Below are 288,358 nucleotides of genomic sequence, written 5' to 3'. Positions count from 1 at the left end.
AAAAAACCCTTATGCCCTTTATTAAATTCCTTCAAAGTTTTCTGTACATATATTATATGAGTCTTGACAGACATGGATGTAAACTGCAACATGACTGGCTGGTTTATAATCCTAGCATGTATTTTGTACTTCCCTTCATTTAAGATCATGTTAATGACTTCATAAATTCAGTATTGTTTGCAATTAGGTCAGTTCAATACAGTTTATACACACTCACCAGCAACTTAATTCGGTACACCTTGTTAGTACCAGGTTGGACCCCTTCAGAACTACCTTAATTCTTGGTGGTATAGGTTCAACAAGGTGCTGGACATACAGTATTCCTCAGAGATTTTAGTCCATATTTCTATCATGATAGCATCACACAGTTGCTGCAGATTTGTTGGCTGCACATCCATGACGCGCATCTCCCGTTCCACCATATCCCAAAGGTACTCAATCGGATTTAGATCTGGTTACTGTGGAGGCCACTGGAGTACAGTGAACTCATTGTCATGTTCAAGAAACCAGTTTGAGATGATTTGAGCTTTGTAACATGGTGCGTTATCCTGCTGGAAGTAGCCATCAGAAGATGGGTACACTGTGGTCATAAAGGGATGGACACTGTCAGCAACAATACTCAGTTAGGCTGTGGTGTTTAAATGATGTTCAGTTGGTACTGAGGGATCCCAAAGTGTGCCAAGAAAATATCCCACACACCATTGCACCACCACCAGCAGCCTGAACCGTTGATACTAGGCAGGATGGATCCATGCTTTCATGTTGTTTACACCAGATTCTGACCCCACCATCTGAATGTTGCATTAGACCAGGCAACATTTTTCCAATCTTCTGTTGTTCAATTTTAGTGAGCCCGTGTGAACTGTAGCCTCAGCTTCCTGTTGTTAGCTGACAGGAGTGGCACTTGGTGTGGTCTTCTGCTGCTGTAGCCAATCTGCTTCAAGGTTAGACGCTTTGTTTGTTCAGAGATGGTCTTCTGCAGACCTTGGTTGTAACCAGTGGTTATTTGAGTTACTGTTGCCTTTCTGTCATCTTGAACCAGTCTGGCCATTCTCCTCTGACCTCTGGCATCAACAATGCATTTTCACCCAGAGAACTGCCGCTCACTGGATATTTTCTCTTTTTCAGACCATCCTCTGTAAACCCTAGAGATGGCTGTGTGTGAAAATCCCAGTAGATCAGCAGTCTCTCAAATACTCAGACCAGTCCATCTGGCACCAACAACAATGCCATGTTTAAAGTCACTTAAATCACCTTTCTTCCCCATTCTGATGCTTGGTTTGAAAACCATCAGGTGGTCTTCACTATGTCTACATGCCTAAATGCATTGAGTTGCTGCCATGTGATTGGCTGATTTGCTATTTCCATTAAGGAGCAGTTGAACAGGTGTACCTAATAAAGTGGTCAGTGAGTGTATATGGTACATTTTCAAACAACACGTGTTGACCCAAAGTGCTTTGCAGTCAAGGCAGATAGGTTAGGGTCTACCTCAGTAGAGATGTACATTATTAAAGAAATGAAGGGACACAAAAGGTATTAAACATAATGTACTACAATAAAACATTAACAGAAAAAAATCAATACTAGAAATAGAATCAAACCAACATTGCTGTTGTATTATTGACCTGTACATTCCACTCCATTGTTTTGTAGGTGGTGGTGTGCTCTTATTTTGCTCACCACCTCAACGTCTTCAGCATGGTTTCACAAGAACACCTCCACACATTGGAGGATAAACCATCACTGCTGAGCCTCCACACTGCAGCTATTACTTACACCGGCAGCCACCTGGTGCTGACCAGCTACAACCAAGAGCAGAGGACCCCCTACATCACCCTGTGGGACCTGCACACAGGAACGGTGGGCTGTCACTGTTTGTTACAGTTTGCAATGCTCTTATATGTTCAGTTTTAAATACTTATTATTTGCGTTTCTCAGTTCTCTGATGACCAAAATAGGCAATTTGTGATTGACTTGTGGATGATTTGATTTCATGCTGCTCTCAGGTTATGCTTTGTACAAATTGTTTTAGGTGAGGAAGAGACTGAGCAGTGAGGGTGGAGTTTGCTGTGTAGCTATCACAGACAGTGCAGACAGAGTGGTCTTTGGGGCCACAGGAAGCAACAGGTAAGCGTTCAGCGCAGTGACATGGCCATGTTATTCATCACATCAACACTGCATCCTACCATTGTGAGTCACTGGTCTTGTTTAGTCCTGGATAGGGCTGCAGCTACTAATCAAGTATTCTACCGATTATTCTGGCAATTAATCGAGTAATCAGAGAAGAAATACTATTTTTTCATGAAATTACATTAGCTTTATGTAAGGGCAATAGTAATATATAGAAGAATAAATAAGAAAGTCTCTGAAATGAGAGAAATTAGAAAAAAAAAAGTTTCCTTTTTGAAAATTCAACATTTTTATTGCTTTGATAGCAAAAACATTTGTTTGCAGTGTGCACTAACAGTTGTGACAGATCAAAGGATGCATCTGCAGACTGAAAAAACAGAGTCCTGATGAACATTTCACAAGCTTAGCTTTTTCAGAATTTTCTGAATTGGCATCATTGCCATTGGCACTCTCATATCACATTCTGGGATTTAAGAGAAGAAAAACATTATTTGAAATTAAAAAAGGATAAAATTATCCATATAAACAGAACCCATTTAGCACATTTAAGTGCTATATTACACTCTTCTAGGTGTTAAAGTAAGTTTTTTGAACTGCAAAAACAAATAGAAAAATACAGGAAATGATTTAAAGTAACATCTTAAAAAAGTATACATCAACCTAAAACTGAGGCATACGTATATCTTAATATTGCCTTAAATTTGCAACTTCACAATCAGAACTAAGGTTTCAAGTCTCAGGCATAACGGAAGCCTTTACTGTCTTCTTGGAGGCTTTATATTGTTTGGGACAAACAAATGGACAGGAAGAGCTTTTTACATGAGGACCAGCCATACAGCTTTTTCTTCTGAGTGCTTTTACAAAGCCAACAAATTGTATCAATGTGCATTTCCTCTGGTGCTGCCCTGCCTCCGTCCTCCTGCAGGTGACAACTAACATAAAACAGTCACAAATTTAGGAGTTGTTTTCAATCAACTTCAAACAGTACATCAAGTTTCTTGTTCAGTCTTGCTATTTATACATCAGAAATATTGCCAATGTTATCCAATGCTCCTCAAGCACATAGTTAACTTTGCTTGCAAGACTTCTAACAAGCTAGCTGAATGATAAAGGCTTCCTTTTTGTTTGACTTCTAGACTTTGAAATCACAGCACTACAGGTGCTCACCTTTACATTTCAGATCTTTTAACCCTTCATTCTGCACCAAGACTCCTCAGATCTGACATGAGAATGTTGTTAAAAGTTCCACAGTCCAGGTTTCTCCAGGAGCAAACACTACGCCTCAGAATTGTTAGCACACCAATCAGTATTGCACAGGTCAATATGTAGGGCCTTGAAGCATGTCCATGTGCTCTGGAATAACGGATCCTAACAATGTCAAGTTAAGTAATTTGACAAATCACTATATGCCTCAGGGGACTTTACAGTCTGTGCAGCACACCACACCCTCTGTCCTTACACAGATATGGAAAAACTGCCTAAAAAAATCCTTAACGGGAAAAAAATGGAACAAACCTCAGAAAGGGCTACTGAGGAGAGATCCCTCTCCCTGGACAGGACAGACATGCGATAGAAGTCGTGTGTACAGAAAGACAGTCAGTATGACAAAATGATGATAGAACACAGACATAAAACTTTTACAAGACAACAGACAGGAGGGGGAGGAAAAAAACAAAGACAAGTAATCTCAGCCGTCATGACGGCCTGGTTCATCATGTGCTCATACATGGGTGGACTGAGAGAAGCTGGAAAACCAGTGCAACCCAACCTAAGCTGTTACACAATGAAAGAAGGGGAAATAGAGCTTAATCTCAAGAAATGTGTCTTAGTATCGAGACAAAGTGTAATACCTTTTAGTTTATATTGTATTACATACAGGCCAGCCATTAGGAAATATGGGCAGGGGGGCATTTTCCACATGTATTTTGTTGTTTGTTTGTTTGTTTTTCTGGCAAGAAAATGCCCTCCAATGAATGATTAGAGAAAAGTAAAATCTAACACTGACTGAAGAAATGACTGCATGGTATTAAATTATAAGATCAAATCATGACTGGAAAAAATACTACTTTGATCAAATTTTGTTCAAATTGTGTGCAAAACTGAAATAGTGTTAAGAGTATATTGCTGTCAACTCTCCGTTTTCCAGTCATACCCAACATGTAATTGCAAGACTCTTTAGGGACCCCAGTATGCAGAACTGATTTTTGAAAATGGCAATGCTCCTTTTTCCTTCGCCAAAATTTAGCATAACTTTGGAGTGTTATTTGGCCCGTTTTCCATCGGTACCAATGGATGCCTTAGGCCCTCTAGTTTAATATGATACCCATGTCTTCACTGTAGCTTTAAAACTGAGCCCGACACAGCAGGTTTTATTAGCTAATATTAGTCTGTCTCACTCCTCACCTTCAGCTCTGCCTGTCAAACCTGGTGCTTCTTCAGATTTTTTTCCTGTCAGACATTTGTCCATCGCCTCTCTGCTCCTTTCATTTTCCTGCTCTCTCTGTACCCTGACTTTTCCTTTAGGAGCTCTGAATATTTGGTGAGACATTCTGACTTAGCTAATCAGGCTGCAGTCTGGACCCCACCATTTCAATTTTAATGAAAAAAATAAATTTATTTATCATGCAAATACATATAAATTGTATTGTCAGTGATATAAGTCAATAAGTAAATTGTTGTACTTGATCCAATGTAAAGGTCAACCGTAGACCTTTCCATGGGCCCTCCCTTGGCCTTGGGCCAGGGTCATCTGTACCCTTTGACCCCCCTGATGGTGGGCCTGATTACATATTGCATAGTTTGATAAATACATTGGCATTTAATCAACAAATCTATTTTGGAGAGCAGGAGACAGACAAGGGCTCCCCATTGTGTTCACCCAGCCCTGCTATCAGCCTTCACACTCTGTAACATTAACTTTTCACCTCACAGTCAAAACAGCTGTTGTTGTCTGACATGATGTTGCTAATCAGGCTGCCATTGGGTTCCACTAGTATTGTGCTAACAAGAAAACCCTGTAGAGAATTCTGTCCCGAAATATCTGGATGTGAAAGTGCTTTCAGAGTTTAATATTTAGTGTTGTCAATGTTTGCTTTGACAGACTGAAGGTGTGGGACCCCTTCAGGGGAAAGTATAGGAGCATCAGTGGGTACGGGAACCTGACGATAGAAGTCTCCAGTAAGCTTCACGTTACAGAGGGAGGAAGCAGAGCCATCCTGCTGTCAGGTAGGAAACACAACTAGAAGTTATCAAAAGCTCATATAAAGGAGAGAAAATATTTATTAGGGCATTGTCTATATACTCTGGTGCTGGAAAGCAACTGTTTTCTCAAGGCCCTTTTTCATTAAGATGCAATCTTACAGCAAGTTTTCACACTTTGAAGCAAGTGAAATCAGTGTAGTCCCAGGAGGATACAGGCTGGATAAAAAGAGGCTGATATACATTTTTTATTTTATGACCAGCAGTCCATTTCTGTGCTACAATGATAGTATCTCCAGTGTTTTCTGCCAGAAAACCCTGGATGGTCAATCTGGGTTGGAAATGAGTTGCTGCCCCAAGTAAAGGAGTTCAAGTGTCTCAGGGTCTTGTTCAAGAGTGACGGTAAAATGGACAAATGGACAGGTGGTTTGGTGCAGTGTCAGCAGTGATGTAGGAGTTACTGAACCATTGCAGTAAAGAGGGAGCTGTGGGCAAAGCTTGCGATATAGTCGTCCATCTACGTCCCAACCCTCACCTGTGGGACTATGGGTAGTGACCAAAAGAATAAGCGGCCAAAATGAGTTTCCTTTGTGGGGTGGCTGGGCTCAGCCATAAGCCCCTTTTACACTGCCAGATTTTCTGCGAATGTTGGGCCGCTTTGCCGGCCAGCTGCGAGCGTTTAGACTCACAGAGCCGGATTGGCAAGTTGATCTGAGGTGCCCAATTTTCCGCCTCATAGGGTAGTCATATTGGCAGAACCCTTTTAGTTTAAAAAGACTGAGGTGGCCTTCCGCAACGGGAGGGACTGTTGAAGACTTGTGGGAGGAGCTGTTGATGACGCCGCACGTGCGACCCACTGGCGGTGGATAAACAGGAAACAGCTGATAGCAGGAATTAGCAAGCAGCTAGTAGCAAGAGGGAAACACAAACCTGACAGACACTGTAAAGATGAGCAACTGGGGAGACAAGGAATTGCGCGCCCTCCTTGCCCTCGCAAACGAAGAAGCCATTAACCGTCAGATGACAGGAACGGTGAAGAACGGGCCGACTTACAAAGAATTGCCGAAGGACTGACCAGCTGCGGCTTCCCTCCCATGTCACTGTTTACATCACACGCTGAGCTACACGTTTTGTTACTTGCTCATGCCCCCCATTGCCCCAAAAAAGGCACATTCTGTATAAACAAACGTAGGTAGGCGGCATTTTGCCGCACTCCCCAATTTTGTTTTTATACTGCCAATGGTGAAAGAAGACTGATTGGGCTTTCCTGCTAATTTGCACAATTCCTGTTTTAAAAGGGCTATAGAGACATAGAGATAGAGTAAGGAGTTCAGACATCCAGGGGGAGCTCAGAGTAGAGCCGCTGCTCCTCCTCCAGTTGAGGTGGTTCAACATCTAGGTGGTTCAACATCTGATCAGAATCCTCCTGGGCGCCTCCTGTTAGAAGTTTCCAGGCACGTCCAACTGGTAGGATAGACCCCAATACACTAGCCCATTCACATTCCTGGGATGGCATATGCAGTCGCTGTGTCACGCCCCCTCTATGTGATACCAATGCTGGAGGCAACCTTTGGTGTCTATGGGAGATGAGATATAAGACACACTGGGCTTTCAAGTAACTAAATTGAATTAAACTGAAAATGTCTGTAGCAATATTTGACATTAAATGCCAATATACACCTGCCCCGAACACATCACATCAAAATATATGCCCCTATTATTTTCTAAGTAAAACCCTGCACCAGTGGCAGCGTACACGTATCAGCTTTCATGGATGCACCGCTCCATGGCACTTAATGCCACTGCTCTATTTCCAGCCTCGCCGCCAAATTAAATGCATTTTCTCCCACTCGCTTTCTTCTTGTAGGCTACATACCAGCTCGCATAGCAACTCTTTTTCTCTGCTCCTATGGCAGCTTGACTGCTCCCCTCACCATGGATGTATAAAGAGAACTCTGAACTCTGTCTTGTGTGACAAAGAATGGATGAGGAGAGACTCCTTGTTGATCCCGAGCTAAACGACCCACAATCCCTTCCTTATGAAGACAATAGCCAAAAAGATACTTATTTTTACCCAAAACATGATGTGTATTGTAAACTACCCAAGTAGCTTTGTTGCCATGAAAATTTATGTTAACCAATGTGGCACTGATTTGGGAATTCAGGGCCAATGGCAATTTGCCTCTGATCTGTGGGGCTTTTGTTTGGGAACTCTGAAAAATGTTGGGGAGCAAAAAATCAGGGCTAAAGTCGTGTATTGTGAACTAGGCATTGCTCAAAAAAACTTAGTCTAAGGACACAACTATGCGCATTAGTACCTTAAGAAACATTTATTTTCACTGTCATATCATAGGTAGCAGAATTTTCCCATGACTAACAAAACAGAATTTTTCTGTTGCTATGATAATTCAGGACAGCTGAGCCTGTGGGACCTGGAGGCGTGTAGCGTCTTGTCTGTGCTCTCCCTGGATGCACATGTCCACTGTATGAGGCTGCTTCCTGGATGCCAGGTTTCCATCCTGCTCGGTCTCAGCCACAGCCCCGCCCTCATCAGCGTCAGGGCAACATCCAGGACTGTCAGCTCAGCAACTCAAGTCCCTAAAGATGAAGACCTGTTTGGAGAGTCCAGCAGCAGTGAGGAAGAGGAGGAAGACTCCTGAAAATTCAACGTTTTACACCTCCTTATATATATAATATTTTTGCAGTCCTTGTTGAGCTTTTTATCAAGTGGTCTCCCTGATGTGTTTGAAATTAATTATTATAATTTGAATTTCTCTTTAACTAACCCTCCAAATTCAATGTAAAATCACCAATATTTTTTTGTTGTGATTGCATCCTTTCAGGATCTCTGTGAGTTGATCAAAAAATGTATCACTTGCTGAAGGGGGTCTGTATGCACAGATGATAATGAATGACATTTGTTGGGACTGTTTGTTATTTTAGTTGCAGTGTTTACTACTTTGAACACAATGCGTTCATGTTCAATGCAATTTAACAATTGAATTTTCACATATATCACGTTCCCAAAGGTCTGTCTCATCGAAAACACTGACATCCCAGAAACATAAATGCACTGCTAAAAAAAAATTAAGGGAACACTTAATTGTCACGGTAAAACACCAAGTGAGTTAAACTTCAGGGATATCATTCTGTCCATTTAGGAAGCACAACTGATTGTGAATCAGTTTCACCTGCAGTCCAGTTGTCTACAATATAGCACTTAAGAACAGCTGCAATGGTGAGGCAAAAGTAAGACAACCCCCCAAAATTGGGGGGGAATTGTTTTGCATGTGGTGGCCACATCTTTCCTGACTGATTCTTCTCTAGTTTTGTTTTCTGCTAGTGTCCTTGTCACTACTGGTAGCATGAGGCGGTACCTGCAGCCCAATCAGGTTGCACAGGTAGTCCAGCTCCTCCAGGATGTCACATCCATACGTGCAGTAGCAAGAAGGTTTGCTGTGTCTCCCAGCACAGTCTCAAGGACATGGAGGAGATACTAGAAGACCAGCTGTTAGACGAGGAGAGCTAGACAGGGCTGTAGAAGGGCATCTACCCAGCAGCAGGACCAGTATTTGCTCCTTTGTGTGAGGAGGAACAGGAGGAGCACTGCCAGAGCCCTACAAAATGACCTCCAGCAGGCTAGTGGTGTGCATGTTTATGATCAAACTGTCAGAAACAGACTCCATAAGGGTGGCATGAGGGCCCAACATCCTCTAGTGGGACCTGAGCTCACAGCCCAGCACCGTGCAGCACAATTGGTATTCACCAGAGAACACCAGAATTGGCAGGTCCACCAGTGGCACCCTGTTGTCTTCACAGATGAGAGCAGGTTCACAGCGAGCACATGTGACAGGCAATAAAAAGTCTGGAGACGCCATGGTGAATGCTATGCTGCCTGTAACATCATCCAGCATGACTGGTTTGGCAGTGGGTCAGTGATGGTCTGAGGAGGCATATCCTTTGAGGGTCACACAGACCTCCATGTCATAGCCAACGGTACCTTGACTGCTGGTAGGTACTAGGATAAAGTCCTCAGAGCAACTGTCAGACCTTACGCTGGTGCAGTGGGCCCTGGATTCCTCCTGGTGCAGGACAATGCCCCGCCTCATGTGGCCAGAGTGTGTAGGCAGTTCCTGGATGATGAAGGCATTGATGCCATTGACTGGCCCTCTTGATCCTTTGACCTAAATTCAACTGAGCACCTATGGGACGTTATGTATCAGTGTGTCCAATGCCACCAAGTATTCCCCAGGCCACCATCCACTGACTCATCAGGAGCATGCCCAGACATTGTTGGGATTACAGACAGGCACATTGGGGTCATACACATTACTGAGCCACATTATGAGTTGCTGTGATAAAATTCATGCAGGTTGGATCAGCCTGTGATTTCAATGCTTTGATTTCGGTGTGATTTTGAACCCAGCCCTCAGTGGGTTGATGATTTTGGTTTCTATTGACCGTTGATGCATCATTTTGTTCTCAACAAATTATGCAATGTACATCAGTAAAGATTTTCAACTTGAATAATTCATTCATTAAGATCTAATGTGTGATTTATGTGTTCCCTTGATTTATTGAGCCGTGTGCTTTAGCTGGAGTAAACAGCTGTATCCATGTTGATGGCGGACCAGGTATGGTTGTAACCAAGAAGGAATGACCTGAGGCATATATGAAATTTCATAGCTTCATGAAGAAGTGTGATTTTTTTACAAACAAAAAACTGATAATACAGGTTAATGTAAAATCTTTGTGATACCTCATTAAATTGTAGAGCTGTGTAGATGATCCTTGGCCCAAGACACATTAGCTACACGCAGTTGAGACAATGTGGCCATATGTGGCCCAGACCACCACCAAATGTGATCTGAGCGATCAGAACTCAAGAGGCATTGAGGACACATTTTGATGCATTCACACCTGTACTCAGAGCTATTCACTTGTGATTCGATCACTCTGGACACATGTTAATGCAAAGTGTAACCAGGGCCTTACTTGCCACCTCTGCCTGGCCTCGCATAAGAAGATGAAAATGAATGGAGGGTTTAATAGATTGTCTCAATTTGTAATTCTTCACTCTAATTGTTATACCTTGTCGTAACTTAAAGTTTGAAACATTGCTATGTGTAGTAAGTAAATAAGGGTACTTTATCTCAAAAATTCAGAGTTGTAAACACAGAAATTCAGCAAGCTATAGATGTTGAGGAATAAAAAGTACTATGACCATCCCTGATATTTAACTGAGAAAGTCCAGATCTGAGTTAGACAACAAATTAATCAACTGTTGTTCACTTTTTAAAGTGTTAATTGTAATGTTTAAGTGCCTACCAAAATGTCTTCTCACCACTTCAAGGCCCTTTAGGACCTTTGCGTGATGACTGTTTGAAAGGTTGTAGATGGCCTCTGGTTCTCACTGCATGGTTATGACACAAGGAGGCACTTGTACTAGAGTTTATCAGTCAGCCAGTCATGTGGAGCAGTTCTAATATTTACATTAGGCTACAAAATGGGTTTAGTGTCCTGTGGTATTATAATTCTGCTAAGTTATAACATTGAGTAATGGCCAGAAAAGTGTTTTTGCAGAACACTAAGATGTCACAGTGGAGCTGGCCTTTGACCTTTTGTATGTAAAATGTCATCACTTCATCATTTTATCCTATTAGACATTTGTCTAAATGTTTTTTCATGTATGAATTCTTGAGATATGGCCAAAAACATGTATTGTGAGGTCACAGTGACCTTGACCTCTGACCACCAAATTGTATTCAGTTCATCCTTGACCCAAAGTGAACGTTTGTGCCAAAGTTGAAAAAATTCCACGTTGTTCTTGAGATATTGCACTCACAAGAACGAGACCGATGCAAGGTGACATTGACCTTGACCTTTGACTACCAAATCTAATCAGTTTATTGTTGAGTCCAAGTAAACGTTTGTGTGAAATTTGAAAAAAAATCCCTTACGTTGTACTTGAGATATCAATTTCACAAGAATGAGACAGATGCAAGGTCACATTAACCTTGATCTATGACCACCAAAATCTAATCAGTCCAAGTGGATGTTGTTGCCAAATTTGAAGAAATTCCATCAAGGCGTTCGCAATATTGTGTTTACGAGATTGGGATGAACAGACTACCCGAAAACATAATGCCTCTGGTCACAGCTAATACCGGCGCTGGGACAGTAAAAAAAATAATAATGTGAAGTGTAAAAAAACAATCTTGGCTTAGTAGTGCAGCAGACTGTACTGGCCGGATTCAAACAGTGCATACTTCCACTGAAGGAGAAAAGAGACCTGAAAGTAACTGAATGACTATACTTTGTTTTAATGAATATAAAAAGAAATGTACACAATAGTGATAGTGAACCAGTGAAAACATTGAGTCCACAAACGTGACATCTTATTCCAGTGTCCAATCAACAATCATCTCCTCAATTAAATATCAATCTCTTGTAAACATATGTGTAGGTTATTCTCTATGAACCATTATTGTAGGGAGACAGACACTGATTTCAAATAACTGCATACAATGAAGATAGTTAAAATAAAGACAAAAAATAGTTTGGCCAAAATTGCAGAAAACAATAACCATTAGCAGGTATACCTTATTTTTAACTAGGACTTTGTCCAGAATGAAAAGGGAGTATTAACCTAAAGATGCTTCCATTTTTTCCTCGTACGTCAAAATAACAAAAGTCTCACATAAAGCAAAAACACTTGAGAAAGATGGCAGCTTCAAGCTGATGATTTTTGCAGCAGCTGGACTCCCTATAGACTACAGTACAGTTACAGCCACTGGGAACAACCAGTGATGTAACAGCACAAGTTCAATCACAACTTGTCCATGATTAATAATAAGCGCTGCTACTAATGGTGTTCGATTGTGCTCTTACAACATCACGAGTACTGTTATCAACTACGGCTGATAGTCCTAACCCTCAGGCTGAAGACATCTCCCAGACGAGTGAGGGGTGACTGAAGACAGGTCACTACCTGGACCTGCGGTCTTTTCTGTTTTTGTCTAGGCTTTTGTCCATGGTCTTTTCGTTGTCCCCTCTGCATTTGGGGCAGTACCACTTGCCCTTGGGTTTGTAGGTCAGCCCCACACAGGAGAAGTGGAACCACTCAATGGGACATTGGTCATTGTCGCAGCCGATCATCTCGCCGTATGACACCTGCTCGCAAAGGCAGTAGGTGGGCTCGTTGGGGTCGATTGCGAAGTCAACCGGAGAGGCGTCTCGCTCCTGTTTGGCCTTGCGCTTTTTCTTTTTCGCAGACTTGGACTTCTTCTCTCGGGGCTGAGGGATGGACAGCTCCTCCACAGGGTCGTCCACCAGAGAGCCGTTGGCTGACGGGTGGCTGGAGTCGCGGCTTTCGCTGTTGCGCTGGCGTCGTGGGCGGCGGGCCGAGGTGCGTTCAGGGGCTGGGGTATCCTGGACATTGGTGCGCCGCTCTGTTGTGAGCCGCTCGGCCTCGCTGGGTTCCTGGAGGCAGAGGGAGTGAGAGTCCATCTGGCGGGAGCGGTTCTCCACCAGCTCCGTCATCTGGGTCACTACGTGGATCTTCTCATCGCCCAGTTCCTGGCTGATGATGAGTGCTCTCTGCAGCTGGATCTGCAGCCGCTTTCTCTGAGCCGCATCCTGCTCACCTTTGTACTTCTCAAACACTTCATCCACCTCCTTCAGCACCTCTGCAAAGTAGGATACAAAGACAACGATTTTCAAATTGTTGAATGAATCAAGATTGAGTGAATATTTTACACATTTAGAAAATAATAAATAGAATAACAATGATAACAGATAAGCAAGAGTTGAGAAAGTTTTTAAGTCCTCCTCCACTCTATGGCCCCTTTTACGCTGTCTCTTCAAAGCAGGGATTTCTCGCCATTATGCCAACTTGCAGCTCTATATAAAAGGTACAATAATGAAATGGGGGGACAGAGTTGCTTCACCTTAAAGGCAACATCAGAGGTTGTAACAGCCAAAACAATATCTGACATGGCATGTCTAGAAGGGACCTTTTAGTGGGAATGTTTTTTTGTTTTCCTGATTTTATTTAAAGCTCATCAAATTGATAAAAGAGCATATAAAGTCTGCTAAGAATGAATCAAAGCTAAGGATAATCAATGCATGATTTAAGTATTTTATTAATTATATGGCTAAATGTTCTCAACAGTTTCAATATGGAAAACTCGTATTTATTTCTATGCTGGCATGTCTGGTCATATCAGCTAATTTTTACCTCATTATAGAGATATAAATATAGTGTATATGTGCTGAAAAATGTACAGTACAAAGACACTTTCTCACTAAATGGTGGAGGTTATTTAGATACTGTGTCTCCATTACTTAAACTGATCAGTGTGAGCTCCTGGAGCTCCTGGACAGTCTGTGGCGGTACTTGGCTGCGTTGGATGCACCAATACCTTATGTCCCATAGGTGCTCAATTTAATTTAGGTCAGAGGATCAAGAGGTCCAGTCAATGGCATCAATGCCTTCATCATCCAGGAACTGCCTACACACTCTGGCCACATGAGGCGGGGCATTGTCCTGCACCAGGAGGAACTCAGGGCCCACTGCACCAGCGTAAGGTCTGACAGTTGCTCTGAGGATTTCATCCTGGTACCTAACAGCAGTCAGAGTACTGTTGGCTATGACATGGAGGTCTGTGCGACCCTCCAAGGATATGCCTCTCCAGACCATCACTGACCCACCGCCAAACCGTTGATGCTGGATGATGTTACAGGCAGCATAATGTTCACCACAGCGTCTCCAGACTCTTTCACGTCTGTCACATGTGCGCAGTGTGAACCTGCTCTCATTTGTGAAGAGAACAGAGTGTCAGTGGTGGACCTGCCAATTCTGTTGTTCTATGGCAAATGCCAATCAAGCTGCACGGTGCTGGGCTGTGAGCACAGGTCCCACTGGAGGATGTCAGGCCCTCATGCCACCCTTATGGAGTCTGTTTCTGACAGTGTGGTCAGAAGCATGCAAACCAGTAGCCTGCTGGAGGTCATTTTGTAGGGCTCTGGCAGATACCAGTCCTGCTACTGGGTTGATGCCCTCTTACGGCCCTGTCCAGCTCTCCTTGTGTAACAACCTGTCTCCTGGTGTCTCCTCCATGTCCTTGAGACTGTGCTAGGAGACATAGCAAACCTTCTCGCAACTGCACATATGGATGTGACATCCTGGAGGAGCTGGACTACCTGTGCAACCTGATTGGGCTGCAGGTACCGCCTCATGCTACCAGTAGTGACAAGGTTGACAAGGTGAAACTCATTCACAATCACTTGTGCTAATCACTTCTAACTGACTTGGTGTTATACTGTGACCATTACGTGCACAAATCACTAAACCAAGTCAACATGTGTAGGTAAACCCTTCTTTAAAACATTACAGCAAAAATGCTGCTCATTTCATAGCCACTACAGTGCATTTCTTATGTTTAATTTACCGTACAATACTGAAAAATATTGAGCTTTGTTTACTGGAGTATAGGCTAAATGTGATTTACAGTTTTACACTTTCCTATTCATTGTGGATGATTAAACATGTGAACATGTGAACATAATCTTTTCACCCCATGGGTATCAGATGAAGTAGGAAAAAAAGGTATCAAATCAAGTACTCTATTGGTATCAGTATCACTTGAAAGCTACTGGTGTTGGTACTGGTATTAATTTTTTTTTAAACAATTACGAACTCTTGGGCTGGACTAAACATTAATTCATATTGATATTGCGATATGAGACAAAATATCGTCTTATATTTTGGATATCCCAAAATCGTGTTGTCTTTTCCTGGTTTTAAAGGCTGCATTACAGATGTAATGATGTACATTTTAGGACTTACCAGACTGTTCTATTATTTGCCTCTACCCACTTAGTCATTATATCCACATTACTGGTGATTATTTATCCAAAATGTTATTGTGTAAATCAATATAAATATCAATATCGAAGTATTTGGTCAAAAATATTGTGAGGCTCAATGTTTTCCACATCACCCAGCCCCAATTTAACACTGTTAGTGCCTATATTTCTTGTTCTTTAAGTTTTGAAACTTAAAGAACCTTCCTAGAAAAGTTAGAAAAAGTACAATATATTGAATAAAATAAAGAAGGGGTATGTGTAGTATAAATGTGTCAGCCTTGGAGCATCCATTTTAATGGGTTATACGAATATTCAATATGAATATTCAAGAGTATGACAGCTGCGCAAGACTGGCTCTATTGCTGACACATCCATATCCTGCTGCAAGTCTTCAACACACACAATGAACTTTGTTGAAGTGAAACTGAGGTTGGGTGTGTTTTTAGAAGCAGTTTCGCCAAGAGGAGGAGGGCTGTAGTGACTGCAAGTAGTTGGATCATTTACAGAGTTTTACTAATGGATCAAAAGATCCATAAATAGATGCAACAGTTGTTATTCCCAGTTACTCAGTCCAAAACTATGTAGGCACAGCAAGATCAGGGGAACTAACAGGAGAGAACAAGTATCAATAAGGACATTGAGAACTGGACGCAGCAACGTTAACAGTATACTTCTCATTATGGGAAATAATGATGGGGTAAAAATGACCGAACAACTCTTTTTAGTGCCCTGTATGTACTGAGTCAGTCAGTTGAATGTCCGAGTGCTCATGAATCCCTGACTTTTCCGAGTCCAGGCCTCTTCCAGCCAAGGCCAATGGTGCGTTCACATGCTCCTCGGATGGTTGTTCTCCCTATTTCCATAATGTTGCAACAATATGGACGCTACGAAGAAAATGTGCTTTTGTTCTTTTTTTTTTATTGCTCAGAGCATTTAAACAACACGTTAATACTAAGAAATGGATCAGGTGAGCAAAGAAATATGAGCAGCAACTTATTTTCAGATTATTTGGCACCACATGAATGTATTTCAAGTCTGCAGAGCAGAATCATACATCGGATCGGGTACGCAACGGGTGAACCACAAGTCATGTTTTGTCTTAATTGTTTTTGCAGATTTGGTTCTGAGTAAGCTATTTGTAACTCTGATGAATTTTGTGAGGCACAAGCCAAAGTCCTTTGTGAAAGCTTTAAAGTGAGAGGATATCGAGATGAATTATTGGACTGCCATCTCAATAAGGTATGCCAAGTTCAGTGGTCTCATTTACTAAAACCTGACTCTAGAGATACTTCTTTGCAGGGTCTTGCATTTGTATCCACCTACAGTCCTAAATCTAAGTCAGTCAAAGACATAGGGAGTAGATATTGGCACATATTGAGAAGTGACCCTCAATCTGCGAGTTCATTTTAAACTCTGCCAAGATATACTTATAGGAGCTATTCCAACTGAAGTGATTACTCAGTGAAGTCAGATTTGCCTTAGAGGCCCACAGACTTTCTGTCTTTTTTTCCCCCACCTAATTTTAGTGATCATCAAGTCTCTTCTGTAGTGGAATCAACATCATATTATGCATGCATATTCTTACTGTGATGGCCCACCAGCAGATGGAGGCATGAAATTGAATGCTTTTCAAAGTATGTAATATTCATTCATTGTGCAAAATAAGAAAAAGCATGTTGGCTGATTCTTTTCAAGCCAATATCAGCTGATACCGATGACATGCCAATATTATTGTGTATCCCTATTAATTCGTATTATGCTGGGAAAACAAGTTAAAAACCAGGATCTGTGAACATATTTGCTCTATTCGTAATCATGATCATAAATCATCTGTGGCTAGGTTCTTCAACAGTCAGAACCAGAGCTTGAGTGAGCTTCATTACATGGGCACTGAGACAGTGAAAATGCCACGGAACAATAGTAATAGAGACAAAATGCCTCCCAAAGGGATGCATATTGGATACATTTCCTGGATACCTTCATCCCAATTGGGATAAATGAATGAGGAGATTTTATTTGCTTGTTTATAACGAAGTCATTAAAATTTTTTAGGTTTTAGTGCTCTACACCATGACAATCTGTGCCATGAAACGTTTGGGCTCCTTCTTTTTGGGATGTACTTGTTGTGCTGGTTAAGATTACCTATGATTAATCCCACCTGTGGATATTGTAACATTGCCAGAATACGCGCTGAACAAGGGCATCTTGCCCGAAACATCAGATTGGCAGTATTGAAAAGTTGAATTGGAATTTTGTCCTGATCTTTACTCAATTATTACATATATTAAGGTTACAGTATCCATCTTCAGAGTTTAATCGTGAGTTGAGCGCTTTGTGTCTCATTTTTACTAATATACACTTACACATGATGACGGGTAATGCATTGAGGTAGGGGTGTGCCATATCTCAATCAATATAACACCGGTCTTTTTTAAAATTTAATATGAAATATTCATATCGTGGTATTTGCGATATTTCGACTTGTTGACATATTAACGCCATACTGTTACCCATGGTAACAACAAACACAGCTGAACGCTAAATTATTAGAGACTCTGCGGTGGTTCTAAAAAGAAAAGCAGCTTCAGTAATGTGAAATGAACTGTGGTGTCCTGAATGTTTTATGAACAGCCCCGGACTTCTCGGACTCTTTAAGCAAATGACGGCTCAGAGGGAACTCATTCAGTGGCTCCTCTGGCAGCAGCACAGCGTCTCTGCCTCTCCTGTCTCACCGTGCACACATGGGAGTCTGTGTCATCAAGTGATTTTGTCATAAACCTTTGGTAATGTAAACCTACGTGACGCTTGACGCTAAAAAAAAACTACATCTATGTGAATGTGTGATAGTTCTGGTAGCATAACAGCCTGTCACAGGTTACAGCGTGATGATTAGAGGAGAAATGGCAGAGCATGAAGGTCCAGGTGAACAAAAAACAATCATCTGTGAATTTATACATATAGATCCAAGGGTTCATTTTTTGTATTTTTGAACTTGTCATTTGTGGTAACTTACATTTTGTTGAACTATCATCATTATGTAGGGGACCCGATCTCACTCTGAGTTGCTGTTGTTTACAAACTAAAGAAATGAGAGATCATTTTTGTTTAGTTTTGCTGAATATATATAGGCAAACTATTGAAATGTAAAACTATATAACTTATATTGTTGCAATTCTATGTTATTAAATCAAAAGTAAAATATAGCTTTACTAATTTGTCATATCGTCAAGAATATCGTTATCACAAAAATACACTGAAATATTGTGATATTATTTTAGGGCCATATCACCCACCCTTACATTGAGGTGAAGTTTTGTGGGGTGTGCAGCACTGGCTGTCGAACACGCATGGACTATAACAGAGTATCACAGAGAAACTGACACCAAATTTCGCAAAAAGTATCAAAACTTGAAAGAGTCGATACTTTTACATTTATCAACTCAAAGGAACTGCTCCTGTGGGAAGAGCTGGGCCACACATCACTAATAGGGAAAACAACCAACAGGTCATGATCAGGGTCATGAAAAATAAAAAAGAAAAGAGACAGTGGGGGATACTCTAGGTTCCTCCAAAGTTGCAGAAAATACAGTGAACGGACCAGTGATGATCACACAACTGTGGAGAAAGGCGAGTAGAGACAGTGTGAAGGGAAGGAAATAGCTTTTTAGTTTTATAGTTCCTGGACTAATAAGAGGACATCCAGATAGAGACAGTATTGCAACATTAAGGATGCCAACTGCCATAAACCCTGAAGGAAGAAGAGGAGGAGGAGGCTGAGCCGCAGTGAGTTCCTGCCCACAGGAAATGACGCCAGTCAGATGTTGAAGGGGGTTGCCTAGAAGAGAAGCTATCCGGCTCTACGACTCTCACTCGACGGAGCAGAGTGAAGGAGCAGGAACCACACCAGCCATCATAGCTGTATAATCTCGCTTTTAACAATCCCATTTGAATGCGTCGTTAATTCTGTCGGTGTATGTCATATTATCTGTCGATGGTGTCGCGACACATATGGGTAACGTTAGCTGGGTGTTCCGCTGCTCACTCTGCGTCAACATAAACCATCAACGAGGATTGTTTTCACATTTAAAAAACGGCATGTTGACCATGGCAAGTGTTCACACCTCAGTGAACACGGTTTATCATCTTATGTACACCTTTATTCTACATTCTCGGCCTCGGCATACATCAAATATACTATGCAGCGTGTAATTCAAATAAATGCCCAAGTTTGTTCATTGTTTTCCCTTGTATTCGCACAATAATCCTCCGCGGAAACACCGTGGTGGGCGGCAGCGTATATCCACTGAAAAAGTTGGTATTTTATTATCACATAGTACTCATTTTTGGATTATATTGACGCCGAATTTGCCGTTGGACACCAATTATTCATAACACATGCCGTATCCGGTCATAATGTGTGTGTATGTTTGTCGAGAGACAGAAATGTCAAATTACAGAATTTTCTCATTGAGTTTGGTGTCACACACAAAACAGGACGGAGTGTATCCGGGCTATGCTAACTAACGGTTGGCTGACTTGTGTCTCTAACAACTGGCTCGTCAGTGTAATAAACCATATTTCAGACAGTCACAATACTGTTTATGGAAGTAGACAGCAACGAGGGGCGCTCGGGTTTTTGCAAAATGGGAACACAGGGCTCGCGCCTGCTCCACCATTTCAGCACACCCTGTTAGACTAACGTTAATGTTTGCCAATTGTATACACGCAGTCGGAATTAATGATAAAAACATATGAGCACATTACCTTGATACTTTGCATCAATTTCTCGAAGCAGGGAAACATTTCTTTGTATGTCCAAAGGCAGGGACTCCACACATTCCAGATAATCCTCCACATAGTTGACCAGTTGTTGCGACTTGTCGGCATTTGGATAGTGATGGCCTAACATCGTCTCTACGATGCATAGAGGCACTGAAAGAATATGGAGGAAATATGAAAAATACACTGTTAAAATCAAATGCTTGGCGACTTTGCAGCTTGTAGGGCAGTCCCAGGCAGCAGTTCACTTCAAACAAAACTCAAGCCACTGCGCATGCGGGAGTATTTTCCTTTTATGGTATTGTACAGTTTCCTCTTATTTGTCGTCACCAGAGGCGGGCCCAATTCGGTTTGCAGCATTGGGATTGGCAGAGAGTGATCTCATTATCATAAAATTTTCCCGGGAAATTAAACCAATAGGGATATTGAAAACACAGAGCTGCCATAGTGCCATTTGACCTTGCGTTTTTGTTTCATATAAGAGCACAGCAGCAGCAAGATTAAAGGCCCAATTTGTACATTTGTCATCATGTGTTATAGTCATAATGTAATTCAACATATAATAATAATCATCATCATAATCATAATCATAACTGTAACATTTAAAGATTCATAGCTACACACGGTGGTCCCACCTGTTTTACATTTCTGCTGTGCTTATTTTATGGACTTTGTTGCTTTGCTATCATCTTTGATAAACTAAATCTACCGGCACAGATGTTAAAAAACATAACCTCCTTGGCAGAGGTAACAATGTACTGCTGTGGATGGGGCAGTAGCAAAAACATATTTTGGCCACCTAGAGTAATCAGTATCAGTGTAAGCGTAGTCTGCATTAGAATATTTGCTCCGCTTTACCTTATGTACAAACCAATCAAGGCAGCAGTAGACCAGCAACTCTTAGTTCTGCTGGGTAAAATGACTATTTGTCTGTTGAGTTTGGTGGCTTTAATATAACGGCTTCAGTTATCTGTAAGAAAAGGCTGTCTGACAGCAAGGTAAAGTGGTGAAAATATTGTAGATATAGAGTACACTTAAACCGGTATTGATTTTTTTTTTTTTTTTGTGGCCTTTTCCTGGTGGGTAAAAACTAACTAATTGAGGCAGAGTTTGCTCAGCACCATTAGATTTTTTGGTATGTGATGCATGGATTTTCTACCCAGAAGTTATTGTTAATAAATTCAGTTAATAGGCAATTTCACTGCAATTACATTGCTAGGCAACAGCTTGGGTCCAGTTTGCTTCCTGTCAGCTGATGTCATTCACATACACTGCAAAACATTCAAACAAGAAACACAAAAGGACCTATTGACAATGGTTATGTTTCAAACGGTCTATATAATATACTTGTGACATCACAAATTCACAGAAATCATAATGGTTTGTTTCAAAGCACAGTTTCTTAATACAAACTGTGTGTATTGCTCTGTGGTCTGAGTGTTTTGGAGTTAATTTAGCACCTACACCTGCTTTGTTTTTAAAAACACATGGCAATCTGACTCTTCACAATATGGGACCTTTAAAGTAAAATATCAGGACAATAAAGTCTCTATACGCATTATTACTCCACTTCCATAACGTTGAGAGTCTGGAGAGATACATTTTGGGAAAAAAAAAGAGGAAAAGAGGAAGCTTCAGAGGCTGAGATGTTGTAACATTAGAAATCCCTCATTGGAGTTACTCAATGTTTACACTCGATTGTTATTATACTTTGGTGCCTTGTTCAAAAGCCAAGCTACCAGTCCACACACTGTGGTCCATGCAGGGTTTGAATCGGCCATACTATGGTTCCCAAGCCAAGTCCCTACCAGTAATAATTTGGCAGCCATTCTTGATTTTGTCTGAAGTGTTCCAAGTTGCATGCTTTTCCTTTTTTTCTTTTATGGGTACTGCAGCTGCCCTTAGAAGGTACATACTGCTGCATGCAGTATGCACATAATCAGGACAAACTACGTCATCATTACACTGTGCCCTGACCTTTGACCCTCTTGCGCTTTTATATCCGTTACCTTGGATATAAAACAAAATGCCATTTGCAGAGGTCGCCAGAGATGGAGGTCAACCCAGAGAGCTCTGTTGTTACTTTGTAATGTATGTAGCTTTGACTTTTAAGTTATAATGGCCTACATTGTAGATTCTGACATTTTTTATTCACAGCAATAAAATTACATATACATTTCTCTGCCATAGTTATTTTCCTTATGTCCTCTTGTTGTTGGTAATCTTTATAATTATTCTGTTCACTGAAAAAAAAATCTTATTCCTATTATTACTGTTTATTTGAATGATCATCAGTCATTTGAATGCACTATCATCAGTCACTGTGGCTTCTGTCAGCAGTCGACGAGCTGTCAAGCTGTCATCTGTTTGCAGCTTAGTCATTGTGACGTATCTTCCGGAGAAAGGATTGTGGGTCAGGATAGCCAGAAAAGTAAACTAGCTTGCATGGTGCTGAATGGGACTGCATACAGAAGAACATCCTGGCATTTTTGGCGACGTATGTATTGAGACATACTAAATGTTTTTTTGGCATACGAAATACTATTTTAGTATAGGTACTGGAGTTTAGTCTAGTTTTAGTCCGCGACAACAACAAAACATTTTAGTCCAGTTTTAGTCATTACTTTTAGTCCAAATGTTTTCACTTTAAATTAATTTATTTATTTTAGTCCAAATGTTTTCACTTAAAAATATTTCATTTATCTTAGTCAAATGGTTTCAATAAAAAAATATTTTATGGCTTGACTGATGACATCATCAGGACTGTAGAAAGTTCCAGAGCCACAGAAGAGACTATACAACTGTTTCCACAGGACAAGTTATTCGCCTCATCTTTGGTATTTGGTGAAGTGACCCTTTAAAGTTTGCATCATATGTACAGTACATTCGGCCTCAGTGTGGCAGCTAAGATGAGTTGGTGACTTACCCCTAATCATTTGTCAGATTCAACACTTGCTTAGTTTTCTTTGTTTCTCTTTGTCATCAGGAAGTTTTGTATTGTTTTTGTAAGATTAGTTGTAACTTTTCCTCCTACGACCCTGCGTCACAGATTTCTAATAATGCTTAGATACTGGACGCCAAGGTGGCTCCTATTTATTCCAATGGAGTTGCTGGCCCGGCAATATGCCAAAAATGTTTTCTAGCTTATGAGTTTACTTCCGCAGTATGTGGCCCACTGAAAATGCACAGTAGCATTTCTCCCACTGGCCCTGCCCGCAAGTTCCTGCTCTCATCAAAGACTTTACATTTTGATGATAGTCGATGGTAGTGGGGAAAATGCTTTCTGGGACGCAGGGGATCCCAGAAAGCATTTTCCCCACTACCATCGACTATCATCAAAATGTAAAGTCTTTGAAAAGAAAAAATATATATATATATATATAAATATATATATATATATATATATACATATATATATATATTTTTTTTTTCTTCCTGCAATATCGCAAGTGGCCACTGGGAAAAATTTGCTGCAATGCTGAGTTGCTTTTTTTTGGGGGGGCTGCCCTACATTCTCATATGAGAACATTACATTTTGGGATTGCTGCACCTTGCACTTAATTTTGCTTACCCAGACCTGTTGTCCTCATTCGTGGACACTTTTATGCACCATCTAGTGGTAGCAAGAGCACAATATACTTATCCATGGAAAAACAAGATGGCAGCCATCTCTGCCAAATCAATGTAAAGCTAATCCCAGACAAGGTACAAAACCTGTTCAGATTTTATAGCTGAAACTTGTTTATTCATGCTTGATCAAATTTAAAGTTTGATATGGCATAGGCTTCAAATTTGACCAATCTGACCAACAGGCACAAGCTAAGACCCTGTTTTTTAGAAAGCACTCATTTGAGGACATTGGAACTTTACTATGGCGTTATTGCGGCAGTTCACAGTAAGGCCAGTTAGGTGTGACAGACTGTTACTACAGACAAAAAGGACATTCCTATCTCTGAGTATGGAGCAAGGAAAAGTTATACAGAGTTACGAAATGTGATATTATGCGGCTGTAAATGGCAACTAAGCAAAAATAAATCAAGCAGGAACAGAGCTGATAGTCTATATTTTTGCAAATTCCTGCCAAAGTCTTTCATTTTAAACACTCACATTGTAAAATATAGCAGGCCTATTTTTCATTTATTTATATTCTCTATTCTTTGGTCTATGCACCAAAACACCAGAGCAAATTCCTTGTGTGTGAAAACCTACTTGGCACTAAACCAAATTCAGATTCTGACAGTGAACGTGTTTAGGTACATTCAAAGCACTTCAAGGGCGTTTGCTGTCCACTCAGTCACGAGGCTGAGGTGAGAACCTCAGAAACCAGGTCCTTCCTTTAGGCTGCTTACGTTAGGGGAGCTCATAATTAAACAGTGACACAGTGAACCGTGTGTGTGTGTGTGTGTGTGTGTGTGTGTGTGTGTGTGTGTGTGTGGACTTATTTCCTCTTTCTGTGTCACATGCAGTCAGGAAATGTCCTCAGTATTCTGTTGGTCTTTTCTACACTATTTTGTCCCTTGTTTTTATTCATACTATTAACCTTTACATATTTTAAACATTTTATTGTTCCTGTTATTAATTATTAGTTGTGCAAAATTCTATTTATAATTGTCTTTTTTTAATTGTTGTTACTTTTTTGTCTGTACTATTTTAAACTTGCTCTGTGAAGCACTTTTGGCTGCATGGTTGTACGAAAGGTGCAGCATAAACAGCAACATTAAGCCTAATCATATTACTACATTACAACTATCATTTACTGCTACTACAGTTGAACATTCCTTGTCCTTTTCCTACTAAAACAGATGTTACTAGCTCTTCAACTATACTACCACCACTACTACTATTATTACCAGCTCTGTACTACAGCAATAATATAATTAATTACTATTACTATGACAACTAATACTACTGTACTGCTATTAAACTACTAATACTTCTACTACTACTACTACTACTATTATACTGCTAACCCAAATACACTACTAAAAACATCACTTCCACTATTTTAGCACTACTACTCCAACTGCAAATACTACCACTCTACCTACTACTATTACTACTATGACCACTGCCACTAATAGTCCTACTATAACTACTACTACTAGTACTACTGTAAGTGCTGCTGCCCCTATCACTCGTCATATACTCAATGGTAGAATATGTTTGCTACATTAGACTGCTATTCCACTACATCAGAGGCAAATATTTTACTTTTTAATTCACCTCATTTTTCTGATAGCTTTGGTTACTAGTTACCTGGCAGAGTTACATTGTTAACATGAGATATGAATCAACTACTTAAACTAAGTATGATATATTATTATTATTACAGGTTAAGCTACCCAGCAGTATATAAAGTAACCCTACTGGCACCGGATGTCAATGTGATGTCAGAAAGACACTGGACTCTTACAGCAGACAGACGGTAAATTTTGGTTTGAAAGAAAAGCAAGTCATGATATTTTTATATGTCTAATGACGTTAAATTTTACATTGTGTGGGTGTTAACACTATGATGTTTTCCAGACGTTTGGTTTTGCTCTCCATACCTTACAACTAGCGAATTTGGGAATCCTAGGATAGCAAAGGAATGGCCCAATCCCACTCCTCTTGCCTAAATCTAACCAATCTCAGCAACGAAGGCAACGAGTACCATCCAGTCATGGGGAGAGTAGCGTGGGTCTTTCCTTCATAAATGTGCTTAGGACTCAATGTTAATATTCTACGTTAAGATGATGTTGGCATGAGAAGTTTGGAAGAAGTTGGATTGTGATTACTTAACAACACAACTTAAAACCAACAAAATATCAACGTCTTGACATTGAATTGTGTTCACCTGACATCACAACTGTGGAGAACGTCACAACCTAAATTCATCCAAATATCAATGTTGAATGACGTTGGTGGCCAGCTGGGAATGTAAAGTAGCTCCACTGTTACCAGCTGCGCCATTAAAGAGATGGACACATGAATGCACCACTGATTATAATCTATTAATACACTACACATTAATCTAAAATGGGGTATAATGTATAATAAGTACTTTTAATTTTGATACTTTATGTATTTGATGCTAATCCTTTGTACTTTTACGTAAGTAAGATTGTGAAAGCAGGACTTTTTCATGTGAGAATATTTCTACACTGCAGTATTGGCACTTTACATAAAAGATCTGAATACCTCTGTCACCACTGCATACTACTACAACTACTATTAGTACAATACTTGCCAATATTACTGCTATATTAACTACTACATTACTACAGCTGGGCCTACCTACACTATGACATATCAGTTTTACTGTTATGCCCACAATTACACTTCTGCTGCTATAAAGTGCCACTACTGCTAGTTTTACCACCATTACTACAACTAGAATTCTGACTGCTGCCAGCACTACTACAGCCTCTAGGCTTTTTTACAGTTGAAGTGTGTCTCCATGCATGGCACAAGGAAGCCTACAGCCACTTTGTTACTTCAGTTAAATGTTTGTGATGTTGGTAGTTGAGATGCAGCCATGGTAAATGCGGTAATAACACGGGACCTAAATCACATGAACACAGACATTGAGTAGGTCTGATCTGTGTGCGGTCATTCCGGTTTGGTAAAGGTTTCGTTTCTGGTGGAAAAAAATAACATGCGACCTTTCGCTCCGCTTTTAGGCAACGAGCTCCCTCCCTGCTGTCACATTATTTTCGTTTCCTGGGTATTGCTATCCGATGGCAAATTTCAAAGAAGCAACACTGGCGCTTCCGGTTGGTGCTTTCAAAATAAAATTACCAACCTTCACCACTGAGAAATGAAGTGAACAGTGGCCTTTCTGCATATTCAAAATGGTTTCAAACAAATAAATTGGCATTAAATGTAATAAATAAAAAAAATCTAATGTTATGATATTTGCAGGGAAGATTAATCATAATTAGGAAGTAACAAAATTCTATATTGATGGTGAATAAAAAACATCAATAAGATCACTTTTGTTTGCAATAATGTTACAAAATCTCCTGGAATTATTAGGAAAAAAATGTCCTTTATTACATCCATCTTGAATTTTAACATTATATTACAGTCTGATATATCCATACCTTACTGATTGTAACTTCTCCTCATTTCTTGAAATATAACGTATTGTCTATTTATGATATTGACATTCTTCAAATATGTACTTTTTTTTTCAAAACAAAGTATATGAAAACAGACTTACCAGAAAGTTTTTTATTACTTTTATTTTTATTTAACTAGACAAACAGATAACCTTTACCTACCAGTGTATGGGACATCCATATGTGTAGTTTATGCTCTCCTTTCGGTGAGGTCCTTAGAAAAGCCCATTGTGAGTTTCTACCTCACCTGCACATGTAAACTGTTTAATTTCACTTTTCCATGTTGTTTTTTCATCTAAATGTGCAGTGTTAAACTTGAAATCGCTATAGCGCATCAGTGTGCCTCTTATGACACATGATGACCAGTGAGGAATCTTAACACCACACGCTATTATAGTAATATTATAGATGATATTAATTATAGTAATAGTTTGATCATTTTCATCAACCACCTCTGTTTATTATAGATTAGCCTATTCTTATTTCAATACAATTCAAGGAATTATATTATACATTAATACATTATTAAAAAAAATATTGTACATAGATGACTAAGGTAGCTTATGTATATATGCCACAAGTATAAGTGTTTCAACAAACTTGTACACTTGTTTTATGTATATGTACTGGCACAATGTTATGCTATATTAATATTTTAGGGTTGCTTTTAAATATTAAGTATTCCATAATTTTTATTTTAGTTTATTTATTTATTCATTATACTTTATTTTTGGGGCATTTGGCTCTCCTCTTCACAACTGACTGTACCTAATATTGGTGGTTTTTTATTGACACTTAGGGTGACTTTTATTTTGTAAACACCCATTTCCGGTTATGTGCTGTGGCTGTGATAACTTGACGCTGCTGCTTGTTTATTAGTGAGGACGCGGCACAGTTGTTACATATCGAGTGAGTCAGGAGCAGTACAGCAGCGGCAGCAGAGAAGATACAGTCAGTCAGTCTGTCAGCACCTGTCATCATGAAGAGGGCTGTTGTGTTCGCTTTTATAGTCTGCTGTGCTGTCTCAGGTAAGACACTGTATGTTTCGACCACTTGGTCAAATTAAAAGCAAAAAGGTTCTGGAGATGTTTCTTTTTGGCTGTTTGGTGAGGTGCGGAGCCCAGAGAGTCCAGAGGTGATTTTATTTGTATCTTGTGCGCGCGCCTTAGAAAACGAAACTTAAATAACTGGGTTTACTCATAGACTGACTAAAAGAGTTTTCTACAAGGCGGCTGTGAGTATGTAAAGCTGTTAGAGACGCATATAAATTTATATTTATAGTTATGTAGCGCGCACAGGAGAAATAAGTTGTTCCGACACGATAATAAACGAGTGCGCACAAGATAAAGAAAATCACCTCCGGGAACTTTAGGGTCTCTAACTCTGTGCATGGACCAGTTGAAATAATACTATTGTATTGCTTAACGTTACATCAAAACTTGGTTGTTAAAAATGATATATGTAACCTTTATGTTGGAGTATTGCTGTTATCAGATGTTTTCTTTGTTCGGTGTAGAAATGAGACATGAGATGTTTTCATGAGACCTCACTGTGACTTCCTGGATTGTTTAGGGAACAGAAATTTCCGCAGTCTTTCGATGGTGTTACAGGTCTGAGTCACATGCCTGCTCGCATAAGAGGGCTGGTTTATTTAGAGGACAGGATGAATGTGCAACTTGGTGAAGCCCAAACTCCAGTTGATGTTAGGGACTGTTCCTTACTCATGAGGTGTGGGGCAACACGGGGGAGGCATGTTAAATATGTTTTGAAGCACTGCAGAGGGACTTGTGTTTTTTATTATTTTAGCATAGGGGAGGACATACAACTTTATATAGTTTTAAGTAATTGTATTTTTTTTAATAAATACCACCTGAACACCAAAACCCACCAGCCGGTTTGAAAGGCAAGTTTAAAAAAAATACCAAAGTCCCACCAGTTATCATAGCCAGAAACTGTAAAAACTTGTGTGATAATGATGTGATTTGTAAGGAGAGTTTGCATTTTGCTTAAGAAATTAGCTTTATTTTGGTTATAACTTTCAGTCCTGTGCTGTTTGTCTTTTTTGATTTGCTCCAATGCCTTAATTTGGTGTAAATATAGGAGAAAAAGTGGTTAGGGCCTATTTGAGGTTGAGGAAGGGTCATGCATTTTTAACGCAGTCACACAGGGAAGGTCAAGGAAAAAATATTTGTAGCCTCAGGGGGGTCACGTTAAAGATAACAATAATAAAAAGAAATGTACAAAATAAGATACAATTTTTTGATAATTGAAAATGTTAAATGTAATGCTAAATTAAAATGTAGCATTTGATATTTTATGCCACCCAAGCAATTTTTTTGTTTTGTTTTTTTGTTTGTTTTTGGATGTAGGCTACAGTTAAATATTATATTTAACCAAGAGTGTGGGGTTAGGGTCTAAGTCAAGTTAATCACTCTAAAATAGATATTAAATCATATGGTCTAGAATTTTGTTTTTAAAGGAATATTATTAATTTGTGTTCACTTTGGTGGTAGGGTGGTAGTTTACTTAATGCTCACCACTAACTGGAGGTCAGTCTGGCTCAATCTGAACACAGGCAGTAATATGTAAGCAGTAATTAAACACTTTTTAAAGCCAAACATTTGTGTATAAAGCCCAGTCCCCTGTTCTATCTGAATCCTAATATGGGGCATTTATATAGCCACTGCCTGAACCTGCAGATAAGCTGTGTACTGAAACCTCATCACAGTGTCATAAATGTGCTGCAGACTTGTGTACTTAAATGTGGCGACACCAGCTGACATTATTCATTGTCAATCTGCTGATTTTACTATGTTTGTTTAAAGGAACAAGCCACTCATAGTCCAAAGATCAGCTGTATCAGTATACAAATCAGCTGCACTAAAAAGTATTTTTCATATTAGCAGTAGATTAAATAACTGTGTGAAGCAGTGAAAATTAGGCTATCATTAGCAACATTTCCAGCAGCAGGCAGCTGTTTTCAGTGGATTAAATCAACCCATTTTCCACTGCCTGCCCAGCATCAAAAACATCTAGCAGCTAAAGATGCAAGTATTTCGTCTCAGGAGTTGGTGTAGACCAAAACAAAGCTAAAAGGAGTAAATTGGACATACATTCAGCTAGGGCAGGACTCCAAATGAGTGATAATGTTGCTTGGAGCCTGCTAGATGTGTAAATAGGAAATTACTTGCTAACCTGTCAGCAACTTTTTTAACCACAAAAATATGTTAGATGTTGTGTTTTTTAGCTTGTTCCCCCGAAGTGATGTATGCATGAACATTGAAAATGATTTGTCTCTCCCTCTCTATCTTTTTGACTAAAGCACTGTCATTGGCGGAAGATGAAAAGAATTCCAAACCTTCTGCAACCGAGTCATCTGCAGAAGAGTTTAGCGCCCAGCCTACCACCCCACCTACCCCACCTCCCAAGACAACCACCAAACCTACGCCGCCCGTCAAGACAACCCCCAAACCTACGCCCGTCAAGACAACCACCAAACCTACGCCGCCCGTCAAGACAACCACCAAACCTACGCCCGTCAAGACAACCACCAAACCTGCCCCCAAGCCAACCCCAAAACCAACCACAAAACCTACCCCACCCCCACCTCCTCCTCAACCTACTCCTTCTACCAACTTGACTGTCGGAAACTACACCGTGATGGGAGACAAAAAAGAGATTTGCCTGAGAGCTGAGATGGCACTACAGATCCGACTGGCGACACCAAAGGTACATTTCATCATTAACAATAGATGCAACAAGAGGCCCAGCAAAGTTAGTTCAAAGGTCTAGCTATTTTACCGAACAGGCTGAAAACATCAACTTGCATTTTGGGTTTTATTAAACCATTTAGGAATTTGTCAACATGGATAGAACATTCTGCACGAGCCTCTGACTCAGCTTTCAGCAATGCAACTGTCAGCATCGTAGTTTCAGGAATTGAGAAAATGATTTCATTGCAACTTTTTATTTCCTCATTGTGGTGCAATTAATTGACTGTGAAAGGTTCATATTAACAATTGTCATATCATATGACAATTGTTAATTCTACATGACAAAGCAATATTAGTTTTCTACAGAAACACTGTTGGTACCTTCTGGAACATTGGGATACAAGGTGGCCATCCCGTTGCCTGATTTCTCTCTGTTTATCTTTCAGGCCAATGGAACTTTCATTGTTCAACCAAAGGCTACCAAAGCAGAAGGAGGTTGTAAGGATACCAAGGCCAACCTTACTCTTGTCTTCAAAGAGGGCTTCATCACCTTCATGTTCAACAAGGTACTTTCCATGTCCTAGATTTGTCACAAATATGGCAGTAATGTTTAGAGCTGCTGATAGGGGAGGCAATGAGGTCAGTACCTTATCTTTGACCTGCTCACACTGATTTGGCAGTTAGCATTGAGCAATTAAATTGTTACATTAACACAATTAACCCATTTAGTTTTTTGATGAATAACAAGTTGTTTGACTGATCACTTCGTACAGGAACTGGAATCAGAGAAGACTTGTTAAAAAAAGGGAAGTTTAGTTGACAAGCCTGCTCTAAGAGCATGTGACAGGGAGTGCCTCATACTGCCTCACTTCACAGTGCTTGTGTGATTCATTTAGTGGTTTTCTAAATGAGGGAAAATGGTAAAAAAAAACAAAAAAAAAAACATCCATTACATTTGCTCAGAGTCCAAAGTGGCATCTTCACATATTTCTAATGCAGTTTACCATGATATAAAATCAGAGAAAAGTAGAAAAGCAGAACAATGGACGGGCAGGAACTAGTGATTTTGGCCTTTTTGCTTGAAAAACCATTTCCCACCAATTAATCAGTTATCAAAATACTTTCTGATTAATTTTCTGTCAATAAACTAATTGATTTAAATCAATTGCTTCAACTCTAATGTGCTCATATAATTTGAATCATTTCAAAGCCTTTATCAAAGCGATTTAGGTTTAGCTCTAAACAATTGTAAGTAATAAAAGTTTTAATTTATTTTATAGCATTCAAAGAACTACACGTTTTACCAATGCACCAATTGTGTAATACCTCATTCTCAGCGTTGATTTAGCTTGGACTTATGGGAAATGGTGTTCATTGAAGGACACTAAAATAGTTATTTTAAATCTAAAAAAGATAGAGGACATTCGCATCGTGTCTAATTCACTCACGCAAATGGTTTGATTTGCAACTGGTGTGAACACATTAGATGTCTGAAATAAGGTCTGTGGTTAACGCAAGCTTAAGAGACTTTCTCGTTTTGTGCTGCGACATAAAATGCGGCAGTAAATACTTATATACGTTAGCTTTTACTTTTGGCAATTGCATTTGGGCTTCAAAAATCATAACAGTGGTGTTCATTTGTGAAGATTATCTTGCTGAATCAAACATATAAGTAGCATAAAGCTTTGCTTATCACAGAGCTTATTTTCCACAGTTACCAAAAAATCCAATTGGCCTTTTGTCAAGTGAGCCAGGGTGACACTAACCTCTGCGTTGGCCTACAAAAAAAACTTTATCCCCACAGCACTCTTTTTGTTTTGCCACGTAGGTAGCAACTAAGTAAGTAATGAATGCATAGGGTTAATAACAAAACAGTGATTTTTAGTTGAGCCAGCCAGACAAGTTCTGTCTCTTGGCTACAGCTCTGCAACCTCAAAGTGTAGCAGTACAGGTGCTGAAACAACAGTTTCCTCTCTGTGTGTGCTGTAAAACAATTTCTGTTTGTTTTGTAAAGGAATCCAGCAAATTTTCCCCCACAATTAACACTCAATAAAAGACAGTAGAGCCTTCCTGCCAGTATTCTCAAACAATCATCTTGTTTGTTCATGAATATTAAAATCAATATTTCACATTTAATAACAGTAAGGATGTAATGCTCCATGTGAATACCCATTGCCACTGGATATCAGCTTTGATTAAAATGTGTCTTGTTTTCTTTCCACAGAGCAATGCTAATAATACTGTCTACGTTGATTCAATGAGTTTCTCCCTCTCCTATCCCTTAAGCAAAGAACGTAAGTTGGGAATACTCACATTTTATTCCAGTCTCTACAGATAATTTATGGTCATTCTATCGTTTAAACTTTAAACTAATTGGGTCACTGCTTGTGCACTGATAGCTACAGGTGGGGGCTGTGTAAGACTGGCAAATATTAACAAAGACGATAGGCATTCGAAAGCCAACAACTTCCTTGTTTGCGTGTTTGTTCAACTCGATCAAAGACATAATCTGTGGTATTACCGTTCAGCATGTGATGCCGGTAACAACCAACCTACTTTCAGTGCAATGCAGTCTAACAAGTTTGGTTCCATATCTGATCACTTGTTTTCATGAGCATTGTCATGATGTCCTGAAAGAACCTGAGCATGACTTTGCCTCACTGTTGCAGGCAAACTCCCATACACTGCCACCAACAACTCAATGCATCTCTTTGCTGCAAAGATCGGGCACTGCTACTCCTGCAAGAGTGACTCACTCTACATGGGGGATGGACTGTACCTGGATGTCAATCAAGACAGGATGCAGGCCTTCAATCTGACCAAGAGCAACGATTTTGGCCTCCGTAAGTGTCTTCATCAAGCTAAATGAGTCGAGGGGCCTTTTTTGTTCAGTTGAAGCTTCTTACCTGTCCATGAATCTGTCTATTAAATGCATCGTTAGATCCATTAACATAAGTAAGAAGTACTCCTTATACAATGTTCTGCAGTATTGCAATGTAAAAATACTCGATTAAAAGTAAACGTACAAGTACCTCTTAAATGTGCTGTGGAGTACAGCACTTGAACAAAGGTATTTAGTTACTTTCACTATTGAATATCTGGAATTTTAATCACATGGCTGTCAGTTGGGTAAGACTGTTGTGCATGTACATTTAAGCAGTGTTTAAGACACTCTGTGGCATTTATCAACAGCTACCTGCAGGCCAGGAATAACAGGTTTAACTACAGTCTAAATAAGGGATGGCCAAACCTTTTTGAATGAGGGCCAGATTAGATAATATGAAAATACCTGGGGGCCAGCTGCTTCTTGCATCACATGAGTTATTTAAAAAAAAATCCAAACAAATAAGACAAACGTTCCATCTTTCAGCGAAAAAGTATTAAACTTTCCACCGCTCCTGAATGTGAGGGCCCTTGCTGTCAACTTTATGCTTCTATGCTGTGGCCCTGTCTGCTACCTAGCAGGAAATATCTGCTGATTGCTTGTTTGCCAGCTATTCACGAAAACACATTTGTTTCATCTTCATAGTTTATACTTGGTGCATGTCTACAGTTGGACCCCAGGCCATCCTTCCTCCTCAACGGCAATGCAGAGGAATGTCTGCACCTCATTTATTGTCCACAGAACAGGGTTGCATGCTAACATTTCTGGAGCTAAAAAGAACAGGCTGGAGAGAGAGTCTCTCTTCATAGGATATTTGAAAATATTGGTTTGTGCATTAAGTCCTTGTCAGGCAAGAGCAGGGGTTTAGTGCTGCCGGAGTGCACCAGAACAACGCTCAGTCATGTTTCCTTTCCAAATACAGATTAGAATATATGCTGATGAGTTGAAATTCATATACATTTTTTAAGCGCTTAAAAATCCAGTCATCGCTTAAGAGTGTGTCATCCCAGAGAGACAATTACAAAAAACAAAATTTTTGAAGCTGTCATATTTAAGGTGTGTTGATGGATTCACATTGTTAACTTGTCCATTGAGTAATACTATAAGTAAACATTCCACCTTAAAAGCTGCCGGTACCTCCTGGCGTTAGCCTTTGAACAGCAGGGTAAAATAGATTTTTTTTACAGCTGCTGCTCAAGGCAGCAAAACTTCATTTCATTTTATAGTTATAGTTTTCTAATGTATGTAAAATTTGCCACGGTATGAACAGAGGTTACATAAGCTTCAAAACCAGCCACAGCTCACACCTTAGCGTGAGTGACAGCTCTCAAATGACCAATCAACGGACCGCAGTGTTTCCAGCTCCACCTTTTAGTACTGGATCAGTGTGCTACGTACAACAGGGTGGTGACAGTTTTATTGGTACCGCTCACAACTCTTTACAGTGGAAACTGAAAAATAGCCATTCTAATGTGTACCAAGCTGAACTGAACTGAACCCGACTGCTTGGTGGAAACGAGGCTTAAATTCACCAGCAGCCTCTCTCTGGTGGGATATTTACATCAGTACGCAAAAAAAATGCCTTGCGCGAATTTTAGCTGTGAGCTTTTTTGTGCGTAAATATTTTCTCAGTAATATTTGGCAGCTGTAAGAAAATTGTAGAATTATTCATTTCTGATTTTCTGAATTGTCAGATTGCTAACAAATGTCACAGCTCGCACAGGTAGCGCTTGATAGGCTAGCATCTAATTAATCCTGACTGATGTAAAGGGTATATTGCTCACAGCATGTAGTTGTAAAATAATTTATGGGATTCATTATTGGAGCAGTAGCCTGTAAAGCAATCACAACAGATATGTATCTTTGTTTTGCACACATGTTTATAGCCTTCACACTCTTCTTGCCCATGCATGTGGCTGACTGACTTTATGAGCACACAAATGGACTCTGAGATGTCATAGATTTCCATACAGAGTAAAGAAACCTCTGCCTGGCAAAATGGCACCTTTATAAATGGAGCTAATGAGTGATAACTTCATTGATATACTGATATTTGTACTTCTTAATATTTACCGTGTATTTACTGAGTATTTGAAATTTAGTTTATATGTATTAATGATATTAGATGCAGGCAATATGTTGTTACATAGGGTTTAGTAAGTAGACGTCTGGGACTGAGTGGAAGTTTTGGTTCTAAATAGTATGTCTAATATCCGTGTGTGTGTGTGTGTGTGTGTGTGTGTTTTCCAGCTGACCCTTGTCCTGCTGACAGGCCTGACTACCGCGTTGCCATTGCGGTGGGAGTGACACTGCTGGTGCTGATCGTCGTTGTGGTGATAGCCTACCTACTGGGGCGCAGAAGGAGGGCCGATGGCTACCAGTCTCTGTGAGCGAGGCCGAGCAGACTTCCATCAGAGGTCACACAGAGGTCACTCCCATTATACAGCAAAGTCAGTGAGGCTGTGATCTTTCTTGGGGGCTAAAGGGCACTTCAACTAAAGCCAATGTGCCATATTTCTGTTCTTTAATGCCTTGGTTTACCTACAGTACTGTTAACACCAATGTATTAATTAGACATTCCAAGTATGAAGGCCTTAGAGTGCCACTGGGAAAGTTTAATTAATAATTCAATAATTAAAAAAAGCAATCAATAAATTGATCATTTAAATGCTGCTGTAAGTCAGTTAATCAAAATTTTAAATAGGCCAATTATGGAGTCACAAAATACATTTTTAGATGGCATTTAGACTTATCTTTTTATTACACCATTTACTTTTGTGTCTGTCATATTTCCTTTCACCTTTCATCATCTTCCCTCTTAAAGATTTAGATTTGTGATCAATTTTGAACACTTACACCTTCATTGTGTTAAGTGTGTCACCTACTGGTTAGATCTAAAGTCCAACCCATGGAGCAGCAGATGGAGCCCTTATTGGCCAACCATGTGTTGACCAGTTGGAGCTCTATCAGTCGCTCTGTTGGTTGGACTTTTGACCTAACTTTTGGGTCATGATGGCCAAAATGAAACCTCATGAACCATTTTCTTTATTTTCTGAGCCCACTAGGTGGTGCTCCTGGTTTAAAGAAAAAGGTTCAAGGAGTGGCATTTTAGTGTACTTTCAACTGTTTGTTAAATAGAAAGTGCCATTTGTTGGGCTCAGAAAATTCAGAAAATAGTTCATAAGGCTTCATTTGGCCATCACTACATTTAGACGACACACTGCTTTGAGTTTAATTTTTTTTTTAATTAAATGTTGAAAGTTTAGATTTAAACACAAAATGATACTGTAAAGGTGATAGCAGGGAACAAATGAATGGTGTGATGGAATGTGGTATGCAGACATGTAAGCAAATGGAATAACAAAAAGTGAAACAATTAACAATTTATTTTGTGCTTTCATTTTGAAAATCAATTATTAATTCATTTTTCAAAAAGAGAACAAGGATAAAGAATCTGTCAAATTTAATTATATATATATTTAGATTGATCAGTTGGTTTGTGTTATTGAGTTTAATGATTTAAATTGAATGAATCCATTTATTATTCCAGTGGCACACTTTGGATTCCATACATATGGGTTTTGAATGTCAACATTGTAGATTGTGGATTTAACATTCCAATAGCCGCTATCCTGATCATTATAATTTTCTCATATGTGAGAATTGTTATGCCAGAGAACGACACAAAGTAACAAGATTTTGACCCCTGAGTTATATTCTCATCAGGATGGACAAGCCTCTGAAATAACATTTCTACATTGGGACACTAAAAATGATGATGCTAATATTGAAATATCTATACAGACTGACATCTTCATAAATACTGAAAGCAAAAACTGACCAAAATGTCTCATTAGAATCAGTCAAGGTTATTTTTTCCCCCATAGACAGCTGATGTATTATTGACCAGTGCTGTGATAATGATGTCATTTTATATTCGGCTTTTATCAAGAGGCACATTGGCTCCTTTTATCAGTCTAACCCCACGTTATACTCAAACTGAGCAGTGGAATCGGGAAGTAAGATTTTATCGTGTGTTCCATTTAAATTATATTTAGCTTGTGTCAGCTTGTGCGATAAAGCACATTATTTTTCTTCATTGTTTTAAGACGTGTAAATGTTTTATTATTCCTTGATTTTTTTTAAGAATCATCCAGGGTTTTAATTTTTAAAAAGAAGGGAAGTTATCCAATCATTAATGTTACAGGTGATTATACTGTGTTAGCATTATTAATAAGCACAAAGGGAAAATTAGAGGGTTGTTTTTGAGGGATTATTAAAACCTAGTCAACAATAATTGCACTGATTGCTGTCCCAACTTGGTTGCCTTTGCCTTTTTTATACAATGTGTAGCTGATGCTGTGTTTCATTAAAATGCAGGGTGGACCATACATGTGGGTTACTAAGGGACTGCTTGTTGTTTATGAGAGGGAAGGGGGTGATGCAAAACAGGGGAGGACCTTCAAATAGTTTTTTAAGCATTTAGGGAGGAGTTATGGTTTTAAATTTGGCTCAGGGTAAGGACATTCAACTTTAAATGGTTGCAATTTGTTTGCATCCATTCACGTTAGGGAGGCTCAAGGAAAAAATTTGTAACTCTGGGAAAAATAAAAAATGAAGGCACACCCCAGCCACCCCCCTACTCTGATAAATAAAGTACAGTTCCCAACAAGTCTAGTCTGATCCTGATTAGATCTTAAAGGGTTTACACATTCATTACATCTCAGCAGTCTATTTCTACTCCCTCGCCAAGTCTACTCTCATACACCGTACTGCGTTAAAGGGATAGTTCAGATTTTTTGAAGTGGGGTTGTTATGGGGTACTTATCCATAGAGAGTATATTACATGCAGTAGATGTCAGTCAGCACGCCCCCAGTTTGGAGAAGCAGGCTGGAGTCTGACATGGAAGCTCAGCAATGTACTGCTCTGGAGGGGTCAGAGACAAGCCACCTAAGAAAAGTCAGACCTTAAAAAAAAAATCTACATCAGTTTAAGTGTATGCTGTATTTATAATATTTTCACTGTTTTACCTTAATGTCAGACAGTGATGCCTAACTGGAAAATGAAGCCAGTATATCACTCTCTTCAAAGCCGGACTCCATTTAGATAAACAGTGATTTAACATTGCTAAACACAGGAGCTGCTGGTCTACCACTGCCTCGATCAGTTGGTTTGTGTTATTGTGTGACTTTGGCACCTGAAAGGGTTAGTTCAGAGTCACACAATAACACAAACGAATTAACTGATCGGCGCAGCGGTGAACCAGCAGCTCCCATGTTCAGCGAGCAAAAATGACTGGTTTTGTCAATGGAGTCTGGCAGGTTTGACGAGAGCATAGTTGGGAAACAGAAGCTGTTAATGGCTTCCACATTGGAACGGGCTGTCTAATGGAAAGGTAAAGCCATGAAAATACTCTTAATGTGGCGTACACTTAAACTCATATTGATTTTTTTAGGTGGCTAAAGTACATTTTGTTGCTGACCCATCCACAGCAGTACATTGCTTAGCTCCCATGTTGGACACCTGCTGCTTCTCCAAACTGGGGATGTGCCGACTGACACCTACTGTATGTAATACACTGATTATGGATAAGTACCTCATACAACCCCACTTCAAAAAATCCAAAGTATCCCCTCTAACAAAGAAACATTATGCTGTCGAGAAAACAATCCTGCCACACTGTGAACCCTGTGGCGAGCTTGTTTTCCCAACTGCTGTTTCCAAGTCAAGAACGAACTTTGAACCTCAAATATTATGCTGCATTTAGGTGCCTATCGGAAATGGCAGAATTGCAATTTGAGTACACAAGTTAAAGAAACAAAATATTTTTCCAATCCTCAAATCCTAGCTTCATGTTAAAGGGTCAGTTCATACACATTACAAAGACACATTGTTTCCTGTACCTCTAGTGGGATCTAGTCATGCAGGTCAGTTTTATGTGCTCAGGTTTTGATATATTTTCTTCTAAAATTTCTGCCGCCACTTTAATACAATGAAAGTGATCAGAATTCTTAGTGACTCATATTTCCAGATTCCATGTCCATGTCACCCCGTATAATCTGTATATGTAGCTGTCAGCAGTTTTCATTGGGACTGTCTCATTAGTAAAAAAAAAAAAAAAAAAGGTTCCAGTGAACGCTGTTTGCAGTACTGTCTATAGATTACACAGGGTGACCAGGACATTGTGTCTGGAAAAACAAGATGCTGGTGAGTTTTTCAAATATCATTTATCAATGCTGTGCGCCTCCATTGTTTTTAAGGTGGAAGCAGATATCTCAGAGACAGATATCTTTGTGTGAACTGAACCTTTAACTCAGTGTGTTTGTGTTGACAAAATGGAAAGTGGCATGGCGAGCAGGTGGAGTGGAATGTGGAATACCTGAGTGTGATGTTGGTGACTCCAATCCGTCCCTGTGTGAATGTCCCTCAGTGAGTGTCAGCTTCTTCAGTAGTTTGACAATAGAATAGTTAAACGTGATGAAGGAGACCTGTTGCTCACAGCTGCACTTCTAGATTTTGTCCATCAGGAGATGCTCTGATGTTATGAAGGGAACAAATATGAGGGACTTCACTTTATGTAGAGTTATCCACTGCGTGAGCACTTTTACCTGTTGTTAACTTCCTGTGCCAATAAAGACTGATATATTTCTAAATGTGTGTGTACGTATGCGTGTTTAATCTTCAGCCTCCTCAGCAGATGTGTGAAATGTCTTTAGTAGTCAATCACTAAATACTTCACTCAAATAATGGATTTGAGTTTTGAAATAATTAGAACTGAGTTAAATATATTTTATATATTTCCAGGGGCATCATTTTGGTTTCAGAAGTGATAAAGTTTATAATAATATTGGTTATTGTGCTTCCTATGATTGTAGTGATATAATAAAACATAGACTATGTATTTTAAAAGAATAGTTCACCCACGAGGTGACCATTTATAAATCAATAAGTCATGACGTGTTAACTTGAATAACCAAAGACTCCAATACTGAGGGGTTTTTAGGGAAAATACATGTGTTCGTGAAGTACTGAGCATACGACTGTATAAATGAGACTAAAATTACACTGCACAAGTTGTGTGTGAGTTTGTTAACAGATGTTTTGATATAGTGTTGCTGTTGTTAAATGCGGTCCCCATTTAATCAATAATTCAATATGTTCACCATTTTCCGTAAAGGAATGTGAGAAAAACAAAGTTTTCTATGCAGAGTCAAGGTAACACAGCATGACTAATTTATTTACAAATGGTCATTTTGTGGGTAAAGTGTTCCTTTAAGCAAACCCTTTGTATTGTTAACACACTAACCCTAGAATCATTTCTACTTTACTTTTTTTATGAACCTTTTTTTACGCTTAATAAGCACAGGAACAAAAGAAAAAGAAAAGCACTACACGGGCAAAAAAAAAACATAAATATGAGGTCATGGGATGTTTACAAAGTCATGACAGATATATATGGTACATACAATAATCACGTAGAATCTGTCTCATTGGCTAAATAGATACACTCCACCATTTTTCTTCCAGTTCCTTTTTAAGTCGTATGGAGTAAATCAGCTGTTCCAGAAGATGTGTTTAACAGTATTAACAAAAAGCCTAGCAGTGGGGCAGTTTTTATTTACTTAGTCTGTCAGGAATATGTAAAAGATATAGGGAAGTGAACGTTGTACTAATACTAAAACCCAAAGTTTTTGAAATGATTGTTGCAACTTCCTTCCAGAAAGTCTGGTTAGAAGGACAAGACCAAAAAACATGGGCATGGTCAACCATGATTTCTCCACATTCCCTCCAGCAGTACAGCTGGGTGCCAGTTTGTTTACACTTCTGTTTAGGCGTGATGAAAAAAGCAAATCAGGTTTTTCCAGCACAAGTTTATCCAGGTCCGGGAGTTAGTGGCAGTCAACTGTGTTTCTCAGGCATTCAGCCACATGTCCTTAGTGATTTTAATCTCCAGCTCTTTTTCCCATCATTGTGCCACATAGTCTGTAGTGTAGTGTAGTGTCAATGCTGCTTTTTACTGTTTACTAAACTATTTTCTGGTAAAATAAAACACACACACACACACACACACACAAAGCATTACCTGTTGGTTGGCACGAAATGTGTCAAAAGTACGTTCCAGCAAGACAAAAACAAAGCCAATGCAAAGCTTATTACAAACAGTCACAGTTTGGTTAGGTTTAGAGAACAAAAAATACTTGATAAGGTTTAGCCAAAATTGTAGTTTTTGTTAAAAAAAACTATGTCCAGGACAAAACTGACGTGAACATACATAACACAAAGTACAAAAGTCACATTACTACGTTGGTTTCACACAGGAAACATAGAGTCCATATATGTTTGACCCATCCACCACAGTTCCCAACTGCCCTACATGGACTTTCTTGCTCTTTAATCGTAATTCATGTGACTTTGCATTAGCATTGTTTTTGGGTTGCCAGCATCTGATTTTAAAACATTTTGTGCCCACCACCAGTACCAGGCTGAACATTTTAACACAAGAGTTGGCTATTTGGTAACTAAATGGTGCTTTTTTTTACGTGCTTTTTATACAGCTGAAGCTCATAGATTCCTTTATTACCTCTGCCAAGGAGGTTATGTTTTCAGTTCAGTTTGTCTGTTTGCCAGCAGGATCTTGTAAAACCACTGGCCTGATTTTTATGAATCTTGGCAGAAGGGAGTAGCATGGGCTGGAGAAGAAACCATTCAATTTTAAGTAGATCCACATCATGGATTGGATACACAAATTATTTCCCACTTTTGTTAAAATTGTGAGATAGGTCATTTGGCCTTGCCAGAATAAATGCCATACATCTTAAGATCCAGTAGATAGTAGTAAAGTCCAATGATGACAAAACATAGGCAGTTGTAGAAATGTGATGACTCCATATCACAATCCATATTCACAGGTACCAGTAATCATCTGGGTCATCTACACATCATCTACACATGGAGCTGCTCAGACTGTCAGAACTGTCACAATTTAAACACTGTGTGTAAATATTAAGTTATAAAATTGTGACACCGACACAAAGGTGAGGGGGGAGACATGCACAGGATTGTTAGAGGGATTTAAATTAGAATAGCCTTTATATATACTCTCAATGTGTCTTGCAGCTGCAGCTAATGGCAATACAGACCATCAAACAATCAGAGAAAGTACAAAACTGGGAACAAACATCATTTCACCAACTACAGACCTATCTCCTTACTTCCACAATTTTCCAAAATACTAGAAAAACTCTTCAATAATAGACTGGATACATTCATAGTAAAACACAAATTACTCTCTAACAGTCAGTATGGTTTCAGACCAAACAGGTCAACATCACTAGCAATAACAGAAGCAACTGAAGAAATCACAAACGCTACTGAGCAAAAGAAAAATGCAGTTGGAATATTTATTGATATGAAGAAAGCCTTTGACACAATCATCCATGATACATTACTGAAAAAGCTGAAAAGATATGGCATCAGAGGTATTGTGTCAGACTGGATTAAAAGCTATCTACAGAAGAGACAGCAGTTTTTTACGCTGAGTGATGTTTGTTCCTCATGTTTGGACATTGTTTGTGGTGTCCCCCAGGGGTCAGTGTTGGGCCCTAAACTGTTGTTCAATCATTTCACTAACTATTCTTCAAAAAAGGGCAATACGGGTCATTCATAATGTTGGCTATCAAGATCATACTCACTCACTCTTCTTACAGTCCAAATTACTAAAATTTACAGACATAGTGAAATTCCAAACAGCACAAATCATGTACAAAGTGAATAATAACCTTCTACCACAAAATATACAGACATTGTTTAGGGATCAAGAGGGGGGATATCAATTAAGAGGAAAATACAACTTCAAAATTAACAGAATCCGTACAAACAAGAAAAGATTTTGCATTTCATTCTGTGGGATAAGACTTTGGAACAATATGGGAGATGAATTAAAACAATGTTCAAACATATAACAGTTTAAAACAAAAGAATATGTTTTCACGGGATACAGGGATGACGTGGGGGTGTGACAGTCACTAGGTGTTCACAGGATACTGTTATTGATTATTTATTTCTCTATTTATTTGTTTTCTATATTTATTTATATTCATTATTAGCTGGTTCTTTTCTGTTGTGTTTTGTAATTGTTCTGTCCTTTTGTCTTTGTCCTTTTCTGTAAATGCAGATGTGTACATAGGTGTATATCTCTTATAAATCATGTTCATTATTGTTATTATTATTAGTATTATTTTTTTTTATTATTATTTATTTAAAGATATTTTTTGGGGCATTTTTAGCCTTTATTTGATAGGACAGACAAGCATGAAGGGGGGAGAGAGAGTGGGAGTGACATGCAGCAAGGGGCCACAGGCTGGAGTCGAGCCCAGGCCGCTGTGGCAACAGCCTTGTACATGGGGCGCCTGCTCTACCACTAAGCCACCGACGCCCCATTATTATTATTATTGTTATTATCAGTATTGTTTTTATAATTATTGTTATTATTAGTATTGTTATTATTATTATGATTGTTATTAACAGTATTTCTAAGGAAGCAGGATAGACATATAAATCAATTGTGCAGGGAGAAGGGGTGGGATTAGTTTCGACTTCTTCCCACTTTGAACAAACCTTTCATTGTCTGTTGTTGTTGCTTTCTTTTTCTTTCTTTCTTTTTTTATGTTCAAAATAAACCTTCAAATCAAAATCAATCAAATCAAGTCGCAGCACAAGTGAGCCTGCAGGGAGACACCGTTTCACCAGTGCAGTTTAAACAGAAGAACACAAACTGGAAACCACAACAGCGACAACAAGGCAAGTCAAAAGACAGAAAATGGGGGGGAAATGATAAGAAATGTGGAAAATGTGGGAAAACACAGTATTACAGAGATGAAAAGTGCCCTGCAGAGAAAGCTACACGCCATAACCGTCATAAAATGGGACACTGGGCTAGAGTATGTCGTAGCAGCAGGTCAGTGAATGAGGTGACAGAGACTGAGAGGGCTGAGCAGACCTCTTATTTTCTGGGTTCAGTGTGTGATGCTAATGAGACGAGTGAACAGTGGACTGTGCAGCTACAGGTGGATTCCACTCGAATGGAATTCAAAATTGACACAGGAGCTGATTTCACCGTCATAAGTGAGGACACATTTCACACACTCACTCCTGAGAGGACACTAGAACCACCTGACATCCCTTTGGACAGCCCTGGAGGAGCGCTGTTATGTCCGGGCCGTTTCAATGCAACAGTCAGTCACAAAGGGAAAGATTACCCATTCACAGCCTACTTAGTCCGTGGACACAGAGTTAACAATCTACTCAACCGGACTCTATCAGTAAGGATGAATCTGGTGAGGCGAGTAGATGAAGTAAAACCTAACACCTGTCATCTGCAAGCTTACGGTGAGCATGGCACGCTAAAAACTGAACCAGTCAAAATCGAGCTAAAGGATAATGCTGTACTACATGCTGTGCACACTGCACGCCGTGTGCTTTTTCCCATGCTACAGAAAGTAAAAGAGGAACTGAAAAGGATCGAACGACTCGAGTGACGCAACCTACTGAATGGTGCGCACCCATGGTTCCAGTTCTGAAGAAGAACACAGCCAAAGCCAGGATCTGCGTTGATCTGACAAAACTGAACAAGTCAGTCAAAAGAGAACACTACATCCTGCCAACCCCCGATGAGACAACAGCCAAACTGAGTGATGCAACAGTGTTTTCCTCCCTGGATGCTGCCAGTGGATTCTGGCAAATTCCACTGCATCCAGACAGCTGCAAGCTGACAACGTTTATCACACCGTTCGGCAGATACTGTTTTAAGAGGTTACCTTTCGGCATAACAAGTGCACCAGAGATCTTCCAGTGGAAAATGCTGGAGACTCTGGAGGGACTGGAAGGCATAGAAGTCTTCATGGATGATATTCTAGTGTATGGGACCTTGATGGAGGAACATGTTGCCCGACTCGAAAAGGCGCTATAGTGTGTTGAGTCAGCAGGCTTGAAATTCAACAAGGAGAAATGCTCCCTCAGGCAGAGCCAACTATGCTTCCTGGGTCATCTTATTGACCAGTCAGGGGTCAGGCCCAACCCTGACAAAGTTGAGGCCATTCACTAGCTGCCGCCACGTGGAAATGTGCAGGAGCTTAAAAGAGTCCTTGGCATGGTGAGTTACCTTGGAAGGTTTGTCCCAGCCCTTGCAACAGTGGGGCAACCGTTGTACGAACTTCTAAAGAGCAAGAACATCTGGACTTGAGGCCATTCACAGCAGTCAGCTTTTGAGGACATTAAAAGGATGCTGACAAAGGCACCAGTTCTCGCCTTTAATGACATCACAAGGCCCACAGCTGTGTCTGCTGACGCCAGCAGTTATGGACTGGGAGCTGTGCTGCTCCAGCTCCACGTAGAAGAGTGGAAGCCGATAGCTTACTGCTCCAGGCGTCTATCAGAGGCTGAAACACGCTATGCCCAGATAGAGAAGGAGTGTCTGGCTGGCGTGTAGGCCTGTGAAAAGTTCGACAAGTATCTATGAGACTCTCTTGAGACGGATTACAAGCTGTTATTGCCGCTTATCAACAACTGGAGCCTCAACAACGTTCCTTTGAGATGTCAGCGCCTTTTAATGCGGCTTATGAGATACAAACCAGTGGCTGAACACGTGCCTGGAAAAACCCTCCTCATCGCTGATGCTTTGTCCCGAAGCCCACAAACCTACACAAAAGAAGTGACTGAAGCACATAGTGAGGTGGAGTGCTATGTAACCACAGTGATACAGGGCATCCCAGCATCTCCAAGCAGAATGGAGAACATCAAAATGGCCACCGCAGCTGACAGTGAACTGCAGTCTGTCATCAAACTTGTGAGAAGTGGATGGCCAGAATACAGTGGAAGCGTCCCGCTGAAGGTCAGAGCATACATGAAGGTGAAAAACGAGCTATCAGAGGCTGATGGTTTGCTCATATGTGTGAGCAGGATCATCATTCCACAGTCACTGAGAGCCGACATCTTAGAAAATACATGATGGACATTCTTCCAAACTCAAACACACAGTGATGTCATGCCACACTTGCCAAGAACAAAAGCGGGTCCAACAAAAAGAGCCGCTCATCTCTACGCCTCTGCCCGATCGTCCATGGAAAAGAATAGCTCTCGACTTTTGTGAACACAACAAAAACAACTGCCTTGTCATATCAGATTACTACTCACGGTTCTTGGAGGTGCTGCACCTACCGTCCAGGACCAGCACTCAGGTTATTCAGAGACTTAAAGCAACCTTTGCAAGGTTGGGATCCCGGATGAAGTGGTGAGTGACAATGGCCCTCAATTCTCCAGCGCAGAATTTCAGGAGCTAGCAAGACAGCTAGACTTCAGACACATCACATCTAGTCCTCACCATCCTCAGGGGAATGGTCATGCAGAGAGAGCAGTACAGACTGCAAAGAGAATACTCTGACAAGAAGATCCACTAATAGCCCTCATGTGCTATAGATCAACTCGCTGCACCACCATGGGAGTCAGTCCAGCAGAACTCTTAATGGGGAGAAAGATCAGAACAACACTCCCTACACTGGAGAAGAATCTTCGACCCAAATGGCCCAACAGAAAGATTGTTGAACAAAAGGATGCTGGTGAGAAGGTGAAACAAGCTTTCTATTACAACCGCTGCCACGGAGCCAGACCTCTTCCACCACTTCGACCAGGAGACGCAGTCTTCACCAAGTTGGATCAGGAAAAGGCCTGGGTGACACCAGCAGTCATTTCAAAGGAATGTGTTACTCCAAGGTCTTACCTCATCAACACACCGCAAGGAGCAGTGCTGCCGGAGAACCGTCGCTATCTCCGGGCAGATCTGTCTTCACAACCTACACAAGACACCCCTCCTGCATCAGCTGAGAGTGCGGGAGTAACTTCTCAATCTGCAAGTGTCATCACCCCAGAGACTGTTTCTTCTAGCCCGGGTGAGGTCACAAGCCTTGCACACACCCCTACACAGACACCAGGACAATTTCTCACCGGAGCTGGACGGGTGTGCAAACCGGTCGACAGGCTAGACCTGTAGACAGACACTGAGGTGTCATTCATATGGCCTTTGGCGGGGGAATTGGGGAAGAAAAGAAAAGACTCAAAGAAAAGAAAAGACTAAAAAAAAAGAGAGAGAGAGAAAAAAAGCAGAAAAAAGAAGGAAAAAAGATGTATGCTGACTGTGTTCAAATTGTTTGATTGCCTTGGTTGAATTTAAGAGTGACATAAATGTTGGAAGTTATAAGTCAAAGAAATTGCATTTTGAGTTTTGAAAAGACATGATTACAGCTAATTGCACTTTGAGTTTGTTTACAGGACTATCACAGTTACAGGAGAAATGTTTACAGGGTGAATGTGTTAACATTACCAACATGTTAAGGATACATTTTATGTTTGTAAAGAAGGCCTATTTGACAGATTTTTCTGGCTGATATATTGTTTGCCATGGTTTATTGAATGTAGTTATATACACTTTGTGTTATTAGAAATAACATATAAAGGGGGGAGATGTTATATATGGTTTCATAAGGCGGAAGTAATGTTTATGGTCACGGCAGTTTTATGACAGTGACGTTTTACGGTAGGAGGCAGGATGTTTTGGAGCGTACACAGAAACCTCTCTCATGCTGTATGTTGGTCGCTACAAGCTGCATGTTAAGAGCTGGTAATAAAGTTGAGTTAAATTGAGTAAAGCCTACCCTCGATCATTCTACACCTGTCACCCCTGCTCTATCTTGTTGCCACTTGTGAGTAAGGTAAGGTCAAGTGTTGCTGCACACAGGTGAAGGGGCGTGGCCGTTGGGAAAACAAAGGAGCAGGGAATTGTTTAGGGAGGGTTTATTTGATTTTGTTTGCCAAAGAGGCAAGGAGAACGGTGGTGGAGACTGGACAGCCTGTGTTAGAAGGAAAATCGACTTCAATGCACTCTTGCTTTTGGTGATAAAGTAGGACCAGATTGTTTCTTTTTTTATTCCACCACAGTGAATTTGATTCCTTTCTTTGGACATGTTTCTTTTTTTGCAATGCATTACTTTTTCCTGGTTCCTGTTTTTTCATTTTATATAGTGGACTTTGGATATTTCTTTCTCACTGGGATTACCTTAAATTGGACAAAGGAAATAATTATTAAAGTGGACATTCCTCTGACCTTTTTTTAAGAAAAAAAAATTCTCCTGTATTTTCATTTTGGGAGCGGAATAATATATAATTAAATTATGTCTGAGCCCATTTAAGTTTCCTTTAGTATGTTCTGATGGTGTCAGTAGGGAGCCGGAGTCAGGCCCCTTATTTCTCTACCCCTTCTAACCAAGATTAATTACTGTAGTTTCTGAACTTAACTCGTAACTAGGCTTTAAAGGTGAGATGGTTGTTATAAAATCATAATGGTTTGTTGAAATAACTTTTTTTCCTTCATGAAAACTTAAAATTTGACTCAAGTAAAAATAAAAGTTTATTGTCGTAACTGTTTTTGATAACAGGCTGCCATGTTCATGATATTATTTCAGTCTAAGCATTTGATATTTGTACATTTGTACATGATAAAAAATGTTTTCTGGTTTCCACAAATATATGAAAATAATTCCAAATTATAATACAATATGATAAATGCCCAGCTGAGATGATGAGGCTGCAGCTAGACACAATCACATTTTGACATAATTCTAATATGCTCACTCACTGTCTCTAGGTGTCATTGTCTGGGTAGGTCAAATGAGTCACCAGCTGATTTACAATCAACCAATAGCACAGCGACACACCTCTGTCAGCTTATAATGTTACTGCTCCTCATTTTAAATATGGTTCTTTCTCTGCCATAGTTCTTTCTTACTGCCATCATACGCGCCCTCCACCTCCCCATCACCACCCAGTCAGTACAGATTCATCAGCCTTATCACTCTTAGCAGTCAGCAGCCTTAGAGTCAGCAGCCACCACCACCAGTGTCTACTCCATGGGGGAATTTATCCTGCTGCCGTTCAGATGTCCCTTGATCGCAAAATATCTCTCTCTGGTGTCCACTTGCCAAAGTCTTCTGTTAAATCAGCACAAATCATCTGTTAATCTGTACACTCATATTCTGTATTAAATATTATCTTTGCTTCACTCTCATGTCTCTCATGATTGAAATATAGCAGTTGCACTTGCAGATTTGCATAAGATTGGACTATCCTTTGATGAGATGTGTGTTCTCTGATCCCCCTTTTCTACCAACATGGAATGGGTTCCTAAAAATTAATGGGTTGGGAACCTGAAAAGTTGGTTCCCAGCTGGAACCTGAAGTGCAAACCATCACAACATCAATGAGTGCATCATATTCTATGGACTGAAAAGTGAGGATAAAGTCTTGCACATGATAGCCTTCAATGCTTTCTTATCATTAATCTTTGGGCAATGTTTTTTATCTTAACAGAAACAAATGCCTTAACTAAAAACAGCTCACACGTAATCAGTGTGATCTGCCATCTTGCTAATACTGTTTACATCCATTGTGCATTGTGCAATGTTCTCTGTTGATGATGCATCCTTGATTACAATGGTTCCACTCATAACTGATGGAAACGTGGGCTGCTTTGCCACATAGTACCAAATTTCCAACAACCCTAAATGGAACTGGTTCAAGAACCAGAGCTAATTTGGTGGAAAAGGGGTATGGGGGCCCTTCTAGTTTATTACTGTATGTTTTACTGAGCAAGATTTAGAATTTGTACTGAAGTTGTAATGTCCTGGTGTAAACACCAAGAGTCTGAGCCTTTTTTCTAAAGCTCAAATAAATGCTTATATCTGCTAAGAGATTTGAGGTATTGGGAGGGTGCACTGCAATCATCACCTAGGTCTACAGTTACCTTTGTTCTTTCCTATCATCATAATGAATAGGAAAAAATCAAATATGTAATTTAACATTTGTGAAGTATTCCTAAATTACAAAGAATTGCAAAGTGCTTTCCAGTTGGAAAAAAGTAAATTAATAAATATTTAAATCAAAGACAAGCAAAAATTGTTGGAGAATTAAGTCAAATCAGGGCAAGGTTGCATCAGTGAAATACAGACAGTAAGTACGAGATGCCTTTTAAAACACTCAGAATCTGCTGATCTGAGTCCAGTCAAAATCCAGGAGCAAGGCAAGGCAAGGCAAGTTTATTTGTAGAGCACAATTCGTACACAAAGTAATTCAAAGTGCTTTACAGAACAAGAAAATGCATTAAAATCACAATACAAAATAAAAACATAAATAATCATTATAAAATGAACTTTAAAAGAGAAGAGTGCAGATAAGATCCTTTCAGTCATATGCATGCAATGGGGCGTTTCACCAAAGAAACAGAGAGAGATATTCTAAGAATTTTGAGAAATCAAAATTAGCCTCATGTTACAAGTTGCAGCTAGTCTGGTCGAAACAAAGGCCGAACTAACTAACCATATAGATTAATCAAATAAAATCTGCATGAAACATAAATGTCATTTCAGTCATTTTCTGTTCTCCAGCTCCATTAATGAAATGATGATAATTTAGTCATGAAATGAGCCGTCACTCAGCCAATCATCATCCCTGTTTAAACAGCTGATAGAGGAAATGTGCAGCAGGAGTCATGTTGCAGTGACAGACGCGGGGCGGGACTGGATCTCCCAAATCCACTAAGTTGTTGCAAAACTTCCGATCTGCAGCCTGAGACCGTTAGAAAATACTTTGAAAAGGGAAGTCACCACGGACATCACGACCATGGCAGGTAAATGCACGCTTTGTTCTTAATCGTAGAGAGGTACATTATTCCATAGCTGTGAGTTATCAGTGAGGACAGAAGGAAATGATGATCTGTGTTTGTGCAGTGATGAAATCCAGATGTTGTTTTCTGCTTAAACTTACTTCCGCTGCACACGCGCCTGCAGTGCATGCGCTTCTCTTTTCCATTGCAAGGTGACTTCAGCTATGTTGGGACAGATTTTATATCCAGTATCACATGCTTATCATCAATGTTTAAAAAAAAATGCAACCCAACATATGATATATGTGAATTCCTGATTTTATTTTGTTATGTGAAGAAATGAAGTGTGAATTATATTTTTACACAGTAAACTGATGTTTGTTGGTTTTCTGAAACTTAAATATATATTCAAGGTTACTTAGCTTTCAGCTAACTCCAGTGTAAGGCCACTTGATGCTAAGGGCAACTGACATACAGTAGTATATAGAGTGAGAAACATGGGTGAGATTGATGGGCCAAACAAAGTAAGACAAGCCAGGAGACCATAGTTCATGTCCTGTGTGAAACCTAAAGTTAACGTTGTTTTAATGTAACACAACATAATTTAATTATGGTTGTGCACCATGTGATGTTGTTGTTACATAACAAACGTACTGCTTTTAACCATAGACCAAAGACTGTATAAAAAATTGGACGTAACTATTGTGACATCACTCATTGGCACTCATCAGACATTGTCAGAGAAAATTATTAAGATATGCTAATGTGACAAAATGATAAAGCCTACTATGATACACAATGTCACTGACAAAGACCACGCCAATAAGGATAAAGATTTAGAATGGTTTATTGCATATAATCGATTAAAGGTCTGGAGGAAAGGATGAAGGAATGAGGAGATAAAGGGATGAGGGTCGAGGGAAGACTGTGAAGGGCCAAAGGGATAAGGGATTAAGGGATGAGGGTCAAGGGATAAATGGATGAAGGGTGACGGATAGAGGGATGAGGGTCAGGAGATAAAGGATAAAGGGATAAGGAGATAAAGGGACAAGAGGATGTGGGATGAAGGGATAAGGAGATAAAGGGACAAGAGGATGTGGGATAAGGGGATGAAGGGATGGAAGGATGAAGGTCGAGGGATGAGTGGATGAAGATTGAGGATTAGAGGGATGAGGGTCAAGGGATAAATGGATGAAGGGTGAGGGATGAAGGGATGAGGGTCGAGGGATAGAAGGATAAGGGTTGAGGGATGAATGGTAAAAGATGGAAGGTCTAAGGCATGAGGGGATGAGGGTCAAGGGATGCATAGATAAAGGGTGTTGGACAGAGGGATGAGGGTCAAGAGATGAAAGGATGAGAGTAAAGTGATGAATGGATGAAGGGATGACATTCGAGGGAAGAATGGATGTAGGGTTGAGATTCAGAGGGATGAGGGTCAAGGGATGAATGGATGAAGGGTTAAGGATAGAGGGTTTAGGGTCAAGGGATGATGAATGGAGGCTGAGGGATAGAGGGATGAAAGGATGAGGGTTGAGGGATGAAAGGATGAAGGGTCATGGGTCAAGGCATTAGGGATGAAGAGATTAGGGTCAAGGGATGAGGGATGAAAGGATGAGGGTTAAGGAATGAATGTATGAAGGGTCAATGGTCTAAGGCATGAGTGATGAAAGGATGAGGGTCTGGGGAAGAATGAATGGGGGAATGAAGGGACAGGGATGAAGGCTGGGTCTCCAAGTCATGGATGAGTGTGATGGTGGACATGTCGGTTGAAGATGGGAACACAGTAGGGAACCATGGGAGTTGAGACTAAGTCAAGGAGACATCATTTTGTGAACTCTGGTCTGGATAGAGCCCCCAGTGGTTCCTGTATGCAGACAAAAGACAGGGGAAGACATAAAAGGCTAAAAGAGATTGTGGGAGGCAAAGAGGAAGAGCATGGATCAGGTGTGCTTAAATACTTTTGGGTGGAAATGGGATGTGCTCAAGGCATGGTCTCGTCCTGAACTTAGTTATAAAACTAATTTTTAGGAGAGTAGCACCTTAGCACATTAGCTATTTGAAGTAAAAAGTCTAACTGTAGACTATGGTTCTGTATTGACACAGATGTGAGGTCCCTCTTTTTATCAGGATATATGAACACACTAATGCCACACTTCAATTTAAATAGCCTTTTATTATTGTCACAATTTACCTGAAACATGCTGTCCCAAATGAATACACATGAAAGACATGAGACGAAATTAAGAGTAGCTTTGTCTGTTTCAGATGAAGCAGCAGTTGTGGAGGAAGGCGTCGGCCCAGCTCAGAGCCCACTGGTCACAGTCAGCTTCCAGAAAAATGCCAACAGGAAAGAGAAGTACCTGGAGGCTGAGCCCAAAGCTCTGGGGGTACAGTGTGTGTCTGTGTGTTTTAATCTGTACTTATATGAGTTTTGTAACACTAATATGAGGTATTCTCTCTGCTGTCCCAGATCACTCAGATCGGCCTGAGCTTGTTTAAGGTTACTTGCATGGTTCTGTTTCTGTCCCAAGGCCTGGGTGCTGTGAGCACTGATGTACCGTTCTTCATTTCATCTCTACTGGTAAGCACATGGATATATCAACCTTAGGTCAACAGTAGGTTATCTGAAAATCTATGAGACGCTAACAGGGTGTCAACCATTTATGCCGAGATAATTCTCCCTTTAATTGCTCCAGTTACATCAGGTCATGTAGAAAGTGCTGTAAATTGAAAAGCATAAGATTTTTCCATCATATAATTAATTATTCAAAGGGGGAGTATTATACCTCCATAAAGTTGGAGAACTTGATAGAGACAGATTAAAACTGATCAAAGGAACAGAGGCTGCCTTTTAGTCTTTTTAGTTAGACTCCAAAAACTGCATCCTACAGTTCCCATAATGCAACCAGTGGCTACTTTTCTTCAGATCTCAATGGTAAAAGCAGCTAATTTAAGGCGCCCCAATAGCTCACCTGGTAGAGCATGTGCACATGTGGGCTGTGTCCTTAGCGCAGCAGCCCGGGCTCTTCTCCAACCGAGGGCCCTTTGCTTCATGTCATCCCCAGCCCCTCCCCCCTTTCCTGTTTTATCCAATAAAGACAAAAGACATCAAAAATAATCTTAAAAAAAGATGTGGTTTAGAAATGAGGGTGCAATTTAATGCCCTGACACACCAAGCTGACGGTCAGCTGTTGGTCAAAGTCGGGCCATTGGTGAGTGTCTGCTGACCTCATCGGTGCGGTGTGTCCCACACCATTGTGTTCATCATGTTGATGCGGTGCTGGCATTACAGAGCCCGTCAGTGAATGAAATCACTCTGATTGGCAGTTCATCTCAGCGCACGAGAAGGCGCAGAACATACATACTTGTTGACTGTTGGTTTGGTGTGTTCATGTGCAACTTTTTGGCCAAAACATGGTGATGTGGGGCTAACATGTTGGTTTGGCGTGTCTGGGCCTTAAGCCCTTTTTTTTTACAGACATCGCACTGTAGGGCTGCTACGAAGTCTCTTCTTTATGCCCCCTTTGCATTTTTTACACAGCCCCATCAAACAATGGCAGCAACATGCTGCTCCAGTGTGTGATTTTAGACAGCATGCAAAAAAGGCATGACAGACGTGACATGTAACACAACATCAGCCTCAAGTGTAACATATACGTGTCAATAATTAGCCCCTTTTACACTGCCAGATTTTCCGCGAATGTTGGGCCGTTTTACCGGCAAGCTGCAAGCGTTTATACACACAGAGGCGGATTGGCGAGTTGATCCGAGGTGCCCAATTTTCTGCCTCGTAGGGTAGTCATATTGGTGGAACCCTTTTAGTTTAAAAAGACCGAGGCGGTCTTCCGCAACGGGAGGGGCTGTTGAAGACTTGTGGGAGGAGCTGTTGATGACGCCGCACGTGTGACCCACTGGTGGTGGATAAACAGGAAACAGCTGATAGCAGGAATTAGCGAGCAGCTAGTAGCAAGAGGGAAACACAAACCTGACAGACACTGTAAAGATGAGCAACTGGGGAGACAAGGAATTGCGCACCCTCCTTGCCCTCGCAAACGAAGAGGCCATTAACCGTCAGATGACAGGAACAGTGAAGAACGGGCCGACTTACGAGAGAATCGCCGAAGGACTGACCGGCCGTGGCTTCCCTCCCACGTCACTGGTTACGTCACATGCTGAGCTACACGTTTTGTTACTTGCTCACGCCCCTATTGCCCCAAAAAAGGCACATTCTGTATAAATAAAAGTAGGTAGGCGGCATTTTGCCGCACTGCCTGATTTTGTTTTTATACTGCCAATGCTGAAAGAATACTGATTGGGCTTTCCTACAAATTTGCACAATACCTGTTTAAAAAGGGCTATTGCCTTTACAGGGAAATAACAGTCATTTACCATATGTTATATGGCGGCTGATGTCATCCTCTGCTTGGAGGGTAAGGAGCTCCCAGACCTTATTGTTTTTCCAATTTGTGGACGTTTTTGACCGCTGTTCCTCTTCTTTGAGTTAGCTGCTAACTGCTGTTAGCTTTAAAAATCTCCCACAGTGGGTGGCATATAAAACACATCATCAATACACACCTGTCCTGTTCATGGTCCAGTCTTGTTGGCTGTCCCTTTTACACAGATGTTGACTGTTACTACCTCCACTGCTGGCCTAAAGGCGAGACAACTCTGTCCCCTCATTCTGTGATTGTACCTTTTATACAGAACGGTGAGGCGGAATAACAGTATGAGTCCCACCTTGAACAGTCAATGTAAAAGGGGCTACAGAGTAATTTCCTGTATCTGTGTCACCTGCATGGGTTTTGCCACTGTTCCATGCCTTTAGGAGATTAGCGGCCATCCTGAATAGACATTCATTCCAATGGGAGAAGTGAACGTGAGCACAGATTATGACAGATTCTTTCACCCCATAGTCACTGAAGTAAATATTTGACCCAAAAGGGAAACTGGAAGACCAACGGGATGGATTCAAGACACTAGTTAGCCACTTAGCATATTAACAATCCAACCAGATGTTAAAAGACCAAATGAAATTTACTGTGCAACAGTGAATAATAACACAATTACAGACCATTTGTGCTAAAGAGCTAAGCTGCTAAAAATATCTCACCTCATATAACAAGTTTGTTTTGCTCTCATGCCCTCTTGACTTTAGCTGTTTGTTTGTTTTCCTCATTCCTGTTTCTCCTCTCGTGCAACGAGTTGTACTGCCAATCAGAGTTATTATTCACAAGATTTAATTCACAGACAGGCTTCCCCAGCTCCAGTGCTGAATCACCCTGCTGTATCGGCCAAAAAAAACCAAAAAGCTGACAAGGGCCAAACAGCGCCAAGGGTGTGGGACACACCGCCAGTACTGGGATAACAGATGCTCGCCGATGGGCCGACATTGACCAGTGGCTTACTGTTGGCTTGGTGTGTCAGGGCCCTTAGATATTATGTTAGATGCTTGTTCCATTTGTACCATGTATTTAAATACTTTTATGTGAGCTTGACAAAGCTTCTCCAGAGCCTCAGATTTTCTTTCTTTTTTACTTTCTTCTGATCAACAGCTCTCATAATGCTGCACAATTCCTAGTAGCCAACATGTTTGGACTGTCAATAGTTTGCAATTTATTTGACCAACAAAAGTCCATTTGCTGTCCTCGTTGCAATCAGGCCACTTCATAGACCCTTTTGCAGTTTCCTGCTGAAATGACCACCACAGTGGGCATTTTCAGTTCCTTGTGACTGCTGTAAACTGGTGAAACTCCAAACTGTTAAGCAAACCAAAATGTTAAGGTAGTTTTGTGATCTGGGTTGTCTTCACAGGTGATAATTGCTGGGAGTTTGGCTATAGCAGCACAGAACCTCCATCTGCCAACGGTGAGTTACCTGGCTCCGACATGATCGCCAATTCTGTATAAGCCATGTATAATAACAACAAAATGTCTTGTCATGAGAAATGAACACTACTTTGCACTGTTGCACTCTCCTTGGCACAAAAAAAAAGAACTGTTCTTCGTCTCGGCCACTTCCTCTAAAAGATGAGCCGGATGAGTCACAGGACTAGGTTGAATGCAACTGCTCGTTGCACAACTCTGCTGACCCTGTCAGACTTGTCCATACGTGACCAAATTCAGCCGTGTTGCTTCTTTAACTGGTAGCAAGCAGCGCTAAATGTGGCCACGTATGGACAGCCATGTGTGCTTGTCTGTATCAGGAACAGACAGCACCATTTAGTAAAGGAACAGGGGGGAGAAGCTAAATACACAGGTGGCAATAACTTTAAGGAACACTTTGTCCATTTTAGTATGGCAAATGATAAATACAGTCTACTGCCACCTGCTGCTATGGAGAGTTATTTATTCTCACCCAGGTGCAGAATCTAAGTTCTAATTGGCCATTTGCTGTAGTTTTTGCAGTGTGTTCAAGTGCAATTTTTTGGCTGAGACACAGGCAGCCTGAGGCATTGCAACAGTCAGCCTTTGTTGCCATTCTTTGATGTTGGTTTAGTGTGTCTGGGCCTTCAACAAAAGTCTGTCGCTGCACAGCAGCTCACTCTTCTGCTCAGGGGGTGTGTACATTACGGCGCTATAAGGTTAGCTGCTAACAAGACTCTTTTGCTTTGTATCGGCTTGTTCTTCGGCTCAACGCTGACAGCGAACACGCCCCCAGTTTTTTTTACAGCAGAATACAGAATACTGCTCACTTTTTCATGATTCTGAAACCTAATTTTATATAGCTGATGAATTTAATCATTCAAATTTGGCTTGGTGGTTAATAACACATCTTTCTGTGATGTGACAAACTCAGAACACATTTATTTTTGCTTTAACTGTAATAGATTGTTTTTAACCAGCCGGCCGTCACAGTGTTTTCTGGGTCAATATGGCGAGCTCACATTACATCACTCACGTTACGTCACTTACCAGCAGGAGTGTTTATTGGTCTGGTGGGGCGCAGTTCATTGTGGTAGTAAGTTTTCTACCGCTTGAGCAAAGGTGATTGTCACAGCCATTTTTCTTCAATTTCCCTGGCCATATAGCGCCAATTATAAAAGCATTTGTGTCTTTCTACTGCATAGATAGCCCAGTTTTATGAAAACACATCTTTCAAGCAGTGAAATACTTCTTTAATAAACCGCAGATGAGAGTGAACCTGGTTAATCCAGCTGTGACAATTCAGTAGTTGTGAATTAACTAGTACAACAGTTTTGTCTATAATTTTTTTTTTTTTTTCTATAATTTTATCCTGTCGATTAATGTTTTGCAGAACCAAACAAGTCAAGTGATTTCTTAAAAGTTGTATCACGTGTGTTTCAGCTGAGGGCCTGTTTCGGGATGCAGATTGTCGCCTGTGCTGCCTCCATCTTCAACATTATACTTTCTCTGGTTAAAATGAATCAGTCATCTTATGACTGCTACGTTTACTACAGTCACGACTCCGCAAAAATGGAAAAATGCAGAAAGTATTCGGTGAGCTATAACTGTTTGCTCTTTATAATAACATATTTTCATATTTTAGAGCTGGATAAGATGCATAATGAAACTGTATGTGTCCTGTAGTGATGGGTTATAACGCAATGTATGACAAACATATTTACATTCTATACATCCAAAGTTACCTTTTAAAATCTGACACAGAAAGAGCAAGCAAGAGTGATTTTACCATTATAATTTTTTGCAATGGTGTGTCATGACATTGTCAGTCCTCCAGGATGTTGTAATGTGACAATCACAACAGTTAACACAAATTTAACCAATCCCTGTGAATTCCTTGTGGCCTTGCAATTTCATCCAATCACAGCAATGCCTTCTTTGAACAATCATCGTAGTTTCCCTTAAGTTTTACCAAGTTCTATGATTTAAAATGGCTAAAATCCTCATTTATGCCCTGCTGTCACTCTCTATTTATTGTGAGACACTATAGAGGGATGACTTTTCTTTTTTTGTTGGCCAATGCGGAAGTAAGCATCGTTCTGGTTCCCCCGTCAAAAATCCAATGGGATTTTTTGGATCATTGCAGAAAATAAGCTCTGTGGCAAACTAACGTTTACGATACCTGGATGTTTTGTTCAACAAGATAATCTTCACAAATTAACACCACTTTTATGATTTTTGGAGCCTAAATGCTATCACCATCAGTAAAAAGCTATGGTTAGACTATAAAGAAAACTACCATGGTCGCATGACTTAAAGTCACCACCACAACGAGGTTGAGGTTGTAAAGCCATGTTCAGTGTAATGACGTCCTATAGACTCATTTAGCAACTTTTTTAAGACACACAAAATTTACAAGTGGGGTATTTACTGACATATTTTATGTTGTAGAACAAAACATGAAAGTCTCTTCAGCTTTTGTTAACCACAGACCTCATTACAGGCATCTAACTAAAAACTCATTTAAAAAACCCATGGACTTCACAGCTAGGGAACAGGGAGTACAAAAATGCTAACTCATTTCCAAGTTTTAGGACTCATTCCTGGGGCACTCTATACTATATACCACTGATGCAGAAGTGTAAGCTCTAGCCAATCCGCCCACACACACACACACACACACACACACACACACACACACACACACACACACGCATAGTGACAGGGCTAACTGTTAGCATCACACAGCTTACATTACCCAACAGTTTTTTAAAGACTGAGTTGACCCGTTTCGGTGTTGCTGAGAGTTTGTTGGGAGCACTGAACAGCTCAGAGTTGGATGGTAATTTAAAGTTTACATTTCTTACGTTAACTTTATACATTTTTACAGTAATATAGGCCAATTAAAGCCTGGTTGTTCAATAAATTAATTTCAAATTACACTTCTTTTTTCATTAATGTCCATTTTGCATGTTTACGATCGATTTAGTCGAGCACTAGTACTAGTACTACATCTAAACATGGTCTGGAAGCTTTCTTCAAAATTCAAGTTGCATAATGAAAAACAGAGATGGAGAGTTTTTGTGTGATAGAAAATAGTTTAAGCTCTCTTCCATTTTTATGAATTATACAGAAAAAAATTGCAACTATTTTCACAAGTTTCACTTGCTCCCACAATTTTACTTACTTCTTACTTTACGCGATTTATTATTTGGGGTGTTTGTTTTTTTTACTGATGCTTCTTGATTTGCGCCATCCCTGTTGATGTTGTAACAATGCAAATTTCTTTTATAAAAAGAAAAGCTGCCATGATATCGGGCATTTTAGGCCACAACAATCCCCAAAAAAGCCTGCAAAATCCTGGAGGGCAGCATTATGATTAAAATATGGGGCTTTAGGTATTGATAATTCATTTCTAACAATTACATATAATTTAAAAAAACTTTCAAATATTATACATTTTGAAATATTAGTTGATGATGTGAGCACTGAAAGCAGCTGAACTCTCATTTAAAGAGTCCAGAGTTGAAGAGTAAGACATGAAAGCAGTTAGTTGAAGAATGAAAGCAATTGAAGTGTGAGTTAAAAAGTAACAGTTGGAGGCAGATGAAAAGTCAATTGACATTTAATTGACATGTGAAAGCAGTGTCAGTTAAAGTGTAAGGGATAGAGGCACGTTATTTTTATTTCTTTAACTTTTTTGATTTCATACGAGCATTCTGCAAATCTCACCCCTCTTACAGGACGCCAACTCACACCTTTTTGCTGAAGGTATAGCCATTCAGGCTGCTCTGTTAGCCATCTCCTTCACTTTGGTCGCCTACTGCTACAAGGTGATCAACTGCTGCTCACCAGCTCCCAAAATGGTGAGTAAATGCTGACGATAGGTGTGGTAGTAGTAGCTGCAAAGATTTTCTTTTTGTGTCACAAATCTTGCAACCATGTTTGGTTCTATCATGGAGGTCCTCTGGATAACTAATGCCCACAAATATACTAACCACACAAGGAAAGGAAAGATGCAGGGCCAGCCCGGTGGTGCCTGGGACCCTAAGCAGAGTTTCAAAAGTGAAACACTTTACAAAGAAAAGCTTTAACAGCAACTTGAAATTGTAGCAGCGAACCATTCTGTATCTTAAATTTCTACTTTTCCTTGTTTTCTGTCCCTCTCAGCCGGTGATCACTGTACAAGCCCCCCCTGTCCAACAGTGAGGACACAAAAAGGACAAGGGCAGAAGACAGGTGTTCAGCCACATGTGAATGCTATACAAAGTTAAAGTTGCAATAATCAATATGTTTAAATTAACAATGGATCAAATGGCTATGTGTAATGTCAAGGGGGTCAGTTGTAGTGACAAACCCACAAAGAGTTATCATCAACTCTGCAGGTCCCCTCAGCTCAGGCTGTTCTCATGCACTGTTTGTATGTATACCTAATGCACCACGATTCATGTATAACCCCACGTAATCAGGAAGACTGCAACCATGTGACCAGTGCGCTGACGGGAGTAAAGACAGAAGTAGTCCACGTAAGGATGCAGGTTCAAGTGTTGATGGGTAACAAAACACAGGACCTTCCCCCAAGAGACCAATGTTCAGAATCGTGTAAAACCAAATGAACTCTGAGTTTTTTAAGGTACGTTGTCACCATGTTTGCACAAAATTTATGGGGATTGGAGGAATTTGCGATCGCAAAATCCCAACATCCTTAAGGGACTGATTAGCTAATCAACATAGTGGAGCATGTAGCAGCTAAAATGACACGTAATTTTTTCAGGAGTTGGTGGAGACCAAACCAGAGCTAAAACAAGAGTGAATATTACACTTACGTTCCATATTTTTATGAGATGTTTTTTATATGTGCTCCCTCTCTATGTAGTTCCTGTCTAATGTGTTTGTTAATTAAAATGCTGCAGTGTAGGCACATTGGACAAACACTAAAATAAGTACAGGCACACGATGAAGCGTCTCTACAGTATGTAACAAGAAGCAATTACATGGTAATGGCAAATGCTAAAATGTAATATGACCGTAGTACAAGTAGAGAAAATTCATAAAATCTGTCGACAGGCCAGTTACACAGAAATTTCCATCTCAAGTTTACTAAGATTAGCCTCCATAGGCTATTGGTCATTACAGCTGAGTATCCGTTCTCAATACCTGTACGATATCAACCAAAATAACCCACTACCAAGTAGTATCGAAACGTCTCGAGTCAAATGATACCTGCATTTGATTCTTTTTTTATGGGTATTGAATGAAGTACTTTAGAACTTTAAGGGTACTGGTAATGGTATTGTAATTCTTTAGATCAGGCGTGTCCAAAGTCTGGCCCGGCGGCCAATTGTGGCCGCAGACCAATTTCAATCGGCCCTCGGCTTGACTTTCAAAATAAACCACGTGGCCCTTTACACAATAATGGTTGATTGAGCAAGATCACTTTGCATTTTTACCCTTTACCTCACAATGATAGGACTATCATACACTTTGTAGACAGGCATCAAGTAGTTCATTAAAAGATAAAAATGGTTGCATTTGTCTCACTTTTTGTTTTTTAAAACCAATTTGGTGGGGGAAACTGTTGGCCCCCAGGTATTTTCACGTTGTTTTATCCGGCCCCCATTCAAAAAAGCTTGGACACCCCTGCTTTAGATGATACACAGCTCTAATGGTCATACCAGACCAAGCAAGACAGTAGCAACCAAATCGCTGAGTGTATTGAACTGAACAAATGTGTGTTGTATTGCATATGAATTCAGCTTTTTCTTTTGTAAGAGGAAGATTGTGTTATTTCTTCACAGTCTTACCTTAACGTGTACATCACAGACGCTAATTACTACACCTCTATAGAGCTGTTATTTTGTTTCATGGCTTACAGCATAAATAAAATCCCAAATTATTGCAAATTAATGCTTTTCTAAAAATATTTGTATTCAGATTTTTTGTTACTTCATGATGATTACTACCTACGTAATGCTTCACTGTTTCCTTTTGACTGCAACTAACAACTATGCATAATAAAAAGCTAACGTGAGTAGGAGTTTGGTCATTGTTTTTCTTTTTCTTTGTGAAAAGTTGTTTTTCGAGGTAGTGGTGCCAACATGCTGGACTGTAAAGAAAGACTGTCACACTTAAACCTTACATGAAAACATATCCCTGCTATTATTCAACCCTCTTTCCATATACTTGTCCACTGGCACTATTTCTGTGTATTTGCTAGTGTTAGGAAGTATTAAGTTACAGTTACTGAACCTATTTGACATTTTTCTGCTTTATTGCCCAGTTCAAAACATCTGTTACAAAAGTAATGAAAAGGTAATTAAGTAAGGAGGAATGAAAGGAAAGAAGGAATTAAAATACTTTTATTACTCATTACATTTTGACAGAGTAACTAGTAATCTGTAAGCAATTACATGTCAAAAGTGACCCTCCCAACACTGGGAATGTGCACTGTGCACTGAAGAGGTCCACAGCGCACTGATGAGACATAGGTCACATCATCTGTACTGTCCCTAGTCACACATTATGGGATTTTAAGGCTACAATGACATTTTTACACCTTCACGCCAGCAATAGCCATGGTCAGACAGAAGAATGCCTTGAGGGTCTTCAAATTTACCACAAACGTCCACCAAGACAAGACCAAGACTTTGAGAGGTTGAGACTTAGTCGCCTTACTGTAGTCTATATATGTGTGTATTTAGAAGGCATTGAAAAAAAGTTATATGTGGGAATTTTTCTTTGTATTTTATAAGTAAACAAATACAGACACTACAGAGCTGAAATTAACTTCACTAACTTTATTCAACACTTCTTTTCTTGCACAAGCAGTTAACTGATATCCCCACAGTTGTAGTCTTGATCCATCTTGATATAAGAGTCTTTTTTGTCTGAAACTGACACAAGGTCAAGTAAAAATGTAGCTAAGTCTGATACGAGACCCTAAAAAAAAGTCTTGAAACTGGTCTCGAAAAAAACAAACCGATCTTGAGTACTAGTGCACTAATAATAAACCAACAACCCAACAACTTGTCATGTATAATCAAGGGTTGCATTATAATACGGGGTTCCATTAAAAATCAACTGAAGGTGAAAACATATAACAACAAGCCCTGAAATAAATGTCTTGAATTTCAATACTTTACAATGATTTTCATCAGGCTTTGTACTGTATTAAATGAAAACCTGTAAAATGTTCAGCACAGGATAAAATTTGTGACAATTTGAATTATTTAGCAGGGTTTAGTTCAGCAGAAAACAGCAGCTGCTTCAGAATTATTACTCTACAATATTTCTACAATGAGCGCATCGCAGTTGTATGCCTCCGTGAACAAGTCAAATTGCAATTACGGCTCACGTACCTCCACGTCTGTGAAAACATGGATGCTTCGCACACATCTTCCCCCCGGCAGCACACAAGATCTATACAATCAGCATAGTTTCAAGGTGGATACCCAAGATTAATGAGACCAATTCAGTATCTGACTAAATGTCTCCCCTTCTGTTCCTGAGATATGATGTTGAATAATGGCCAGAAAAGGGGTTTTGCAGAACATGATGTCACAGTGAAGTTCACCTATGCTTTGGATAAAATGGTCACTTCATTATTTGATTCTACTAGACATCTATATGAAATATTGTCATAACAATGTATACATTTTTGAGTTCAGATAAAAACTGTTTTGTAGGGTCACATTGACCTTTGACCACCAAATTCTAACGAGTTCAATCTTGACTCAAAGTGGACATTTGTGCCAAATTTAAGGAAATTCGCTAAAAATGTTCTTGTGCTATCGCACTCACAAGAACGAGACAGATGTTCAGTTCAGTGATCTTGACCATTGACCACCAAAATCAAATCATTTCAAAGATAGATCCAAGTGAACATTTGTGCCATTTTTTTTTTTTTTTAAATCCCTTCAGGTATTGAGATATTGCATTCACAAGAATAACATAGATGACCTTGCGATCTTGACCTCTGACTTATCACCAAAATCAAATCAGTTCATTATTGAGTCCAAGTTCTCTCAAAGCATTCTTGAGATATGTTCACAAGAATTGGACAGACAGACGGTCAACCTTAAAAAACATAATGCCTCCTGCCACAGCTATCGCAAGCACCAAGGCATTGAAATGGGACAAACTGCTGAGCATAGCACTTCTGAATGAAGTCTGTCTCTTTTTTCCAATATTGCTTCACACAAAAGAAAATTTAGAAGACATTAAATATGTTTTGGCATATTTTAGAAGTCTTTTTCCTGCTGCTTGTCACTTTTGTTCTGTCATACATAAAAGGTGCAAGTACACAGCTGAGTACAAACAATCTCCAGAGACCATCTGGCAGGCAAGTAGTAGTGTTCCCTAAACTGTTCCCTTTGCCATCAGATGAAAAGGTCGAGGAGTGATAGTGGCTACTGGACTGTAGGCTTTCACAGATCAGCATCACTACTGTACTACTGTGACAGAAAATATTTCATGTACACTACAAAATAATCTTTTATTTGTCACACAATGCATTAAAAATGTTTTTCACACATATTGAATACATTAAACATTTATATTTAGACATGGTGAAAAAAGATATTTCATGATCAGAAAGATTAAAAGGGATGGAACACAGCCAGTGGATCCTGTAGTCCTGAGATGTTGCATTTGCACACATTCCTGCTGGACAGCTTTTATCAAGTTTCTGTACCTTCCTGTTCAGTTTGAAACAGCATATCCATTACATATAATCTATATAATTCTCTATGACATGGTCGTGTGGCAATACAGTTCATTAAGAAGGAAATTTAAATTAATTTTTGCAGGTTCCATTCCCTCATATCTGCAGCTCATCTGCCCAGTGGCCCTGTGAAAGATCAGAGGATAAATTAGTAAAGCAAAAACTACACTTACTTGTAATACATCTTTTTTTTTTTTTTAATAAATAGGTCTGAATTCCTTAACAGCCTTTTAAATGTACAAGTATAAAGTAGTAAAGGTTTAGAACACAGACAGATATGATGACTATATGTCCCATATACTGAGCATGAAACAGAAATATTTGTACATCGTCTTTAACCTGGGATGCAGACAGTGTGATCTCCTCTAGGTCCCCAAAGCAGCCATGTTTATGGCGGATGAGGCTCCCCCACAGAACAGAGTGACAACACGACGGACATTCACCCTCCACTGGCAGGAGGTGGGACGGCTCTGACTTCAGGAAATGGTTAGCAAGGCAGATCACATGACTGCTCATTCCACAGGATGGGTGGAAACAGCTCAGCTTTTCTGACTCCTGAGGACAACAAGAGACAGAGATATGTGGACTCACCTTACTGCCTACAACTACCATACTAACGAGTTGTATTGAAGTAAAGGTTATATTTCACAAATGAAAATTACAGACTTTTTCCAGACTACCGAACATGACTGGGGTTATATAACCACGGCCAGTGTTGGTTAGGTAACGTAACCCTGGTGTAACCCCAGATCCACAGAGTATAGGCTAATTGTAAATTAGCGATACAGATTCTCAGCTGAGAAAATGTGTTATAAATGCAATTACAGTAGCACCTACAGTACGTAACACTTTTCATGGTTTCTTTTTCCTTTTTGCCATTGCGGGCAACATGTGATGCGGAAAATCTGAGCAAGAATATTGTTTTATTTTATTCATAAGGTTGTTGTTGCTCTCACTGAACAGTTTAATGTGATTGTTCTCTGGTCCATTTGCTTTTTACTGAAATATGTTTTAATATTCTGCAAAGCTGGAAGTATGTGGCAGGGATCAATCATTTTTAAGACACGCAAATGACACGCTGACTAGTTTTATGGGAATGCACACAGAGCCTGAAGCCTTGGTTAACAGAGCAGGTTGATAACCACCTCTGTGGCACTCATTAGCTGCACGCAAAGAAACCTACACTCTCTCAAAGTTGCCCTAAGATTTGGTGCCATTGTGCCTGTACAAAGACCAAAACCTGTGCTTACCACCTGTATCTTGCAGCCCTCACTACAGCCCGCTGCACGGAAGTGCTGTGTGAATACTGTTGTTAATCCCTAAATAGTTTCACCTCATCACTCCCCCTGAAATACCTCGTTACATTCTGTTCAGAACACACTCCTTCCTGATATCTTTAGAAACTGTACCTTAAGCAGCCTTTTACAGAGAGAACAAGTGGATGTCTTGTCCTCCTCTCCTGCAGACTGCAGAGGCAGCGTCTTTTTGGCTCTCACACTGCCAAAAGCAATGGGGATGTGCAGCGGAGGCTGCAGACTAGGCTCAAAGTCCATCCTGTACTCCTGTTTCAGCCAGCGAGCCGTCAGCGGCAGTCTGTTCCACGGCGCCACCCGCAGCATGTTCGAGACGACCCGCCAGTGGAACTGCAGGCTGGACTCTTTCTTGGAGCGCCGGGAGACATGGGAGAGACGCCTGGAGGAGTGAGGGTGCTGCCACGCCCACTCAAACTGACAAACATAAAGATGATGGTTAGAATAATTCATAGTTTAAAGCAAAGTGGAAAAATCTGGTACTTAAAATTTAGGAGCTTTTAAATACTACCTGGACCTGAATTTAACACTGATATAAAAATGAAAACAATGAAATAAATTGCCAAATTTATATTATAAATGGCAAAAGAGCAGAATGAGATAAAAGACACCCAGAATTAAATGTTTGGCCATTATTTGCATCTGAATGACAGAAAGCATATAGCTTGGGATTGATCATTTGATACATTTCTTCAACACACTGTCTGTCAGTGCATTTCATGTTTAACATAACATTTTTAAGAGACCATGGACACTCTTTATTTAATAGCCTAACACCTTCAGGTGAGTTGAAGTCTGGAAAGCATCAAGTAATCCTGCTGATCCACTATTTCTAATGCAGCTTGCGAAATAACTGAAGCGTTTCTGCGCTCTTCTTACGTCATTTACTGTGTAATGACTCTGATGTTTCAGATAATGTAATTAATGGATACAAAGAAGACCAAAACTCCACAGTTTGTTTCCATGCTAAACAATCTTCTGAGCGTTAGGTGGTGATGTATTTTTGCGCTAGAACATAATGAGACAAACAGCTAATTATTTCTCACATTCACTTCACTCTGTCCTCTCCACCCACAATCACTCTCTCTATATAGCTCACCCCCAGTAAACTAGTTGAAAAACCAACTGTTTTTAAAGTAAATACACATCACAATAACTCTCCACCCATGTCCTAATGTTAATTCTAGAAGCACCTATTGCATTCAGTGGACCTGTGTGAATGAAGCAGTAGACGAGTTGTGGCAGCTGCGATGTCTGTGTTTGTGAGCATGGGCGAATTATGAGACAATGGGCCCCTTGTTGCAGATATTCAAAAGGCCCCACCACCTTTCCTATAGGTGCACAACACACTGACCTTATAGCCGTTTAACCTCTTTTTGTGTTGTTGTCTTGTGCCTCTTTGTAGTCATTGTGCATCTTTTAGTGTCTTTTTGTCTCTTTGTGGTAATTTTGTGTGTGGTTATTTTCGGTGTGGTCATTTTGGTCAGCTTGTGGCTATTTTGTGTCTCTTTGGTGTCTCTTTGTGTCTCTGTTTTGATCCTTTTTAATCATGTGTCCTTTTGCGGTTCCTTTGTGGTAATTTTGAATCTCTTGGTTGGTGTTATATTGAGTGACATAGGCCTGTGTCTGAGAGACCTGTTCAGTAATCCATCAATGACAGTGAGCAACATTTATCACTACAGCAGGGACCTTCTGGGGGTTAGAAACTAATTCAATCCATAAATACTGCTGACTCTTCATGTTGGAATAGATTTTAACAATATTTATTTTTTTATCCTCATTGTGAGGTCAACCTTTGCAATGAACACATTGTAAAAGACTGTGACATTCCACTCTGGGATTTTTTTTTTTTTTTTCGAGTTTGTTGAAAAAGAAGATTAGAAAACTGTATGTAAAAATGTAACCATTATTCTTTTTTTAATGGCGCCTTTTGTGTTCAGTGACAATATTTAGTTTGTTCAGTATGTTGGAATTAATTTCAAAGATGTTATCAGATACCGCATATATTCCTCATATTGTGTAACCGTAGAATTGAGTCACATGTAACATTAGTGATTACAAAATACAAATATTGTCCAGTGTGACATCATAACTAAAGATCTTACTCACCCTGAGGGCAGCAATATCAGAAGGAAAGCCATGTATAATGAGGACCATCTCCCTGAACGAAACAAATGAAAATATGTCAAATATCATATAATTGTGTGATGACACAGTGTCCATCGTGTAGTATAGTAGAGTAAGGTTAGGTCATACCATGGTCCTCTTCCACTGGTCCTCTTGGCTCCCCCTCTGTGCCGTCCAGCGTTGTGCTGTACGATCCTGCGCTCAGGGTTCACAGTGAAGCCGATGTAAATACGGCCTTTGAATTTAGGATTGATGCAGTACAACATGTACACACCGAAGAAGCTTTCTACCTCTACAACCATTATAGAAGAATTATAAACATCCTTAGTTAAACAACTGCTTTAACGTCAGATAGGGCATCCACGGAATTATTAGCTATTAGCATTATGTTAGCTTCCTTGTGTACGTTAGCTAGTAAAGCTATAAACAGTAAGACGAAAGACAAAAATTATTGTGAAGAACTGGCCGATTAAAAAGTGGTAACACTGCCATTCTCTCGGCAATATTAGTCGTATTATTGCTAGAAGGCAAATGCTTTCACGTACAGTCCACCACAGCCAATTTACTACATCAACACCGGTACGTTGGGTTAGCATGTAAACAGTGTCTGTCTCAGTAGCCTATGAAACTGCCTGATGAAATATTTTTAAAAGGATTCATTGTGTCACGCTGCGAGACAAATAAAACGCTCGCATCTTAAATAACAACTAACAAATATCTCCACATCTCAAACTGCGTCAACTTTAACCACGTATTTTACTGTATATGAATTAATATTTAACATTTAGTTCGTCCTTCTGGAAGGACCCCTAATATTGTGATTCGCTACTTTAAAAAATACGCCCCGCCCACAATATGTGGATACAGCAGCTGATTGGCCATAGTTACACGTATTCTTCGGTCAGTTATGAGGTCACTGACGTCCAACCCTGGTAGCACGGTGATTTAAATTATCGATAACACCAAAATAGACAAACTCTGGTAATGATACGCTTATAAATTAAAACATAAGTTCATAACTGTGCTACAACAGTGTTTTTAAGAGATATACATTTTTTAATCTTGAAGAACGCCGTAGTACTTCCGGTGTCAGCACGTCTATCTGTCTGACTAGAGTCAATTAGAAATTCATACAAAATTAGCCCCCTTGTAACTGATTTATTGACGTGACAGTTTATGTTTTGTTCACACAGACATGGATATTACAGCTGATCGCATCCGGGAGAAACTTATTAAGGAGTTCGCGGCAGTACACGTGGTAGGTTTCTGGTTATTATTTGCATCACATGTTCTCCTAGCTTAATGTATGTGTGTGCTGTAGTGAGCAGAAACTCTCACCAGCTCTATTTAAACAATGTACAATCATTACTGTTACGCGGTCGATCTGCAAGAGTACAAACATGGTAGAATATAACTGAGAAGTTGTACAAATGTGTCATATTTATAGCGATTTACAGCATATTGCAACCGCCCTCCTCCATGGTGCAGGTTTATGTTAGCCACAGTGGTGTGTTAGAAGAGACTGGGATTTTAATATAACGTTAGGCTTAATTACTATTTATATGAGTACTGTTTCATTGAGTGTAGGCTGATACTTGATGTGAATGCCACGCAGTAGTATTGTACATGTATGGTACATACATCAGTTACCATAATATTATGGCCAATAAAAAAAAAGCACCACTAACTTGAATGATTTTCGAGTCAGTTTGATTCAGTTGTGTAATACTGTATGTGGTGCTAAGCAGCCCCCCCAGCTAATAAAACAAGTAGAACATTAACAGTTTGGTCTGTTGGTTAAGAGGACTCACTCACTCGGACTAAAACTAGACTGCTATAGTGTACAATATGAGTCAGGTAGCAAGATGGAGCACATGATCATACATACAGTAATTCAGTATTAGCAGCATGACAGTGAGCTGACTGTTGGCTGTAACTTTTATCTTGTCCACCCCAGGATGTGGAGGACACATCATCCAACAGATGTGCTGCCAGCTTCAAAGTCCTGGTGGTGTCATCCCAGTTTGAGGGCAAACCACTGTTACAGAGACACAGGTATTACACACTGTAATAATTCTTACATAACACATATTTTGCGGTTTGTCGTCAGATCTTTGGTATTAGCATAGTTTAAAAGACATTACAAGTAGGAGCAGGCCACACAGACAGCATTTATACAAAAAGATGAAGAGTGATTCCTGCTGACATAATAGAAAATCACACAGTACCTATATTAAAAAAATGTAGACCACATAATTGTATCAGTACTGTAGAGTTTATTATACATTATTATATAGCAGCTATGCTACATGACATCACTCAATATCTGTGTTGATGCACACAGAACTAGTTTGTGATTGCAGTTTATAAAACCACAGTAACCACAGTCTGTAATTGAGCTGTCAACACGGCACATTGTTGCATACAAGCACAAATATCATGACATCCTGCAGCTACGGTACAGCACAGTTACTAGTTTGACACCTTTAAAATCAGCAGGATCAAGGACATTCTCAAAAGGCAGTCTTCTTCTTTTTTTCTTTTGTTTTTGCTTATGTCCAACTACAGTATTGCAAAATGACCAGTTAGACTGGTTAAGTTACACAAAGGCATTGAGCTTGGTCTGATATTTTAGATATATTTCTCCACAAAGTTGACTAAAAATGAAAAAGCAATATATTTCTGTTTGTTATCCCAGTTGGTTTAACAATATTACCACAACAGATAAAATAGTTTGGAAAGATCTTCACACATAGTATCACAAGGTATAGGGACGTGCAGGAATGAGTCCTAAAACCAGGAAATGAGTCAGCATTTTAGCCTCCCAGTTCCCTTGTCTAAAAGTCAGTGGGAAGCCTGAAAATAGGTCTGTGGTTAACACAAGCTTAGGAGATTTTCACGTTTTATTCGATGACTTAAAATCAGAGGTGGGTAGAGTAGCCAAATATTGTACTCAAGTAAGAGTACTGATACTTTAGAACAATATTACTCAAGTAAAAGTAAAAAGTAGTCATCCAAATAATTACTTGAGTAAGAGTAAAAGAGTATTTGGTGAAAAAACTACTCAAGTACTGAGTAACTGTTGAGTAAAGTCTGATTTATTTGTAAAATAAGAACATGAACGTAATCAATCAATCAATCAAAAATAATAATCTGCAAATTCATGTATTTTAAACGATACCCCTTTAACTAAAACAAAAATAAATTAAATCTTTACAAACATAACATAAATCAAGGCACAAGAAACACAAATATATTCTTATATATACTGTACATATATATATGTGTGTAATTATGTACTCAGAGGTGGGTAGAGTAGCCAAATATTGTACTCAAGTAAGAGTATTGTTGCTTTAAAACAATATAACTCAAGTAAAAGTAAAAAGTATTTTGCATTAAAACTACTCTGAAAAGTACAATTTATCCAAAAAGTTACTCAAGTAAATGTAACTGAGTAAATGTAACTAGTTACTACCCACCTCTGCTTAAAATATGAAAGTAAATACCCCACTCGTGAAGTTTGAAGCTTTTATGTGTCCTAAAAAATGCAGTTGCTGACAAGTGGCTAAATGAACGTCATGAACATAGCCTTACAGCCTTGTTATGGAGGCAACGTTGAAGTCATGCAACTGCGGTGTAATATGTTTATAGTCTAACATTAGCCTTTTACTTGTGGTGATTGCATTTAGGCTTCAGATATCACAAAAGTAGTGTTAAGTTGTGAAGACTATCTTGCTGAACAAAACATGTATCATACATGGTTTGCCACAGAGCTTATTTTCTGCAATGATCCAAAATTCAATGGAAAAATCCAGTGACGCTAACCTCCACATCTGCCTCAGAAAAACGTCATCCCTGCAGCACTCTATAGTGGCTGTAAGATTTAAGTTTATTATGTACTTTACGTAGAGATGTGTTGTTTGGTTTTTAATGCTGTCTACAGTTCAAAACAAAATCTTGTAAGTACCACATAGATCTCTTTCTCATTGTGGCAGTATTTCATAATTTGTCAAAATCTACTTTCCTAATTTTATAACAAGAAACTTGTGTTTAAAAATTGAAAAATAAAATACAACAGTACATCCAAACCATTCAACACTTCACAAATTACAAAACCATGAAGACTCTTAACATATGTATTTGTAAACTGAATAAGATAATTGTCTGGATTTTGGCTTATTTGCAAGCAAGTAAGTATTTGTTATGGGTCAGATGCTGTGTACAGCAGAGGTTACTAAGCCTATCTGACCCGTGAGCCAATCAAAGTTTGATTAACAAGAGTAAAGATCAGATAACTAACATGAAAAGAACACTGGTCCCTTTCTTTCATGATAATATTATTTTGTGTGGAGTAAAAACAACAGGATAGCAATATCATACCATTACAATCAACTGTGCCCTTTACAACCCCCATCTCACCTCCCCATCCCATCCTTCCTTGCATGACAGTGCACAGTAATAAGTTGTATATAAATAGAAAAAAAGAAAAAGTTGGAAATAATAATATAATAAAAAAAAACAATAATTAAAATAAATGATAATAATAATGATAATAATAGCAATAATGTAAAGCGTTTACTTGACTACTGTGTTATGTATCCACTCTCCAACAGGATGGTGAATACATGCCTAGCTGAGGAGCTGAAAGAGATCCACGCTTTTGAACAGAAGACCCTCACACCAGAACAGTGGGAGAAACAGAAATCACAATGACACACACACATTTTATCACACTCACATCAGATCAAAATTTCTGCTATAAAACAGGCCTTACACCTCTCTGATATGCTGATATGTAGAACAGATTCAAATTCTCTACTTAATTTCCTGTAAATCAGCAGTATTGACATAAATGCAATGGAATGTTCTGGTGGCAATAAAACACTTGGATGCTGTATTTTGTCTTTGTTGTTTCCTGTATGTCATTTAATTTTGAAATCTTGAGGAAGTCAGTGAATATTGGATGATATTGTAATGCTGGGTTTAAGTATCTGTTTATGTGTGTTGTTTAGTAGTTATGTTATTGAAGAAGGTGTCCAGGGTAATTGGCTTAGAAATAGATTCGGGGAGGGAAAAGGGGGGTTAAGTGTGTATTTTGCTAAATTTTGCGCCAGGGTGGGGTTTTTTTGTAGTGAAGAGACACATGTTGGTGGAGAATTAGCTAACAAGAGATACAAGTAATTAGAAGCAGCAGGTTAGACACCCTACCTTTGTTGTTTTACCATGGACACCTCAACCTCAGGTTAGCTGTTGCTGTGGCAAAGGAATTAATCTGGGTTCTGTTGAGCCAGCAGACGCACATCTCTGCCTCATCGTTCTTTTTCCGTTTGCCTAGCCACCCCGCAAAGCTACGATATTTTAGATTTTTACCACTTGAAGGTCGAGTGTATAGGATTAAGGAGGTTGTGTATTGGCAGAAATGGAATATATTATTCATAACTATGTTTATTGAGTTGAGTTTATTATTACCTGAAATTAAGAATTGTGTTTTTGTTGCCTTAAAATGACCTGTTTATGTCTACATATGGAGCAGGTCCTCTTTTGCAGAACCCACCGTGTTGTTTCTGTAGGCCAGAACAGACAAACCACACACTGGCTCTAGATAGGGCTAATTGCATCGGCCACCATAGTTCTCTCAGACCAGATTAAGCAAACTTTAATACCAAAAGATTGTTTGTTTGTTTTTAAATTAATCTGTCTGGAGACACAATACATTTTTGTTCCTTATAATAAAGGTGACACAGCCTAACAAGTCTAAATTTGCCCTTCATCATTACGAATAGTTCTAAATGAGCATTCATTGATATGTTTCACCACAAAGTTGTTACCCTCCAGTGGGCTATTTATGATTGTTGCAGTGTCAGCTATAAAAGCAAATAAATCTGTCCAAGCACCACTAAATTATTCATTTACCTCTGAGACTTTTTCTTTTTTGGATTTGGAATCCATAACCAGCCTAGCTAGGAGACTCAAAACTAGCCCTGCTGTTGAGGTTCCCCAAAAATTTAGGACAAAGCGGCAGGCTGTTGACATGTGACACACATTTTAGATGATGGAATGTTAAAACTTTTTTTTATTGAGTCTATAGGCTACACATTTTTACAACTGGTAAATTAAGAATCACTTCCGGCCTACAACACTTATGAATAAAAACTGAAATGTTAAAAATAAGTGTTGTTCATTTCCATAGAGTCTGTTTTTGTCAAAGCCACATAGAGCCACTGGAGAAGGGTTAAAGAGCCGCGTGCAGCTCCAGAGCCGGGTTGCCCACCCCTGTGTGGGAAGCATGGCAAACAGGAGAAAGTTTGTTGCAATCTGCAACCTCACCACTAGATGCCACTAATCCTACACACTAGACCTTTGACTGAACTATTGCAAATTGCATTTCCCATGCTGATAAATTCATATTTCAAAATGGACTTCAGAACAACTTCACAAGAGTAAAAGCCCAAATGAGAAGCAACATAACAAACCAAGAATTTTGGGGGGATGTTTTTCCAAATCAAGGGTCTGAGGACAGAGAATGTCCTATGCTTTACAGATTGTAAAGTCCCTTAAAGGCTGATTTGTGATATTGTGCTATATGAGATATAAAACTCTAAAATTTACTTGATGGCTAAATAGACGTGAGATAGTTTTATTTTTATGCCTCTGCCCTGGGGACAGCCAGGGGTGGGGGGATTATGTTTTCAAGTTGTCCATCTGTCCATCCCATTTTTGTGATATCTCAAGAACACCTTGAAGAATTTCTTCAAATTTGGCACAACCATCCACTTGGACTCAACAATTAACTGATTAGAATTTGCTGGTCAAAGGTCAAGGTCACTGTGACATCATAATGCTCTGCAAAAATACTTTTCTGGCCATTATTCAATTTGTAGCTTCTTTGCTGCAAAATCAGTATTGGATGCATCGTCTACTATTAGAGCGGCTATGAGTCTGGACAGATGATGTAAACTGTTACTGCAACTTACTGGTTCGCAGAGGCATACAACCACAAGGTGGTAATTTTAGTTTATAGCTGAAACAACAATCTTGAACAGCAGAAGTTAGGGATCTCTAGCAGGGCTTTCGCCCAGTGATAGACCAGTAACAGGTCTATCTCAGGTCCCACTCCACAGTGTTTTTAAAGGACTCACTAGTTCTTTCAGTGAGCGACTGGTTGTGCCTCGGTGCTCAACTGAATGACTGAGAAGGTCTTTTGTTCCTGCAGCAGTCAGATATTTTAATGAACACTGTTAACTGTCCCGCTGTGGGTTTTTATGTTTTTATGTATTCATTTGTTTATTTATGTATCATCATGCCATTATGTTATTGATTATGTCTTGATTGGCCTTTATCATGTCTCAGTGGCTCTTAATCACGCTTTGATGGTCTCCTGTATTATCTGATGTGTGTCATGTTTGTGCTGTTTGTTGGCTGTATGGTTTGACCTGGTGGCAAACCAGTTTCCCTATTGGGATTAATAAATCTTTCTAATCTAATCTAATCTAATCTAATCTGTGTAAAAGTTATACAAGATCCATTTAAAAGCCCCTGACAGCAGATGGACAGGTCCATCAATCATCATCGTCAATCAGGTGAACAACATGTACAGAATGCACACTGAATATAAATTAGATGGATACATTTACAATACAAATCATCACTGTAGATTCGCTTGTGCAGATGTATGTATATTGTGTGTGTGTGTGTGTGTGTGTGTGTGTGTGTGTGTGTGTGTGTGTGTGTGTGTGTGTGTGATGAAGTCTAGTGAAGCCTCACACAAAGCATAGAGCTTTCCATGAGGTGTTATTAAGAGCGGGCAGACCCCCTGCCTGTGTGGATTTCAGGGTGACACCTTACAGCTGTGTGCTTTGATCAGTCAATGTTTTCATGTTTTCATGACATCTTACAGAGCATTAGGCGTTCAGCTGAGCATGAGTGTGTTTACTGTGTTTACCAGCTGAAAAGCATTTGACTGTAGTGTGTATTTTTGTGACTAAGCCATTAATAAACATGTATTCCAACTAGAATGGACTATAAACTTGGAAACCTTTCAGTGGGATTTTTCTCTTTACAGTCCAAAGACCTTTTTTTCATGGTATGTAATGGTAGGTATTTTTTACAAAAAAAAAAGAAAAAAAAAATCGAATTGTCACCTCCAAGTGGAAATTTGTGCCATATTTGAGGACATTCCCTCAAGGCCTTCTTCAGATATTGTGTTTACGAGAATGAGACAGATTCAAGGTCACAGTGACCTTGACCTTTGACCACCAAAATTTAATCAGTCCATTGTTGAGTCCAAGTGGACGTTTGTGCCAAATTTAGGAAATTCTCTAAAGGCGTTCTTGAGCAGGCTGGTCAGGCAGTTTTTTTGTTTTTTGTTTTCCTACAATAAGTAATGCACCCAAATTCATTCATAAACCCACAAATTTTTAAAAGTCTCAGATCACGTGACCAATGCACTGATAGCAGTAAAAAAGGAAGTAGTCCAGAGCACGTAAGGAGGCAGGTTGGGGTGGTGGATGGGTCACCCCAAAAAGGGACTTTTGCCCACGACTTTCCCGGTGAGGTATGTCCTCACTGTGTTTCTATTCCTAAACCTTACTGCATAACTTAACGTTAATGTGGGATGCAAATTCGTAGGAAATCATATAAACTCTTGTGCATGCATTTTTTGTAGAATATCATATGAGCCATTCTATGAGAATATATTGTCTTATATATCACATTCACAAGAATGGGTCAGACAGATAGACAACCTGAAAATATAATGCGTCTGGTCACGGCTATCGCTGGTGTGGAGTATGGAGAGTGTAGAACATGGGTAATCAGGTGGTTGCATTTAGGAAGATCATAACCCTTGTCTCTGTTCAAGGGTGATCACTGGTATTGGCCTGATTTGGGGTCAGTAATGAAACCTGGTGGGATGATGATTAACTATAGGAAAAAACATGTTTCACTTGTTTTATCTTTGAGCCAATCACGTTGTACTCAAAGAAATACATTCTAATGTATGACACGTTCAGGTGTCAACATATCATTTACATTCCCAGATTTATAGCATGGCTGAATGCTGATTCAGCTGACTGATGATTGATTTTATCCCTCAGTGAACAGGAGACAGAAACAAGGCAAGAGCACCAAAGATTACTTCCACCACTTACCCTCCCGAGGCCCGCTAATGGATGAGCCAACATGGGGGAGAGTGTGTGTCTTTGTCTGAGTGTGTTGAAAATGAGTTTACTCACTGCTCAGGACAGCTTGGCTCTTTTGAGAGTTGGAGAATATGACATTAACCTTGTCATTTATTCCACAGCATTTTCCCCCTTGAGAACTGTGAGTAACAAAACTAACAGTGGCAGAAACAAAACAGAATCATAGGAAATAATTATATTCAGGGCACCTTATTCTGTTTGGCTTTAGTTTTGTGTGATATCTGTGTAGCCCTATGGCTGTTATCACAGTTGCTCTGAGACGCATTTGACCACATATCTCTTGTAGTGTTAATGCTTATGCATCCTGATATGTTCCCAACAAGCACTACGTCAGTGCAGGACGTGGTGGTTGTTTTGGTGACAGCACATTAACGCTCTATAACTTAACCATTTTCCAATGAGTTGAACGAAGTGTTGCATGAACGTCCATCATTTTGCCCTATGGAAGGAGATGTGTTGAATTCTGCTGACAGCAATATTTCCAGCTGTACCGACACAACAGCTAATATGATTAGCAAGCATGCTAATAAGCAGCTAGCAAGAGTGTGAAGGTAATAACTGTGTGCAGGGCCCTTTGACCTACTAGTGTAGTGACATAGGCAGTGACAAAATCTAAACACAAGCAATCAGCTGGAGACGCATGATAAACAAAGGCGTGAATGGCGATGTGTCTCAGCTGTCCACTTGTGTTTGAATCACCAAAACACATGTTAACACCAGGAGTGTTCTTACATGGTGCACTTTTTTCAACAGGGTAGTGTTGTCTCAAATCCTGCGCTGCCATTTTGCACTTACTGGGTGTGACAACATCTTTTTTCTAACCACCTCTTCTTTTTTGTTTTCTTTTCAAAAGGCAAATTGCAAATGGATGGTGGAGCATTATTGTCAATATTTGACCGCTATCTCTGCCCACATGTAAACCAAATTTATGCCACAACATCAATGCTGAATAAAATGTGCTGCCATAGCTAGATGCAAGTTAGCTAGCTAGCGAATACTAACGTTAGCTAGCAAGCTAATGTTAGCTCGCAATATTTGTGGTACCAAATCATTACAACCTAACAAACACTACTGATGGCTACTATTCGACAACACGTACTTAGTGCAAAAACAATGTATAACTAGCAGGCTCCTCATTGTCCGCAGCCACCATATCAAAAGTTGAGAAGTTTGCTACGTCACAAAGATGGCGACCATTGAGGGCGAGAAGTGTTCATCATTCCACAATCAAATTTTGAACCATTTTGAATGTGCCAGTAGAACACTGCATTTTCCTGTATTATGCAGTGTGAACACACTTAGCACTCCTTTACACTCAAAATAATAAGTGTTTAGTACAGAAGCAGTGGCGGCTGCTGGTCTTTCAAACAGGGGAAGCTCACTTTAAAGGGACAATGTGTAACATTTTCAGTTGTTTGTAGGCAAACATTGATGTCTGCATTCATAAATATGTCATCATTGGTGTGCTATTACTTCCACTAATAATCTGACTTATTCTCCTAAAAGGAGAATTTAGGATTTGTGTGGGCAAGTCATCTGGGGGGTTCCATAACGTTTTGCCATCTTGAGAATACATCCGCTAGCAAGGGACATACAACCCTGCCTTCGGCGTTTTCTTTGAGAGCCAGGCCAGTGTCTGTGTAGGAGCCTGAATGAATACTCTATGAAGTATTGGATGACATGGTTTCATCAGTGTTATCATAGCTTTTTGATACACAGCGGCAACCGTTGTTGCAATACACGTTTGAAACAGTGAGGCGCTAGGGTGCGCTATCCCTTTGAATGCAATATACAGTACGATTTCAATGTTAGATGGGAGAAATTCCTACACACTGTGGCTTTAAGTTTACATCATAAAATCTGTCATATTGTAGCAAGGCAGTAACTTATAAAAGGAACATTTAATTGAAGCTGTTTTTCAACCACACTCATGCCATAGAACCACAGCAAAACACACAAAGATTTTTGGATGGGTTTAAACACCTGAACTGTACTGTACAAACAGTGAAAATGAGCTATGTCGACTATGGAAATAAGGAACTCCAGACAGCACTCCGTCAGAAGACTCCACTCATAAATATCCGCATTGGACTGAGCTCGAAATGTGAAGCACTGTCAGTCACAAAGGGGTTCAGCCTTTTAGACAATTCCTCCAATCATCATGCAGACACCGAGCGTCCTCTCCTGCCCACCACTCCTTTAGGTCCCAGGGAAGCTGAGCCTCCCTGGAAGTGACGATTTTGTCGCATTTATCCAATGACCATCTCACTTTGCTGCATGAAAAAAACCTGCTCAGCGCTGTTTAATAGGAATGCTTGGAGGCTCCGCACCCACCGTGCTGACATGAATGTATGACGGGGAGGTCGCGTTTGAAAACTGGTGATAAACAGCTGATGTCTGAACATCATAGTCATGATGTTAAACGCATCCTAGCGCACATTTAATGCAATGTAAATTCTTATTTTAATGTAAATTCAATAGTGCATATTTGACCATTTCTTCTATGAAACTTTAGGGGAAGTTCAGCATCCCTTGTTTTCTCAGAGCAATCGCCCCTGTATAGAAGTATGCGATTTGAGACATACTGGAGGTGTAAACAGGCCCTTAGAGTACATCCATACTAATCTGGTGCATGCCCACTATATGAGACCTATTCACCTAAACTCTGAACACCCTGCACCGCTGGTTGCTCGTGGCTGCAGCTTGATTGGCTGTCTTGCTGTGAGCACCATTTTCAGATTGTCATGCCCTCTTGCCGCATGGCTAACTTGATCTGCACCGCAGGTATCCCAGCATGCTTTGTGAAACTAATCAGTTGCTTCCAAAACATAAAGAAAGGGAGCAAATTTGTGATTGCATATAGTGGTCACGCTCCATAAATCTGTAAACGGATCCTTTTCTCTCTGTTGTCTCTGTTTTGGTTGTATTAGACTCAGCATTATGTGACCAAAACTATAAAAAGTAGGGATGCACGATAAAATCAGCATGTCATCGGTTTCAGCCAATATTGGCCTTAAAATGAACTACTGGAAGTGGCCAACATGGTTTTTGTTATTTTGCACAATTAATGACTTTTACATACATTGAAAAGTATTGTATTGGGGGAAAAAGTGGATATATTGATATCAGTATTGGTTATAGGCCAAATAAGTTGTTATATATTGGCATATCAGATATCGGCAAAAATCCAATATCATGCATCCCTAATAAAAAGCAACCACCAAAAACAGGCCATCAGGCTGTGATTTAGTTTCATTATTTCCCAACTGAATAGAGGACGAAGATGAAGAGATTTAGCTGTTTTGTGTTGTTCAGGTGTGGGTCGTTTTCACACAAAAATGGCTTTTTAAAATTTAATGTGGACGTAGACTAAAGTGGTTTTCTCCAGGAAGCAATCTAGGCTAGCTGTTTGTCCCTGTTTTCGGTCTTTGTGCTAAGCTAGGCTAAACACAAACTAGCCCTTATCCAAAACAGCCATACTGCATATCAGGCATGCATCACTATATCCTGGAGTACAGTCACTGAGCAGCTCATAATATTCAGTACTATGGGAACAGAAACAGCTGGAGGAAATGTTTGAGCAGGTTTTTTAGTGGGTGCAAAGTAATGGACTAATACGACCAAAGGGGAATCCATGCTAAATAAGTAAAATGTATTTATCACAACTGGAAAGCTGTGCACTGTTTTATTGTTTGTTAGTTTTTCTTTGTTTGTTTATTTGTTTTACTTTTTTTTATTACTTCACAGCTACCTGATTATTTACGTGAGTATATACTGTAAAAAAGCTTTGTGGGGTCAGACTGGTAGGCGTCATTCTTAAATCCACAGGAGGAGAAATGAATCCCCTGCTGTATTAGGACTTAGATGGCAATAAATCAATAAACAAGCCATGTGTGGTCGGAGATGTTAAACTTGACCGCTTGATTTCTCTGCAGGAGCTGACTATTCCAGTAACCCACACACAGCCTGCTTCACACATGCAATGAAGTGAAAGGCAGAAGGAGTTGGCTGAGCAGGAGTGAATACATCAATTATGTTCCATTAGTCCAACCACCAGCTGATCTCTGTTAAAACACCTCCTGGCAGGGTATCTCTCGGGCTGGAGCTCTGTGTTTGGACTACATTGAAAATCAGCGTAGTGTGAGTAGCTGTGGCTTGCACATCTGCTCAAGAGGGTAATGCTGCTCTCTCCATTGGGATTAATGACCTTGCTGCGCACAATGTTGAATTTGTGCTTTGGTGTGAATACCCATGACAATGAATCATGGGTTATCAGACTGTAAACACTGGTGCCTCAGCTGATCTGAATGGTGTATCATGTTCAAGTTATGTTTACCATGGACAGTGGCTTAGGTGCTAGAACTTTTGATGATGGGAAAACTGTTTGAATGGAGTGAATCTGTGAAGCGGTGATGGCAACCATGTAATTTTCATCTTGTAAAACAAACAACGATGTCGGCCTACAGGGCAAAAGTCATGGTAGTACACAAATAATTGCCTGTATGGACAGAGATGTTCACAATGTGATTTTCTGTAAGTCTAAATGACATTCAGCAGTTCCCTGTCTTATCAGTCTCCCTCAACTTGTTTGTGTATGTATGAGCCCTGTGGTTGTGGTGATTCGCTGGTCTTGCCATTGAAATTTAGCAGCAGATCCAGCTACAACACCCTTTAAATAGTGTGCAGACTGGGGCGTCGGTAGCGCAGTGGATAGTGCCAGCGCCCCATGTACAATGGCGATGCCCTGTCACAGCAGTTGCAGGCTCGACTCCCGCTTGGCCCATGGGTAAAAACTGTCTCTGAGTCTGTTTGTAAAAAAAAAAATTGTATTTCTCAATTTTTCATCCTTCCTATATTTTATGTGAAATGAAATTTTATCCTCACAGCATGGCAAATAATGTTTCAGTTACTAAATAAGTGATATTATATTTGAAGAAACATGCATGGTATACAGTTTGTCACTAGTGTAAAAATGACATTACATTACTTTCTGTCTTTATATTATATTATATTATAGTCTAGCCTAGGTCACTGTTTTAGTAAGTCAGAGGCTCATATTTACTTTGGTGAACAGCAGCAGCTCAGGTAGTGGGGTGAGATAAGCCTTTAGTAAGACAAAAAAAATGTTAGTGAGACAAATACTCTTTGAATTATTGAATATTATGAATATAACAATAAGAATAACTTTTTTCATCCCCAAGGGGAAATTCAATTAAAGGCAAAATATATGTTGATATGTTTAAAATAGTTACTATACCTTTTTGGCCATGTAAAGGCATTGTAGTTTCTGGAGGCAAATGTTCAGGAAGTGTTATGTTTGGCATACGTTGTTTGTTTGTTTGTTTTTGTTTTGTTTTTTTCCAGATTACTTAACGTTGGGTAACCTTTGACCAAATTTGTTTGGTTTTTTTAGGTGTCCAGTGAATTGCCAGTCATTTGGTGGTCTGAGGGTGGTCAGCTTTCTTTCTATCGCCTTCTGTCAGTGCAAAGAGGACTCTGTGTGTGTGTGTGTGTGTGTGTGTGTGTGTGTGTGTGTGTGTGTGTGTGTGTGTGTGCGCGTGCGTGTGCGTGCGTGTGTGTGTGTGTGTGTGTGCGTGTGTGTATTGTGTGTGTGTGTGTGTGAGAGAGAGAGATATGGTGCTGGGAGATGAAAAATAGTGTTTATGTGAACACAGACCAAGGTGAAGGGTCGTCGCCCTGCCAGAAGCAAAGGCAACTTCATCTTCCTCAGCCCTGCCAGACTCAAAGGATACATGCATGGTGTGTCGACAGCCCTGCCAGACGCAAGGGCTACCTGCGGCATCGCCAGCCTTGCCAGATGCAAAGGCCAGCCCTCAGGATGGAAAAAACGCCTATCAATCCACAGTGCAAAAAATGAGGAGATACAAGTCCCAGTGCAAGATGCTACCTGGGGTCCTTAAAGCCCCGCCAGACGCAAAGGCTACCTAAGGCTTTGCTTGCCCAGCCAGACGCAAAGGCCAGCCCTCAGGGTTAAAAGGGTCAATCCAGTGGTCCCCATGCAATACGCTACCTGGGGTGTCACCAGCCCTGCCAGACGCAATCCCTGGTCCTCATCATGGCAATCTACCCTGCATTTAGAGGCTCAACATCTTCCAAGGGGTTAGTATCAGGGCAAGCAACAGCTGCTCCTTATGCTGCAGTAGGAGAAGCAGCTTGAGGAGCAGCTTAGGGAGCAGCTCAAGGAGCAGCTCGAGGAGCAGCTCGAGGAGCAACGTAAGCATCAGTGGAGGGATGCAGATCAGCAGGAAGAAAAGCAGGAGGGAAAGAAGGAGGAAACACAGAAGGGAAGGCAGGAGGAAACACAGCAAGGAAAACAGGAGGAAACACAGGAGGGAAAGCAGGAGGACAAGTAGGAGGAAACACAGGAGGGAAAACAGGAGGGGAATCAGGAGGAAGCTCAGGAGGGAAAGGAGCATAGGGATAAGCATAAGCAACAGGATGCAGCACAGCATAGAGAGCAGGGTAGTCAGCAGAAAAAGGACGAGCAGGACCCTCCACCCTAGGGTGCAGTGGTGGGAGCTGACGCTCGGCCTCTAAGTTACCTCGCAGAGGCTGAGCCTCCTGACGCCTGACCACGTCATCCACCCCAAGAGGCAGGACTGGGTAATCGAGGGGGCTTACAGCAACAGCAGACGCTGTTCCCAGAGGCCGAAAGAAGCCACCTGAGGGAGAAAAAAGATTATTTAAATAAAGTCACATTCTCCACTTCATAAAACAGACTCATTTGTTGAATCTCAACAAATCAGCTGTTGTTGTTACAAATACTCTCTAAATTATCTGTATGCAGACTATCCACAAAAAAATGTAGAAAATGTAACCCACAGTTCTACATAATAGTAACCATGTTCACATGTTGTTTCTTATAACCGCAATAAAAGTCACACTATATGGTCAGAACAATCAGCCACACTTCTGTCATGGGAGAAGAGATGATCTGACACTGTGGGAACTGTGTGTTTCTAGGAGAATGTCAGTGCCTCCAAGATAAGCTGTGTTAAACACTGAGATAGCCAAAACGTTAGAGCGCACAGACCTGCGCGCGCAATTACGCACGATAAAATGGGCACTTTAATTTAAATAAATTATGCACAATCAATAAAAGGGCCTCTCCAGAAAATAGTCACACCAAAATCGGTGCTTCTTGGCACACTAATTGTTTATATTCAGTTAACGTCACTCTCCAAATTTATGAGCTGCAAATCACACGGTGCGGAGGAGACGGTGACACTTTGGACGCAGGACGCGCACTGTTACTACATGAAAAAACCACCCTCACCTCGCCCTTTCATAAGAAAATACCACATGAACGAGCGAAGCATATTTCAATATTCAGACAATACTAACATGTCAGGCACAAGCTCTGAGTGAAGACTGAACAGCTTTGGTTGTCGGTCCAACAACTGTCACAGACTTCAGTTCACTTCATCTCTTTTATCAGACTCATATCCATCTGTTTGTGCATTTTGTGGAATTTCGAAAAAAAAAAATAGTTTACTAATGTGACAAATGTTAATTTAAAAGGACCCGACAACAGCTCCGGATACATTTTAAGCAGCATCTTTAACTATCCACACAGAGGAACAGGGCCCCGTCTGTTTCCACCTGTGCGTTCTACGCTCCTAAACGTTCCATGGTTTCCATGGCGCACAAGATAAACACATTTTGGGCATCATTCGAAACTGGCCCTGTCGCCATCTTTTTCCTAAAAGAATTTTGACGACGAATTTGGAAAAGTCATGCCCTAAAATAAAGATAACATTTTTTCAAATCACTACACCATTGTTAACACCTTCCACACCTGTCCCGCCACATTCAGCGTATTCATAGGCTATAAATATAACATAACATAACATATAAATATAATAATTATTTTACACCGAGAAAAAGTCGAGTTTCACTAAAAACAACTGTGTTTTCCCAACAGGTCGACTAACATAGCTGACCATCTTTACATTCAACAATGAACCATAGCTAATTAGGCTAAATAATTTTTTAGCTGATATTCTCTTTTAACGGTTTGAGGAACATTAATAAAAAGGCTAAATTTGACATGATATTAATAAAAGACGTCTTACCGGCAGAGGAAGTCATCCACCGCCTGACTCCGGCCAGCAGGTGCAGCACCATAGGGGGTCCGGACGCCATGTTGTCCGCAGGTAAGGTTTGGTATTGTTTAAGTTGACCTCGTTAGGTTTTTCTTCAGCTCAGTTATTCAACAGTTTGTTCTTGTTTTCAGCTTTCCAGCAAAAGGTTTCGCAGCCCAACTTGTGTCAAGTTCAAGTGCAAAAGAGGATTCTGAACGGCCTGCAGCCTTTATATACCCTCAGCAGAGCCGTTCTGTTGCCATGACTTTTACTGACGCACGTGCGTGTGCATGCATGAGTGAATGACAGATATTATGTACAGTAAATAGGTGGTATATGGAAGCTGTTGGGCATTTTTGTGTGTACTGTGGGTGTTTCCATAGACAGGTGATGTGTATGAGCTTTCAGAAACACCTGATGTACCACTGTATGATGAACACACACATCCATGTCAAAACAACATTTTAAAAAAAAAAATTTAAAGATTTTTTTTACTAGCTTTACAGCAATATTTAAACTGATATTTGTTTGTTTGTTTGTTTGTTTGTTTGTTTGTTTGTTTGTTGTAAAATGTTGAATTGTCTTGTACTTTGTATTTTATTGTATTTTACTCTGTATTTTACTCTGTAAGGCAACCTTGAGTGTCATGGAAGGCGCCCAGAAATAACATTTATTATTATTATTATTATTATTATTATTATTATTATTGTTTGTGAACTTTATCACATTTACTTTTCTTGTAAAACAAATATTTAATATAATGCCACTGTTAAATCTAAATGTTAAATCTATATCTAAATGTCCTTTAGAGGCGATTTGCCTTTAAAAAGGGAGCCTCATAGTTTTTATCGTTTTCCAGATGATCCAAGAGGGTTTTTACATAATTTATTAGGCTTGATAAGAAGGAAACTTTTCTCAACACATGGGAAAAAGAAACGCTTCATCATGCTGTTCATACGTGGCTTTCACTGAACAGGAAGGAGGGGGGAAACTGTCATCTGAAAAGTAACTAATATGGTCATGGTTGGTGTTTAGCTGTTTGGACTTCAGGTCAAATTAGTGAGTAAAGCCTAAACACACACTTTGGGCCTTAATGCTATTATTATTCCTCACACACAACTTCAGCATCAGATTGAAATCATCATCAAACACTACAATCATGTGCTTTGACAGCACAGCAGGTCTGAGTCACTGCGGCAGATTACAAAGTTTCTGTCCCTTCTTTGTTCAAAGTATTCTTAGAACATTTGTGAATATGGCCCCCAGTCCTCATTGATGCCTCCCCAGTGAGAACTGCCTGTTGTGTTGACTGGACAGCCTCATCATACTGAAGGCCCTGTAGCTGGGAGTTCAAGCCAGGTGACCACCAGAATACTTCTCCACTGTGGTTTTAGATGTAGAAACCCAAGTTGTGTGCGTCTTAGTTTTGGTGTGCACAGTTGAGTTTCTATTCAAACTGATCCATGTAACATTAACTCTTCTCCAACGCATTTGATTTTAATAATGAAAAACCTGCACAAAACTTTAAATGTTTTTACATGAGCATTTGAACTTTATGGGTCATTATGAGTTTGTTTCACATTTTATTACATTAAAACTAGTTATTACATTATGAGTTTAAGTCAGATGTTATCAGTGGAGGAAGAAGTATTCAGATCGTTAACCTAAACTACTACCTAGTACTACCAAGCTGTGCAAATACTCCACAAAGTCCTGCCTTCAAAACCTTACTTGAATAAAAGTATGTCAGTAGTTTGTGTAAAATGTAATTAAAATATCAGAAGTAATATTGTGCAGTAAAATGTCCCCTGTGAGTGTTTTATGGTTTTATCTTCTGCTGCATTAATGTGTATGCTGCATTTTACTGCTGTAGATGTTCAAACTCTTCAATGTTCTGTTTGGTAGAGCACTTTTTTTAGTCTCTATATCATCATGAAAACTGTGTTGAACTTAACCTGATTGAGCTATCTCTGCCATTCAGTTTAGGTAGGCCTATGTTATGACAGCATAGCCTACCTATTTAACAAGCTAACTCACTAACATTCTGGCCTAACGGTAAAGGTAACTGTTACCATAGCCTACCCACTTAGCAAGCTAACTCATACATTTTCTGGCCTACTGGCAAGCTTACTTGTTAGCATAGCTTACCTGCTTAGCAAGCTAACTCATAAACGTTCTGGCCAATTGACAAGCTTATTTGTTAGCATAGAGTACCTACTTAGCAAGCTAACTAGCTAACATTCTAGGCTATTGGCAAGCTTACTTGTTAGCAGAGCCTACCTACTTAACAAGCTAATTACTAACCCTGTAGTAGCTTACAAGGTTTTCTTTCCGTGTTACAGAGGATTGTGTTCAGTTGTCCTAACTTCAGTTTAGAAAACTAGCTTAGCTCTGACGAAGCACAGGAGCAGCGCACTGATGATGATGTCAGACTGAAGATGGAGACGGAGTGAAACAAGTTGACAATTCTGTCTGATATCAGGCAGTACAGTGCTCCAGGGGGGACATTTTTCCGTAGGCCAACGCGGAAGTTAGCAACACCCTGGTTCCCTATCATCAAAAATCCAATTGGATTTTGTTACTGGATTGTTGATTACTGCAGAAAATAAGCTCTGTGGCAAACAAACATTTATGATACTCATTAATGAACACAGATTTTGTGATTTTTGAAGCCTAAATACAATCGCCAGAAGTAAAAAGCTAATGTTAGGCTATGAAGAAATTGCACTATGGTCACATGACTTAACATAGAGCTTGTAAGTTGTGTGTTTCCGTTTCCGGTACATGAGACCTTAAAAATCGATTTCTCATAATGTGTTTCAATGGCTAGATGAAAATTATTTTCTGGTCCCGTTTGAATTGTGCCATGAATTTCACATATGTTGTTTGTGAATTTTTAATGTATTTTTTCGTGCAAAGAAGGCTACAATTTAGCGGGAAGAAATTTGATACTGTTAGGTTTTGTGTGAGAGCGCTTTGTGGACTACAGTTCTTCGCTGCTCCCGACGCGTAGGATATACGTCACCACTCGCAGTCGGAACATGGCTGTGTCTCTGGTACACTTCACCGCCTTCTTCCAAGGAGAGGACAAAAGCCTTAAGCGTGGCGTAGCGAAAACCACTACAAGTCTGCACATGTGGAAAGTTTCAGCACACCCGCATCTTGATCTGATGGCTCCGTACATCGTGGCAGAAGACGCAGCAGCAGCACTGTGAGTTGAGAAGTGGAGGGAAAGTGTGATGACGGGATGTCACATAGGGGACATGTAGTCTTTCTCAATACGTTGTTTCCACAGCCTTTAACTGAAGAATCATACAATAAACTGTCAAACTCTTAACATGAAAAAATATTATTTAGACCCACACAAAACATTTGTGTAATCCAAGGCATTCAATGACTGGGACCAGAAAATAATAATTTTCTCTCCATTACTCCCATTCATATTCTCCGAGCCTATAGGTCCCATGGGGGTCTACCGGAAGGGGCGTGACTTACGAGCTCTATTGCCACCACAACTAGGCTTTAAAGCCATTTTGTAGAGTCATTTAGCCACTTGTTAGCAACTGCCTTTTCAAGACACTTTCAGTCACTTGTGTTTTTGTTGCTGAGTCTTTTGAATTTTAAGGCCCAGCTAGGGACGGGCATTGCAAACTAGCTGAGGCTATAAATGCTGTGGTGTGTGGCATTTATGTATGCTACATGTCCCTATACCAATAAACATTAAATAAAATAAATAGTAGGACAATACAGCACTATTCTGACTTTAGACCAGGTTTTTGTTGGTCAATAGTGCAATCACTTTCTGCTGCCTTGTAATAGTAATATGGCAATAATGCACCTGAGCACATCTCATCTTGGGATGTACATGCCCATGGGCACACAGAGGAGTGCAAGTTGATTTGCTACTTGCACAGTGTTGGTGCTGGCTGTGAAAATGACTACTGTGTTGGTATAAAACTAGCACTGACAGTTGCACTGCACTGTGCGCTGCTTTGTGCCGGGTGGAAGATAGGATTCTTCATGTCTACATTCAGTCCACATGACAGTATGCATGTATTGTCGAATTCTACAGGTAACAAATTGTAATTTAAATCATGTGGTATACAGTGTACTGACATACGAAACTCATCAGTCTTGTCTATTCACAGAGGAATAAATGACTTTGCTGTGCTTTTATTGTTTTACAGTCACAACAGTCAATATAAAGTGCAACATTTCAACCCTTGCGGGTCAGAACTTATATTAGCAAACATCTGCAGCATCCTCCCACATATGTACACACACACACACACACACACACACACACACACACACACACACACACACGGACAATCTCAATAAGGAAACTGATGGAAAGTTATAAATGATGGACCCCATATTAAAAAAAGTGTCCCATTGCTCCGTCTTCTCAGTGTTGGTTGAGCTCATTAGTCATTCTTGTTTCTGATGTCCAACATGGCGTGCAACTCCCCAGGTTCATATCCCAGCAGGCCTTGCAGGTTGCAGACAAAGCGATAGACGTAGCGTTTGCCGGCCGTCTTGCGGATGATATTCTTGTCATAGTAGTATCGTAGACCGCGACTCAGCTTCTCATAGTTCATCTTGGGTTTGTTCTTCCTCTGGCCCCACAGCAGGGCCACCTGGATACAGAACTACAGCTTAACTCCAGAGCTCAATAGCTACAGACTTCTCATTACTCTGACAACAATATAATGACGATAAACAACATAGCATCCATCCATGCTTTTCATTGCTATGCTAGGCTAAACATGGTGCCTGATATTGTTCTTCATCTGTCTATGAGACAACAGCATTTCCCAGAATATAAGAGTCTTGTACATCACATATGGCTCAAACCTTCAGGCACTATGTACCTCATCAGGGTCCGTCAGCTTGAACTCCCACCCATCTCCCGTCCAGCTTATACATGACTGACAGCTGCGATCTGTGAGAAGCTCCAGCAGAAACTGCCACAGCTGAATGGGTCCACTTCCTGTTGAAACATAGCGGGAAGCATACAGTATTTACAACAGGTTTGAATCCATATGATTCATATAAAAACTGTATCTCCTTTAACCACTGCTCACCAGTATAACCAGCAAGGATAGCTGCTGGTATCACGACTCCGCCCAGGTCGGTTTTGTTGCCTACATATTCTTTGAAGCTCCTGTGTGGGTGTGGTAAAGTGAAGACATCTTCAGACATGGTCTCTTCAGTCACTGGCTCTAAATCGTGCAGTGGAGTAGCCCACGATAGAGAGCCCACGATGTCTGAGTCGTCACTGTGAACAATCTCCACCTCTGAGTCTGCCTCTACAAGTGCACAGCAGTAGAAACACAGGCAGGTTAACAGGAATGGAGGCGTCTTAGGTCATGATACAAAACAGCCTCTGACAGCTATTGGATTACAAACTACTGTGGTTTACAGTCTCCTGGAACTATTTGTTAAAGAAACCAAATATGAGAAATCCCCCAAAATACAATTTAAGACACTGAAAGATTAAAGATATGATTTTTGTTGCTTGGATGGACACTGGTGCAGTAAATATTCTATCCTTTTAACACATCTAAATTGTTAAATTGAATTCCATACATTTGCTTTTTGATCTTTAAGGTACTCCACAACATCCTAAAAATGACACATCTGACATAAAAAACCCCTTAAAAAGTTGTTATACCAGTGTGTTAGCAAACAGTTGCCTTTTCACACATCCAGCAGACACATTGACAGTTTTTTTTCTGGAGTCTTGGTTTTGTCCACCTGGTCATTTTAATTCCAATAATCACCCTCCTTTTAGCTCTACTTTGGTCTCCACCACCTCCTGAGAAAAATATCTGTCTCTTTAGCTCCACTGTGTTTACCAGCTAGTTTCTGTCTGCTGTTTGTTGCTGAGTGGGTCTGCTGGAAATAGGATCATGTGTCTATGAGCCTGTTCACACCTGGTATTTACATATGTTTTGGTGATCCAAACACAAGTGGACAGCTGAGACCCATCACCGTCCACACCTGCGTCTATCATGCGTCGCCAGCTGACTACTTGTGTTCAGATTTTAGCACACTCTATGTCACTTCAGCTAGAAGGTCAAAGGGCCCCGCACACAGTTACAACATCCGCACTCTTGCTAGCTGCTTGTTAGCCACTCACTAGTCATGTAAGCGGTTGTGTCGACACAGCTTGAAATATCACTGTCAGCAGAATTCAACACATCTCCTTCCATAGGACAAAATGGTGGACAGTCATGCAACACTTTGTCTAACTTGTTACAATATAAGCAAGTTATAGAGCGTTAGCGCGCTGTCACCAAAACAACCAGCACGTCCTGCATTGATGACAGAGTTGTTGTTCGGGACACATCAGGACGCATTAGTGTTTCTGAGGTCAAACTTGTGATCAGATCACCCAAGTCACAATACCAGGTACAAACATGCTAAAAAAACGAAAGACTCATGTGCCCAAAGATTAAATATAGTATGTAGTAACTATTAAAGAAAAGGTTTATTACCTTTGCTGATCTGAAGCTGGCAGTAAGATGGTATGGTGCATGTGGGTAATGAAGAACTGCAGTCATATTCATTCTCTGAGAAAATCAAATAAAAAAATGAGACATTATTATTCCATGATCACCGACAACTAACAGGAATGATAAAGAACATATGTTACAGAATGCATGTACCTGTTTGCACATATGTATGTATGAACCAAGATACATGACACATCTACACATTCTGCATATACATTGTGAAGCGAGAACACCTTGATTTAAACAAATGTCTGATCACTGTGTATTAGAAACAGGTTCTTAATATGAAAATATACATCATCTTCTGAGTGTGATGCCAAACAAATGACAAATACTTAATATATACAGTATATAAACTAAATGTTATAAAAAAAGACACATCAGTAGAGATATAAAGGACTTACTGAACATTTGTGTTTGTGCGGTAACTCACAGTAACAGAAATGTGTAAATCTTATAAATGTACAGGTTGGTGTAATCTGGATTAGATCCCATTATACATTCGAATGATTGATTTTTATTAATAACTTCTGTCCGTATTGACGGAAGTGTTTGTTTTATGACAGGTTCCTCAGCCTTCTTGAGCCTATGATCATTAGCACTGCCAAGGAGGGGCCAGCAAGGACCATGGCCACCCTGCAGTGGGGCCCCCAGAAATTTTTCATGGGAATTGTCAGATTGGGCCACTGAAGATCTTGGAATGACACACAAAAATCAAAAGCCATAACTGAATTTCAGACTTTTGAATATGCTGTTGAAGTGCAGAGGCTAGCTGAAAAAAGAAATTGTAACAGGGTGGTCATGGCATCTACTAGGTGGCAAAACTGACACCAAGGAGGCAGTTTTGTTAAAATCACTGGCCCCTCCATTGGCTCCAAATAATTATCCACAAATAATTATCTTGGGGGGGTTGATATTTGACGTGTTTGGGGTGAAAATGTTGGCTTTTAGTTTTGGTGTTCCACCCCAAGATTTTCATTGGCCCCATCTGGCTACCCTTATGAAACATTTCTGTGGGCACCACTGCTTGTGATCCTACTTAAAGGTTTAACATTTTAACCCCCAAGTTCAAAAGCAGAAAGGGAGCTCCAGATGAATTGTACTATGTGCCTAAATAGCGACACATTTAAAAGTCCAGTGAGGATTTGGGGGGATATATTGGCAGAAATGGAATATAATATTCATGGCTATACTTTCTTTGGTGTATAATAGGGGTGGGAATCACCATAGGCTCCACGATACAATATTATCACCACACTTTAGTCATGATATAGTATTATTGCAATATGCTGAGTATTGTGATAAAATATATTGCGATATAATACCTGTTTTAAACTGCAAATTATGTCCCCATGTCGACATCTGTCTTTTCTAATTTTATGTTGTTGTAGTCACATTTCAAAGTAAATGTGAGTTTGAAAGAATCAGATTTTGGTTGAAAATGCCGTCACCTCTCCTCATGGTCTCCAGATGCTCCCACAGGATCTCTCCTGCAGTGAAGTCGGACATGAGGCCCAGGAAAGCCTCCTTTTCCAGGCTACACAGCTCACTCCCCTGCAGGCCTCTCAGGTCTGAACCCAAGCAGTGGAGACCAAACTCAGCCTGGCACCAGTCCAGCCAGTAGTTCACCTCCCACTCAGACCACAAGGTAGGATCTGCACATATGCAAATATGAATAAATCTACAGCTACAGTTCTCTAACCTCTTCACCTTTTCATAAGCTTTCCCTGCTGTATTGATGACTAAATATTGTGCCTGTGGCTCAGGCTGTACCCTGAGGGAAGTGATGGGTGATTCTCTCCTGGGCAAATCCAGCGAAACTGGCCTTCACCGCCTGGCTGAGGACCTCCTTACTGGTCGGTGTGAGGGGAGGGACCTCCAGGGTGTCCAGTTCTGACACAACAATACAATACATGACACTCATGTGAAATTCTATTTCATGTTTATACCATGAACCAATTAAAAGCATATTTATACATTTTCATTACATTATGAGTTATAAAATACATTAAAGCCTGTGAAGGCCGATTCAGCACCATAGCATTTATAACACAGCACAAACTCATCCTCAGGTTGTCAAATACCGACACGTGATATCAATGCCAAAGGCACCCTCTAGCATCTTTATGAGATGCACCGGGCTTTCAGCTAATTCTACTGTAAACCCATCCACAGCAACATTTGACACTGAGAGCAACTAACATATTAGAAAAAGTGAGAAACTCCATGGTGGGAGGTGTGGTAGATGCGTCAAAGAAACCTAGACTTTCACCCAGGAGACTGCAGTTTGTGTCCTGTGTGTGACATTATTTACGTCACGTTATGTTACATAATAAAAGTACTTATTTTGTCCCAAAACATTATATTTTCATCTAAACCTAACTAAGTACTTTTGTTGTCTAAACCAAACTGCAACAGTTTCACAACATTAACTACGTGTTACAATGTGTTTCATCTGTGCGTCCCCATGTGTCACTATTAGACACCAAGGGCTGTGACAAAGAAACATTATTTGAAAACAACAGGTTGCAACTCCATTTGAATCTTGAAATGTTCACTACTGAACACTCATCCAGTAAACATAATATTGATGATACTTTATGGGTTATGTACCGCAGTGTTTTAAAGCCCAATGTTAAAGCTTTAAAGCTCTCACCGCATCTATAACTCAGCCAGTACAATAGGCTCAATCAGTTTTCATGATTATAAAGTCTTCCATAAATTAGGCTATGCCAATCAGCATCAATGCAAACAGAAAACATATGCACCTTCATCAGAAGATGCTTCTCTGGTTTATTCAGTCAGTCATTCATTTTTCCTTAACTGCTTATCCTTATACAGGGTCTTGGATGTGCTGGAGCCTATCCCAGCTGTCACTGGGTGAGAGGCAGGGTATAACCTGGACAGGTTGCCAAACTATCACAGTGCTTCTCTAGCTTATTAGTATCATATTTATTCATTATGAAGTATTTATTTATTTAGAAATACTTCTTCACTCTCCAGGACAACTGGGCTAATAACATCCAACAATGAAGACCATGAGATGCAGCTGAAAGCACTGGAGTTAGTAGACACTGGGTTAAAATATTTTTTGTCAAACTAGTATTTCTGACATGTCATAATCAGTTTCAAAAACATATAAAAGTTTCAGACTGCCTGTGGATTACCTTAACATATGTATAAACAGGTAATAAAAGATTAACAACAACGTAATCACATATCACTAAATATGATTAAAGCTATAGTATAAATAATTCATAATCTTTATAACACAGATGTTTCTAGCTATTGTTGACAAATCTATTAATAAACACTTAAAAATGTCCTACATTAAAGTGTGTCATAAACCATTCATGATGTGTTTACAGTTCATATCCCGCTAAAAAATACCCAGTAGGGTGGTTATAGTAAATTATTGTCATAATGTCTAATAGTTCAATATTTACCAGAGAATGACCAGACGGGAACAAAAAACAAATAATTCAAACTCAGTTTGACCTCATCCTGATGTTGACTGAAGTATGAGATGAAAAATGATTGTCTTACCGTAAGTACTGCAGTCCATCCCAGAGTGTAAGGAAGTGGGGATCAGGTGGAGGAAACTGAGACCACAAAGGGGCGAATGGGGCTTTAATATGATGGAAGGAAAGGGAGGAGGGGACCAGCTGTGATGGACAACTGTCAATCATGTGGATGTGGGAGGGGCAGAAGGAGCAGATCAAGTGTGGAATCACAGAATCAATTATTGTACACACAGCAGGTACACAAGCAGGTACCTGAGCTGCAAGGCTGGAACACGCTCTTTGATCCAATGAGAGCTATGAGGTATGACACATGTGCAATGTATGGTGCATACTCCCATCCTACATCCCAGACACAGCTCTGTGACATTAAGGTCAAGGAAGCTGCTGTCAAACCAGGTGGCAACACTGAAAATAATAAATCTTCTTATTTTTAATAGATCAATTAATTCTGTGATATTATCAGTACAAATTTAAGTTTTTAGTTTTACATGAATATATCTAGTTTTGAAAATCATCTGCATTTTTTTCAAAACTCAAGATACAGATTTTCTCCTTAGCAAGATGTAATTATGTAAACCCAGCCAATCTCCTGAGGAACATTCACAAAACAAACAAAGATCTTGTTTTATTCCCTTAGGTCCAACAGACTTTAAAGTGAGATGAGCCGCAGGTCCCAGAATATTTTCCCCAATGTTTTTCACCCCACTTAGATTTTTAGTTTAAAAGACAAAAACAATATCACCAAACAAAGACTCACAGGAGTCGCCTAGGTAAAAACACAACAATCACTGCACCACTGAAATGGTTAACGATGTAGCAGTGTCAGGATTTTTCCCAAATGTTAAAAAGATCTGAAGGGGAGACATCCGAGGTGATTAGGGTTAAACTGATTGATTAACTAACTGATACTTTCTGAAGTTTTCTGAAATGTTATGTTTAAATATTCAAATTATACATTATCTAATAAAATATGCACTCATTTGCATAAATCAAGCAAAACTCTAAACATTGAATGAAGCCATGTTAAAAAAATTTGCTTCATTTTGACATTTTAGAGTCAAAGGTTGTTTATAGATTTCGGAAATGTGTTTTTATCACTTCATAAACCAGCCATGTAAATTGGCCATGTTTTTAGGAAAAAAATAATCCATAAATCAGAGTTGTGGCTCTAATATGTGAAAACAGGCTTTAAAGAATAGGTTTCAAATTCCATACATTTTAGACAAAATATAAGACAAGAGGGTAAAAAAAAACAACCTTAATATCATGACACTTTACTAGTTGATTACTTACGTTTTTTTTTCTGTATTAAGTTTTCTGAACTTTTATTTTTAACTATGAAAATGAGGCATTATTATAATTATAATTAAATGTGTGCTCTCCGCATACAATTCCAGAACAGAAATCTCAACTTAAATATATACCTGAATATGCATTTGTTTGTTTCCTTTCCATTAGTCTGAAAGAAGACGTTATGAAAACAAATAGCCCCAAATCTCAAAACTGATGTTTTCATCTGTAGTGTCTCGCCTTAATAGAAACTGAAGGTGTAATTTATGATCAAGCATGTGTGATTTAAAACAATTACCTTCTTAAGTAATTTTTCTGTACAAAAAAAAAAAATCAAATCCTTTATACAAAGACTCTTCTTGCTTGATCGAATAATCTGATGCAAAAAGTTGTCTGTCTTCTTACCAGTGAAGGTGGTGGATGTGCTGACAGTAGGAGGGGCAAGCATCTGCATTCTTTATGGAGCTACTTTCCTTTGTTTAGGACGACCAAGGGAACCAAAAAAGCTGCACATAAACAATGCATAAACAGTAACAAGGCCAAATTGAGCAAGAATAGAGACGAATACCAATGGAGTCATTTACCATGTCATTTATAACAGTCTTTCAGCTTCTTCAGTTCATTGTGTTTCTAAAGACTTTTGCATTTGCTTAAATAAAAGCTTTCTTTGCCATCTGTTCTGGCATGAGAGATAGACAGAAGATAATATGCCTTTGACCTGAGATTATTAACAGAAAAAAAAAATAACAACAAAAAAACAAATCCAGGACCTGTATCACCCTCTGCTGGTCAGTAGGAAATGGCTCAGGCACAGCCCACTTCTACTTGAACGTTAAACTGTACAGGCCACATGTCCTCTGATCGTCCTTTTTTGGACGAGAACAGTTTCTTTGGGCTTTTGCCTTAATTGTAGTGCAGCTGGAGAGTGACAGGAAAGGGGGAAAGAGAATGTGGATGATAGGCTGGAATTGATCCCGGGCTGCTACAAGGGACATGGGGTACACACTCTACCTGTTGAGCTAGAGGTTGCCCCAAACCCTGGTGGTTTTGTCCTACATGTTACACAGATATCATTGTTTTTATGTGTCACTACAGAGGTGCAAAGGTAAACTCAAACATCAGAGCTGTTGATGTAGTTTTGTTGTTTATTGACTAAAAAAAGAAAAGTGAAATGTTAGGTTCAGCGCAGTGGGCAGTTTTCTTTGCAGCCTGTGCAGGCAGCACCACAGCAGTCACACAGTCATATGCAGTAGCTGAAGCAGTTTGTTACAGTACATTAATCGAGCTGATATCCACAGTGTCACTGACTCACGTATGTTATACATTCACACACGACTACACCACAGAATATACGCATGTCCCAAAGATTAGTTCAGTCACTTAGGTTTTAGGCAGAGAAGGCGCTGTTATTTTCTAACACAGGTCACTTTGAGGAAGAGAGTACAACAGAATGAGACAGACACAAACATGCTGAGGAGATCACAACTAAACTGACGGGGACAATACATCTGCATCACAGGGCTCCCCTGACCATTAATGATAACACAGAAATGGATATATTCAGCAAACACCATGAAACACTGACAGAGCACTCGGAGAGTCTGTTAATATGAAACAGTAATATGAATGTTAATCTGCGATGGATATGGAGTCAAGGCTTCCTTCCAACAACATCTAGTCACAGTGCTGCTTTGAGGCCATGGTGAACTTTAACCACTGAGTGTCCCTTCACTCTTCCATGGAAGACATGGGCTGGTTTGGAGCCATAATAGTGCTGAGGTTTATCGGCATACTTGCTGGGTTTAAGTAGCCATATAGATTCAGAAGTAGAAAGGGAGTGTGGTTAGATTTGTGGTTTAAAATCACTGTTGTGTGAAAACTCAAGTGCAGTATGGAAATTTGGTTAAAGATATAGTCCCTGATTTTGTTGTAGCACTCCAAAGTTTTCCACTCAGCTCCTGGTTGATGCTTGGACCGAGAATTTCCAAACATCAGTGGAGAGGAAACTGTGGAAAATAGGAGGGCGCTGCAACAAAATAAAGAAGTATATGTTTAATGGTTCACTCCATACAAGGTTTTTACCCAACAGTGAGAATATGCATTGCTGGTGCACAGTGGGAAAACACAAAGTACAGATTTTGAATAAACCCGCTTCAATACATGTTGCTGCATGATGAACTGGAAGTAACAGAGGTTGTATGGAGATCAGTGATGTGAAGACATAATGCCACAGTACACAGTGAAAAAAGCTACAGGGTTTTTCATCAGTGGATGGACCACATGGTGAGCTACAGTGAGGTGGAGGAGGCAGATGAGGTTTAGCGAGGATCGTCAGGAGCAGCAATCTTCTCCAAACTGGGCTCCATGCCCCAGATCTCTCTGGCATACTGGGAAATGGTGCGGTCACTGGAGAATTTACCGCAGCCGGCGATGTTATGGATCACCATCTTGGTCCACTCTTTAGGGTTCTGTTAATACAAAGATGAATAAGATGAAACTTAATTGATACCTGAGAAAATAATACCTAGTAGTGTGGTATAGTATAGTATAATATAGTATAGTATAGTACAATCCAACTCTAATGCCTTTTACTAGTGATGGCCAAATGAAGCCTCATGGACCATCTTCTTTATGTTCTGAGCCCACTAGATGGTGCTCTTGGAAGTTCAAGCAGCTCAGTGTGCTTTCAACCCTTTGCTGAACAGAGAGTGCCATATAGTGAGCTCAGAAAATAAAGAAAATGCTTCATGAGGCTTCATTTGACCATCACCAGATATCAGCTTTTATTGATGTCCTCCTGCTGACTTACGTACCTTGTAGAGTGCACTGACTTTCTCTTGACATTTGATGTAGGCTTCATAGTCTGCAAACACCTTGAACCTGCAGCACAGACACAGTAAAAACGGAAATATCATATATGGATATAGGTTATATCATTTGACAGTGGCCAACAGAGATACACTGATGACACTGCATGACTGTAGACATACAGTCGGGCCGTGTGTCAGCACAGACAAAGTGTAATTCCTCAGTGTCAGCAGTGCGCTCTAACCTGTCGTGGTGCATCAGCATATTGACAAGGTCTTTGAAGAGGTCAGGCTGGCCAGGGCTGAAGAAACCTCCAGATATCTGGTCCATTGCCTGCTTCAGCTCAGGGATACGGTTGTAATATGACGGAGCGTCATAGCTGAGGACAGAAGACATTTATCAAGCATTAGAACAGGTATTATGTGACAGCATGGATGGATTTGACCTGTAAATCTAGTCAGGTGTGGCTAAAATAAATTCTTTATTCTAACTCTCCATCATGAGGCTCACCCCTTCTTGTCCAGAGCCTCCACATCAGGCACCCTCATGCCGAAGATGAAGAGGTTCTCCTCTCCGGCTTCCTCTGCCATTTCCACATTGGCTCCATCCATGGTGCCGATGGTGAGGGCTCCGTTTAGCATGAACTTCATGTTCCCTGTGCCAGAGGCCTCAGTGCCTGCTGTGGAGATCTGCTCCGACAGGTCAGACGCAGGAATAACTGCAGACAGGAGATACAGAATTCCAATGTTTCTCTCTATCCAGTTCTACAACATACACAGGTCCAGGGCCCTGTCTTCCTCACTCTGAGCCCTTAATATGTTGAAAAAAATCCAAACCTTCCGAATGCTGAATATGATTATAAATGAACAGCATCATTTACCCTTTTCAGCCAGAGTGACCCGATAGTTCTCCAGGTAGATGACTTTGAGGCGATCGCCCACCACAGGGTCATTGTTGACAATGTCTCCAATAGATGTGATCAGCTTGATGATCATCTTGGCCGTGTGATAACCTGGAGCTGCCTGAAAGCACAAAGGACCATCATCATGAAAAACACTAAATAAAAACTCAAGTTCCCAAAGATGAACGGTTATCTGCGTGGAATGACTTCTTTATTGATGATTTGCTGAAAATGTACATTTTAAGTAGAATAAACTCTCATCAGGATGTAATAACAGCAGCTTCTGTCCAAACACATATGGCATGTTGGAGTTTAAATTTGAAAGTTAAAACTTGAATTCAAACACCTGCCCATAATAATCAGGTCATACGTGACCACATTTATGACGGGAATAAAAAAACAAATACATTTTCCGATGACGTTTGAAATGTACACTGTAAAATTATTATTATTGGTGCAAAATTGGTACCTCAGCTAGCAATATGGAAAGAGGCAATTAAAGGAATACGCACTATAACTTCCTGCACCGGTTGGCTGTAAAACCAAAACAAAGAAGTAAAAGAGGCTAAAAAGCTCTGCAGAGCTGGGAAGAAGTGCAGAGTTGGTGATTACTGTGGGTTCTTCACTTTGAGTGACACTTCACATTACATGCAGTCATATGATCCATTAATAACGTGTGACACATTTGCTCATGTGGTTAAAGGTACTTTTGGTATTGTGGCTGATCACAGGAGCCTTCATGTGAGTTATTTGAGGACAGCAGTTCTGCAGTATACTTCAAGGTGGAAGTGAGATTTCACTCATGTCATTATCAAAGTTGTTTCATGTTTTCTCCCCCAACTTTGTCCTTGCCTATCATATCTGGAACCTTGATGTCTACATCAGGACAGGAATGTTATGATTAGGGTCAAACTGTTCTGGGTGGGAGAATACTTTGGTGGTGGTGGTGGTGGTGATGGGGAATATTTGATGAATTGCTCTTCATGCGTCCTCTTACAACTCTGCATATGAAGACACAACATTTGCTGCACCTTATACATCGTTCTGCTGAGCTTAGACCTGTTGTCCTCATTTGTGTATGCTTCTTTGTGCCATCTAGTGGTAGCAAAAGCACAATACACTTATCCATGTAAAAACAAGATGGCTGCCATTTCTGCAAAGTCAGTCTAAAGCTGATCCTGACACAAAAGTGGACAAGGTACAAAACCTGATCAGATTTTATGGTTGAAACTTGTTTATTTCTGATTAACAATATTTGTAGTTTGATATGATGTACAAAAGTTACCAATTTTAGCAATAGTAACAAGATAAGACAAGTGCTTATTTACAATTTTGCTTTTGCACATTCATTTTCAGGCATTCAAATGAACAGTTTTGAACACTTTTAGACTTGAACAGCTGCTCCTAACTCACAGTGTTACAAAACATTAAACAAACACTGTTTGCATTTGCAAAAACTCCTTATCCTCCTATCTGGCTCCTCCAATCCAATCTGAGCAACAGGGACCCAAGACTCTGCTTATGCCTGGCCAGCCTGATTGTTGGGGCGGCTGGAAACGTCCCACTCACCAGCATGCCTCTCCCTAGTGTTGACTGTGCCGTTGTTAAGAATTCAATATGTTCTTTGAGGTTATTATGAGGCACTAGTTTTGCTATTTTGGGACTAGGCTACGTTATTAGATTTCAAAAAACTGCATGCACTTATTATCAGCATTTCTTTTGTTGGAGACACTTGGTGCAGGGTTAATTCAGAACAGTTAGGTTTTATTTTCCAGTTTTGATTTTAAGATTAGCAACTCTTGTTTTAAAGAGTCCTCTTTTGGTTATATTTCTTTGAGTTGAACAGCACCCACGAGCCCTTTTCTGTAGTAGTTTGCATTACTTTTATTTGTAAAAATAATCCTTACTTCCTTTGTTAAAAAATAACTTTATTTCACCAAAAACATCTGGTTTTGCCTTGCTTCTCCTTCCCTTTACAAACTGGGTTATAACACTGTTCAAAGACAACCCTAATTTATTATTCTCATCAGGTCCTTCTCATCTCAAATAGCTAGAAAGAAATTAAAAATGCATACCAAACAAAAGCTGGGGTCTCAGCTGGGTATAACTATACTTAACATATACAAAACTCATGTATGTCATGGACACACAGATAGGGGTGAGACAAGCATCTTTTACAATGTCAGTGTTCGAGTCGACGTAGAAAAGCAAATGTAACGTGACACCTTTAATGCCACTCACCTTTCCTCCAATCATGATGGTCCTGGGGGTCCACGACTTGTTGGGTTCCTTCTTGATTCCTGATTAAACACAAGCAAAAAAAAAGTCTGACTTAACTCTGAATTCAGATTTATTTGCCTAAGGCTGCCAGTAAAAGAAAAACAACACTCACGGTTGTACATAGTGATGATGTGCAGGCAGTTGAGCAGCTGCCTCTTGTACTCGTGGATCCTCTTCACCTGCACATCAAACATGGAGTTGGGGTTGATCTTCACCTTGTAGTGCTCTTCAAGATGGGCAGCAAACTTCATCTTGTTCTCCTACAAAATTGAGGTCATACAGAGAAATGTGATGAGTAACGAACAGAAAAAGAAGAGAACAATCACCTCTCTTTAGGCATTTATAGCTCTCACTTGTTTGACTTTGGCAACATCCCGAATGAAGACGTCATCATCCACAAATTCCAGAAGCTTCTTCAGCTGGTCCAGGTCACGGATGTAGTCCTCACCAATCCTCTAAATAAAATGAACAGAGCTTTTAGTCCCAGCATGCATGCCTGAAATAACTCCTCTCATTTCTCAGTGTTCACTCTGTATGAACAAGACCCAACACACCTCCGCAATGACCTCAGCCAGGCCGGGGTTGCACATGACCAGCCAGCGCCTGGGTGTGATGCCGTTGGTCTTGTTCTGAAACTTTTCAGGGTCTACTTCATAGAAATCCTTGAACCTGAGGAGAACAGAAGCAACAAACAAAGTCTAATTAGCACAGTGAACCTCACAAACACCAAACCTCAGTTAACATTCTTCAACCTTTAGGCTCATAATAACTAAGCTGCATTTCTTTGTTGTTGAAAAGCTGAGTCATTACAAATACAGACATGGCCAGAGGCTCATTTACAATAATGTGATTTTAGCACACTCAAGTGAGATGTGAGAGAACTGGTTTCCCTACACAGTGTCTTTGATGATTTCAGAGTGGATGCGTGCCACGCCGTTGACAGCATGAGATCCCACGATGCACAGGTGAGCCATGTTGATTTTCTTGGTGTCTCCCTCCTCAATCAGGGACATTCGGCGCAGGCGGTCAACATCTCCAGGGAAAAGCTTGGTGATACGCTGGAGGGGTGAAGGAAAGAGAAATCTAAGTAGATGTCCAGAGCAGAGCTGTGGAGTGAAGACTTGACCTAATGCCTTACAGTAGTGAACATAGATGAAATTGGTGGAGCTTAATATGGGTAAGGTGGCAAACAAGATTATTTCTTAAACTATCTGAGCACTCGGTTAGTTTTTATAGATAAGAGTATCACCTAAACGGCTAAAATGCTCATAAATCTCTAATCAGCTGCCCTCGTACCTCCAGGTGCCTCCTGTTGATCTCATAGATGATCTCCAGGTGACGAGGCAGCAGGTTTTGGAAGAGGTCGACAGGCCAGCGCTCCAGGGCTTCAGGCAGGACGGTGTGGTTGGTGTAGGCACAGGTACGAACCACGATGTCCCAGGCCTGGACACAGAGAGGACAGAAGTGACGTTATCACACATACTCACATGGATCTCAGACTACAACTGAAACTGTGACCATGAAATTACCTTTTTGACAAATACAGTCAAAGCAGCTTATGTAGAAAATGACAGTGTTGTCTTGTGCAAAAGAAAAGATGATTCTATATCAGCAAGTATTTTGGCTTACATTCTGTCACAGTGCATGACTTGAGCTTTGACTGATGTGTCACTGTGCTGTAGTCGACGTGCTTATTTGTCATTGTTACTGCAGTGTTGAGGGATGCAAAGAGACAGAGATGCCACACAAGTGACCACAGGACATCCTGTCAACAGCAGGAGTTTCAGCCAGTCTCTCCTCAAGTGAAAGAAGTTGTGTGAAGAGTGAAAGAAAGAGCTTGATAGAGAAGTTCATATTGCGTCTTTCAGACCTCTAAACACCTGCTAGATTATTTGTTTCAGAAAGTTACAAACCTTGTTGAACGCAGCCCTCTCTATTCACTATATGAAATGAGGTTTCTGCAGAAGCAGAGCAGGTGATGGCACCTGGCACTCTAGGTGCACAGTGCACTCTATACCTATGGATTGATGCGATTTGCTTTAAAAAAAAATCTAATATAACTTGTTATTACAAATGTTCTTCTGTTGGCCTTATATTTAGTTCAGAGTATTGAAGACCATGTTTACTTGGCTTTGTTGGGGATCCTTGATTTGCCATTAGAACAACCCAGGTTATTATGGCATAGATTCAGATGTAGCAGATTTGTCAGCTAAACATTCATCCTGTGAACTCTACTCCAGCATAGCAGTGACATAGTAACAGAAATAGTTAATTAGTAATGATGTTTATGTCAGATTCCCACCGACATGTGTTATGTAACGTAACTTAAAAACAGTGACATCAGACTATGCTTTTGCCTCTTGGTAGGAGTGAATATTAGTCATCCTCAGCATCTGCTGTGTCATGGTTTCAGAATGATGAAGGCAGTTGGAAAACAGTGAAATACAAAATAGGATGTAGGCTCTACAGGATGATTTTTTTTACTTGGCAAATATCATGTTTCCCAAAACGATGTACAAATTTTTACGCATTCTATTATCTGAAATGGTTTGAAAAATAGTGCATATAGCTGCTATAAACAGGAAAAAAAATCTTTAGTCCCTTTTACACTGCATGTTTAAGGCAGTAATATCATGCAGTTATGCTGCCTCGCCGTTAAGTATAATAATAGGTGTAATCATAGAACAGGGGGACAGAGCGTTTTCACCTTTAAGCCAGCAGCAGGAGTAGTAACATTCCCAAATGGACATCTGTATAAATGGGACAGTCAGCAGGACGGGACTATGGGCAGGACAGGTGTGACTTTTGACAATGAGTGATATGTGCAACCCACCACCGGGAGATTTAGAAAGCCGCTAGTAGCAGTAAATGGCTAACTCAAAGGCCGAAATTGTCAGCAAATTGGCAAAACAATGAGGTCTGGGAGCTCCTCACCCTCCGAGCGTAGGATGGGATCAGCCGCCAAATAACAGGGACGGTAAATTATTGTTATTGCCATGTTATGCCATTTTTGTTAGGAAGTGTTGCCAACACATATGTTGCACGTCACACCTCTTTTGTTTTCAGGATGCTGGCATGCTGTCTAAAATCACACACTGGGGTTTGGTTCTGTGTAAAAATGCATAGGCAGTATAAAGAAGGGACTTAGTAGCAGCCCTATACCATTATCTCTGTGCAGAGAGGGCTGTTGTGTCAGACATGCTGAGGCCTGTGTGTTACTGCACAGCTGGAGTGCCATACCTTCCCCCAAGTGAGTTTCTCAGTGTCCACCAGGATCCTCATCAGCTCTGGGATGGCCATAGCAGGATGGGTGTCATTCAGCTGGATGGCCACCTGCACATCACAGACAGACAGAGATAAAGTGAACAACAAGTGAACAAAATGAAATGTGTGTTTGAAAATGAACAACAAAGATAGCTACATAAATAGATAGATACGATAATGAACTGCTGTCATTATCTCTGAGATCATATGATGATGTTATGCATCTCTCACCTTGTCTGGCAGCGTAGAAAGGTCGTGTCGCACAAACTCGGTGGAGCCAAACTTGGAGGCTTTGAACCGACGGATGATGTCTTGAAGAGTTGCCGCTACCACAAAGTACTCCTGCTTCAGACGCAGCTCCTTCCCTTCAAAGAACTGCAGACCAAAGACAATATGGGAAACTCTTACAACTATCGTCTTATTCTTTCATAACACATGTGCTGCAAGCACTTGAAGGCCAGGCTGAAGAGAGAAACTGAAGAGAGGAGTAAGGCCTGCACTGTTTTACTACACACAACAAGCTGAAGACACGTCTGACATATTTCCAACATAAAAAGTTGTTCAGGCTAATTTGTACTGAGGAAACTGAGGCCTCATTATAGACACTTCCTAAATCTGACATCCTATATTCTCTCAGATTAGGATGACATGACACCTTTAGGAAAAACATCTTATTTTATCTTGGGATAGTAATTTAGTCCTTACAGAACCGTCCTAAGTTTCAAAGGCATGTAAAACTGTGTCTGTATGGCAACTATAGTGAAGATGGGGAATAACATGAACACCAAATCACAATGACTGAAAGAATACTTAAATTGCATGATGAGGCTTTAAGAAAATAAACTAAACTATGTGACACAATCCTCCACCAACACGATAAGTGCCTCTGACTCCACAGAGCTAAAATTGTATGCCTGTCTTTTGTGTCCATGACAGCAAGCTAGCTAGCCACTGACAACTGAGAGCTGTTAATAATATGGTTTGTCCATCTTGAGGAGCCTACAGGTTCATTCTTAACATAGATACAGGCATGACTGGACAAGTGCAGACTGAAAAATGGAATTTACAATTATAGCAGGGCTTCTTAAAGGGGACCTGTGCCCATTTTCAAAATGCATACATGTCATTCCTGTGGTCTAAGACAGTCCAAATATTAGTAAAGTAAATATTAGTATTCATATAAGTAAACATGAACAACTTTCTCCCAGATCCAAAAACTAGAATAACTGCCTCGTGATTGTGTGCCTCTGCTCACCAGTCAAGTTTAACTTACAGTTTACATCCATGTCTATGTAAACATGGATGCTTTACACACACCCTCCACCCAGCAGCACAGTAGATCTATACAATCAGCACAGTTTCAGGTGGACACCCAGAATTAGTGTCACCATTTCAGTATCTAACCAAATGTAACCTCTTCTGTTTCTCAATTATGATGCTGAATAATGGCCAGGAAAGTGTTTATGCAGAACATTGTGATGACAAGGTGAAGTTGACCTTTAACCTTTTGGATATAAATCTCATTACTTCATTGTTTTGTCCTATTAGATTTTTTTGGTGAAATGTCATTAGCATGCATGAATTCTTGAGTTTTGTCCAAAAACATGTTTTATAAAGTCACAGTGACCTAGACCTTTGACCATCGACCACCCTCAAGGCGTTCTTGAGATATCACGTTCACGAGAATGGGTTGTACAGATGGACAACCTGAAAACAAATGCCTCCAGCCACGGCTATTGCCAGCATGGACACATAACTAGTGTGCTAAAAACTAAATTTGTGATGTTATAGGGTATAAAGTCTGGAGCTGCTCCACAGATGATGGATGGTCAAAGACGTTCTAGATGACACTGGCAGCTCCTACAGGTATGCTCTGATTATATGGGGACATTTTCTGTTTCAGACCTAAGAACACTACAATAGAATAAAGCTGCATTCATACTGTTTGTATGACTTTAGTTTGTTTGTGAGCTTATAAGTCGTAATGTGGGAAAAAATTAACACTAAAATTGTTGTATTTTATTGCTTTGAGTGTTTAACGTCATTGTGAATATTCATGTTGTTATCAGTGCATGCTAAAACAGTTTGAAGCTTTATATCACAAAGGGATTTTGTCTCTGACTTGGTGCTGCACCATTAGCCTACATTCCCTGACACCACTAAATATTGCTTTATCTGACTGTTAACAGGGTTAATGCTAATAAATACGTTTTCTAACCGATCTAACTCTACATGGACATCAACTAACTGTTACAACCTAATGCCATGTTAAATTAAATGTGGGGAATAATTTATATATACGGACATGAATTAATTAAAAGTTTCTTAACATCAAACAAACATTTACTTTTGTTCAACCTGATCCTGCATGATATAACATCAACTTGTGTACAAAAAGTTGTTGCTCCAACTTGAGGGGGCATTCATGTGAATTTTTCTCACTTTTCAGATTATTCTACTATATGATTATACTTGACATTACAAGTTTGAGACTTACTTCTCTGATTTCTGACTTTAAGAGAGAGTAAATCATATTTACAAATACAGACTGAGCTTTCCTAGGCCATGGAAATAACAGTGAAATTCTTAATTTAGGTTGTGTTCCCCCTTAAGTTAAATTAAGATAGAGGATCTGAGGTCCATTATCATCCGTTTATCCGGGGCCGGGTTGTGGGGGCAGCAGGCCAAGCAAAGCACCACAGACATCCCTCTCCCCAGCAACACTTCCCAGCTCCTCCTGGGGGACCCTGAGCGTTCCCAGGCCAGATGAAATATGAAATCCCTCCAGTGTGTCCTGGGTTTACCCCGGAGCCTCCTACCAGTGGGACATGCCTGGAACACCTCTAATAGGAGGCGCCCAGGAAGAATCCTGATCAGATGCCCAAACCACCTCAACTGACCCCTTTCGACGCGAAGGAGCAGCGGCTCTACTCTGAGCTCCCTCCGGAATTGCTTCTGTAATTAATGCTCCTGACTAGTTTTAAATTAGAGGTTGACTTATGGGGCTTATAATGCATTATGAATACCTATATACACATCAACAATCAAGCTAGGAATCATGCAAATAGTGATCCTGCAAGATCCATAGTCTTTGCAAAATATTATTCTGTGATTGAAAGCTCTCTGACTTATGACACATTGTGTTTACATGTGACAGGGTGTCAGACTCAGTCTTTTTTAAGTATTCTAGTGTATGGTAGCCATTAATCACTTATGATGCAGCAGAATCTTTTAAATACATGAAAAGATATTACACTTTCCTTAACACTACCAATGCAAAATTTAATGAGGAAGCATGCAGTTTTTTTTATAGATGCATCAATATGTACTTCCCTTTACTTAACACATACAATGATTACTAATGATACTGCACGGACTACTATAACATACTATGAGTCCTTACTACAGTTGATTGTTGAGGTTAGTACAGGTATTCATAATGCATAATAAGCCCCATCGGTCAACCTGTAGTTTATAACTAGTCAAGAGCATCCACAAAACACTTGACACTTATAATTCATTATAAGTCAAGTGTATAATGATTTATGACTGTTCATATAGTGAATCAGGAAGCACTGTGAGTTTGAGAGTGTAGTCAAAAAGCATTATGAATGCCCTCATAACACATTATGGGTGTGGTCTTCACAGCAAGTGTTACTGGATAATTTTCTGTAAAGACGCCCCTGGTTGTTGTTTACTTGAGGTTTAACACAACCAATGAGGTTATTTCTGTCTCAAGAGGATCACAGTTGTGCCCAGTTGGACTTGTTATTTAATAACAATGTCATCTCATTCCTAAATCTCAGCATTTAAAATGTACAATAACAAATAGTTACAAAGATAAGACCCAGGATAGAAGTGGACTGACCCTCAGAGTAAAATGTAATGTTTGTTACATTACATTTTGTATATACGACGATAGATGCACTCACATTGTCGTTGGGGTAGAGAACCCTGGAGATGTTCTCAGCCAGGTTTCTGTCCAGCACAGCTTGAATGTAGCCGCCAACATTAACTGCGGGACATCATTTAGGTTTGTTTTTAGAATCTGTTGATTAATTTACAGCATGTCATTGATGATTATTCAACAGTACAGATGACAACACTCACAGTCTTTGAGGTTGAAGTCACAGGGGGCTTTGGCAGACCACAGTCTCATGGTGTTGACGATGTTGTTTCTGTAGCCAGGGACTGGGGTGTCATAGGGGAGAGCCAGAACCACCTGAATCACAATAAAACACAGCTTTTTAACACCAGTACAGTCTCCATTGTGTAGTTTATCCACCAGAGCACGGATAAGGTTATTTTCACAATCTAATTTTTTAAACTCTCACTATCAACCCTAAAAAATACAGTATCTGTCGGCCTACAATTTAAACCCAGGAAACCTCTGATAATTATACCCGCCATTGTTCATCATCGTCAAATTCATTATTACTTGTTTTAACTCAGACAGCATTATATCCATTATATCAGAGGTGAACAGCATTGACTGAACAATAAAAGGTCAGTTCTGTTCAAGTCTGTTTCCACTAACCTGCGTGTCGACCCACTGCACTCCTTCAGCTGTGTGTTCCACTCGTCCGTAGAAGTGGACTGGGCGCATGTACTCAGGGCGAGCCTTCTCCCAGGGATTACCGTAACGCAGCCAGTCGTCAGCTTCCTCCACCTGTATACACATTTATTTGTTAAAGTGCTGTGTCATGTCTGACCATTCAGGTAAGGTGAGGTATGTCATAAGTACTAAGCATTCATTCATTTGTTGTCATTATCTCACCATCAGGTGAACATACCTGCCAGCCATCGACAATTTTCTGATTAAAGATACCAAACTCGTAGCGGATACCGTATCCATAAGCAGCCAGACCCAGAGAGGCCATGGAGTCCAGGAAACAAGCTGAGAAAACAGGGGGTGGAAGGGTGGGGGGGGGGGGTTCTTGAGACATTCCTGTCCACAGCACTAAACATCACTGTCTATCAGCAGTCAATCAGGAGGAAGCAGGAACTCACCGGCCAGACGACCCAGCCCTCCGTTGCCTAGACCGGCATCTTCCTCAATGTCCTGCAGCTCCTCCATGTCCAGACCCAGCTGAAGAGCACATCGATAGAAGAAGTGGGCATGATGAACTGAATAAAGCAGACACTTCCAGGACCAGGCTTTAAATACATGCATCATTCCTCCACACTACCTGAAGAACGCATTAGGCTGGTCTTTGTCTTTCCTTTAAGGATCCAGTAACCATGACTGCTGCTCACGGCCATTAAAGGGACAATCCATAAATCTAACTGATGAAAGCCTGTTTATTTATTTATTTCACTAATGACACCATCAAGGTTATTTATCTGAGTTTGGGCTTGGACACATTCATAACAGAGAGCCTGCTTTACAAACTGCAAACACAATTTCATAAAGTGCAACCCTAATCCACCAGAGTACCCTTTAATGGACTTGACCACCAGACTTTGGCCCCATCCCGTTTCTTATTTCTATTTTTTTTTTTTTTTTTTTTTTTTTTTTTTTTCATTTACCTATGAAATGGGACAACACTTCAAGACCCTGATACTTCATCTGAACGCATAGATGGTGTTACGTAAACAGATTTATTTAATGGAGATTGAAAAGCATGGACGCTTGCGATTTGTTCACAACTTAAGTTTCACACTACGATTGATCAAACAAGTCATCCTGGTAATGTGGTGCTCTGTAGGCTAACATTAGCAACATGTGGTCCTACCCTGCCAGTCTGCACTGAAGTTAGAGGAGCACTAACAATTGCAATAACTTCACAGCTGGACTTCAGTTAAATCTCAGGTGTCATATGCCATCAAATGAGGGGAAAGTGACAGGAACAATATGTCAAAATGCGGAACAGTCACGCACAAATCCTAGCTAGCTAGTTAGTGTCTGTTATAAAGAAAAGATTGATCTGATCTTCCAATAAGTGGATAACAAGCTCTACCCTCTGAGCCACAGCCACCCCGAACACTGAAACAACATTAAACTTAGAATATAATATGATGGTTATGATACTTTGTAAATCCTTATTAACAAAAAAATACATTTATTGTTTTTTCTTGTTTCTTGTGCAGCCATCTTACTGATGATATCCCATAAGATTCAGTTTGGAGTATGCCTCTGAAGAACCTCAGTTTGGAGGGCCAGGTAGCCCTACCCCTCTATCGCAACAAGAATTGGACCCTAACCTTAAACGTTAACATGCAAAATGTAGAGGTAAGGGCTGAGTGATGGGGTGAGGGGTATAGTAACGGTCCCAATCCAGCCCCTACATGCTTGCCGTATCCTCTGCACCTTAGTTTACCCTGCTGCCTAAAGGTTGCCATATTAAGGACTGTCCAAAATCTGTTAGTGTAAAAAGGATGCATTTAACCCATCCCATTTAACCCATCGAACAGCTGGTCTCCACTAGTGCTCACTAGTCACTCCACTACCCTGACCTGGGAGCACATGCTAGATTATGGAGGACACTCCTATACTGTACATTCCATCTTGCTACTTCTTAAAACATGCTTTTTATATCTTGCACATAAATCTATAGGTCCTAACACTCACACTACAAATTAAAGGAAACATGACTTTGTCCCTAACTAAATACAGCTGTCTTATACTCTACCATTTACCATCTACCATCTGTTTTAGGTTGATTGTTTTTGGAATGGTCTGCATTTACAGTAGCAACATACACTGTTATAACCAAAAGTATGTAGACACCCCTGTGCACATGCTGCCTCGGGCCTGTTAGTTCCAGTTTAGGGAAATACTAATGCTACAATGACATTTAAGACCACAGTGTTTGTCCAACTTTGTGTCAACACTTTTTCTGGCTCTTGTTTCAACATGAAACATACATATACTGTCCCTTTGCACAAAGTCAGCTTCATAGAGAAAAGTTTTTTCCAGTTTAATGTGGAAGAACTTGATGGGCCTGCACAGAGCCCTGACCTCAACCCCAACCAACACCTATGGGATGAACTGAATGCTGACTGCGAGCCAGACCTTATTACCCAACGTCAGGGCTGGACCTCATTCATGCTCTTATGTCTGAATGGAAGCAATCATGTGCGACATTTGGGTGTCCCTATACTTTGTTCAGGTGTCCAATTTCTTTTGGCTATGCAAGTTTACAATCATTTAATAACCCTCCCTTATTGTGGAGTGGAGAGTGTTCCTGTAAGCTACTGAGAAGGGACTGGTGTGGGTAAACACCCTCACTCCTGTTTTTGTTTCCCCCATGATCCTTTGCCTCACCTGGTATGTGGCCTCATCACAGGCGTTTTCCAAAGCCAGGTTAACCATGGTGTTCTGCAAAGTCCGGCCCATGTAAAACTCCAGGGAGAGGTAGTACACACGCTACAAAAACAACAACAGAGAAAGACAACCTGTGAATGCTGAACTTCATTACATTTTCACCTAATAGAAAGCTGACAATACTTTAAATAATCTTTTAAATATCTATATTGTTATATTTCCATTTAAAAACAGTGCAAAAAGCTGACTAACTATCCACTGTTCTTCTACAATTTGACAGGATGTGAATTTCTCAACACACAGCACTAAAACCCATCACGAATTCTCAAGACGATACTAATAATAAAATGCACGCGCCCCATTTGGTGTCCCTTATGGCCTTGCAGCATTATCTCTGGGAGACAACAACAGCTGCTATCAGAGGCAACAACAGCAGGGCTATTACTGGCAGCTCCTCCAACACTCCACAGAGAAGTGAATCCTACCCTAACATAGCATAATGTCTCCTCACAGCTCAGCGACAGTGTGAACTTTAGCACTGACATTCAAAATGAACGTACAGACTGATGATGGCCTGCAGAATTAGATCAAAATAATGCTTCAAAATATGTGGACATGTGAAACTGCGTTATGGTTGTCCTAGCTGACATTTCTTTGACATTGTGCCATGTGACATTTCTGATCCTGCTGCTGACTTATTGTAGGGGGATGTATAAAGGAGGCCGAAGTGGAAAAGAAAGCATGTGCCAATGTGACAAAGGCATCCAGTGGCAGTATAAATAGGAGAGGAGGGTCTGTGCTACTTTTCCAAAGGTTACACTGAGTTCACGTGAATAGCAGAAAGCTCTGTGTATCTAACAGTAACTATGAAGGTCTGCTGTGTAATTAAAGCTTTGGATCAACACAGTATGTACCCATTAAAGAAAACAAAGAGTCAAACAGTTTACATTCACTGATGAAGAGAGGAATACTTGTCCAAATTCCAAGTCAGCTGACACATCTCGCTGTGAAACTATGACTTCCACCAGTACTCGTGGAGATGTTTAAACGCTTATAGAACAATACTGCGTTATTCCATTGTCACGATTCTGACCCAATCCCATGGAAAAACAATATGCTTATCTGTCTCTTAATACTTACTGACTCTCCTCTATCCTGTCTATGGCTCTCAGCTCCAAGCCTATTAGTTCCTACTGAAGACGTACGTTTTCAAAAACAGTTTACAAACACAAAGTTTCAATATTCTCCTTCTAAACTCAGTAATTTCCTAAAACAGCTGATCACTGTTGTTTTGTGCAAACGTTACTCGAACTCAATAGTGCATTTCTTGGGGACTGTTTTAAGTGGCGGATTCATTCATATTTGGTTCTTTAGAGCAGTGGTTCTCAGTCTTTTTCACGTCAAGGACGCCAAAATTGATACACATCAGGTCACAGACTCCAATTTGATAAGGTATCGCCACAGGGACATCCAGATTTTGGTTGTTAGATAGATTTCTACAGTTGTCCACTACAGATGAGGAGGATAACCGAGGAGGAAGAGAAACCTATCAGAGGAGTCACTCTGGTGACTGTAACTCACAATGGGCTCACATCTATAGTGAATTAAACAGTGACAATAAACTATTCCCCATTTTTATGGGACCCTCTGGAACTCTCTCAAGGAATTACTGCTGCTGGTACTGCATTGTAGGGGTGTGCCATATCATCTCTGCAGTGGTTCCAAAAAGAGGAGCAGCTTCAGTAGTGTGAAATAAACTGTGGTGTCCTGAATGTTTTATGAACAGCCCCGGACTTCTCAGACTCTTTTAGTGACTTACCGCTCAGAGGGAACTCATTCAGCGGCTCCTCTGGCAGCAGCACAGCGTCTCTGCCTCTCCTCTCACCATGAACACACAGGAGTCAGCGTTGTCAAGTGATTTTGTCATGAACCTTTGGTAATGTAAACCTACCTGACGCTCGCAGCTTGACAAAAACTACATATATGTGAATGTGCGATAGTTATTGCAGTATGAGTGTGCATAAGCAGTGTGATGATTAAAGGAGAAATGGCAGCGCATAAAGATCCAGGTGGAAAAAAACAGACTCAATCTTTTAGGATTTTGATAATAGAGAAGGAAATTGCCTGTTTTATATATATATATATATATATATATATATATATATATATATATATATATATATAATTTGGGAACTGTTTGAATGGGTAATTTATGGTAGATTTTATTTTGATGAACTATTAATGTTGTATACAGAATCTGAATCTCACTCTGAGTTACAGTTGTTTTCAAACTAAAGAAATTAGAGATAATTTTTGTTTAGTTTTAACTGAATATCTGAAGGCAAACTGCCTGACATGTAAAACTGTATCACTTATTTTGTTGCAATTCTATGTTCTTGCAGTTCATCAAGAACATAGTTTTTTAAAAGATTATTTTCTAGTCATTTTTGCCTTTAATTAATAGGACAGTTAAGCGTGAAAGGCGGAGAGAGAGGGAGCGACATGCAGCAAAGGGCCGCAGGCTGGAATCGACCCAGCAAGGACAAAGTCTTTGTACATAGGGCACCTGCTCTATCCACTAAGCCAACTTCATCAAGAATATCGTTATCGCATACCATTACCTTGACATATAGTGATTTTATTTTAGGGCTATATCATCCATCCCTACTGTATTGTCTTTTTCTCACCTCAGATGTTGTCAGAAACATATTTTAGTGTACTGTTCAGTTGTTAATTAAGTTTGTGACCTGGCGGCCATGTTGTAAACACTCGAGCAAAACAAAACACTGCCCAAAGGTCAGAGCAAACTTTCTCCTTTTACAGCTAAACCATACACTGAAATGTTTCTGAAAACATTTGAGGCCAGAATTAGGCAACACAGTGACGATATGCTGATTCATATTTGATCAGCACTTTAGTCTGACAGTTTAACTGCAGTTCCTGAGTAGTGACTGACATGACTGACAGCTGTGTCAGAGACTCCTCAGCTCTTACTGGTTGTTTTTGTTCATGTCCAGGGGATTCTTGTAAATGCCATGAGGAGAACTACAAGGAGGCAAAGGAAGATATTTTTTCACAGATTATCGGTCTCATGTAGTACTGTGTGAATATAGTGACCGTTTCAGCAAATATGACAAAAAGTTATTTTCATAACAGTTACCACCTGTAGCTTTAATTTTCTGTATCAGGTTGTTTCCACTTGCCATTGAAGCCCTATGACGTTTATGCTGTAGAAATATTCCAACTCAAGACTCAATGTCTTTTTATGGACACATACCATTGTCAACTGGAATTTAATATAAAGTTCTATGGAGCTGAGCCAAACATAGTTGCACAGTAGGTTGGAGCGATGGACAAACCAGAGGTTTCAGCAGAATCAGGATTATCATTAGTCATCAAAAACAAGAAGTTCAAAGTAGGGTGAATTGTGAAGTTTGAGCCAGACACTCACACTCCATCACATCACTAACTGTCATCACTCAGGACAGCACTCTGCAGGGCCAAGTGCAGCCTTGCATAATTTATCACACAGGTGATAGCCCCTTCAATTCTCAATTCAGCCTCCTGCTACAGCAGCACAAGGAAGTTGAGAGCTGTTTGTAGATGGGTTGAACCGAGGCAGGTTTTTTTTATTTAAATCAAGTATGCAAAGTAGCTTCATCTGCCTTTTTAAGAGTGTGTGGCCATTTTGTGATGCGCAGTGATGGATGGAGCGCGTTACGTAATACTGTACATTTTTAAACAACCAGTTGAGTCTGCTAATCCCCCTCAGTGCTGGATAATATCAGTATTTTGTCCACATTTGGAGCACCGAGGCCCTGTGTCGCCCTCGATGGCGCACAGATATCAGATCAAGGTTACTGAGGCAGATGCTGATGCACGAGCTGTACATTATGTAACAGGCGGCTTTGATATGGAGGAAATGTCAGCGTGATCAGGAATCTACACACACAACTCATGCACACAAACTCTGTTTGCGCGATATGGGTGAAGGCAAAGCAGCAGGAACATTTCTATAAATGGGTATAATGAGCAAAGCAGCACAGAGCGCGTGCACACATAAACATACACGCGCGCACGGCCATCAGTAGTGATACTGCAGCACAGAGCATCCCCTCCCACCTCTCCGCGGTCAGTCAGCTGTGTGTACGTGCAGGACTGCGGCATCAGCCCGCTACTTACTTTGGGGTCTTTCTCATAATAATGCTGCTGTGTCCGGATCCAGCGGCCCACCAGGTGGTCCCGGACGGTGTTGGCCAGGGCGAAGTAGTAGTCCCGTTTAGTGGCCACATTTCGGTCTTTCACCAGGGTGAAGTGGAGATGCCTGTTGAAATTAGTTTTCAGGTCCGCGACATTTTCCACACCGGCTAGCCCTCGGACCGAAATCTGCTTCCTCTTGTCCTGGTCTGTCAGCGGCTTGGCCATATTTACCGGCACTTTATGTCTAACGTTACTTTTTAATGAATGTTTAGATTTCACCCGGCACACCGCCCTCTTCTTCCTGCTCTCCTCTGGTCACAGACAGCCGGTGGGAAGTGACGGTCCAGCCTTTTATATATGTCACGTTCTCGGTGTCGAGACACTCTGCAGAAAACAAGCGTTTCCGGTCCACCGTTTCAAAATAAAACTCGACTTTGGGTCAGCTAACGTCCTCTCAGACGATTTCCAAGTGCGTCACACGACTCATTGTAACATAATTCCCCTCATAATCAGCAGGCAGGTGAGTAACGTGTATTTATGCCCAAGCTGTTGCTATTTTCAGCAAAAAACTGAGCTAAAGACTGTATTATTTTCTCGATATCATTTGGTCAATTAATACGTGTGCGGAGAAAGTCGAGAAGTATTGCGTTTATTTTTATGTCAAAATGGCTTCGTTTCCGGTCTTGATCTAGGTAACTTGCCGTAACTAAGCATTCTTCAGACCTGCACAAAATCCTACACAAACCATCCAGTAGTACCTCGCATTGTGCGTCGTGAAGTTAAAGAATTTTACACAGGAATTGTACAGAACCATATTGAGAGGAAGTAGGTGGATATGTAATGTGTGTTTTAATTAGATGTTATAAGTACAAATAGAAGGATAGCAATTTGAAAAGGCCTGAAGTTCATTCTTGGCCTTGAAATCAGTTGCCACAATGGTCGTGACCAAACTGTTCACGATAACGATACTATCGCGATATATAAAGAAACAAACGGAAAATATTCAAGAGCTGCTATTTACACAATATTATTGTTTGTATGCATTATTAACATTGTATCAAGCAGTAGTGTGGTGGAGGGTATATGCAGGTATACAGGGTATACCCACCTCTTTCATGGCGGTTTACAGTATACCCACCTAACAGCCAAAAAGCCATTGGAATATAAAGGAGAGTATACCCACTTCCTCCTTGTTAACCGACCCATCTAACAAGTAGTACCCCAACCTCATTAACTACCACTACACCACTGATATCACGGTTATCATCAGTATTAGTAAATCGCGATTCGCAACACCCCTATATGGAACAAAGTCTTGATACACACAGAAACATTATTCAAGGTCCACTTACTAGCTTTTTCCAGGGCTTTCAACCACACCGCACAGTCTTACTAGACAGGGTTTTCTCCATTGTCATCAAGTGACCTAAATATAGAACTTTGGTCAAGTTCTAAGTTTGTATGTGGGGAAAAGAGTGAACTGAGCGCACACCATCCATTGAGGCAGCTCATGGGAATCATTAAGAATGTCATGGTACAGTGCAAACCGCTGAGTTTTCTACTGTTTATGACAATAAACCTCTTGAATCTTGTATCATGAGCAAACAACTCAATATTGTGAAAGCCATGAGATGTAGTTTAAAGCTCCAAAAAAGCAAGAAAGAGGGTCTAGAGTTAGATTTTTTTTCCTCAAATGCGTGTGTCTAAAAGCCGTATACTGTATGTCTCTGTAAGACTTCCTGGAGTTTGTGAGGCACCTTTGACAAAACCAGGTTATGTAATGCCTTTGAATGAGGAAGCCAAGGGGCCTGGAAAAAAAAGCTCTTGGCAAGCATTCTGACACAAAGGGTCTCGCAACCATGAAAGGAGAAACCAGTCCGTACTCAATGACAAAAAGGTGAAATGGATCAGTTTAATGCTAAACCAAGCAAGATTTCAACAGCTTTTCATTCAGGCTAGCGCCATAACACAACAGACTGATTCCAGAAACAGAGTAAAACTAACATTTTTCTTCTCTAATAACTCGAGGGACAAAACATATTTTTGTCCTTGCAGAAGCAACACAAACACTGCACACAGCGTCTTGTCAGAGCAGAGAGATGCAGAAAAACAAGGATATATCAGATTCTCAGCATTCAAGTAGTGCAGGGGTTCAGAGGCTGGCAGATAGCAGCATCAGATCTCCCTTATCAAACTCAAAGTCACAACTGAGACGCAGGCAAGCAACAAAAGAAAAGACAATTAAAACCCTGGGAATTTCTGGAAAACAATCAGACAGTACTACAAAAAGGTTTTCTGACAGAACTAAGATACACTTCACATCTTGTTATTACAAAAATATTAATCTTATTCAACTCAAAGCCAACATAGGGAACATGACAGGAGTATAAATTTGTGAGTTAGGTGTCTACAATGGATCATGCATGCTGAACTTCAATATATTAAATCCAATAATAGTTAAGTGTCAACTTCTGAATTGAACTTTTGAAGCAATGAGACAAAAATTAAACTTCCGGCTGGCTATTTGAGCAGTTTATTTGGTATACAAGTAACGTGACAAACTACAAGAGCAATGCAGGACATAAGCCCGAGAGCAACAGTGTTTGTATACACACAAAGACTTTTGTGTTAATACAAACTTTAAAAACAGGAAAAATAACTCATTTACTAAAGTTACGCAACTTTACAAATTGAACTAACACAACCTTTCATCATTTCAGAGATGTCTTGACAATATCAAGGATCAATAAAAAATAAAGCACTGGTTATATTTTTTCTGTGAGCACACATCCAAAATGTGCTGCAGGGTGGAGCTCTCATGGGAGGACGATTCTTCTGTGGCAGGGTTAATTCTGGGGTGGAGGAGGTGGGGGAGCTGGAGGCATGCCAAAGGGGGGCATGCCCGGTACCCCCATCCCCATCATGGTGACAAAGTTGGAAGGGTCCATGGGCGGTGGGGGTGGTGGCGGGGCGTACATCATGCCAGTTGAGCCTGGAGGTGGTGGAGGGGGAGGAGGAGGGGCTCCTGGGGGCAATGGGGGCTGGACCCCTGGGGGAGGAGGCACCATGGATGGGGTGCCCATTGGTGGTGGGGGCTGGGCTCCAGAAGCTGCAGGCTGCTGGGGCTGCTGCCATGGAGGCAGGGTGCCAGTGCCAGGGCTGGATGTGGTGGTGGTATCTGCAGGAGGCGCAGCGTAAAGTTAACTTTACTCAGACTACAATATACATACCAAATTGTTATGTCATAGATTAAAATTATTGTGATGTGTGGCTCCATGTCAGAGGTAACAGAGAGAGAGAAACCTGCAGGCTGTCAGTCATTTTGACAGATCAGAACAAGGGCTAACATAACTTTAAGTAATTCACACCTCTGTCCAGTTGGTGGTGTGTGCATATTAATTATCTATTGTTTCGTCCCTCTTTAATCTCATGTTCATGACTACATTGTTTAGCTGGCTTCAAATCTGACACCAAGCTGTTAAACAGTCCCAACAAACTCACACCGACGCCAAGGCTAGAGTCTGTTGTGAAATCCGTGGATAACCATTAGGAAACGTTAGTCGTACGTTGCTAACAGTTACCCCTGTCAGAGTGTGTGTGCAGGTGCACTTTTACCAACCATCCCTGTCACAAAGCTCACACTCACAAGCTTGCCTGTCCATCATTAAAAAGAGGATGACGGACAAGCAGGTTAATACTGATAACGTTAAGCAGCTGGTGACAGCAAAAACTAAAATAACGGGTAATGTCGGATTATGACTGAATTTTTACAACCCTTTTTTACTACCACATGAACTCTGAATGTGCTGATGTCATCTAATTTGAGTGGAAAATTACAGGAGTTTTAATGTGTGAGGACTTGCAGTAACCATAACCAGATATAGGAGAGCCAGCTGCCCTGAATGTTACCTTTGTGATGACCAAGCTGCAGTTCATTAGTAAAGAACTACAAGAACAGCCTATTAATGTCCTGACTGGAACACTGTTTTGTATTTGGGTCAGTCAAATTGTCTCTGGGGAGCACTTCACACAGAACAAACATGTCTGTACTACACAGCGAGAGGCAAACTATTTTGTATGGCTGTCATAATGTTACATATTGAATAGAGAATGACAGGGAGGTTTCAAATTAAGTTTTTTTACTTACTCTGTTGCCAGGGTAGCGGCGTACTGGTTGCCATGCTGCTCGTTGGAGGGGGAGGTGGAGCCTGCTGTTGCCATGGTGGCAGGGGTCCAGAAGGGGGAGGAGGCGGCTGGTTGCTGGGGGGAGGAGGTGGAGGTGGCATCATGCCCATTGGAGGTGGCAGCAGGCCTACAAGGAAACCAAACATCACACATTTTCACAGTTAAGTTCTGGTGCCACAGTTTATTCCACATGGCACACAGCACATGGACAAGCTTGTTTAGTACAGATTTAAATGTGGTTCTCACTTACAATGCCAAACCAAAAAGCTTTTAAGCAAATGCACCATGGATTATAAAGGAGCTTGTGCAAGAGATGATGGCGTCCCAGTAATGTAACATGCTGAAGTAAAATCCATATCCTTTCTTCCACTAAAAATCTCTTTCAATTATCTGTCAGCTCTCTAAAGCCCAATTTGGACTGTGTTTATTTTGTTAAAGGAAGTGGGGTGATTGTAACATCATTACAGCCACAATTACCTTCTGTGAACTCGCTTGTCATCCTGTAATTTAAATCCTGTCTTGTATTCCATGTTGGACCTCTGAGTTTGTTTTTAAATCAACTCACCATGAAATGTGACTTCTGAGTGAAAATGGAGCAAGTCCCTATTACAGACCCCACCCTATCATTTCCTGATGGCTAAAAGCTGTGTGATGAGTTACATTACAGAGGAGTACAGCGAGTATTTTATCCTCCATCTCCCCCTGTGATGTTCCTGCTGGGATTAGCCCATCTAGACTCCCCAGACCCATTCATGTCAGCTCTTACCCATGGGGTGTCCATGAGGTCCTGGACCCTGGCCCATGGGAGGAGGAGGGGGCTGCATCCAGGGGGGAGGCAGGCCATTGGGGTTGGGGGGCATAGGGGGGCCTCCCATGTTGGGCATGGGGGGAGGGAAGCTGTGGGGTCCTCCGTGGCCACCGGGTCCTCCATGCATGCCATGGAAACTTCTGTTCTCAGTCGGAGCGGAGCTCATCCAAGGAGGCCGTGTCTGCTGCACACAAACAGTTAAGTTACTTTTCTACACCAACGGGAGGATGGAACCATGTGTGCTGTCAACTACCCATAGTTAAAGCTGCAGCAATTAATTGATTGGTTGTCAACTATAAAAATAGCCAGCAACTAATTTGATAACTGATTTATTGGTCTGAGTTATCTTTTAAAAACAAAAACGTCAAAATTCTGATTCTGGCTTCTTAAATGTAATTATGTGGTGTCTTTGCTCCTCTACGACAGTAAACTGAATATCTCTGGGTTGAGGACAGAAAAAGATATCTGAGGACATTTTGGACTTTGGGAAACTGATCAGCATTTTAACCATTTTTGACGTTTTATAGACCAAATAACTAATCGATTAATCTAGAAATAATCAACAGATTAATTGACAACAAAAATATTAATTAATTGCAGCCCTACCGGTGGTGGCTGGGTACTGTTGGGTCCTGTGGCACGAGGCGCTCCTGCCTGGGTGTTTGTGTGTCCTCCACCAGATGCGGGAACTGGAGCCTCTCCTAGCTCAGCCATCAGGGACAAATACTCTTTGTCCATACGAGCCTTGTCCTGAGCCGACTGAGGAGGCTCGCCACCTGTTGCTCTGTGGGCAGCGAACGAGCTACACAAACCAAGAGCAAACAGTGTTACACAAACATTAGTAACATTTCATAAACAAATAAGACTTTCAGCTTAAATTTTGTGAATTGATCAACTGATCATCACCTGGTGTACTTGCAGTCAGAGGAGATGTGGCCTGCTCCACCACACTTGGTACAGAGAGTGGTGTTGGTGATGCTGCGTGGCTCAGAGTTCTGCCAAGGACGAAGAATCCTACAGAGACAAACAGGCACACTCTGTAGCTTTAACTGAGCATAACAGACCTACAGTGCCCATACATTCATAATTAATGATCTCCACAACTATCAGTCTTGTTCCACTGACCTGTTGTCGTCTTCCCTCAGTGTGCCATTGAGTCTGGCCAGCTCCCTCAGCTGCATCTTCCGTAGGTCATTCTGATCTTCAGGTGTCTCAATGCCTTGCTTCAGAATGTTGCGAATCTGTTGACACAAATCTCTCAGCATCATACACTGCACCTCGTGTACTGTCCCAAAGGCACATTGAATACATAGAAATATGTAAACATAACATAAATATATACATATATCCATATAGAAACTGATTAACGGGTCACTTGAGTGTAAGGAGCTGAGCAAAGATGGAATATCAAATAGAATTATGATGTATCACAACAGCAGAGGTGATCTCACCTGCTCCACAGCTTTCTTGACGTTCTCCATTGTGTTGGCGGTGACCAGGGCATGCAGAGGCTCATCTTCCCCTGGCAGCATCTGTCCGTCCTTTCGGCCCACCTTCCCCTCCTTCACTGAACCTTTACCCCGGATCATGATCTTGGCGCAGCACTCCTTCTCAATGTTCTTCAGCGTATTACCACTGGAACAACAGAAAAGGAAAAGAGCAGGAGGCTAAGCTCACTTTCAACTGTACTGGCTGTTAACTGACTTGCTTGTAAAGGTTTGTCAAACATGCAACATGATAGTCATGTTAAGCCTCATTTACCGTGGACCGATGAGCAGACCAACAAAGTTAATTTCAGGGTATTCATCTTGGGGGATCATAACTTTGTCGTTGACTCTGGTGGCTGGAGGTCTGCAGGAAAGAAACACAAGATAAACATTTACCATGGGCTACCAAAAGCTTTCCAATTCTCGTAAAAGCCACTGTGGAATATTATTCTTATATCATACATAGCTTTATATTAACAGCCATGAGCTGTTTTCCACTGCAGGGACCTAACCAGTAACGTGGATGTTTCAATAATGTGAACCTTTAACAATCTTTTTAAGCTTTGCTTGTGTTTCCACTGTATTCTTCATGTTTCTGATACATGTCAGTTAAAGGCCATGGCAGGACAGACTATGATTATTGTGCTATTTAGTAGTCAAGTAAATAAGTGCAGATGTTAATGATTTCTGAACAGGGTCAGCCCATCTATACAGCGGGCAGAGAACAATGGCAACAATAAGCAGGCCCCATAACTAAAGATGCACCAATCCATTGGCAGGTGACCGGAATGCAACTTCGCAAATCCCACAACAGCGAGGAAATCACCTACCCTACTCTCCCTATGATTGGCTAGTAATCATTGCCTTCATTGTTTGGACTGGTTAGGTATAGGCAAGAGGAGTGGGAGTGGGACTAGTTAGGGTAAGAATGTCAGGGTAAGCCAATGAGAGGCAGAGTAAGGCACGCCATTCCTTCCCTATCCCATGATTTTTAAATTCGCGACAGGAATCAGCTGATTCTCAGCTTGATCGGCCATGACTAGGGACCGGCCAAACCTTCTTAGATAAAACCTGATCACATTTACATGCAGGATGGTTCATGTCGCGCATACAGCGGCACAGACAGTAGCAAACTACTGTCAAAGCCACTGCAACCCATTCTTGTTCCCAGGTTATCAAATACTGATGCTTGGTCAGACCCCCTCATTCGCAACTTTTCAGACCCTCTTAATAACTTTGTTTCCAAACAGCCACTAGTGAGAACTTATTGTCACTCAAATTTTTGTTGATGCTTAATCTTAGGTATCATGCATTTTTCCTATTTCAAGCCAAGTTTATATTTGCATTAAAAGTTCCAAATAGGTTTGTGTTTGCTTTTGAGTATAGTTTTTAGAGAGAAGGACAATCGGAATTGCCCAAAACTGGAACTGACAGGTCAGAAAAAAAATCAGGCAAGAAAATTGTGATTGGCACATCTCGCCCCATAACAATGCCTACATGTTACATTTACTTAAGTTTGGATTTATTGTTAAATTTCACATCTCCAACCAACCTCTACAACTTCAGACTATTTCCAACACCAATTGGCTGCCCAGTCAACGATGACAGCATGTGCTCACCAGCACTTAAAAATGTGCCTTTTAATATATTAATTAAATTAACACAGACTGTGTCTATAGCTGACAACGGGTGATTAGTGGAAAACAAATAGTTAAAACATACTTATAGTCGGCAGGAGGCTTGAAGTCAGGGTTGAGTCCAACCATCTCAGTGATGAGGGAGTGGCGCTCCTCCTCGATCTTCTTTCGTGTGCGATATTCACGGGTATTTAACCTCTTACCCTCGCTGTTGTAGATGGGCTCAGGAGAGGGAGACCTGAAAGTGGCAGACAAAAGACAAGACAAACATCATCAATACCTTTAAAGAAGTGGAGCTTTGCTATTAACAGTCACACAGGCTCCCTACATCTAACTAAGACTTAAAGAATTTCAAACTTTATAGACAATTTTGAATCAATGGGTACTGATATGACTTAAAAAGACTGTTCAATTTTAAAAAATCAGTTTGGGAAATTTAGATCTACTGAGAGAACTCTCAGATAGACTATGACTCATGGCCAGTGCAAGAGCTAACTCACAACGAAAGGAAAATTATGTAGGAACTCTGCACTGACATTTCAAAGGCTAGAGTCCATTCTTTTATACAATTCAGGGTAAAAAGGGGGCAACCAAAGCTGTATAGTGGTACTTAACCCAATACACTGGAGGGGCATCAACCACAAAGAAAAATAACAATTACACGGCCATAACTCAACCTGCATACAGGATTGTTGGCCTACAAGAAAGGAAAGCTGGGAGGTAAGAAAAGAAACCAAAGCAAAATTCGCAATCCTAAGCAGAAACGCTGGCTTTGAGAGTTGCTTGGTGTTGGCGTGGCGGAAGAGGTCCGTACCTCCCCTTGGATGCTGAAAACCTGTGTTGCTGCGTTAAGGAGGCTCTGTGCTTGAAAAAGGGTTAGGTTGATGTGGGGTAATTTGGGTTAGAGAAAAGGAATTAAGATTAGATATCCACCTTTTCCTAAGCTCTCCCATCAGAGAGCCACATTTGTGTCCATGTGATGTGAAGAGTGAGAAAAAAAAAATAGGTTTTTCCTTTTATGCTTCAAACTTCCAACGGTGACAACCTGAAACACCCCCAGTTGGTTCTGTCCCATTAGATTGGGTAGTGATTTATAAGAGTGCTGTGGAAATGTCTGATTATTAAGAGAAACTCTATACAGTGTACAGGCGTCAGGGACTCTAGCTAACAAAAAGGTCAACTTCACACACTCTTGAGAGCAAGCCACGTCCTGCGGGAACAGATCCTTATGGAAACTATGTTATAAACTGGCCACTGCTTTTCCAGAACACATACAATTCTGGCAGTTTTCTTCCAGACCTCAAGAGTCCAGTGGGAAAACTGGAAGACGCCCCCCTCCCCCTGGGTGGAAATGTTTAAAGCCACATTATGGGAAAACCAGAGATGACCAACGTTAAAATCATTTGTTAAGCGTAAACAGAAACCTATTTTTACTGGTTATTATGTAGGCTACACGCCATGAGCTCAGTCATCACTGGCAAAAACTTTAATTATATCCAGTAAGTAAAAAAAAGTAAGGCAAGGCAATATCAATTGATGGGACTTCTGTGAACTTTTGGTTACCAACTAACATTTTCAATAGTCAATTCATCTGAACGATTTCAACTTCCAAACTAACAAGATGTGATATAAGCAATGCTAAAAAATCATTTACCTTACGTGTTGTGACCCAAACCTGTTTCAGAGGAAAATCTTTATACATTATGCATCATATATGTATTCATATAGTCACACAGCACTCTACATCAGACACAAAGAAAGCAGTGGGTGAAACCATGATGCATAAGTACTAGAGGGCTAAATCTGAAGCAAGTAAAATAAGAAATAATCCAATAAAAAGGTGCATAAGTTATTTTTCTTAAGGCTAAATGGCCTTAGCTGAAATACATCTAAACTCATCTTAACACTGACCAAGTATTCACACTCCTCTATTGATTTCACTTTGGAGACCATCTCTCACATAGATGTTTTCAATGTTTGTTTTAAACTGAACCCAAGACTGGAGCACTGTTTTTGATTACATCATAATAAAATCGAAATCCTATAAGCAAGCTGATTAAAAAAAATAATTAACATAGTAAAAGGAAAGAACACTCAAGGATGGTAGTTTGGCTCTGAGGAAACGTACTGCTTTGTGAAGGATCACGAGATTCAATTGAAAGCTCAGAAAAAAATCTGCAAAGCAAACACTTTCAGTTTCTCTTTTTGGACAAACTAAGGCTGCACAAATACTTGTGATTATCATTTAGGACATAATTGTGCAGCCCTAGGTGGAATTACTGTTTGCAGAGTCAAGAGGGAACATAAACGTTACGTTTTTATGTATTTGTTTTCACTTTTTGTTCAAAATGTTTTTCCATAAGTTTGCACTGCTGCCAATCATTTTCTTGCAATATTTCTTTAAAATTTGTATTTTCTAAGTCATTTTAACAACATATATATTTTAAATATAATAAATTGAATAACTGTAATAGAATATTTTATTTTGATGTAATTGCAAACAGTCTTATTTACTTGAGGAAAAAAATACTTATACATCAAAATAAAAAAAACAAAACAGCTGCAATACTACAAACAATCTAAAAATACTGGGGTGAAAGTTTTTGCAATCCACTGTACAGTTTCAAGTAACTGTATTCATCATGTCCTAATTTGAAGTCTTAGCCATGTATGTAGCCATACCTATCTTTACTTACAAAAAATATTTTTGTAGAACTACTATAAAATTTACCCTTTCTACCTCAATATAAGCCACACATATTTATGATAACTGCTAATGCTACCAGTACCGGGAAATACACAATCACGTATCCTTACTGGTGATGGAATGGTGAATAGTCTGAGAGCTACATAAATATATTAATGGAGATCAAGTCTCCTCTGGCACTAGGCTTTGACAGTGAAAAACATTTTTGATGTCTAAAACCCTTCACTTAGGAGATAGCTAACTAAACACTACTTCTGCCAGCTAACACTACTACGCAACCTGAGATTTAGGCTAACAACCACATACACACTGAAAATCAACAATTGTCTTCCAAAAAGTCAAGAAGGTAGAGAAAATGTTACTGTTCATGGGTTTAATCTTTTTCCGACCTGTCCTCAGGGTTAACAGGGATTCCCAGGTCTCCTGTACGCAGTTTACGAGTCAGGTCTTCAATCTGCAGTTGGACTGGAAGAATTCAGGTTAGGAAAGAAAAACAAGGATGGAGAGAAATGTGGTTACCACAACAAAATCAGAGAGACAACGCTCTGCACATTAGAGCATTGTCTCATACATTACTGAGGTAAAGACAAATGGTGAGTCTGTTAAATAAAAAATAAAAAGGGAGATCAATGAACATCTGGTAAGACTCTAAAACATTGAGACCACTTACGCATATCTGAGGACATCAGAGGAACACATACATTCTAAAGGTCATTTACATTAGCATAAACCGGACTAACCTCTTCCCAGACAATGATTAAACATGGCGACGTATCAGTAAATGTCTAGACCATGATTCCTAAAAATGCCTGCCAAACCATTCAAATTTTAACCTGAACAGGCGGTTTTCTTCCATGAAAACAAGGCTTCACATGCTGCAGCATATTGTGTTTAACGGCTTTGGCATTTAAAGGACACATCGGGTCTAAAAATCACTGATCGGTCTGTTTGTTTTGCACGTTTCAATAACAAAAAAAGGTGATCATAGTCACTCTTTGCACTCCACAGATCTAACACTGAGGGGCAGCAGTGACATAGACAATTCTTACATTTGGAAGGCAATGAAAAAAATAAATCAGTCATCCCATGCACATTATGAAAGCTGTAATGAAATACCCCCCAAACACAGAGATTCACTGGTCACCGAAACAATTACTCTGGATTATAGAGATGAATACAGAACCTGTGAATTGTAGTTCACAGCAATTTTCATCTTAAAAACGCTTCCCTTGGATTGTTTTAGGGGATCTACTGAATGAGCAAAGGAAACGATAAATGTGACCAACAGAAGGTGGGCACAAATGAATGTTTACATACCAAGGAAGAACAACCATTACCAATGAGTGAACAGAATCAATAACGATGTCAGTTATTGACAAAAAGGACTTATCTGCTTCAGAACACCCCGTTGAGGGCCTATGAAGGCAGTATGTTGGTGCTACACTGCTGCTGGAAGGCATTTTATAGTTAAAAACAATTTGTTTTATTATGTTTTTTTAATGGGCCAAACTAAGAGCACAAGAACAGAGATCAAGTGTTTCCCAATTTGCACTTCCCACTAAATCAACTGGTTTAGTCATTTAAATATGCTGAATTGATTTGCCATTGAAGCAGCATTGCTCACACTTAGACCAATATAAACAGAAGCACACTTTAGCATGTTAGGACATTATGAGTAACGCCTCCATGCACAGGAACAATACTGATGATGTGTAGGGGGATCAAGCAAGACAGTGAGCAGTGACCTACAGCTCAGGACAGATATCAGCAAGCAGTTGTGTTTAATCATCTATCTCAAACTCCTCTTGCTAATGGGTGCCCAATGGTATGCAAACCATAAGACCACAGATACAATCTCCACAGCAAAACCACTTTACTTGCATTTAAGAGAAATTACCTTAATCAACACTGTACATCAAGTTATTATCATTGAAAGTGATTGCTTTGTCTCAACAGTTGGAGCAAAATTAGACATTTCCCATTTTGTGTAACACAGTAATGTCACTGTCAAAAACACTGAAAATATGATTATAAGTTTAAAGTTAGTAAAGCATCTTGTGGGTGCCTTCAGAGAGCTCTAACTGTTGGGAAGTCAGCAAATAGGACATAAATGTAACATTGGTATGCACCATGTAAAAAAACTAGAACATCAAACAGATGTAATTGATGAGACATATTATGAAACAAAACTGCATTTATAATTACATTTACACTGTAAAGCTAATTATTAAGAGACTGGGTTCATTATTGTGATTAAATATTTACCTATATATGCTCTCTCTTGATCTCGGGTCAGTCCAGGGGGAATGACAGTGGGCATGCCTGGTATGACTGTCTTCTGATCAGGTGTCTCGCTGCTCCAACGACTCTTCTTCCTTGATTTCTTCTGACAGAAATCTACCAAGAGAAGCCAGGGATATTATCCATGTTGGCTGTAGTTTCGATGCCTAATGTTACAGGATGAACATATATTCAAGAGCCGCTCAACATGACCTTCCGTATCGATAGAGGTAACTACCCACAGGTAGCCACAACAACCTGGACTAATTATATACCAGCCTTTTAACTTGGGACACAAAGACGCACAAAGGGGCCCTTGTGGCAATATAATATCTTACATATCAGAAGTATGCTATTGGCTACATTCCACCAATAGCTTAATTTACGAATCATTTAACATGAGCTAAGGTGAAATAAATATGGGTTGCTTAATTATTAAATTATGCATACAGAACCCTGGTTTAGAGAAGGCAAGTGTGCCCATTTGGCAAATTAAGCCCATTCTATGTTGTACAGCAGGAGCCTACAACAGGGGGTACTCAGGGATACTGCAGGGGGCCCACCAAATTATTGATCGATAATTTAATATAGATTTTGTTTGTTCATCCCCAAAAATTTAAATATATCTGAAAATACACATTTCGACAAATCCAAAATATTATTAGAAAAAACAAACTGGCCTATTCTTCAAAAATAATAACTTACAGTACACAATACTGGTGACAGGCTAACTGTTACCCATGAGCCCTTGTGCAACCCCTTTAGCTAGCTAGCTAGCAAGCATTAAATCGCTGTGAGACACCTGTCCATAACAGCACCGTGAACTAGTTAGCTAACAATCACCTACTATTGAAACATACTGGCTCATTGGCTGTGTTATTATTTCAGGTATACGATTATTCTTTTGAGTCACAATGGATATGTTTGTATCTTTTTTTTGCAAGAGACAAAGATTCAGATTAAAGATTTCAAAATTAGATTCAAAAAAAGTTTTTTAAGTCTAATTTTGAAATCTTTAATCTGACTCTTTTTCCTTGACTGCTGTAACACTGGAATTTCTCAATTATGGGATCAATAAAGGTGTATCTTATCTTATCTTATATGTTTGTATCTTTTTTTGCAAGAGACTCTAAAATGCCGTCCATCTCAGACACAAACATGATGTATAAATATGTGAATCTACCAACAATAATTATTTATTTATAAGTGGCAATTGTGACCGCCTTACATATTATTGTAGGCACATTTTACCACGCAACGTAATTTCATTCAATATATGTTGTAGGAGGTCCCTGCTCTGTCTCTCTTCTAGCTGAGGGGTCCTTGGCCTAGAAGTCGTGCCTGTTTTCCTAACTTAACTCAGCGTTTAGTGTGAAATGAGTCCAGCCTGACAGTCTGTCCACAACATGACATGATAACACAGCGGTAATCTGACACTGGGTGATGTCCTACCATAACGTTATACACAACTGAAATTTCGCCAACGTTATTAGCCTAGCCCTTACAGCATTCATACTGGGTTCAACATTAGCCACTGAATGAGCAAATTCACTTAAAAGGGATAACCCCGATTGATATAAACTTAAGTAAGCCAAATAACGTTAGCATTAGCTACTCACTACAATGTCTTAGCTAACTAGCGTTAGCAGGTCTGTCTCCATTTCGTGTAAGGACAGGGCTTGCTGTGAGGCCTTTAACCCGTGATAACGTTACTTAGCCACATTTTCTGGCTAGCGTTAACTCATGCCGCATTAAGAGCTTCAAACGTTAGCGGACGTTTCGCTTACATACCTTGCTTGGCCAGTCCACCCCCCGCAGCTGGTTGTTGTGGAGGCTGAGTCGAAAAACTAGGCCCAGGGTTGAACTGATGTGGCTGCTGAAAAGATGGATTTGGCATCGGGGGCTGGAAACCTTGTAGAGAGGGAAAGGATGCAGGCGGCCCCGGTGTTGGCATCAACCCGTTCCCTGCACCAGGCCCGGCGTCAAATCCTCGTTTAGCGCCAATGCTGGGGTGCAACTTCCCTAAAGGAGTTGCATTAGCGCCCGTGGCCATTTTCGGTGTACTCAAATGGCTTAGAGTCCGTCAAAAGTCAGTTGACTCAGATATAAATTTGTTTAAATTGAGAAAATGTCTAACAGTGCCGTCTACAATCCACTCTCGGCTTACTTTAATCAAAATGGCGCCCAACGGAAAACCACAAAGGATGATCCTATGGACGTGTGACGAGCCGCTGTAGTATAACACATTTCCATTGGCCAAACTAAGCCCCTCCTCATAGGCCGTATTCTATTGGTCAAAGGTTCTTTCAGTGTCCTCATTCTGAAAACTGATTAGCTCTCATGATTAACAATCCCCCTCATCTGTAACAAGCCACAACAACAAGCAGTCTACCCACTACTGAAATGTTATGGCATTAATATGAATTACGAATCAATAAATATTTCCAATTATGCATTCACATGACAATACTTCTATAAATTGCCTTTAAAGCTTTAATTTCAAGGCATTTTACATGTCACCAGTGAAAAAAGTGAACAAGCACTCAATACAGTTTAATGAAGGATCAACAAATTTGAACAGTGTCCTGGTAAAGCATCCCCAGCATCACTGACAGGGTATCTTGGCTCCAGGCGTCTAAATTGCAATACATAGATACAATTTTAATATATTGGCTAATATGAATGCTTTAAAGATTTTCATTGTAATGAGGGCCAGTAATACCCAAATGAGAAAGACATTTTATCAACAGTCTGACCGGCTGTACTGCATGTAATCGTGTTTTATCATGTCATTATACCCTCCTAAACTTCAGAGTTGGTATGGTCCGGGTTTAATGTCTGCTACATCAGTTGCAAATATGTCAGATCATACATGGTATTTCTATTCCTTTTTTTTTTTCTAAAAAGGTCATTCATTTCCAACTTATAATTTGATTGTTTGCTGCACTTTGCTGTGAATGCCATGTGACAATATACCAGATGACTCTGAAAAAACAACAAAAAACCAATCACAGTTTTCAGACTTCAGACAGATTTTAATTTGAACCATGTCACTAGAAATCAAGACAGACAGCATAGACAATTGAGGCCATTTTATGATGACACTCCAATATATGGTGAAGCAAAAGATGTAAAGCCTCATACAGAATTCATCACAGCAATGAAAATCTATATATTGTAAGTAATGTACCTAGTGATTAAAAAAACATGATCACAATGCAGCTTGATAAAAACTTCAACTTATTTCACAAAAAGTTTGATATAAACCAAGTATAATGTCTAACCACCTTTTACAGTGTGCAGGTCCTTATATGGTACAGGTGTGACATTTAAGCCCACAGGATAAACAATGTAGGTGATGAAGCATACAGTATTTTAATTTGTTTTGCCATTGCTTCACATTTGTGTTAACAACGTGAACTTACACAAATACACTAAAATTCACAATGCTTAAGATGCTAAAAGAAAATTAGATTTTTATTGACGAGACTCTAAGACTCACCTCTAAAACATGCACCATGCACTAATTTTTCTATTAACTTCATCTAAATAGTGTATAAACATATAGCTACTTTCAGGTGGGGAAAAAAAAAATTCTTACAGTGTCATGAACAGACGTCAACCAGATCGTAGCTATACCGAGTATCTGCACTGTGCAGCAATACCACAACATGTTAATAGGACAATGAAAAGCGGTCAACTGAGCATTAACTGTACTGCATTTTAAAGTATAACCTGGAATGAGATCATAGCATATGAGGGCATTCAACCATTCACAATGAAATCTAGTCATTTGCTATCATGACTGGTTAGTTTTACTGTAACCTTACTCTTACTACTCAAACGCCTCACATACACAGAGGGCTGACTTTCCCCCTGATATTACCAATGAGATAGAATGTTTCATTTTCAGTGATTCCAATGGCACTTAGGCTATCCTATCCACTAAATGTCAGACAGCTCTCACTTGGCTGTAAAGGACAAGATTAGTATGTATACCGTGGCCTATCAGCGCCGGGATCCCGCGGATGGTTGTAGGTAGAACTTCTTGGGTGGGCGGGCACCGGGGAAAGGCGCGAACGCTCATATGCGTATCCATCTGCCTCGACAGGGACTCTCCGAATCGGACTCCGGTCACGTGCGTAGTATGAGGAGACTGGGGCTGGTGGAGGAGGGAGGGGAGGGCACTCGTATGGGTCGAGGCTAGAGGGAGGCAGATGCTCCCTCATTAAAGCTGTGGAGGAGGATGTTGATGGAGCAGGCATGGGGACAGCGCGACGTTCCTCAAAATAACTGCCTCCGTAATTGGCCCTGTACTTCTCGTAGTAGTCCACGACCCCGTACGGATCCCTTTCCTCATAAGGCGACCGTCGCATCGGGTAGCCTGGTACCGCGCCATAGAGTGAGCCGTTGCTCCTGTATGCCGCCTCGCTGCCATACATCCGAGCCATGCTATGTTCAGCAACAGCGCTTATGCCGTAACCTGGGTGTGGCCCATATCTCATTGCACCCTCGTAGCCTGAACCCCTTCTGTACCCTGCCATGCTGCCGCTGTGACCAGAACCCCGGGAAAAACCATGTACAGGAGCGTAGCCGCCACCATACTCCGGATCGCCACTGAAGTCCGGATAACCCCTGTTGCGAGCACGCCCGCCGAATCTCGAGGCATCGTATCCATCAGACTTAGGCTCTGAGCCGTTTCTGTGGTAGCCATTTTGGTCTAGAGGGCATTCTTTGGACCAGTGGCCTTCCTGCCCGCAACGATAACAACCCGATCTGTCTCCCATTCCCGGCGCAGTGCGCAGGCGGCTAGTCGAAAGCTTCACGCTCATCAGTTTGCCTTAAAAAGAAAACACTCAATAAGGATTTATGCCTGCATTTATTCTAAATAATATACTTAACATTTCCTGCCTGGCATACAAAACTCTCCTCATCAGTCTGGTAAAAAGCTGCATTATACTCTAAAAGTAGCAATAAGACATGGCTAGTAATTTGAGCATTAAAAAAATACTTATTAAAGCTGAAATCCGTAACTTTCCACGTTAACCCTGCCCTTGCAAAAAGAACTCAATCTTCATACAGTAGCAGAGATATCAGCATTGTCAGGAAAGGTCGCACATAATCTTGCCATTTGAATCAGCTAGTGCTGAACTTAGTAAAGTTAGCAGGTAGCAAAGTTTGACAAATGAAATCAAACTTTCCGTGTAGTTGTGATGGGCCGCGTGATCAAAATTTCGCCATATGCACACGTTGCTGAGTGCAAGAACCATGCGTACAGCCTAAAATCTAAACACATGGGCAAATTTGCGTGCAAAAACCAAATACAGTATAAACCTGATTACATGCACATAATGTTTTTGTGTTTATCCAGCCCTTAATGGGCCTAACCAGCAACTCCAATATGAAGTGATAGATTGGATCTTTTATAGTGGAGTTGTATAAGGTAATCATACATAGTCAGTGTATTACATACAGCAGGTGTCAGTTGGCTCACCCACAGTTTGGAGAAGCAGACAGGAGTACCACTGTGGAAGCTAAGCAATGTACTGCTGTGGACGAGTGCAGCAACAAAATGTATTTAAGCAGCATGACCTCAGTCCACAGGGACTTGACTTGGGAACCGAAAAGTTGCCAGCTCATGTCCTCGTATGGAGCGTGGACTGGTGGCTGGAGAGGTGCCAGTTTGCCTTCTGAACCCCAAACTACTGGGGGGGCCTGTCCAAGGCAGCCCCCCTCCTTCTGGCATCTCTCCATTTAATGCATGTATAGGTCCTGTTTGTGCATGTGTGTGTATTTCAGGTCTTTGTGTATATAACAACAGAGTGAAAAAAATTGAATTTCCCTTAAGGGATTAATAAAAGCATATCTTCTTCTTCTATAAGGAATCAATATTGTACACTATATTGAGAATACTTTCACAGCTTTACCTTGCAGTCAGATAGCTATTCATGACAGAAGCATTAACAAATTAAATGATTAAGGCAGCAGTAGGCCAGCAGCTCCTGGGTTCAGCAAGCTGAAATTACATATTTTGTCCATCGAGTCTGGTGGGTTTGACAAGAGCATGGATGGGGAATTTAAGTAGTTAACTGCTTTTGCATCGCAACAAGCTGTCTGACAAGAGCATGGATGGGGAACTTAAGTAGTTAACTGCTTTTGCATCGCAACAAGCTGTCTGACAGTGTGGTAGAGTGGTGAAATTATTTTCAACATATCATACACTAAAACTGATAATGATCTTTTTTTCAACAGGGCTAAAACATATTTTGCTGCTGCCCCTGTCCACAGCAGTACATTGCTTAGTTTCTGTGGTGGTACTCCTGCCTGCTTCTCCAAACTGGGTATGACACCTACTGTAGGTAATACACTGACTGTGGATATGTACTTTATACAACCCCACTTCAAAAAAACACTTACTCTTTAAACTGACTGTACTTGCCTTAACAAGCAGAACAGGTGTGACCTGACAAGTCAGTCTTTTTTGTTTTACCACAATCCTCCATACAAATGGCTGTTACCAACGACATTACGGATACCAGCTTTAAAATAATAAAGGCTCCCTTACTTTCTTCAGCTTACCGTTATCCCTTCATCTCTCTCTTTTACTCACCTGCGGTGCATCCATATCTTACCTATTAATTCACAAGAGCAGAATCAAATATTCTTGATACTACATCTTCCATATACCGGTAACTCCCCATTAAGCCCAGCCCAAGAGGTCACCTTTAAAAGCTGTGTTGTCTAACTGATTAATGGCCTCCATCGCATCCTCCATTCGTTCCATGTGAACAAAAGCATAGTTCTTTACTATGTCACACTCCAGCACAGAACCAAACTCTTCAAACTTGGCCCTCAGCTCCTGGTTGGTACAGGCAATGTTGCCAACATGTAGTTTAGTGGATCCTCTTGACTTGCCACGACTCAATTCTACATTCATAGGCTGGCCGTTCAGCTCATAATGGTGGAGGTTGCTGATGGCTTCTTCTGCCTCTGCTTTGTCATCCATGTGCACAAAGCCAAAGTTCTTGACAATACTGCATTCTCCAATCTTGCCATACTGGGAGAAGAGAGAGCGAAGTTCATCTGATGTTGTGTCTGGTGACAGATTCCCGATGAATATTTTCACCATTGTGGAGCTTCCACGTCACTAAGGATGGACAAGAAACCAACATTATTGGTACCATAATTCTAATGATTTAAACTTTGACCTGTTGATATAACTTTAATCCAGTAACTATTGAGCCGATCCAATCAGATCAATGAGTGAGAGGAGCAGCTGTTTGTGAGTGAAAGCAAACTTAGCGCACTTAAGATTAAGTTTCGCGTTCACTGCGTCTGGCATAGTTGCTCTGTCTGTGGAACAAAAAATATCCGAACAGTATATAAACAGATTCAAACAGTTCCATAAATAGCAAATCAAAATGTTGCAGCAGATGTTTTAATCATGGTGGCCTACCACAAATAAATGAGTGTGTGAGAAACCCAGCTACTTGTTAGCAACTGCCTTTCTTAAGACACCTAAAGTTTTACAAGTGGGGTATTTACTGACATTTTTTATGCTGCCAAACAAAATGCAAAAGTCTCAAAAGCTTGTGTCAACCACAGACCTTATTTCAAACATCTGAACAAAAAAAACAACATAAAAAAACAAAAACAAAAAAACGAGGGAACCGGGAGTACTAATGCTAACTAATTTCTGGGTTTTAGGACTCATTCATGCACCACCATATTTTTTTAATCCCATAAAAATAAATCTGACAGCTACCATAGATTCAGGGTCATAACGTTTTTTTTTTATTATGACTACTGTTTCAAGTTCAAACTGTGTTTTTACCAGGCAAAATTCAACAAGGACACTTCAAAAGATAAATACCAGATTACCTTTTACATTTCTCCCACTTTTTAACCTTTTTGTTCCTCTCACACATTTAACAACTCCAAAACGTGAGACATTGGCATGGCAGAATTTACATAGCTGGTTTTCACCTGGGGAAATAAATGTAACATGTAAGGAGGATTTTCACTTCTTTTGAAATTAAATGTGGGTTTTTTTTTGGTTCACAAACACAACGTTTAATAAACCACCATTATTATTGTTTTTTTTTTTTTTTTTTAATTTAGTCAACCATCAAACTTCTCTCTTGTTTAAACGATCAAAGGATAATGTAAATTAAATAGTTGCCATCCTGCTGTTGATAATATACAGACACCCTATTAAATGTTCTAAAATGTATCAGTTTTGTACTTTGCTTTGAGTGGTCCAAATGACGAAAAACATTAAGAAATTTGTATCCATACATACACAGGCACAAGGGCCTGTTCTTCACTTGTCAGAGGAGGGGGGTGGCTGTGGATTTTTTTGTTTGTTTGTTTGTTTTTCTTCCCCTCTCCTGCGCTACAAATATTTTTCCTTGAGCCTCTTATAGGCTCCCCATTTGCACCAAGTTAGGAACTGTTTCTTACTTTTAAATGGGGAGGCATGTCAAATAACTTTTTAAGCATTGTGGAAGACTTAAGGTTTTTCTATTATGGCTTAGGAGTGGAGCATACAAATTTAAATGGTTGTGTTTTGTATTTACGACATCTATTGCACGTCTGTCCGTCCTGGAAGAGGGATCCCTCCTCAGTTGCTCTTCCTGAGGTTTCTACCGTTTTTTTCCCCGTTAAAGGGGTTTTTTGGGGAGTTTTTCCTTATCTGCTGTGAGGGTCCTAAGGACAGAGGGATGTTGTATGCTGTAAAGCCCTGTCAGGCAAATTGTGATTTGTGATATTGGGCTTTATAAATAAAATTGATTGATTGATTTATTTTATTGTCAATTTTTTAAGAAAGCATACCTTCTAAACCAACATTTTCTTAAACAAAATGTCAAAATTGCACCATTTATCATTGCCAGAAACAGAAATTATTATTTTATTTCAAATTTCCAATTGTCGTCAAACACATCATATGCAACAATTCCTTCCGAAAGAAAAAAAAACCCATTTGCACCAACTATCCAGCAAGCACAAAAGAGTGGACAACTCCAGGATTTTGTCATGAACTTTAAACTTTAAAACATCAAAGGGTAAGTTTTGAAATTCAAATAATTAGCATAGCTAACATGCTTTTCCACCTATCACTCGTGATCCTTCTGACTGCAAATAACACTCAAATCTTTAACAGATGCTGGCGGGACAGAAATATTACAACTCTCAAACTATCCTCGTAACACAGTAAAACCATTAATATGTGGAAGATTAGTGCGTACAACAGCGTACCAAATGTTATGGCTTAACACTAGATGGGGCTGGTTGTTTGTAGAAAATCTGCAGTATAATTTACATTTGATTGTAACCTGAGATTATAACCCTACCACTATATACTACATATTCCGCTATGCTGCTCCATCAATTATTTGACTACGGCAGTTAAATTTCATTTAGGATACTAACCAGCAGTTGGTGGCGATAGTGCTGTGGTGAGTTCGTAACTTCGTAGCAAGAGGAAAAGCCTGTATTTTTGTGTAAACACAAAACCAATAATGCCTAACGTTAGTTAGTTTATATGTAGTTATCTGTATATACCGTCTGCGAAACGGATTTGCATTATCTTTAACAAGTATCGATAGGCCATACACTACCAACAACTAACGTTATAACAGTTACTTTACAAAGAAACACAGATATCCCACACCATACTAGTCCAATTCACCGCACATCGTGGCTCTGCAGTTACTTTCGTTAGCAGCTTACAAAAGTAACGTTAGCCAAGTTAACGTTAGCTCACTTATCAAAATAGTGGCAAGAGTCAATACATAAAGCTAGACCACTGTGTTAGTTTTAAGTCGACAGCAAGGTTATTTAACATCCTTGTTCACGGTTTTAACCTTAACTAAGCACGTTGCACATTTAAGGCTAGTCTGGATATGAGCTTAGCTTATCCATAGGTTTCACAGTAACCCTATTTGTTACAGGCCTTGCATTCGTGACCGGGGTGCTAATTTTAATAACCAAGATACTTTTTGGTTTATGTTTATTATGTGAAATTTGAATTCTTACCGTTTTAAGGCTTCAATGTGTGTCCCGTCCCTCGGAGAATGAAATGGCTGCCGCTTTTTCGGCTGACGTTACATTACCAGTTCGTGACCAGCCAAACACCGTAGAACACACAGCTAACTGGGTTAGCATCCTCGGGAAGGGAGGCGAGTTTCCGGTTTTTCCTATGGTGACGGTACGACCCGCGCTTCTCTGTCTCTGATTGGCTTATCCTGATATTCTTACTCTAACCCGCTAAACCTAACCAATCCAAGAAAAGACGGCAACGAGTGCCAGCCACTCAGAGGGATTGCAGGGCGGGTCATGCCTTCACCATCCAAGGAAAAAATTTGGCACGCGGCAAGGATTACGCTACGTTGCAGCGCCAAGAGCTATGCCACCATGTTGAGATGAGACAGAGCAGGAGAACCGCGGATCAAATATTTTACATACAAAACTATGAAATAGGACTTAATGGCGACTCTTACACAGTACAAATTCTTTTGTCAGATAACGCCACACCATGTATGCCATGCTCTGACAGTAATTTCTCAAATGGTGATCAAATTTATGACTAGAACTAATTAAGGGCAATATTTAGCTTATGCACAAATGTAAGCAAGTATTTGATTACCAAAAATGATTATAAAAATCTATAAGCTTCATCACGATTACATACCCTTACAATAGATTTTCTAAGAGGAGGGCTATACAACTTTCAGATGGCCGTACTTTGCATTTATTTTAAAAACTCTCTGAACCCCAAACCTGGCAGGTTTAAAAGGCTTCCACCTTAAAAATCACTTAATTCAACTTAAATACTCTTACAAAGTTGTTAACTGTGACTTCAATTAGTGAATAGTTCCACCACACCCACAACCACACTTCAAACTGGGTTTGAAACAAAGAACTGAAAAATGTCAAGTGTCACCAAAATAATTTTGGCTTTATTAAAAATCATATTCACTTTAGATTTGTAATGTATGCTGGTACTTTTACAGCTAGTATGAAAAATACAAACTTCAAATCCACCTAAATGCAAAACAAACTAAGGCACCTTCAAGAAAACACAGGTGCCTAATGACTTACACAACCCAAGCCCTGAGTCCTGCTTCACATTTCTGTAACTGCTGCTGATGCTGTGTCATATTGGATACAATGAACATCCATCCTGAACCTAAATTCGAGAGATGACTGGGTAATTTCTCGTTAAACTGTGCAACATTACCAGTGGATATGTTACTTAGTTGCACAGTGCATGTCAGCTTTAATTCTTGTTTTGTTGTCAGTTAATGATACTTTAAAGTGGAAAGAGACAAGATTTGTGCTTTAACTTACCTTGATGAAGTAAATATCAATCGCACAATAGCTTTATAATAATAATACCATTAGCGTTTAGATTAGCCTTCCTTTCGCTATGCAATTCTCTCAGCCATCAGGTACAATCTCCTGGCAAAAAGAGCTCCATTTACAGCACAAAGGGAAGTGCATCAACCATTGGGCAACCAAAACAGGAAGAGGAAAGCTCTTTGATTTCCCTGGTACTGCAGGTAGCGGTAGCTATCCCCAGTTACCAAAGAGTACCATATTTAGTTCCTTGCAGTTAATATCTCCAGTAGTGGAAGTGACAGATGGTGGAACAACCAATACCTATGGAAATAGTAGCAGTTGCTAGGCAAAAATGGAAAGCAACATGGTGGTCTCTGCAACAGCTACACCAACAATAATATAAATTTGGAACGCAAAGGGGGAAATGTCTGTTTCCACTTTAATTCAAAAGTAAAATGACCAGCAGACACCTCATTCAATGTTAAAAATGTATCAATTCTACATTTTGTAGACACACATCAATTTAGAAAAAATGAGGCTGGAATGTTTGAGATTATTTATCTTACTATAGATGCTAGCAAAAGTGTGATTCTGTGTCAGCCAGGTCAGTTGCATGGATATGGATTAGGGCTGGGTAATATATCGAAATTACATTGACAGTTGTTCCTATACTGTTATCGGAAATGCCTTCAATGTTGCCTAAAATGCTGGATCAGTTATCGGTGAGTATGCAAGTGTACAAACTGAACCGACACTACATAATTTGTTAAACTTAAAAGTAGTTTTATATGTGGATAAAATGAATGTTCTCCCATATTTCAGTTCTCCTTTGCTGCTCTAAGACAGTAGCACACACAGCAAGTTGTGCTGTGCAGTCAATGGCAACTACTATTCTAGAGCAGCACAGAAAAACTGATGCAAAATGTCAATTTAGATAAAAGACAGTTATATGGTATCCAAAAAAATCATATTTGATTTTCTCCATATCACCCAGCCCTAATATGGATTAAGTCCTGTATTGTTTTCTGCAGTGTGAATCATTGAGTCCATTCATGTGCTACAGAGGGCAAAGAGTGCAGGTTTTCTTTCCCACCACCTTACTGAGTGTTTCACCCATACAAGCATAAAGGAAGCAACGTCTGTATTAACTACTGTTCTTAGCTAAAACAAAACATACCTGAAGCGTCACGGACCTTCACAGCACATTGATAGACACCAATGATGATCATTTTTGAAAAAAATATTTATCTTTATCCACATCCATATAACTGACTAAGTTCATGTCAGACGTGTGGCTAAGATAAGATTCTTCTGTACTACAAGCAACAGCATGGGTTAACCCTCATTCCATTGAAAAGAAAGGTACATTTTCATATACTGAAGAAACAGCAACACTTATTCTAAATGACAAATAGAAGCCAAACAATTAACATTTGCTGAATTTAACAATGTGCTCCATGTGAGGAAGAAACACAGGTAAGAAAAAAAAGACATGGCTAAAAACTGAGCTGAAAACCTGCAGAGTAAGTGAGCAAATTCTTGTTGTATACATCATACATGTCAAACAGTGCAGTTTGCTAATCATCCTTATTGAAAACAGGTTATGTGAATGCAAGCAAAAGGACGATTCATCCGCAGGCAACTGGCATCTCAGGTGCCTGGAAGATGCCGGCACAATTTCCGATCTTAATTTCCGCATCTCATATGCTTTGCTTCGCCACACATCACGCAGACCGATGGAAAAGGGAAAAGTCCTGCAGTTGACAAACAGACCTAGAAAGAGAGCAAATTCTCTTTTCAGAAACCGGGTTTAAATCTCCATCGCCCGCAGCACAGCTTTAAAGGATTTAGTATCTAAAAAAGTTAAAAAGGATTTCGAGATCCCAGTGCCCACAGACCAGTTACGATTCACAGTTAAATGTTCCACTGTTTAGAGGTTAAATTAACAGTCATACACTGTTTGCTATGTTGCTCACCTTGGCACCATGGCTTTAGTAAGGCGCATAGCGCGGCGCATAATGATCCTTGGGTCGTGCGACAGCATAGGAACTCCTGGAGCCTGACACCGGTGACAGCCGTGTTCGCTCATAGGCGTAGCCTGCTGAGGAGACTGGTACTCGTCTGATCGGGCTGCGGTCTCGTGCATAGTATGCGGCAGCTGCGGCGGCCGATGAAGCTGGAGGCCGACGGTCATATGGATCTACACTGGAGGAAAGCTTTGAGAGGGAGGAAGGGGGAGGTGGGGGAGGGGGGAGATAGGACATGCGACGCTCCTCGAAATAGCTTGAGCCATAAGAGCGAGGTCTGTATTTCTCATAAAGGTCAACACTGCTATAGAGACGGTCACGATCATAAGCTGATGACCTCTCAGCATAGGAGCCTGGTGCTCTACCGGCGTACCGATCCCCCAGCTCATAGCCATAACCACTAGGCCTGCGAGGGGGAGGCGGCAGGCCATAACTAGCCCGACTATACGCAGAGCCACCCATGTAATCAGCTTCTGGAGGTGAGGCCATCCCGTAGCTGCCCCTGCCGTAACCCGGGGGACCGCGTGGGGGGCCCCGGCCGCTGCGACCTCTTTCACCGTCACCGTGGCTACCGTTCCGACCGACAGGACAATCTTTCGACCAGTGACCATGTTTCCCGCAGACATAGCAGCCGGTATGATCTCCCATTCCCGGGGCAGTGCGAAGCCGACTGGTGGACAGCTGTACGCTCATCAGCTTGCCTTGTAAGGAGAGAGAAGACACGCATGAGACCATGGGGTTCTGACACGAAAAGGCTCTAACCGACTATAACACACGTTAAATGCATTTGGCCGACAATCACTGAGCAGAGCGGAGTAGCCTGCCGCGCCAGGTGCATGAGATTTTAAGCCAGTACCTGTTCACCAGTTACACTGCCACTGGTTTTACAAGATACATTGCCAAACTTAAAAGTGGTTATTTTCAGTCCACCAGGTCAATTAATGTGGAATAAAAGCCAGTGGATTTTACTTGTCATGAGAGCTCTACAGCAACAGAACAGAATCCAAATTCGTAGCTACAGACAGCAAAGACAACTAGCTCTCTCCTGCCAAAGAGTTCACCTTTGTAGGCCACGTTGTCCAGCTTATCAATGGCATCCATAGCATCCTCCACTCGCTCCATGTGAATGAAGGCGTAGTCCTTCACTATGTCACACTCCACCACTGTGCCAAACTCTTCAAACTTAGCACGTAGAACATCAGCGGTGACTCCTTCACCAAGGTTGCTGACGTGCAGTTTGGTGGTGGACTTGGGCCTCCCTTTGCTCATCTCCACATTCATGCGCCAGCCATTCAGCTGGTGCTGGTGGAGGTTTCGGATGGCCTCCTCTGCTTCAGACATGTTGTTCATATGTACAAACCCATAGTTTTTGACAATGTCACATTCTGAGACTTTTCCATACTTCTCGAAGAGTTCCCGCAGCTCCTCAGGTGACGTATTGCAGGCAAGGTTGCCAATAAATATTTTCACCATGATGAAGTTCTGTGTATCCTACAAGATTAAGAAAAATATGTCACTTACTACTGTATAACCACAACCAATATATAATGATAGGGATGATCAGAATCAGCCAACATGCTCTCTCTTATTTTGCCCATTGAATGAGCATTACATAAATTAAAAAGTATTGTATTTCATGTCTCCATCTGCTGATGGGCCATCACGAGTCATGCATGTATAATTATACATGCATGCTGTTAATTCCACTACAGAAGTGACTTGATGAGCACTAAAATTAGGTGGGGAAAAAAGTGAATATATCGAGAATGGTATTAGTTATCAGTCAAATGAGTTGCTACATATCGGGCACAACAGATATCCACAAAAAATCCAAAATTGTGCATCTCTACATTTAACTGATACCATTACAATAATATTTAAGCTTAGCAACTTAATAGTGTTGAATCGGGACCTTCAGTATTTGGATCAAGTTCCTGAATTTGGAAGGTGATATCAGTGATTTCAGGGTGCCATATTTAATCAGCATTTAGGTAAAGTATTTGTATTTTATAGGTAAATGTTTGATCGAGGGAGCATAATTGTTAAATTTAATTAAGTATTTTGTCTCAAACAGTTTAACTTAACATTATAAATTATAATGTTAAGTTAAACTGTTTAAGAGACAAAATACTGTCTAGTTACAGTCTAGTTAACTAGACTGCATGAATTTTTAGGTAAACACCTGTATGAGACTGTGTCAAAGGAAAACAATTCATTTAGACCACTGCTGATTGATATGTCAGATGTATGCCATTTCACATCATCTAATTTCTCCCATTTGCTAACCTATATTAGTTGGTAGTATATTAGTTAATATGTCACACACGGTGTCTGCAGGTATCAGACACTTAAACTGAATGCTTTTCAGACCTTTCAAGATCATTTTAAAATCATCTTTGGACAAATCATTATTTTATTTCCCAAGTATTGTGGGTAAGTGGTATATTTGTAGTTCTATGCAGAGGCAGGTTTTATGTGGGAATATGGTTATTATTAGGGTGACTTACATTTTGCTGAGAAGGAGGTGAAAATATGATTTACGAAGACAGTACTGGGTTCAGTGGTAGGTTTTGAAGAATTGTGACATCAGAAATGTTAACTTTCAGATGCACAGCCTGAATAATTTTGTACATTTTTTGTTACAAGATGGATAAATGTGTCTCCTTTCGTACAAGAGACACAGGAGTAGCAGAGTTGAGATCTAACAGCTTGTTCACAGAATGTATGATCTAATGGTTTAACCTATCATCGAATTTTGGAGTAACATGTATGACTTAAGAGGGAACTCCTTATAATTATTCCCACTAAAGTGTTTCTCTAAAAAGAGAAATAACTTTTTCCACACTTGGTGCAGTAGAAGCATGCAATGAGCTTGCAGAGGATGTGGTATGGGCTCCTTCAATTAGCTATTTTTGGAATAGACTAAATAAACTATGATTTCAAGAAAAAAAAATTCTATGTAATTATAGAGCTGATTTGTGATTATTTGCGAAATTATGTTATTTTAACATGTAAGGTTTGGTTGTATGATTTGTTTATTATGGTTGGACAATCCTGTGTGGTGGACTTCTGTGACATGACTAGAAAATGTTTAATACATTTCAATAACTGCAATGAAGTAGTGTGTAGCAATGACGGCACTAATATCAAGATTTAAGACTACTTACAGGCGTTCAAGGTCTGATATAAGACTTTTTCAGAACCTGCAAACACCCGGATCACAGCTAACTAGCTAGCTAGCTAACAGTGACGTTATTAGTCTTTTCTGCGTATATTTACATTTGCAGAGTAACTTGCTTGACGCTACATTCTGAACGGCTCGTTCGCTGTCTCAAATATTTAGTAAATATTTTTCACAGCACAATGTTTTCACGTCCATACATATTTGAGTGTAATGGCGTTCTAATGGTTATAAAATGAAGGCGTACGGTGCCAGAAAGCTAATGTTAGCTAGCTAGTTAGCCAATGTTAGCTAACCACTTCCTAGCTAACCTACGCCCTCTGATTCTGCCCATGGCCTTTCAGAAAACATCTAGCACAACGCTTCAATAAAAGTTTTGCATCACTAACTTCATAAAACGCATTTAGCCACTTGCTTTGGTCGTATATTCTCAAACTCACCAATTAGGCAACGTAGGCCTCGATACCAATGAATGAAAAGTGAAATGGCGCTGCAACGCTCGTGATGCAGCTGCTTCCGTTCCTCCAACTTCCATATCCTGTTTCGATACCGCCACCAACCGGGTGGGCGTATGTACTGTAATAATACGCCATGCCCACTGCACTCAGTAATTTTACTGTATCTTTGAAAAAATGTGAGATATTACATCTAATCCATATGTTCATTTAAAAGTAAGCCTCAAGTAAAATGTCTCTGAAAGTGATTTTGCCAACATTTTTTGGCAACCTTATTTTGTTCTGATAAAAACAATCTTTAAAGGGACTTTATGTGAAATTCAGAGGGTACGAGTTGTCTGGACACCGTTCTCAACATGGGAGTGGCTGAGCCACCGTCTGGCAGCTCATTGTGCTGACTCCATAAACAGAACTTAACAATGGCAACAGTGCTGACAGAGATGACAGTGTTAACCAGGGGTAACCGGTGATGACTCTGTCCCCACGTCAGCAGTAACTGCCATATGAGTGCAGTGCAAAGCAGTGAACTAGCCAGTAGGATACACACATGCACTAACATGCTCACGTGGCCAGACTGGCTCACCATATGAAAACCACAGCGAAGCTCAGACTACAACACACACAGAGGGAGCGTGACTTCATTCTATGCTCAGGCGCCATTACTCCACTTTATCTTTAGATACCAAATAGTCGTTTGCTGTATTTATTTTATGAATGTCACATACAGAACATCTGACAGAAATTAGGATCAGACCAATGCTTATTATATGCTAGCCCCCGGGAACAGCGCCAGGCTTTAAAGCCAATTCAACATTGTGGCCAAACCTTGGAAGTACAACTTCATGATGCTACAGGGCCCAAAAAGACTTAATCCCATAGATTTACATTGGAAAAGAGTGAATAAGTGAATACATTTTTTTTAAAAATCCCATGAAATGACATGTACCACTATGAGGATTTGATCCAATGGGTCCAATAACATTTCAAAAGTCTAGAAGAGCTGCACAATTAAATTATTTTAATGACCTGGCCCAGCTTTGGGCCTTGAAAAGATCAGTTCTGTGCTACTATGAGACTGCAGTCATATAAGCAAAGAACAAAAGTACTTTCTGTAAGTAGACCTTTTTTTTTTCTTGTGTTCATAGCCTCATATGTACTTTTGAGTTGTTGTTTTTTTTTTTTTTTTGGTTGCTTATGTACAGTATTTGACAACAAAATAAATCATAGGACACATATTATATTACAAATTTACAAGATAAAACACTTGTAATCAAGGTTTTCTAGAGTGTACTTAAATTGGGGTCAACAATTGTCAGAGCACACAAAAAAATAGAACATCATAGATATCATCATGTCGCTTTTTCTCAGTTCAGAAATGTTAAATAAAGTTTATTTTGATTTCTTTGATATCACGTGTACAGTAACTTGTTTAAGGAGCATCAGTATCAGTATGAGTTTCCCCACTTAAGGCGACCACAAACATTAACTACGACTGTTGTATTGTGACACCTAACCAAACCTCTGTTAAGGCTACAAGTGAACCTTTGTAATGACAATGAAACATACCTATATCTCCTTCAGCTTCAGAGGATATTCAAATCTTTATTGCGTATTTTACAACCCCTCAATACCATAAGAGCACACTGCATTGTTATGTACTTAAAATGTATACACAGTAACAATAAAAACATCTTAAAAAACAAATATCTATTTGCATATTATGTATGTCTTTCAAGTATCTCTCAGGGACAGATGAGTGTTATTTATACATTTCCCTTTCTATAAATAACAAATATCATGATACACAACACTCTAATGTAGTGGAATTTACATTTTAGTCAAACAAGCAGAAGTACAATTTAACTGAATTCAGTTTTATGGCACCTCATGTAATCAAATGTATATTTAGCCTATATGTAAGCTGAATTAATAACAAAGCCGAGGAAAGAGGGATAGAGTCACAGTTTTTGGCACCAATGGGTAACTGACTGTATGGAGGGACACTTCATATTCAGAAAGTTGAATGGGATTTATCAAAATGGTGGTAAATAATAATAGCCTAAATGCTGCTACACTGGCACATTCACAATTTTCAAAATACATTTGAATGTGAATTTCAGACTGACAAGAGTCTTGTATAAGTATACATTTGAGAAGTTAGCTTGGTTACACACACTCTTTGTAATATGCACTGACATGTTGCGTCATGGGAAATTGTATAGAGTCGAGGCCCTGTCTTCTTTTTAAGCTAGCTTCCACCAAACCTTTCCTTTTATCAAAACACCAAACCGTGGAAGGAGTAAAAAAAAAAAAAAATCATATCTGCTGTTTGAGGGTGAGGAAGAACTACTTTGTGCTTCTTTGGTTCTGTCAAGTTCAGGTTATACATCTCTATAAACTGATATCTGCACATGTACACAAAATCTGTAGGGGATGTGTCAAGATTTTGGTACCAGAACTGCTCTAGTTTCTACCGGCTATCATCTGACTAGTAAGCTTTATATTCGCCTTATTTAAATTTCTTTGCATTCATATGGAGATATTTGTTCATAGAGATTAGCTGAAATGACTGACACACAGATGAGGAAGTCTTGGCAGGGAAATCTGCTGACTACATCGCATCAACCTGAAATAGTGGCCCTCGCCCCTTGAGGCTTATCATCATCAGACGATAGCTGATGGGTTCTGGGCATGGACTGTATATAAAGATGGATGACATGATGGCTTCCCAAAAGTGAAGCCAAAACATTTAGATTGCCCCCTGGTGGCTGGCTGCAGTATAGATCATTAGCCCTGCCCCCTCCATGTTAGCAGATGGGACATGGGCCATTTTCAGTCTTTATATACAGTCATTGGTTCTGACATTGAGGTCTGATGGGATGGATGGTAGAGATGGGAGAGACAACTCGGGACACTTGAGATTGCAGAGGAGGTTGTGTGAGGCTTAAAAATACCATGCTCTTTCAAAAACATCCTGGTTTCCTAGTTATAATCATGACCCCAATTTTGACGTGAATGGCATTTATGAGAAAGTGGTAATAACAATAGCATTACTGATTGGACAGACCAGTGTGTATAACAAAAAGCAACCCCTATGTTGCTCCCCTGAGTGGTGGAGCAACTGTATTCAGTTGTGGTTGCACCAATGGTCACTAGGTGCCACAAGCATGAGACTCCACAGAAATCCCTTGAAAATGTCCTAAATTTTATAATTTCCTTTACAGTGCGTCTTTGTGGCAATCATGAGGATCGATATTCCTTTTGTGACTGATTGACAGGAGTCTCAGGCTACATCCACACACTAATACGTTTTTGTTTTAGAATGCATTACTATTTTGAAAACGTTGCTGACCTATTTGAGAACTCAGGGGTTGGTTTTGAGGTTACACAGGTGGAAACGGAGGCTTTTGAAAATGATGATGCAGACACCCATGTTCACTTCCCGATTGGGGATCAGTGACGACGAGTCAAGCCAAAACGTTATAGTTAGGTCCTCATAACTTCTGTGATTTGATCCTTCTTGTGTGGGAACTCTTTTCCCATTACCATGACTTCGTACAGTGATAGATACTGCTCAGTGACTCCCAATCTGTTTTTCTCATGTTACTCTCACTAACAGTTCCACCTCGTCGTTGGTCCAAGCTAAGAAATCTATGGTCTTACTGTTCGCCATCTCTGTATTTTCTGTAACTAAGCAAACAACAGAGCAGACAATCTGCTTCCTGTTTGCACTGGCATGCATATACCCAGTGTAGGTGAATGGTCATATGATGTGTGTTTTCAGGTGTGTCAATATGGACAGAGATAATTTCTGAAACTGTGCTAAAACGCTTGTGCCTTCGGAGATCATTTTTGTTTTAAAACACTGTTTTAAAATTAAAACCAATTAGTGTGGATGTGGCCTCAGCCTCTCACACTCAGCTGTGGTGTATGCAGCTTACACCTCTCATCCGACCAAATGATCTGGTTCCAGTAACTGACAAAAACAGTCATAAGCAGTAAACCCAAAGGAAAGCTTCAAAACAGTTCAGAAACTTGTGTGCCGCCCGTCAGATGTTATGTGCATGCTGTTCTACAGTCTATGGTCCATGCTGACAGCAGTCGATCTGTAGCACCTCCATCAGCAGGAATGTCTTCCCTGCTGCAGTCACACTGTGATGTAAGCTGGTAAGATGAACTGTTTTTACAAGAAATCTTGGCATTTGCAGCTTTATTTAGCAAATGTAAGAGTTAGAAAACGCACTTAGCGTATTGGCGAATCTCTCGTAAATGTGTTGCCCAACGTCTTTCAGTTTGAGTCTGGACGGGCAGCTGAATTCCATACTGACATGTGTCACTCAGACCAGAAAGTTGTTGCTAGTGTCTGTTACAGCTTCAGTGAAGGAGGACCTTGTTTGCACCACGGGGTAATAGAGCAGATCTGCATTTCTCGTCAGTGTGAGTTTTGAAGAAGTTGGTACATCTCCTCTCAGTAGCTGCTTTCATGTCCAGTCAGGATGTACAGGTTGCTCAGTGCTGAGGGGTCATCTGTTGGTGTGCTCTGAAGGATGATGTCCCTGCACACAGTCAAGAAGGAAGGCGGGAAAAAACTCATAGCTCATTCAGGGTGCATGAATCAAACATAACAAAGAAATGCAGAGCTTGCCCAAATTGTGATGTAGCTTGTGATACAGTATCTAAATCTGGGATTTAGAGGTGCTTAGTTCAATAAATTGAAGGGGTTTTGCTGCTACGGCCTTAAGGATCAGACACTGAACCTTCCACACTGAACATCCGCAGATAGCTACAGTCATGCAGACACACGTGCGGTTCTATTCACAGTACATTTGAGGGTCTGTGTCAGCCCCCAGCAATACACAGGAGGGCTGAGTGGTGAGCTTACCGTCCTCCTACTGCTGACATCGGGTGAAAGTGAAACCATTAAGATGCTGCTGGATCTGGAGTGAATGTCAAATATCTAACTTAAAACTAACTTCATGGCAGTGAGATGGCTGCGGCTGGCTTGACAGCAGAGTTTTGGAATAGACCGGAGTGTGGAAGGAATTGTATACCTCACCTGTTTAACTGTTATTACAGCTTAAATTTATGCACAATTAAGGGCATGGTTGCTTTGAGTGACAGGTGGGAGCTGTCCGTTGACAAGTTGCTACAACGGGGACAGTGTGTTGTCAGTTCATGAAAGTTAACTGTAATGTTTTGGTCCCCTCAAAAAAATCTTGTTCAGTGTTTGGTTGAATAAAAGACTCCCTAAGCAGTCAGACGTCTGTGACAGTTTTTCCGGTAAGTAGCCTACATTCTGTTTCAGTGGTTTTAAGCCAGTTATTCACTAGTAAAAATTAGCATTAGCATTATCACAGTCAACCATAGCTGTAAATGCAACGTGATAACCAAGCTAGCAGCCAGAGTTAGGGTTAGCTACACCCTCTCGTCCAAATATGGTCACTTCCGGTTCCAAATATCCAATATGGTGACGGCCAAAATGCCAAACTCGAGGCTTCAAAATTGGCATCCACAAATCAGTGATGACATCACGGTGGCTATGTTCATTATTTTAAAAAGTCTATGCCACTACAGCTACTTTTCCTCCCATTACAACTACAAACGGTACAAAACGACTACTGTCACCACTACTAATTCTGTTACTACAATAATTATTTACTCCACTGCTACCAGCACTGGTGCTATTATTGCTATTGTTTTACCAGTAAATGATATTGATATTGTAACATTAATGTTAGCATACCTGTTTGTTCCCAAAACTTTGAATGCTCGACTCTCATCTGTAATTTCTTGGGTCACCTGCAGATAAAAAATAACTGAAATTCACCTTTTATAGAGACGGTACAAAAATGAATATGACTGACAGACAAACGTATGACATCAGCTCAGTCACAGCCTGACAGAAATCTTGAAGGTAATCACCTCATTTGAATGAAAACTCCTCCCTTTGAGGCCGTGCTTCCAGAAAGCCAGAACACTATCCTGTAAGCAGACTGATAGAACATGTTATGTCACTCAGCTGTCAGCAGGAACATTAAGTCTTGTTTGCTGTGTTTATCACATGATTGTATCTACCTAGAGTTTCAATGGGGAAGTCAAAGACCATTTCAGGAGCCAGCTCTTTGGATGGAAGCCCTCGGAGATTCACAACCTTAACAGTTTCTGTCCAACGAGCATCAAGATTGAGATACAGTAAGTTATGAATCAGTATTGAAGATGACTGGAGGATTTGGATCATGTGTTTAGATGGAGGAAACTTACTTTCTAATGCAATGAGAACAGTGTCTCTGTCCAGCTGGGTTACCTGTACTGCCTTGAGTGCTCCGCTATCTGCACAAAGAGATGGAGAAGAGAATTTATTTGAAGCTTTAAGCTGAGCTCTATAAAGAGGCAGCTGAGACACAGCAGTCCGTCCTACCTGGGGTTGACATAGGTGTGCTGTTCAGCTCGATAATATCAAACTTGAGCTGTTCGCTGGTTGGGCGTTTGCCATTACTACAGTCTCTCACACCAACACACAGCTGGGGAAACTCATCTGACACCAACACCAGCAGCTCAAATATCGGCAGATGGTCAGGTAGCCTCATTGCTATGTGCTGCAGCACAAACAGAAAGCGACACACACAGGAAGAGTCAGGTTACATCATACAAAGTACACAATGAATTTTGAATTCTGGTAAGTGTGACATGAAAAGACAAATCATTAACGTTTCACCAGGATTTGTTCCTGAAACAATTCACACATAAGGTGCTATTGTTGTGGACAAGAGAACAAATACACTGTCTAGAATCAATAATATATCTTCTAGGAATAATACAACAAAAATACACAGAGCACTATATTTTACTGAAGACCATTTAAAGCAGGCCTATTCAATTGCATCCAGCCCAGAAGCAACCTCTGAGTGGCCCGGCAAGGGATGACTACAGAGACCCAGTATTAAACGGCCTGAGGAAAAATTAATCAAGGCCTTAGTATTATTAAGCTCTGACAGCTCTCTTTATTGTTACTCTTCAAAGTTTTGGTTTCATGTATCATCATGCTGCAGCCTCTCTCCTGCTGCCTGCATGTTGGGGTGATCTCCCCTACACAGCACACACACACAGACACACAAACACACATAGTGAAGTCAGAGAACAGTAGAGAGGCCACGGTGCAGATGAAGGGAATATAACTTTATCAATACTTTATCTATATACATGTTCAGCATGTAGAAATCCATATGTCAATCTGCTCTGTCCACAGTCTGTCCTTCACTGCAGTTATGGTTTACAGTCACAGTTTACACCAGCACATCGCGCTCGCGGGGCTAACAGCAAACTGTTAAAGACAAACTAAAATGAAAGCTGTCTGTATGTAGGCTAACACTTTATCTGAACATGTACCTGACACAGTCAACCTGCAGACAGTGAGTCTCCTCAGTAGAGGAGAAAAAAGTTTTCAGTAGGTTGCTCGCTGTTGAAAATGTCTAGCCCATCGATATTTTCTGGTTTTAAAATCCAGCCAAATTGAATTTGCAATTCAATAGCCCCGATTTAAAGTGTCAGTACAAACCTTTAAATGCATGAACTTCTGCAGAGGTTCATACCACAACAGAAGAACCAAGCCTGATGGAACTGCCCCACATAGAAATGTACTGTCTGTGTATGGGTTTCTCGCTGAGAGAGAGAGAGAGAGAGAGAGAGAGAGAGAGAGAGAGAGAAGAAAGGTAAGAGTCTGTCATTATTATTGAATAATCATACAGCGCATGTAGAGTAAAGTCTGCATCACTTACCTACACTACATCTCCTACAGCCTTTAGTGTCGGGGATCTTCACAGATATGGCGAACTTTCTGTGGCTTGAGAGAGAACACAGATTTCTGTAAGAACACCTTTCCTCACAACAGCACACAACCATAGAGTGTATAAAAGAAGTGGACGTAGCATTCAGGTGTGATATGGTCACCTCTGGCTCTAAAAAAAAAAAAAAAAACAAGACTGCAACAGCAAAAAGGCCAAACTCAAGGCATCAAAATGGTAAAACAGCCTTATGCAACCTACATAGCTGTCACCTACAGCCTTTAAGTGTAGGTATAAAAATATATTACTTTGCTGCCACTCAGTGGTTGTATCAAGAATGAAACTATTGCTCCCGCTGCACCTACAGCTCCACCAGTACATGTTTAAAGTCCAACTAATGTCCTGTCCTACCTGGAGCTGATCCTCTCAGTGAAGCGGCTGGTGGTGAGTGACAGGCTGCTGTGTTTCTTCTGCAAATGTCCTCTTTGTTCAAACAGAGCCGTCAGACTGTGGGAATACAGCTGGGAAGACTTCCCTGCAGGATGGATATGTTCTTAGAGCAGCAGATAACATTCAGCACTGGGAGTTCTCATTTGACATTTGAAGAGATTTGTTACCTGATACAGACATCAGCACGTTGTTCATAACATACAACCATGTGCATCGCTGAGGGAGCAACTGTGTGAAGAAAGAAAAGACAGTGAGTTCAGATTTAGCATGTGTGTGATACACTACAAACACCTGCACACCTAAACTGTTTTGAAATATCATCTAGACCTTATATCTCCAGTTTAGGTGGTTTAGTTGAATGTTCTTATTTAAGATGAAGAATGACTTGATCCTCATGAGTGAAAAAGATACCCGACCTTATGGCTCTTTAAAACAAACTCAAAACACAAAGAAAAAAACCAAGACGTCTCTTCCCAAGACCTTCTCCAAGGTCAGATGGGAGTAGTCTCTCTGTTGTGCTCTGGGTCTACAGTGGGATTTGTTCCCAGTTAGATATGCTTGTGATACTTCTGCAGGGAAGCATCCAGGAGGCCCCAGAAAGATAAATCACTTCAACTGGCTCCTCCGAATGAGAAGGAACTGTTGTTCCTCTGGATCTCTGGCCTCCCTACTGTGAAGGACACTCACTTCTTCTTCAGTTTGATGAAGACAGCAGCATTATATCACCAAAAACTAGAATTCCCGCCTTGTAGCTGTATGCCTCTGCCAACCAGTCAAGTTGCAGTTAACATCCATGTCTGTTCTGACTCATACGTAGCCATGACAGCAGACAAGTCTTCAAATAAGGATGTTGCTGCAAAAAAAGCTGCATGTTCTAAGACATGGATGCTTCACACACATCTTCAACCTGGCAGCACAGAAGATCTGTACAAACAGCCCAGTTTCAAGACACCCATATCCGACCAAATGTTTCCACTAATAACCAGAAAACATTATGATGTCACAGTGAAGTTGACCTTTGACCTTTTGGGTATATCATGTCATCACTTCATTGGTTTATATACACATTTGTGTGAAATTTTGTCATAATTACCACATGAATTTTTTAACTATGGAAAAAGCACAATTTATGAGGTCACAGTGACCTTTGACCACCAAAATCTTATGAGATCATTTGTGACTCCAAGTGGATGCTTGTGCCAAATTTTGAGAAATTCCCTCAAGCCGCTCTTGAGATATTGGGTTCCTGAGGACGAAACTAACGTAGGTCATAGTGACCTTGACCTTTGACCGCCAAAATCTAATCAGGTCTTTCTTGAGTCTAAGTGGACATTTGTGCTAAATTTGAGGAAATTCCCTCAAGGTGTTCTTGGGATATTACGCTTATGAGAATGGTATGGACGGACTCACTTGAAACCTGAAAATATACTGCCTTCAGCCATTGCTATCGCTGGATCGGAGGTGTTAAAAGACAGTGTACACCCTCCACTCTTCTGCTGCATTTACAAAGTCTATCCTAAATCAAAATTGGCGACATGGGACCACCTTGTCAGATCCCAACCACCACCTTGAGCGTGCCTGACTTACTTTTCAGAACTTCAGCACAGCTCTTATGTCAGATATATAAGGACCAGATGGCTTGAAGCAACTACCTTGCCCCCCCCTAACATTTCCACGGTACCCCCAACAGGACTCCCTGAGGGGCAAAGTGATAAGCCTTCTCCAAGTCCACAAAGCACAAAATATAGGACAAGAAGATTCTAACTCTCCCAGCAGAAGTATCTATTTTTCAGTATTGCATCCAAATAGTAATGGATCATACATGGATCAGTCCTTGTCTTACCCTCTCTAGTGTATCTTCATGAAGCTCATTAAGGTTCAGTATATAGATGCCCTCCTCCGCCCCAAGAATGAGGTACTGATCTAAGAAGGAAAGAGAACATAATGTCAATGTGGGGCATTGATTTTGTTCCTGCTTGTACAGTTGATGAGATATCTAGCAAAGCAGACTTTATTCTGTTGTGTAGCACATCTATTAGCAACTCAGGACATTGAGAGACATTATTGTCTTACCTCTTGTTTTGGGTAAAACCCATGTGACAGCACAGTGGATTTTAAGGGGACAACCGTTGAAGACTTTGGAGAAGCAGGCTCCCATCTACAGAACCAGCACAGCAGCTGAATCACTAATGGTCCAACATGGTCATAGTGACTTTTTATGCAATTTTGTAATGATAGCCATTGTAAGAAAAACAGCATGTATGATTATTACAGTTACATTAAAGTTGCACTGGGCTACTTTGCACATTGGCGACTCAAAATACCAGCAAGCAGTAACTGGGTTCTGGCACAAGACATCCAAAAATATCTGATGGAGTGGAGCAGCGATAAAAACACCAGCTGGATTTTCACATAAAAACTGTTCCTAGTGCAGTTTGTGTTATGCCATGCGAGGAAGCTTATCTTGTTAGTGATCAGGGCATTGTCATTGGTCAGCTTTTATTGTAGGTCACATGCTGTTAGATTTCACACTTACATGGACTTGAGGGGTAGGAGGAAGTCCATGACAATCAGCCCTCTAGAAATTTCAAAGGTTACACATAACAAAACACAGGGAATAATAAAAACTATACATCAGATGCATTACAAATCAATATCTTGTCTGGTTGCATGATTTTTCACCATTAGACAGACATTAGGAAGTTATTAGGTTAGCAATTCACACAAGCTTATTGATGTTTCCTACTGATAGGAGAGACTTTGGCTTCAACTCACAGCGTCCTCAGTCTGTTTTCTTAGCGTGCTCCATTCAGGTGACAGTGGTGTCTCCCTTTTGGGAGAGGAAACAGTGGTGACCTTCCTCTTCTCCACTGTTACAGCATCCCCTCCTGGCAGACATGGATCACTGCAGCGCTGTCTGATGTCCTGTGTGGCTGAGCACCTGGCCAACACTTGTCAAACAGGAAGGGGAAGTGATCTTAGCTTGGCCCTGAGCTGGTTTGGACAGTTAAACCTCAGACCTGAATGTGGGTGGGTTTTTAGTGTTCAAGGCTACACGCATACTTAGATTAAGTCAAACAAACATGTTCACGTGGTGCGATGTGTTGTACCTGTAGTGGAGGGGGAGTCAGCAGTGACAGCAGCGTCGGGGCCGAGTGTGCAGCTGGGTCTCAGCGTCAGGTCACTGTCGTCTGCGTTGGGAGTTAAAGAGCTGAAGGCTGGCAGGGAGGCTGTAGACGGACTGAACAAACCACTCTTTCTACCTCCCTAAAAAACACCAGCAAACCAATGAGTCAGTCTGAGGGGCTAACAGGGCCACCTTTCAACATGCTGTCTAACCTCATGAGCCAATTGCATACTGTATACCAATACTATACAGTGTACACCATGGAGTAATGTTGACTGGCGTGGATGGCTCAGTCAGTGTGTCAGTTGGTCTTTTGGTCCAACAGTATAGTCCGCAGAGAAATATCTTCAACTACTGATAGCAGAGGTGTGTACTCGAGTCACATGACTTGAACTCGAGTAAGACTTGAGTCAGAAATTCGATGACTTAGACTTGACATGTTGAATTAAAAAAAAGACTTGCAACTCGACTTGGACTTTAACACTATCACTTGGACTCAAGCCTTTTGACTTGAAAACACTTGACACCTTCCTCTAAGGACAATGATCAAATTATTTATTGTATTATATGTTTTACTGAAAAAGTATGCCACGGATCAATTCATTTCCTGTCAACAAACATTAATGCTATTCTTTCCCAGCATGTTGAATGTTGGGTATGCTGGGAAATGTTTTGTTCCTGGTATTCATGTTGATACTACTTAACATGCAGCAACAGTTTAGGAAAGGCCTGAAGAATGTGACAGAGAGCTCAACCCATCCACCTGGCCTCCAAATGCCCCAGGTCCCAATCTGACTGAGCATTGATGGGATGTGCCAGTACCCCAGGGGTACACCTGATCCACTGTGGGGCCTTTTTGGATCAGACTTGGCTCTGACATGTCAACGCATGGACACAGGACCTCTAGGGGTGTCCTGTGGAGTCTGGCACTGGGGCGTTGGCAGAGGATCCTTTGAGACCTGTCGGTTGTGAGGTGGGGTGCTGGCATGCCCAACGGATGCTCGATCAGATTGGGATCTGGGGAATTTGGAGGCCCGGTTGATTGCATTGTAACGAGATTTTCAGTATTATTCACTACATCTGTAAGTGGTTTTAATGTTTTGGCTGATCGGTGTATTTACCACATAAATTGTAATGACAAATGATCAAATGGATACTTTTATGATAATATAATACGTTGAGTGTCTTCCATGTGTATAACACTCATAAGTTTTTATATTCCTTTTAACATTTTAAGCAGATCATACAACTTTTTTACAATAAACATTTGGACAAAATGGTCCCTGGCCCTAAGTAATTGACATCGGTTCAAACTGGGTCCTGAAAGTCTTAATAGCTAAGTTACTCTTTAACAAACTTGTTTTATGAATAAATGCACATTTTGAAAAGCATCCATAACTTTTTAAAATCTAATATATTATTACTCTCTTGTTAAAAGAGAACATTATGACTTTATGAACTTATTATGAACATTAAGTCCTCTCAAACACACAATGAGCGACTCACTGTTCCCAGTCTGTAACTGGTTACCACAGTCTGCTGAGAGGAAGAGGAACCAGATGTGAGGATCCACAGAGCCACAGCCATTCTCTGACACGCCAGCAGGAGTCGTATGAATGCCTTTATGTATATCCTGTGTGAGTGTCCAGTACATCTTACACACCAACACAACAATCTTTCACTAATCCAAATTGTTTTCTGGTCTTCTGGGAGAATATTATACTTGTGTAAGATCAAATATGTTGCAGCCAAAACAAGAGTCAGGCCAAACTGAACCCAACCAGTAACTAAATCATCAGTTTATTTATTTATGTTTGAAATGCAGCTCAGTGCTGAACTCATTTAAACTTACGTCTGAGGCTTGATTCCTACCAGGGACCCAGGGAAGGAGACACAAATATAATGGGTTGTGTGGTTTTGGATTGAGTCTGTGACTGGACTGTTTGTGGTAGTATGTCATATTCTAAATCTGTGACATAACAATTTGCTTTTGAACAGAACTGAGTGTCCGAAGCTGGGAAGAAAGATTTTGAAGTTTAAGGAACGGCAGGCATTTTTTAAGTACAATTAATGTTTTTTTTGTCAGGTGTATATACTCAGACCTAAGACAGAATCAGTACACAGTATGCAGTTGGATCACAGCTTCAGCGTATGGTTGTATGGTTACCACTCACATCAGTAGATGGCGCCCTCCTAATGGTTAAACTCCTGAAAGAGAAGGGAGCAACAATGTCCCAATCAGGCGCCATAAAACTTAGAACAATTCATGTAATGAAATCCAAATCAAGCATCATGGCAACAAGCTGGACAACAAATGCAGATGCTGAAGATGCTGAGGGCAGGGTAACAGCAGCACACAAACAGAACTCTTGAGGAAACACCACCACAAAAGCAGACAAAAAGCCCAAAAAGCAGGGTAGAAGTGGGTTTGTGCTGAATCAGTCCACATCCAGTTCATAAAAACGTACAGCAGGACTTTAGGGATGGGATTAGCAGAGAGTGAACACAAACCCACTGATTATGTCATGTTTGGCATTAGCTGATAATCACATTATCTAAAAATAATTATCACAAGTAGTTTATTTCAGGTGAATTGATGTGGGATGGGGGGGGGGGGGGGGGGGGGGGGGGGGGGGGGGGGGGGGGGGGGCACTGCTGTTAGGAGAGGCTGGAGTTGATAGATGTGGCCTACCTCAGCTGCAGAGCTTGCTCCACACATTCCAACAGGCTCCTGCAACAGGAAGACCTGGTGTTTATCTGACTACGGGCCTGAATGGCCCATAACAATGGGAGGGAAGGAACCAGAGGTCCACTACTATGGGTTTCTGAAACCCTATAATAGTGCTGATATTTGGGCTGAGGCTCAGACTGCTGATATTCTAATTCCAGTTATTTCAGGTCTTGTTCTCTCAGTTTTGGCCATCAATACTATCAGTAATGTACGCAGGTTAGACAGAGACGCCCCAGTATTTTAATATCCACTGTGTCCATTGTGTTATAGTGCCCAATAGTGCCAACAAGTCCCCAAAGGCATTTTGGTAATTTTGATGTAGTGACCTGGAATTGAGGTCACATGACACTTACTTTCCCAAGAAAAGATTTTACACAGTTACTACACAAAGAAAGAAAAAGTTGTAAAACAATGGACAGAGTTTCCTGAACACTTTGAAATATTTTCATATAATAATTTCAGTATTTGATAAAGACGTTTTTAAGTGGCAGGTGAGCTGTTTTAATCTAAATGATTGGGGCTCCATACTGGAACACAGTATCCAGTTTTCTGAAAAGAGTACAACATGGTCGGACTAACAATGGACAGTTTTAAGAGAAATTAAAAAATCCATGCAGCAGGACCAGAGATAATGTCCTTTTTATATTATTAATTCTTCTTCCATCTCAAAACAGCTAACAGCTAAAAAAGATTATTCTCAACAGAGAAAAGGGGGTAGAAGATTGGAGATGAAAACATAGAGAAGTCTTACGGTGAGTTGTCTTCATCTCCAGACAGACTCCAGTCATCATCATATGAGCCCTGCTGAAGGGGGAAAAACAGAGCAATGTTCATGTACATTCATGTATGTCATCAGTATAAAGCAATGCCACAAAAATATCTTACAGATAAAGTGCATTACCATATCAGGATAAGGCTCAGTGACTTTCCTCAGAGGAGGCCCAAACTTCACTTGATCGACTGCAAAGAAAACATGAGAATTAAACGAGTGCTGTACAGTATTCACACAGAACTGTGGCTCTTAGAGTAAGACAGTAAAGAGCACGCCATTACGTCCCACACAATCCAGCCGTTTTCATGCACTATTGATGAGCACTCACTCTCAAGTGCATTGATAACCTCAGTTGGAGCTAGGCACAGGACGCACTCTGCAACCACACATCACCTTTTTACTGACATTTTAAATTCAGTTTATTATACTTAGGTGGTTTGCTGCCACAGTACTTGGTCTGGTATTACCAGTAGCTGTGGTGGCTAATAATAGCTAATGTTAATGTTAACAATTCACAGATAACAACTCTAACATACAGTATACACATGTATGTTAGGAAAAAAAAAACTGAAGGATCTTTACTTCTTTCACAAGCTTCTGATATGCTAGCTAACTTAAAGATATGAAAATGAAACAGTCACTGCTATTTTTTAACATCTACTTGACAAAGTACATCGGGTTTTGTTGAAATATTTTATCAGAGATTGACACTCTCAGGTCATCGTAACATTTACACTTCTTCTTGATTACACAGATCACAGCCTCTCTACAATAAGGTTTCCTAAAACTACCAAATAGATTTCTATCAAATTTGCAGTGGGCATTCATGGTCCCCAGAGGGGGAGTCTAAGACTACTGTTTCCAGGGGTATGTATGGCATTATGGAATATTCTACTTTTTTCCCATAAGTTTTTGAAGAAAAAACCCTTATACACGCACATGTACAAAATAGATATGAGTTATTCCAGTAGAGACCGGGTGACCTCCATTTTCACTTCAATACTGCAGAGGCTGGAAGTATCTTGCTTTGTTTTTTCTAATGACCTGACTGAGATGTGATTAACAGGAGGAAGCAGTTCGAGGTGAAACCACAGAGAACCTGAGCTGTCAGCTGACAGTTTGACAATGAAGCAGAGGATGGGGAAACTAGTGAACCAGAAAGCGGAAGTTGCTGTCTTGTCTCGGCTCAGTTAGCTCTCATGGTGTTGCTGAAGGCCTACATAAGTAAATAAAACAATCCTTTCATAATCGTAATTTAAAAGTTTAGAACTTGTTATGAGAGGTCTTTCAAGTTTTTCTCTTTACTATTCAGAAAACTGATTGCAAAATGTCTTGAATTATTTAACATGCACGTCAAAACTGTCACAGTTAACACTAAAGGAAAGGAAAATATCTGTTGTAATGACCGCACAAAATTATTTATTTTTGCATGTTATTTCATTTACTTCAAAAGACGTTCCTTGAATTCTTTTCACCCTCCCAACAGTCAGTGGTTTCACTACAGCACCAACTTGCAGAGACTTGAAACATGCAATAGAAATTCCATCACAGAGGCAACATAATGTGTCCTTAATTGGCCAAAGATCAATTGTTGCAGCATGGTAACGTAGTAGGAGAAGGCTGATTAGAAAGCTCTGCAACATATCTGAACAGCCAGCAGCTTTATGTTATTAGCAACATGACCTTGCTGCCTTGTTGTTGCACCACTATTTGTGTATTTCCTGTTGCCTGTGCAACATTGCTCTAAGTCTATGGCTGTCAGTCAGCCAACCACTTTGATCCAGACAGAAATATCTCAACAGCCATTTGATGAATTTCTATGACATTTGTATTTCTATGACAGATGTTCATGGTTCCTAGACGATGAAGCTCAATGACGTTCCTCTGCCTTTCCTTTGGGACCACTGGCAGGTTGATATATGTGGTTTTGAGAGAATTGTCTCAACCATTGTTGGATGGACAGCTAAGAAGGCTGGCACATTCGTGCTCCCCTCAGGATGAATCATAACTTTTGTGATGCCTTAACTTTTCATGTGGCTCCATCATCAGGTCAGAGTTTTAATATTCCTCAACCTTTGGTTTATGACCAAATACCTGCAAACCCAGTGACATTCCTATACAAAGTGGAACTGAGGCTAAATGACACTAGCATGTTATTATGTCACCATGCCAATGTTAAATACAACCACACACAGCTGCTGGCATGCATAGCTGTAGACTCTTATGCTGCATTTCTGCTGTATGGTACTGCTCAACTCGACTCAACTCACTTTTGGTACCAGGTCCTTTTGTCCACTTCGTTTGCTACTGGGGACAGTATCCCCTTATTGTAGGCGGGATTATTAGCCGATAGCCATAGCCAGCCGCGTGAAACTGCTTTGACATCATCTTCAGCGTGACACTCTCTGAACCCTTTCATTGGAAACCAACAGTGGAATGTCCGCACTTGTGTGGTGTAGTGTACGTAGGGTACACTGTAGATTTGTGGCCTGCCATTTTTTTAAATCAGGGTAGAGTGAATTAAAAAATTGCGATCACTATTGATGGTAACGTGGCTATTTAAAATTGGATTTGTGCAGGATGTCCCGTGTCACGCTAGTGACAATTCTCTTTGATCAATCAGCGGCCTGCAGTGTTTTAACTCCACCTTCTAGCAGTGGCTCAGCTTGCTAGAAACCTCTACAGAGCTGGTGCCAAAAAAGCACCCGATAATATCCGCAACTTTTGCTGATGTAAAACCATAACAGAACAAGCTGAGTTGAGTAGAGCTGTGCCGTATTACACAGAAGAAATGAGGCAGTAGTCTTGTTTTAAAACTAACACTGACACTGTACATTACTGCAGTACTAATCCATTCCCTTTTCAAAACCTTATTTTGAAAAACATATTTTTCTTGAAAACCTTTTTGTTATTTAACAAAATACCCAAACTTCACAAAGGTTAGATGTCTAAACACAAAAAGCTGTACAAGAAATTTGTCAAAAAATACAGACCGTCTGTTTAAAGGTCCAGTGTGTACAATTTGGGGGGGGTTTAGTAGCATCTAATGGTGGGAATTGCAGATTGCAACCAGCTGAAACTTCTCCAGGATAGAATTACTTCAGTGTTCATTGTTCAGGAGGTTTTCACCAAGAGCTGATTTATCCACAGAGGTCTCTACCTCTCCAAAACAAATGGACACAGTGATTTAAACCAGTAAAAATACTAAATGAAGCAGTTTGATGTTACAAATGTTGCAGACTCACCCAGCAAGCTCACCATATGCCTGCTAATGTGTGCTCATCTTTTTTCTGATCCAGATGTTCAGAAGGTTTTTATGGTGAGCCGATTTACCCACAGAGGTCTCTTCCTCTCCAAAACAAATGGACCCGGTGATTTAAACCGGTGAAAACACAGAATAAAGCAGTTCTACATTGCAAATCAGTGTCGTCACGGAGGGGCTGCTAACTACAGTGGCCGATGCAAAAACGCAAATTGCAATGGCCCTTTCTAGAGCCAGTGTTTGGTTTGTCCTTTCTGGGCTACTGTAGAAACATAGTGATCTCTGTAGACACGGACCTCCTCGCTATGCAGTAGGGCTGGGCAATATAACGACTATGTGCCACATATCAATATATTTTCAAGCAAGATATAAATTTAAACAACACTGTTTATATCGATATAGGATCAAGTAGCATTACATCACGCATACCAGTATGCATCTCTCCTCTCTCACATTCTCTGCACAGCTCTGCCCCACACACTCACAAGCTCTCCAGCAACACTTTTTAGAGCCGTAGCCCGACGTGCACCTCCCCAGAAATGTAACAACGCGGCGCAGTGACGCAGACCTCCTGTCTGTTTCTGTACACTGACACCATTTCCCACAGTGGATACGAAGCTTGTATTTACTTTAATTTCACAGATAAGAAACAATAAATTGTGAAGACAATAAGGGCCCCACAAAAAAGCATTTAAGTCTTGTGTGTGATTTATTCTGGCTTCATATCAGTAGAGGAAATCTCTGCTAGTCGCTAGGCTAATTTATACAATGTAAAATGCTATAGGCTTGTGCTCATAATGTTAGCTTTATATGTTCGGAAAACGTGTATAGTATAAGACAGTTGTGTGTGTAATGTGTGTTTTAGGTTTGTTTTAAATCAACTAAACTTGAAGGCAGAAACCCTGCCACTGACTAGTGTTTTGGAGGTGTAACTGTTTTGTTGCATTTTATTTTGATCACAGTCTGTTTTTATAAAACTGCCTGTGACATCAAATGTGGCTTTGATTTCTAACTGAAAATATGTTGCCCATTTCGTAGAAAACACTGAGATATATCGTGTATTGCCAGTCAACCTGTAAATACCGAGATATGAATTTTTGTCAATATTGCCCAGCCCTACTATGTAGATATAAACAGCTCATTCTAAGGTCACAGAAACATAACTATTGTTATTTTCAGGTGATTGTACACTAAAGTAAACATACTCATGATTATATATTCTGTTTCTGTCAATATATCCCCCGAAATCTTACACACTGGAACTTGAAAAAGAACATTAATTTGCCTGGTGGCTATGTCCATCTTTTTTACAGTCTATACTGCAGACATATCTCACTAGCAGTAATAACAGCCCTGTAGCAGTGGTAGCATAACCTAACCCTTAGCAGTAGTAACAGCAGCAGCAGTGTGAGCCTTCAAAGCTCATATTGGTCAAACTGAGATGCAGGTGTTGATTGTGTTTGTGGCTTGTGTGTGTATGAATGGCACACTGTACGTAAGGGTGGTTGAGGTCAGGGTGATATATGATTTAATGCTGGGCCGTGTGTGAAACCAGACTATCACACCAGAAACATTTGCACCACAAGAAGCCTATTGGCAGTGCAGCAGTATGAAGTCACCCCAGCCAGTGCATAGAAGTACCACTGTCTGTCACACACCAATGGCATGTTCGCTGTGCCATCCTCTGACGCAGCCTTCATCCCACATGTATGGACGGGTTACAGATGAGGGCAGCTATCAGCAGGCTGACTGAGGGCCTTTTGTCCTCATTCATATTATGGAGATTACAGCACTGAATACTGGGGGGGGCATAGCAGACAATGAAGCCACTCTTCAGCAAGTACAACCAACATACAGTATATTTAGACATACATGCATACAGTTATAGGCACAGCCATCGAGCATACTGGCACATACAATGATTGTCAGAAACAAACTGTATTGATGTGCAATCATTCAGATATCTATGGATGATATATTTACACGCAAAAGCTTCAGAGCTGCATAAAGCCCAGCTGTTCATAATATATCATATCTGTCATATAAATGTCATGGCGCAGACTGTTGTCATGCACTGTTCGTATATATACATGAAACATAATGCACCAGAATCCGTATATAACCCACGTAATCAGGAGCCAGTAATTTGTTAATACCCATGTAACTGTGAAGGCTGCAATCATGTTATAAATGCGCTGACGTGAGTAGTATTAAGAGCAAAAGTCTATGTTAGGAGGCACGGTAGGGTGGTGGATAGGTCAAACAAACACAGGACTTTCCACCGGGAGACCAGTTTAAGAATGTAATATGACGACACCCAACCATTTTTCATTTCCCACACCTAACCTACGTAGCTTTACTTTCCTACACCTAACCTATGTAATTTTATGTTAATTATATAATGCGACAGTGCCCAACGTGATGTAACGTGATGATGCCAAACCGTGTTTCTTTTCCTAAACCAAACCATTGTAACTTTACTTTTCTAAACCTGGCCTCCATAACTTTTGTTAAGTGTGTAACATGATGACACCCAACCACAATTCTTTTCCTAAACCTTACCTACATCAATGCATTTTCCTAAACATAACCTTTGTAATTTATTATTAAGTATGTGACATGACAACGCCCAACCATGATGATTTTCCCAAAGATAACCTATGTAACCTTACTTTCCTAAATCTAACTTACGTAACTTTACATTAACTATGTAATGTGACAATGCCAAACCATGTTTCTTTTCTTAAACCTTGTTCCTAAACATAGCCTATGTAACTTTACTTTAAGTATGTAATAGGATGACGCCTAACCATGATTCTTTTCCTACACTTAACCTACATAATTTTACTTTCCTTAACCTAACCTCTGTAACTCTAAGTTACGTACGTAATTTTATGTTAAGTATGTAACATGACAACCCAAACCATAATTCTTTTCTTAAACCTAACCTAGAGATGCTAATTTGTTGGCCACTAATTTATTAGATATCATACAAACTGCATTTTTGTAAGATATCATATGAGGCATTGTATGAGTATATGTTGCATGATGCCTACAGCAATAATGTTGCCGTTGTGCTGTTGCTAACATAAAAAAGACTCTCAAATAACATAATAAAAAAGTGTAAAAAAAAAAAAAAAAGAAAAAAAAAAAGGATGGATTCACAGGATGGTTTCCGACCTCATATTCTATGTGTTACCTACCCAGCCGGAGTAAGGACGTTATTAGCTTAGCTTAGCAGACTAAGCTAAAGACGGGCAACAGGGGAAATCTACAGTCATGCTTGTGGTTCTGTGTGGCTGTGCTTATACTGCGTTCCATTTGCACTCGCAAGTCGAAATTCCGAGTTGTGCATTAAGCACAGCGAAAGGTCTAGGACATGTTTAGCCAAACACAAAGCCTGGAAAAATCTGCCTCCTAACAAGTCTAAATTTTTCCAACATGTCTGAGTGTTACTTCAACATGTGTGTGTGTTAGTGTGTGTGTGTGTGTGTGTCCGTACATTGTTCTTCAGACAGGGTCCTCTCTACAGGCAGGTGTTTCCCTGCTGACTGAATCTTGTCAGGAGCCAGTTCCCCGACCTGTCAACAGATCATTTATATCACACTGAATGGGACTTTCTCTCTCCACCAGTTTATCTCTGTCACTTGTTTATTGTAAGCAACAGAACAGAAATTTGATTTAGAGGTCACAGTATTGCTACACCACTTTAAATCCTGCATTGTTGATTAAATATTGTTACAATATCAGTCCTGTCACCTCCCTGCTGTACTGACCTCCAGCTCGTTGTCGTCCATGCTGTGTGTGTGGGCAGTGTGGAGCTCAGGGTTGTTGGCCATGTCCAGCAGCTCAATGACCAGGTTACGTGTCAGGAGCTGTGTCACAAACGGATGCTGGGGGAACAAAGTTACAGGTCATCACGTTGAACAATAGAAAACTATTTTATCCTCAGAGAGTCATGTAAAATGGTGGTAAATCTACACCAACTGGCCTACTAATTGTCAAATTTTCAATCTTTGGAAAGAGATCACTATGCTAGTTTCACACCTTTGAATCACAGTTTTGATTTGCAGCTTCATGCAATTTCTGGTATTGTGCATAGACCTAGACATCCCCGAGTTTTCCAAAAAAATATTATCAAAGTCTGACAGATTCGTCTCAACTGAGTACTTTTAAAGTAAGTCATGAAATGCGGGGAGCCAATTTGACGTCTAGCGTGCCATCTTCGCCCGTCACCTCACATGATTCGGCTTCAACTTACAATTATTTTTACTTTTATGATTAATGACTTACTGTTTTGTCTACAGAATGTCAGAGATTAGTGAAAAATGCTCATCACAGTTTCCCGGAGTCCAAGGTGACATTTTCTTTCATCCAACAGTCCCAAACCAAAAGATAATTAATTTACAGTCATCACACACAAAAAAGCAGCAAATCCTGAAACCAGAGAATGATTGGCATTTTCTATCGGTCATTTTACCGATTCATGGATTATTGCTTATTGTTTTTGATGAATGCTGTTCGGAGCCTCGAAACGCTCCCATTGGCCCACAGCAAGTGGGCTGAACACGGGACATGTTGGCAAAAAGTACAGTCCACACACAGTTATTTACTGCTGCTGTTCAACGTTTCCATCAATCAGATTTTCTTCAGACACAATCAGCACTAACAAACATCATATGTACATGTCTCAAAACTCTGACAACCGTGTGCATCTTCACAAAACAATAAAGTGATCCTTGACAACTGAGACTGTACTTTAAGGCCCTGATTACTAATAGTGAGGGAGAAAAATTGATACAGCATGGTATCGTGACATTTTTGTGTGGTAATATTATATCGCCACACAGGACCAAGTATCAGTTTTTTTATTATATACATTATTGATATCAAAAATACAAATGAAACTTTAGGTAGCCTACTAGAATAAAATAATCAATCGCTTTTTCAGTCCACTGGGGGCTATAAGCTACAGTTGGCAACTTTTATGAAAATAAATTTGTGTCATACTTGCTGAAACATAATTGACAGCTGTGTTAGAAACTCCTCAACTCTGACTGGTTGTTTTCATCACATGCAGTAAGGCCATTACGAGTGCTACAAAGTAATATAGAACGTAGAGGAGTATGATTTTTTTCCCGCATTATCTGTATCATTTAGTGCTGTGTGAATAAAGAGACACTTTCAGAAGATATGACAAAAGTTATTTTTTTTAATAAAAGTTACTAACTGTAGCTTTAAGGGTAAATTTGGATTCACACTGGAACTGTGTGACACTGTCTTCTGCTATTTATACTTTTCATAAATTTAGCTGCTTGCAAAATAGCATAATATTCAGAGCATTTACATAAATCAATAAAATAAAAAAGAACTGCTGAATGAACTACATTTTAATGCCATCTCTTCAAAAATATTTTTCAAAAGTCTAAGCTGAGGTTACAGAGGAGGCCCACATCAAAATAAACATAGTCTGATGTGTATATTATTAGAAATTTAAAAAAGCTTTTGACAAAAATGTGCCATAGCAGCTCACTGGGCCATAATACATATTGAACATAAATAAATAAAATTGGCAGGTATGCATGTAGTGGGAAGACATCCAGAAACAATTCAAGATGTTTTAAGTGTCTCTGATGAATAAAAAGAAAATGCTATCAACAAAATGCTATGAAGCTTATTTGTGCTAAGTCACGCAAAATTTTCAAAGTGCCAAACTTTAAAATCACGAGGTCAAAATAACACCAGTGACATCAGTCAGCTTTATCGTGTGTCATCATGAAGAGAATCAAACTTCTCTGGATATGTAAGGGTCAAAAATAGAACATTTTGCATTCATGAATAATGCACATATGAAGACAGATGACTAGTTAACTGCCATTTCTTAATGATCAGCTAAAAAGAGCTGCTAACCTGCAGCAGTGTCTCAGCTGAGGGCCTTTTACGAGGGCTTTTAATCAGAGCCATCTTCACAAAGCTTTGGAAACTTGCTGACCTGCAAAGAGTGACAAAGTGTGAATAAACTGTAAATCAACAAGATATCGACAAGATCAAAGGAAGGAAAATAATTGGTCCTAATGCATGCTATGTGATTTTGAAAGCAACACTTTAACTCACCATTTGGCTTTATCCTTTAGTCTTGGAGGCTGGAAGTTGCTTTTGGACATCAACATCAGCGCTCTGAAACAATGTTTTAAATGTCACCGGGCTGGAAAATGTCTGAATTGTTTACATGCAGTGACCGACCAGGAGCAAAATATAAAGCAGGCAGCCAAAACATTACACAGCACAAGTCTCTTCTGTTTATCTCACTGCTCTGAGTTCAATAAATCTGTCTGTTTCCAGCTGTCTGCGCTGGAGTCCCTGTTGTCTGTGCTGAGTCACCTCATTGGGTGGAGGTCAAACATGGGTGGCTGGAGCTCAGCCAGCTCGATGGCGGTGATGCCAACGGCCCAGATGTCACAAAGGTGATTGTACCCGCCCTTCTTCTCAACTGCAGCCACCTCTGGAGCCATCCTGCACACATGAACAGGACAGAGGAGAGGAACATCACATACAGGACACGTACACAGCAGACACCAGCCTTTTATTGATGCTTTGGTATGAACTTAGCCATTGTGGTCCACCTCTGATGTGGCACAGTTTGATTACACATTTATTTCCTTATATTAATTGAGTTTATTTTTAAAAAATCAGTACTATCTTAATATAGCAGGCCACTGTAATCCTTATAAAGTGTGTTAGCAGGATGGTGTGTGAGTGATTGAGGCAGAATAAACTACAGTGTGTGTTCATGTTAATTATCTCACACACACTGTTCAGGTGAGTGCAGCTTCATTCATCTTACCAGTAGGGAGTTCCTATAAAAGACTTCCTTTTGGCTACGGAGGCACTGATCTCTGCTGCCACTCCAAAGTCAGCTGCAACACAAGAGACACACAGGGTCACAGTGGAGCTGAGCGGCTGAAATCCATTATAGATGGCCTATTTAAGCACACTTGATGAGTGTGAGTAGTTAAAGAGATACTGCAGATGTAAACATGTGTGCATCCATTACTGATCACCACTGACCCAGTTTTACATCTCCTCTCTCTGTCAGAAGGATGTTGGCTCCCTGCAGAGAGAACACACACGCTGATGTAAGCCCACAGTATAATAACATATGATCACAATTATACAGTCCAACACATTGTCACAGGAATACAAGAACAACACATTATGTCATGGTGGGCACGAAATGGCTGGCAACAAGGGAACAAAAGAGTACCTGGTTAAGTTCAGGAAAAGATTGTGGTTTTGGTTAAAATAACTATATACAGGATATGGGTGACATAAACTTTCATAGTTTGTATAGTTACGTAAAGTCCAAAAAGTTACATAACTACTCTGACGGAGACAAGCAGCAGTCTCTTGGTTGAAAGTTCATGTTTGTTTGACCCATCCACCACAAATCCTAGCTGCCCTGTATGGACTTTCTCACTCTTTACATTTACTTTGTGTATCCACCATGGCAAAAGATCCATACTGACTTTCCATTGGTGTTGTCTTTAAGTTGCCAGCACGTCATTTTAACACATTTCGTGTCCACCACCCGTAATACATCACTAAGAGGTCATGTCCGCTTCATGAGACCAAGTTTTCCAGTCATAACTTAACAAAGCTTTAAAAAAACTGCTGTACCTTTATGTCTCTATGCATTTTGCCAGTTTCGTGCAGGTGATACAAACCCTGGAAAAAGAAGAAGAAAAAAATTAGCTGAGCTTTGTATCCATTATTATTTCTTATTTTATGGCTGTCAACAAGTGAACAGCGGGGCCGGATTAACCAAGCAAAAAGGTGATGTTTGACCCCTATTAACCCCCTCTACCACCCGACACCAGTTCTCCTATGCTGGAATACTACTTGGCCTCAGGTTATTTGATTAAATACAGTTTAAGTTAAGAATATGCACCACGAGAGCACAATGTAAACCAAAATACATATATCAGGCCTTTGAACTAGATTTGATACAGAACCTATTAGTATTTCTTATTGATCATTTCATTTAAAGCAAAAGTTGTGAATAATTCCTTCAGTCCTAGTACTGTAACAATGGCAGTGCAACTTGTAGTATTACCAGTGCCTCATAGCTCAGCATGATCACAACAGTGTAGCACTAAATGTAAATTGCACCAAGGATTAGGATTATCTTTAAAACTAGATAAAATTATGAATTACTTTATTAATCCATCTTTATACACTAATTTATGTAAACATTTTTATTTTAAAGGTCCGGTCTGCAGGATTTAGGTGGATATACTTGCAGAAATGGACTATAATATAGTAAATATGTATATTTAGTGTATAATCCCCTGAAACTAAGAATCATTGTGTTTCCATTACCTTAAAATGAGCAGGTCCTCGTCTACGGAGATCGGCATGTTGCACTGCCATGTTTCTATTGTAGTCCAAAATAGACAAACCAAACACTGGCTCTAAATAGGGCCATTCGCAAATCGCTAATTTGTGTTAGTCATAATAATTGGTCTAGAAGGTTGGAAAACACTGATTTTTTAAAATGTGAAACAGCTTTATTCAGTGCTTTTACCTGTTTAAATCACCTGGTCTATTTGTTTTTGAGAGGAAGAGACCTCTGCAGAGCCCTCAAATTCACTGTTTGCAATGCAGACACATGGCTGGTGTGTTCAAACGCCAAAATGATGCCATTGTGGTGCACATGCAATCCAAGTGCCTATTTTTCAGGGCATAACTGCTGCACCCTGAGATAAACAGAGTTCAACTTTTGGAATGCAACAGCATGCACCGCATGCCATGTAATGAGGAACTACCAATCACCGCCAGCAGACCCTTCAACCCTTCATCCATGAATATCAGTTTGTGATAAACATGGAGAAGAGGTTAATCTTTTTAGTGCAGGGTTGCCAGAGCTTTACATCTCAGGGACAACATTTTTGGCCTAACACACCCTTACAAAACAACAACTGGAAGAAGATCAGCTCTGCACTCAGGATTTCTGGTAAGTAGTCTCTGATACGGTGCTGGTTATGGTCGCTTAGCAACCTCAGGCACAACCTGCCTCCGTGCCCTTGACAGTTGGCAAAGAGTATGCTCAAGACTAGGGCCCAGCACCCGACCTCACGTTTTCCCATAGACACATAGACTGTTTTTTATGTGGTTAAAGATGCGGCATGTGTCATCAGAGAAAATAGGTGAGCACACATTAGCGGAGACTGGGCAAGCGGGTCGTCTCTGATGTGCTGGACAGGGTAGTAGAAACACTGATTTTATTGTGAAACAGCTTTATTTAGTGTTTTTTTTTAACTGGTTTAAATCACCTGGTCCATTTGTTTTGGAGAGGAAGAGACCTCTGTGGATAATTTGGATCCCAGTAAAAACCTCCTGAACAATAAAAGGAATTCTGACCAGGAGAAGTTTCAGCTGGCTGCAATCTGCAATCCTCACCCCTAGACACCACTGGATCCCCTTGAATCTAACACATTGGACCTTAATTTTATACCTGGATTAATGTGTTCATATGATATTTATTCATGCAGATGCAGATGTAACTGCATGTAGCTATAGTAGTGTTATTTGGGTGCCATTTTAAGTCAGTAATAAGACATCTTTTTTTTTCTTTTCTTTTTTTTACATTGGTTGGACGGATCATTATACTTAATCCAGCACAACTTGATACAAATGTGATTTCTACCATTTTAAACCAAATTCAACTCAAAAAACCTGATCTTGGTTGAACTGATGTAATGTAATGATGTATTTTGGTGCACACTGCAAAACATAGTAACACTCTGGATGAAAGTTAAAAGCCAAACAGAGGGATGGTGTAGAATTTCCAAGAAGGCACGAGGAAGTAAAGAGCAAAGGGACACAAGAATGCTTGTATATCGAGTTAGACTGCAGAGGATTACTATGATGAATCCAAAGGCAGTGAACCGTTCAGCTCCTTCATCACTCACAGTCATCAGTCTATTTAGATAAGGTGGAAACACTGAGAGTGCTAAGAAGAAAATAAAAATTCTCCAAGATTTTTTAAACTAAGATGACCTCTGGGATTTCTTCCTTTTTAACTCTGATGTTTTTGTTGATCATCCAACAAACAGTGAGCTGAAGGTCACTCACTAACAAATTACAGGCAGTCTGCCACGTTCTGTTGTGCTGCAGCCACATTTACCTCTACAGTATATTTAGTGGTCTGGCGAGGTTAAATACTATTTAGCTCTTCTGTGGCTGGGAAAAAACACATGAGTCATTCTGTCGGCAGAGTATCTTTAGAGATTTCACAATGCAACAGCAACAAGCTGCCACTCACACTAAAAGCCTTACCTGGAGGGTTTCTCTGCACACGTACGCTATCTGTTTCTCCTTTAATGGGCCCGTCACTGAGGAGAACAGTTTGATTAATAGCTCACACAGCCTGCAGGTACATTTCCAAAAATAGTGTTAAACTGGCTTTGCAGAGCTCCCTGTGCGTCCACATCTGCTTTACAGTAATTATACTAATGTCTGAAAATGAACGTGGTGATTACTGTCTGACATTTTGGGAAACATGTCTGCTGTCTTACCCAGAGCCAGATGAGAAGGACAGTGAGAAGAACAGTTTGCATCTAGAGACGGTTCCAGTGCATGTTTAGCCTAGCATAGCTTAGCATAAAGATTAGAATCAGTGGAAGCAATGCTAACAAAGCTTCGTCCAAACAACTCCAAATCTGTTCCATTTATATGCTTTATCTTCTTTACTGAGAACGTTCACAAATAGAATTTTATTAACAGATTGAAGGGGTGTTTTCTTTTTGACAAAACTAGGCTGGACATTTCCCTCCATTTATCCTAAGTTAGGCTAAACCCATTTATGTAATGCAAAGTCTGGTAATACAAGCAGCCATGTAGGTAAAAATATCTTTCTCGTGGTAATTCTGTGTCACAGATAGTGAGAATTTCTTACAGCTATGATATTTCCACTTGGTGAAAAGAACTACAAAGATGTCAACAAACCTGGCTGCAAACTGACGGCTAGACTACAGCATTCACAGCAAGCTAACTGAGCCAATTCAGGTCATGAAACAGGAGCTATATGTTGTTTTGAATATAAAAAGTGCATAGAAATGAATAAAATAAGTAATTTATGCTTACTGGCAATTTCCATTAAGACTTTGTGACTAAATAGAGCTTGCCGGCATGTACCTTGATACCAAATTGGGGTAAATGCCGCATTAGCAGTGCTCAGTGTAGACTGCAGTACACAGTATACGCAGTGCTAGCCTAGCTCTGTCAAAAATAAAACATACATCTTCCAAAACCAAGTCAAATGCTGTGATATGTACATGCTGCATTACGTTTATTTAAAATGAGTAGTAATAGAAATGTATACAACAGATAGCTTTGTTTTATGGAGTCTTTTTTGACAGAGCTAGGCTTGCAGTTTCTCCTGCGTCAGAGTTTGTGCTAAGCGCACTCACACATTATTCCAGGATAGTTACCCCCATTGTTGGCCTTGTATTTCCTAGGGTTGAGCAATGCACCATTAAATGAAGCTAAACGTCTTCAACCAACTAAATTATCTCTATCTGTACCCTCAGTCGGAATGGGCAGAGTTTAAAGGGACTGTTCACCCCAAAATCACTAATACATATTTTGCCTCTTACCTGTAGTGCTATTGACAGTGTTGAGCAAGTTATTCTCAAAATGTAATATATTACATATGACTAGTTACCTTCATTTGAAAGTAATAAGTTACTTAACAGTATTACGCTCTGTGTAGAGTAATAAGTTAGTTATTAAACTACTTTTGCGATACTTTCACCAAAATAACCAGACGTAATGTTGATTAAATGGATGAGGGTCATGTTGTGTCACAGCAGATAATCAAAGCAAAGAAGCTCCAGTTTATTACAGTTCATTTCAAATCCAGTGCTGCACAGGTCTGTCCCATTCATGCATTCACATACAGTGGTATGGCGTGTGATTAAGTCACTATAACGAACGCAAATTAATCCATCGGAACTGGAGGACCCATCTGCCAGTTCCCGGTGAGCAACAACAACACTGGAGAAAGAGCTGTGTATAAAAACAAGGTGGGGTGCCGGCGTTGCTCTGCAGTTGTAGGTGATGTGAATGGAAACACATCTAACATATACTAACATCACCCATACATGTCGATCCCCGAGATATGGAAAAAAACAAAGCACAGGCCAGCTCCTTATCACCACTGCTTTCAGGCAGCCTTAGGAAAGTGTCACGGGATAGTGTAGGTATATGAATGAAAACACACTGGACATGATAATGCACACGATTACCGGCACACCTCTATAGGGTAGTGTATATACGACAGAAGTGGTGCGGTGTGGATCAGTGTGGATGAATGAAAATGAAAACAATAAACTGTTTATTTCCAGTGGTAATGCCTTACACTACATTGTAAATGTAATAATATTACCCGACTATACTGAATAGTAACTTATTACTTTTAACCGAACTACACCCACCAACCGTATCAACGCGCAGAAGGAAGCATGCATCTATTGCTAGCTCACCAAGCACCACTGAGCCAGCCACAGCTCAGCCAAGGAGGACGCAATTAATGTTTACATCTCGCTCTGTCACGAGCACGAGCCTCTCATCCATGAGTAGATGCACACTTCCTTCTGTTTAGTGATACAGTAAGTGGGTGTAGTTTGGAAGAAAGAACTTTCTCTTCCTACATGAAATTGCTCACAACAAGGTCTGTGGATTATCTTGAGTAACCAGGTCATAATTTCTGCAAAGAGACATTGCTGTTGAGCTTCTTTAATGTATATTGTTTTGGTGCCCTGAGCACCACAAGCCAAGTGCCATCTATTTCATTATATTGGAGAGAAGGCAGACATCTCTACAGCTGATATCTCCAACACTCAGCAACTCACACCGAAACAATCTAGACTGATAAACAGCACTACAGGTAAGAGGACAAATACGAATCGTTGATTTCGGGGTGAACTGTCCCTTAAAACCAAAAGTGGGTGTGGCTTAAACTGTCCGTGGGTGGGACCTAATTTGAAGTTGCTATTTTAAGCCTAAAATAGACATCGGTTGATCAGAAGTTACTATATTTGTTGTTTATTAAAGAATGCATAACAGCCTCAGAATTAAAGGCCAAGCACTTTCAAAAGCACTTGGCAAGTGATCTATCATTGGCCAACTCCAACCAATCAGGTCAACAAAGCCTAAGCCAGTTAGGAGAAGAGTGAAAGCAAATTTTCTGTGGTGAAAAGCCTTCAGAAATACTCTTAAGTTCTGATAAAGCTGACGTTATTGAAGCATCTGTACTAACCTCTTTAGGAGCCGCCATTGTTGTTTTGAATGAACCTCTCTGTGACACACACCTAAACCACACATGTAGCTGCCATGGATACTGACACATTTTACTTGGATGATTGTCGTGCTCATAAAGAGTACATTAGCTGCACAGGAAACTCATTTCATCCAAGTATTCTGCTCAACCCTAGTAGTAAGTAGCCTAAATTGGCTTGTTTATTGTAGGCCTACGACATATTTGTAGCAGTTGGTTCACAAGTAAAAGCCATACAAAGATGGTAGTTAAATAAGATTAAAAAGAAGCCATACACTGTATCTGCTTTCCCCTTTTACCTGCTACAGGTTAGCAATAGAGGTACCCCAAGGTGGAATAACAAGAGGTTTTCCCATTCTGCCCACTGTATCAACATGACATGAATGCTACACTTTCTCTGTACTGAACATACAGTTGTGAAACCAACATGGATCTTTTTCACCTTGCTCTGGGTAAGAGACGAAAGAACAACATTTTTACTGTTTCTTTAAATAGGTATGCAGCACTTTTTTACAATTAGCTGCAGATCATACTAAAACTGGACATACTACAAGGCCTATATTCAGAAGTTCTTAAGAATTATTTGTATGTTTACCATGGTACATATCCTGAAGTGACCCCCCACCACAGTATTCCATGCAGATCCACAGCTTGGTGTTCCTGGAAAGAAATACACAGCTTTTATCTTGTTGTTTGACATATGCTGTGCTTATCTCCAGCTGTGCAGGGGTTGTGAAAAACAACATTGAAGCATTCACAAGAATTCAGTATCCAAAGGCAAAACTCAAAAGACACTCCCTAATATTCTCTAACTAAATTAACGCCCACAAATACAGTAGTGTCATTCATGAGCTGCTGTGCCAACAATCTAACTGAGCACTAGAGGAGTGGGAGAGGAATCCAGCAGCAGTGTGGGGATAAGAAAAGTCAAATTCCACATATTTAAGTCCACCAACAATCCCAGCACTCCCACACATCTGCAGTGGACAGGCTGAAAACACACAGTACCTGTGATAGCTGCCGAAGTAGGCCACAATGTTTTTGTGCTTGCACTCCTTCATCATCGTGATCTCCTGCTGGATGGACGTGATGTCATCGCCTGAACAGACGGACAGACAGTTTAGTGAGTGTCTCCTCTCACAACAGTCTGGTGTTAGTGCACTGAGCTCCTACAGCTGGAGGGACAATTACAGACCAGTACACTGTAGGGTTAGAGTAGTGGGAGTACTGGTAGTATATGAGACTGACATACCATTCACTTAACATCAGTGTATGTAGGAGTGTTATGATACACTGCTGCTTATCAGTACCAGTATCACTACCAGTATGATACTACAGATTTGAAGAAGTGCAAAAATACAATTAGAGTAAGATGCAATGCTTGAATTGTGCTGGCTTTGCTCCTCCCACCACATAAATATATATATACTTTATATATTAATAATTTATTGAAGGATAGGTTCAGATTTTTTCCAAGTCTGTGTTTAAACAATACACACGCCCATAGGTACAATAAAGGAGTTATCAATTGCTGTAATTGTTCTTACTGTTCAGTATTCTAATGTAAGTGATGTAGAACAAATCCATTGCCCTTTTTTAAATCAAAAATGCCTTCCCGAGTTCAGTGAAAGCTAGTATGAAGCTTCAGCAGATTATGTAGGTCAAAATAAATGAGTACCTGTTGAGTTACTGAATGCATAAAGCAGGAATTTGTACCCAAAATGTTTAACAACGATAATCTTAAGAAATTCAAGCAGTTAAAAAATGATTTCGATCTCCCCTGGACAGCTTTCTTTAGATACTTGCAGCTAAGAACTTTTCTGACAATACGCAATCAGCAGGGTAAATTCATAAAACATCAATAGAAAACTTTATAAGAAAAATACGAATGGGAAATGGAGACAAGAAAAAATTAGTGAAGTGTACAAAATATTTTCATCTATGAATCACCAGAAATAATATCTAAAATGGGCCCAACACATGCCAGCTCATGTTGGAGAAACTGTGGAACATACACTGCCAATCACACCCATATACTTTGGCAATGTCCGAAGCTAGGTGTATACTGGAGAGAGGTATGAGTAACTGAGTATACTTTAATATCTGTTTATTTATTGCAAGTAATACTGTTTTATTGCATATTTTCCTCATATTGTGCAGCCCTCTTATGATCATGTCAGCCATGTTTTTGCATAGACTTGAAATAATATATACCTTTTCTTTAAAGCAGCTCTACGCAATATTCATAGCAATGAATTGAATGAATTCAGAGTTATTCTTTACACGGCTAATCACATGGAGGTGGCTAAGGCGGTGGCTAGCAGCTAACGGTGCTAACAGCACTTACAACTGCAACAGTGCTGACAGAGCTAACAGTGTTAAGCTACGGGAAGATCCAGAGGATTGGTGCTATGCTTTTGCAAGGACTCTCTCCCGTTACTGGTGTTAACCCTGTATGAGTGCAGGGCAGCGCAGGGCAGCGCAGAGCTGCAGCAATTGGTTGGACAGTGGGATACACACACACCAGCACTGGAACTGCTTTGGTGGAAAAGGGGTATGTGACTCACATGCACTAACATGCACATGTGGCCAGCACGGCTACAACAACAAACCACAGAGAAGCTCAAATTACAACACACATCATTCTCTACTCAGGATGCCATTACTCCACTACATTTTTACATAGCAGACTGTAGTTTGCATCTATTTTATTGCTCTGAATATTGTCTAGAGCTCCTTTAATTAAAAAAAAAAACCTTACACTTAAAAATCACAATCAGACAATTTGGAAAAAAATGTATGCTTGTTATCCTGCCTGGAGTAAGATGAAAAATAAAAATAAAGAAACAGAAAAATACACTGTGTAATATCAACACTTTTACTGGCTCACTGTATGGCCAGCAATGAAAAATAGGTCTGGAAAATGATGACAAAATTTAATAATGATAGTAATCTTGGTCACAATCTGTCTGACACTGAACAATATGAATTTGGAGGTATGTCAGATTGTGTCATAAATGTCTAACGAATAGCTGCACAAAGTAAACAGAAAATTAATCTCTATCTAAGCAAAGACATGTCATCAACTCTCATCTTTGTTTTTTTTTTTACTTTATTAGCAAGTAGTACTTAGCACTCACACATAGGCCTAGCTTTGCACAGACTGGAAACAAGAGGACATTGCTAAACTCTTCCTGTCCTAAGCCGTCCTATCAAACTGATATTTACCTTCACATCTGGCTTACTGATAAAGGCATACTTCCCAATATGTCACTGTTCATTCACTATTAAATTCAAACAATAGAGAAAAAAATAATTTTAGAAAAAAAAGATCAACCTTTAACTGCTGTTTTGCAAATAAGCAGTTGTGGGCATGTTGTGTCATGTGTAACATACCAGGGTCTAGCTTGACAATCTTGATAGCTGCCAGTTCAGATGTCCTGATGTTACGAGCCTGAAAGGGATGAAAATATAGTCAGTGTAATAAATAAATGTAATACCCTGCTGTTAATGCAGAAACATACTTTATCTGTCAGCAGAGGAGGATGTTGTAGATGTACATATATCCACACACAAAACCATACGCAGAAGGACCTATACATACAATATTCAACTATTGTGTCTAGTTCTTCTACTGGATGGATGCTCTTGTACATCAGAAACAACTTAGAAGCACACCTTGGGAGAGAGCTTGTAACATGCTGATATATTGCCCGAATCATAGATCAAGGTTAACATGACCACAGGCCGTTATCATGAAACTCTGTAACCTGTTAGAGAAAGACACTTCAATCCAACCCAATCCATGACATCACTAAGTCTTTTCTACATCTCTACAACATTGCAAAGGGAAGATGGGAAACAGATCGAACACCTGTTTTTGTGCTCTTCTTGGTAATCAAGACCATTCTCAGACTAACCCCCAGGAACATCACATTCCCTGATACTGTTGAGCAAGGACAAAGTAAGACTTAAAAACCCCATTTACACCATACATTAACATATGACTTGTATCTGTTTTAGAAATGTCAACAGTTGACTGGCTAAGTATATTTTTGACCGGTTTGCATGTTGGTCTGGACACTACCAGGGTTGGGTGTGAGCTAGGTAGCGGCGCCACTCATTCAGGTATTACCGCTAGTAATGCCCTCCCGACCCAACAGTGTTGCTGTGGAAACATTGTGCCCATCATACAATCTCCCCCCAGGTTGCCACAGTAAGTAAGCAGCTCAATTTTGGGCAGCAAAACCCCTTTAGCATTCTTAACTCTGTTAGCACCGTTAACAGTGTCAGCACAACTAGTGGTGCTAACAAACTTAACAATGCTAAAAGGGTTTTGCAGCCCAAAATTACCAGCAGTAATCGTGAGTCACACAAGCTAGCTCCCACTTGACCTGGGTAGAGCACAGTGCAGAGCGGCGAAGGCTAGCAAACCAATGGACACTGGAGGGTGGGGCAGTGGGTGCTATGTTTCTGCATGTTAACGCAGCCAGACGCCCGTCTGTCAGCAGAGCCAACAGAAAATAAAATGAAAGGCCAAACATTCACATCACTAAACATAAAAAAATGACCCCCTCTGAATGGATGTTCGAAATACGGTGCTAAAGGTCACTGAGTCAATAGAGCGTCAGGCTAAAAGCAAAGGCCTCTTGTATTTCACGTCATTCTGTATTTTTGATGTAAAAACTAACCAGTTAGACACGGGTTAATGGGTGTCAAGCTATCGAAAGCAAAATAATAGAAACTGACGTCCCTAATCATCTCTTATCTGGATAAGGAGAAATGGTTAATCCAAGGTGTAGAGGGTGTTGCACGCAGAGTGCCTTGTGATCGGAATGTGATCACACTGACCAGATGGAGATGGTATGGCTCACATCTGTACAGCATGACCTCGTTCTTAATGAAAAAACTTTGAAAGGTCACCTTACTCTGCCTATTCCTGATAATTCATGCTAGTTAGGCAAAAGCGACAGGTAGTAGAGGTAACCTGCATGTCTTCCCTTGCAAAAAGTCACTTATAAATGAGTGAAGGCTGTCCATGGCATTTTTTTCCTTGACCTCGGATGTGCTATGCTATGTTTGTCTACCAGCCCGCCTAGCTAATTTTAAAATCTCCTTATTAATACCAGGTGTAAATGCAAAAGCCTGTGGATGGGATGTCATTATCTAGATAACATCCAGATACAGATCACATGTTATTATTGGGTGAAAATGGGACCCAATTGCAGTGCTGCACTGCAGCATCATGAGGAATAGACTGTGCACACAAAGACACACACACACACACACACACACACACACTGAAGCACCTTCTAGACCAAAATTTGCTTTCTAAATCACTTCATTAACGTCCAAAGTATATCAAAGTCAAAACATTTCTCTAAATTCACCTCTTTCTAAAGTCAGTCGAGGTAATATGTCAGCTCCTTGGTTCATGACAGATAGGAGTATATCTCTTCTGTAGCAGAGTGCACTATTGTGGTTTTGAAACACTGGATGTTGTGCCTTCACACAGCTGGTATCATGCTGCTCTATGCCCCAGACGAAGCATACTGTGTTTTTGCACAACATTGCAAAATGGCTCTACATTACTTAACACAATACCCTCAGACATGCCAGATAACGCCCTCAGAAAACCAATATGCAGTAATCATGTAACAAGACTTTCAACTAGACTGTGATGAGCACATTTATTGAGAATGGGCTGGTAAATCTCAATAAGTAAGAAAGATTGAAGTCCATTGTTGTTTGATCTGTCACATACATCAATTTCCATAAAACACAGTTCGAAGACACTAAGTCATTGTTGGAGCTCTGCCACCTGCTTGCCCCATCAAAATAAGAAAACCTGGGCATATATCCAACTGCTCAGTGTGCTATCTTGATGATGAATACTTATAATTAGTTCAGCCTGCTGTCTCACCTTGGCTTTAACCTTGTATTGATTCCACAGCACAGGAATCAATACAAATAGTATTGGAGAGGGAGCTCTTTCCTACTGGCCGTCCCAGACAGGTCCCAGGTGAGTTCAAGAGTGAAACTGATAGCGGTATTCCTTACTACAGACTTATTCTTTGACTGTGTCTTATAACCAGCTTATTGTAAGGCTGAACTATCTTCTTTGATACTATCACTAAGAGACACAAAGACAAAAATGTACAAATCCAACACAAAGGGACTTAATTCATTCTGACATAAATCACATTGAGCTTTTTATTTACATTGAACATTTTATTTACTATCAACAACTCAAAAAGCTAGCTATAGTTGCACACTCAGTATGTTTACACGACATTAGAGAAATCAATTCATTGTCTTAGTCCGACTAAAACTGGACATTTAAAAAAAAACAAAAAAAACATGTGAATACGTTTGTCTGACTGAAATCATACTAAATCGAATTTCTCAAGGTCGGACTAACACACCCAGACAATGTGATTGGGAGTCAAATTACTCCTTCATGTATACAATCAATCGAACCCAAACTGGCCTAGGCGCTCTGTGCATGCTTCACAGTTTCTGCCCCAGGCTTTGACCCAGAAATGCAGGAGTGCATTTTTGGATGGACAAAATGTACAGAGCTATAAAGTTGTCCACCATGGTACCAGTTTGCTGCTAACTTACCATAGCTAACTTGTTTATCAGTTGTTTGGTCTGAGATGTAAGAGGTCAACCAGAAAAAGGTCCAATACTGACAAGCTCAAAGGGAGCATATCGCCACCTGTCGTAGCAGAGTTGGATATACTTGGGTCAGTAAATCAATTCCCCTCCCACGCTTGTATACTGGGACAAGGACAGTAGTCCAACTAAATAGTCTAGTCCAGTTACAATATAATATCTCTACTTAACTGTGCATGTAAACATACTGAGTGAGACGCAACAATACAACAATGAGCCCAGATTAAATATTAACTCCACAATGTATTATCATGAACACAATTAAGCATTTAAGCTTTGCAGTCAGTTGACATTCACTCCACTTCCATGACCTGAGGTGTAAATATAAAGTACAGTTGGACAGTATCTGACATATTGCTTAGGTAGAGCCAAGATACATTCAGTACATACTGAACGTATCCCAGCAGCAACCCTTACCAGTTCACCCAGTCAGGTCTGTGAACCAAGTTTTTTCACAATAGTACATCAGAGGTGATGGTGGATGTTGTTTCAAAGCAGCTATACTGTGTTTTCAACTTCCTCAATTCTTCCTGGGAACATCAGTCATCCCCATTCAGCGACTGCACTGACGTCAGATGGACTGCTTTTCACTCTGGGCTTCCACAACAAACGAGGCAGTCACCAATGGGAAAAGCAGGTCGCCTCAACACAACCTGTGGCTTGACTGCAGTCACTTCCTGTTTTCTTTCCTGTTCTACCACAGGCCTTCCTGTGACTACACTGATAGTAACGTCTCTGAGATGGTTTTTAGATAGCTAAGCCTGAAATAACAGCAGTTTAGGGTTACATACAAATATGGAGTGGAAGCTTCACTGCACTTTGATGAGGCACCCAAACGGCTACACGATCTACAGTCATGTAACTTCTTCATAATGAGACCACCCCATTTAAACGCAGTTGTAAAGCACGAGGCACAAATGGCCACAGACATGATGTTAGACTGAAGATAGCAAGGCAAGATAACGAGTGAAATGTAGTCTTGTGCTTGTTATTTTGCTCATTAAAATAAGAATATGCAGCTTTTGAAATGAGAAATAAACACAGCCTATGGTGGCTAACGTTAGCTAATGTTAGGGAGATATTAACGGGGATCATTTTTGGAGTAGGCCTCTGTCAAAAGGAGTGAAGGCTTTCATATTACAGTCATTCAGTCCATTCTTAAACAAAACTACAGTCATGCTAGCAGATTTATGATGTTACATAGGCACAGCAGTGCTTTGAGCTAAATGTGTCTGCATATTAAGATGCTCAAGATAAGCATGTTACCATGCTAACACCCTATACTGGACCTTATGAAGAATTAAAATTCACCTTCAGACATATTTTACAGGATGTAAAAATACTATACTATGTTTTGCTATGATTAATATTTTGTTTAATATTGTTTACCCATATAAAAGGTTAAAAAAAAATCTGAATAGGGGCAGGAAGCAGATCTACTTTTTCTCCCCCATTGAGAAATTCTTAATCTGGCTTCGAAACCCCACCCACCACTGTTTGTGCTAAGGTGACTGCTGAAAGAGCCATGCACATGAAGATGGCTAGCATTAGCATTAGCAGAAATACCACAGAGATACAGCCATACATGTTTGAGCCAAGTCTGTTGTGTCCCCAGTCGGCAACTAGCAGACGTATCAGAATGGGAAGTGTAGTTAGCATTTTTTCTGTTTATGTTGTTTGTCAGCATGTTTCTGTTAGTGGTTGACACACATACTACAATATTACAGTGTGTTCACCTTGTCACATTTTCAGTCAGTTTTTTAATTCAATAAGCTTTATTGGCATGACATTTCTTATATGTTGCCAAAACACAATTACAATATAAGACAGTGAATTGTGTAAAAAGCCCCCTCTTTACAATAAAAGTGCAACATTAAACATAATTTCCTATAAATCACACATGCAGCCCCATCAACCCCATCTAATAAACCTAATAATTTATTAGGAAACTTCAAACATAGATCTGGTCAACAGTTAAACCACTGTTCTAAAACATTGTTTACAGCACAGTATGCTAAACTACAGGAGATTATGATACTGATGCTTCATGCTACACCACATTACCAGTGGTGACTACAAGCAAAACGAGTGGCAATTCAAACAGCCAGCTTTTATAGCCATGCCGGACTGCAGACACTTGCCACATGTGGCCAAACACTCGCATTGAAACATTTCTGACTGTGTTGACAATGTTTGTATTTGGGTTGATCGATCAACCATCACTTGGGCTGAGCAATGTGGCATATTACAACAAGAATGATACACTTTGTTGAAAAGACAGACTTGTTATCAGTGTCATGGCAATAAGTACTTTCAATGTGTATTTATTCAGATGCTTATTTACATTTATGCACAGTCCTGGGTATTACCTAGGACGAGAGTAGGGATGGGAAAAAACATCAATTCTTAAATGCATTGAGATATTCTCTAGAAAGATTACGCATCAGTAATAGGTGTTGATTGATGTTGATTCCTTGCAGCAATTTTGTAAGTCTGGGCTGTACGTTCCTTACGGCTGAACTCACTGGATGGGGAAGTCTAAAAGACGTAAACATGCGTATTGTGGTTGTGTCCTAAAATAGGCTACTACTAGAGTTTTGGTGAGGATGGCTAAGAGTAAGCAGCTGCAGACAGATACAATCCGACTGGCACCACCTGGTTTTAAAGCTTGCATACAGAAGCATTTAGGCTCCTACAAAGTTAAGCCTTGTACATACTGTGCGATTTTGAGCTGTCCCTGACGAAAGATGACCAATGTGAAAGAATCGTGGCGATATCTTTAGTCGTGGCTCTAAAACCATGGCCCTACGTTGCACAGTGTCCCTACAGGGACAGTGTCACTCTGCCATTGCAACTCAAAGTGTGTAAGAGTGCCATACTAACTTGTAACACTAATAAAGTTAAAGTACCTCTGCTAATTAAATCCATGCTCTGCTTTATAACCGCTGTGGTTATGTCAAAGCAAGCCACTAATGCACCTATTTTGAAATGAATACCTCCACCTGTTTGACCGGTGTTTCTGACCACCACATAGCCACGATTTGAGTGGGGGGTTTTTCAGGGCAGATTTAATGATTAGGGGGCCCCTGGCAAATGCTGTCATGCTTTACTTTTCACCCTTTCCCTAACTGGGAATGTTGGTATTGGTAGTAGAGGTACCCAAAACTTTTGCTTGTATATTAGCAGTTCTTGAGAAGGCTGCAAGCAGCAACACCACAGGCAAAGCAATCTGCCCATTCCGAACATACATGTTTTGAATAGACACTGCACTAATGTTTTACAAGTAGCAAGCAGTCACACAGTGAAAAAAAAAAATCAAACATTTTTATGTCTCAAGATGCAGCGATATTTGTTTTATACTCGCATCGTAGCCCTCTGAATTGGCATCAAATCTTGAGATGCCTTTAAGAATCCCAGCCCTAGAGAGTCGATGCAAATATAACTGCACCAACATTAAAATACAATGACAACACTGGACTTATTCCTTGACCAATATCCAGCCACCAAGTACTCATGTCTCTGGCTACAGTGTCGCTGTACAGATAAGATGGCACTAAACCTGACAACCTCATTGTGACATCAAAGTCGCTGCAGGGTGCAGTCACTGCACCTCCACATTATCCAGTATTATCTTATAGCTGTACACCTCATTGTGCACAATAGCTTACACATGAGTTCGTGATGTTTAGATAAGGTATAGAGTTTTTCAACCTCTATGGAACCAGCACTTCTCTGAGAAAAGTTCACTTCCTCCGCACAAAATCTGCAACTCTACTGCTTTGTGAAGTGTGTCTCTGCAGGAGTATGATTACACAGTGCACAGCCTAACAAGCTATCTTGACAGTGCTTTATAATCTGGACTTTGTAATTAACCTCAACCAGAGGTATCGCAAGCTGCTCTTTTTGGGTTTGGGTGTCAATTCATCAGATACGAATAACGAAGGCTTTTTTTCTCATTTCCATCAACATTCAATGGAAATCCGTGAGGAGACAGATCACACAGAGGGCAGAGATACTTGCTTTCTTCCTGGGAAAAAACCCTGAATACCACCATGACCTCATAATCTTACTGCTGAATGAAGTTCAGTCAATCTATGGTTAAATGCTCGGTATATCCAATTACTCCTCATTCTAAAATGGCAGCTTACAGTGCTGTGTGTATTTGAACTGCTTCGCCATCACCACTTGAGGACAGAAACACTTTCCATTTGGACTGGCTGTGGCTGGTCAGAGCCACAGGAGGACATGAATCAAGATAACTAAAAGCGTCACACACACATGAGTTCTGAGCTAAGTTTCCTCTGAATAATGGCAGTGTAATGAGAGTCCATTGAAAGCCCACACAGTCACATGTCCTGAGGTTTCACCCTTGACGACTGCAGTTACAGTTCCACCAAACCCACCAGCAGCAGCAGTGGGAGTGAGAATGTGCTATTGTCTGTCACTATGTGTAGCGCCGTTCCCATTCAAAGCAGACACACTGGCTGCAATATGTCCAACTGTTACAGTCATGCCAAGATGGCTCAGAATACCACTGTCAGTGTCAGCTGAATACTGCTCATACACTGCTCATATCAGAATGTACCGCCAAGTTTTAGTCTGCAGTTCGTCAACATCTAAGAAGTTGACCTGTCAATGAAACAGTGCTGGTTCTACTGGAGATTTTGAGTTCTTAGGTGGAGTTCTTTGTATGTCCTGCTGCTAAATAGAAAATTTAAAGCTGCATCAGTCAATGTATTTCTAAGAACGATGGATGAATGAGTATGTGCACGGTCACAGATGAGCAAATGAAGGCGAGTGACCATTCGTGCTCAATGTGGGGGTGCTAGTTGTGACACACACGGAAACCTACCAACATATGATTATCAGATAGTTTGCTAAAACAAAAAAAAAAAGCCATGAAATATGATGTTTTCTGTACATTTTCTGTGTTCTTACGTTCCATGCCTGTCTTCTGACTCACTGACAGCCAGACAGCATCTCTCATATAGGGCAGTTTGCATTTTTCATGGCCAATTTCATATAGTATCAGCTGTTTAGACACGGCAATAATCACTGTCTTCTCCATCTCGGAAAAATACAGCCAATGACATTCAAGCGAATCAGCCACGCATACTTCTTTGCTATTGGTTGAAGCTGCAACTGCCGGTCAAAGTTCCCCACAGTTGAACTTAGGTACGCACAATATTCAATGTTTTGCCGATATCTGATATGCCGATATATAAGTTATTTGGCCAATAACCAATATTGATATTGATATATCCACTTTTTTCCCCACCCAATTTTAGTGATCATCGGGTCTCTTCTATAGTGGAATCAACATCATATTATACATGCATACTCTTATCATGATGGCCCACCAGCAGATGGAGACAAGAAACAGAATGCTTTTCAATGTATGTAATATTCATTCATAGTGCAAAATAAGAACAAGCATGTTGGCCGATTCCTATAGTTTCTATAGTCAGCTGGAACAGATGACATGCTGATACTAGTGTGCATCCCGAGTTGAACTTGATGCAAAGCAAAGATGCCAATTTACTTTGCCACCAGTAGCTGATGTTTTATTTGCTCCTTGCTTACACTGAATGGAAGTGAATGGGAGGTCACTATTAGCCAAAGTTAATTTTGCGCACGTGTGACAGCACCCTAAAGTGTAAACTGTCACATGGAGTGATGAGTTTCCCTCAAATCTAAGGAGCTTTTTAGCATCAGTCTGCATATTGTTTTGGTTTTACAGCCTGCACCTGTTTTGGTTGAGTCTTTTCGCTCTCATCATGTTTATTTCCATTAGCAGTTATTTTCAGTAAAAAAAGCTCTGATAAAGCCACTGTGCACTACCTGCTCAGCACCTAATAGCAGACAGACACACTTAGGAACTAGCTGGTGAAGCTAATGAAGTCTATAATACCTGAAGAGTCAGATATTTTTCTCAGAAGTTGGTGGAGACCAAAACAAAGCTAATAGAGACTGAATATTGGACTTAAAATGATCAGGTTGCTGCTAACATGCAGATAAAAGCTAAAATTGCTCTGTAACTGCTGAATGTGAAAATAAGCAATTGCTTGCTAACAGGTTAGCACTTTTATAAGGTTATAATTTACCATGCTGTTTTAACAGCTTGTTTCACTGCTCCCAAGTGGCCAAAAAATCAACCAATGCAGCTTTTAAAGAGTACTCCACTGATTTAGCAGTATCCTTTAATTTTGACGAATGATACTGGGTCGATATACTGATTCAGTGATCAATAATCCAATATAATTGTTGCAAAGTGAAAAAAATCGATACATATTATCATAATCGTTTAAGATGCGTCTTTATTTTGAAATTCCTATGGCACGTCTGTGTCACCATTTCCATCCAAACACATCCCTTATCAAAGATTCAAAGAGGGCTAGTGGCCTTGTGCCAGGCAGACATCGGCAAGCAGCCAAGACAAATACAACTGATCCTCATTCACCAATATCTTCCTAAGTTTCTCTTCAATTTGTTCAAGAGCAAGAACGGTTGGTGAATGAGGCCCAATGAGGATATTTAGTGGTAATAACGTCTCATATCGATCGCAGACCCCCGAATTAAACTGTACTGAAATCATATTTGTGATATCAGCAAATACTGAATCGCTGGCTAAAGAATCGATATAAAACCATATCGTGATGAAACTTGATTTACAGCGCCAATTCTTCTTCCATGTCCATAATGCAACTCCACCACTGACAGCTGAGTCTGAGATTGGGATGCATTATATTAGTAGTGGCTAACACAGCCTGAAGCCTGCAGCAAAGAAGAAAAGCTACAGAGGTCTGATTAGATCACTTCTTTCTAACTCCACACCTCCAGATTTTTTCAATTAAGAGTAAATGTAGAAAGTTGTGAAGAAATGTCATGATGGATTTGGGTTTAAGAAAAACAATGAAGACAAGGAACAAAAAATTCAAGAATTAAAGTTACTCTTGAAAAGCTCTGAAACACAACAACACAGCAGCCAAAGTTTCACCCAACAGCTTCACCAACAGACAGTGACAAAACCTAAGCGAAGAATCTAACAAATACAAAGGCTCGCTGCTATGCTAAAGCTATGACCTTCACAGTCTGCTGTTCATCCCTCCGTTAGAGTTCCACACACATGAACAATCTATGACAAGGAGCACTGAAGCTGTCCTACAAACACACTATGTCGGCTTTCACTTCACTTGTCATCCATGTGTATGAAGGCAGAACAGTTTCCGGAGCTGCTGCTGCTGCACTGATTGACTGTTCAGCCCAGAACGTAACGTGAACAAACCACTGAAAGTGCTCTGAAAGCACATAGTTCTCATGGGAAGGAAACAGAAAATACTTTATAATAGGTTGAATGTGTGAAGTATTCTACAGCAAGCAGATGGGACATTCGTCTTTAGGATAAAATCTCCCATGTTTCTGGTTTTGGTGTAAATAAAAAAAGAAACAATACAAATTCTTGTGTTGCTTCAGCAGGATGCACAAGGCACCGGGGCGGGTTACCAGCACAGGATGTTTGCATCCTGACACTCAAATTATGAAGTGAAAAGAGGCGACGTGAGCTAGTTCCTACTGAAAATAAAGGTCACATGGTATGACCACAAAAAATTGTAATTAGATATACATTTGTCAACCATTAGAGATTTTGAGACCATTTATGTTGTGATATCTAAGCTTTTGACATCAAGTGCCTTGACTTGCGACAATAACTTTGATTATTGGTTCATCTGCCAATTTATTTTCTCAATCAACTGAGTATTCATTGATAAAAAGCAGTGAAAAACTGGCATTTACAGTTTCTTAGAGCCCACAATGATACATTCAGTTTGCTTGATTTGTCTGACCACAACCTGATCACCAAAAAAAACATATATATGTATTGTAAGTTTTGCAAACCACCAATACATTTCATTTGTACATTTTTGTGTAGTGGATGCGTTCCAAACTTAATGTTTCTAAACAAGACTGTGGTGAATGTGTGGTTAGGTTAGGTTTAGTCACAAAAATCACTTGGTTATCGTTAGGAAAAGATCATATTTTGGCTTTAAACACCCACGTTCAGTGCCACAAAAGCTGCTGAAAAAGCAGGTGCAGTTTGCTAAAAACATCCAGGTTCCATGGCTCAAATACTGCTGGGAAACACCTCCATGTGTCTGTATGAAAAAACAACAACCTGACTTTGTGCCACAAAGACTGCTGGAAAACTCTGCCATGCGTCACTAACAACACCCAGGTTCGTTGCCAAAAACACAGGTGGATGTGTTGCGAAGGGTTGCCAGAAAATAGTCCCAGAGAATATTTAACATTTTTGCTTGTAAAGTAACTTAAATTATTCATTCAATAAATCGATTATCAAATTGTTGGCACTGGTGAATGGACCTGCACTTCTATAGCGCCTGTCTAGTCTTCAGACCACTCAAAACGCTTTAACACTACATGCCAAATTCACCCATTCACACACACATTGCTACACTGGTGGCCGAGGCTACCATACAAGGTGCCACCTGCTACTCAGCTTAAGCATTTACACACACTTAACATTTGGGGTTCAGTATGTTGCCCATACTTCAACATGCGGACTGGATGTGCCAGGGATCGAACCGCTGATCTTCAACTAATCATTGCAGTTCCAGTCAGGTATTTCAATACCTTTCAGTAAGCAAGTACAGTATAGTATCGTGATATTTTGTGTGGCAATATTGTATCGATACACAAACGCCAAGTATCGATATTTTATTATATACATTACTAATGTTACAAATACAAATCAAACGTTTGGTAGCCTACTAGAATTATAAAACAAATTGCTTTTTCAGTCCACAAGATACATGTTGCTGCAATAAAGACACACTGAAACTTTATCTCATTAGAAAAACACAGACGTTGACACGGTTTTCCTTAATTTGCAGTCGAAAAAGGTATAAAATCGCAATATATCTCAATATATGTTATCACAATACATTGCAAAACAAAATCGCAATAATATTGTATCATGACCTACATATCGTATTGGGGGGCCTTTTTTTAATCTATAAACTGTTGATTTGCCCTGCTGATTAGAAATATTGTGATATATATCAATATTGCAATACAAAATAACATTGTTGTAGGAGATTTTATGCATATTGTCCACCTTTACAAAGACAACATGAACCTGTGGCACAACTGATGCAACAGGCTGGTAACTATGCCTTGTAAAATGTTAAAGGAGATCCTGGGTTTCTTTGAGGGGTTTAAAGAGTTAAATGGCTTTGCTGTAATGACATAATGGCACACTCACACACTCACACACACAAAAATGTTTTGAATTCATATCCTTTACACTGACTTTATTTCCAAAACTATAACTCAAATTAATTGGACAATTTTCAGTATTATTTTCCTATTATGAAAAATATTGTTGACATGGTGTGTACTCTGAGATATGACTAAGTGTGTGCTCTGCAGGAGAAATGCTCCTTAAACATTACAGAAGCAATAATAAGGATTCCATGATGTTATGCCTCAGCTTAATAAAAACCTCTCACATGCAGCACTTTATTTGATATATATCAGAGACTTCTCTAAATACAGTTTCACCTTGATGACAGGAAGTGTGTGTGTAGGCCTATGTGTGTGTGTGTGTGTGTGTGTGTGTGCAGTGGGAGAATCTCTGTTGCTGAACTATAACACGTCCTGATGAAGGTTATATTTCTGTGTGTGTGCTGCGGTGAAAACACGAGGAAATGTTCTCGCTCACCTTGAACACATCTCCGTAGGTGCCGCACCCAATCCGGTGGATTAACTCGTAGTCATCCAGAGGGTCCAGGAACGACACCCCTATCCTGTCCATGTTTGGAGACACCTCTGGGTGCTGTGGGTGAGCCTGGCGGGCTTTCTACTCACACATCCCAGCTGTTGTAGTCCGGGGAGAAGGCAGCAGCAGATGAACGCACTCTCCCTGACTGGCTGTCTGGCCCGTTAATGGGAACTAATTGGAGCTGACTAATTGCTGGTGTATCGATCCGGCTGGCACACACACACACACACACAACTCCGCACACACAGACACACTACAGGCGTGTGTGTGTGAGCAGATAGTCCCGAGTGGTGCTCGAGTCACATCACGCATGAGCGAAGACACTCCACACTGTAAAAAATTGCAACCCGGGTCGTTTAACTTGAACTGTGGTGTCGACCTTCACTTCCCTGCTGTCGTGCTTACCAGAAAAAGATACAAAGGTAGGAGTGGTTAAAAAAAACTAACTCATGGTGAAGTAAAACTATAACATATAAAAGTCTCAGGGATAAATCAAAACTCTGACCTAATTTTGACTTGGTAAGTCAAAGTTTTAACTTTGCTCATAATCTTGACTTACAAAAGCCAAACTTCTGACGCATTGTGGCGTAATACAGACTTAGCCTCATATCTCATAAGATTGTCACATAAATCTGATTTATAAAGCCTTACTAAGTCAAAATTGTGGCTTATTATTTCATCATTTTTACTTATAATCTCCTAGACTTAGTATGTCACAATTTGAACTTCAAAATGTCCAAGGCTTTGGTTTTTGACTGAATACATGGAACTATTAACCTCCCCATTAGCCTCAGATGCATGGGTGTAGATTGCATAAGGTGGGTGAGGGGACACGTCCCCCTCAATATGTACTACATGTGCCTTTTTCTCCTCCAATAAAAACGTGAAAGTAGCAATGGACTTTTTTTTTTGGACAACATTTAAGACATTTACACTTTATATCAGGGGTCTTCAACGTTTTTTAGGTCGACGATCCCTTAGCACAAAGAGTGATGGAGCAGTGACCCCCTATTACATGTATTTTGTAAAACTGATTTGCACTTAGGAGAATTCTCTGAATATTTTCAAGTCTTCTCTTGTTTGTATGAAAGAGGATTTAAAAATTTTTAGATTTCAAGAATAAAGTTGTAAACATACGGAAAATAAAGTACTAAATCCATGAGAATAAAGTCGTAAATCTCCGAGAATAAAGTCATAACTCTATGAGAATAAAGCTGTAAATCTACAAGAACAAAATCAAAATATTACAAGAATAAAGTTGTAAATCTACGAGAATAAGAACGTAAATCTACGAGAATAGAGTCATAACTCTACAAGAATTTAGTACTAAATCTACAAGAATTCAGTCGTATATCTACAAGAATAAAGTCGTAAATCTACAAGAATAAAGTTGAAATAATACAAAATTAAATTTTAGGAGTTTAATTGCGTAATATTATTATCAGTAGATTTACAACGATATTCTCGTAATATTATGACTTTAACCTCAAAATTTAAGATTCTTTTTCTTAAACATTTCTTAATCTTCCTTTGTATGTTAGCACTAGCCTGTAGCTGTTAAGTCAGCAGCAGTTGTAGCATGACTTGGTGCATTAGCCTCACCCTCTGTGCTTTATTTTTCTGAGGTGGACGTTACATATTTACAAAATAATCCACTGTGGCTCACAAGAATGTCTGTACTCTTGGAATAATAATGTAGCTAATTGGCCAATATGCTTTAATAGTAAGTAACTGTTAGCCAACTAGTTTACCGTTATGTTTGGGGGTTCACGGTTAAAAAAAAAAAAGGTGTGCCACAGTTATTTAGCATTAGCTAACTCACATGATTGCACAAGGATTCACGGGTAAATGTTAGCCTATCAATGATGTTTTGTACTGTTAATTAAATGGGTTTCTATGAATAGGCAAATCAGTCTCAGCTAATAATATGTTGGATTCATGTTGATGTGAGTTTTCAGACACACATTTAAAAGAAAATACTGAAATTAAAAAAAATAATAAAATAATTTAAATGATCAAGCAGTAATTTGGTGCAACCCCTTGCAGTAACTCTGAGGACCGCCTAGGGGTCTGTGAAAACTCAGGCTGATGCACTAAACGCACAAATTGGTGCATAAAAATTCATAAGACATAAGTGCTCCCTCTGCTGTTGAAACAAAACCTACACCCTCCTCAGATGTATAATGCTAAATTAGCAGATGTTAGCATATGAAAATGGTAAAAATAATTCTATGATAAAAAGTTAAATATTTGACCTCTTTTCTCACTTACAATGGTAACATTCCAATTCATTAAATCAATAATTGATACGCTGGTTTAAAAATTCGATGTATACCACTATTTGCAGAGAATCATGTCATTTTCAAATACTTTGTGTATCATAGTCCTGACCTTGCATTTCATGATTTTGACAATGTCAAAAATTTACTTAATGATTATAAATAGAGTAAAAACCTCACAGTTTTAGCCTAAAAAGTCGGAATTTCATCCTAAAATATTGACATACTATCTTATCATCTTAAGCTAGTGTTACATATTTTTTATTCAATTTTTCACATTTTGTTTTCCTTGTGGTGGGATTTTGCTATATATCATTTAAAGATGATTGTACTGAAAACATGTCATGTTTGAATCTGTTGTGTCTTATTAACTTTTTTGTTGTGTTCATACTGAGTGATGACATAGAACCATACTACATGCGGTCCCATTCAAGTTTAACCGATGCACTTGAGCTTGCTGTCACAGATTAATCACTGCTTAATCTGCAACTGTCAAGTGTCTCATAAGCATCACTGTTAAACCACAGCTACATGACATAAATACTTAAGTTTCAATTTCAGAAAGATTTTCCCAGCGCTTCTCTCTTCTTGCTCCACCCATTAGACAAATGTCCAAGAAAATTGTTAGAAATTTGGTTGCTATTTATTCTTCTTTTTTGCAATTCAATATCTTATTTTTAGGACCCATTATCTCATATTTATTCTTTATGGTTGAGAGAGAAACTTTGCTGCATTATATTTATGGGTTGTTCATCTATCCCATTCTCCTGTGTGCGATATCTCAAGAACGCCTTGAGGGAATTCCTTCAAATATGGCACAAACATCCACTGGTCGTCAACGATGAACTGATTAGATTTGGGGATCAGAGGTCAAAGGTCAAGGTCACTGTGGCCTGGTCCATCTCATTCTTGCAAACGCGGTATCTCAATGCCGTTAGGGAATGTCTTCAAATGTGGGACCAATGTCCACCTAGCCTGAAGGATTAACTGAGTAGAATTTGGTGGTCAAAGGTCACGGTGACCTCAAAAAACATGCTTTTGGTTTTAACTCAAGAATTTGTGCAGTGATTATTGCAAAGGCTCACACAAATGTCTAAGAGAATGAAATGAAGAAGTGATTACATTTTATATCCAAAAGGTCAACTTCACTGTGACATCATAATGTTCTACAAAAACACATTTCTGACCATTATTCAACACCATAACTCAGGCACAGAAGGGGAGAGATTTAGTCAGGTACTGACCTGACACCAATCTTAGGTGTTCACTTTGAAATTGTGCTGATTGTACAGGTCCTCTGTGCCATCAGCTCAGAGAATTTTGAGGTAGCCATGTTTTGGAATTTGTAGCTTCTTTACAGCAACATCCATATCTGAAGCACTGTAAACTGTCATGGCTACATATGGGTCTACACAGACATGGATGTAAAGTGTAACTTTAACTTGACTGGTTTGCAAAGGCATACAACTGGGAGACAGAAATTCTAGTTTATATAATGACGATGAAGATACCTGAAGAGGAGGAGACCTGCTTCTCTGCTGAACATAGAAAATGGCACACCCACTAGCGTCCAAGCTGAAAACACCTTGATCAGATGGACATTTTTACAGCTTCTTACAGCTCAGTAACCTATGAACATGTGCACTTACATATCATCAGATTCAACACATTGCATTTTCATCAGGTCTTTATTACTTGCAGATACAAAAACAACAAAAACCACAAGTCATCAAGCAAATAGGATGTAGCAGGGCCACCTAATGTGGCTCCGTCTCAACAGTGCATGGTCTTCCTGGGCTTCTCTAATCATTAGAAATAGGCCTAGCTTAGCTATCCTCCAAACTATAGGCCACCTACTTTAGAAAAGAACAAAGGCAAAGTAAGGCAACATAGAGCTAGCAAGAAAGAAGCTGTTGATAGAGCAGAAGTGGACAATGTTACACAGTAACTATCCTAAATTAATCACTTCCAAGGCTTCAGTCATGGACAGGTCCCTAATGGTACCAGGTAATATTTACACATCTGTTTGTTGTATTCTGGTCATCCTCATTACTTTGGCTTCAAACATCCACGTGAGTCAATGAGAAGTTAATAGTCAGTGTGCAATTGGCTGCCAATTAAAACACAAACTAATGATGAATGAGTGCTTACAATCTAACAAACCAGGCAGTTCCCAAGAAAATCTTTTTCTCCCTGGCTGTAGTTAAATAAAAACAGAATGAAATCTTCACTCCTTCAGCTCAAACCTGATATGTGGTGCTTAACTCAAGTGTACAGGTCATATTGCTCGGATCAATGAGGATATTGACTGAACTGGACCTCTGGATGAAAACACTGGTAAAAAGTTTCACAAACAAAAGCGAGGTTAATCGGGTGTCCGTGCTGCTGTTCACAGTATGTCCTACAGAGTCTCCACAACTCCTACAACAATCAACATGTCTAGAGTGACTTGCGCTGGCGCTTCATGAAGGACATGGAGTAATCCCCGGCTGGTGTGCTCTTCTGCCTCTTCATCTGGACCTGTGACTGGGCGGTGAGCTGCAGCTTGATGGCGCTGGAGTTCACCTTGGCTGCACACAGCAGCTCCTTCATGCCCTTCATCTTCTCACTCTGGAAGGTAACCACAGGACCGGCAGGAGAGGGGGATGCCTGTTGTTGAGATGAGGGAGAAGAATCCGGGCTAGGGGACTTGGGTTTAGCGTCAGCGTCTCCGCCTCGCAGGCTCTGGGAGGAGCGACGGCGGCCCTCTCCCACCTTCTTGGGCTGGGCTGCTGCAGCTGCTGCAGGCTGGGTGGATGGGGAGGTGGGAGCAGCAGCAGGAGGAGAGCTCTGCTCATCAAGCTTGGACTCTCTCCTGGGGCCTCGTCTGCGGCCTTCCCGGGGGTCATCACTGGACAGGTCGTCATCATCCTGGGACTCTGGCTCTTTGGTGATGATCGACACCTTCTGACGCACCTTTGGAATCAGACCACACTTATTTTTAGCTACAAAGCATTTACACACCAGCCAGTTGAAGTACAAAGGCAGAGCTATTCTGGGTTTCTCACCTGAGCATCAAAGCGGCTCAGAGACTGGACCAAGTAGGTGGCCCAGCCCACATGAAGGACCGGTGTGGGACTACCCTCCTCCCATTTGCAGATACCATCATAGAAACGCAGCAGGTGGGCAAAGCATTCTGGGTCCTGGAGTGCTGAGAGGGCAGCTGCCTGCTTGGGCTGCTCCTGAAATCACAGTACATGTCACTTAGACCCCATCAGGGTTCCCACACAGTTTGACCAATGAATTTTCAAAATATTCAAAACTTTTCCATAATATTTTACCCCAGTTTCATGACTTTAGATAAGTAGTTTAAAATTGGTCACCCTGATACAGCCATACACTATTAAACAATTCCAAGGCATTTGCCGAGAAGCAAACTGCTTGCTAACTTAACCTCCAGTCGCCAAGTAGCTGCATGTACCAATAGACCAGACCAGCACATTTGGGTACGTCTCAATATGTCAAGGCCACGCCTCTTTTGGGGGGGACAGAAAACTGAAGATCCGATAGATGTCATTACAGTTTGATCTGTGTTTGGATAATAATTTTGACGCATCTGTATGCATTTGCTTCTTGATAAACAATAGACATGCCTAATAATTTTGTTGCAACCTTGCCTGAACCTGAGTGTACACGTTACCTTCATAGATTAAGGTTGATCCCTGTCACGCCCATCTAGGCTTCCATGGTCCAAGTGGATCAATGACCCAACACAGTGGGCAAATATTTCATATCTGGACATCATGTATGGTCAGTTCAGGCACCATTTCGTCACCGGTACTGTTTTAAAAGTACCGTTTTAGAACCGGTATTGGAAAAAAATTAAATGATACCCAGCCCCAGTGAACAGCCAACTGTTTAATCTAGGCTGAGATTTAGTTGGAGACGTCAGTCTGATGCTGCTGTACTGTAGCGGCCTCCCACCTAAGCTAACGTCAGATCTCAGTGTGAAAGCTTTGGTCAGCCCGCCACACAACAGCTTTTCGACATTTTCCCGTTTCTGTCCTGATGTGACAGCACGTTTCTTTCCCCAAGAGGCGGCGCGGCCTTAGAAGTGACACAATGCCAGTCTGGTCCGTGTCTGTCACATGATACTGGTGGTGTTTCAACAGCCGCACAGATTTTACATTACTAAATACAACAAAGGTATTTCCCATAAGGTTTAACTTTTTTTTTATCATTTTATTTTGATCATGTCAGTTGTAACATGTCAACTATATTCTATGTGGTGTCACTCTAAACAAGTTATACATTCACAAACAAGCTTTCTCACTTGGTTCATTCCGCTAAACAATCTGGCAGTTAGTGGGTATAAATATTTAGTAACAACTTATTTTTACAACAGTTTCATTATAAGTAGGCTGCAGATATCATTATCCAGATACAGATCACATGTTAATTGGAGGTGGGAGGGTCGGATTCTCAGGTGTATTTCGTCCTACTGACAGCCCCCTCCCCAAACAGTAAAAACTGTAAATGAAATAAGCTGACCAGATCTGAAAGTGTAATCTGCTGGATTGCAGCCCTCCTCTGCGGCTGGAAATACTTGCCTTGTCAGCTCCTTCTCCTCCCTCTGCTCCCTCCGCAGGACTCTCTGCAGCAGCAGCTGTCTCCTTCAGCAGAGTGGGGATAACATCGTTTGCAATGTCAAAGAACTCCTTGTAGATCTCCTCGTCCTCACGGAAATAATTATAGCTGCAAGTGCAGGTGAGAGGAAAAGGACTTTTAAATAACAGCGAGGAGAAAGAAAGAAGAAAAGACTGAAAATGTCATGTTACAAGCCAAATTTCTGTTCATCTACTGAGTGTCTCTTCTGTTACAAAAGATATCACTGCGCTGAGTTCAGATTAAGAGAGTTCTTTTATCATTTTATATCTTTCAGGATGTAACGTTGACCAGTGACATTCCAACAGTCCAGACAAGTGAACTTTGCTCCAAAATCTACAAAGAATCCACTGTTGTGAACACACACACACACACACACACACACACACACACACACACACACACACACACCCTCTTGTAGATGGTGCACAGAGGGCGAGCTGAAATTGAAGAACAATGGAGGAGCAGGAAAAGGAAGCTGATAGATGGGGAGAGAATGTGTGGTGTGGTGTGTTGGGTCAGTCCTGGTATTTTTAGCTGCAGCTCATGAACAGTGTGTTTAAAGGGGAGGAGAGAGCGTGAGGATGCTGGACACTTCCTGGATCGACTGCCACACCCTCTCCAACGAACTGGGACTGGGCTTTGTTGTGGCTGATGTCAGAGGAAAATCACCACAGAGAACAACCCCAACCAGAGCTCAAACTCAGCTGTCACATCACTTTACTTTGATACTTAGCTCTCAGATGAGACAGCTCATGAATGCATTTTGTCTTCAATTTTTTTTAGTAGTCAACACACAAGACAGGGAAGATAGCTTTGCATTTACTGCCATCTTGTGTTGATCTGTTGAAATAACACCTAAGGCTGCTCGATGACTACCATACTCTGATTTACAATACAACAGCCCTACTGTAAACACCAGCATAGTTCACTGTAATGTTGAGAATATCAGTTTAAAGGATAACTTTAGTATTTTTCAACCTAGATCCTATGTTTTCCCATAAATTAATTTTTTATCCTAAGTGTCTGACAACATTATGGAAAGCACCTCTACAGAAATAGACCTTTTTTGTTTAAGTATGATGCTTTTTGTTAAACCAGAAAAAGCCCTGAAATCGCTATTGCCAAACCCACCATTTAAATAAACAGTAATTTTGTCATAACACACAATTCATTCAAAGTTGGCAGAAACCAAATAAAACTCGAAAAATGCCTTGGTTTGTCTTTCCTCTGTTCCAACAATCACCAACTCCAGCTCGGTTGAAATGAACCCTTAATTCACCCAGTTAGATGTGAAAATATGCTGGCTCTACACACTCTAAAATTACTGTTTATTTAAATGGAGTCTGGTGGGTTTGGCGATGGCGATTTCAGGGCTGTTTCTGCAGCAATACTGAAGCAATATGCTGAACGCAGCTCCACAATGATATAATATTTTTTTAGAAATGTCATGTTCACATGTGGGAGGTTAGGCTGTGATGACTCTACATGTTAAACGAGTACTTGAATGCTGAAAATATTGTGTACTCATCTTCCCAGACTGAAAATACGACCTCACACTTCCATCTGAGCACGAAACTCATTCATTCTACACACAACATATTAGTGTTTAAAGCAGTGTGAACTCACTCCTGCATGACCTGAGCTGCCTCAGCCCAGGCCTTGAGAGCCTCCCGCACATCCCTGTGTCTGTAATGGAAACCAGCCAGGTACATGTAGGGGTAGATGTGCTCGTTGTTGTAGTGCTTCTGAGCAGAACTGACAGCCTGAGAGAGAGTGAGAGAGAGCACAGAAAAAAAATTACCTCCTATTTAACATCCTGATCTATAAAGATTTGTGAAACACTTGGGAGTTTTGAGTGCAGAAAACCAATCTGTTGTCACATCTGCATCAAGTTTGAGGCAGAAAAGTATGATGATATGATGCTGTCTAACTCTGAAGGGACCATACATGACGCTCAGAGAAAAAGTCACAATCAGTACAAGTGGAGCTGACCCCATCTGGTTGGTTTCTATAAGTGCATGTCTGATACTGGTTTTTATATGACTGTGTCATACAATTGTCAAATTGAAAATAAATAAGAGACTTCTTAAGACTGACCTTGAGGTGGATTTTCAAGGGGTTCTCTTTGCCTGGGATTGGATCCTGATCTTCAAGGTCTGCCAGGGTGCCCATGGCCATAGGATACCTGGAACATAGTACAGGAAGGGAGGAGGTTGTGAAATCTGGTAAGTTTACACAATCAGCTCTTCATAGTGGACAGGCAGTGTATAGAAACTGAGAAGCCGAGTTCAGACCAAAGATTTGTGACGAGATGAAACCATTTTAGAACGTTGCAATGGAAAGTTGCCACGGTGTGTGAACTGGCTGGTCTGAGCTCGACTCAACCCGGCTGACGGTGTCACCTGCAACTCAGCTGGTCAAATCGCCAGCGGCTGGCTTTAAAGTGTAAAGCACGTCACCAGACTCAACAGCCAATCAGCTTGTAGTGAAGTCTGCTGGTCAAGTCAAAATGACTGCAAACGATGTGTTCACTTGTTGCAGCAGATGCTCTGTCCCCGCCCTCTGTTTCCATCCTAATGGCGTCCCGGTGTCCCCCTACATGAAACATTCTCATTGACTGATTAATTGGTGCTGGTTGTTTATATCATTGTGGCATATTGATTATGAATACAGTCTATCTGATTCTTGTTCTATTTTTTTACTGCCTCATCACTACTACAAATGCAGCTGCAGCCAGTATCTCACTATCACTATCCTCATTCATATTTTAAGAAGCTACAAATTATTTTCAGCCATAAAATAAGCCTGAAAAGGTAGAAATCAGAAGTACAGAGAGTTGTTGCATAGAGATGATACTGTCTCATCTGGTTGCATTGGTGTGAACCTGCAGGTTTTTAGAACGTTGCAGCAGCGCACTGCAAGTAGCTGCCTGTTTCAATTCATCTCATTGCGAATCTTTGGTCTGATCTGGGCTTTACTAACTTCATCAACTCACCTGTCCAGATCACCTCGATCGTACAGCAGCCACAGGAGTTTCTGTTTAATCAGGGAGAAAAACAAAGAGATAAGGAAGAGAAACACACTGACTGATAATATACCAATGATGTTATCAGGTAAAACATACACGATATTTCACAAGTGTTTTCAACCATGTGAAACTTTATTAGTGATGGCCAGGTGGTGGTTCTTTACTTACATCGACTGTGGAGCAGGCCTTAATTTGCAACACTTCTTTTTTTCTTAAAAACTGAATTAAAATTAAGCGAAACTGACACCCTTAAAAAGTATATTATCTGAATCAGATACTCGTTTCACCCAAGTACTTGGCTCAACCCCAAAATGAACCACTCTGCTGAGAACGCTTTCTCCTCACTAAAAGAAATATTGTTTTCAGTCACTTCTACTGTACTGTTTCTTTAACACTGTTGTGATACTGTCAGTGAATCACTTCCAGCACAGATCTTTCACATTAACAGCTTTCATTTAGCTCAAAGGCATAACCCTGTCTTTTCCTGGTAGGCTTTTAATGTGAAACTACTGCAGGAAGTGTTAAGTTTTCATTTAAGGTATCTTAACAGCAATCTAAAATAAGACGACAAAGAAGTGATTGGAAATAATATTTATGTTAAAAAACAAGTGAGAGCAGCAGGTGGTGAGTATAACATGACATTAAGAGTATATGTAATTTCAGGTGTTACAGGTGTCTCTTTCCATTTCTCTATTAACGGTCTACATTCTGACATTCCAAACTACACAATTGCATATAACTTCATGGTTGAGAGTAAGGAATAATACAAAACTATTTAGGGTGGTTTGACCAGATAAATCCTATATGGGAATCAGTACCACACATTACAGTATGTCCTGATGAGTAGGATATTAACTGGGGAAAAAAATTAAGTTGTGAAAAAGAAATACAGCTCTGATTGTGCAGAAATCAGTAATCATGAGGGAAAACAGCACATTAGGCATCAAACTGCAGGACAAAAGAGAAATGTCATGTAAATTTCCCGTTTCTATACACAAGCAAGTCAAATTGTTCCATGTCAGACTGGCTCTTTGACATTTAGGTCACCGCTTCCGCCAGCATCTGCTGTGAAACTGAAAACTGTGGTGTGTTCCGGGAGATTAAAAAAGCAGATATGAAACAACCCACTTCACACTACAAGTGGCAGTGCTCACCTGTTGCAGCTGCAGGAGCTCAGAGCTGTCAGTGTGCAGGTCCAGTGAAGGGTTGATGGCACAAATCATGAAGGCCACCTCCATGTTTCTGTCACATTTCATGTAGGAGCCCTTCAGATACAGCCAGCTCTGAGTGAAACACAAACATGTTCACAGGAATGTTAATATAAAATAATTTCAGTCTGTTTGTCTGAAAGCTAAAGCATGGAATAATTTGTGCAGTTTTCTGTCATAATCTAAATCTAAGAAGGGCTACCTTCATGTTTATTTAGAGATGCTGGGAAAAGAAGCACAACATATCACAAATGACACATGACTGTAGTGTGAAAAGCATCCACCGTAACACAAAAAAAAATTAAAATAAAATAAAAAAAATAAAAAAATAAAAGAACTGAACTTAAATACTATTTCATATCCTGAATTTAAACTATGTTTGGGTGTTTCTTTAACAGCTATGAGAACATTTCATTATTATTTCAGGTAAGCCGAGGTCGGCCTCACCTTCTCACTGACTCCTGCTGTGACTGTTTGTCCTCGTCGGTCCTCATTACCCTTTCCATGCCACGTGACCTCAGCTGTCTCTTCACCATTTTTGCTGAAAATCACCCAGGCGTGGTCCTCAGACAGTGCCAGGTGGACATCCTTTAGACCTAGAACCTGGCAGGCTGCCACCACTGCAAATGCCACACCTGAGCTGTCCAGTTTGGTACCTGGTTCAAATGTGACAACAAATTACTTTAATTATCAGTATGACATCATTACTTTCAAGTCTATTCTTACCATAACAAACATCTTCAGAAACACTCATTTCATTGTAATACTTGACATACCAGTGATGAGACTGAAGAGGGACTGGATATGGGCCCGGTCCTTGAAGTAAGAGCGGCTCAGACTGTTCCAGATCACATCTGAGACTTTCTTTACCAGCTCCCTGCTGGACCCTGCAGCAGTCCTCCGGTACTGGGACAGGTCCACCGCGCCGCGGATCTGGGCTGTGAAGCGTTCATACAGTGCAGAAATCATACCCAGCTCCACTGTGGGGAAGCAGGAGTTGGGACAGTCCGGCTCCAGTGGTTCAAACCGCACCCCAGGAACATTCATGGGGATGACCCGGTTCACAGCTAGGAAGTGCTCAACGAATCCCAGGACCAGGGAGAGAAGGGCTAGGTCTGGCTCAGACTTGCGGAGCTCAGCGTCGAACAGCTGAACCACACCGTCGATCCCCCGTAAGGGGAAGTGCTTCTTCTGGGCTGAGTGTAAACCCATAATGTCCACTGGCAGTCAACTCAGATGCTCTCCTCACCTGCAGTACTGAATGTTACACAACAGTCAGATCAACTTCACATCAATATCACACACTGATGCAGTAAAGTTTGAAAATATTTAGCAAACATTACTTAAACAGGGGGATTTTGTGTATTTTACCTTTTATATCTTTTTCGTCTTTACTGTTATATTGTAAAATAAATCTAAATCTTATTGATCTGTAAAGCACTTTGAATTGCCCCGGTGTATGTGTGCCATACAAATAAAGCTGTCTTGACTATTTGTTGTGGACTATTTACAGCAGTGGATTTATCCACATCTTGTAAGTATATTGGGCAGCAGGACAGTGTAGGTGAGATTAAATCAAAATAAACTACAGCGTGTGTGTTCATGGAAATGAAGGAACATGTCACCCAGTGCAACAGATTGGCTCACCTTTATGTCTTATAATAGTTTTTGGAAAACAATTGGGCTCTATGGCACAAAGGATAAGACATATCAGAGCTGGATACACACTTAATACTTATTAACAGCTACATTGATTATTGGTTTGGGTCTGGATGTGAGATTTGTTGACCAGTAAATATTGTATATTGCCAGACTTATAATTCCTCATTACAACATATTTATACTTCCTTTTTTAAAAGCTGACTGTAAAAAAAGCATTTTATTTGGCATACGAAAAATGTAATATTTTTTCATAAATACTTTTATTCTATTTTTATACGTTAAAAAGAAATGCGTCACTTTGTGTTGTAAGCAAAGCAACATTTTATGTCGTATATATTTTTCGGAGTTGTACGGAGACCTATCGGCATTATTAAACACCTCGTTAAAAATGTCGGAAATAATAATTTAGCCCGTGTAATTGTACCTGCCGCACGCGAAACAAATAAGAGATAAAGCCAGACAGTGACCCACAGCCGACCAGCTTGACTCGTTGCATAACGCTGGTTACATCAATGCCGCTAACATGGACTATATGGCGCTTTGGTGGGCGGGGCACTCCTACTGCTACAAACGGAGCTACAGTCAATTCAAAGCGGCTAATAGGAGCTCTCCGAGGCTCGTGAGTCCGATTGATACGCCGAAATGTCTCTGCAACATCACCAATACTTACCGTCTTTCAGAACAGACCGAAATACTCCATTTGATGAATCAATGTGCACGCCTGGTTAGCTAGTGTAGGCTAACTAGCTAACTTTACTAAGTTAAGTTAGCAAACGTTACTCACTTCAGGTTGCTATCGGTGTTAGTTTATTGAATGAATATTGTGTTATTTAAATAAGTGAGATAAAGTAACGTTACGGAAATATCCCGAACCACAAAGTGAGCCACACACTGATGTAAACAGCTCGGGAGCAGATGGCTGAATGACGACTGTTGTCAGAAGCGGCTAACAGGCTAACGAGCCGCTAGTTAGCTAAACTCGCCACTTTTGGATAACGCTTATGTCCCTAACACTCTCGCGAAACATATCGCCACAGTATGCCGCAACACCGACTCGCTCTAAGCACTTCTCAACGCAAAATGTGACCAATGTGTAAGAGAATACGTACCCGTTTTCTCACAGCCTCAGCCACATGTTTTTGTTTGTGTCCCCCTTCTTTTGCCGCGCAGTTCAGTCTGCCTGATAGTCACTTGCTGTGTGCCACCAGGCTCTACGTCTGCGTAACGGAGCGGATCTCATAACGACATGTCGGTCGCTGTCAAGCGCAGTTGAACGCCGTTAGGCCCATCCCCATGGTTGTAGATCTTCAGCACGGCGTACACGTTTTACTCTCATGTATGCTGGGAAATGTAGTTCGTAGTATGTTACTCGTCAACACCACCAGTAGAGGGCAGCATAATTCAGTTATGTGATTTATTGCCACAATATAGAACAAAGGTAAGCATTACATAATGGAAAATAAGCTACAATAAAACCCACAGTTTAGTGAAACTGTACTGTAGCCGTGAAGTCAATACATCTTCATCATTATTCAAAACAATTTTGTCACTGCGGCTATGGTTGGCTTTGTTACTAACAGCTCATCACACGAGTTTATATATTCTACCCCATAAATATTTATGCCATAATTATCAGACGCAATATTTTGGTATAATTTACTCAAAATTCGTATGTTGCAACCTCCCAATGATATAATGGCCGAAAAACAAAATCCCAATTTGGTTCAGAGCAGGTATAACATGGTGTCTGTGTTCAGGAATATTCCTCTTGCTGCCTTCAATTGCTGTCGAATATCTTTACATCGATTTTGAACTTCACAATAAAATGACAGATTCCGACTAGAACCGTCGGATTTTATTGATATAAGAATATATTTTAAAAGACAGAGAGGATAGAGGTAAAGTCGATGAGCAGTGTTGATTAAAATAGTTTGATATTTTTATGGTATTGTACTTGAACGCAGATAAAAGTCCTGTTTATCAGGTTGAAGTTGAGATATCGGAGCCTGAGCGGAGACCATGAACGCCTCTCACCCGACATGTTTTTCCCCTCCTCCATTAGTCCGCCTTGTTTCCCTCCATCTCTGCTTATCTGTCAGTGCTCGGACGTTGCGTTAAGGTGCGGATCCGAGTCCCGCTCTTGGGGAAGATTTGAGGAAAGTCAGACGACATAAACGTCTTCAAAGGACAGTATATACGAACATTGTCATTGAAACGACAGACATTTTACCGCCTTTGTGCAGTTGCTTTGAAACTACAGTAAAATGGATCCAATGACTCAGTCCGCCCAGATATCATCGTCGCAAGGGTTTGCCGATGGACAAAATTCTGCTGCCAAAGAATCAAAGCTGTCCGGTAAGAAATAGCCTGACGTTAAGTTAGCTAGTCAAAGGTCAATTGTAAGTGAGTGTTTTACCATTAATTACGATTAAACCATATGTGTTTCGTATTTATTTACAGCATTAATAATTTCATAGGTTTACATCAAGTCCATAACGCAATAATTCAACTTGGAACAGTGGCTACTGTGATACCGAAACCTTTCTCCTGTATTGTGTCTGTTGTTGGCCTGTGCCTGGTTGTCTAAGCTTGTTTAAGCTGTAATGGGAAACACCTGTGGTAGTGAACTTATCCGGGCACACAGCTACCACTCATGCCCTGTGTAGCTTTGGCCTGCCCCTGGTACATGCCATGGTCTTTTATGGCGATAACGCCACGCAAAACCTCTTTTTGTCAGTCTGTCAATTTAAAGTCCGCTTGTTGATAAGCGTCAGCCACAGTCTATAGCCATTGTTGTAAAGCATGAGGTAAGACATTTACCAAACAGTATATATTCGGTCACCTAAGCAGTTAAACACAGAATTATGGGTGGACGCTGGCAGCTACTGAGCAGCATGATTATATCTAACAATAAAGGAGACTGCGTGATTAGCAGGGCTAACGTTACTTTGTGAAAATACAAAACAAAGAAATGTTATTAAAATACATGCTTGTTGGTGCATATGATGTGAGCCGAATTGAAATCTATATCCGAATGACTGTTAATGTAGTCTTACATCATACTCTACATGATGTGTATTTGTTTATAAGTAAATTGAGATTAATTGGCAGTTTTCACAATAAGCTTTGGGGTGACAAAGCGTTATCGGTGCTAAATGTTGCGATGCTCTGCACTGCAGATGCATTGTTACTGGGCAACTGCCAGTAAAGGGAGGACCTCTTAAAGGCACATTGCCCTTATTGTTTTCAATGTCTTGATAATATTAACAGGCCCAGAACAAAACATTCACTTAGTACCAACATTCACTTTTGTCTAATAACTATCACCACCACCACCACCACCACCACCACCACCAGTTTTTGAATGTTTTTAGGTGTTCAGGTTCCACAGTCTAGATGAGCCTAATTAAAACAAAGGAACTGTGTTGTCTCCCAGGGCCTTATTGACAGGTTATTGTGCACAAGGGAGTGGCAGCTTCACAATCAGTGAGCGTGTGTAGCCTCAGTGAGCGAGTTTATGTTGGTGTGTGTTAAGCTGTCTGATTTGAACCCCGTGGTTCAATCAGCCACTACATCTCAGCCATTTGAAAATCCTTCAAAGCCATGTTCTATTAATCAGAAGGATTGTAGGCTTTGAGGAATTACAGCACATGTGGTCATGGGCGTCAACTGGATGTGGCAGGGTGTGGCACATGATGCAAGGCTGAGTTTTGATTTGGTCTTGAAGTTGATACCACGGAGGAGAGGAAGCAAAAATTAAATGATAAGTCTAAATCTGCTGGGACACCAGAGGAATTACACAAATTCACATCAGAAAGCATTTCGGACAACAATTCCTGCCTTGCTTTAAGTCATGTGATGTGATTAAGAACTCATGAAAACAATGACCAAATTATATTCTATTATAATTATAATTTAGTCTTATAAGCAATTGTTGATGGCTCCACTTTGTCCCATACAGTTAGCAACCACAAGCAAATTTGGAAATTTAGGTTCTTACTAATATTTGATACAAGATAGTTTTATATAGCACATTGGTTTTAGGTTTAATAAAATACAGAGGTTCATACAGTTGTGGCATAATCGACAAAGGCAGAGCTTTTTGTGAGCTTCTGTTAGAGCTAGTTTTTGTCTGTGATTTTTAAGGTAGTCTCCAGAAAACACAGCTGTTAAAATGAATAGTTTTCTGGCAGCCCTGACCAAACTCAAGCATTCAGTGACAGATAACAGACTTTGCCTTCTGCAAACCTTAGTCATTACAGCACTGCTGAGTCACTTCAAAATATAGGCTTTGGGGCCTACTCAGTCTGCATCGGTGACATATAGAAAGACAGTGTTCACAGATGTGATCCTCCTACTCGGAAATACTTTTGCAAGGGTTGGCAATGAATGTCACTTTTTTAACTTTTATATTTTAAGAAATGTTACAGAAATATCTGTATTTTACGGACTCATTTTCATTTTAAATAAAACCAACAAAGTGATATATTGTGAAATCAACAGCAAATATTTTATATATTATAAATCCATCTGTAAATAATGTTATGATTGTGTTTAGGCAGACAGGAACTATGATGTTATTACAGGATGAAAATGTAAAATAGTTAAAGGACAGTAGTTAAGCTCAGTGAAATATCTGCATTGTTTCCTTCTCAAAGAGTAGCTGTTATTAGCTGCAAAGACATACAGGCCTTTACTTGGAAGCAGGCTCATATTGAAGAGACATTGTTGAGCCTAAATTTTTCCTGTTGGATAGGTATATTTTTAGCATATTTTAGAAAGTAGCCTCCCCATTCTCTTCTCTGCCCCTGTTTTTAATTTGCTGTTTGTTAAAAACTAAAACAACAGTTTTAAATTCACCAGGTTTATTATATCATAGTTAAAGAACTTAGGTTTTTTTTTGTTTTTTGACCCTATTTTCCCATGTGTCTAAGTGACTAATGAGAATAATAATTTTTTTAATTGGTCCAGTATTGAGCAAGAGGGCTGCAGCTGGCAGCAGAGAAACAGGCCGCAATGGAACCAGTTTGGGAATATTCACAGTGGCGCAAATGTACATCCACTGTAAGTGCTTGTTTTTGCCACTGACAGGCTCAGGTTGTTATTTTTAGTGTCTGATCACATTATTGAAAGGATCCATACAAAGACAGACCTTTTTAAAGAGGAAATATCCTTTATTATTAACAGAGAAACAGCCCCACAATTACTGTTACCAAAGTCACCAGACACCATTTAAATAAACAGTAATTTTAGCATCTATAGAGCCATCATGTTTTTCCATCTAACTGGGGGAATTAAGTTTATTTCAACCAAACAAAAGTTAGCAATTGTTGAAGCTGTGGAAAGACAAACCAAGACGGTTTTTGAGAATTTTATTTTGTTTCTGTGGACTTTGAAAGACGTATATTTTACAATGCTAAAATTACTGTTTATTGAAATGGAATCTGGTGGGTTAGGCAATAGCAACTTTAGAGCTGTGTCTGGTCAAACTAAAAGGATCTTACTCTTTACCATAATTTTATCAGACACTTATAACAACAGTCCAACTGTGAGTGGCAAAAACACGCACTTTTAATGGAGGTAAATTGATGGTGCACATTGCCCATTAACTTTACAGTGTAGCGGGTTTCACTACTGCTAGGTGTAGCACTCTAGCTCAATACTGGATGAATTTCAAAAATTGTTCCCTACAGTTACTTACACACAAAAACATGGGAAAACTGTCAGTTATGCTCACCACTTCTTGCACATTAAGACTAGCCAATGGCATTTAATCTGAAACGTCTATAGGAAGTGCTGATTTGCAATGAAAATAAACATAATTAAAACACACCCAAGACGAAAACTAGAAATAATTAGTCGATTAAAAACAATCTATCTCAGAAAGAGGACATGTTGACATGAGTATGGTGGTGCAATTCTGTACATTTCCATGATTCTGGAAATACTACTATTGAATACTGAATTATCCTGAGACATTGCCACATAACTGACATGTAGTCTTTATGTCAAAGATGTGCTTCTGTCCATATTACTCGGGCTTTAATGTAGTATAGTAAACTACACTAGGTTTATTTTTCAGTCTGAGGACGTCACAGCTACCAGATGGCCTGGCCCGCCTTTCCAGCCTCTGTCTGAGGCTGGGCCCATTTCACTTGACTTGCACACTGATGAGTGACACGAGTCACAAAGGAAGTGGCACACTTCAAAATGAGGACCTCATTTCTCAAACTACATTGCATCAGATGTTCAGGGAAGTTAGCCTTTGAATCAGTCTCTGTATTGCAGCATTACATGTAATCTAAACAGTGCTTTTTTTGTAAAAGGTACTTTAGACTTAGTAACAGATTGTTGCAGCATCAGACACCTAACAGTAATTCTCCACTCGCAGTTTGATAAGTGTAGTTAGCTGTTTAGTTGTTTCTGTGCTCATATGTCCTCATAGGAATGTTTTAATATGACCAGTCTAACCTTTACTGGGGACATCAGACCCCACCTTTTGATTTATTGCCTCTCAGAGAGTGTTCACTGATGAAAGGGGAGAATTATGTTCCTTTCCTCTGCTCTGGTAAAGTTTACATAACACTTTACCATTTTGATGAGTTAACATGATTCCAATGACTGTAATTAGCAGTAGTATCCCAAACTTAGCAATACACAGCTTTACTAATTAACACACATTTCTTTTTTAAACCTGTAATCTGCCTGAAACTAATTGGTTACATGCAGGGGTATGATTCATTTATTTCATTCATTTTTGTGTCATTCTTATCAATGCTGTTTAATGAACTCATGTTTTAGTGATTTGAAATTGCTTTTGGTTCATTAACCAAGAGGTGCTGCTCACTGTAAACCACTTGAAAGTGAAGCACACCAGCAAAGCCTTAAGGAACACGGAGTTCTTTCAGCCTCCCTCTCCCTCTGCACTTTTCTTGCCAAGTCAACCCTCCTCCCTCCACTCCCTGCTGGAGCGGACCATATCACTGAGGTCACAGGAGGCAATCGGATAGCCCTCAGGGGTGGACAGTACAGGATAAAGCAGCAGGGCAGGAATGGCAGGAGACACACCCTGCACCATCACTTCCATTAGGAGATGAGCCTAAGAAGCCAGAGGCCAGTGGCAAAGCTGACTCCTTACTCGTGTCTGCCCATGGCAGTTTAAACACAGAAGAATTGTAGTATTTGAAATGTACACTGTAGCTGCATGAAGGTAGTCTAATCCTTGTTCAAGACTCCAAAAATGACCATTTGTACAATTGGATATAGCTTAAATCTACATTACCATTTATATATTAAAGGAATAGTTTGAATTTTTTATTTTGAAGTGGGGTTGTATGAGGAACTTACGTTCCGTTACCTGTGTATTACATGCAGCAGATGTCAGTCGGTATGCCCCCAGTTTGGAGAAGCAGGCAGGATTACTGACACAGAAGCTAAGCAACATACTGTTGTGGACAGGGGGTAGCTGACATACTGTATTTTACCCACCTAAAAAATCAATATCACTTAAAGTGTACACTATATTTAGAATATTTTCACCACTTTAGCTTACTGTCAAACAGTGATTTCTGATGGAAATCTTAAACTATTATATTGCTCTATCCCGAGCCAGACTCCATACAAAAATGGTAATTTAACATCCCTGAACGGAGGAGCAGCTGGTCTGCCTCTGCCTCTGCCTCTGCCTCTGCCTCAATCACTTTGTTAGTTTGTGTTATTGTGTGACTTGGGCATTTTAAAGGTTAGTACGGACTCACCAAAATCTCACAAAAACACAGATTAACTGATTGAGGCAGCAGGAGCCCAGTAGCCCCATGTCCACTGAGCTAAAATGACTGTTTTTCTCAATGTAGTCTGGTGACTTTCATTAGAGCGTGGATGGGGAACTGAAGCCATTAAGGGCTTCCCCTTTGGAAAGGGCAGTAAGGTAAAGCGGTAGACATACTCTATAGTGTACACAGTTATTGATTTATTTATTTTTATTTTATTTTTTAAAGGTGAGCCTTTATTTAAGTGGCCAAAATACATTTTGCTGCTGCCCCCTGTCCACAGCAGTACATTGCTTAGCTTCCATGTCAGTATTCCAGCATGGATAAGTACCCCATACAACCCCACTTAATATATCCAAACCATCTTTTTTTAACAATGGATCCAATTAAAATTTGTAGTGACAAACCCACAAAGAAACCTTGCCATTACCTTTAGCTCCACAGATATTTTCAGCCTCTTTAAGCTCATTATTTTTGGGTGTGTGGCCCACAGACTTGGATCTCTTAAGCTTAATTTCTTAGCTAAAAAGCTCTGGTCAACTGGCTGTTCGTCACTTGTACCCCACCACTCAGTTGACAAACTAAGTTGGCATCCTGTTGTCGTAAGAAAGTGAGGCATCTAGCAGCTAAAATGGCAGATAATTTTCGAGAAACTATAGATGTATATAGAAACCTAACCTTAAAGGAGAATGAATGTTGGACTCCTGCAGTGGCAAGAAATAACACCAGTGGATGCTACCATTATTTTGTGTCTGCTGGGATTGTAAATGGAGAGCCATCAGAAAAACTTCACAGGGGGGACGTCATAGATGTTTTGCTTTCAGCTTGTTTATTGACTGATCCAGCAGCTCTTTTATACTCCTCTGCTCTGGTTGCATACCGGTTGTTAGACATTCTAATTTCTAATGTGTTTAGTCAGTTCTCCATATATTCAGCTTGGTTTTTGTCTCTCTCTGCTGTGTTCAGAACACCATCACATGCACTCAAGTTGTGTGTTGTCCTCTTCAGATCTGTATGTTTGTGTGTTTTTGTTTCATTTCCACAGCTTCACATTGGTCAGATACCAACAGAGTGCCTTTGTACAGAAAATATCCCAATCTGATATGTATGTGCAGATTTGTCAATAGTGAAAGTGTTTTTTGATGAACCATGACATTTAAGCATATTTTTATATTTTATAATGTGCCCAAGGATGTCTTGTATATACATATATTTTTAAGGGACTAGCATCTGCTTGCAGCCTTCTGAATTCAGCCCCCACGAATTTGCTTCTTTCAGATGTGAAATCACAAGTGAGATTTTGGGTTTGCATTGTAGTTGAAGAGTAAAGGTGTGGCGTGTTAGTAGGGCAACAGCCATGTGAATCTGAGAGATGGAATGCCGCACTGCAAGGGCACACCAACACCAACCTGCCCAGCCTGTAGAGACTGAAGGGAGACGCCCCACCTCCCTTAGCAAACCTGAAACTCTCACACATCTTCAGTCTTTACCCATGACTCAAGGTATTTTTCTCCTGGCATTCCCAACCAGTCTGATGACAAAGGAGAATGAGGTGTGAACTGCTAATGGCATCCCCTTGACCATGACACCTCAAGGATGTAATGTGCTCAAACATGAAATGGAAAATGGTTGCTTGCTCCTTGACCAGGAGTATGAGGACTGTAACATTCCTGACTGCACTCTTCTGGTTTCAGGCTTCACTTCAGATGTTGGATTCTGGTTGCAGGGATTTGCTCCCATTCAGCCACAAGAGCATTAGTAAGGTTGGGTGATAAGGTCAGGTTCACAGGTCAGCACTCCAGTTCATCCCAGAAGGTGTTGGGTGGGGTTAAAGTCAGGGATCTGTGTTTGCAGGCCAGTCAAGTTCTTCCACACTGGGGTGTTGGACACATAGTTAAGGCCATATATTGTAGATGAAATCTTTTGGCCCTGCTGGTTTTTACTGTAGCAACATAAACCATGGGAGTATTAAAGAAGAACTGGTGGTCTTTTGGTTGTAGTTGATTTGTTGGAAGCACTTCTGTTTGCTCATTGCAACACTAAAGCAAAGTGAGGTGTGCTTTTAGTGGAAGTGCTTTCTAATGAAACTTGCCTGCATAGCAAATATAAGTGCATGTGTTAAAGTTATTGTATGTTTACTGAAGTAAACAATGAGAGCATATGCATGAGGCAACTCTATTAACATAAGTATTTTCTGGTCTTTATTTTTTGAAGTGGTTTTGTATAGCATGTAGAGTTGTTAAAGCTGGATAAGATAATTCTTGTTTTCTTTTGATTTGACTGCCTTTCTTTGAATGGGTTCAGTGGACAGGACTTCTTTTCTTCCTCTTCTATGATGATCATTCTTCTGTCCTTTTTATTTTTTCAGATTCCTTTCTTTCCTCTTCGCCTGTATCTCTCATTCAGTCTCCTCAAGGCAAGTGTATGGTTCTCTTACGCTGCTCGCCTGCTCTCTCCCCTCTGTCCTGTACTCTCTCGCTGGCCTGCTGCTGTACTGCTCTACTTCATCCCTCTTTCTAGTGCCCCTCTCCTGCTCGTAAGAGTCCAATAAAAATAGAACGAACCTGCAAAGTTACCAACAACATGATGAACTGTAGACCTAACCCCAGCTCCTTTCCCAGCTCGATCGACCTTTACCCGCCCCTCCTCCTACAAACCTTGTCAAGGAATTCCATCTGTTTCCAACATAACTGACCCCTTAGTTGCTGCACTAATTGTAAGTTAGCCAGGCAGCACAGCTCCTCCTGTTTTCAATGACATATGGTATTGGTAATTTTCTTCGCCACCCCCAACCCTCACTGTAACATGAGATGAAACCTTTCTAGCTCCTGCTATAAATGGCCATCTTGCCCTATTGACAGGTTACATTGTTAGGGCTCCAGGGAATGTATCTGTGCATAGCCATAGTTTGAACAGTGGACGTTGAACTTTTAAATGTATTAAATTGACATAAATTACCAGCAGCTAAGAGTACAAATCAAAACGAGTCTGTTTGTTTCAGAATTCACTGCTGCTTGTTCTCACCGATGTCCAGAATCTTTACAGATGCCAAGAATTAGACTGGTAAAACCATACCTTTGCAGCTCCTAGCAACCTGATCCATTTCTGTTTAGGCCATCGCCTGAGCAGCAGAGATTAAATCAATAGAGCTTATACAAATATTTACACGTGATACAATTTGTGCCTCAGGTGCCATGGAGGTGATTGATAAAATTGTCATAAATCACCAGCAGTCACTAACACGAATCAAGACAAGTCTATGGCCATTTCAGAATTTACTGTTGCTTGTTCTCGCCGTTGTCTAGAATCTTTACAGATGCCAGGAATTAGACTGGTAAAACCATGCCTCCGCAGCTGCTAGCAATCTGATCCATTTCAGTTTTCGCTGCCTGCTAGCGAGCATTATTTAGGTCAGCAGCACTCACTGTAGGTTCAAGATAATCCCAAGATTGCCACCTTATTTTAAGAAAGCAGAGAAGTTCAAGTTCACATTGTGCGCACAAGAGCAGAAACCTAAAATTGGATCAGGTTGGTATCCCAGGGGGCACCAGCTTCCTGCTGCCCTAGTATCCAAGCCCAAGCTCCCCTCAGCCCGAGTAGCAAACCGGGCCCCCAGAGGATGAGTGGCACTGGAGATATCATCCACCGCCCAGCGGCCTGGGCCTGCCATCGCCTGTGGCTGCTCACTCGCCCTCCACCCCACTATCTGCTTATGGCTTTGTAGGCTTTGTGCATGTCTCACATCCTTGCTTAAGCATTAATAAATAGGTTTTCTTTGACCAGTTTTGCTTCTTTATTTTCTGATTCTTTTTGTGCTGTGATTTCATCAGTCTTAGAAGTTGTGTGAACAAATGTGAAAGTAGTGATATATTAGGATAGATACGGATGAGGGTAGATGATGACATGAGCCACAAAGTATTCTTAGTCACGTTACTATTACACACTTATGTCACAGGCATCCAACCTATTCACTCTGTAAGTGAGGAATGACATGACGTGACTGCACCCTGTGGAGTTTGAACTCTTACAGACTCATCTACTTCTCACCAAGGATATCTGACTGTAAAATATTTTATCAGTGAATCAGTGCTTGCAGTGTCAATGTAGATGCTTTCATCTGTGATCTTTAGATATTCAGTTTGGTGTATACCACTTAATGAAATTTGAGTGACAAGGAGACAAATGGTTGTGATCCTCCTCAATGTATAACCACTTCATCATGGTGAGTTGAGATTATCTCATGACATATTCTGATCCCAAAGTCAAAAACAAATGCAAATGATTTTGCTACACAGGCCACATACATAATCACTCAAGTCCAGTTACTGCAGGGAGCAGATTACATAAATCAGACGGGGAAGGCCACTGAGGCCTAATTTGGCAGATGGCACATGACTAGTGGCTTAATACAAAGCAAAGTTGTTGACAGCTTTATCTGAACCATGCTCATAAAGCTGCTCCTGACTGATAGTCCCTTTGGAAGTCTAGGTTCCAATCACGTAGCCCAGGCTCTGTCTAAAATCTGTGGATGTATTCACAGAGCATGAGCTGTTTTGGAATTTGTTTACTAGTGCAAAGCCAAAGGACTACAACGCTGTTGGTGAGATGGAAAGTCCATTCATGTGGCCTAGTTTGAACAAGGCATTGTATTGTGGCGCAGGGGAGGTGGCAGTCCAAGACAAAGTGGACCAGTCAGTTGGACCTCTGTGGAAAAGTCTGTGTCTGTACAGTGGCAGGGGAGGGGTGGGGTTATGGGATCATGCTGACAGCACAGCTAACATTGCAAGGTTCACTTGAAGTTGGAAAAATCTGGACCTGGCATGAAATAGACCAAACCAGTGTTTGTTGAAATACCTTTTTAAAAGACCTCAGTGGGTGACAGTTAAATCAGTCGGTTGGAGGTTGGAGTTCAGGTTGAGCTGGGCAGCTGATGTTCATTTCCTAATATAGCTGCCAATTCCCTGTCGTAATAGCTTGATGTTGGGTGACACGGGAGATCATTGGTGCTGAAAGGGATCATGTGATTGTTGGAACAGTTGCTTAGAACATCTTTAGATCTCTGTGGCCTCCAGGGCAGCTAGGGGCCACATGGCTTGGGAAGGGGGCCCTGCCATCATAGTGATTGTAAAAGCGACCTCAGCTGTGCGGCTGAGGAAATGGTGGTGCTGAAATGACCTGATTAACTGCACTGGGAAAGCAGTATTATCTAACTTTTGGCATATTTTTCACCAATTTGGTATGAGAGCATTACATAATTTTGATGTTATAATAGGCAGTTAGCAAATACTAATTATGTTGCAAGTAACTGACCGCAACAATGAATTCAACTCTTCTGAGTGTTCGTGTTTAACACATTTTTAAGATTTCTCAGTGTCTGAAAATAATGTGCGGAAAGCTTTAATTGGTATCCACTTGTTGTTACATGGATCCTTGTCACTGGTGTTTGGAATTTGAAACAGCAGTGGAGATCTGTAAGGAGAGCAGGAGGAAGTAAAATATCTAAGTCAGGCAGTGGCGCTTATCTCAGCAGATGACAGTTTTAGAACTGACACTCAAACCTGGCCTATACCCACATCTTTAAGACCCGACCTAACCCGACTAGACAGGTACTGCCTGATTTCAGACCTCAGCTTGACCTGCCTGATTCATTACTGACTGTTAGTTTGCCAAGCTAAAGCGGGGTTTATACTTCTGCGTTGAATCGTCATAGGCTTTGGGTAGTGGTGTACTTTACGCCATAGCCTGACATGCACCTCCCCAGAAATGTAACTACATGTCGCAGTGACGCTGACCTCCTATTATTTGTGTAACTTGTAAACCATTTCCATTAGTGGAAACCTGAATCTTTTATATATTTCTATTCCACAGATAAGACACAATAAATTGTGAACATAATAAAGCCTCCACAAAATAGTATTTGAAGGCTTGTGTGAGATTTATCCTGGCTCCGGGCTCCATATGAGTCAAGGAAAAGTCTGCTGGCCTAATTAATGCAATATATAATGTCATAGGCATATGCTAATTATGTAAACATGTTGCATATGAGGGGAAAAATGTGTCTAGCAAAAGACAATTCTTATGTTGTGAACCTTGTGAGATATAATGGAGCCAAATTTTGCCATTTTGTTAAATGTTGCCATTCTTTCCAGCTTCATATGAGAAGACCAAAAGTCTGCTAGGCTAATTTATGCAATGTAAAATGTCATAACCGTAAGCTAATAAGTTAGCATGTTGTATACATGGGGAAATTGTGTCTAGCAAAAGACAGTTCTTTTGTCAGTGAACCTTTTGATTTATAAAGGAGCCAAATTTTGTAATATTTTCATCTTTGTTAAATGCTGCTGTTGTTCCCAGCTTGATATGAGTAGACTCAAAGTCCTCAAGTTGCTAGGCTAATTTATGCAATGCCAAATGTTATAGGCTTATGCTAATAACGTTAGTATATTGTATATTTGAGCTGTCTACTTGGCATATGCACATAGACAGTTGGCACAGTCAGGGAAAGAAAAACACATTTCTAAACAAAAAAAAGGAAAATTATTAACTTAAAGTCACCTGAGCCTGAACACTAAGCAGAACACTAGGCCATATGTTTCATCAGCGGGTCAATAGGCAATGATTAGTTTAACACACCCCACTTGCTGCAGTTGCACTGTTTAGATGCTGTTTGTGCAGTCTGTCAAACAAGAATGTTACGTTACGAAAGTTGATATGGCGTTGTCAAGATGGCACCCATTCCATATATATCGTACGGGCTGGTTCTAAAGGAATGTGAAGCTCAGGACAATTTATTCACAGTTTGACAGCCATTTGTTTTGTAATGGATATCTATGGTGAAACATTATTGCAGGGGAGCCACCGGTAAAGTGTTACTTTTAAAATATCTATTAATTTCCAAACTGTCAGATGAGGTAATGAACCATGTGGCAGAGTGGGCCAGCCTCTGTTGTAGATGGCAAGAGAAAACCCTGTCATAAAAGAGAGAAGAGAGGTTGGCAAATTATTAAAATATTTTTTGCATCGTGGCTGTGAGTGTGTGACTGTCTTCATTCACACAATAGAAAACACTGTACAAGAAAATCACTATGCAGCGACATCAACCTTTACTTTACAAAAAATAAATAAATAAAATGAATTATATTATATTCTGCAATACAAAAAAAGGCCTTGGAGTAAGTACAGGCAGTTTTTTTTTTTATCTCTGTGACATTTGGCTTGTTTTCTTTTCTTTCTTGTTTTTTTTTTTTTTTTGAAGCATTTTATATCTAATTTCCATGTTACTTCAGTTTTGTTTAATTCCATGGTGATCTCTGTTGAAAGTGCCCTATGTGGTAACCAGTAGCAGATATAATGGGATTAGACAATTAAGTGTCACCAGTTATAACCTTTTCTCCTTTTTTTGTGACATTTTTTATTTTGTTTTTTGTAAAATTGATGTGGGGGCTTAACTTAACACACATAACCTAAAAATACTTGGGACTAACATCAGATTACATGAAACTAAGAGAAGAATAATTGATAACTATTCTGGGTTTTGAAAAAAATCACACACCATCTCCTTATTTATTTCAGCTACATATGTATGAAGAGAACCGGTTCCAAATCAAAACCTTTTCAAAGGTAGTAGTTACGAAAGAAATAATGTTAACTGTTCACAAACAACCAGTCAAATGAACACTATCAAAAAGAAATTGCTTTCAAGCCTGCAAGCGTATAGCAAGTTATGTACTTACTATACAAATTGCAAGTGACATGCAGTCCCCACAGCCACATGTGGTGAGATCAGTGAGATTTTATTTCTTTTGCTGCTTCATCTGATCATTCAGATACCTTAAGTTGCCATACTGAGTGCTGCCTGATGGCAACTTTGTGGAGTAGTTAAGAGCAGCATGCAAAAACTGAAGATCATCCATTATATGAATCTGCCTTCCATGACGCAATGCATGAATGCTTGGGCTGCAACATTAAGGCCTCGCTGAATAATATTAGAAGTGCATGGGAGTTTAGTGCCTGTGATTTACATGACCTCCCCTCCTTTTTCCCCTTGGCTGTCGTTCTTCATGCTCGCCAATGCAGACAAAAGAGTGGTCCTGGGCTCGGACAAGCCCTGCGAAGGTGTTGCGACATCCCTTCGCTTTCCTTCTCAACCTGGCTCATTCACTCCTGGTAATTATGGGAGTGAAGCAGGTCCGCCGGATGGACAACCGGACTCACCGATAAAGACGTCTCCTGTATCGGAGCGAATAAAGGCACTGGAGGCACTCGCTGCCAAAAAGAAGGAACCTGATTTTAGAAGCGATGGAGGTTACTCTCACTTCAGAGACCGCCATCACGAAAAATCTCCCACGGAGACCTCCAAAACTCCCACTGAGACCCCTAAAACTCCCACTGAGACCCCTAAAACTCCCACTGAGACACCCAGAACTCCCACTGAGACACCCAAAACTCCCACTGAGACACCCAAAACTCCCATTGAGACCCCCAAAACTCCCATTGAGACCCCCAAAGCTCCCACTGAGACCCCAAAATCTCCCACTGAGAAATTCACATCACCTGTCCAGAAAAGAGGAGGTTCTGCTGATCAGGAGTCACCAGAATCCCCCTTTGAAGTACTTGGAGATTTAAGACAAATGAATGAATTTGAAGAAACAGAAGAGTGGATGAAGGCCCATTTACCTCCTGTGCCAGACTTTGATGCTGTAAATTTAATCAAAGGCACCCTGACTTCAGACAGTGTTGCGTCAAAAGAGGAGAAGGAGCCTGAAATGGTTATACCAGATGCTCCTGCTGCTTTTGCCGGTGTCCCCGATGCTTTCATGGATTCTCCTGCTGAAGCTCCAAAACTGAAGGATGAGTTCAGTGATGCACAGAAACAGACGAGTGTTGAGGAGGAATCAGAGTTTGACCTCAGCTTCTTGCCAACAGCCTACATGTGGGATCAGCAGGAAAAATCAGGTGCCCCGGCTCCATCAAATCTTGATTCAGTGCTTCCAGCCTCACCTGCACCTCCTGCAGGCTTTGGCGCACCATCTCCTCCCGTCTCTCCACCAGTTGGCACGGATGCAAAACAGAGTGTTTTGGATGACAAGAAGACCAAGTGGACCGGAGATCTGGAGCCTCCAGAGGCAAGCGAAGCGGACAGCTCAGGAGAATCAGACGACACTGTCATTGAAGATGGTATCACTGTTCCTGCTTCTGTTCCTCCTCCATCTTCTGATACGGCAGTTTCAAATGATCCCACCACTACAGCTGCTTCCACAGCTCCCAATATTTCCTCTGAGGAAAAGGAGACTCCTCCACCGAAGTCTGAGAGGAAGCTAATGCAGGTTCCAACAATAAATGTTATTGAGACGGACGAGCCAAACTACAGTGATGAGGAGATGGAAATGGAACTTGAGCCAGAGGAAGAAGAGGACTATGAGGTCGTAAAAGACCCCGCTAGAGAGGCTCCAAAAACCACAGAGCCAGAGGACGGTAAAAATGAACCACCCAAAACACGCCCCATAGAAACTGAATTCATGGAAGGCTACTCACCTCCATCCTCGCCTGTGGACTCTGATGCTGAATACTCTCCTAAACACAAAATATTGAAATCTCTTCCTGAGACAGTACATCAGGAATCTGCATCAAAACCTGAGGCTCTGCCCAATGAAGCACTATCTGAAAAATCACAGACCACTTCCAACCAAGTAAACGATGAACCCTCCCCTTTCACAGTCACAAATGAAGAAGTGGACTTCCCAGACAATGATGATGAGTGGTCAGATGAAGCACAAGATATTTTGGTCAGCAAATCAAAGGTGGATGAAAAGAGCAACACAGCTGCAAAAGAGGCTTACATGGAGACAGCTCACCTTCCTAAAACCAGCTTCATGCAAGATGATATATATGACAGGCAGTCATTTGATTATGATTATGATGCATCTTCTCCCTTAGATGACATTGATGACAAAGGGTTAAACAATGCCAAGGAGCGGTTTCTTTCTGATCCTACTCAAATCCATGCTGAGCCACTGAATGAAAGCAGTCGAAATCTGGACAATTTCACGTCACTAAATGATGACGAAGCCTTCCCCAAGCCAAGTCAGCCATCTCTAAGAGAATATCCCCAAGACCCGTATTCCTCTTTTCGAAGTGAGAAACAAGATTTCAATAAGACGACTACCACTGACATTGTTACAGATAATATGGCAAATGGCAACTCCCTTCCAGCACACGAAATTGGCTCAAAGATCCAGCAGGACACAAAAACGGGTCACAGTGCACCTGACACAACAAGCAACCCAGAAAGCATTGAGCCTGACGGCTCCATTTCTGAGCCTTCAGATAGCTTTGTGGAGTTTATGCGAGAGTGCCTGAAATCAAGGCAGGATGAAGAACCTGACAACACACACCAAACTTTTCCTCCCAAGAACAACCTGCCTACTTCCCAGTCCCCTCCAACCATGGTGATGGATCTTGAACAAGAACAGCTTACGATCAATGCTCTGAAAGAACTGGGCAGTAGTCAAGAGGAGGAGGAGGAGGTGGTGTCTCTCCAGTCGAAGGTTCCTGACCTAGGCAAAGCAAATCCCAATGCAACATCTACACAGCAGTCTTCCTTTACCTCAGCACCTAATCCTCCATGTCCCCAAAGCAACCGTGTGGTTGACAGCACATATTCCAAAGAGGTAGAAGCCATTGACGAATGGGTGGCTGAAGCCTATCATCTTGCTGAGCATGTGTTGACAGCAATACTAACCCACTTATCAGGTAACACCTCTTCCTTACGGGCGGTAGGCCTTCTGACCTCATGCAGTCACCTCAACAGGACCCCTTACCTCACTTGCACCTTGTAACTGCCTGCTCCTTTTCAAAAAGCGTCTGTTTTTAGATTTTGTATGTATGAACAGGCTTTATGGTAAGACAAAAACACCCATTTGGTGATTACAGACGGATCTCTTTCCAGCCATCTGCTTCTTTTGGCTTGGTGACAGTGGCCTGCCCTTTGATTCAGGGGGCTAGTCGCCACTTCTTGTCACCTGTCAGCAAAGACTTATACTAAGAGCATAAAGGCCTTCATATTCCTCAAATGAACTTGGTCAGACATGTATAAATTCAGGTGTTTATAACAGTTCTTCAAGGCCACATTCTGCACTTTCATAGTGTCCCTTTTAAAGGCATGCATAGTGTTGTGCTTAGTTGTATACACAAAAGTAATTGTGTGAAGAGGCACACCTGGCCACTAACATAGGCGTGCCAAGCAGATTGTGTGTATATATATATATATATATATATATAATTTGCGCGTGTTAGTGAAAATTAAATCTTTTTTTTTTTTTTTTTTGTTGGTGTACCTGACCAGGCCAAAACCACAATATCAAAACGAAATGGAATGTCCATTGGAGGTTCAGGTTAGAAGCCTCTTGGATGAGGTGCACAGTGTCTTGTCACCTCAGTACAGTTAGGGACGGAAATCCCCAGGCACTTCCTGATTCAATTTGATTACGATTCAGAGGGCTACAGTTTGATTATAAAAGGATTATACGTGCATGTTGAGGCATTCAGTTTTGTGAAGATAAGTTACAAGTTAACTTTAGCATATCGGTGCTGTGCACTGTCCGGGTGCTGCACTGCACTGTTCTCCCGGTTGAGTTCTGCCACTTTCGTTCCGTCAACATCATGTTTTTAACAGACATTTAGATAAGTGATTATTGACATTAAATAAGTAAATCGATACCAAATTGTCCGCATCGCGATGCATCTAAGAATTGATTATTTCCCCCACCCCTAAGTACAGTACCGTATTTCTATGTCTTGTCACTTATTGTCCAACATATATTATAGTAACAGTATTTCTGTCATAAATTAATATCTGCTTACCAATATGTTGGTCAGGCTCTAAAAGGAAGTGTAGTTGCTTGAAATTGAACTAGGTTCACTGGTTTTGTGAGACTTTGACTGTAGATTAGCGAAATGGTTGATTGTATACAGTTTTGTTTGTTTTATCATTGAGATGATAACATTTTTATCACACAACTTTCAACAGTTTACTGGTTACATGTCACTTATTGTCTCTTTCATTCCAAACCACTTACAATTTCGCAAAGTTTATCTCATGAGAATGTAATTTTGTAGATTGAGTTGATCATGAGTACATTCCATCATCATCTGGCCTGCACTAACACAACCCATAGTCAGAAATGCAAATTATTACAGCATGACAGCACTTGTGCCGACTAAATGTCAAAATGCAGTCAGGTAATTCGAGCAGGGGTTCTCGTGTCAGAATATCTGAACACCTTATACAACAAGGAATACTGACACAGCTCCTTGGGAGAGCCACACCTCTCAATGTCCAGGGAAATCCCCTTTGGACTTACACTTAACACTAAGTGGCATTTCATAGTTATCATAATAATAATTATATTATTGGATGTTATATTGCCCAGCCCTGGTCACACTTTTGAAGAGATTCTGTCAAGTAGTTCGTTATGTATGCATCTATAGAATATAATATAGAAAAGTCTTGGTCTTGACAGACATACAGGTTTATTCGACAGTATACTAAAGCTGTAGACGCTGCAGTTGGCACAGAGATTATAGTAGCCAAATCCCAGTGGAGTGTGCTATATGGACACAAAGGCTGCATATGGTCTAGTGATCCCCACTCCATTTGAGCTTTTGACCCTGTCCTGCCCTCTGTCCTTTACAGCTCGGCAGTGGTCCATTGACAGAGAGTGGGTGGGGGTTTAAAGATGGCGCCCAAGTGTTGGCTTGCAAGAACCTTGGAAGTCACGGGGTACAGTCAATCCCTAGTGTCAGGTTTCTGTCTTGATGCAACTTTCCACAGCACTCTTGATGAAGACTGTGTCATGATGACAAGGCATGACACAAAAAGCAAAGTTATGCAAAATTAATATCTCTCTAATTATTTTTGATGTCGTTATTCATACTCTGCTTTCAGGCAAGATGCTATCTCTGGAAATTAGTTTGCTGTCAGTCATCACTTGTCCAGTCCTTCTCTCTTCCTCAAAGTCCAGCCATCCATTTTCCTCTAAAAACTGTCATAAATATGTGAGCTGATCTAAACCACCTTGTATCATGCACCCCAGCTTACTTTGATTATTACTCCTCATTTAAAGTTGACCAGTGCAAGGGCAAAGTACTGGCAGGTATTATTTTTCAGGAGTCCCATCAGCCAGTTCTGCAGTACCCTCCCCTTCTCTGCAAACATGATCTCAATTCCACACACGCATGCACAGAGGCTGGTATGCAGACAGTAATCCTAACACATTCAGTGGTTCGTCTACATGTGTTGAATATTTTAACCTAGAGTTGGCACAGCAGAGAACAAAGTGCTGGTGCTCTGGCAACCAGAAACTAAAAGCCACTTTACAAAAGAGACAAAAGTTCAGCTTTATTTTAAAGCTGTTATATTCACTGCTCCGTGAGGCTTGTTGGCCATGCATATAATGTAATTGTTATCTAATTGTGATAATAAAGACTTAGTGTTGAAGAGGAAACCCTGTTTTGTGTCGTGTTCTGTAGAGGAGCCTGTGTTGTTGAATCCTCCCCCTCCAGCATTGAGCTTGAGCTATTTTAGTGCTTCTCTGCAGTGCTGCTCCACAACTCTGCTTATTAGGCGGAGGGGAGTTTGTTTCAGTCGGTCTCCCTGTTGTCATGATGGATATGCTAGACGTTTGCTGCATTGCCACACAAGCTTTTGGTCAAAAATTGTCAAAATTCTGTCACAGCCACCTGTCAGTGAAATCCACACTGCGGGAGCCATAATTGACTCTCTTAATTTCTTTGTGGGCTTGTTCTAATACCAGACTTGTTGTCAGGGCCTTACAGATTAGTTTGAATCAAGCATTCCATTTGTGGTCAGATTTGTGTTAATCCTCCGTGTGAAGATTTGTAAAGTGGAGGAAAGGCACATGTAAATACTTGAATCAAACAAAACCTGTAATTGTGTTTGGTATTTGACTCTCACTAAGTTTTCTGTCATGGACCTGTGATGTCTTGTTTGTTCAGGTTACTATCTTGTTTTAGTCAGAAGGAATTACTTAAGTCATAATGTGTACGGTAATGGGGTCACATGAAAAATAGAGCAAGCTTTGAACAGGCTTAATGGCTTGTTACTTAAAATAATCTTATTGCCACATACTCCATTGGAACAGTTAGTAATTAATTTACACTGCTCATAATGTGTTATGGCTGCCCATCATTGTTTGGTTTTTTTTAGCCAAACTTAAGACGTAAAAAACTAATTTGAGACAGCTAGATTACTGTTAGTACCTACTGTAAACTCGGACTTGTCGATCTCACCGTTGAAAAGCAGAAAAATAGCTTTATTTCAGCCTGTAGTCTTTCTGAATCTGCAATATGTTAGTCTGGCGGTTTAAACTTGTGTCCTCTCACAGTATTGGTGATTAAAAATGGAGTTTCAGTCCTTTTAGAGAAAGATGCGTTGAGTTGTTTGACTGTTTACTTACAACACAGTTACATTCACAGATAACCGAGCCTCCTGCCTGCCAGTCAGACTGCATCAACCCATAGACTTTCTCGAGGGTGTCCAGTGGCTGCTCACTCTGCTGCAATTCAGTGGTTAACAAGTGGAGCTAGCTGCTAACAGCCACCGCTGCAACTAACAAACTCCACAAAGCCATTCAGACACACACAGCTGCTTATTTTCTGCTGAATTACAGCTTACAGCTTGTGTTAACAATTGACGCTGTGAGTGTTTTGCACGCAAGCAAGCACAGACTAGTTACTGGTGTTTTACGCTCCAGTCTCATACTATATGGAATTAGAAAATAATTGCAAGCACAGACAATTTCAACTTTAGTTTAAAGCATTTTTCGAATACGTTTTACTGCCTTATAGCCCACCACAAACATTGTAGTCCCATCTCATCAACAAAGAATGAAACATACATTTTGTCATTGTCGTTATTATCAAAGATCTAGTTTTAGCTTGTCAGCGTCTTCTCTTCATCATAGAAAAAAGGTTATTGAAAAACTTTTTTTTGTCATTTTTTTGTTTTAGTCAATGACATTGTGTCATATCTCAGCTACCAGTTTAGAGAGAACATTGGTCCTGAAAGTCCACTGATGGGATTAGGTATGATTGTGTACAGTATGACTGTGCCAAGTTGTCTGTCTCCCATTATGCCCACTGTGAGACAAAATAGCAGCTGGCTCAGATTCAGATGACATAGACACGTCATGCCTATAGATTTATTTACTGCATCGGTGGTGACAACACACTGTACACTGTACAGCAAGACTTTCAAGATCTGAAAAAAGTAGATGGTATTTTTTTGTGGAACATATGACATCATTTAGCTAAAAGCAGGCAAATGTGCTTGTAGTCTCAAATGGTGTGGTGTGCTTACCTGCATGAGCAAAGTTTGTGCTTCTGATAATAACCAGTAGAATCAAGTTAACACACCATTAAACTAAGTATTAGCAAACACCTTTTTTGTGTTCTTAAATGTGAATTGGCACTTGTGATGCCAGTAGAAAGGTAGTTTTAGTGTGTTGGTTGAGTCTGTTTGTGCTCCTGTAGGCCTGCGGTTGTGTGTGTGTGTGTGCAGCTTTAAGAGCAGCACAGTGAAAGCAGGCCACTGCGCCTCAGCAGCCACTGGGACCTGAGCAGAGTAGAGCCAGGGCCAGAGACTGAGAGACAGGGACAGAGAGATAATGAACGAGGGCCGTCAAGCTCCGGCTGCCTCCCTGTGGGTACCGGCAGCAAAGCATGCTGGGAGGACACGCACCCCTGCAGTGCAGGGTGAGGAAACCCCGCTCATTGTTGCTGTCAGATGAAAACATTCCATCTCCAGGGAAGTCTGCTTTTTTCCCCCAGATGACAACTGTGCAGTCTAATGTTGTCATATTTTATAACAAGGGGCTGTATGAATCCATTTGTGCCCAGTTGTCAATCCACTGACTTAATGGATGAAAATGATATTGTACCTGAGTTAAGAGGTTTTCAGAGTCTCATTGTAGATCAACAGACAGAATGAGGAACAATAGAGTTCTGTTTGTGTTTGAGCCTCACAGCAGTGCTGCTGCTGCTGCAGCTGCTTTTCTCTCACAGACTTATAAACAGCTTCAGCTCTGGCTGTGCTGAGCATTATGCTTGTTTTTTGAAATGTCAGACAAGCCATGTGCTGATAGTAAATATAATGCAAAATTACATTTTCATTAACATTTCTCTCCAATTCATCTAAATATGTTAAACTAGGACAGTGATTTACTAACAGCCTGCCATTTGTCAGATCATTGCCCATTTTTACTATGCTGCACTAAAGGATGACAAATAATTTTGTAAACAAAAGAGAAACAAATGTTAAATAAGGTTTCTGCAACGAAGAATGTGTGTGACATGTGCATCTTTGGGCGTGTGTATGAATCTGCGTGAACCTGAGCTCTGTCTTCAGAGCTTCACAACTAATGTACATTTGTGAGGGATACCAGATTGCATGCATAGACAACAATAATATAATCACAGACCTCCAACATGGTGGCCTTAAGAGCCTGCTGCAAGTCTATATACCTACTGGTTTATTAGATAAACTGAAATTGAATCCAATTCATTATAACAGCCCTGCAACATATCTTGTATTTATGAAGCTTACCATGTAAGCCAGTGATGAGTTTTAGTTGACACTTTGTAGTGGTGATAATTCATTAATTTCATGGTCATTGGTCAGTTTTAGGACTTTAGATGGTTGCGGTGTCATATTGGACTGCAGTGTTTCTAATGTTCTCTTCATCCACATTTACTAACTGTACACAAGACATGTCTGATATATAGTTCAAATTCTACCTGCTTTGAAATCCTGTCACGGTCAGGAACAGGAAAATAGCTCAAGGTATAAAAATGTCCTCTGGATTCCACACTAAGTTAAAGTTGGGCTGGTGAAGGCTCATCTATGGGCAAAATATGTGCATTAACAACACGGGTCACTTGGATTTTGGATTTTTGGAGTCTGTGACCCATGAAGAAGCTAGTAGCTGTAGCTGTTGTCAGTTTCCTGTGATGTGAGACTGAAGGTCCTATATACCGTGTGTTCCCATTAAATTAGCTGGGGCACTGAAGCGTGAACCGTCCTTGAGGCGTCAGCCCACGTGGTTTCCCCACCACTTACACGAGGCTTTTTTTAAATACACCCTTTTTTCCCCAAGCAGAGGGAAGGCGTGGCAGTCAAAGAGAGCCAGCCCATTCTAGCATTACATAACCACCTTGTATAGAGGCGATCACTTCTGCATGCACAACTCCTCACAGGACATGCATACAAACATGACGTGCCTCTGTAGTAGCATGCCCTCCTCAGTTGTTCTCAGCTGCAGGTGCTAAAGGAGATTTATGGTGTATATTTATGTTTTATTGGGCCAGAGTTGCAGAGTTGGAGTTTTTCTCCAGGCCTGGCACATAGACATACTGTAGTTCTACTACCTCTTTTTTTTAAATTATAAATAAATAAAAGGTCGTTATAGGCTTCTAGGTTATTCATACGTGGCTGGGTCTTAGGACAAAGCATCATATTGCAACTAAAGATCATGATATCTCATTGTATGTCAGTTCTGAGCAAACTGCTGTGAGTCTGACCCCGTCCCTCTAACCTCTCCTCTGCAGTGAAGGACCTGATCCACTGGCGAGACCCCAAGAAGTCGGGCTTGGTGTTCGGGGTGTCCATGCTGATGCTGCTGTCGCTGGCAGCCTTCAGCGTCATCAGTGTGGTCTCCTACCTGCTGCTTGCCCTGCTCTGTGTCACCATCACCTTCCGCATCTACAAGTCTGTTGTCCAGGCCGTGCAGAAGTCCAGTGAGGGACACCCCTTCAAGTAAGACCAAATCCTCTCTAGACAGCCTTACTTTGAGCTTTTTCTCCCTGTTGTCTAGGGGATTAAGAGCAGAAAAAAAATTACTGTGATGCTCAAACTGGCATAGTTTCTCTCAGTGTTATTTCTAAAAAAGAACATTGGTTACCAAATCAGTTTATCAACCCCATCAAGCAGAAAGGGCCGTCAGTTTATTCTGAGTTGCTCCTTAAATATTTGTGGTGTTCTGATATCTGTTGATCTGTATGTAAAGCGCTTCTTCTTTTTCACATTAGAAAAAAAAATACTAGTTAAACTTGAAGTGTTGATATGGAAATGCATGAAGAAAACTGCATTTTAAAATTCTCATTAATTCCAATATCTTAACATTTCTGAAACACTGTTTCTGAATGTGAAGACATGAGACTCGTTTAGAGGCTTATAGCAGCTGAAGTAGCAGAAATGCCAGGAATGCTAGCTAGGCCGCTAAACGCTATGGGACGCACACTGAGAAGCTTTGTACGTGCTGCTGCAAAGTTTGCAGCACTCCAGAAGAAAACATTCACCCAGAAAAAAGATTTAATATCCTACCCTTCTATATTAAATAATGTAAGGAGCATACATTATTGATTGTGATATATATTAACTCATTGCAGTGCACTGAGCCAGGTTGTCTCCTTGCACTGCCACATGTTTTAAACCACTGCCTTGTCTAAAGCATTATACTACAGGCAGCTCTAAAGACTACCCAGTTTCAGAGTGTTAGAGGGCAGCCATGGCATCAAGGCCTGATGTAACCTCTGCCTTCTCTGCTTTTATTTATAGAACAACTTTTATGGCGAGGCCAGAGTTGAGAACACAGCTCCTCTTCAAAGGCACAACACTAAATCCTCCTCATAGATTTTTTTTTAGCCTTTAACCAGATAAAGCAGATAAGGAGACAATGGGAATTGATTTATTGTTGTGAAAATAGCACAGCTGGAATATCTGTGAGGTAAAAAGATGCAGTTGAGGCTGTGTGTGAGTATTTTCCTGGGTTACCCACTAGGGTTGCAGCGGTATGAGATTTTCACTGTATAACCATTTCAGAAAATATCACTGTTTCACAGTATTATCAGTTACAGTGACCCTTAAAAGAAGACAGGAGTTGGGTTTTTTTTTTGGTTAAACAAAGACTTAAATATAGATAAACCATTTTTAAAACAGAAGTATGTTTCAAAAGTCTGACAGGCAGTTGAGGAGGAAGGAAGTGTGCACATGCAGGTGAGATTCTCTGTCCAGTTGCTTTTTTTAAATACCACAGCAGGGCTCGACAGTGCGAGCGTTTCACTTGCATTTGCGACTAAAAATAGGTGTGTGCGAACTGTAAAAAACATTTAGGGGCACATGTGTGCATAAAAAATCAGCTGAAGCAGCCTATATTTTTGTTAATGAAAAAATATGATAATCTAACCGCAAATGTTGGAGGAACTCCAGCCGCCTTCCCTCTTCCCCGTGTGACACGGTTATGAGCGGTTTTCCAAGCCACTGTCGGCACAATGAATATCGCGACGCCAAGGGTAGCGGTGCCGCTTTGTCAGGCGTTGCTGCCGCCAAGGGTAGCGGTGCCGCTTTGTCAGGCGTTGCTGCCCTCTCCATAGACAAACAATGGGACAACCAGCGCAAAGTGGTTTTACAGCTGATCATGTGTAGAGGCCTTTAGGGACCATTCGCCACGGTACCGCTGCTGGGCAGGGTGGAAATAAAGCCCTTTTCACACAGAGCGCGGAAAGCGCAGACCTCTGCCGACGAACCCATTCATTGTGTATGTGCTACCGCGGGGCAAGAGCACACCACTCTGCCGCCGAGCTGAGCGGCGCGCGCCACCAGCCTGCGCTCAAATTGAAATTTTTTTTAATTTCACCGCAACGCGCTGTGACGACACCTCGGCACTGCACGTCCAATAGCAGAGAAGAGCCTGAAGTAGACCCGAAAGCGGTCACCATGGAGCTGTAGCTCCTGAACGAGCCTGTACTCCCCCAAATCCTGTCCTCTGCGCCCTACCCCGCGGTGGGCGCCGCGAAAGCTCTGTGTGAAAGAGGCTTAAGTCCTGCAGAGTTTCAGAGGACCTGGAGAATGTTTTAGGATAGTAATAACATTATATAAGATAATCATATTGCAAAGATAATATATGTAAGATAATAACATTAAATACAAAATTAAATTGCAATACTTTTTCAAAACTTGATAATTTTACCTTTCTGTACGTTTTGTATACAAATTCATTAAATAATTTTGCTTGCAAATGTCTATTTGCATCACGTTTATTATGGAAAACACATTTTTTGATCAATTTACATTGTGCCCCTGAAGTTCTTTGTGCGCTCCTTACTTTTTCAACTTAGGAGCACATGTGCTCCTTGGGAAAAAAGTTAGCGTCAAGCCCTGCTTTGAAAAGTTTTCAGTGTCGAGTTTCATTAGCATTAACTTAATATGGCAATCTTAAAGATTTCAGACCTGGTTGATGAGGTGGCACTTGCGGTTAATGTGGTAACAGAAAATGTGGTTTAATACTACTGGTCACGGGCAGCAAAACAAATTATTATTGTTTTCATAAAGAAGTCAGGCAATAATTGGCCTTTTTGCCATCTTTCTGTGAGTACCTGTGATCTCATTTTTAAACTGCAAACGTCATGACTCTGCTAACAGCAGGGTACAGCGAAAAGAGTTTGTTACCTCACTAGTCTGAGCTGTGCAGGCTGTTGCCCGCAGCTCTTCATCTAACACACCAAACCGACATCAAGGAGCTAGTGAAAGCAAAGGCTGACTGTTTTGTTGTCTCAGCCAAAAAGTGGCACTTGAACACACCACGACTAAAGCCATGGGCCAACTAGCATGTACATTTTGCACCTACATGAGGAGTTAATAACTCTCCACACCAGCAGGCGGCGATAGTCTGTATTTGTTATTCAAAAAGGAACCCAGGTGACCAACAGCATGGATTCAAGATGCTAGTCAGCCAGTTAGCACTGTAATAACACAACCTGATGGTGAAGGAACAAATAATATTTACCATGTGCTAGCAAAGAACCCCACAAACAATTACACACCATTTCTGCTAAAGAGCTCAGTAGCCAAAAACATAATTCTACCCAATATAACGGGTTTGTTTCAATCTCACGCCATCTTGACTTAAGTTGATTGTTTAGTATCCTCACTTCCCTGTCTCCTTTTGTGCATCGAGCTGGACTGCCGCTCAGAGTGAATTTATTCACCGACAGCCGATTCAACCAGCTGAATGGGCTGAAAAACAGCCAACAAGGGTTGACTAGTGCCAATGGTGTGGGACACACCGCACAAACTAGGGCAAGATGCTCATCGGCGGCCTGACATGACCAACTGCCGACCGTCTGCTTGTTGTGTCAAGGCCTTAACAGCTCACTGTGGTTGCTCCAGACTGTACCATTGCTCCCTCCAATATTTCAAACTGATCCCCTGTCAACAAATGCCAAAAATTATGCATTTTTGATAAACAGTAGTGGTAAGTGCTAAGTTAACTGAAAAACATGCTGCATTTTGTGCGACTGCTTCATAACTAAAGTCAACTGTGTTTGGCCAGTAAAATGCTTTTAATGTGAAGCTGTAGCAGCAGGAAATGTTCAGTTTGCATTAGCAGTAACTTAATACAGCATTTTTTCCTAATGTCACCCTTGAAACCTGAATACTGCAAATATATATATTGCAAAATTTCCATCTGTGAGCCATAGACCCAATCACCATTCTGTGACCTCATTCAGCTATAGTTAGCAACTTAACTTTGACTAAATATGTTTTTAGTATGAGCTATCCTTATACAACAGGGGTAACTGTAACTGAAGGTCTGTCTCTAATAAAAGCCTGTTGCCATTTAAGACCCTTTCCTTTGCAGTGGAAGTAAATAACTTAGAGGAATTCATAGTAGATCTAATCCACACAGGAAAAGGAAGAATTTCAGTAAATTTTATTGTTTTGAAACAACTCTTCCACTGCTTCAGTTTCAAAACATCGTGTCTGACTCTCCAGTATTTCAGACTGGAAAGTGGGTTTTGAAAGAAAGAAATGTCTAGACTTGCTCAAGTAATCATTGAGCCATTGGTTTTGACCAACAATCCTATAAACAAACCTCCAGACCTTTGTACTACGTGCTGTGAAAACTCTGCTTTTTTTTCAAGCCTCTTAGAAAAAAAAGCCTCTAATTAGTTTCCTCCTTAAAGCTTTTCATCACATGATAGTTATGTATGTTTTCCTGCAGCACTGTCGGACTCTTAGCCTCATTTTATTCTCACCTTCCTCTCCTCCTCCCTCTCTGCAGAACACTGATAGATAAGGATGTCAGCATCCCTCCCGAGACTTTCCGCAAGCACGTGGACACCAGTCTGACCTACATCAACCGAGCCCTGAAGCAGATGAGCCGCCTCTTCCTGGTCGAGGACCTTGTGGACTCCCTAAAGGTGAGCAGCTCCGACCTTCAGTCGCTGTCCGCTGTCATCCTCAGTTTGGATCATTTAGTCTGCTTATAACAGGGATTTATTTCCACTCTGTCCCATAAAGACTCCCCTCTGGGGTGCAGCCTATTTATAACTCTGATTGGTGCTGTAATAACTCATCACAGGGGGAAATCAGTCAAATTATAGACAAGATTTTATCTGTATATGAATCTGATAATATTATTGGATAATAATCATTTAGAGAATCTGAACAGGTAGATTGGAACACAACAACTACAGTTGGAAACTTCCAATTAGGTCACACCGTTTATCCAGCTGTCATGAAACACATCTGTCTCACTGTGATCTACAGATGTGCCTCTAGAAGCAGCCAATCAGCATTTCAGTCCTTAAAAATGTTTGAATAGGAGATTTCATGTTATCACAGGACAAAGGAGGCGAGACAGTACAATAGTACACATTTTCAAGATTATCTAATCTAATTTTATGAACATGTTGCAATATGTTGAAGAAACCTCCATGTCAGATAACAAGGGAGCAAAGACCAAAGCAGTATGTCCTAATTTAGTCTGTGGTTTGGTCATCCTTGATGAAAATGGGTGTGGACAATGATGTAATGACCAAATACACACTCATAGATCAAAGGGCAGATGTAAAGTGACTGTCATCAAGAGTCAGCATTGTCTCCTTTCCCATTGTGCAACAGTCACAGTGATATTACCAGTGTTAGTTTAAAATGTTTTTAACAAAGATGATGAACAATGTATGTAATGTTGAATTCCCATCTGTATATAAATGAAAATATAACCACAGTACTGGAACATAAAATAAGGGTGTTCAGGCAGTTTAGAAGATTACGAATAAGTGACTGAAATAAGTTGGGGGAATAATATGAAAAGCTTTAGGTGCCAGTGAGTGCTGAATAAAATGTTTTAGATAAAGCTCACAAGTCTGCAAATTGTGTCGTTGTTGATCATAATTGGTCAAACACAATGTGTGTAGGCCTGTCACCATTACTACTTTGGACAGCATATTGTCCCAGAAATAACTGCGATAAACAATATTATTGTCACTTTGAGGCCATTGTATACCACAACTTTCGAATAGCATATGAGAAAAATATTTAGCATTTTTTAAAAAGTAAATAACATCTGCCAATACATACAAGAAAGTATATATAAAATTGTAGTACCTCTATAGCCTAAGTTTACTAAGGTTGAGACAAATAATATAACAAAATTTGGCCAACAAAAACAAAGCCAAGTGATGCCTCTTGCAACAATAGGCAAACTTAGTAAAGCTCCAGGAGCAAGTAAAACAACAAAAGCATTATCAGTACAATTTTACTTACATTATCAAAATTAAAAATAGTCCTTCAGCAGAGAATGGCCCCCCTTAACCAAAAAAATCTGAGAGGTTGTCAGATAATTAATCTGGGTTTAAAAGAAAGAAACACAAAATCTGCCCACAAGGAATTATTATTTTTGACATTTGACATCTTATGGTGAAAAATTGATAATTTTACCGCTTTGAACCTCAAAAAGTTATTTTGATGAAATTAAGACATTTAGAGGGCAAATCCCATTGGCAGAATTTTATAAGATTATTATACATTTTTATCATAATCCAAATCTGAAACGTAGCCAGTAAGTATAACCGGAGAAATGCACTTGAATAAAAAAGAACAATATTTTATTCTGAAATGTAGTGGAGCAAAAGAACAATATTTTATTCTGAAATGTAGTGGAGTAAAAGAACAATATTTTATTCTGAAATGTAGTGGAGTAAAAGAACAATATTTTATTCTGAAATGCAGTGGAGCAAAAAAAACACCAATATTTTATTCTGAAATGTAGTGGAGTAAAAGAACAATATTTTATTCTGAAATGCAGTGGAGCAAAAAAACCAATATTTTATTCTGAAATGTAGATGAGTAAAAAGAACAATATTTTATTCTGAAATGCAGTGGAGCAAAAGAACAATATTTTATTCTGAAATGCAGTGGAGCAAAAGAACAATATTTTATTCTGAAATGTAGATGAGTAAAAAGAACAATATTTTATTCTGAAATGTATTAGTATGAGTAGGAGTAAAAGTATGAAGTAGCATAACATTGAAATACGCAAGTAAAGTACAAGTACTTAAAAATTGTACTTAAGCACAGAGCTGGAGTAATTTTTAGTTAGCTAGCCACCAAAACACAACAGGGACAAAAATGTAAAGGAGGAAACAAGAATATAGACAAATAAGAAAATCCTAATATGTGTATTGGTGCAAACTTAAAAATGGAAGAATGGCTATAAACTGACTCTGATTCAGCACTGCCATATAAACATATATCAGGTTCACATTAACACAACAGAAAATCAGTTATTACATCAGCACCATCTCTCCTACTGTTGTCTGTCCCACAGCTGCTTACTTCACTGGCCTACCAAACAACTGATGGAAATGAGGACGGTCCCCCTGTGGCCTTTTTAATGGCATGCCGTGCATCCAAAACATCCTAGTTTGAAAAATACAGTGGAAACACAAGGAACAGGCTAAAACTCAAACTTTACCAAGTTCTTTAAGTTCAGGTTGTGAAAAGCCCCAAACGATGAGCTGTTAGGTTGACCTCATAAAGTCACAGCCTGTCATTTTAAATGTCCTTTGCACCCACAGGTGTTAACAGTGCTCAGGTTGAAGCTGACAGGGACGTGCAGGGTGTCACTAAACTATGTACAAACATGAAAGATAAATGTATAAGTCATCCCTCCTTAAAAGGTGCAACAGAACTAACAGGAGAAACAGGGAGCTGACCATCCAGCTCAGTCAGTCCACACCTCACAGTCCTGTATGAAAGCTGCTTTTGTTTCACTTCTATAGTGAACTTGCAGTTGTAGTGAGGTGTGGCCTGTGGGATAAATGATTACACAGGCTACGCAAACCACTGAAAAGATCTTGTCTGAGGCCTGAACTCCACTCTACTTTTTATTTCATGGTAGAAAATAATTCTCTTGGACAGATGATGCTGATTATAGTAACCAGCCATCAGAGCAGAGCCTCTGTCAATCTCACTATCAGCCAAGCAGCAATAATTCTCAGTCCACATATAACACAGTGAACAGTGTCTGAGCTTGAAAGGAGAGATAGATCAGCAGCACTGAAGCCTCCACGCCTCCTTCTCTGCTCCTTTGATCAGGCTGAATGCCCTCATCACCACTGGTCGTGGTCATTAACCACACAGATACGTTCTATAATCATATATTACGCTTTTCAAAGCAGTTCATAAAATGAGTATAAAGAGTATTTCTGATTTCCAGAGAATAACTTTCTCCATCAGTCATGATGTACTCAACATTCAGCTGTCAGCTTTTTTTTTTCTCTTCTTTTTTTTTTTCACCACAAATTCTTTAATTTTACCAATTATTTCGAGTTACTTCTGCTTTTCTGTTTTGATTGTCGTTAAGCCACTTAAAATGGAACAAAAATTTTGAAAAAGATGTTTCACATTAAAAGTCTTCAGGTGACTTAGAGGACACAAGCTGTGCATTTTGTGATAGACTTTTCATTTGAAGCAAATCCAGGAGTCCTCATTGTGTGTAACTTAACAGAGATTGCACAAATGCAGGTAAAAGTAAGTTGAAATAATAATGAATAACAAAAGAATTTATGTTCATGAAAAAAGTGTCATCAGCAGAGTGGTGATGCACATGACTCAGTTGTACTAGTGGAATTAATGGGATAACATATTAGGGATGGCTATGAGTACTTGATTTGGACATCAGTAGGGCTAACCCCTACCCGCATTTTTGCCTGGGTGTGAAAGTACTCAAGTATAGAAATTACTTAATGCCCAACCCTAATACATATACAGAAATGACCATGTGAGCCATTATAGTACAAGTAAGTCCACCCTCCAGTCCATCAATATGTTTCTGTGGCTTTTGTCAGTTTGTGTCGTCCACTATGAGGACAAGATTTAAGGATTTCCAGTGTGACGTCCTCAGATATGAGTTAAACTCTACATCAAGTGTTACATCAGTTAAACTATACACAGCGTGCTGGGTGGGGTTGTCGAAATGCTTCACCTCCCTGAGTCTCCCTGTGACCTTCTTTGTTGTTCATTCCCCAGCTGGCTGTGGTCATGTGGCTGTTCACCTACGTAGGAGCCGTCTTCAATGGAATCACCATTCTGATCCTGGGTAAGCACTGTGGGAACCAAGAGTCTCGACACATTCATCATAATTTAGAAAAAAAAGGATGTTCCTGTTCTTACACATTGAAGTTGCCAATGTTAAATATAATTTTGCATTTCTGAATTTAAATGGCAGCCACCTCACAGTCCCCCTGAAGAGACAGTTCAGTGACTGTATAGCAGAACATTTCTACACATTCTTAGCGCGCTCCATAGGTTTCTGTGCTGTTCTTTACTGTGAATTCAGAGAAACAGCACACAGACAGCTATTCTCTCATCCTGTACTCCTTGATTTATTCATGTATGATTAATTCATCATCTGATGGACTGAGACATCCGGTCAGGTCAACCTCTTATGTCTTTGACTTTGCTCCAATGAGAGCTTTAACCCCTAATTTAATTAATTATAACAGTTCTATATAAACACCATTTGAGATCTTCTGATTTAGTTCATTTAAATGTGAATGAAGAGCCTAGTTGATTATTTCTCAGCTTGTCTCCCACTTTTATTACAGTTTTTATTTTCAACCAATCTAAGCAACTTCTCTCAAACCAGGAAGGACGGAATTCAGGTCAAATAAGTTCTTCAATTTATTTATGGAGAGACATGGAATGTTGAATTGGGGCCAAGGTGGGAATTATAACAACACATCGTTCAGACTTGCATAAAGACATAAAGCCTTCATAGTGTCTGCAGATTCAGATTATGGTTGCTGTTATTTTGTAAGAGAAGCATACATAATAAGATGGGGTGCTCTTAAAGAAGAATGTTATGTATTAGTTGCAGACGGCAGTCTCCATGACACCATAATGGCCCTGTGGTGTTTTAATGAGGCCACCAGGCTCATTTAGTCTGCTGGTCCATGTGATGTGCAGTGGGTTGATGAGATGGCTCAGAGGCTATAGGGTTGTATAAGAAGTGATGACCAGCTAACCTCACTGTACTGTCCCGGGATGGATGTCACTCAATAGGACAGCACCCACTAATGGTTAACTCTTCTTTAGTCTAACAATAGCTGCGATTACATAGACAATATTTCTTCAGTCTGAAGAAATGTGTAGATGCAGTAATAAATTTGGATTTATAGAACTATAAAAATAAGATGTATTTATTTCCCAATTAGTTGCCAACATTTACACACTTAATAGTTCAAAATATCATCTAATCATTAATTTAATGATGGGAAAAGTCTTTTTTTTTGTCCTCTAAAGAACTCATCAGTCATGTCACACAGACATGAGCAAAATGGACAGTAAGGACATTTGCATATCATAGGCATGGCTTATTTATGTAAGTATAGATATGGTGGCGAAAGGACACCAGCTGAGTAAACACTTCACAGAATGAATGTAAGCTGATAAAATAAAGTGGTCCTCTGGTCAGAATTACAGCATGTGTTTAAAGGTGTTGTTGTGTTCCTGACATGTCTGCTCTCTGCGTCCTCCAGCTGACATCCTCCTCTTCGCCGTGCCTCCCATCTACGAGAAGAACAAGGTGAGAGCGTGTCCCTCTGTCCCCGGTCATGATAAATATATCAGATGACAAAGTGAGTCTCAGACCCGCTGAGAGCAGCGATGACTTCAGTCGTTAGCCAACGTTCCCATCAGCAGTGAGCTCACTGGATGACTCCAGTCTTCATCAGACACTGAAGGCTTTCTGCGCCCCTCTTGTTGCTGTCCAGTGTCCAGCTTCTGAGAATATAAAATCATTCCACTGTTGGGTCAGATAAGAAGGCTGTCAGCATCATGTCAATGCACATCATAAGAGATGAGAAGTTTATGTTTTCAGGGGATTATACTCATCAGCTGTTTGACGCAGACTTCATGACCTGAAGTTTAGTCTGGTTCTTTTACAGACACTGTCCCTACTGGTCACAGTTTCTCATAGCTGCTTTGTCAGTGAATTCTTGCAATGAGTTTATGCTAAGACTAATGTACTCAGAGTGATTTCTCTTATGTTTTAATACTCAATGTGATCCATGCTGCATATCAAATATTAACCTCAGCAGTGAGCTGTGAGGAAATTAACACCAGTTCCACCAAGACAGTGCTATCTTTACAGTAACAGTCACCGTAACTCCTGACTTGCACAAACTCAAAGTTTCAGATGCTACTGAGCTGGTTAGTTGCTTTGACTCCATCCAGCTAGTCATTTTTCTGCTGCTTCTTTGGGTCCAAATCGTGGTGGTAGCAAGATGAGCAAAGCAGCCCAGATGCCCTTTAGAAATCACACTGTTTAATTGCCAAGTAAGATTGCACATACAAGGAATTTGTCTTGGTGATGACAAAAAATAGAACAAAAGTCAAAAGAAATGATATAAAATAAAAGAAATATTATTAAAAATCAGACAAAATGAGTAATGCATAAAAACACATAACAAAGATGTGCATTAATGTAATGCATAACACAGGATGTCAGGATAAGGGTCCGTGTCAGTGGGATCCTGGGCCTTGTTGACAACACCAGCGGTAGTCCGAAAGAAGCTGTTTTTGTGGCGTGAGGTTTTGGTCCTGCCAGAGGGCAGTGACTCAAAAGCTTTGTGTCCACGGTGGGAGGGGTTGGCCACAGTCTTTCATGCAGGTCCTGAAGGGACGGCAGATTGCAGCCAATCACCTTCTCAGCAGAGCCAATGATACAGTGCAGTCTGCCTTTGTCCTTGGCAGTGGCAGCAGCACACCAGATGGTGATGGAGGAGGTGAAGATGGACTCTTTGGCAGGTTGAACTTCTTTAGCTGCCACAGGAATTACATCCTCTATTGTGCTTTATTGATGAGGTCCTGGGTGACGATGTTGCCCAGAAAGAGTAAGGACTGAAGAATGTAGACTGGCCAGTCACACAGAGCAAATGCGACAGGTGGGGCTGGGTTCTTTCAGAAGCACACAACAATCTCCACTGTTCTCACAGCGTTGAGCTCCAGGTTGTTTTGATCACACCAAGTCACCAGACTGTAAAATCTCCCACCTGTAGGTGGACTCATCCCCAATGAGGGTGGTGTTATCTGTGAACTTGAGCTGGGAGAGCTTGTCCTACAACAAAGCTGGGTTGATAGTGTTGAAGGCAGAGCTGGAATCCACAAAGTGGATTCAGGCATAGGTTCCTGCAGAGTCCAGGTGCTAGCTTCTGACTCCAGGTCCTTCTGGGGGATTGCAAGGCATTCTCAGGCTAGATAGAATGTTCTAGGTCTGCCCTGGCATGTCTTCCCAATTGGATGTGCCCATAATACCTCCATAGTGAAGCTCCCAACTGATAGGACTGAACTACCTGATTCCACTCCTCCCGCTCCTCAGGCTGCTCCATGAGCCTGGGGTATGCTTGAAGTACATACAAGGCCACGATTGTGAAGGTTTTTGCGACATGGACCCTTGATCTAATTCTTTCAGTCATTTCCCAGACCTCATGACTTGCGGTGAGGGTTGGAATGTAGATTGACTTTGCCTTCAGGCTCAGCTCTCTCTCGACCACTTACAGTGTCCACGTGACTGCTGACGCTGCTTTGATCTTCCTGCTGATATCATGCTCCGTCTTACCGTCACTCTTGAACAAGGTCCCGCGATGCTTCAAGAGATCCTTCAACTAGTTTTTAACCCAAAGAGGCAGTCCACCATTTTCTGACAGAGCACCATGACTAAGGTGCTGACTCTCTTCCAAAGTGCTATAAACTTTTTTTAGCTGAGGAAGTCTTGACTCTTCTTCCAATGAAAAATGGAACTGGCTCAAGCAATACTCTTGGCAGAGTCTAGCACCCACCAAAAAGAAAATGCTAACACAACATTGGTTTCAGGTCTACATTGACTGAATGGATCATAGTAGTAGCCCGTAGGTTTCGCTAGGATTTCAAAATAATCATATGCTTGTTTTAATTAATTAGAACTACTTTCACAGGCTGATGCTTACCTTCTCTCTCATCTTTCATCCTTCCAGACCCAGATTGATCAGTACATTGATGTGGCACGTACCCAAATCAACACCACAATTGCCAAGTAAGTCGATCTAACCATCGGTATAAAGTGTGTTTTAGATGATTGGTTCCCAGCTGGTGGGTCGGCAGTCCATTCAGAATGGGCCGCAAGTGACTGGTAAATGTGTCAAGATTGTAAAAAAAAAAAAAAAAAAACCCTCACTTAATTTTTAATTACCATCAAGTTTCATCACAGAGCTTTTAGTTTGAAGTGCCTTTTGCTGCTGTAGAGTGAATGACTAACGGCCAGCTACTTGATAGAGACAGCAAACGAGCTCGACGGCATGGTCAAACACAAGTATGATGCTGAATGTATTAAACTGTGAGGACCTTGAACTAATGACTAAGGAGAAATCTGGACCCCATGGCTGGACCAGTTGGGAACCACTATTCTAGATGATCAGCTTACAGTTTAACTTTCAACCACTAATTTATTTTACAGTTCCCAGATTTGTTTACACCTGTTTTTTCTTTTCACCCACAGGTTGCAAGAGAAACTTCCCGGTGCTGTGAAGCGCAGCAAAACTGAATGATCAACCCCCCAATTAGAAACCTCCATGTCACCATCATCCTCATCTCCATCACCATCCTAGACCCCCTTACCTTCTCCTGCCCCTCTCCAGATAACCCCCGCCCCCAGTCTAACTCCTCATCCCTACTCCATCAAGCATCACCACCCTACTACACTGAACCTTGCTAGGTAGAAAAATCTTTGAGCTACTCGATATTCAATGTAAAACTACTGCGCAGCTTAACTTGCAAGCATTAAAAAGAACTGTGCCTGTGCAGACAGGAAGCGTGTCGCTAGCGAGTAAGTGATGTAGCGCCGTGGCGGACCCTGACTGTCTGTGGGCGTGCCACAGGGGAATGGAGGCAGGGTCGAGTGAACTAGACTGAATCTATGACCTGGTTTCGTCGTGTACAGCAAGCAGGGGGGTGGATGATGGCTGTCTATGTCACAAAAAAGCAAATGTCTGTACTTTAAACCACACATTTCCCTGAAGGTAAATGGATGATTTGAGCTGGAGAAGTTAAGGAAGTTAAGAAAATGTAAAAAAGAAAAAAAAAATGGAATAAAACCGATGTTTGGGTGTAATTGTGGCTAGTCTTATCCTGCTCTATTGCTCTGCAGCTGTTATGTGGATAGCTATGAATTCATTTTAGAGGCGCGTAATGGGTTTGCTGTTACCGATCGGCCTGTTATTGACTTAGTTTCCATTCACCTTACAGGCACTTCTGTATGTAAGTTTCTGCAATGCACTGAACTTTTATTTTTTAAATCCCTGAGCAGGTTGAAATAAAAGGATTGGAACACTGAGCCAGCTGTGATAATTTGGTCTAGTTCACCCTCTTGATCAGATGCATTTTTTGAACAGTTTTCTGTATGTATATACACCTTAAGACAACTACAGGCTCTCTCTGCTGTATGGAACAACTTAGCCTCGCTTTTTATATCAAAGGAAAGTTCCCTCACTTACAGCAGTCCTAACTCCTTTTGTCGCACCTGTTCAAGCCACAGTGTTGAGGTCTCACATTCACTTGTAAATTTTTATTATTCTTCTCACTGCTTATTACTATTATTGATATTAATTATAGGATGGCTGCTTTGAATCCCTAGTAGCTTGACAACAGCATTGTAAGAGTTATGTTAAGTGTCATTGAGCTTCATAAAATGGAGGTCCTTCAGAGGCCTCCTAAGAAATAATTCCTGATTGTTTGATAAGTTAAGAGATTTTCCCCCATGTGTTATAAAACCCTTAAATCTCAAAATGGCCTCCCAGGTAGCTGTTGGTGTTTAAGTAAAGTTGTAAGTGAAATAAAGTTCACTTGTCTTTTTTGTCAGTGCTTTTTTTTTTTTTTTCCTCTAGAAATTGACTTTCACGTCCAATAAGATTAAAATGCCAAAACTTATTGATACTAAAGTAAAATATAAAATTTGCTATTCTACTGTAAGGATGGAAATTAAATCGAATTTGTAATATCTTTTAAAAATGTATCAGTTCAATAGTGTTTTATGATTTAACACTGGTACTCTCTAACTATTGTTTTGGCACATTTTGGACTACGGACAAAACCTCAACAGTGGTCTGGGAGGACGTTTAGAGATTAAGGGGATTGTGTAACAAATTGAGGGGATGTCATGTTGAATAAAGAGTGTCGCGGGGGATATGGAAGCGGTTTTTGGTTTGAAGTGGTTATTATAGAGCTCTGTTTGTCACTTTGTTCCTTTTGTTTGACTGCCATGAAGCGCATGTCATAGTGTAAGCTGGAAACAGATTCTCACCCTTTATGTAGGCTGTATCATATTCTTGACCCTGACTTTTGTTTAATATGATTATTACTTGTGACTGTTTCAATGGTGTTTTTCGAACTCAGTAAAAACCATAGTCATATGTTAGCAGTACTGCTCCGTCTCCATATTGTTTTAAGGGATGAATATATAGAAGGATATGAGTATGTTAGTGTTGCTGTCCATTTCATTGTGCCCCGAATTAAGTTTGCACGGAGTAAATGTCCCCCTGAATACTGAATAGCCAACAGCCCCTCAATGCAGTAACTACTCCAACTACGTCTGCCTGTGTACTGAATGTTTTCTCTGGTGGAACATTCCTCCTCATGCATGCCCGCCACTGTGTGTCGCCTCACGGACGTACTGGTCGACCCCCTTGTGCATGCTGTCTCATTCAGACTCTGGGTGTCAAAGCTCAAAATATGCAACATTTCTGTTGGAGATGCTAGCTGTTAGCCCCACCCCCACCCCTTTAGTTGGGCAGGTTACGGCCCAGGTGCTTGGTGCTCGTGTTGTTGAGCTGTCTGCTATCCTAATGTTGAGGTAAGCAGCAAACAGTTTTCGGGGAGGGGTCAGGCTGGACACAGGCTGATGATGTTATTATGCATCATATTTATTTACTAGAATGTGGAGGAGTTGCATATTGTAGCTTTGAGTTGTCATTTTCATCTAAAAGCTTAACTTTACACACTGGAGCGCATTTGTGTTAGATGTTTGGTTTACATTCATTCAGTTTAGTTTAAGGGTCAGTCCAAACAAATTACAAAAGTCACATACATATATACTGGTCTCTGCCTGTTACTGTGTTCGGATTCATTTCAGAGATTTGTTGTGGAAGGTGTTTGAAATTTACAGATTACACATGAACACAGGTTGTCGATCAGTTCACGCAAATAATATTGACACAAATCAATCTCCATACACAGACACATTTGGAACTCTTCTTGCAAGAGTGAGCAGCACAAACTTTATTCCATCAATGTCCATTGCATTAGGTGGAGGTGGAGAGCTCAGTTTCATGTGACAACTGAGAAAAGTAAGTTACAAATGTAACCATGGTTCTCTGAATTCACTTAATTCAAAATCCAAATTTGCGAGATTTCTTTATTTTGGTTGAACTGACCCTTAAATATTCAACCAACTACCTTCATGCTGAACCATTCTGTTCGTCTGACCTTACCCCACAGTGTGGCGCTATGAAAGCTCATTAGCTTCCCATACACACCTTTGACTTAACTTCAGGAAAGGCCCTGTTACCTGTTAGTGTGCTACTAAGGCTGAACAGATTTTCCATATAATAGTTGGGTATTTCTTTAGAGTGTAATATATAACATGAATTAAACCTGTTCCCTCGCAGCATGTTGCTTTCCTCCTTTTCCTGTTTGTCCCTGTGTTCTCCTTGGGTATGGGAGTGTGTGGCAGGAGTGTGTTTGACTTTTTTTTGTCTCGGAGAGTCTTGTTTTGCATTCGACTCTTTACTGGTTTCTAGACGTTGTTCACTAACATCAGCTCTGTTTTGTATTAGCTATGACTTTGGTTCCGATTTTTGAAGCTTTGGGAAAGATGTCGCAGGAAAAAAAAAAGAAAATGTAAAAAAAAAAAGTATGTGGTCTCTGTACTGATGTCAAAGTGAAATTAATAAAAACACGTCAAAGGACTGTGGCTTGGTCGATCCGTTCTCTTCTCTCTGGGTAAAGAGCACTAGAGGGGCCTTGAGAAAAACAACAAATATTTTCCCAGCATGCCAGCAGCGTGGGAGGACAGAAGATTAAAAAAATGCGCCCTGATGAAATATTTAAAATAAGAAGATTTGACTTGAGGCTGCTGTCTGTTATGGTGTTTGGGTGGAGAGGGGATTATAGTTTCTAATTTTAGACAAGGGCCAGCATACTAAAACCATTAATGTGAACAGTCACATACAGACTTGACATCCATTTGAAACCTATGTGGTATTATGTAACAGAATCAAAGCCACAGAGTAGTAAATACTGAATGGAGTGTTACACAATTAGTAGCTACCATGAACATACAACGCATTCAGGGTAGCAGAGTGGTGTATTGGATAACAGTTTGATTTATTTTTTGGTGATTTGACACAAACTTGGGGTTTTCAGCTCTTCAATCCAGACTTAAAAGCAGTTGTCAAAACAACCAGTCCTTGCAGTAGTGTCGGTTATTGACTAAAGATCCAGGTTATCTAAATAAGAATTACCAGGGTGGTTTTAGCTGGCTAAATTGAACATGGATAAAGTAATTCAGGCTTATTTTAACCAGACACCAAATGATCCTATTAATTCTAATCAAGCTAACCTAGTATGTCTTAGAATCTTGAATAACAGTGAATGCTAATTTTGACATAGACAAGTCAAGAGTTGAAACCATGATCAGAACTAATGTGACTGGCAATTGTGTTCTGATCAGACGATTGAACTCTTGATGAGTGTCATTGAACAACAGCATGGCAACCCAAAAGTTGCTTATACAAAATTTAAGTAATTGTGTTTAAATCAAAGCATCCTAATTTTGCTGCTGATGCTCATGATGACAGGAGTCATCTGTATCTGGAAACAACCCAATCACGGGATAAAAAGTTGGCATTGTATGTTTCTGCAAACCATGGTAACGTTGAATTTGTACATTATGTAGCAGATACTTTAAAACTTTACGTTTCAATGACAAAGTGGTAAATGTAGAAAATTTGGCTTTTTTATTTTTATTGTTAGGAAAAGATCATGATTTGGCTTTAAATAACCCGATTCCGTGGGCATAGTCCTGTCTAGAAAAACACCCACTGTTTGGTGGCTGAAAAGCTGCTGGAAACACAGTGATGACTCATCATCACAACTGGTTCTTCTTATTTGTTGGTCTTAAACAGTGGTCTGCAACTTAGCTGGCATCTCACAGGTGTGAACACCATCCCCTCCACCTCCAAATGACAAAGTCAGCTGATATACTATGTCACTTTAGAAATGTTGATATGATGCGTATGAAACGTAGAAATGTGACGTATTCATGGTTTGCAGAAACACACAATGGCAATGTTTCCTTTGGCAACTGGGCTGCTGAAAATGGCATCATGTTTGGGGTTCATCATATGGCCAGAAGTATAGGTTACACACCAGAACACGTCATTCTTAAACAGGAAATCACATTAGTGTCTTACTTTAATTTAGCATTATCTTAAGTTAAGCATTAAGATTTCTCTTTATTCACTGGAATAAAAAGCAAAAAGTAAATGTTGACAGCAGACAGCCTCGGGGTGTTGAGTATTTATTCAAAGATCATGGAGAGGAGAATGCATATCTCACATGTTGGCCATGTACAAATGAAAGGTGAGCGGACAAGGTGAGAGTGAAGAAAAATGAGGAGCCAAAGAGGATCTCTCTCCACAACATCATACACATACATGGTATAAACACACACACACAAGCAAATGCATCACATGTTGTATCATTCATTTCACTGTAACTTACTTCATTTTAAATAATTAAGTGCTATATCAGAACTCTTCTAGGGTGATGTGGGGGCCTATTCTTAGCCAAAGGGGACCGATGAAATGGAAATATGACACTGTGTCTCTGCTGTCAGAGAGGAGCAGGGGAGCAGTGTAGAGTCCTTTACTGTCACATTTTCTATCAGAAGCTTCAACTGAGTAAATTCTGTCAATGTACAACAGAGTCATCAGGGTACTGTAAGGGAAAACTGAGATTCTGTAGCTCTTGTAGATCACAATAGTGCATGTTTTTGTTTTCTTGACCTTCCAACACATACTTCTTAAAATTTCAACTCTATATTAAAGTCTTACTTTATTCTCAAAGTTTACAACTTTTGTCTTGAAAGACTAGGACGTCTTTTTATGATATTACAGCCCTTTCATTGTACTATTATGACTTTATTCTCCAAACATTGCAACTTTTCCATCAATATATTATGACTATTTTGTGTAGCATTATGACATAAGTCTTAAAGGTCTAGTGTGTAGGGCTTAAGTGACATCTAGTGGTGAGGCTGCAGATTGCAACCAACTGAAACTTCTCCCGAGAGCAAAGCACGTAGGGGAACTATGGTAGCTGACATGAAAATGCAGATGGCCCTATCTAGAGCCAGCGTTTGGCTTGTCTGTTCTGGGCTACTTTAGAAACAAATCTTAATTTCAGGTAATTATATACTTAAGACATAGTTATTAATATTATATTTAATTTCTGCCAATATATGACCCTAAATCCTACACCCTGAACCTTTAAAATGTCATCTTTACTCTTACATTCTGACATTTTATTTTATCACAATATTACTTTTTTCCTCAAAAATCCAACTTAATGAATTTATTCTTCAAACTTAACGTATTTTCTCTTGTATGAAACTCTCAAAATTCAACTTTTTTCTCATCTTTATTTTTTCCCCAAAAATTCTGACTTTATTCAATCATGAATTTTTTTCTTCAAATATAATGACATCTCAGTTTGTTTCTTGTTGTTTAAACAGTAGCCCTCACACTCTGTTACTGTTGCATTTATAACATCACCTATACAACCTAAGCTGACACATGTATCCAGTATCTTGTGAACAGCCTCCTAAGAGATTACTGATTGAAATGGTTGTTGATGAAAACAGAATCCCTGAGTTACATTTTTCAGGTGAAGACGTGACCTTTTATGGCAGACTTTTCTTCCTCCGACAGCTCTAAGTTATTCTCCTGTTGCATACACTTTGTACAGTGAATGAAAAAAATGAAGCAAAGCCGGAACAAACTCTTCAAAGCAGAAGTCCAACGATCAATGTCCTTCTTGAAATCTTGAATGAAGTAGAAAAACTGGACATAATTACAAACACGCTTTGTAGAAACCAGGGTGCATAAAAGTGCTTGTATAAAGGAAAAATAATTCTATTTTTTTCATATATTTACATACTCTTTTTTGTGCAGTTTTAGCTAAGATGAGTTGTAACTGATGAGAAGGATGCAGGCCGGTGGAGCACTAATGAAGACTGACAGAGAGATAACATATCTCATTATAATGGATGAGAGACAGGAGGACATCCTTCTCCTCCACTGTAAACAAGGAATTAAATAGACTAGAGAAATTTGAACTCACTGACTGCACGCTGGCATTCATTGTCTTCAGCAATAACATCAAACACAGTCTCATTCAATTGGCTGTACAGAAGAAAGCTGGGGTTAAGTACATTTTTGGGGACAAAGTGCTGTGTTGTCTTCAGACACGTTATCGTAAATCTAATTCACCTCGGCCTCACCGAGAACTGGGTGCATCCACACTAACACGTTTTCATTTGAAAACGATCTCCGTCCACACGAGTGTTTTAGAAAAAAATGTCAATCCATACTCACACGCCTGAAAACATAAATCACATGACCATTCACGTACACTGGGCATGCATGCGCTGATGTAAACAGGAAGCAGATTGTCTACTCTGGTTGGTGGTTTTGTTTCAGAAAACACTACGGAAATTGCAAAAAGTAAGACCGGAGATTTCTTTGCATGGACCGAAAAAGAGGAGGAACTTTACCTGAAGGGAAGAAATGCCTGTAATTTTCTATTCATATCGAAAAAGGGTCATGTAATATGGGTGTGATGAATCAGGGAAGTACATGTCGTGACTGATTAGACTAAATCAGGAAGCAAACGAGGGTGTCTGTGTCATTGTTTTCAGAGGTCTCCATTTCCACCCATGCAGAGTGAAACACAACCCCAGTTTCCAAACTACAACAGGGTCAGCTGTGTTTTTCAAAGTCTCTGTTTAAATGGTTGAATATGTTGGAGTTGTGTGGACGCTAGGCATAAACATAGCACAATTAGCAGAAAACATATTAGTGTGGATATAGCCTCTTTTTTTAACTTCCTGAGAGCGTAAGACTCGGGCCCCAACCGAAAACAAGCCCTGAGCCCCCACCTGGGCCCCCTCTTCTGGACCTGAAAGATAATAGTTAGCACATGCCATGACTATAAATATGCCAGACACTCAAGCAGGAGTTTTTAAAAAAAGCGTAGGGATGCACCGATTTATTAGCCGAAAATCTGTATCATCTGTTATTTGCCTTGTTGTCATCGGTCTCTCTGTAAATAAGAGGACATTCACCGATGGCAGTGCCTGATGTTTTTCTGCTGTGTCACATCAATTTTGCTCAGGCTAAAAAGCAGGGCTCCAGACTCATGGCGTCCCGTTGTCCCAGAGACAACAGAAAATATAGTTGGGACAAACAGAGATCTTCCCCGGGATGTCACTGGGATGAAAGGACGCAGTAAACTTACTATCAAAGCATCAGGGGATGCACCCTATTGTTTCCCTGACATTACTACATTGTGTACAGTTGATCCATGTTGACATCAGCAGAAGGAGAGCTAGCTAATGTTAGCTGTTAGCTGTTAGCAGCTGGTGGCCAGAACTAACAGCTAAATGCAATGGCACTGAGTTACATAATGATGCGTTCAAGCTCTATTCAGTAAAAACAAGAAAAGAAGGTAAATTATAATGTTCTCATGATGAGCTCAGATGTAATCTTGGAAAATGTGTCTTTTTTTGAGAAACTTGAATAAATTCAACTGAGGGGGAAATTTGTTGGTTTTCACAGCAATATAAAATAGATATTAGAGAGAGAATTATGATGTATTACATATAGTAAAAAGACTTTTGAAGCATTTTTTAAAGATGTTTTTCATGTGAAATGAGGTTATATTAAAGGTGGTTTCATAAATGTGTTTGAATGAATTTGTGCTCATCCAAAGGTAGTATAATGAAGGACTGAATTTCTTTAAAATTGTTCAGTTATTATTTTATAACTAAGATTTCTTTGTTTCATGGTCACCAAAGGTGGAATAAATAACAACAAAAATAAAATAAACAACAACAACAACAACAACAAAAAATCAGTATTGGCTTTCAGCCAAATTGTTATTTAACATCAGAATTTCAGAACCGGTGCATCCCTACTACAGCCCTGTTTATGTATTAGTGGCTGGTCAGACCAGAAAGTGTGAAAACAAAATTCTCTTTGCTATTGGTCCATGGTGCAAATTTAAATGTTAAAGTTCACCACAGTTTAACTCTACACAAAAAGCACCCTGCACATTTACTTATGGAACGATTGATTGGTGACCACAGCAGAGCTACTGTACCTGGTGAGTTAACTGTGAACATGCTAGTGCTAGTCAACCAATAGCTCCGAAATCTTACCATCACAAATGCTGGTCTGATGTGGCCTTTACCTAGGGACCTCATGTGATTTGTAATAATTGCAGATGTCAACTGTTTTCATAATCAAATGCCAATCTGCTGTCTGTAATCTGTCTAATGTAATTTAAAGTGCAAATGATTGACCTCATTTCACCAAACACACAGGCTGTCTGATAGATGTAGCCCTCTGTCAATAAGCAAGGCTGTTTTCTTCCTCTGAACAGCACTTAAGGGTTAATTATCTACTAGCAGGAGAGTGAGGAATGTTTTATTGTCACTAATTTAAATATTGTTTTATTATTATTATTATGATTCATTTTCTAAATCTCACGAGGTCCTCAAGTAACACTGATGCTGTGCAGATGAGGCTGTAATTTCAAATTAGTCTGGCTGGACTTGCATTTCTTTAGGCCATGACATTTGTAGGTGGTGACATTTTCAGGTTTTGACATTTCCTTTGTGGAAGTTGCTGCAAGACACAGCATTTAGATTCAGATTTAAAGGGGAATTTCGAGATTTGTCAACCTGGGTCTTAAGGGCTGTCCACACCAAGAACGATGACTGTAACAGTAACCAGAAGTATAGCCGCAATTGGCAATCCTGGGTTCTAGCCCTTTCTCGGTCAACGGAAGTAAGGAGTTCAAGTGCCATATATTTTGTTATTTAGTATATTTAGATATTGTGGAATCACTTTCAGAGCAATTTGATGAATGATTGAAACACTGACAGCCAATCAGAATCCATCCAATTAACAGCAGCAGTTCAACATGACTGATGACACTGCTCAGAGACTAATTAATAAAATGAACCTAGTTATGAGGGCACAATAAAGAAGAAGGACATCTGGGATGCAATCAGGCCCAACCTGTTTTGTTATAGTTATAAACGGAGATGATGAGGAGATGATTATTAAAGCTAACACTAGCTGGTAAGCTATCTAGCATCACCTCAAGCAAATACTTCTCTGCACAAGGTTTTCCTGCACAACTGTTCATCAGTGTGGATGCTCACATCATTTCCGTTATTGTTCTTGGTGTGGGACGCCCTTTATTCTCAGACTTTTGTCCATTATGACAAGTGGTCATGTAAACAATTTACTCTGCACCTGCACTGTAGAGATTTGGTAAATTTGGAACAAAGTCAGAGGAGACAGTGGGCAGGCATTAGAGAATAAGACCCTGTTTGACAAATGCTGAACTCCCCTTTAAGAAAGAGGGTGAAATGTTCTGAACAGGGGCCACGGGAGGAACTACGGACGGAAGCTCTTTCTAAGTGCCAATGTGTGCTGGAGCAGGAGCCAGCTCGGTGTGTCCGTGGTCCTGGGAGGAGAAGCAGTCGTCAGAGTGGATGAAGTGCAGGGCCGTCTGGTTGTAGCTCAGCAGGGTCTGCTGCTTCTGCTCCGAGCTGTAGTACAGAGAGTGGGGGTGTACCTGCGTGATGTGCCTCTTGATGGTGCTGACCTTCAGCGTGGCCAGAGTGGCTCCACACACCATGCAGATGAGCCCGTGTCTGCGACAGTCGTAATCCATCAGGTAATCCATCCGCCAGCGCACCTGGTAGTTCCTCCTCTGGTCCTTCCCGGGGTAATGGCCATGACGAGAGGGCGTGGCTGCGGCACCGTCGTCCCTCGCTTTACCCTTCCCTCCACTCATGCCTCCCTCCTCTTTCTTCACCATTTTGCTGTGTGTTCTGACATCAGGGGAGGTGTCCTCATTCGTCTCTCCTGTGGTATTTAGGACATCAGCTTCTCTCGCGTTGATTTCTGCTAAAACAGCAGGGAGGGTGCTGCTGTGGTTAAACTGAAACCACATTACTTTGACATCCTTTGACAAGCACTACTAACAAACAAAGCTGTATTGTTTACACCCCAAGCTGCTGTCATCTTTCTGTATCTTAAAGGGATAGTTCAGATGTTTTAAAATGGGGTTGTATGGGGTATGGCATTTTACATAGATTAGTCAGCTGGCACTACCCCAGTTTGGAGAAGCAGCAGGAGTGCCCACACAGGAACAACAGTAAGCAATGTACTGCTGTGGATGGGGTTGGGAACAAAATATATTTTAGCCATTAAAAGAAAGAAAATTTGTAACAGTTTAGCAGCACTATATTGAGAGTATTTTCACTGCTGTACCTTTCCGTCAGACAGCCAGTTCTGACGAGGAAGATGTTAACTGCTTCAGTTCCCCAACTATGTAATTTTAGCTCAGTGAGCGGGGGAGTTGCTGGTCTACCACTGTTCAATCAGTTTGTGTTACTGTGTGCCTTTGGTGAATCCAAACCAACCCTTTCAAACACCAAAGTCACACCAAAACAAAACTGATATAGGCAGTAATAGACCAGCAGCTCCTGTGTTCAGCAATGCTAAATAACTTTTTTCTTAATGGAGTCTGGCTTTAAAAAGAGCAATATAACAGCTTCAGTTTCCTGTCGGAAATGGCTGTCTGACAGCAAGGTAAAGCAGTGACAATATTTTAAATGTAGCGTACACTTAAACTAATAGTGATTTTTTTAAAGCGGTCAGCACTACTGCAGGAGGATTCTTTTATTTGCATTTCCAGATTTCTGCCTACCCCAGCGTTAATACACACCACTATATGAGTATTGACAGATTTGCAGTAGAGAGTAACAGTGGCTAAAAGCATCTCACCATCTTGTATTTGCGTGCCTTCACTAGAATAATCTTTGGTCCAGGCAGCAGCCATGGCTTCCCTTTCTTGTCGGCTCAGGGTTGTCGTCTCGGGATGACATTCCTGGATGTGGCGGCGGAAGCTGCTGACCTTGGTTTCGTGCAGGACCTGAGAACACACCATGCAGAACGTGCCCCGGCCCTGAGGTCCGTAGGCCACCAGGTAGTCGAGGCGGAGCCGCCATGGGTCACCCCCACGCAGCCGCCTCTTCCTGGGCTGGCGGAGGGGCTGGGGTCCCTGCTGTGGAGCTCCGACGCCTCCGTCCTCACCAATAAGACAAGTGTCCTGAGTTAAAGTGCCATCGCCTTCTGGGTACAAGTCAGTGTTGATCTGGATGGCCTCCACTTCCTGAGCATAGAGGTCCACCCCGCCATCTTTGGTGTTGGGCTCTGATTTGATTGAGTTTTCTGACTCTTCTGTTATGAAGCAGAAAATCATACACGTAACATACAAATGATTTAAAAATAAACAAAGATTACGTCTGTGGCATTTAACAACAGGTCCAATGAGGAACTCCTGTAATCAACAGACATGGAGAGTGGCCAGGAGGCGATGTTGGAAGATGACTCTATGTGACGGGATGTCCAGGCTTCCCGGCTCACCCTGTTACCATGGCAATGCTGATCCAGATAAGCAGTGATAAAATGGGTGGATGGTGGACGGGTGGATTTGTGCTTGTGACGTCAATACTGATAAGACTGAATGATAAGATAAATTTATTGAATTGAACTTTATCTAGTTCTGTAGATCCACCAACAGTCACATACTTACAGGTCTTTTTAAAGGGGATCTTTTATGCTTTTCTGTGTCTTATATATAGTGTTACAGTGAAGGCTGTTCACATTAAACATTGCCAAAGTTTCAAATAATGAGGTAAACGTATATAGCAGTAATCCCTGGGAAACAAAATCCTAAGGTCCTACAGTTCTAAACACTCTGTATCCAACAGGTTTTCCTACTGTGGCTGAGTATGATGTCATAGTGTGTCAGATGTCTTTACATAGTCATCTTCTCCAAGCAGGCTACTGCTAGTGTTAACATTATATAGCCTACACAGCATGTAGCTACAAGCTAACATCAGGGAAACATGTAAACTTGGTTGCTGGTGTAGTTAATTTCCCCCTTAGACATATTCCTGCTGCTATTCTCCATTATAGTTATTCCCCGGCTGCAAGTACACTTCCAATGTACAAGTAGCTACATGTTAAAGTCAGGGAAACATGTTAACTTGGTTGCCAGTGTTGTTAATTTCTACCTGATTTTGGATCATACTCCAATGTCAAAAAATGTTGCTATTCTAACCAAGATTTATCAGGACACCGATCCCTTATACTGTGTCCACACTACGAGCAACATAGCAACAGGCTACAAGTCATTTTCAGTGGAAGCCCGTGACATAAAGCTACAAACTGACACTCTGACACACTGACACTGGTCGCTGCGGATGGGTGTGATGTGCTAAAAACGAAAGCAAAGCTGGCCTCAACTTTTGCTTCTGACAAGGCGAAACATTAACCAATCGTATGTTTAGTTTTTAGCTATGGTACTGTGATATTTAGCGTAGGTAGCTGAAGCTATACCGGTGCACATAGGGATGCAACAAAGCTGGCATTGTAATGTTTATTCACTGTTGAATCAATGTCACACACCATGGCTGAATCACTGTTGAATTATGTTTTGATTTTAGAGGATGAATCAATGTTGATTTTGCAATGTTTTATAGTGTTGTTTCATAAACTTTAAACGTTGTTTCAAAATTGTTTAAGTGTTGAAACAGATCTTTCTGAAATTTAAGTGTTGCTATATGAGATTTTTGTTAACCTTTTTACAACCATCAAAAATGTAACATTGTTTCAATGTTATTTTAATGTTGAAACAACAACTGACATCATTTCAACCACATTTCAAACGTTGAAGGTTGGTTGTGTGCCAGCTGGGAGTGGGACAGCGAAATGTGATGTTCAAATGAGGCTCAGACACTGATCAAAAGCACAGATACATTTATGACTAAATGCTTTAGATGGCATTCAGTCAAGGTGCTTTAAGGCAAGTAGCAGACACACAAGCCCATGACGACATAACTATGTTAATGAGCGCATGAGCAGCACCTCCATGACGACTTGGTGATAATGTAGCTGGTCACACTTCTGTGTTGTCACTCATAGTGTGAAAAAGACATTATGCCACTGATGTGGGACAGTAACAGAATCCCTTACTCATACTTTTTGACTTGTCATAATCTTCATTATTATTAGACATCGATATTTTATACATTTTCTGAGGTTTTTGGAGTCTGATTTACCCTTCCTCACTGATTGTAATCTCTTTAATCATACCAGAGGACACCCTCCTGTGCAGACATTACTCGAATGCCATTGCTTTTGCTTTCTTAATTGCTAGACGCCTCATACTTATGAAGTGGAAGCTGGAGGCTTCTCCCACACATGTCCATCTTTTTATTAAATTTTGCTTCTTTTTGCTGCTTTCTTATTGTATTGCTTTTACTGTTTGCTTACTATGTTGCTCTTTGTTTTGTACAGTTCACTTATTCTACTTATCTGTGTGTTTCTTTTTACAGATACGCACTTATATTGCTTTGTGTTTTTTTCTACTGATGCTCCCTGTTTGCACTATTCCTCTGCTGCTGTAATGTTGCAAATTTCCCCGCTGTGGGACGAATAATGGATTATCTTATCTTATCTTATTCAAACCAAATTACAGTGTAGATAACATCTATTTGTTTGTATAATTATATGCATTTATGTTTACTTCATGATTTATTTTGCTGTTTGCTTGCTTTTATTTGCTTTTACTTTTATACTAGTTGTCTTTCAGATTTTTTGGGGTGGTATAAAAATGGACAACATGCAAACTTTTGTATTTTGGTATTCCACACTGATTGTATTAAGGTGTTTGAAAATAAGGAAAATCAAGTTTACCACCAAGTCTACCATCACTATATTCTCCGTCATTCCCGGGCTGCAATGACGGTGCAGAGATGCTGAGATACGGAGGACATGGAAATGCTGACCCATCAGAGCAGACTGGGCTTTTTCAGGGGAGGCGGGCTTAAAGAGACAGACACTAAACGGAGCGTCTCAGACAGAGGGTGAATACAGGTGTTCCAGCACAGATAGTGTGAGGAAAATTAAGTGGGTTTTTTTGACAATTTAAGTATGTAAACATGTTCTAGTAGAAACATTAAACAGGAGTCTGAACCTGAAAATGAGCATAATAGGTCCCCCTTCATAACAATCACACATTCTGTTATTAAGTGCATATAGTCTTGTTCCTTCTGTTCTTACCATGAGTCTGAGCCCAGGCCTGCAGGATGCAGTGCTTCTCCTCGGAGCTGTAGACCAAGGAGTTGGGGTGGGTGTCCAGCACGTGGCTCTTGATGTGGTCCAGATGGAGTGAGGGCAGTTCTCCTCCACACACCATGCACAGCAGCCGGCCGGCCTCCGCCTCGTACTCCATCAGGAACTCCTGGCGGAACCAGGCGTGCAGCGAGTCATTCAGGTAGCGTTCCAGGGTGCGGGCTGACGGCCCGGGGAGGTCCTGCTCCTCCTCCACCTGGGGCTGGGGGGCTTCACCCTCCTCAGAGCGGGGAGACAGACTGGGGGGTTGTTGTGGCTGCTCCTGCGGCGTCACAGGCTCTGGGGGTTCTAAGAATATGCAGTGCCTAAGTGAAAACTTTCAAACGCTGCTTTAAAACTATCCTTTTAAAATGATTATCTACAAGCCTCACTGTGCATGTGACTATTTAGTTACAGGGGAAAACAAACAGTGATCTATAAAGTCCTTTGTGATCTTGTACATGATACATGCAAGTAGACAAAGGATGCATTGACCTCACACTGCAAAAATAATGGAAGGTAATAACCATACAATTATATAAAAAAAATTGTACAACCCAGTGTGGCAGATAGCTGTCTGAGATTTACTCACCAAATGGACATTTAATGCCTTTGGCACTTGGTGGATATTAATTTTATACCCTGATGGCGAATATAAATAAAATCATTTTCCTTATCCATTGTGTCTCTGGCAGTCTTTTGTGATGTGTTAATCACACATGTTGACGAGATCGTGAGGAAAATACATATGTGAAGTTCTCTCTCCTGATCGAATCAAGTGGGAACGGGATGTCAAAAAATGTAGAATACACATGTATTAAATTGGTTTAAATAACCCATTTATATTTTTCAGAAACCTACTCTGAAGCTTAAATCTGCTAATTGCCAACTTATTTCTGTTATATTTCTAATTTGTTGTCATTGTCATTTGTTTCATGTTAAATGCAATGCACTGTGCTGGATTATATCCAAATGTTTTTTGTACAGTAACAATAAAAAGAAAAAGAAAAACCTACCATGTGTGATATTTTATTAATCCCAGAGGGAAAGTGATCCTCTCCATCCTAACTGTTTAGGATGTAGTCAAACTGACTCCAGCTCTGAGGCTGGTTCCACTCCAGGAGGGGTGGGAGGGAAGCAAAGAGCCTGGAGGAAACCCATTCAAATCCACATGCAAAACCTAAAGGAAGGAGCTACTAAGCTGTGAACCAACTTTGTTTTCACATCCAGCCCACAACATTGTTTCTGCAAACACTGCTCACCACTAAGCCCCTGTGAAACTTTACTTCCTTCTCTTTACAGTTCTTTACATCAGTTATTCAGACGTCAGTCCTACATTAGATGACAAGTACGGTCTTGTGGATTCCCCTGAGGAAAAGTAAATAAACCTTTTTATACCACATCCATCAAAGTATTATACAGCTGGCACCAGTATAACTAAGGTATTCACAACCACTTTATGTTAGTCTTGAAAGCTGCATTGCTAAAACTTAAGTCACTGTGCAGTGTACTGTATATAGGTTGGAGACTTGACTGTGGTTATACTGATACAGACTCTGACTCCTGTAACTACCAGAGCCCCCCAACTTGTTCTGATTATAGCTCAGATATGTGAACAAGCTTTAAGGTACCCTCTATAGTTTCTTGTAAATGAATAATGTTTCATTCAGTGTAACTCATCATAACACGCTGAATGTATCCTTAGAGCTTGACAAATGTGCTGTCGCTTTTTCCGTTCTTACAAAACATATAATGAAGAAAGACGGCCTTTAATGTGTTCTAGCTGGCAGTCTTCTTCCCTAATGTCCCCAGCGACCCCCATGTTAAAATGCCTAACTTTACAGCAGAAATAAAAAATGTTTACAGCCTGGTACAAAATATGTTTTGGTCTCTATGGCTAATTTCAACATTCATGACAACTGTATGGGGGTGAATTTATATATCCCTCACTGGTTAAAATGTTATTAAGGTTTAAATGTATGAATAATTAAGGCCGTGACTGCTTTGAATGACAGGTGGGTGTCATCCATTGACAAATCGTTACCATAGCGTCAATGTTTGGTTAGGTAATGTAACTATCAGTGTTGGGCAGTAACGTGTTACAGTAATAATATTACTTTGTCCAGTAACAAGTAGCGTTGCTAATTACCAACAAAATTTTAGAAATAATACAGTTACCCCAAAACCAAACAACTCATTACAACACCTCATAAAGTCTTGATCAGTGTTTTGTTGTGCTGAAAGAATGGTTTTAATCCTGTTTTTCACTAGGGAAAACTAACATTAGCATTATCACAGTAAATCATTGCTGTAAATGCACCATGCTAACCGAGCTAGCAGCTAGCATTAGGGTTTCCTCCACTCTCTGGTCCAAATATGGTCACTTCTGACTCCAAAAATCCAAGATGATGACCAGAGGCCAAAATGCCAAACACGAGGCTTCCAAACAGGAGTCCACAAACCATGTGGGGCCGTTATAATGGATACATACTTTATTTTATACAGACTATGGTGTTCTCTTTCGTGAGGATGTGATACAAACAAAATGTGGACCTACTCCTGAAAGCACTGGTCCATAGCACTAATAATGGTCAGAACCTCCACAGGGAACCTTGACTTCCTGGCCAACTGTATGGAAAGTATATGTGGGGGGAAAGTGTGCTACTTCCAGTTAAAGGGATAGTTTAACATTTTGAGAAATACTCTCATCAGGTTCTCTTCTAAGAATAAGATGAGAATATATCAATCTCATTCCCATGTGTTAAGTACAGAGCTGGAGTCACGATGTGGTTAGCGTAGCACACAAGTTCCAGAAAAATACATTTAGCCAGCCAACTGAATAAACAAAATATTTGGGAAAAAATGAAATTAGAATTTTATAGACTTTAGTTTTCCTCATTCATGTCCTAGGTTTTAATTTCCATCATAAGAGCCTGTCACAGCAGCCTGGCTACAAATCTCAGGTGTCAGATTTTACCAAAGCACATAAACATAGCATCATAATAACCTAATTTTAGCTTTTTATCTGTTTGTAATTGAAGCTATAATATTTGCTCTATCTGCCTTACATGCGACTATGAGTAATAATCTAAATTTGAAAAGGATGCTCATAAGCTATATTAGCTATATTAAACTATTTCTTTACATTCTAGTCTGTGACTTTTTTTTCTCTGTCATCTTAAATCTTTAACAGTCATGTCCAGGCACAGTCCTTCCCTCTCCTGTCCTAACACATCACAGAATGATTACATCATCCTCCCCTTCTCACACGCTACCATGCCAAGACATAAACTCATACTGCCACCAAGTGTGAGGTTTAGAAAACACTTTGCCAGGAGTCCTACCCACCAGCAGCATGTTGGTCTGAGTCCAGCTGCTCCTCTTCTTCCTGAGCTGAAGGTCCAGCAGCAGAGCTGAATGACCTCTGACCTCCCCCCAGGCTCAGGTGGCTCTCCCACCCTGAGCGGATGACCTCTTTGTCGGCAGCGCTCCACAGGAGGGAGTCAGGGTGCTTTTGTCGGATGTGCCTCTTGATGGTGCTGAGCTTTAGAGTAGCCAGTGAGCTGCCGCACACCATGCAGATCATCCCGTGCCGCTGGGGGTCAAAGTCCATCAGGTACTCACTGCGCCAGTACTCGTGGTAGTAGCGGCGGTGGTCGCGGCCTGGGATCCGGCTCAGGCCGGGACGTGAGGCCCTCTGGACCCTGGGTTTAGATCCAGAGGGCCCAGGGGCTGGGGAGAGGAGCAGTGGCTGGTCTGGTCCCTCTGTGATATTCCAGTAGCTGGTGCCTGGAGACCTGACAGGTGTGACCATGCCAGCCTCTGATTCCTCCTCACCATGGCCATTGGCAAGACCATCCTCTTCTGACAGAAACAAGAGAGAGACAAGATAAATCCTAGTATGATATGTAGATATGTTTATGGCAGCTAAAAATCTTAAGCACGTGTATATATCTTATTAATTAGGACAATCAAGTATATGTTGTTTTCTCCACTTAATAGGGTGCCAGTATAATAAGAGTTTTTACACTGATTAACAATTCTAGAAAATAATAAAATAAAAAAATAAAAACCTTTGTAATTATTAGAACTTCAAATAATTAAAAAATGTATTAACAGCCTTCAAAATCTTAAGTGTACAGTACGTACTGATAACATCGGTGTAAAAATGTATTGCTATAATCATCTTTGTTTTAAAATATATTTTTGTGAAAATGTTGGCCCTTTAAAGATGTGTCCCTGGGACTGGTTGCACAAAACCCTTAAGTTTTTCTCCATAGGTATGACACTTAATGCTTAATTTCTCCTTAGCTGAGGGACTTACACAGTTGCACAGAATCCCTTAAAAGGTTTACTTAGTTAAGTTAACTTATTTACTGTGTAGAAAGAGATTTTATTGTGGTAGAGTTTTCCATAGAGATTGTTTGCTTGGACTCAAGCTTGTGATGCCTGTTATCATCTCATAAAGTTGGCTTAAAGATAGATAGTGAAAAAATGGCAAAAGAAAACAAGACAAAAAATTACACTTCTGGTGGAATGGAATCATAGAAAGCACATACTGCAAAGTAAATTTGATCCCAAATACCAGAAAACAGAAAACTATTGTAGGAAGAAACTGCAACGAAAATGAATTCAGTCACATCTTAAGTGTAACATCAGAGGTGTATCACTGGGTTCTCCTGGTCGCAGAACACTCTTCTTGGGGTGTGTTAGTTTTTCATTTATCACCATAAATTCGGTCATCTTGCAGTTAAGATAGAATCAGAGGTACCTTACTTTTTTTATCTTTTACCTTGCTTTGGTTGCTAAGGTCTTTTGTGCAACAGTCTGGAGATTCCTTAAGTATAACACTAAGACAAGGAGTAAATCTATAAATACTTAAGTGAATGTCAGGTATCATGGAGGACCCCACCCACCCGGCACATTAACTGTTCACCCTCCTCCCCTCGGGCAGAAGGTCGCGCAGCCTCAAGACCAGAACAACAAGGCTAAAGTGCAGCATCTTCCCAGAGGCTGTGAGGCTCACAAACTAACTGACTTAACTGTCCCCCTGCACTTTACTTTACTGCTGCAATTACATGCTGCTGATTCTATGTGTTTTTTTACTATTAGACTTTAGGTTATGTATTTATTTTTTTATCTATTTATTTAACTATGTATAGGTGTATTATTTATATATATTTATTCTGTACGCTGCTGGACCTGGGTAACGTTTTTCGTTCCCTCATGTTTCTAACATGTGTAAATGACAATAAACTGAACTGAACTGAACATTTTAAGGAAACCTTAATGAGGAGACTTAAGGGTGTTTTGTGCAACCAATTTTAATTTGAGGAATCCTTAACTAGGACTAGGAAAATCTTAACTTAAGGTGTTTTTAGCAACTGTTAACTCCATCAGATTTCTACAAAAACATTAATCAGGCATAAAGGGAGTTAGTTATATCATAAAGACTTTTGTCTCACTTCCTGGTACATAAATATATTAATATATATCTATATATATATCTATATATATATACACACACACACACACACATATATATAGATATATACGTTGGCACATCAGTGGTATGGGCCGATATTGGCTTTAAAATTAACTATTGAAATTGGCCACTATGCTCATGTTATTTTGCCTATTGAATGAATATTACATACATTTAAAAGCATTCTGTTTCATGTCTCCATCTGATGGTGGGCCACCATGATAAGAGTATGCATGCATAATATGGAGTTAATTCTACAACAGAAGAGACTTGATGATCACTAAAATTAGGTGGGGAAAAAAAGTGGATATATCTACAGTATATCGGTATTGGTATCGGTTATCGGCCAAGGAAGTTGTTATATATCAGCATATCGGCAAATATATGTGTGTATATATACATACACACACACACTCACATGATCACATAAAATAGCATAATAATAAGATGGTCACATATAATCTGTGACCAAACTATATAGTTCTCCTAAATATGGAACTACAGCTACTACTGCTTCTTTAAATTTGTTGGTCTGTGCCTCCACACACAGGTTGTACACGGGTCTCCCTTGATTTGAGATTGCATCATGAGAATACATCAGGTAACGTGTTATGAATAAACTGATTGTCTGAAATGTATATTTGAAGCTGTTATTGTTTGGCTCATGATGACTAAAGCTGGAAATCATAGATTCCCCAGTTTGATTTTTAGCACTATCACTCTTAGTGAAAATCACCTGTACTGTCTGTACATTGTTAAATCCGTGTTTAACGTCCTACGTTACGGAACTCTAATGTTACGTGATTTAATGTGAGTTATTTATTCCATATAACCTACATTATTGTTTATTTATTGGTGTGAGGCGACCTGTGCCGCCGCTGTCCACCAGGTGGCAGCTGTGTGTCTCGGTCCGCCTGCCTGCGTGCTGTTGAGCCTTTGTTTATAGGAGCCACAGAGACGGAGGGGCCATGCTGCTCCATGGCATTGTCCCTGACACGGATTAACTGGCTGTCTGACAATGGCCGTGGCTCTGACAGCCACGCAGCCCCACTTTGCGGTGAGAAACACTGAGAATAATAACACTAGTTTTTTTCTTTACCTCCCAAGTCACTCTCCTCTTGCGTCGCTTCCTCCTCTCCGCTTATTATTAATGAGAGCAGCTCAGCCTGCTCGGCACACCGGAGGTCCACAGGCTCGCTTTCCCCCGTCTCTTTCTCTTCCATCACTGGCCTGCCCGCTGTTTTAATAGTGGCTAGTGTTCCTCCTTCCTTCACTGTATCGTAGCGCTGAAGCGGGACATGTCACACTCACAACAACATGTTTAACAGTAACATGTTCACACCGCTCGGCACCGTTCGACACGCATCTGGCAGGCGCTCTATAACGAGCCCATCGCTGAGGAGCCCGTGCTCTACGATGTCCCCCCACGCGCCCCGCACGGGAGCCAAGTTAACTTTTCATATAATCACACAATCATGTATTCCGCTGGCAGATAGAGCCCGGTCCTCCGTCCTGCTCTGTGTGGAAGCGCCTCGGCATAGGCCTCCAGTAATGTATTTTAAGGCTCTTGCTTGTCTTCAGGGTGGGGAGCCGGACTAGGGGCCCCTGGGGCTCCTTAAGGGGCTCCTGGGTAAATTTAAAGAGACAGTAGCAGCGTCGACAATGCACACCCACCCCGGGGGGGAGCAAACGGAGCAGCAGGCGCTAATACTGATAAGCTGCTAATACTAATGCTGTTGTTCCCACAAAATCATGCGGTGATAGAGGCGGGTTGGTTCGGCAGAGCATCGGTTAAAACACGAGGCGGGTCCATTGCAAATCAGGGCCCCACGAGCTCCAGCTCATGATATTTGGTGCTGGGGATCGAGTGTACATTTTTAACATTAAATACTGTGCTTGGTGTTGTTTTGAAATGCTGCATTGTGGGTCTTTAAGAGATTAAATATAAATATATTCAGTTTGCTATTGGCAAAGGAGCAAATATGCACATTTGAGAGGCTGGTGTAGTGAACATTTGTGGCTCTTTTGCTTTAAAATTGGTGCCAATCAAATTTTTTGTCCACTGACTGGCTCATTAATCAGGGGTGTTTCTAGGATGTGAGGTCATTGGGGGCTTAGCCCAGACCTCTGTAGGGGGATCTTTCCCTAGGATTTTTTTTTGATGAACAAGCTCTAATTTGGGGCTTTTTTTTATACACTCTGGTGCCTTATTTACCCTTATAACTGTTTTTTACTTTCCATTTTACCTATGAACTGTGATGAGAAAAATATTAGCAGTTGTTAGTAATTAGTATTGAGTACAGAATGCTTTACAAATGCTATCATTAAAAATGTACTGACTAGAGTTGGAAATATAGTTAAATGTATATATTTATGTCAACAGGAATTTAAGTAAGAACATTTATTTGAATAGATGTATGACCAGGATTACATATTATTAGGTCTGGGGCTTTTATGAACATTAGGCCTTATTTGAAACATATAGCCTACATATTTAGATGTGAGGCTATTTATAAAACATACAGGGACGCCCAGGCCCAACAATGCCACTGTCATTAACCAATCAAGTGTTTCAACTGTTATCATACATTCTCTTATCTAGTGGTATTTGCTATCATTTAATTCAAGGCTGTAGCCATTGAGTCAACACTGGGGGAAACCAAATCTGCCAGGGGCTCTGCCCTTCACCTAGATTTTTTTTTTATTTATCTACTTTTTATAAGCAAGTAGCACTATACAGTATACTATACAAACTTGCAATAAATGAAAGCTACTACCATCTACATAAATTACACATGCAGAGCAACATAAATCATAGACACTTTACTCAGGCTTCACATGGTCTGTCTGACAAATATAACATAATAAAGACATTAATGTTAGTTGAATTTTGCTGTGAGTTGTGTTCTGCTGGGAAGTGGCAACACCACTTGGAAAAACCAGACAGAACTGCAGCACACAGTAATACTAGAATCGGTTGTAATAATAAAGGCAATTTGTTAAGTTTATTTATGATTTTTATTACATTTGCTGATGATATTATTTTGGAAACGGTACATAGTTGCCTGTTGTAGAATCTTTCTAATTTAGATTTTTTTTAATGGATGATTGTGTCAGCTCTAATTTGACATTATTTTTTTAAGTTATAGAGTGCTCTAGGGATGACGTTTTCTGTAGGCCGATGCTGAAGTTAGCAATGTAGAATAAAAACTTGTGTTAACCACAGACCTTATTACAGGCATCCCACCAAAAACCCATTGACTTGAAGATGAGGGAGCCAGGAGTGCTAAAATGCTAACCCATTTCCAGGTTTTAGGATTCATCCCTGGAGCATTGTATTTAGTGATTAAGTTACACTGAAAATATTGTAATTTTGTTGGACATCGGAGCCCACAGGTTCCACCCCTCTTGAATTAGACTATATATTTTATAAGATTCATGAAGAGATTTTTTACAAATGTGTCCATCATCCATTGCTACTGTTTCTGCTATTACACGCCCACTACTACCACTACTGCAAATGGGGTTTTTTTCATCAAATGTACCAATTAATGACACCCATTTGATCATTGTGCATGTTATCCAAACCACAAATTCAACTTTAGCCCTATCACTGATGGCTCTGCACATGAATTGAGGTCATCTTTAGAAAAAGCCATTAAATCAATGGACCTTTGTCCAGCTGCTCCAAATTGGAAAAGACTATATGTTATTGCAAGCTTTATGTAATCTGTCTCTGAATGGTCCTTTGATTGGTTATTGAATTCGTCTCCTGCCCCAAATTCAGGTTTCACTAAATCGTGAAATGACAAATGAGGTTAGGCCTAATTAGCAGCCATTAGTCAGTCACACTACTGTGACTCATGGACGTTATTAGCTCATAGCCACAATTTTTGTCAAATTATTTTTCATACACTCCTTTTAATGGCTTAGGGTTTGAAAAGGAGGGGGGTGTTGTGTGTCCACGCCATACACACACACACACACACACAAACACACACGGAGCAAGCATCCAGGTCCCACATCCTGGTACTTTTCAGCGTTGTCAAGGCAGCCTCAGAGGACGGCTGGCTGGCGGAAAGTAGCTGCAGTGTCCTGGCAACATATCTGTCCAAAAACGTTCACAAAAACTGTCCCGGAAAGTTAGGTGTAACTAAAAGGTATCGGGTATGCATGTTTTTCTTCCACATGTTTCCAAGCGTCCTGCTTTACGACAGTAATGTGCGGGTTTTCTCGCTTCTTTTAGACAGGCAGTAGACTCAGACAGGCGCCCGTCCGTGTGGACAAGAGAAGGAAGATCTTGTCCATTGTGCCGATCAGAGAGACACCGGGTTTAGGCACGATTTACGCCCTAATGTGGCGTTTTTTCACCACGTCTCTGTATGTATTGTTATTTTCGCTTCAGCTAGGTCGCTTGGCTGCGTTTAGAATCAAATAGACACAGAATAAAGAATAAAAATGGCTCTCGACAGATATAATTTGTGATAGAAAGGGACAGGTTTAAAGGGACAGTGTCACTCTGCTTCCTTCCTGGTTCCTGTAGGCTAGCTAACACATTTCTACAACCATGTCCGCGACGTGTTTATACCAGCAACGATGCTGTGGGATGAAAATATTGCATAGTTATTTTTTTTAAAAGCTACGTGTGAATATTAGTCAACTGTAAGATGTAGTCTGTCTCACGTGGATATCGTGTTGTGTGAGAGGAGATGGGCGTCTCGATACATTTGCATTGTCTTTCGGTTTGCATGTAATCCATTTAAACAAGCGGCACAGGAAATGGGGACACTTGCTTTAGAGAGCCTTAATGTGAGATTTTTCTTTTAGTAAAGAGTAAAGTAGATTTAAGAGTAAAGTTACCAAGTCAGCACATGTGAATTGAATGTTTTAACAAGTAAAAATGTCCCAAACTCGATATGTCAATCTATTGCATGGGAAATGTTTCACATGTGATAATCCACATGCTGAAATATGAATTTAATCACACCTGAGATGTGATTCACATGCAATATAAAGTTAGAAGTTGGTGTTTTTATCTGTTATGTTTTACCCCAGCTGGCACTGGACATCTATATGACGTCAGAAAGATTTTGGACTCTTTCATCAGACAGGTGTTAAAGTTTGGTTGGAATGAAAATCAGGTTGACGATATTGAAATGTCTAACGTTAGAATTTCACATTGTGTGAACCTTGACGTTATGACATTTTCAGACATTTGGTTTTGTTCTCCATACCTCACAACTAAATGTCGTTATTCTTCATCAACGTGACATTGGCGCGAGATGTTTGGAAGATGTTGGATTTTGGTTACTATACCAACACAACTTAAAATCAAGAATATATCATCTGTCAGTGCTCTGTCAAATTGACGTTGGCATTATTGAACTGATGTTGAATTTTGGTCAACCGACATGCAACCAAATATCAGCATTTAATGACATCCAGTGTCAGCTGAGACATTTAAAGTGTGAAATATCTGAATATCATGTAGCTAAATGTTGTAAATTCATCACATTTGAAAAACTGTTTTGCATGTGACTAGCCCCATGTGCTTAAATGTGATTTTATCACATCTGAACAGGGGTGGATTATCAGCTAGTGGGCCCCTGGGCACAGATATGCAAAAGCCCACCCCACCACCTCTTTGACAAAGGAGCAGGACAGACACACTTTAGAGTTAGGTTTTTTTTTTTTTTTTTTTTAACAATTAACAACACATTGCCTTGACCCAGTGCAGCACTCCTCATTTTTTTCCTCTCACTGTATCATTGTTTAGCAAGTTTTTATGTCGTTTTGCATTTCTCTTAGGTTGTAATGCATCTCTTTGTGGTTTTTGTGTCTCTTTGTAGTCTTTTCATATCTGTTTGAGGTAATATGTGTCTTTTGAATCTGGGGTTTGTGGCTTTGTGGTCATTTTGAATCTGTGTAATGCCTAGTTCAGACTACACAATGTCGGCCCAATTATAGCCTGACCTGGGCGTCCTATGGTGTCCCAGCTCAGGTGGTGAACAGCAGTGAGTGTCCTGCGCTATAATTGATTGTTTTATCCTGCGTAGTGTGTCATTGTAGACGACAAATGACACTGCGTCTGGGACGCCTCACAGCGTCCCGACAAAAAGACTAGCATGTTTGATTATGTTTTTTTGCCTTCCACCACTGCTCTCATCACAGCTGTGACTTTGACCAGTAGGAGCACATCACTCTGCTGCAGTGGCCTGAATCAGAGTTTAAGTGTTGATAAATCAGTAGCACAATAATAGCTAATGTTAGCATATTGGCTTTAACTGCCTGCTTTGTGAATACACTGTGGTGGCTAGCTGACATTAGCTGTATTTCGGTTTAATTGCTGGCTAAAAATATGTTATTTTTACCTCAAGTTCTCTTTAAAGGATTGACAACCCATACTGTCCTCTTCGTGCTACCCAAGAATGGGTCCACAGTCGTTTTCTTCTTCCCTTTAGGGGACTTTTTCAAACACAGGACTGTCAGTAACTTACATAACACTTCAGACGCCATCATTTGTTTATGTTTTTGTTCCCAGATGTTGTTCCATAGCACCTCCTTCCAATGACATCACACACATCGTGAAAGACGACCAGCGATGATTGATTGTGGACCATCTTTCGTGTCTGTTGGCCAAGTCACTGCAAGGTTTTATGACTGCAGAATTACCTAATCTGACAAAGTGACTGTTGGAATGGACAAACATATTATGTAGTCTGAACCTGGCATTCATTTAAGTGACGTCATATTGACGTCTGGTGCCAGCTGGGGTAAAACATAACAGATAAAAACACCTTCCTATAATTTTATATTGCATGTGAATCACATTTCAGATGTGATTAAATTCATATTTCAGCATGTGGATTGTCACATGTTAAACATTTCCCAAGCAACAGATACATATGAGGGCCAGGCCCCCCCCCTTTACACTTTGGGCCCGTGGGCCTTCAGTAATCCTTTCATGCATCTGATATTGGATTTACAAGTGATATAAAATCACAAGTTGGTGCTTCCATATGCTATATGTTTTACTTTTCTAATGTGAAATATCTGAAAATCGTAATGATTGATTATGCCTTAGGACTTGAATTCACCACATGTGAAAAGCTGAGTCCCGTGTGCCTAAACATTTTTTCACATCTTAGATATTATTCACATGTAATATTACGTTTGAGTTTTTACAAAATAATGATAATAGTTGTTGCAGCCCTTTATACATAGTTGCATTAGTATTTATTTAACATTATCAACAAAAACAGAATATTGTCTTTCTAAAGGTAGAATTTATGCCAGGGCTTTTATGGTTGGATTGTTATACAGGTGGCCACTGAGGGTATACTAAAATTAAAATAACACCTCTCTGACAGTGCTTCAAAAAACATTATAATCTTAGCAAGGGTTATTAAGTGTTACCTCAGCTCACTCAACTAAGACTTGTCTTCTGCTCCACAGGACACCTGCATACCGATGTGATGTCTGAGAGCTACGGCAGCTGCCCATTGGAGCAATACACCTACTGTGGCATCATATAGAAGGACATCATGTAAATTAACAGCAATGAGGATGAACTGAATCAGCGTGACAAGGGAAGAGCCAACCAGTACTGTTGGGTGAGAACTGATGGGCTGTCCAAGCTAGCAATGCCAACTGCAAAAGATAAAGGTGGTTCAACGTCCCACCGCTGTCGGTCTGCCTCAGATTATGATGATGCCACCCTCACCCAGAAGAGAGAATACTGGAGAACCAAGAAACGAGAGCAGAGGGCCCGACTGACGGAGCGTAGAGGAAAGTCAACACAAGACAGTGGAGGGGAAAAGCGACATCTACATGCCCCTGCAGTGTTGAATTCCACTTTATCCGACTCTTTTCCTGCTTTCTCTACTCCTCTGCAGAGTAATGATGAGTCACACAAAACAGTCAATATCTCTCTTGCATCACAGAGTGGAAAAACAATGGGGGACAGCTCAGCTGACTTCGCCGAAAGCCAAAAGGAGAAGTGGCTTCATACAGCAAAACTCAACAAGGTCTTGCCTCAGTTGCCAGCATCATGTTCCATCTCAGTCAAAGCTGCTAGGGGCGACACAGCCACAGTAAAATCCCTTACAGCAAAGGGTGCTGTGAGCAGAGCCGTTACCTCACCCACAACCAGTGGAACCCAGCTAAACACCTGTTCCTCAGTGCCTCCAGTCAGAGTGACCACAACTACAAATGGCAGCTCCACTAAAACAGCACCTCAGCCATGTGTGTCTATGCAGGGCGCATCAGGCCCCAAAATGCGCCATAAGGCACAAGTTGCATCACGCATTCAGCCCAAACCCCAACCCACCAATGTGAGCACAGGTATGACTCTTGTGTCGTCTCCATGTGTCCCTGTCTCTATTAAAACAGAGGGCAAAACAGCAACACCTCAAAGTGGAACAAAGAGTGCCTTGGTCACCTTGCGGAGGGCTAAAGGTGTTCGCAACCCACAGCCTTCCCCGGACACAGAGGACGAGAAAGCAGCCAAGCGCAGAGAGAACTGGCGGATCAAAAAGCGAGAGCAGAGGGCTAAGCTGGCAGCTCAGGTAGCTAAAGCCAGAGAGAGGACGCAGAGCGTGGAGCTGACATTACAGAGGCAAACAGCACAAAAAACAGGACTTGTGGGCGACACCATTCTGCAGCATCTTCCATCCCAGTCGTTTTTGAGAGGAGCGGGCCAGAAGCAGCAGGCCAGACCTTCATTTACATCCGCCAAAAGGGAAATTGATAAACTTCAAAGTGGAGCAGCAAGTTTAACGACAATTAACATGCAAGCAGATCAGGTAAAAGTACAAAATCCACATGGGAATAGGCAGACAGCCATCACATGTGATGTTATATCTGCGAGAAAGCCAGGGGAGTTACAGAGAAAGCTTCCAAATTCTGTACACCTTTCTTACGTTTCCCGAGGGATTGCACGATGTAAAACGCCTAGACAGAGGTTCATCGAAGCACAGAAATTTTTCATGAATCAAAGAAACATGAGATGTAAATCCCCTTTGCTTTCTTCAGTCTTTGGTACTAGAAATATCCCCCAAATCGTCATATCCCCCAATGACACACCTGAGCAGATAATTGCCAAACGGCGAGAGTACTGGCGGATTAAAAAGCGTGAACAGCGAGCGAAGCTGTCAATGGAAGTAAAGGCTCGGCTGAAGGAGAAGGACTCTCTCATGCGACGAGTGAAACGTTACCAGAAAATCCTCGAGGAGATGAGGAGGGCCAGAGCGCTGGCTCAATCAGGAGGGAGCACCCTCACCCACGCCTCAGAGACCATTGGAGGGTTCATCAAAGAGGATGGGACAGTGACCATTAACATTCCCCAGGTTCCTACAGGGCACAACACAGCAGCACGCAAAAGTGAAGCAGAGTGTCCTGTAGTTACCTCCATCACCAAACCTCAGCATCAACCTAACACTAAACGGAGAGCTATTACACCCATTCGTGTAACCCAGCCTCCACCCCCCCTCCGCCCAGCTCAGGTGAAAGTCTCTTTTCCTCTTGCTGGACATTCGGCCAACAAGCCTCCAAGACTGCTGTCAGTCAGACCAAGGACTCAACCTGAAAGCACAACTGCTCCAAATTCCCACAAATTAGCAATCCAGACACTTAGTCAGCTCACACTCACTCATCCCCAGACCCCTCAAAATGCTGTTTCTGGAGGATCAGCAGCAGTGACGAACTTTGGTGGCTGTGTCATGAAAATGGCTGTCTCGAGTAGCGTGCCATCGCTATCAGCTCTCTCTTTGGATCCAGAGTTGACCGAGGAGGAGAGGATGGCTAAAAAGAGGGAGTACTGGAGGATAAAGAAACGTGAGCAGCGAGCGTCTCGAGCTGCTCGACTAAAGCAGGGTGTCTTACAAGCGAGGGCCAATGCCACCTTACAGAGGAGGAAGGCCCAGAGGCAAGCAGCAGTAACCAGTGTGCCACCAGGCGGAAGCCATACAGGAAGTGCACAATCTCTCCCCAACAGCAGTGCGCCTGCTACGCCACATGCAAATGAGATAAAACACGAGAGTGAGTCTGTGCCAGAAGTTGACCTAAATTCTCAGCCAGAACAAGCCATCTGTCCAGATATCAAACCCCCAACCTCTCCACCACCACCACCTCCAGCGCCTCAGCCGGAGCCTGACCCAGCTCTGAATGCAGACAGCCAAGCTACCACTCTGCTAGCTGTGGCCTCGATGAAGAAGCTCCTGGAAGAATCGCTTAGCACAGTGACAGAGTATAAAAGTGAGCTGACTGATGTTAAGAAAGAGACAACAGAAGAGGCCTCAGAAGACGACATGACGCCAAATTTACCTGAGCTGAATGAGGTGGCTCCTATTGCTGCTGACTTGACATTGGAGATAAAAAGCTGGCAGCCAGACACTGATGTCTTGGTACTAGAAAGTTCACCAAACCCTCACCTTAAGGACTCTCCCCAAAGTAGCGAGACACCTCCATCTTCTCCCACATCCAACCAGACAGTCCAGATTCCCACCTGTGAGCACTCATCCCAAACTCCTTCGAACTTCATACTAAACCCTTACATGGAAGCCTCACACAGCCCATCTTCACCCCGCAGGACCCAGAGGCTTCACACCAGAAAAGCAGGCCATCAAGACTGCTGCTCTATAGAGTCGCTTAAGCTACATCACCTACCCATGGATCAACTACAGAAACCACAGTGTGAACAACAGTGTCAGGCAGAGAACAGCAACTCACCATCAGCACAGAGATATCCCAGTGTGGTGACGGAGCACAGTGGTCTGATCAGCCTGCAGAGGAAGAGGGAGTACTGGAAGCTGATGAAGAGGCAGCAGAGGGCCAGGTTACGGGCCAGGCAGAAAGAAAGACATGGAGAATGTAGCAGTCGGCTTTCCAGCAGAAATATTCAGGTGATGTAACACATGAGAATAGTGTTCATTCTGTACTATCTGCAACATGTGGGTGCTAATAGCCAGTGTTCTTACTAGTATTGTAAGTAGCTAATATTGAACATGCTTACACTATGTTTTGCATTGATTTAATCGGGTCATAGAGAGACACTCAGTATGTTTACATGACAGAGAAAATCGATTTATTGCATTAGTCTGACTAAAATTGGACTTTTAAAATATATGTAAACATGTTAGTCCGACTAAAATCATACTAAATAAAATTTCTCAAAGTCGGACCAACACACCCAGAGAATGCGCTTGGGAGTGGAATTACTCCTGCAAGTACAGTATACCGTCAATGGGACCCAAACTGTCCGAGATGCTTGCTCTGTGACGTAATAGGTCAACCAGAAAAAGGTCAAATACTAACAAGCTGAAGCAGCATTCACAATTTTGTAGCAGTTTTGTGAAAGCTGGGAGCTCGGGATTTGTGGTGTTTTTAAAACTGTCGGAGCCCATTGAAGTTACTCTGAAATTGTTAATTACTTTTGTTGTCTAATCTTTCAGTTTTCATAGCATGACACTGAAACACATAACTATTATGATTTATTAAAAAGGAAACATGGCACTGTCCGTTTTTCAGTCAATCACTTAGTAACGGTGATCTCAACCCTTTCATGAAGACCAAGTTTGGAGAGTGGTGCAGGGATGACATTTATTTGCAGGCCAGCCCAAAAGTTAGCATCACCCCAAGTCCCTTCAACAAAAAGCCCATGGGATTTTTCCATTGAATTTTGGATAGTTGCAGAAAATATTTTGTGTTGTAGGACAAAACATAAAGCCTCTTAAGCTTGTGTTAACCACAGACCTTATTTCAGACATCTAATCAAAAACACATAAAAAAACAACATTGATTTTGAGACAAGGGAACCAGAAATGCTAAAACGCTAACTCATTTCTGGGTTTTAGGACTCATTCCTGCAGCTATTTCATATTTGTTAATACAACCTCATGAGTTCTACTTGTCGGCAGAAAATATTACATGACTTTTACAATGGGCAGTGTTGTTGTTGAACACCAACACTACAGTACAGTAACAGTACAATCAGCCTTTGTTAAAAGCTCACAATATTCATCTTTTGCTAGCCAGTAGAGCAGTTGTTACTCATTTAAGTCAGATTATGTACTGAAAACCCCAGGAACATGTTTTAGCTGTGAGAAAAGCCAATAAATTCCAGTTTGTGGAACAGCAGGGGTTACATTTTGGCTAGTCTGAGTGGGCGGAAGTTCGCTGCAGAGATCAGCCTCTCATTGGGTGGAACGAGCCACCCGCTGAAGTCCCGCCCTACCACCTCCGGTTGTGTAGCAGTTTTCAACCGTTTTCAACACGTCCTTTACTAACTCTTGCGGTGTTTGATCTTGCGGGCATGTAGCCATTTTTCTGTCATGGTTCGCGTCCTGTAGGTGATATTTTTGTGGACGTGTTACACCAAAACCTGTTTCCCCCCGGACAATATTTTTGCAAGCGCACCGTTGCTGTGGCACCGCCCAGAACGATTGTGATTGGTTGAAAGAAGTACAAGCAGCCGGGGCGTTTTTTTCTCCAATCTTAAAGTGAGAGTCGCCCCAGCCAGACCTTTCTTGAGAAAGGTCTGGTGAGCGAGACTACCTTTTGGCTAAGTGTATATGGATATGAGCAAGATCATTTAGTTTGGTTTTTCCGGTGTTGACTACGGGTTTGCTCATGGGGACAGCTTCAGTCTTTTGAATTGGGGTTGAAAGAGTTATTTGTCCGTAGTCAGTGTAATACATACAGTAGATGGTGGTCAACGTGCCCCCATTTTGGAGAAGTGGTAGGAGTATCACCACTGAAACTAGGCAATGTGCTGCTGTGGACGCAGTCAGCAACAAAATGTATTTTTTGTTTCTCAGTTTAAGTGTAAGCTATATTTAGAACGTTTTCACTGGTTTACCTCGCTGCAGACAGCCCCTCCTGACGTGGAAGCTCTTGACCTCTTCAGTTCTCCATTTATGCTTGCATCAAAGTCACCAGACTCCACTGAAAAAATCAGTCATTTTAGCTTGCTGAGCACAGGAGCTGCTGCTCTACTGCTGCCTTAATCAGCTAGTTTGTTTGCATTATCGTGTGTCTTTGGTGTTAAAAGTGGTTAGTTTGAATTCACCAAAGTTACACAAGGTCAAGAGCTTTCACGTCAGGAGAGGCTGTCTGCAGCAAGGTAAACCAGTGAAAACGTTCTAAATATATGTGTGTGTGTGTGTGTGTGTGTGTGTGTGTGTATATATATATATACTTTACCTTGCTGTATAAATGGTAGTGTAGTGGTTTGCACTGTCGCCTCACACAGCAAGAGGGTTCCTGGTTCCTGGATATAATGTGTATGTATGTATATAGCTATTTTTTTTTTCTTTGGCTGAACCCTCCACAGCAGTAAATTGCTTAGCTTCTGTATCAGGACTCCTGCCTGCTTCTCCAAACTGGGGGTTTGCCAACTGACATCTACTGTAGGTGGTACTCTGACTATGGATAAGAAGGCTACCTCAGACAACCCCATTCCAAAAGATCCAAACTGAATCAACACAACCTAAACCACCGGGGAGAACATTTACCAGCTTTTGACCCCTGGTAGATGATGAACCCTGATCATATTAAACCCAGCAATGCTAAAGATAAGCCACAAGTCTTTTTCGTAGGGACAAAGAGTTCAATGCTTGCAGCCATAGCCAGTGCTCTCTCCAGCTGAAACCTGAGTCATTATAGCGCAAACCTCTGTCTGGCATTTGACACTTGAACAGCAAAAATAGAGGGGAGTGAGTGTGACTGAGAGGAGCCTACTTAAAGCTAGGGGTAAACATATGTGCATGTTTCAGAGAGAGTATAGCTTGTTGCTGTATTTAATAGTGTTTAGCTGTAAAAAAAAAACTGAGATAAATGACATGTTTATGGTGTGTTGTTGTCTTTCAGGCTCCAGGTCTCGTCAATATCAACACTGTTAAGGGTGTGAATCCTCTAAAAAAACCAGCCCTTCAGCCCAAGCCACCCATTGCTTCTCTGACTGCAGTGACCAGTATTCCCACTGTCCTGGTTGTTAGCCCTTCAACATGTACCGCTGAGGAGTCACCTGACACACTCCAGGTCAAACTACCTGTCACCAGTGTCTCCTGTTCATCCAGAAGTGAGCAGAACAGCATGAGCGTTGGGCCTTCACAGATCATATCTGACTATCAAGGAGCACACGAGAATCAGCAACAAGCCACGCCAGATTCACAAAAGTGGATGTCTAGAAGCACAGATGTAGACTCTGTCCCCTCCCTCCCTACTCTGACACCCCCAGACAACCCACTTTCCAGCATCAACCTGCAACCCATTGAACCCCCATGTCAAAATCTAAATTCCGACCTCAGTCCAATAAAAATGCCTTCTGCTCAACTTCAGAGCCCTACACATATGACACAATCTCCCCCCAAGCTGGTCCCTGTAACCACCATGGTCCCACCGAAGCCCATCCCAGGGGAGTGTGAGGAGGACTTTCTGAGGAGGAAGCGGGAGTACTGGAGGATAAAAAAGAAGGAGCAGAGAGCGAGGAAGGCCATTCAGGACAAGGGAACCATCCCAAGGAGAGCATCCAACAACTTGAGGCCTATCCTTCCTGCCCAGGACGTACAAACACGGGTAAGAGCTGTATTGCCGGTATATCAAAAAAAAACCTGTGTGCAGGTTCAAGTGTGTTCACAAATTATGTATGTTTTGATTCTAAAATGATGGACTCATAATGTGTTTATGACAATCTTTATTTCCTCTCTGACTGATGCCTGTAGGATTCTGATCAGTGGGTCAGTCAGTCCTCTGAGGAGTCACAGCATCTAATGAGGTGGGAACTTTGTTTTGGTTATGTTAAGATGAGTTTTGCTGCCAGCTTAATGAAGGATAATGAATGTAACTGTTCTGTCTCTCTTGCAGCACTTCAGAGGACACCGACCCGGGAACCTTTCCATTCCCAAATTTCGCAGCACAGGTGGAAGGTGAAGTATTACCTGTGTAACTTTGAACTGAAAGGAAAGCACAATAGAACGTAGAAACTGGCACAAACCATTTTCTCCATTTACTGTCTCCTCAGATGAGACAGAGCTTCTGTTCACTGACTATGAGAATGCTAACGGCGAGGAAGGTCCTGTCTCAGAAGCTGTGTGGAGGAACCGCTACCTCATGGACTACGATCCACTCAACCAGCTGCTGGTGTGCATGGTGTGCGGGGAGCTGCAGTACTCCCACAGCCTGGAGGGAGTGAGGGCCCACATCGACGAGGCCCACCCGGACACACTGACCCTGGAGCCCAGGGAGCAACAGCAAATACTGGAGGCCTGGGATGAGCAGGTGTCCCAGCGGGAACGCTTCTTCACCAGCCAGCTCCAGCAGCACAGCGAGGCCCTGGCAGGTACAATACAAAAAATAAACAATTTTTCCTTTTAAGAATGAAAAAAGTTTACTTCATAAGCAATACAGGTAGTCAGTAAAAGTCAGGTCTTTAACATAAGTAAAAGTAGCAATACTACAGTGCAGAAATACTCTGTTGCAAGTAAAAGTCCTGCATTAAAATTTTTACAGTAAAAGTACAAAAGTAGTAGCATCAAAATATACTTAAGGTACCAAAAGTAAAAGTACTCCTTGTGCAGAATCTGGCCCGTTTCAGAGTAATATATATAATATCATTGAATTATTATTATTGATGTGTTCATCACTTTAACTTGACTCAACTAACTTTTTCTTCCAAGTCCTTTTCTGTATTGCATGTTCCACCGTGGATAGTGCCCCCTGTGTGAAGGCAGAATTCTTAGCTGATCAATATTAATATATATCAATAACAGCCATGACATTGTCAATGCAATGTTTATTGGCAACCAAACAGAGGGGCGACTGCACTTTTATCAGTTGTAAGGCGTAATGTAAGTAGTATACAATGTAGTACACCACATAGCATATGGCATAGTGTATCGTGTTGTGTACGGCATAGTATACAACGTAGTGTACACTGTAGTGTATGGTGTAGTGCATGATATAATGTACATAGTTACTGGTTACTGTACAGCAAGGTGTCATCGCAGTGTACGGTGTAGTGTACAGCATAGTAGTATAGTATGTGGCGTAATGTACACCGTAGTGTCTGTTGTAGTGTATTGTGCAGTGTATGGCTTAGTGTGTGTAGTGTACATCATAGTGTACATGATGTGATGTATGGTGTCATGTATGGCGCAGTGTACACCATAGGGTACACTGTAATGTACGGTTCAATGTACACCATAGTGTATGGAGAGTGCAGTGTAGTGTAAGGTGCTGTGTACAGTGTAGTGTACAGAGTTTAAGGTGTAGTGTACATCATAGTGTACGGGGTGCGCAGTGTAGTGTATGGCTTTGTGTGAACGTAGTGTACAGCGTAGTTTTTCAGACATTTGCAGAATTTTTTTTTTTTTTTAAATCTCGGTCCAGTGAAGAAAAAATGGAGTTGCTATTGATGGTAGCTTGGCCATTTAAAATTTATAGTTTTGTGCAGGTTGCCCGGGCCGTGTCACACAAGTGATGGTTCTCTCTGACCAGTCAGTGGTCTGCAATGTTTTAACTCCGCCTCCTAGTATTGGCTCAGTTCACTTTGAACCACAACTGAGGTGGTACCAAAAAACAGTAATGGGTATGAACGCGAACTTTTGCTAATGGAAAACCAAAAGTTGAGTAGAGCCGTGTTGTATCGTGCAGTGGAGTGCAGTATTAGTCATTTAATCTATTGTTGATATAGAAATGATGATTGGTGCAGTTTTAAAGCAGCAGACTCTAAGGAATCATAGCACATGAGATGTTTTATTGTCTGACAGGCATATGGCTGGTGACGCTTTAGATTTATGCCCTCAGAGAATGATCTCTCTCTCAGTTTTTTTTTTCTATGAAGATTGGAGAAAAGTATGAAACAGTTAACATCATTCTGTATCTCTGAAGGGTGTTTGTTTTCTTTCCTGTTCTACCAATGAGTGCTGCCCTGAAAGCAGCTACTGGTCAGGCTATAGAGCAGAGCCGTTAGTGCACTGTTTGTTTAAGACTATGGGTCAGTTAGTTTCATTTGCCAAACCTGTCGGTCTTGTTTTGCAGAAGAACAGCGGGACTAAAGAGCAGAGGAGGACTGCAGGAGACAACTGAAGACCATGGAACCACACTTTATTTGTCTTATTTATTTATTGTATTTTTTTAAATAAATTTGCTTACCTTCATAGAAAGTCACCTTGAAGGAGAATGCTGTAAAGGGAACATTCACTCCAAAAACAGCTTTACCTCATTTCCTACCAGGGTTGTGGTGTGGGCCTTTGAAAGTCAGTATGGACATTTTTTCTTTACAATGAAGCCACCAGAACTGAGATTTTGTAATAATATTTAAAATATTTAAAGAAGAAGTCCAATATTCTGGGAAATACAGTCTTTGTACTAAGCATCCTGGACCTATCTCTGTAGTGAACACACAGATAACACTTACAATGAAATCACTTTCATATTATCGCTCTATTTCCTAAAGTTTTTAATTGTTCTGTAAGTTTGTCCGTTTTAAACCTCACATAGTGTTTCCCACAGACCCTAACCCTAACCTGATAGAAACTCAGAACATTTTGACCATCACAGGAGAAATAAAGCTCTCCTTTAAACAGACTGTGTAACTTGTGAACACAGCCACCATGTCAACAAATGGCAATTACAGGATGGAGATAAATTTCCCTCATTTCCCAAGATTCTCTTGAGTCAGCTGACATCATTAGGTGACCTGACTGAGAGCAAGCAAAATAAATCCCGTTAAGTATGCTGTGTTTAGCTCTCTTTCACTTTTAGCACTAAACCATAATATGTATTGGCAACATGCTTAAAGATAGTCCTATGTGTGACGTCAGCACTCTATCTAACTCTGTGACACATAGCATTTCCTATGCAAACCATACAAGATATATTTTTTACCTGTTATTCAGCACTTAGTTTTATCTACAAAGGTGTTTTCAAAAGGGGAGGGTGATACCACAAAATTAGGTTTTGATCCAATATCAAGCAATACAGGATTCTGCCAATACCGATATTGATGCCAATACTGATAATTTTTTTATTATTAAAAGCAGCTTCTGTACTTCCATGTTGGGGAGAGTAGTGTGTCATGATTTATGAGCTGAATAATCAATCTGCTAAAGTAACAGCTAATAATAACCAATTACAGTTTGAAAATGTAACATTAACCATTGCTGAAGATTCAATTTAATTAAAATTAATTTCACCACTGTAGGATTATACCCAAATATTCCCTGCCTGAGGCTCTCTGAGCAGACTCTTCCAGTGAACTCTGTCTCCACGTCAGAGGTCTGGATGCTGAGACATTTCCCTCCCCCTCTCTTCTTTGCAGCTCCAAGTTCTCTTTCTCATGTTTTTTTTTTCCTCTTTCGTTCAGCCATCACTGCAGTCGTGTCAGATAAGCTAGTCGGGGTGTGTGCTGCTGTGTGTGCAGCGGTGCGTTGCAAGTATTGTTTAAGTGCACACAACAAGATAGCAGCAGTGGAGAAGCAAAGAGTACACGCACTACATGTGTTCACAACAACCAATTATACTATTGAAATTCAAATGTGTAAAACAAAGAAGTAAGAGACCAAACCTTTATTTATCAATTCTGTTGATGCTAGGATCAGTCTTCAAAACAAAACCTAGTATCTGTAGTGTCGATACTTTGGTATTGATCAACCCTCCCTTGATTTCAAACCTTTTGATGAATAACAGGTGAAAAATAGGGCTAATGTTTTCATATTTTCTGTAAGGTTTGCAAAAGTAACTGTAACTAAATCACAGAGTTAAGGTCTGGTCACACCCGAAAGTTACAGCAAAATTGTGAAAAAATTGTGCTTCTTTTCTAAATATTTGGAAGAGGCTTGGTGACCACGCTACTCTGTGAACTACAAGAGTGGGTTTTATTACTTACCTTATTCCGTGAGAAGAAAACTGTGGGACACATCACTGCTTTCAAATTGAGAATTAATGTACATCTATCAGCCAAAACATTAAAACCACTGGTGGGTGTGAAGTGAATGACATTGATCATCTTGTTACAGTGCAATGTTCTGCTGGGAAACCTTGAGTCCTGGCATTCATGTGGATGCTACTTGATGTGCTCCACCCACCCAAACACTGTTGCAGACCAAGTAAACCCCCACATGGCAACAGCAATGGTCGATGGCAGTGACCCCCTCAGCAGGACAGTGCATCGTGCCAAGCCACAAAAACTGCTCAGGAATGGCCCCAGGAATGGGACAAAGAGCTCAAGGCATTCACTTGGCCTTCGAATACCCCAGATCCCAATCTGATCAAACATCTGAGGGACATGCTGGTACTCCAGAGGTACCCCTTATCCATGGTGGGTCCTCCTTGGACTGGACTTGGCTCTGACCTGTCAAGACATGGACACAGTACCTCTTGAAGGTGGCCTTTGGTGCCTGGCATCAGGGCGTTACTTTCAGATCTTTTGAGTACTGTGGGTTGTGAGCTGGGGTACCAGCACATCTTACAGATGTTTGATCAGATCGGGATCCAAGGAATTTGGATCTCATTCCTCGGACCATTCCTG

At 40.5% G+C, this 288,358-nt stretch overlaps 16 protein-coding genes across 30 annotated transcripts in view; 6 read left to right on the top strand and 10 right to left on the bottom strand.

Moving 5' to 3' along the window:
* Positions 1-9,817, top strand: part of LOC126404723 (uncharacterized) — a 41,152-nt gene extending 31,335 nt beyond the window's left edge. Inside the window, exons 27-30 of the mRNA XM_050068104.1 lie at positions 1,654-1,860; positions 2,033-2,127; positions 5,231-5,355; positions 7,741-9,817. Coding sequence (XP_049924061.1) covers positions 1,654-1,860; positions 2,033-2,127; positions 5,231-5,355; positions 7,741-7,988 — 675 coding nt within the window. The 3' untranslated portion in view covers positions 7,989-9,817. The remainder of the gene's footprint in view (positions 1-1,653; positions 1,861-2,032; positions 2,128-5,230; positions 5,356-7,740) is intronic.
* Positions 9,818-11,627: 1,810 nt separating this feature from the next.
* ing2 (inhibitor of growth family, member 2) lies at positions 11,628-20,244 on the bottom strand. Its single transcript, XM_050067901.1, has 2 exons — positions 19,963-20,244; positions 11,628-13,016 (listed from the first exon to the last, which is right to left on the bottom strand). The coding sequence occupies exons 1-2, from the start codon at positions 20,105-20,107 to the stop codon at positions 12,316-12,318; spliced, it is 846 nt and encodes a 281-aa protein (XP_049923858.1). The 5' UTR covers positions 20,108-20,244; the 3' UTR covers positions 11,628-12,315.
* Positions 20,245-27,971: 7,727 nt separating this feature from the next.
* Positions 27,972-40,331, top strand: cd68 (CD68 molecule). Its single transcript, XM_050066456.1, has 6 exons — positions 27,972-28,108; positions 30,403-30,809; positions 31,240-31,359; positions 33,018-33,087; positions 33,463-33,636; positions 35,928-40,331. Exons 1-6 carry the CDS (start codon positions 28,060-28,062, stop codon positions 36,065-36,067), a joined length of 960 nt encoding a protein of 319 aa, XP_049922413.1. The 5' UTR covers positions 27,972-28,059; the 3' UTR covers positions 36,068-40,331.
* A 10,952-nt stretch (positions 40,332-51,283) lies between these two features.
* Positions 51,284-63,276, top strand: LOC126403978 (uncharacterized). Its single transcript, XM_050066891.1, has 7 exons — positions 51,284-51,408; positions 53,650-53,771; positions 53,855-53,965; positions 57,196-57,249; positions 58,689-58,841; positions 60,989-61,111; positions 61,416-63,276. Exons 1-7 carry the CDS (start codon positions 51,402-51,404, stop codon positions 61,452-61,454), a joined length of 609 nt encoding a protein of 202 aa, XP_049922848.1. The 5' UTR covers positions 51,284-51,401; the 3' UTR covers positions 61,455-63,276.
* Positions 63,277-65,713: 2,437 nt separating this feature from the next.
* Positions 65,714-70,025, bottom strand: slx1b (SLX1 homolog B, structure-specific endonuclease subunit). Its single transcript, XM_050067895.1, has 5 exons — positions 69,534-70,025; positions 69,387-69,438; positions 67,377-67,694; positions 66,307-66,522; positions 65,714-66,093 (listed from the first exon to the last, which is right to left on the bottom strand). Exons 1-5 carry the CDS (start codon positions 69,704-69,706, stop codon positions 66,064-66,066), a joined length of 789 nt encoding a protein of 262 aa, XP_049923852.1. The 5' UTR covers positions 69,707-70,025; the 3' UTR covers positions 65,714-66,063.
* A 238-nt stretch (positions 70,026-70,263) lies between these two features.
* On the top strand, positions 70,264-74,301 carry zgc:112271 (uncharacterized protein LOC553698 homolog). 2 transcript variants are annotated; one of them, XM_050067981.1, is made up of 4 exons: positions 70,264-70,385; positions 70,598-70,662; positions 71,362-71,459; positions 74,018-74,301. In XM_050067981.1, exons 2-4 carry the CDS (start codon positions 70,600-70,602, stop codon positions 74,115-74,117), a joined length of 261 nt encoding a protein of 86 aa, XP_049923938.1. In that variant the 5' UTR covers positions 70,264-70,385; positions 70,598-70,599; the 3' UTR covers positions 74,118-74,301. The 2 variants fall into 2 exon arrangements, with proteins under 2 accessions (XP_049923938.1, XP_049923939.1); XM_050067982.1 differs by lacking the exon at positions 70,264-70,385 and having other exon boundaries at positions 70,463-70,662.
* Positions 74,302-91,136: 16,835 nt separating this feature from the next.
* On the bottom strand, positions 91,137-98,498 carry LOC126404661 (protein c-ets-2-B-like). Its single transcript, XM_050068038.1, has 7 exons — positions 98,450-98,498; positions 95,004-95,123; positions 94,682-94,885; positions 93,213-93,287; positions 91,797-92,021; positions 91,584-91,702; positions 91,137-91,349 (listed from the first exon to the last, which is right to left on the bottom strand). The coding sequence occupies exons 1-7, from the start codon at positions 98,496-98,498 to the stop codon at positions 91,137-91,139; spliced, it is 1,005 nt and encodes a 334-aa protein (XP_049923995.1).
* A 671-nt stretch (positions 98,499-99,169) lies between these two features.
* pygmb (phosphorylase, glycogen, muscle b) lies at positions 99,170-119,108 on the bottom strand. Its single transcript, XM_050067289.1, has 20 exons — positions 118,747-119,108; positions 114,565-114,666; positions 112,308-112,386; positions 112,091-112,194; positions 111,835-111,966; positions 111,408-111,519; positions 111,230-111,312; positions 107,529-107,672; positions 107,274-107,366; positions 105,330-105,476; positions 104,928-105,091; positions 104,588-104,702; positions 104,387-104,488; positions 104,146-104,293; positions 103,995-104,053; positions 101,733-101,874; positions 101,363-101,570; positions 101,097-101,231; positions 100,858-100,924; positions 99,170-100,512 (listed from the first exon to the last, which is right to left on the bottom strand). The coding sequence occupies exons 1-20, from the start codon at positions 118,987-118,989 to the stop codon at positions 100,363-100,365; spliced, it is 2,529 nt and encodes an 842-aa protein (XP_049923246.1). The 5' UTR covers positions 118,990-119,108; the 3' UTR covers positions 99,170-100,362.
* A 1,548-nt stretch (positions 119,109-120,656) lies between these two features.
* sf1 (splicing factor 1) lies at positions 120,657-134,059 on the bottom strand. Of its 2 annotated transcripts, none has more exons than XM_050066679.1 (12): positions 133,660-134,059; positions 131,854-131,985; positions 129,978-130,053; positions 126,967-127,119; positions 125,519-125,608; positions 125,209-125,392; positions 124,883-124,998; positions 124,664-124,771; positions 124,364-124,559; positions 123,716-123,941; positions 122,912-123,076; positions 120,657-121,942 (listed from the first exon to the last, which is right to left on the bottom strand). In XM_050066679.1, exons 1-12 carry the CDS (start codon positions 133,919-133,921, stop codon positions 121,611-121,613), a joined length of 2,040 nt encoding a protein of 679 aa, XP_049922636.1. In that variant the 5' UTR covers positions 133,922-134,059; the 3' UTR covers positions 120,657-121,610. The 2 variants fall into 2 exon arrangements, with proteins under 2 accessions (XP_049922636.1, XP_049922639.1); XM_050066682.1 differs by having other exon boundaries at positions 123,716-123,938.
* An 823-nt stretch (positions 134,060-134,882) lies between these two features.
* Positions 134,883-142,064, bottom strand: LOC126403754 (RNA-binding protein 4.1-like). 3 transcript variants are annotated; one of them, XM_050066506.1, is made up of 4 exons: positions 141,907-142,056; positions 141,301-141,359; positions 138,592-139,015; positions 134,883-136,708 (listed from the first exon to the last, which is right to left on the bottom strand). In XM_050066506.1, the coding sequence occupies exons 3-4, from the start codon at positions 138,995-138,997 to the stop codon at positions 135,855-135,857; spliced, it is 1,260 nt and encodes a 419-aa protein (XP_049922463.1). In that variant the 5' UTR covers positions 138,998-139,015; positions 141,301-141,359; positions 141,907-142,056; the 3' UTR covers positions 134,883-135,854. The 3 variants fall into 3 exon arrangements, with proteins under 3 accessions (XP_049922463.1, XP_049922462.1, XP_049922464.1); XM_050066505.1 differs by lacking the exon at positions 141,301-141,359 and having other exon boundaries at positions 141,907-142,064; XM_050066507.1 differs by lacking the exon at positions 141,301-141,359 and having other exon boundaries at positions 136,570-139,015; positions 141,907-142,064.
* A 1,569-nt stretch (positions 142,065-143,633) lies between these two features.
* On the bottom strand, positions 143,634-148,964 carry LOC126403756 (RNA-binding protein 4.1-like). The gene is made up of 4 exons (XM_050066508.1): positions 148,860-148,964; positions 146,300-146,729; positions 145,188-145,939; positions 143,634-144,984 (listed from the first exon to the last, which is right to left on the bottom strand). The coding sequence occupies exons 2-3, from the start codon at positions 146,709-146,711 to the stop codon at positions 145,203-145,205; spliced, it is 1,149 nt and encodes a 382-aa protein (XP_049922465.1). The 5' UTR covers positions 146,712-146,729; positions 148,860-148,964; the 3' UTR covers positions 143,634-144,984; positions 145,188-145,202.
* A 1,191-nt stretch (positions 148,965-150,155) lies between these two features.
* On the bottom strand, positions 150,156-197,129 carry map4k2 (mitogen-activated protein kinase kinase kinase kinase 2). Of its 2 annotated transcripts, none has more exons than XM_050067632.1 (32): positions 196,754-197,129; positions 183,733-183,790; positions 181,345-181,435; positions 180,932-180,996; positions 177,336-177,391; positions 174,675-174,722; positions 174,066-174,108; positions 173,842-173,914; positions 173,379-173,510; positions 173,112-173,174; positions 172,908-172,989; positions 170,774-170,890; positions 170,500-170,578; positions 163,865-163,923; positions 163,715-163,767; positions 162,925-162,963; positions 162,407-162,440; positions 160,216-160,372; positions 159,881-160,056; positions 159,642-159,683; positions 159,179-159,263; positions 158,949-159,028; positions 157,273-157,333; positions 157,067-157,190; positions 156,650-156,714; positions 156,430-156,533; positions 155,293-155,470; positions 155,136-155,204; positions 154,950-155,036; positions 154,797-154,867; positions 154,618-154,673; positions 150,156-153,430 (listed from the first exon to the last, which is right to left on the bottom strand). In XM_050067632.1, the coding sequence occupies exons 1-32, from the start codon at positions 196,844-196,846 to the stop codon at positions 153,343-153,345; spliced, it is 2,628 nt and encodes an 875-aa protein (XP_049923589.1). In that variant the 5' UTR covers positions 196,847-197,129; the 3' UTR covers positions 150,156-153,342. The 2 variants fall into 2 exon arrangements, with proteins under 2 accessions (XP_049923589.1, XP_049923590.1); XM_050067633.1 differs by having other exon boundaries at positions 163,715-163,764.
* A 3,632-nt stretch (positions 197,130-200,761) lies between these two features.
* Positions 200,762-210,893, bottom strand: men1 (multiple endocrine neoplasia I). The gene is made up of 10 exons (XM_050067598.1): positions 210,747-210,893; positions 208,752-209,232; positions 208,423-208,631; positions 207,922-208,050; positions 206,735-206,775; positions 205,837-205,924; positions 205,366-205,502; positions 203,682-203,826; positions 202,140-202,313; positions 200,762-202,047 (listed from the first exon to the last, which is right to left on the bottom strand). The coding sequence occupies exons 2-10, from the start codon at positions 209,185-209,187 to the stop codon at positions 201,532-201,534; spliced, it is 1,875 nt and encodes a 624-aa protein (XP_049923555.1). The 5' UTR covers positions 209,188-209,232; positions 210,747-210,893; the 3' UTR covers positions 200,762-201,531.
* An 815-nt stretch (positions 210,894-211,708) lies between these two features.
* Positions 211,709-249,139, top strand: rtn3 (reticulon 3). 2 transcript variants are annotated; one of them, XM_050067967.1, is made up of 8 exons: positions 211,709-211,992; positions 219,775-219,822; positions 235,032-235,239; positions 239,546-239,684; positions 243,799-243,868; positions 245,310-245,356; positions 247,785-247,843; positions 248,306-249,139. In XM_050067967.1, exons 1-8 carry the CDS (start codon positions 211,902-211,904, stop codon positions 248,352-248,354), a joined length of 711 nt encoding a protein of 236 aa, XP_049923924.1. In that variant the 5' UTR covers positions 211,709-211,901; the 3' UTR covers positions 248,355-249,139. The 2 variants fall into 2 exon arrangements, with proteins under 2 accessions (XP_049923924.1, XP_049923925.1); XM_050067968.1 differs by lacking the exon at positions 219,775-219,822 and having other exon boundaries at positions 211,711-211,992.
* zfta (zinc finger translocation associated) lies at positions 248,571-270,417 on the bottom strand. 5 transcript variants are annotated; one of them, XR_007571501.1, is made up of 6 exons: positions 269,930-270,417; positions 266,694-267,209; positions 263,295-263,654; positions 259,950-260,405; positions 255,022-259,067; positions 248,571-254,905 (listed from the first exon to the last, which is right to left on the bottom strand). XR_007571501.1 is itself a non-coding variant. In XM_050067963.1 (5 exons), the coding sequence occupies exons 1-5, from the start codon at positions 270,051-270,053 to the stop codon at positions 258,571-258,573; spliced, it is 1,953 nt and encodes a 650-aa protein (XP_049923920.1). In that variant the 5' UTR covers positions 270,054-270,417; the 3' UTR covers positions 248,571-258,570. The 5 variants fall into 5 exon arrangements, 4 of the variants coding, with proteins under 4 accessions (XP_049923920.1, XP_049923921.1, XP_049923922.1 ...); XM_050067963.1 differs by having other exon boundaries at positions 248,571-259,067; XM_050067964.1 differs by having other exon boundaries at positions 248,571-259,064.
* Positions 268,929-287,035, top strand: si:dkey-28a3.2 (uncharacterized). Of its 5 annotated transcripts, none has more exons than XM_050067956.1 (8): positions 268,929-269,887; positions 275,372-275,481; positions 276,286-279,731; positions 282,697-283,404; positions 283,551-283,603; positions 283,693-283,754; positions 283,850-284,167; positions 285,868-287,035. In XM_050067956.1, the coding sequence occupies exons 3-8, from the start codon at positions 276,474-276,476 to the stop codon at positions 285,882-285,884; spliced, it is 4,416 nt and encodes a 1,471-aa protein (XP_049923913.1). In that variant the 5' UTR covers positions 268,929-269,887; positions 275,372-275,481; positions 276,286-276,473; the 3' UTR covers positions 285,885-287,035. The 5 variants fall into 5 exon arrangements, with proteins under 5 accessions (XP_049923913.1, XP_049923917.1, XP_049923914.1 ...); XM_050067957.1 differs by lacking the exon at positions 268,929-269,887 and adding an exon at positions 272,869-272,990; XM_050067958.1 differs by lacking the exon at positions 268,929-269,887 and adding an exon at positions 273,021-273,210.
* Positions 287,036-288,358: the final 1,323 nt, after the last annotated feature.

Source organism: Epinephelus moara, chromosome 17 (assembly GCF_006386435.1).
Source record: "Epinephelus moara isolate mb chromosome 17, YSFRI_EMoa_1.0, whole genome shotgun sequence".
NCBI lineage: Eukaryota > Metazoa > Chordata > Actinopteri > Perciformes > Serranidae > Epinephelus > Epinephelus moara.
The sequence above is the reverse complement of the archived record's forward strand: the minus strand, read 5'-3'. Positions and strand labels throughout refer to the sequence as shown.

Excerpts from the sequence above, each read along its gene's own strand:
- ing2 (XM_050067901.1), bottom strand. The coding sequence starts at position 20,107 with ATGTTAGGCCATCACTATCCAAATGCCGACAAGTCGCAACAACTGGTC. Across the intron at positions 13,017-19,962 it reads AATTGATGCAAAGTATCAAG|AGGTGCTGAAGGAGGTGGAT; the intron begins GTAATGTGCTCA and ends CCTACTTTGCAG.
- cd68 (XM_050066456.1), top strand. The coding sequence starts at position 28,060 with ATGAAGAGGGCTGTTGTGTTCGCTTTTATAGTCTGCTGTGCTGTCTCA. Across the intron at positions 30,810-31,239 it reads TCCGACTGGCGACACCAAAG|GCCAATGGAACTTTCATTGT; the intron begins GTACATTTCATC and ends TTTATCTTTCAG. Across the intron at positions 33,637-35,927 it reads GAGCAACGATTTTGGCCTCC|CTGACCCTTGTCCTGCTGAC; the intron begins GTAAGTGTCTTC and ends TGTGTTTTCCAG.
- LOC126403978 (XM_050066891.1), top strand. Across the intron at positions 53,772-53,854 it reads CTGAGCCCAAAGCTCTGGGG|ATCACTCAGATCGGCCTGAG; the intron begins GTACAGTGTGTG and ends CTGCTGTCCCAG. Across the intron at positions 57,250-58,688 it reads AGAACCTCCATCTGCCAACG|CTGAGGGCCTGTTTCGGGAT; the intron begins GTGAGTTACCTG and ends CGTGTGTTTCAG.
- slx1b (XM_050067895.1), bottom strand. The coding sequence starts at position 69,706 with ATGGTTGTAGAGGTAGAAAGCTTCTTCGGTGTGTACATGTTGTACTGC. Across the intron at positions 67,695-69,386 it reads CTGATATTGCTGCCCTCAGG|TTTGAGTGGGCGTGGCAGCA; the intron begins GTGAGTAAGATC and ends TATGTTTGTCAG. Across the intron at positions 66,094-66,306 it reads TCACACTGTCTGCATCCCAG|GGCCACTGGGCAGATGAGCT; the intron begins GTTAAAGACGAT and ends GATCTTTCACAG.
- zgc:112271 (XM_050067981.1), top strand. The coding sequence starts at position 70,600 with ATGGATATTACAGCTGATCGCATCCGGGAGAAACTTATTAAGGAGTTC. Across the intron at positions 70,663-71,361 it reads AGTTCGCGGCAGTACACGTG|GATGTGGAGGACACATCATC; the intron begins GTAGGTTTCTGG and ends TGTCCACCCCAG. Across the intron at positions 71,460-74,017 it reads CCACTGTTACAGAGACACAG|GATGGTGAATACATGCCTAG; the intron begins GTATTACACACT and ends ACTCTCCAACAG.
- LOC126404661 (XM_050068038.1), bottom strand. The coding sequence starts at position 98,498 with ATGCAGATGCTTGCCCCTCCTACTGTCAGCACATCCACCACCTTCACT. Across the intron at positions 94,886-95,003 it reads CACCCATCACTTCCCTCAGG|ATCCTACCTTGTGGTCTGAG; the intron begins GTACAGCCTGAG and ends GCATATGTGCAG. Across the intron at positions 92,022-93,212 it reads CCAGCTTCAGATCAGCAAAG|AGGCAGACTCAGAGGTGGAG; the intron begins GTAATAAACCTT and ends GTGCACTTGTAG.
- pygmb (XM_050067289.1), bottom strand. The coding sequence starts at position 118,989 with ATGGCCAAGCCGCTGACAGACCAGGACAAGAGGAAGCAGATTTCGGTC. Across the intron at positions 101,571-101,732 it reads GGTCACTCTGGCTGAAAAGG|TTATTCCTGCGTCTGACCTG; the intron begins GTAAATGATGCT and ends TCCTGTCTGCAG. Across the intron at positions 101,232-101,362 it reads GAGGCTCTGGACAAGAAGGG|CTATGACGCTCCGTCATATT; the intron begins GTGAGCCTCATG and ends TTCTGTCCTCAG.
- sf1 (XM_050066679.1), bottom strand. The coding sequence starts at position 133,921 with ATGGCCACGGGCGCTAATGCAACTCCTTTAGGGAAGTTGCACCCCAGC. Across the intron at positions 127,120-129,977 it reads CCTGTTAACCCTGAGGACAG|GTCTCCCTCTCCTGAGCCCA; the intron begins GTCGGAAAAAGA and ends TGCCACTTTCAG. Across the intron at positions 124,999-125,208 it reads TCAAGAAAGCTGTGGAGCAG|ATTCGCAACATTCTGAAGCA; the intron begins GTGAGATCACCT and ends TTGTGTCAACAG.
- LOC126403754 (XM_050066505.1), bottom strand. The coding sequence starts at position 138,997 with ATGGTGAAAATATTCATCGGGAATCTGTCACCAGACACAACATCAGAT. Across the intron at positions 136,709-138,591 it reads AGACAACACAGCTTTTAAAG|GCAAACTGATGAGCGTGAAG; the intron begins GTGACCTCTTGG and ends TTTCTTTTTAAG.
- LOC126403756 (XM_050066508.1), bottom strand. The coding sequence starts at position 146,711 with ATGGTGAAAATATTTATTGGCAACCTTGCCTGCAATACGTCACCTGAG. Across the intron at positions 145,940-146,299 it reads GGACAACGTGGCCTACAAAG|GCAAGCTGATGAGCGTACAG; the intron begins GTGAACTCTTTG and ends TCTCCTTACAAG.
- map4k2 (XM_050067632.1), bottom strand. The coding sequence starts at position 196,846 with ATGGACAGGATAGGGGTGTCGTTCCTGGACCCTCTGGATGACTACGAG. Across the intron at positions 173,915-174,065 it reads GAGAGGAGATGTAAAACTGG|CTGACTTTGGAGTGGCAGCA; the intron begins GTCAGTGGTGAT and ends CTTGTGTTGCAG. Across the intron at positions 154,868-154,949 it reads CTTCCCCATTGAAACTCTAG|TCTGCTTACAGGATAGTGTT; the intron begins GTAGATACAATC and ends ATGTTCTATCAG.
- men1 (XM_050067598.1), bottom strand. The coding sequence starts at position 209,187 with ATGGGTTTACACTCAGCCCAGAAGAAGCACTTCCCCTTACGGGGGATC. Across the intron at positions 208,051-208,422 it reads CAGCAGGAGTCAGTGAGAAG|AGCTGGCTGTATCTGAAGGG; the intron begins GTGAGGCCGACC and ends TGTTTCACTCAG. Across the intron at positions 206,776-207,921 it reads AGCTCCTGCAGCTGCAACAG|AAACTCCTGTGGCTGCTGTA; the intron begins GTGAGCACTGCC and ends CTGATTAAACAG.
- rtn3 (XM_050067967.1), top strand. The coding sequence starts at position 211,902 with ATGGATCCAATGACTCAGTCCGCCCAGATATCATCGTCGCAAGGGTTT. Across the intron at positions 239,685-243,798 it reads ACCTTGTGGACTCCCTAAAG|CTGGCTGTGGTCATGTGGCT; the intron begins GTGAGCAGCTCC and ends TTCATTCCCCAG. Across the intron at positions 247,844-248,305 it reads ATCAACACCACAATTGCCAA|GTTGCAAGAGAAACTTCCCG; the intron begins GTAAGTCGATCT and ends TTTCACCCACAG.
- zfta (XM_050067963.1), bottom strand. The coding sequence starts at position 270,053 with ATGGAAGAGAAAGAGACGGGGGAAAGCGAGCCTGTGGACCTCCGGTGT. Across the intron at positions 267,210-269,929 it reads AGAGGAGAGTGACTTGGGAG|AAGAGGATGGTCTTGCCAAT; the intron begins GTAAAGAAAAAA and ends TGTTTCTGTCAG. Across the intron at positions 260,406-263,294 it reads GGCCTGGGCTCAGACTCATG|AAGAGTCAGAAAACTCAATC; the intron begins GTAAGAACAGAA and ends GCTTCATAACAG.
- si:dkey-28a3.2 (XM_050067960.1), top strand. The coding sequence starts at position 276,474 with ATGCCAACTGCAAAAGATAAAGGTGGTTCAACGTCCCACCGCTGTCGG. Across the intron at positions 283,405-283,550 it reads CCCAGGACGTACAAACACGG|GATTCTGATCAGTGGGTCAG; the intron begins GTAAGAGCTGTA and ends TGATGCCTGTAG. Across the intron at positions 283,755-283,849 it reads TTTCGCAGCACAGGTGGAAG|ATGAGACAGAGCTTCTGTTC; the intron begins GTGAAGTATTAC and ends CTGTCTCCTCAG.